The sequence below is a fragment of the Leptodactylus fuscus genome, chromosome 2 (assembly GCF_031893055.1).
Source record: "Leptodactylus fuscus isolate aLepFus1 chromosome 2, aLepFus1.hap2, whole genome shotgun sequence".
NCBI lineage: Eukaryota > Metazoa > Chordata > Amphibia > Anura > Leptodactylidae > Leptodactylus > Leptodactylus fuscus.
The window spans coordinates 217,399,033-217,687,390 of NC_134266.1; the positions used below are offsets into that span (position 1 = coordinate 217,399,033).

Sequence of the window (288,358 nt, forward strand, 5' to 3'; positions counted from 1 at the left end):
TTATTTGGCGCTGAATTTTCAGCGCTGAAAAAAAAGCATCCCATTGATTTCAATGGGCTTTGTGCTAAAGCTACATCAAGTCATCACACATCTATACCAGACGACGGGTTTGATGTGTTGATTTTCTCCCTAGTATTTGTAATTCTCAATACAGTTATTTAGATGACATAGGTTACATAGTTGTCACTGTTGTTATTGTGGGTTGGCCACTATGGCAAACACTACTTATAGAGATTTGTGCATAGTTGACCACTTGGTTTTGTGGGAATGTTGGCTGACACTGGGGCTACTGTGCTGCACTATGTGGAGACTTTTATAGATTACATTATGAATAGGCCACTGTAGCTGGTTATATGTGGTGCACTGGCTGCTATATTTACGGATGCATTAGGGTTTTAACTGTCTGTCTGTAGGGCATTATGACTAACTGTGCAGGATTTGTTACAGGGACTGATATGGAAGGCATTGTGGCTACAATAGAAAGATGGCATTGTGGTTGCTACTTTTATGCAAACCATTGTAATACTCACTTAGCTTCAGAAGAAGACCTGTGGAATAAAGAAATGTTTCATGTTTCAACAAAAAAGAGGTTCTGTAGCAGCTGAGGTCTTATAACTAGTGTGTTCTTCCATTATAAATTATTAGGTCTATTTGAAGTCACCTAAGAGTCTAATGATCTATAAAAAGTCTTGCTATTTCACAAGATGCAAATTGTAAGAACATATTCCGTTTGTTAGGGTGGGTTCACTCCAGCGCCCGGTCTCCGCTTTGTGGGTTTCCATCTTCTGCCGACAGGAGACGGAAACCCGGAATTCAGTGTCCGCCTGTGAGCACTTCTGAGTGTCTTCTGGTCTCTGCGGTGAAACAGTTTTTTTTTTTTAACAAGACACGAAGTCCTGCATGTCTGCAAGATGCTCACGGGTGCTCACGGCCAGACACTTTGCAAACCCATTCACATGAATAGGTTTGAAAACTGACTGCCGGTTTCCGTCTCCTTTCCAATTTCTCGGGCAGAAGACAGAAACCTGAAAGCGGAGACCAGGTGCTGGTGTGAACCCACCCTAAGATTGTAAATTTATACACACTGTAATAATTGAAAATTGTCAGATTGATTTGAGTTTCATATTTTATGTGATGTCTCATCAATGGCCACCATCCAGTTGAACTCGATTCAGTTATGAAAATTTGCATTGGCCCAAAAATAATCTTCCATTATTACATGTAACTATAAGCTGAGTGATATGCGAGATCCCATCTTTTGGCACATATATAGCTCATCTTCTTTTATCACAATATGCTGCTTCTAGACCCACTTTTACAAATATTCCTACAGAATTTGGGTGGGTGGGGGGAGGCAGGGCAGCTGCAGGGGTTCCGCAGAGGAAAACCCCCTCCTTGCACCCAGTGCTGCTGCCCTTGCATTGAGCCTGCTAATCACGCTGGGATTAGACTCATTAAACCCACCGTTAGCTTCCCCGCTTACCGTGGTAATCCCCTCTGCTCCCCCCAGATAAACACATTCTTTCAGGGCTTACACAATATTTACTGGGGGCGACCGCAGAGTCTTCAATGCAAGTCTTGTTTTACATGTTCTTTTCCATTTGTATCCAAGAGCTCAGTGGGGAGGTAGGAAACATATTGGGAGATGAGGAATCAGCTCATGTAATGTTGGTTTAACTCTGTCACAAGCTATAATTTATCATGATCCTGGTCTGACTCTCTGTGACTGCTGATTTGTCTATACGTGTCTCTGCCCACTTCATTTCCTATCCACAGAAGCAATACGTGACTTATCAATTCCCATGGAATTCCAATATGGCTAACATGTATCTACATAACTTGTAATATTCCGTCATCAGATAAATAACTACAGGAGAATTTTCTGCATTCAGAATGGACATCCCTAAAAATGTTCAGAATCAGAGTCCAGGAGTCCAAACGCTAACAATATAAAGGTTACTAAGCTTCCTTTCTCTCTGTATACATATTGTAGTTATCAAATAATCTTTGATTCATTGGTGGTTCGCCAGCCTGCAGTTTGTTATCATATATATCCGCTCTCCATGCACTGGCTTATGGGTGCCTATGTTTATACACAGCAGCCAATCAGAAGAAGCAGAGCTGCAGCGTGGAGAACAGCATGAACCAATGGTGAGTCAGGAGGCGTGTCTTAGACTAGCTTAGGCTGAGTTCACACTGTTTTTTGGTCTGGATTTTGACGTGGATGCCGCCTCAGAATCTGGCTCCAAAAAACGTGACTGGATGCCAGTGCATTCCGCTCCGGATTTGGCCCAAATGAATAGGCCTAGTCGGAAGGGAGTCTCATGGCGTGGACGCCATATCAAGATAGGACACCTCGCTTCTTTTTTCCATGAGCGGGAAAAAAACGCTAGCGGAAAAAAGAAGTGAACAGCTCCCATTGAAGTCAATGGGAGGCGTTTTTTGGAGCCGGATTCTGAGGCAGATTCTGCGTCAAAATCCAGACCAAATAACTCCATGTGAACTCATCCATAGACTCCCTGTAGACACTATAGCTAATCCTAAATCACAGGTAATCACAGGTAAATTTTTGGCACCGCAGAATTTTTACTTAAAGGGGCTCTATCGGCAAAATCATGCTGATAGAGCCCCACATATGCATGAATAGCCTTTTAAAAGGCTATTCAGGCACCGGTAAAGTTATATTAAACTACCCCCCCCCCCCCCCCCGTTTTAAAATAAAACCCTAAAAAAGAATATGATCTACTTACGCATCGTGCACGCTGGGCGAGCATTCAGGGTGTGCCGTCTTCTTCATCCACGCCTCTTCTTCCTCCGATGTCCTGCGGTCCCGTCATCCTCCGATGCTCGCGAACTGACACTGATAAAAAAAAAATGGCCTGGGCGCCTGCGCAGTAGCATGCGGCTTCTACTACGGCTACTGCACATGCGCCCAGGCCATTTTTTTTATATCAGTGTCAGTTCGCGAGCGCCGGAGGAGGACGGGACCCGAGGACATCGGAGGAAGAAGAGGTGTGGATGAAGAAGAAGACACACCCTGAATGCCCGCCCAGCGTGCACGATCCGTAAGTAGATCAGATTCTTTTTTAGGGTTTTATTTCAAAACGGGGGGGGGGGGGGGTGTAGTATAATATACGGTAACTTTAGCGGTGCCTGAATAGCCTTTTTAACGCATATGTGGGGCTCTAGCAGCATGATTTTGCTGAAAGAGCCCCTTTAATGCTTATGATGGGTAATTTCAGTTCTTGGACAAGTAAGCATTTATACACCGCACATACAATGAAAGAGTCGATGTTACCAGTATTGATAAATTATAACATTGTTTATTAACAGAAAACACATTAAATAAGATTGTTAAAAAGATATTAAATTCAGTTTGAACATTCATTGTCTCACATCTACAAAGCTGGAACTTTACATTGACCAAATTAAATTACAATTTATAAGTAGAAAAATATACTCTAAGAATGATTGTGCAGCAGCCGTGTTAAAGCAGATTTCCTTTGGAATGTTACAATAAGACATGATCTAAAAAAATATACTTTTATTCAAGGAACTTGGCAACTCCCTGGAAAACCACACCTCCCACCTTCTGTATTTTTAGTACTAGCGTGTGGCTTGAGCGAGAGTCTGCAGTATTTTCTGAATTCGTCTCTCAGCCCATGAGATTATTCATTTCAAATATGTTAAAATGGAACTCCACCCATTTCTGTAAATGGAAACCCTATACCGATATATTGTGTAAAATATGATCAGAAAAAACAGGATACCTATATGACTGGAAATGTGTAGGGGGATGTTTACGTCTGACAAATCTGCTGCACAAATTTCTTCAACACTGCCCTCATTTGTTACAGCGAAATGTTTTTTTTTTTTTCCGCAGCATGTGCATGGGTTTTACAAACTCTATTCTGATATATGTCACATGTGAATATACCCTCTCTTCAACTTTTGTAATGGAGAATCCATACAAATTTTCATAACACACCCCAGTTAAAAATGGAATTCCAGGAAAAAAAATACATTTTTCAAGCTTTAAATGGTAAAATAATTCACTATGTTCGGCATAAAAATCACTTCTTTTTTTTACTAAAAATTCCTTTCGTAATAAACAGTAATACTCAAGTCACCACCCATATGCTAAATAATAATGTCCGTTATGCTGGGTTCATATCTGCACCGGGTGTCCATCTGGGCGGTAGATCCATTGGGCGAAAAAAATCCTACAAACCTCCATCGGACAGGAGAATGGAGACCCAGTGCAGATATGAAGCTAGCCTTAAATGGGATGTCCCAGGAAGAATAATCCAATCCAGAATTATGAAAATGTTTTATAATGAAACTTATGAAGAAAAGGTAATTGTTTGCCCAGATATTCCAGGAGTAATGTTAGAATTGCGCCACCTGAAGTTTCCGTGATAGCCTTTACTGTGTCCACCACAGTCCAGATGGATATCCATTGCTTCTCTCTCTATTATGCCGTGGAATCTCCTCTGAAGCTGCAGCATCTTCTCTGCTTGTAAGAGAGCAAGGAGATAAGACAGTATTACTACAGTCTCACTTGCTCAGCATTTCCTCCAGAGATGAGACTGCAGCTTCAGAAGCATCGGGCTTACTGCACAAGGAATCCCACTGCAAACTCAGTGGAGCTGAGAAAAAAAGGAAGACAGATAAAATATATCCACTTCTGCACATTTACACTAGGTTCACACTAGCATTAGATCTCCATTGTTCTGGTCTGTCACAGGACCGGAACAACTGAAAAGCAGACCACTAAAATAATGGTAGCAATAGAACCCATCGACTATATTGGGCTCCGTCAGGTGTCCGTCCTTTTAAAACTGATTAAAAACCCTCCATGCAGAACTTTTTCCCCTAATAATTTTCAGGTCTCTATCGGAGACTCCAGCATGGATGTCAACATAGCCTTACAGAGGTGAACACAGTAAAGACTATAGAAACAGGTGATGTTACTCTATTCTGGAGTATTAGGAGATATGACCATTTATGTAAATACAGAATATCTTATAATTATAGGCTGAACTTGTGTATTAAAATATTCTTCTGCGATAACTCCTTAAAGAAAAGAAATCCATATTTATTCCAATCCATATTGAATATCCTTATTGAAGACAATGCTAGTCTTGTATAGATATCCAACCTAGATTCTCTTTGTATCAAGAGCTATCCTCTGGCATGCTCATAGACTGTCATTAGTCAGACATGCCTAGAGAGTGTCCTCATGGTATATATCTGGCTGGTGTAAGGCAACAAACTTTGTTTGCTTTATTTAAGAGTACTCAGTTAACATTTTTATTACAAGTGGATCCTGAAGATAAAACTTATATTGTGAATATAGTATAGGTAATATTATAGCTATTATAACAGAGTCAATGGCAGACATAGGCAACTTATAAGAATATACAATAGTTCGAGTGGAGCGCACCTGACACTGCCTAAGGCTTCATGCACATTGTGGTTTGTAGAATTGTGGAAAATGGAATGGACGCTACATGGCTGGCATCCATGCCCAGTTCCTGTTTTCCACAGACCCTATTAATAGAATAGACGAGACCTAGCTTCAGAAATGGACACTAATAGGTCCTGCTCTGTGTTTTGTAGATTTTTGCTACAGCTCAGACACCGGGATCCGTAAAGTAGCAGTGTACGGGGGGCCATAGACATGAATGGGTCTGTAAACTATATGTAATTACAGAAAAAGATGTGGTTGTGTGCATGAAGCCTAGTCAGAGGGATATATGGCTGATACAGATCACTAACCACTTATAACCAATCTCCATGTCTCTTCTTCACTGGGACGAGTGATGGAAGTGAAGTCAATCTATATTTAGCAAAAAGTGATTTTCATTTACTAATTCATTACTACTTAAAGGAAGTACATCAGCAGATTTGTCCTCTCAAACTATTGAAAGGTGAGTTGCAAACTAGTTATAGAATACCTTAGTGAATGGTAATAATAGTTGTATGTCCAAGAAAAACAAGCTTTAACCAGCCCACAATCTTAAGTGTCCATGGGCATTCCCTAACAGTGATGTGTCCTGGGCTCTCTGCACTGGATACTTCCCAACACTTCCCCTTTTGAGTGACTACTATGGCGGACTCCTGGATGGATACTAAAGAAGTCATTCAAGAGAGAAGCATTCACTGCAGAGAGGATTATAACTCATTTTCTGAGTCACACAACTAGTATGACCATTCACCATTCATGAATGGTCAAAACCGCTGACAGACTCCCTTTTCATATAGACACAAGTATATTTACCAGTGAATAAGCATGGTCCAAATACCAAAGCAGAAAATATACGTTCATGGGTGTAGTTCCCTTATAACAATTTCATTAAATCTCATAATTTACCTTTAATAGTTCCATCTTAAGGCAAGTCCATTTCCTTCTAAGCCTTAGCCCCTTTGTCAAGCAGTATGAAACAATTGGCTTAAATCTACATGTGACATTTTACATCAGAAATGGGGCAACATAAGGTAAAATGCACCAAGCTTGGAGCAAAATATGACAGAACTCTATTGCGACCTCACAAAAGTAAATCTGGGCCACTGTGTTTTGTTGCCCTGTAGTTGGTGCCCACCACTGGAATTCTGCATCCATACACCTTCCATTTGTTAGGACGCCTACTAGAAGATCATAGCAGTTATGGAAATCAAAGTAATAAATAATCAGTGCACAATGACTTTGCTATCTCCTATACTTCTGGCTCAACAGATTTAGGTTTGTAGCTGAACATACCTGGAGATGTATGCATGCAGGTATGGTGGAACAAACGCTGAATACATGAAGTCCTGCCAGGCCAATCCAAGATGGAAGACAATGTAGACGATCATATGATCATCTCACTAGTAGTGCAGTATAGGGACAGTTAACTGATATTTACTGCTAAGCAGTTGCTACACAACACCTAAAACCTCACTAGATAAGGTCAGGATTCCAGACCTAACAAGAAATCATTATATTGCTCACTAGTTACTTGTTAAATGGATTCCACCATAGGAGATCCATGTCATCTGCAGCTGGCTGCATGGGCCAGGATGAAGTAGCATTGACTGTAGTAGCAAAATGACACCTAATATCTACTAATCAGACATCCTCTCACTACTATTCACATGACCCGTTATCCACAAAGATACGTTGGCAGCTTCTTTAGCAGTTTTCATTGAGCATTTGACATATTGCTGATCCATCTGAACAACACAATTATTATTCATTGGCTTTTATGGCACAGGCACTTTGGTATTTGAGGTTCTTTGTAGCTATGGAGCATGTGCAGCATACATGAAGCACCGGATATAAGTCACTGGAGGCCTACAAGACCCTACTTCAGCAGCATTTCCAAATGAGCCAACCTGATACTTGGCACTTTATGGCATTTCCCACCAAAGGACTTTCTTGGCCAGCACATAGAGGAAGTGGCAGTACCAATGAATTCCATCACTGTCTACAAATTCTGGAAATATGGAGAACATATTGTAAAAGAATCTCATAGGGGCAAATGATCTATGTGCTAAGTCATGCCATTCAATAGTTGCATAGCAAGATGTTAGAATGCCATCTACCAGTAGTGTACCATGGACAGTCAGTGGAGCAAGGACCCCTATATCTTCTTGCACAGACACACTAACCACTTTAGATGGTATAAGCTGAGTGCCATTGATGTGAATGTGTACAAAGTCTCCCACCTGAACACGATAGGCATAAATAGGCAGGAAACCTGCCAGCGGGTTTTTGCTTACAAAAAGCAGATGATGCGGTGTCAACCGTAGCCTATAGGGATGTCCTTCAGCTTCAATAACAACAAAGGTGGACAGTTTATTCAGGTCTTTGTGCAAAAATAACAAGATTTCTGTTGCTGTCACTTGTCCTTTCTCATCTGTAGTGAGGACCTTATCACCGAGCTGAACGTCAAAAAGAGGTTTTCTTAGACCACCAACTAGGGTAACCATGGCATTGCCAGGAAAACAGCCACCGGAACGGATTGCTAAGGAGTTGTCTGAAAGAGAACATAGGTAAGTGTCAGAACACATCTTAAAGGTATAGATTTATAGGAGTTTTCCAGGTTCAGAGTACTGATAGAACATTGTTAGGATAAGCCATCTAGATGAGACCAGTGGTGGTCTGACTCTTGTCCAACCAATATAATATTAATGACCTGTCCTATCAATAGGCTACCAATATTCTAATTCCAGCAAACCCATTTCAGGCCAGGGCCCCATATAGCGTAAACGCCTCTATTTTGAGAAAACCGTGCAAACTTTATGTGAAATCGCTGCAGGTAAAAACCGTGATGGGCTTCCACCATGATTTTTCCCACAGCAATTTTTGGCTGCGGCTCACTATGTGGCGCCTCAGAATAAGAGAAAAAGGTAAAAAAATAAATACATTGTGATAATAGGAATAGCACTAACAACCAAATTATGAAAAGCAAATGATAAAATGCAACTATGTCTAGTTTTATATGGAGATTCTGTGTTACATCATGGATGAGCGGTCCTGACATGTCTGTTATGTTAAATAATTGGACTCTTCACAATATAACAATGGAAATATTTTTATAAATATTTGATGCTGTTCCTCTGCCATTCCTCCTAGAAATGTACAAATAAATTCAGAACTTGGTGACATTATCCACTTAGGTCTGGTTCAGATCTGCGTTCGGTATTCCATTCGGGGAGTCCACTTGAGTACTAAACGCATTAAAAAGCAGTGAGCAAAGAAACCACATGGACCCCATAGACTATAATGGGGTGTGTTTTCCGCGCGGTGTCTGCACGAATCATGTTCAAGCAGTACCTTTTTCTCTGCATGATTCTGACTTCGGACTGGTCCGTGTGGTTTCTTAGCTAACCATTTTTTAATGCATTCCGTATTCCGTTCGGGGGCTCCTCAAGCAGACTCCCTGAACGGAATACCAAACGCAGATATGACCCAGGCCTTAGTGCTGATTCATAAATTTGTAGGAGGAATAACAGGGGAACAGGGGAAAAAAATAATAAAAGACATGTCAGAGACAGGTCCTCTTTAGTTACGCCCTGCCTAGATGTCCCTTCAATGCATTCCTCTTTCAATTCATGATATTATTTTCACGTTTGCAAGGTAAAGCATTATAGAGGCTTGTATGTGTCAGTACCCGGTTATCTGTAGTGACGTATTGCATTGTATACCACTGTACTCTTGTCAATGAAAAAAGATATAAAAAGTAAACCTACACTGATAACTGGAACCTGGTGGTTTGCCATAGATGACAATACTGTTGCTATTTGCGCTAGTTTTATACATATTCCTATCTAGATCACAGACTATACTCTATGTAACTGCATGTATACCTCACCTACAGTAACATTCCTAGAATAAAATACTAGGTGAATGATGTTCCACTTTACGTTTTATGTCTTCATTTCAACAGGTAAGTGTAAAAAGAGAAAAAAATATTGAGGTAATTAAAGGGACACAATAGCGGGAACTAAAATAAGATGAGAAGACACAAAGACTGAGAAGACAACAAAGAGCGGCGTGTGAAATGTCGGAGTAAAGATGTGTGAAAACAGAATGATGTGAACTAGTCTCATGGCGCTCAGTAAACACAATCCAGTATTAATCTGGTTTCATTGCTGTATAATGAAGCCGTACACTGTTACATTTCCTTAAGGTGAAGCTTCACATTGTCCACGAGACTGGAACAAGTAGTGACTACAAATAAATGTTATCCTACGGTAACATCTAGGAAACCAGCCGCGTTGAGTATTTTCCTATTATTCTTTAATGGACATGAGTCTTCCTACCTACATGCTTGTAAAGACGTTTGGTGTCCATTTCAATAAACCCCAATGTCCTTGTCACCTAAGAAAGCTGGGTTGGTATTTGGCAGGGTTCTTTCACTAATGATCTAGTTTAGAGGGGCTGTGCAGAATTAGAAAACATGACTGGCAAGTGATCTCATGTCCATCAGTCACATGGCCATACCACAGCTCAGTCCTATTCATTAGAATGGGACTGATATACAGCTTTTCCATGTGACCAACAGATGTGAGGTTACTTACTGAGAAGAAGAATGCAGCCATGTTTTCTAATTCTACACAACTCCTTTAAATGTCAATTTGCTTAAGGGACTAACAAAACGGACAGCATAATTTTGAGTCTGTAACTTTGCTTAGCCTTTCTTCATAGGGAAATGATTCACTTGTGACCATTGTGTGATGTTTCTGTGATGTGATGTCTCTGCACATATCAGTAACTCCTATCTGAGCTCTCTGTATGACTGGATGGAGAGTTGGCTAACTAGTCAAACTTTTTATATATAATTGAACATATTATATTATATTATAACGTAAAGCGATCCTCCTGAAATGTAATCTCAGATATACAGTAGTCAAAGTTTCCAGGTTCTATATCTGTAGGAATGATACCTGCTTTCACAGAGACATGAATGTGTGCTTTCGACTCATAGTAGACCCAGTCAAAGCCAGCTTCAACTGCGAGGCGGGCCAACATGCCATATTTGCTTTTGTCTCGGTCTGAGGTTGTGATGTCAAGTGCACGTCCTTCATAATGCAGGGAATCATGGGAATGGTGGCCGTCCTCATCCCATCCTTCGGTAACCCGCAACCTCACACCTGGCCACATATTCATCACCGAGATAGCCAATGCATTCACTCTGTCCTTGCAGCGCTGCAATGAACAAGAATGACTGGTCAGCAGATACATAACATATATTTAACCTTTACAGCTCTAGAAATAGAGATTATTATAATATGATTAAATGTTCTGAGATAATATATAGTTATTAACTAAGAATACCAAAATATACCTGCCAAATAGAAGCCATAGTGACATGTTTGGCTAATGAAAATCCCAGTTGCATGCCATATACACATTAAAGACATGATGGAAATAGAGCGTAAATAGCATTAACTGGTAAGTCAATGGGCCTTATCATAGTTTCCTACATAAAAGCCACTTATTATTATAAACAAATAATCCAGGACTTGCTTCAGCCCTATCAGAATAGAAGCCTATTGGATCTCTATATCTTAATCTCTCCTTTTTCTCTTTCTTTCTCTGTTCAGTCATTTTTGCCTCGTAACCTTGTGCCTTTGTTTTGCCCTCTCCATTTTTCAATTGTTACCCATGAACAACATGTGCAGACTGATAAATGGTTGCATTTAGGAATTCTGTAACAAAATGCTGTGCCCAAGTAATTTGTTTGGTGCCCATCCTCCACGAGTCACCCACGGGCACAGCCAGTTATCTCTGGTATGCTTGCTCTGCAGTCAGTACCCAGGGACAGTCTTGTGTTTTTCTGATTAGAGATTTTGTCAAGTCAGTCTACAAGACCTGTATATACATAAAATGTATATTATGTGTTCAATATACCATAGCGGGGTCTAGTCAATTTTTTTTCTTATTTCTATTCAAGATACATAGCTAACATTATATTCTCTTTATTGGGTACATATCTCCATTAATGCAAATATCTAAGCATCTGGCCATGTGACAGCAGCTCAATGTATTTGAGAAAACCAATGTGCTCCACAGGTTTACTTATTGTTCAGACCCAACTCGGATTCTGAAGAAATGTGATCTGAATGGTTGCTGGTACCAGTTGGTTAATATCTGGAAACTGCTGACCTCATGGGTCACACTCTGAGTCAGACGATGGTTTCCAAGTCATTAGACTCCAGCGAACATCCATAGGTCAGAGGAGAGTGTGAAGGGGGTAAAGATGTCAGGTACCTCATACAACTCAATAACATGGAAGCACCTCTCTGATCTCAATGGATGTTGACCTTGAGATGGATGAGCTGAAGGAGTGTTTCTCATGTGGCTTTCCAACCATTGACATATGGAATCCCTTCTGAACCATGAAGGTCTCACCCTTATTGTAGGGTCCTTGAATCAGGTTACTGGCACTAGGCTTCTAGTTGAGGATCCTATAACGGGCATTTGGCATTATGTACTGCTGGATCACTTTGTACAAGTTGGCCATCATCACTACCGATTTACCTGTTTCACACAAGAGTCTTATTTCTGACAGTTCTTTTCTTCTTTTTAGTAGTTGGTTGTGAATTTCAGTCTTGCTTTGCCCTTGGATCACCAATGTGGATCAATACAACTTGTAATAGCTAAATGAGATTTACACCCTAAAAAGGAGCTAGAACAGCAGAAGACCCAAAGCTACCAAAACACCTGAAGATTGCCTTTTACAGATTGTGCATTGAGGACCAGGAGCCTTATGTTACACCTCTTCTCAGTTTTTGAGGCTGCTGGAGGAAGAAGTGTAGGAAATAAATTTTTTTGACATCCATTGAGCATCATTTATAAATATTATAACAGACCCTGTCCTTTTGTGTGCCCCTTATGGCCACTATGTGGTTTACTTCTATTGGCTAATTTCAACACAATAACGTGCCATGTTAGAAAGCACGTTATACTAGAGATGAGTGAAACAAAGCTGCCAAAGTGGAATTCGATTCGAATATCAGGAAATATTTGATTTGCATCAATTCTGGATTTCCTCATGCTTTATGGTAACGAATCACATTTTTTCTGCAAATGGTTGTTAATGTTAGTACATGGGGCAAGGAACTCTGGTAACGTGGGATCACCCACCATGCCATGAATGCAGCCAATCAGCAGCCAGTTCTGTGACGTCACAGCCCTTTAGCCCCTTCGTGATTAGCTGTAACTGACACATCAAAGACATACTGATAGGGAATTTAGATTGTGAGTCCTATATGGGACAGTGAATGTCAATGTCTGTAAAGCGCTGCAGAATATGATAGTGCTATACAAGTAAGCATAATAAATAATAATAATAATAAATAAATAAAATAAATAACTGACAGCTAACACACTACTCCATAACCCCCGGTCAGAGCACAGCTCCAATCATGGGATTTAACCCCTTAGATGCCACGGTCAAACATGACGGTGGCATCCAAGGGGTTCCACCATGCTACTATATGTCCCCCTTAGCACCCCCTGTGGCTAGATCGGGGTGACTATATGCTTTTTGTCAGTGACCCTAGCCTGCTAGTAGCCCCCAGTACCTGGTTGATCCTGCCCAGAAGTGAAGAAGTCAGTCTATGTGTCTGAATAGGCCGACTTCCTCTATATACTGCAATACCCATGTATTATCTATAGTGCTGAACAAGCGATCAGTGCATCATTGGTTCAGGTCCCCTAATGGGACATCAGAAAAAATCTCTAATTATAATGTAGTGCATTTTTTAAAGTCAAGTTAGATGTGGAGGATGCTTGCATAACAAATTTGTGACTATTTAAAAAGTTGCATACAGTGAGTTAGGTGTGCATCTATGGAATTTCTAAGCCACATCCACATTTCAAGTCACAAAATTTGCTAAAACATGAATTATGTAAACATGGACCCAACATTCTCAAGAATGGCTCAAGTACTTCAGAAATCCATAGCATATATGGCATCTTGGCAGGTATTGAAAATGTGTAGCTCATATACCTACTCTATATTTGTGTGTACATGTCCATGGCCACAGTGCGTGTCACCTAATTTGACTTTTGATCACTTTCTGCTACAAAAAGGGGCTTTCATGTATGAGTCCATAAACTTCTTTATTAAACAAAATATTGCCATGAATGCCTGAATGGCATTAAGTTCCCTGTCCCATCACTCCCAGTGCTCATACCACACGGCTCAATGACTTCACTTTAATAGCTGGTCATTAATTAACTTGTGTCTATGCAAATTTCTGATTTGGAATGTTGAAAATCTCAAAACTCTTGAGATTTTTCTTCTTGCAACACTCCCACTAATGGCATTCTTCTAGTAATACCCTACACGTAATATGCAATGTTCCTCATGTTCACAGAAAATTTGCAAAAAAACTCCTTCCTCCAAGTCATAGTTGTGGTGCTATATATCACTTGCTATAGTAAAAATACATCATTTAGTAAATATGGGTGAGCAAACATTATATGTAAATAGCACAATTATATTAGTATTATTGGGATGTACATACAAGATTGAAGGATTCATGATAAATTCAAAACCTCCAGATGTTGAGTACACCAGAATCTCTAAAATAACATCCTTATAAGATAAGATAATCTAAAGTTTGCAATACAGAGTAGATATATACCAGCAGGACTCTCCAATTTCATCAGGAGCAGGTCCTGTCAGGGGCGCACGTCAGGGGAGATAAGTTGTATTATAACTGCAATATCCGATTCTTTTGAGGGGGTTAAGACACTGCCCAAAACTTTTCTGCCGTCTCCCTGCTTGGAACAAATAGACACCACTGTCGCTGACACTGGGTTCATACCAGCTCCCGATCTCTGTTTTCAGGTTTCTGTCTTCTGCTGACAGAAGACGGAAACCTGGCAGACCGTGTCTGGCCGTGAGTGCCGGTAAGCATTTTGTGGTCTCCGCGGCGACACTGTTTTTTTTTTACCGGACATAAAGTCCTGCATGTCCCACTTTGTGTCTGGTTAAAAAAAAAACGGTTTCGCCGCGGAGAGCACAAAACGCTCACAGGCGCTCATCGCTGGACACTGCAGGTTTCCGACTCCTGTCCAGTTTCTCGGGCAGGAAAGGGAAACATGCAAAACGGAGACCGGGGCGCAGATGTGAACGAGCCCTGACCTGATTTTTTTCAATACCCCGACAACTTATATTGAACTCAAAGACAGTCCACATTTTTACTAACTACTTTACTTTACTATTTTAGAAAACCACAATAAAAAATAAATCTGTATATAGCTCAGAAAACCGATTTGGATACATCAGCAACTTTCACTGTAAAAAGTAAAATTCTGAGACTTACAACCCCAACAACTGGTACAAGTGTCTCCAGCTTCTAAAAATCAAGGACAATGTTTTTCATGGACATTGGAAAAAAAGCTGTTGCAGACTGACCAGGAATTCATGTACGGCTGGCAACATTCGACCAACAGGTATAGTATGTAATGTGTATGGTCAGGGTTAGTCTCTCCCTGATCACACATTTATTAGTTCTGTGGGTGGAAAGGAGAGCGATTGTTCTGATGGCCCTTGGTGCTCCGTCACTGTCACTTCTCTCCATTTAGAGAATACAGCAGCGGCACATGACACCTATATTTTTTGTATATTTTTTTTACCAATATATGAGAATTATAGTCTATTGCGCCAATTTATTAAGAATGGTGTTTTGCGTGCCGATCTTAATTTCTTACAAGATGTGCCATAATCATTATGAAGCTTAGCCTTTTAAGGCTAAGGCCCCACGTTGCAGAAACGCAGCGGTTTTTGTTGAGGATTTTGCTGTGTTTTTTTTTTTATCCAAAGACAGGAGTGGATTGAGTAGAAGGTAGAAGTATAAGAACTTCCTATATTTTTCCCATTCCCTTTATAGTCATTCTTGACTTTGGCTCAAAAATTTGCAGCAAAATCTGTAACAAAAAAAACTGTGTTCCTGCAACGTGGGGCCCCAGTTTAAAGCCAGGGCTCCACGTACCGGAAACCGGAAAAAACGGAAAAATTACAAAAATTACATGCAAATAACATGCCCACTTTGCGTTTAAAACTGCAGCGCGGACACGCTGCGATTTCTAAAACCGGCACAGTTTTGGAAATCGCAGCATGTCAATTACATCTACAGAATCGCCGGCGGCTTTCCCGTAGATATAATTATGACAGAAAGTCCGTGGAGGAAAACTCAGTGAACTTTCTGTTCAAAGCGCTTTACCACGGTGTTTCCGACCCGTGTGGCCTTAGCCAAAAACTGTATATCTGGTGCATCTTGGGAAATCCATACCCTGGAACTAAAATTTACAGGTTTTTGCAATATTTTTTACTTGTAAGTGACCTTATATGTAACATCTATCTATCACCACTCACCAGGCTATACCTTATAAATAGCCAATCACCGAATGCTTATTCAGTATGAAGAACATAGAGTGTATAAGGGTAAAGCATATTACTATGCCGACCATTGTCTAACCTTGCTCATATGTTTATAACCAATATCTGCCAGCTATTTCTGTTGGTCATAGTGAAATGTGAGTTAGGCTAAGTTCACATCTGCACTGGAGTCTCTGTTGGACTATGCTGGAGAAACACCAGAAGTGGGAACAGAATAAAGTCTCTTTTCTCTCCACTGGTTTCAGTATGAAATGGCAGACACTCTGTGGACCCCATTATAGTCAATGGGGTCCACCGGTGTCCACTGTTTTAGTGGTCAGGCTCTATGTCGTTCGGGCCACCCAGTGGAGAACATTGAGGGAGAGCCAAGCGCAGATGTGAACCTAGCCTCATAGTGCTTTTGTATAGGTCAGGGGTATTCTATAAGCACTACATAGTCAATATATACATGCCACATATAACAATTCCGATTGGACATGAGGTCACCTAGTTTGAATTGTAAGGTGTGATACTATAAATATACAAATTACTGTGGGACTTGTTCTAGAGATGATTCATGAGTCTTATCTGTTTTTTATTCGGTCAAACTGTCCCTATCCCAAAGGGTACTAAAGAATTGAACACTTAGGCCGGGTTCACACGATGTATTATGGCACGTAATGTGTTACGTAGACGGCTCGGGAGCTTTTGCGGGCCGTATACGCTCCCATTGTTTTCAATGGGAGCCGGTACCGTATACGCGGTGCTATTTTGCGGCCGTGATTTTGCGGCGGCAATACATCGTGTGAACCCGGCCTTAAAGGCAATAAGGTAAGATCCCATTTTGGGATCATAATGAAGTGGTACCATAACCCTAGCCATAGCCCTCATACATATGTCCAATACTTGCCACCATGTTGATTTGACTGGTCCATCCAAAATCAGTGGGTTCAGCAAATTAAATGTGTATGACCACCTATAATTGCACAAGTATATATTATTTGTATAAATTATTTTAACAGAGTCCAGATAGTTTGCAAACTAAGTCATTTTCTAATGGATCTGTCACAAAATTTATCAGACATGCTAAAAAAAAATCTGTGTATGGCCGATATCACTCTCAGGGCCAGTTGCCAATTAGTCACCACCAAGTGAGTGGGAGAAATAGATTCACTCCTGTTTTCTTTCCTGGCAACTCTCACACAACATCCTACACATCTACCAAAGAAACACATCTTGTCCTAAGAATATGAGTCCATATATTATATGTGTACTTAGTATTCAGATATTTTGGGGCGGCTTTCTGGACACTTTAGAATGTGCATGATCATGAATTTATTTGCATTTGTCTTCTACCTCTTTGGAGGTACCCATGATAATACATCTGCAGATACTACTCCCACGTGCAGGGGTGTATTGAAAATACGGTACGGAAACGGTAGGGGAATCAAATTCCTCTTGTTCTCTAGTTTTGATCAAGACCAAGGTATTGCACCCGGGGGGCACCCGTTTTCACAGATACCTCATACGTTTGAGTCTATGAAGAGATATGTGAATAAGGACAATAATAGAGCATGACCTATATTTTGACAGTCCAGTATAACAAAGGCTGTCACGGCCAATATTCACTGTTGTGTGAATATAGTGTAATGTAGCTGTGGTGCTGTTTGTGAAGATACATTAAGAATCTGCAGAGATCATGACCCCTTGATATTCTTATCTGTGTATTCCTGAAACTGAAGCCTTTAACATAGCTCATTACCTCCTGAACATGGGTGCAGGTCTAGGGGGTACCAAGCGGATGTGGTTATATTCTGAATAGTTGCATGGTGGGCCCTACAACCATTGTCTCTGGTGGACCCAAGAAGTCCCAGTCCAACATGACCAGGACAGATTGCAATTGACTGGAAGTAAACAGTGAAGGTTCCTACACAATGACTGCAAGCAATGATATTGAACCAAGAAGTACATTGGAAAGTTGTTTTACTTTTCATTATACAAAGTCTAACCTTTTTTTACTGAAACTGTAACACTCTTTTATGCTTACTATGATCAGCAATAACTTGGCGGTTGGCATTGGAGTACCGGAAACTCCTGGCCCACAGGGCATGCAGAAAGAGTGGCTCAGAGAGCTATTAATAATAGTAATCTACTACTATGGAAATAAATGGGTAACTGAAGAACTTGTACATTGTAGTACATTGTAGTTGATCATTTCCAGAGGGACACAATAAAAGACCCATTGCTAGCGCATGCTGTGTTATTTTGGCCTAGATTGTTACGCTTCATATAAAATCTGTATGTATAATTTTGTATATTTTATAAATTGTTTTTCTCTGACACTACACAGTTATAAAACCTCCCAGTAATACCTGATCAAGGCAGCCATTGTATTAATACTCCCCTCTATGAGCCAGAATGGGGAGGTCACGGCTAGTTGAATCCATTACTGGGCCTTAGTCCCACCCCATAATTTAATGTCCCCCTAAGTGTCCTCACATATTGCCCATAGATAGTGGCCATAGTGACCATAGATATATATTATATGTAAATGAAAAAAGTTATAACCTGGGGCTCTGCTCTGTAAGAAGGTCTCATGTTTTGGTGGACATAAACTGCTTATAAAGTCAATGGACAGCCATTCATTTCAGAGGTAACATCAGCAGAAGTTGTTTCCCAAGCTCAAGAAGGGGTTGTCCTTTTGAGACAACACTTTTAGGCTTTGTTAATTCTTTGATCAAGTTTTTTCTTTTTTTGGTTACATCATAAGAGAAGAAAAGTGAAAAAGGAAAACAGGGTCCCAGATTTGTCTTATTATGGCCACTAGAGATGAGCGAATAGTATTTGAAACTTCAGTTTCAAATACCTCGCTCCATAGGAATGAATGGGAGCGGCCGCGACCCCTTGCAGTTCGCCCACTCCGATTCATTCCTATGGGAGCGAGGTATTCAAAACTAGAGTTTCGAATAGTATTCGCTCATTTCTAATGGCCACCAATAGTGGCTATTGGACCTTATGAAAAAGTTGTCCAGCCATATGATATTCTTAGGATAGGTCATTAATATCGGATTAGTTGATAGCTGATTAGTTGGAGTGTCAGACCAGCATTGATCTTATATTGTCGACCTATCCTAAGAATAGGTCATCAATATCTAAAGCTTTAACAGTCGCATTAACTTATAATGGAGACTATCAGGTTCTTCCAGGTTCTGTCATTTTAGCAACGTGGGATACTGATAGGACATCAGTATAAGATTGGTCAAAGTCCAAAACCCAGACCCTACATCAGTCAGCTGTATACCAGGTATACAGGTACAGTCCTATGAAAAAGTTTGGGCACCCCTATTAATCTTAATCATTTTTAGTTCTAAATATTTTGGTATTTGCAACAGCCATTTCAGTTTGATATAGCTAATAACTGATGGACACAGTAATATTTCAGGATTGAAATGAGGTTTATTGTACTAACAGAAAATGTGCAATATGCATTAAACCAAAATTTGACCGGTGCAAAAGTATGGGCACCTCAACAGAAAAGTGACATTAATATTTAGTAGATCCTCCTTTTGCAAAGATAACAGCCTCTAGTCGCTTCCTGTAGCTTTTAATCAGTTCCTGGATCCTGGATAAAGGTATTTTGGACAAACAATTCAAGTTCAGTTAAGTTAGATGGTCGCCGAGCATGGACAGCCCGCTTCAAATCATCCCACAGATGTTCAATGATATTCAGGTCTGGGGACTGGGATGGCCATTCCAGAACATTGTAATTGTTCCTCTGCATGAATGCCTGAGGATTTGGAGCGGTGTTTTGGATCATTGTCTTGCTGAAATATCCATCCCCGGCGTAACTTCAACTTCGTCACTGATTCTTGAACATTATTCTCAAGAATCTGCTGATACTGAGTGGAATCCATGCGACTCTCAACTTTAACAAGATTCCCGATGCCGGCATTGGCCACACAGCCCCAAAGCATGATGGAACCTCCACCAAATTTTACAGTGGGTAGCAAGTGTTTTTCTTGGAATGCTGTTTCTTTTTGGACGCCATGCATAACGCCTTTTTTTTATAACCAAACAACTCAATTTTTGTTTCCAAAATGAAGCTGCCTTGTCCAAATGTGCTTTTTCATACCTCAGGCAACTCTATTTGTGGCGTACGTGCAGAAACGGCTTCTTTCTCATCACTCTCCCATACAGCTTCTATTTGTGCAAAGTGCGCTGTATAGTTGACCGATGCACAGTGACACCATCTGCAGCAAGATGATGCTGCAGCTCTTTGGAGGTGGTCTGTGGATTGTCCTTGACTGTTCTCACCATTCTTCTTCTCTGCCTTTCTGATATTTTTCTTGGCCTGCCACTTCTGGGCTTAACAAGAACTGTCCCTGTGGTCTTCCATTTCCTTACTATGTTCCTCACAGTGGAAACTGACAGGTTAAATCTCTGAGACAACGTTTTGTATCCTTCCCCTGAACAACTATGTTGAACAATCTTTGTTTTCAGATCATTTGAGAGCGGGCTGTCCATGTTCGGCGACCATCAAACTTAACTGAACTTGAATAGTTTTGTAGAAAGAAATGGTCCAAAATACCTTCATCCAGGATCCAGGAACTGATTAAAAGCTACAGGAAGCGACTAGAGGCTGTTATCTTTGCAAAAGGAGGATGTACTAAATATTAATGTCACTTTTCTGTTGAGGTGCCCATATTTTTGCACCGGTCAAATTTTGGTTTAATGCATATTGCGCATTTTCTGTTAGTACAATAAACCTCATTTCAATCCTGAAATATTACTGTGTCCATCAGTTATTAGATATATCAAACTGAAATGGCTGTTGCAAACACCAAAATATTTAGAACTAAAAATGATTAAGATTAATAGGGGTGCCCAAACTTTTTCATAGGACTGTATATATATCATGTTTTGGTTGACATAAACTGTTTTAAAGTCAATGGACAGCCATTAATTTCAGAGGTAATGTCAGCAGAAACAGGTTCCAGGTGTGGAGCCCTGACTGACTAGATACTGTTGACCTATAGCGTGCACAGGTCATCAGTATCCAACTTTGCTAGGTCCTGGACAACCCCTTTAAGTCTTGAACCTTTCACAGATCTTATTGCAGTCCTTGCCCTTGTCCTTGCTTTAGACAATCAGAAATTGACCATCTGCACAATACACCCCACACATATTCAATAGTGACTCGTGTTGCTTTTTGTGGCCTAGTTACCAAAAAAATTCAGTTACTGAAGTACAAACTAAAGCTCAAAGGTCGGTCAGTTATGGTTACATAGATTTGATAGAACTCTCAAGAACAGAAAATAACATATAATAAAATATTGTAGGTATACCTTACCTAACAACTAAACACACGTTGAATAAATCAGTAGTATACATACTGTGTGCACATGGGGGTATTTCTGCCCATTCTATAACATCACATTTAGCAGCTTTCCCCTCGGCAGGCTCTATCTGTAGTTTGCAGTTCTGCATGAGTTTGTTCATGGAGAATAGTTGTCATGCAATGAACACAGTAAGTAGAGAAGAATCTGGTCCATCATTGTTTCTATCAAAATTACAAATGGCCCAAAGATCATGTATATAGTATGTATATAGAGATATATAGAGAATTATTAACCTGTATTGATATTAATAAAGTGCTTTGGTTATTATGTACATATCTTATTTAGCTCTAGCATCACACTAAATCTGTATTTCTGCTGCTTTCTCTCTCTATTTGCTCACTCATCTTCCTCCCATCTCCATGGACCTCTAAATACTTGTGAACTCTGAGTCTTGTAACCTGCAGTCTGCCTCAAGGCTGAGTAGAATTTTCAGAGTGAAAGTCAGTTTAGCAGAGGGAGAGGCAGCAAGAAAACAGCCTGGTAAGAACAGATAGGAATATTTTGCTCTGAATAGATATAGCAAAAAAGTTTGTTGAAAGTTAGTTTCCATTTAAAGGTATGCTTGCTCAGTGAAAATACATGTTGGAAAATTAGATGTGAATTTTTGCTCCAGAGCCTTGGTATCTGCATAGCTGGTATCTTGGTATGATCTGCGCTGAAGATTTTCTTTGCAATGCATAGGTTGCAAACTGTGGGAGACCTGAAGTCTTCCTGCAGGTGAGCCACAGCAAAATTCACCCAATTTTGTGGTTGTCAATGGAACATGCAGAAGCATTTTCACTGTGTGTTACCCTAACCTTAGGGTTTTTTTTAAATAATTCATAAAATACAATAAATAGAAACTTTTATCCAGCATAGATAGTGTTACTGATAATGAGACTATGTGAGTGCAAACATTTGGGAACAATGGCATTACCCTCCTTGGGCAAATATTACCGCAGAATTAACATCTGTCCCACTCTCTTTGAAAATTAACAGTTTCTTATTTTCTTGGAGGCCTCTGAAGAGGGAGGTAAAATGGGTGTTGGTTAACTGTTTATTGACTTCAGGTTTATCTAGCCTTGCAGGAGAACAAAGGGCAGTTCTAAGGAATTTCATACACAATGTTCTAATAGTTCATAGTATGATGGAATATCATAGTATCTGAATATCGATTTTGAGCACATTATTTTTTATTGAGTTCTTTCACTCTATAGTAGGTTTAACCCACTTCAGTACCTACGTTACTAAAGGTATTACATGGGCTGTAGAAATGAATGCATGACAGGGTATGTTAGTATTGTACTACTATGCAAATAGATCATGCAGTAATAGTAAAACAAATGTACTTCACTATATGTCAGCATACCTCCCAACTTCTGAAGAGTAGAAAGAGGGACAATATGTGCGGCGTGCGCAGCAAATTTGGATCCGCCCACTTTTATGGTGACTCCGCCCATTCTCATTCATTTTTCATGTGCTCCCACACAGTATAATCCTCCCACAGTCACCCGTAAATTATATGTCCCCCCTCCATCTCTCCCCCAGTTTCATGTCCCCAGGGGTGAACCTGCGTGTTTCGCCGCCCGAGGTGGAAGACAGAAAGCCGCCCCCCCCCCTGGGAGGAGGGGGCGGAGCGGAGCAAAGGGGGGCAGAGCGAAGGGGGCATGGCAGAGCGGCGTTAGCAGGCAGAGAGCAGGCACGGAGAGGACCTGCTCTCTGCCTGAGCGTGAGGGGAGGCCGCTGGAGCAGCGCTGCTCCAGCGGCCTCCCCAATCCACCGCTTGGTAACGCTAAGCCAGTCCAGGACAGCTTGTAGTAAGCAAAAATGCCGCCCTCCCCGGGGCCCTGGCATAGCGCTGCCTGAAGCGTTCGCTTCAGGTCGCCTCATGGAGGGTGCGGCACTGCCTATCCCCCCCAGTTTCATGTCCCCCCATCTCTTCCCAGTTTCATGCTGTTCTTCCCCCCTTCATCTGCCCCAGTGTCATGCCGTTCCCCCCTTCATTTTTCCCAGTGTCATGCTGTTCTCCCCTCCCTCATCTGCCCCAGTGTCATGCCGTTCTCCCCCTCTTCATCTGCCCCAGTGTCATGCCGTTCTCTCCCTTCATCTACCCCAGTGTCATGCCATTCTTCCCCCTTCATCTGCCCCAGTGTCATGCTGTTCTCCCCCTCTTCATTTGCCCCAGTGTCATGCTGTTCTCCCCCTCTTCATCTGCCCCAGTGTCATGCCGTTCTCCCCCCCTTCATCTGCCCCAGTGTCATGCCGTTCTCCCCCTTCATCTGTCTCAGTGTCATGCCGTTCTTCCCCCCTTCATCTGCCCCGTGTCATGCTGTTCTCCCCCCCTTCATCTGCTCCAATGTCATGATGTTCTCCCCCCTTCATCAGCCCCAGTGTCATACCGTTCTCCCCCCCACAAGAAAAATGGCCGCTTGCACAGTATTGTAAGCGGCCATTTTCTTGTGGCCGCGAACATGCGCAGTCGGCTTTTCCCTAGGCCTGAGGCCTAGAAGTTGGAAGACACCACCGGAAGAAGATGAGGTGAAGACCTCGTTCCAGAAGAAGATGGAGGTGGCACTGGAGAGTTCTCTGGCAGTATTGGGGACGCCCCCAGTGCTGTTTAAGTGCTGAGGCCCGCCCCCAGTGATGCAAAAGAACTCATTTACATACCGAGAAAAAACGGAATTTCAAGCGAACGGCGGCGCGGAGAAAACAACAAAAGGTAGGAGAAGAATAGCCTTTCTTAGGGCTCGTTCACATCTGCGTTGTCCTCTCCGTAATGCAGGTTTTCGTTTCCTGCATAAAACAGAGCAGGATACGGAAACCTGCAGGAGTCTTTCTCACCCATTCATTTGAATGGGTGAGAAAGCTGTCCGGACGTGAGCGGCGGTGAGCGTTTTGCACTACTCTGTGTCCGGATTAAAAAATCCAGTTTTGTGGCGGAGAGCCTAAAACGCTCACCCCCGCTCACGGCCGGACCCGGTCTGTGCTTTTCGTCTTCTGGCATGCAGAAGACAGAAAGCACAGAACGGAAAGTAGAACGCAGGTGTGAACCTAGCGTTAAGGTTATTCCATCGTGTTAGAAAAAAAGGGTTTGAAAGATAGGATCCCTTTAACTAAAGATGGGCATATTGGTTCATATGGAGCTGGGTTCGACCCGAATATTCCAAATTGTTTTTTTACAAAACCAAATAAATGGAGATCCGTCTCAAACAAACTAATATGGCCACCACATTATACTCTAGTGTCTCTTTAGCCCAGCGTATAATGGGTGGAGGCACAGATGAGGTAAAAAAAAAATTAAAAATTAACATTCATACTCCCCTTCTGTTACCTTTTTTGGGCCTCTCTGCGGTCTGCAACGCTCTCCAGGTGACGTTCGGCCAAACAATCTTTTTAGGGAACACTTAGTGTCTTTTACAACTTTTTGGCATTTGATTCTGTAAAAGGCTCTAAAAGTATGGGAAAAGCCAAATAAAGCAACAGACTAGACATTATAGCATCTACCAGGTCCATACTAGTATTTTCAGAGATGAGTATAACATGGCCAAGAGCCACATGCATTGTCCTTACTAAATATAGATCTTTGTAGATTTCTTTTCTATTTTGCAATAGTCTTCAGTAGAATGAGATCACACAATGTTATTTTAGCATGGCCTCATAGAGAAGTATCCTGTGTGTACCACCAACATTCCATTTCCTTCTCGATAAAAACCCCTTTGTTGATACATTTCAAAGCCCCGCGGTCCTGTGTTTTTTTCACTCTGATTGGCTGTTATGTCTTCTTGTTTGATACCCAATCTACAACAAAGGAAGCAGAGGCAATGGTGACTCTTGCCATCTATTAAAATAGTGCAGATTGAACTCAAACAGTGGTGACTAGAACTTTCTTCCTACTCTCACCAAACTACAATATAAGGATGACAGCAGTTTCCTTCAACTTCACTATGTCTTCCTTCCTCTCATCATCTTTAGCAAACTTTGCCTTTCACAAAGTCAATGTGCATTTGTATATGCTGTGTGGACTAACCCTCTTCATTGAGTAGGGTACTCCTCTGAAAGACCATTTTTATTGCAATTTTGGGAGACCATCTGAAAACATTTCACTGTATATAAAACCACTTTCAAAAACATTAGGTTGCCCAATGATGTCTGGTTTTATTGCCATAACCGTAATATATCCGACTATAGCTTATGTGTAAACTGGGGGCTCATAAGACAAAATTCTGTTGTCTAATACACACTTCCTTACTTGACAGGAAGCAGTCACCTGTCTCCATACCTTGGAAACCTACTTCAACTTCGAAAGTTTTCGGAGAATGGTAAGACACTTCCTGTGTCAAAGCTAGCACAAATAAGAACAACAGGTCTATTCCTCGGCCTTTCCATTCATTTAGTAGGTATAGTATGAAACCTAGGAATATTATGGCATGTGCCCTTCTCATCTTTGGATTAAAAAAAAAAATCAAATAAGTATCTTTTGCAAGTATGTAAACCAGCCCCTCACATCTGAACTGCTTCGGCTCCATAGATACATTAGCTATAAACCACCAAAAATATATCCACAGTTAACATTCTTTACTGATTTGTGCCCCTGAGTCTATACCTTCTCCTTCATTTGTTTTCCCATTCTCCTCCCATCCAGTTGAACATTTTGTCCATGTGTGTTTTCTTGTTGCCCTCGTCCCATTTGTAGTGGACAAGCTTACTATACAATATCAGCAACAATGAACGGAGCCAGCACACCATGCATAAATCTAAACTCTAGCTTTATTCAATCATCAGTAGACAAAGGCAAAGACCATCTCTGATGAATTTCTCTGCCAACTGGCCTATGGCTTTTATTAAGAGTCCACAAGTGGGAAGTATTAGGTAAGAACTTGCCAACCAATGGATTGCTCATTATACCAGTTAGGTCTTGTTGTTTATAGTCGGATTCAAGCTTCTGCACATGACCATGTGCTAACCGACTGCCGTGAATTAAATGCACAGGCGGAACATGGGGGATTTCACCCGTGTGGTACCTGTGCACTGGCCATGCTACATGGCCCATTTCATTCAATGAGTAGAAGCCGCAAAATCGGACAGCAATAGGACCTGTTCCATATTTTGCAGCCAGGACTGTCAGTCCTCACACATGACTGTGTAATTCACGGTTATGTATAGGGTCCGTAGAAATGAATGGGTCAGTGTGCTATGTGGGAAAAACCCGGACAGAACACTGACCATTCATACGATTGTGTGCAAGGGGGCTAAGACTGTAGAATAATGAATGAAAGACTTGCAGCTAAAAATGTGATCACTAACATATGTCCACCCCCAGTAAAACTTTATGGTGCTGTATGGTTCAGCATCAAACTTTATCCTCTAGTTTTTCTTTCAGAACTTTCCAATAGCCTCATACCAAAAATAAATCATTTGATAGAGTTTCATATATGACCCAATGCTGTGTAATAAGTGTTTGTAATCCGTGAAGAATAACCAATGCAGTGTAGTTTGTTTACGTGGGTATACATAACGTGTGCTTAAATACTTCTTGTGGTGGTGTCGGGAATCAGTGGGTTACTGTACATATGCAGCTGCAGTCCATTGAATAAGCCTTATGTTGTCTTGTTATCCTATTGTAAACTGGCATCACCTCCTCCTACACGCTGCTCGGTCAGTGACTGTCTACCAAATATCTTTCTCTGCAATCCCTTCCAGTGCACACAGCCAGCACAGGCGGAATGTTGATGGATGTTGATTTTTTTGATAGTTCAGAGTTATTCTGTGCTAGAACAATGGCCTTTGTTCAGTGTGACTTTCTGAGCTGGCCGCAGGTTTTTGTCCTTCGAGTTCAAACTGCATTTCACACATCCTCTTGTTATCCTCCCACAGACAGGAGGTGCAGAAATGAGGACAGTGACCTTCTGCTTTCTATTGTACAGACAGCAAATTAGAACAGAATTTTAGAAAAAAAAATTCCGAAGACAAAAGGAACTTCTGACCGGAATTCCAAAACATAAGGATATGATCCAGATTTCAATATTATAGCCAATGAAGAGTTAATTAAAGAATCCATACATTAATGAGTGCGTCTGCACCTTTAAGCATCTTGACCTAGGAAAAAAGGTCTGCAAGTGGAATGGTACTTGGACTCCTTGCCAAGCCCAAACAATAGCCATTTTCCATTCTCCAAATGACTTAACAGGGTGAGAATTTGCCAGCACAGAGTTCAGAAGCAACATACCAGCTAGCTCCCCAGCCTGCCCACAAAAGAGCTTTTCAGAGACGTCACTGCTGTCAGGAAGCGGGGCAAACGGGGAAAAGGGCAACGTGGGACTAAAGAGAGATCACTGTGCCCTGTGTGCGTCCTTCCCCTCTAGCCGGCACAAATGATTCCTTGTAGACACCTCTCCCATGTCAACCTGAACTCTTTCACAATGTGAATTGCAGAATCATCATGTCTTCTATATTGCCTATACATTACACAGGGATACTGCACATATCTTACTTGCTGTAATAGTATGGTGCTATGGAGATGACAGAATATTATATGTTTGAGTAAAATGCTTTGAAAATAGCCACAACATGTATCACATATAGCAACAAATTTCTATATTATAGAATGTAGTAAAGCCATTACCTGCAATATTCATATCAGAGAACGGAGAGCTGGTACATATATAGGGTAAGCAAGACGCTGTGAGTTTTAGAACATATCTCTAGGCGAACATGTAGACCTGGTTATGTGTTGCAACTGCTTGGGTCTTTGTCTTATAAGCTTTGCCATATGTGCTCCAGTCTTCTACTGTCTTTTATCCAGAGACAGATTCTACTTCTTGTCAGCCATTTTGGCACTCCTGAGGCTAATGTCTCCCAATTAAACGTCTAACCCTAGGTTCACACTAGTAGGAGACTCTGTCCAAATTCCACTTAAAATCGGTGGAGGGAAAGACTTTTCTCTCCTCTGGTTTCAGTATAAAAACGTTGGAAAACAGGTGGACCCCATTACAGCCCATTTCAGTTTTAAGCGGACAGGGTCTCCACCTTTCAGGTCCCCATGAGGACCCAAAGGATGAAACTCGAATGCTAGTGTGAACCTTGCATCAGTCTCTCTGTACCTTAGGTTGGCCATATAAATAAGACCTCTGTCAGCCAGTTTTTCCATAATCATCCATATGTAAATCTGGCAAACATGCATGATTATATTTTGTTATGGCATCCCATGGTTACTTTACTTGTTACCCAAACCTTTTGTTCTCTTGGTGAGATAAGCAGCCTCTCCCTGCTGACAGGGGTGCAGTGTTCAGTACCTTGTTACTCAATGCTGCAGTACCGATTACTAGACAGGAAGAGGAATCCAGCTCCAGTGTCTCTCCGTAAGTGCATACTGACATGACATAGGTTTTTCAGGCCATGTGCTAGCGATGTTTTATTGTCCATAGACATAAATAAACCTATTCACACAACCGGTCCATGTGTCTGATTCATTACATATTAGAACATGTTATTTGCCGAGATGTTTTCATGGATCTTTCAATAGAAACAAGTCTATGAGGGATCTGTAAAAACGGGTTATACTTGGGAGTACACTCGGCCATAAACCTACGTCTACACAGCCAAGTGCATAGGTTTCATAAAGGCATGTGATTTATCATGGAGAAACTGGTAACTGGACAGACACTAAGCAGGTACTTCTACCATTGACTATACCTGAAGTAATCCCTGATTTTTTCCCTATTATAGTATAGTATGCACTCCCCAGTCTGCTGTGCTAATTCATGTAGCAAGGAAAAGCGTAACGAAGAAAAAAAAAGAAATAAAAAACAAATTGCAGTTCTGGTATTCAGGTGCCATAGTATGAATTCCACTGTAGTTACACAAAGTGCTGTAAAGTGGCACTCAACAGTTTCACAGTACTCTGAGTGGCACATGAAGTTCAAGCTTTGTTGCAGTAGCCCGACAGGCTTGAATAGAACAACATAACTTACATATATAACCTTCTAATCGAGAAAAGTCATGCCGAAGCTCTGGTCCCTTCAACACTTCAGCCGTAACAGGCCTAGATGACGTGTCAGAAAAAGTGTGGACATATTTCAGATGCTATCTGTTGTTAAAATGCTCACTCATACATTGTTCTGGACATTCCTAGACTCTCTAATATTTATCTTCCATTGCAGCTTCTTACTTAAGATTCATGTCTTATTTCACAGGGCTATTTGCATGGGATACTCAATGTCACATGATCTCAAAATGGTGGTGAGTCGTAAAGAGGGTGATAACATTTTAGAATTGCAAAAGACTCTGATATAGAAAGAATATTGGACTGGGCAGGTGTACACAGACATATTTGCTGTATGTACAATACAATATTATGTGTTATGCTTTTATGTTTTTACTAGCTCTCTGTCTCTCTCTCTCTCTCTCTCTCTGTCTCTCTCTGTCTCTCTCTCTCTCTATATATATATATTTATTTATTTATTCCAAAAGCCCAAATTAGAGGCTCAGTCACAAGAGAATCCAATGCTCTTATGTTCTGAATTGCCAGAAAAGGGTTTTAGCTTGAGCATACCATAAATGACTTGTTTGGTTTGGCATGCTTATTAGAAATGAGCGAGTACTGTTCGGATCAGCCGATCCGAACAGCACGCTCCACAGAAATGAATGGATGCACCTGGTACTTCCGCTTTGACGGCGGCCGGCCGCTTAGCCCCCCGCGTGCCGGCTACGTCCATTCATTTCTATGCGAGCGTGCTCTTCGGATCGGCTGATCCGAACAGTACTCGCTCATCTCTAGTGCTTATTTTTTGCAACAATTTTTCCACACCTAAACAAGATATATAATGCATATGTGTAACATGTTAGGCTCAGTTCACATTTGCACTTGCACTGCAAGCAGCACTTTTCTCTCCGCATTTTTCACCCTTTTCGGGCGGAAACCGAACGGAAACCACGCGGACCCCATCATAGTCTTGGGTTTCGTAAGGCAACCGCTTTTTTATGCAGATTAGGTTTCCATTCGGGGGAAGGGGGGGGACAAGTGGACTCACTACTTGTAATGTGCAGCCTTGTAGCCAGTGATAAGAATATAACAGTTTTCTTATAACTGACCTATAAGATTTGTTGGTTACAGATTTTAGAACACTCAGTCCTGACCAAATATATTTCATATGGTGCAATAAAAAAAACTGATAAATCCAGCTTTTGTTACTGTCTAAATAAATTTATTTGATAAAATGCTTCCCAGCATAAAGACATTCTATCACTAAAATGCTATTTTTTGTCCCTAACACGTAGGAATAACCTTAAGAAAGGCTATTCTGCTCCTACCTTTAGATGTCTTCTCCGCGCCGCCGTTCGGTAGAAATCCCGGTTTTCTTATGCATGTAAATGAGTTCTCTCACAGCACTGGGGGCGGTCCCCAATGCTGTGAGAGAAATCTCCAGCGCCACCTCTATCTTCGCCTGGAACGGCCTCTCCCTGCGTCTTCTTCTGGCACTGGCTTCAAACTTCTAGGCATGCGCAGTTGGCAGAGCCGACTGCGCACGCCCGTGGCCATTTTCTTGTGGCCGGTTACCCCAGCTTACTGTGGAAGCAGCCACAAGAAAATGGCCACGCGAAGGTATTTCTACTGTACAGCAGCGTGGAGAAGACATCTAAAGGTAGGAGAAGAATAGCTTTTCTTAAGGCTATTCCTACATGTTAGGGACAAAAAAATAACGTTTTAATGATAGAATCCCTTTAAATAAATATCTTAGCAAAAAAAAATAATCAAGAGGTAAATTTGAGAGGTGCAAATATGTATAAGGACCAGTTATTTTATATATATATATATATATATATATATATATATATATACTGTAAATTACTGTACATTCCAGTTAATAGGTACACCAACCTTTACAACTATTTCCATTGCGCTAGGTTCACACTAGCATTCAGATTTCCATCCTTCGAGTCCTCATTGGAGAACCTCTCTCTCTGCCTATTTAAATGGAGGACGGAGTCTCGTACTGAAAACTAGCGATACTTTGATAGATGCAAAATAACTAGAGATGAGCGAACAGTGTTCTATCGAACACATGTTCGATCGGATATCAGGGTGTTCGCCATGTTCGAATCGAATCGAACACCACGTGGTAAAGTGCGCCAAAATTCGATTCCCCTCCCACCTTCCCTGGCGCCTTTTTTGCACCAATAACAGCGCAGGGGAGGTGGGACAGGAACTACGACACCGGGGGCATTGAAAAAAATTGGAAAAAGTCATTGGCTGCCGAAATCAGGTGACCTCCATTTTAGACGAATAGTGGATTTCAAATCCGGGTCATATGAGAATGTGAACTTTGTGACTATGAGACAGGGATAGCTGTACAGGCAGGGATAGCTAGGGATAACCTTTATTTAGGGGGGAATGTTATTAAAAATAACTTTTTGGGGCTCTATCGGGTGTGTAATTGTGATTTTTGTGAGATAAACTTTTTCCCATAGGGATGCATTGGCCAGCGCTGATTGGCCGAATTCCGTACTCTGGCCAATCAGTGCTGGCCAATGCATTCTATTAGCTTGATGAAGCAGAGTGTGCACAAGGGTTCAAGCGCACCCTCGGCTCTGATGTAGCAGAGCCGAGGCTGCACAAGGGTTCAAGCGCACCCTCGGCTCTGATGTAGGAGAGCCGAGGGTGCACTTGAACCCTTGTGCACCCTCAGCTCTGCTACATCAGAGCCGAGGGTGCGCTTGAACCTTTGTGCACACTCTGCTTCATCAAGCTAATAGAATGCATTGGCCAGCGCTGATTGGCCAATGTATTCTATTAGCCTGATGAAGTAGAGCTGAATGTGTGTGCTAAGCACACACATTCAGCTCTACTTCATCGGGCTAATAGAATGCATTGGCCAGCGCTGATTGGCCAGAGTACGGAACTCGACCAATCAGCGCTGGCTCTGCTGGAGGAGGCGGAGTCTAAGATCGCTCCACACCAGTCTCCATTCAGGTCCGACCTTAGACTCCGCCTCCTCCGGCAGAGCCAGCGCTGATTGGCCGAAGGCTGGCCAATGCATTCCTATGCGAATGCAGAGACTTAGCAGTGCTGAGTCAGTTTTGCTCAACTACACATCTGATGCACACTCGGCACTGCTACATCAGATGTAGCAATCTGATGTAGCAGAGCCGAGGGTGCACTAGAACCCCTGTGCAAACTCAGTTCACGCTAATAGAATGCATTGGCCAGCGCTGATTGGCCAATGCATTCTATTAGCCCGATGAAGTAGAGCTGAATGTGTGTGCTAAGCACACACATTCAGCACTGCTTCATCACGCCAATACAATGCATTAGCCAGTGCTGATTGGCCAGAGTACGGAATTCGGCCAATCAGCGCTGGCTCTGCTGGAGGAGGCGGAGTCTAAGGTCGGACCTGAATGGAGACTGGTGTGGAGCGATCTTAGACTCCGCCTCCTCCAGCAGAGCCAGCGCTGATTGGTCGAGTTCCGTACTCTGGCCAATCAGCGCTGGCCAATGCATTCTATTAGCCCGATGAAGTAGAGCTGAATGTGTGTGCTTAGCACACACATTCAGCTCTACTTCATCAGGCTAATAGAATACATTGGCCAATCAGCGCTGGCCAATGCATTCTATTAGCTTGATGAAGCAGAGTGTGCACAAGGGTTCAAGCGCACCCTCGGCTCTGATGTAGCAGAGCCGAGGCTGCACAAGGGTTCAAGTGCACCCTCGGCTCTCCTACATCAGAGCCGAGGGTGCGCTTGAACCCTTGTGCAGCCTCGGCTCTGCTACATCAGAGCCGAGGGTGCGCTTGAACCCTTGTGCACACTCTGCTTCATCAAGCTAATAGAATGCATTGGCCAGCACTGATTGGCCAGAGTACGGAATTCGGCCAATCAGCGCTGGCCAATGCATTCTATTAGCCCGATGAAGTAGAGCTGAATGTGTGTGCTAAGCACACACATTCAGCACTGCTTCATCACGCCAATACAATGCATTAGCCAGTGCTGATTGGCCAGAGTACGGAATTCGGCCAATCAGCGCTGGCTCTGCTGGAGGAGGCGGAGTCTAAGATCGCTCCACACCAGTCTCCATTCAGGTCCGACCTTAGACTCCGCCTCCTCCAGCAGAGCCAGCGCTGATTGGCCGAATTCCGTACTCTGGCCAATCAGCACTGGCTAATGCATTGTATTGGCTTGATGAAGCAGTGCTGAATGTGTGTGCTTAGCACACACATTCAGCTCTACTTCATCGGGCTAATAGAATGCATTGGCCAGTGCTGATTGGCCGAATTCCGTACTCTGGCCAATCAGCACTGGCTAATGCATTGTATTGGCTTGATGAAGCAGTGCTGAATGTGTGTGCTTAGCACACACATTCAGCTCTACTTCATCGGGCTAATAGAATGCATTGGCCAATCAGCGCTGGCCAATGCATTCTATTAGCGTGAACTGAGTTTGCACAGGGGTTCTAGTGCACCCTCGGCTCTGCTACATCAGATTGCTACATCTGATGTAGCAGTGCCGAGTGTGCATCAGATGTGTAGTTGAGCAAAACTGACTCAGCACTGCTAAGTCTGCATTCGCATAGGAATGCATTGGCCAGCCTTCGGCCAATCAGCGCTGGCTCTGCCGGAGGAGGCGGAGTCTAAGGTCGGACCTGAATGGAGACTGGTGTGGAGCGACCTTAGACTCCGCCTCCTCCAGCAGAGCCAGCGCTGATTGGCCGAATTCCGTACTCTGGCCAATCAGCACTGGCTAATGCATTGTATTGGCTTGATGAAGCAGTGCTGAATGTGTGTGCTTAGCACACACATTCAGCTCTACTTCATCGGGCTAATAGAATGCATTGGCCAATCAGCGCTGGCCAATGCATTCTATTAGCGTGAACTGAGTTTGCACAGGGGTTCTAGTGCACCCTCGGCTCTGCTACATCAGATTGCTACATCTGATGTAGCAGTGCCGAGTGTGCATCAGATGTGTAGTTGAGCAAAACTGACTCAGCACTGCTAAGTCTGCATTCGCATAGGAATGCATTGGCCAGCCTTCGGCCAATCAGCGCTGGCTCTGCCGGAGGAGGCGGAGTCTAAGGTCGGACCTGAATGGAGACTGGTGTGGAGCTATCTTAGACTCCGCCTCCTCCAGCAGAGCCAGCGCTGATTGGTCGAGTTCCGTACTCTGGCCAATCAGCACTGGCCAATGCATTTCTATGGGGAAAAGTTAGCTTGCGAAAATCGCAAACTGACAGGGATTTCCATGAAATAAAGTGACTTTTATGCCCCCAGACATGCTTCCCCTGCTGTCCCAGTGTCATTCCAGGGTGTTGGTATCATTTCCTGGGGTGTCATAGTGGACTTGGTGACCCTCCAGACACGAATTTGGGTTTCCCCCTTAACGAGTTTATGTTCCCCATAGACTATAATGGGGTTCGAAACCCACTCGAACAGTGAGCGGCTGTTCGAATCGAATTTCGAACCTCGAACATTTTAGTGTTCGCTCATCTCTAAAAATAACAATGGAATAAAGTCTGTAATACTTTGTGAAGAGCTGAGGTGCAGACCTATGTCCTTCCAGAGGTGCTCACCACAGGAGTTACAGAATCTGCACCCCTAAGTTACTGTAGGGCACCTATTGAAATCTGTTTACGTCTGACATGTTTTTACCTTACTAAAGCATAATTGGTTGCGCAAATAGAGTGAAAATCAAGTGGGTTAATCCATAAATAGCGCCTCTTCCCCTAGTGACAACCCAAGCAGTGGTCTAGTCTACCTACCCCTGGTCCCGGCCTGATGTCTCCACGCTTACAGACAACAAAGAAACATGCAGTCCCTGTTCAGATTTATTTTAAAGGTTAACATTTTCTATCTACAGTATCTTGAGTAAACATAGGGCTGGGCAATTAATCGCAAAATAAACGAAACCGAAACTCATTTAACTAATGTGAACTTGCTAACATTGATTGTTTTGGTTCACATTGTTTTGCAACCATGTAATGCTGTCTCACACTGCCATTGGCTAAGGATTTGATCACTTACTGTACTTACACTACCCAACCAATAGGCTCATCGTATGGCTCCAAGCAGATCACATTTATTACATCTATTTACCAGATAAAGCCGGTTCTATCCAACAGCCGTGAATGACCAGTATGTGTGGCGCACAGACACCGGACATCATCCGTGTGCCACTCATGAACCGACCATGCTTCTACAGCCCCTTTCTTTCATTGAATAGGAGCCAGGGAAGCAGGACTGCAGACCTGTTCCATATTTTTCAGCCCAGACGGTCGGCCCACATATGGAACCATGTAATTCACGGTCATGTGTATGGGCCCATAGAAATGAATGGGTTAGTGTGTTGTTCAGAAAAACCCAGATAGCACAATGACCATTCACACGGTTGTCTGCAAGGGGCTTTAAACAAAGACACATAAGAATGCAACTAGATGGCTATCAGTTTACATAGAGACCAATGTTAGGCCCCGTTCCCATGGAGTAAAGCGCCGCTCATTTAGACACATATACACGTGTCAGAGCGAGGCGCTCCAAAACAGATCCCATTAACTTCAATGGGTGTCGGTCTTACGCGCGCTACACATTGAAATCAATGGGTTACAAAGCCTCCCATTGATTTCAATGTGTAGCGCGCGCAAGCCGGCACTCATTGAAGTCAATGGGATCTGTTTTGAAGCACCTTGCTCTGACACGTGTGTACGTGTCTAAATGAGTGGCACGTTACTCCGTGGGAACGGAGCCTAAGGGTCCTTTCACACGGAGTAAACACACGCTCATTTTGGCAAAATACACGTGTAAAGAATACACGTGTAAAAATAAGACTCCCATTGACTTCAATGACATTTTACACATGTATTTTGACGTGTTTTTTGATGTGTTTTTTTTACACGTATAAAAAAATGTCATTGAATTCAATGGGAGTCTTATTTTTACAAGTGTATTTTTCACATGTGTATTTTTGCCAAAATGAGCACGCGTTTACTCCGTGTGAATGGACCCTCAAAGTAATAAAAAACAACAAAAAAAAGCATCCATTTCTGTCTGTTTTTTTTTAACAGACACAAAAGTATGGTATACTATGTTTTAATATTCATCCAAAAAACAGAAAGAAACAAATCCATGTGTTTTTAAAGCTGAGTGGACACAGGGTTTTTGGACCGGATTTTGACGCGGAGGCCGCCTCAGAATCCGGCTCCAAAAAACGCCTTCCGCAGTTAGCCTCAACTGGATGCCAGTACAGTACATTCCGCTCCGGATTAGGCCCAAATGAATGGGCCTAGTCGGGAGGGAGTCTTGCGCCGCGGATACCACGGCGGAATCCACGTCAAGATAGGGCAGCTCACTTCTTTTTTCCACAAGCGGGAAAAAAACGCTACAGGAAAAAAGAAGTGAACGGCAACCATTAAAGTCAATGGGAGGCGTTTTTTAGAGCCGGATTCTAAGGCGGATTCCGCGTCAAAATCCGGTCCAAAAAAACTCAGTGTGAACTCAGCTTAACAGTGACATCTATGTATATGGATGACCAACCATATAGTTTATTTGCGTTAGTTTCTTGCATCAATTACTGTATATACTCGAGTATAAGCCGAATTTTTGAGCACATTTTTTGTGCTGAAAAAAAAACCCTCGGCTTATACTTGAGTCAAGCAAAAAAAAAACATTCATTTCAATGGGTAGCACGTGTAAGCCAATGGACTCTGTTTTGAAGCGCCTCGCTCTGACACGTGTTTACGTGTCTAAATGAGCGGCGCGTTACTCCATGGGAATGGAGCTTTACACCAATAGCGAAAACGCCAGCATTTCCGCAGGTATAATTGACATGCTCCAAATTTCAACAAACGGCTTTTCCACTTCATTAGCCAGAGTAACCAGAATCCCATCCACTTTGAAGGTACTGGAAAACACTGCATTTGTGCAACATGGGGCTTCAGCCATAAGGGGTTTTCTGTGACTTTTTAATTGAATGACCAATCTGTATGTTAGGTTATCAATTGAAGATCCATGGGGTTCTAGCATCCGAGATCAGCTGTTCATGCTTCCTGTGCTTCACAAGCAATGGATTAGCTGGTGTCTTGGGTTTCAAACCTCTGCCTATCTTTAACCCTGCTGTTCTGTCCGCATTTGCTATACACTTGTACTGTTCCCGGGTCAATATGACCCGACCTATTAATTCTTGATTTTTAGCTACTCTAATTGATTTATTTGAATACTTTTTTCATTGAAATACTGTATGTGAACATGTTTGATCATAAACAAAAGAAAAATTTAAATTTAAACTTAATTATTATTATTATTATTTTTCATAAAAAGGTTACACAGGCTTTTTTGCAATTATCTTCGATTGTTGACATTCTGCACACAAATAATAAAGAAGCTTTACATTACTATTACTAAAACATGAAATTTAACTTTTTGAAAACAAATTTTATAAATCAACAAATGAAAAATCATAAAAACTTCAACCATTTTAGAAAGAAAAAAGAAAAAACTGAACATGTTCATGCGTTTTTACACTGAGCACAATAATAAGACACATGTCCTTTACACAGATCTTTTGAACATCCAGCACATGTCAGATTAGTCTTATTGTCACAGGAAGATGGACAGAAGCTCCATCTCTTCCTTTTTTTGCTGGTAGCTGTGCTGGTGGAGGCCGTGGATGTGGAGTCTCTTTCTTGAGCATGCCGGACACTTTTTACAATGGCTGCTGCTCCCTCACTTCTGGGGGTCACTTTTCTGCTCTCAATATACAGTATGGCCTCACCAGGGATTTTCCCAATTCCTCAAGAAATAATCTTCTTTTATGCAGCTTATTCCGGTTCCAATCGGGGTCGATTTCTCTCCATAAGACAAATGCATTGTATGCAGAAACGTCCAGTATGTTATAACATAAAATCATTGGCCACCGATTGGTTTTGCATATATATGTTGATATTACTTGCTCTAAAGTATCAACTGCTCCCTTTGTGGCATTATAATCCAAAATAATGTCAGGCTTTCTGTCTTCTCTATCACTTACGGCATTGCCATGGTGCATTGTACTCATTAGAATTACCTGTTTGGGTTTTTTTCGGAACATAAGAAACAACAGTTCTATTTCCAGAAAAATAAAAAGTTGAACTGTACACCTCTCTCTTGCTAAGGATACCTTGCGGTAGTTCAGGTTTGTTTTTTTCTTATAGTACCCAGCATGGTAAGTTGTTTTTTCTTCAACATCTGGCCTAGTTGATAGGATGTAAAAAAGTTGTCTCATGTGACATTTTGTCCTTTCAGTTCATGAGTCAAATCTAGAACACGCATACCGTGATTTTTTTCAGGTCTCTCATCAGGGGCTTCTCCTGTATACACTTGAACATTTAGAGCATATGAACTTTTGCTGTCGCAAAGTGTCCAGATCTTGATGCCATATTTTGCTGGCTTACTTGGTATATATTGTCTGAATGGGCACCTACCTCGGAATGCCACCAGTTACTCATCAACAGTTACATTTTCACCACTGTTATACAATTTTGATAATTAATTTTAGATAATTACTTGCTTACTGATAAGAAAAGTGAAACCACCACCATTTGGAGATGAAGTACACATAAAAAAAACATAACTTTTGCAGTCAGAAGTAATCAGAGACCTGTAGAACAGTATAAAATGCTATCGGGTCATATTGACCCGAACAGTACAAGTGTAACAATCAGCGTGTAGCAAAAAGTAAACAAAAAAACAGAACAAAAACAACAAAAAACATGTAGAGCTCCACAAATGAGGAAAAGTCAAGGAACCACTAGTTTCAAATCCTCATTAAAAAAAATCTGCAGGGTCTCAAAAATCATTTCGGGTCATATTGACCCGAACAGAACAGCAGGGTTAATTGATGACCTACCCTAAGCATAGGTCATTAATTATATAACCTAAAAAATTCCTTTTAGGCCAGGGCCCTACGTGACGTTTTAGGCTAAAACCCAACGTTATAGAAACACAGCTTTTTTTGTTGCATATTTTGTTGTGGTTTTTTGAACCAAAGTCAGAAATGGATTGAGCAGAAGGGAGAAGTATCAGAGCTTCCTAAATAGTTCGTATTCCTTTTGGAGCCATTTCTGGCTTTGACTCAAAAAACCACAACAAAATCTGCAACAAAAAAAGCTGAGTTTCCACAACATATAGCCTCAGCCTCACTGTGTATTGGATGGGATTCTAGCAAATCCCATCCCCATAGTGCGGTAAAATACATGCAGCAGATACGTTACGATTACCAAAACTGTGACGATTTTGGAAATCGCAGCATGACAATTATACCTATAGAAATGCCAGCGGTTTTCCTATAGGTACAATTGAAGCAGAAAGTGTGCAAAGGAAACCTCTGTGTACTTTCCGTGAAAAGCTATGTACTTTTTTGCTGTGGGATGCTACATGGGGCCTTAGCCTTAGGATAAGGCTCCATGTAGCAAGACATAGCAAAATAAACACTGAAAAATATTGTGGCATAAAAGCATCACATTTTTTTTCTGCAGGGTTTTTCGTTGCGATTTTGCAGAGTTTTCCTCTGCGGACTTTCTGCACCTATTATACCATTTACCAGTAAGCGTTTTTGAAAATTTATCTTTTCTGTTGCACAGATTTTTTCTGCAATGTGTGGATGGCATTAGCCAGAATCCCATCCACTTTGCATGCTCTGTAAAATGCAGCGTTTTCACAATGTGCGACCCTGACCTTAACTGCAATCGAGGTAAGGTGTTCAATTAATTGTAATTCTGATTTAGGCCGGAGCCCCATAAATGCCACGGAAAAAAAACACGTTTTTTTTTTTTACAGTCACATGCAGTGATTTCCAAAAATGCAGTGATTTTGGAAATCACAGCATATCAATTATATCTATGGGAACACCTGTGGTATCCTATAGAGATAATTGAAGCAGAATGTCCACAGAGGAAATCTCTGCGAACGTTCTTTGCAAAGCGCTGCGGGAAGAATCGCGACACATTGCCACCGCGGCTTTTCCTTCAGCACTTTTTTGTTGCGGGACGTCACGTGGGGCCTAAGCCGAAAGTCATAATCGGCCAGTAAAAAGTAAAACTTAGTAGTAGTGGTTTCATTTTCTAAATTGTTAACGGTAATTAAGAAGCTGGAAACTTGAGGTTTACACCCAGGAGCAGGAAGTACTATTGTCTGCACTATATAGCGTGCTACCATGCACACTGCCTAGATGTATAACTGTTATGCAGACAGTACAATCTACAGCCAGAGAAGTTATTCTGCTTATAGTAAAATATAAAATGGGGGCCACACAGTGGCTCAGTGGTTAGCACAATAGCCTTGCAGCACTGGAGTCCTGGGTTCAAATCCTACCAAAGACAACATCTGGGAGTTTGTATGTTCTTCCCGTGTTTGCGTGGATTTGCTCCCATAGGTATACCTCCAAAGGTATACTGATAGGGAAAAAATGTACAATGTGAGCTCTATATGGGGCTACATAAGAAAAAAATACAAAATTAAAGAATCTTATACCAGGCCAGCCATAGAAGCCATGATGCCCTACACAGCCGTAAGAAGTTGTCCAGACTAAATAATATTTTCTAATTAGGCCAGGGCGCCTACACAGCTACCTTCTTTTTGATGAATTTCTCGTGGGCTGTGACGTTCCGGATCTCTTCCTCTTAAGCCACTGATTGGCCTCAGTTGTAACATAGGAAGACAACAATGGAGCTGCAGGCCTGGACAGTGCAGGGAAGCATCGGAACATCGGGGACAGGTGAGTATGGTTTTCTTTTATTTTTTTCACATTCCCTGGCCTAATTAATAAATAAAATTTTATGCAGGACAACCCCTTTCACTTTCACTAGCACCTCTCCCAAGAATATTCAGTTACCACCACATTACAGACATCTCCTTGTTATGTATGTCACTTTTGTTGATATGGAAAAAAATCGATCATAAAACTTCTCCATAGGACCACTCACCACAACTGGCAGGGTTAACTGTGTCCAACTTATCATCCCATTGCACCATCATATAGTATGGAGGAATGAGCTCAGCACCAATGACTATGGGGATGCAGTTATTACACTATAGCTGAGTAAGGAAAATCCAATGTATATACACCTATTATTATATGGCCCTACCCCCTACACCTGAGCAGCTTAGGATCAGTGCAGGTATCAGTGTGAGGTGGCGAGAGATCAAGGTGTGTAGCAGGAGGAAATCACAAAGGGGGGGCGCTCTGTTGTCTGAAGGGGGAGGTGGTTTGTGAGTTCAAGGAGTGCTGCAGGGTCAGCAAAAGTTTATCACCCATATAAAGAAAAAAATAAATAACACTTCAAAATCCTTGAAATTACTGCCATTCCAGTGGGCGGGGAAGAATGTCAGACAAGTCTTCCAGAGAAAGGGACAATTTTTGGAGATGTGGCACTTTGTTGATCCATTCTATGACGCAGATATACTCATACAACCTATACAATAGAAATAGAGATAAACTAATGCTCTGTTTATCTATATAACATGTGTAATGTATACAACATATACTAGTTCTGACAACTGCTATTCTAATAAGCACATCTAATGGGGCAGATTTACTATTGTGGTTAGGGCTATACTCAGGCGTAAATGTAGCATATCTTAGGGGGATCTCGGATCATTGTAACGCATCTAGTATGCGTAGATTCATGCGGTTGCTCACTAAAAGGGACATGGCTTAATGCAGCAAAATGCAAGAAAATTTCACAAAAAGTTTGTTATAAAAGTTACTCAACTAATACCGGTAAGTGGCAAATCCTTAGAGTAGACAGGGTAAAAATACATCAGGGTAAAGATACACCAGATTTATCATCCAGGATTTGCCACTGAGAGAAATCTGCTGCATTTTAAGACTGCCAAATTTACACGATCTACATATTAGTAAATCTAGGACACTGTACACATTCACTCCAGATTATTAAACCCTTATGTTTGACCATAGTAACTAATCAGATTAGACTTTTCATTTTTGTCATGACTTGAATAGTTTCTATAGTCAATTGCTCCACTTTTCTTTAGTACAAGCTTTCTTTTGGAACTGGATATAGTGTAATGGAGAAAGGAGCCACTTACAGAGGACCTTTCACCACCTCTAAGTCCAGGTCTTTACACCTTTTAGCTTCTGCTCCACTGATTATGGCACAGTTGGAATTCGTTCTCTAGCCCCCACCATTCCTGAGTAATCAATGCTGTTGATATGCTAGTGTCTGTACTGTCAGGAGGGCGGTGTCAGGCAGGAGCAGACAAGGGCTGTGACTGAGCTCTGACACTGGCTGCCTCTGATTCTGCCCTTCTGATATTACAGAGCCTAAATAGTATATTAGATACCAAAATTAATTGAGCATGTAGCTTGGAATGGTGAGAACTAGACAAAAAATTCCATCTGTGTTGGAATCAGTGGAGCAATGACTATTAAGATGCAAAGAACTAGAATTGGTGGGGGTGGTGAAAAGTCCTATCTAGTGTTCAATACATCTCATAGTGTCAGAAAGAGGCTTTCCATCATAGACTGTAGTGGCAAATTAAATAATAATAGAAAGGGAGCCAAGTGGCATGTGGCTGACAGACAAGGCTGCCTTCTGCTGGACCTTTGATCTCATTACTGGTTATGAGGGTTGTGAGCCTATGGGAGAATCCAGTATCCTCAACAGATCATCAAGTGTCTGGTCGCTGGGACTCGAATGCCAAGTCCCCCAGTGATCAGGAGAAATGACTTGCATGACCAGCTCTCCTTTGAGTCCATTACAGTCCCATCATCTCCCTTCATAAAGAGGCATTAGGGGGACGTCCTCCTGATCACTGGGAGACCCAGCATTCAGGGTCCCAGTGATCAGACACTTATCCTCTGTCCTGTAGATATGTCCATAGCAACATAACCCCTTTAAGGGAACCTGTCATCAGGTCTGGAGGCTCCACCAGCATGTCTAGATGGCAATCTTGGTTCCATTTATAACTTTAAGTTTATTCTGCTGAAGATCAGTCCAAGACTCACTCCCAGCAATGCATCTTTGAAGCCAGAACACCTTGCTACTTTGCACGTGTGCAGTAAATTGAGGTGTACTGTCTTCAGCTTCAAACTTATATTGTAGAACTGAGAGTACCAGGTGCTAGGTGCCATAAAGACATGCTGGTGATTTAGGGGCCCTAAATTTGGTGACCGCTGTAAATCTATGATAAGTTGCTCTTTTCACTGAGCATTAGCCTTAATGCACATTTGCTTAAGTGTTTGTTACATCACCATACTGCACCTGTTTTCTTCTTCAGACTCCTTCACTTGAAATTAATGAAAACTGCCTTTGTCCTTATTTACTTTAATTGCAGGGCAACTCAGGCCTCGTTCACATCTGCATTGGTATTCTGTCCGGCGGAGTCCGCATGAGGACCCCCTCGAATGGAATATCGAATGCAACTGCAAGCGGTGGACCAGTGAAAGCACATGGACCCCATAGACTATAATGGGGTCCATGTGCTTGCCACCAGATCTCCGCAGAGATCATGCGGACAGGAAAGTAGTTCACAATCTACTTTCATGTCCACATGATTCATGCGGGCAGCGTGGCCAGCACATGGACCCCATTATAGTCTATGGGGTCCGTGTGCTTTTACTGCACACCACTTGCAGTTGCGTTCGGTATTCCGTTCGGGGGCTTCCCATGCGGACTCCCTGAACGGAAAACTGAACACAGATGTGAACGAGGGGTCAGGTTATATGGTTCCTCTCTTCACATTGATAACACATGTACACTCTGCTGAACCAAGGATGCCAGTATATGGGAACGGTATGGAGCAATAACTGACTGCTGTTGAAGGCTTATGATTTCCTTTACTCCTAATACCTTAAAATGCACATTCTGTCTGTGTTTGGCGAATACATTGTCGTGTATCTCTATAGCTCTACCAGTCTGAAGTTGTTATCTAGTTCAGGGTTTAGCTATCTTATACGTTCTGTTCAGATTATACTATTATGTTAGGGGCAACACGGTGGCCTTGCAGTGCAGGAGTCCTGGGTTTGAATCCTGCCAAAGACAAACATCTGAAAGGAGTTTGTATGTTCTCCCTGTGTTTGCACGGCTCTCCTCCCATACTCCAAAGACATACTGCTAGGGAAAAATGTACATTGTGAGTCCTATATGGGGCTCACAAGCTACAAAAAAAAGATTATACTATTATGTTTAGATAGTATCCAATAATGCAGAATCAGAATGTTTTCTACTTATCCTTTGATTTGTGGTTACTTAGTTGTGAATGGCAATACATATGCCTACACTTATATGTAATATGAAAGTATATGTGACTGTATATTTCCGAGAGGATGAATACACAAAGATGGTAGCAGATTTTTATGTAAAACGGTGGGTTAAGACACCTTCTTCTCCTCGAAACAATAGAGGTTTTACGTAAGTGCAGGTTAGTGCCTTATACCAGGAGTATAAAACCCTGATGGCTCATACTCTGAGCGGATTTCCTGGTCACGGTGGTGCTGAGGATTACATACGGCACCCAGCACCGCTCTCTAGTGACGTGACTCACACATTCCATAAAGGATCATAGAGATCGCTGATCCTATTTAAACCAGAAGCTTGAAAGTACAATTTAGGGGAGGTGGTGAGGAAGAGGTATGTGGGCTCAGTGATGTGATGAAAGGTTAAGTGTGGCCTAATGATATACATTTATTGACAAAAAAAAATAATGTACCCAGATAAAAATGTCATATTACTGCAAAACTATGCAAATGATTACATGTATGATCTGATTAGGCCTTATGGATCTTCCCACAAGAGGGCATAAACGTGCTTCTACTGCTGCCCAGTGATAGGTTCTCAGAGGCTACTTTTGGGTAGCATCCCTTTTGGGCAAAAGATCACAAGATGCACACAGCTCAAACAACACAAAAACGTCATTACACAACCCTGAATATGTCTGAACCATTTCCAGTCACTTAGCAAAAGGAAATTTGATGCCTTGGTGCCCATTAAATTGTCAACTATCATTGACAGACAGCCACTGTTGCCTTTATTTATAGTGATGTTGTGAATGAGAAACCTGCACAGCTACAGAATAGAACTGTATCGTTTTTTTGTGACAAATCTGGGTTCTGTTTGAGATCGCACAGTGGTTGGGTTTGAGTACGGAGACCTCATGGATAGCAGTTCAATCCTGCCTTTGCTGTGAAGCAACACACTGCCACAACAGCTATTGTGATAATCTGGGGAGCCATTGCATACAATAGATGGTCAATTGTACAGTTTTTCCCCAATAAATCTTTTTCCTATGCAGCTCTGTGACATTGGAACTCAGATGAAATTCAAGTGTCTTGCGTTGAAAAATTGGACCCCCTGTACTTTCTCCTGTGCATGAGGCCTATGTAATCGCTTACATATAACATCAATCAATTCACACATATAAAGTTTCTTTCAATGCATTCTATATTTTGCCAATAGGTGCATAAGGAGAAGGTAGAATGATAATGGCCTGTACAGTATATACTGTATAACCATATGACATGTTTTAAAATGGACTGTGCACCGAAGGAACTTCTGACAAACATAATCTGTACTTTGTATTGTACCTGTGCATTTACGCTGCTCAGTGTATGAGGACTAGCGTTGACTGGTGATATAGCAAATCCATTGATGCTTATTTGCACTGAACTTTTACAAAGGCTGATGCAAACTACATGGGGAGGAACAGTCAACACCACCAATACACTTCTATTGGTTGTAGGCAGCAAATCCATGTTTACACCATATTATACAGCGTGTCCAGAAAGTAAGTACACAAAATGAAAGGATGGACTTTAGATGGTATATAAAGTGTTTTTTTATTAATAACATGTGACCAGAAATGCACTGTGGCGGCGCTGCAGGTAGACCCTTGTTGCTGTTGCCCCCTTGCTCGTCAGATTTGACCCCACTAGATTTTTTCTTGTGGGGAAATGTTGAGTCCGTTGTATATGCAACACCTGTGCCAACCCGCCAAGAGCTTGTGAACCGCATCCAGGCTGCATTCGTCATTGTGAGGGCCATGCCAGGAGTCTGTGAACGGGTGCATCAATCCATCTCCCGGTGTTGCGTTTATAAAGGCAGGCAGGCAGCACTTCGAGCAATTCTTGTACAGTCCTATGAAAAAGTTTGGGCACCCCTATTAATCTTAATCATTTTTAGTTCTAAATATTTTGGTGTTTGCAACAGCCATTTCAGTTTGATATATCTAATAACTGATGGACACAGTAATATTTCAGGATTGAAATGAGGTTTATTGTACTAACAGAAAATGTGCAATATGCATGAAACCAAAATTTGACCGATGCAAAAGTCTGGGCACCTCAACAGAAAAGTGACATTAATATTTAGTAGATCCTCCTTTTGCAAAGATAACAGCCTCTAGTCGCTTCCTGTAGCTTTTAATCAGTTCCTGGATCCTGGATGAAGGGATTTTGGACCATTCCTCTTTACAAAACAATTCAAGTTCAGTTAAGTTTGATGGTCGCCGAGCATGGACAGCCCGCTTCAAATCATCCCAAAGATGTTCAATGATATTCAGGTCTGGGGACTGGGATGGCCATTCCTGAACATTGTAATTGTTCTTCTGCATAAATGCTTGAGTTGATTTGGAGCGGTGTTTTGGATCATTGTCTTGCTGAAATATCCATCTCCGGCGTAACTTCAACTTCGTCACTGATTCTTGAACATTATTCTCAAGAATCTGCTGATACTGAGTGGAATCCATGCGACCCTCAACTTTACCAAGATTCCTGGTGCCGGCATTGGCCAAACAGCCCCAAAGCATGATGGAACCTCCACCAAATTTTACAGTGGGTAGCAAGTGTTTTTCTTGGAATGCTGTTTTTTTTGGACGCCATGCATAACGCCTTTTTGTATAACCAAACAACTCAATCTTTGTTTCATCAGTCCACAGGACCTTCTTCCAAAATGAAGCTGGCTTGTCCAAATGCGCTTTTGCATACCTCAGGCGACTCTGTTTGTGGCGTGCTTGCAGAAACGGCTTCTTTCTCATCAATCTCCCATACAGTTTCTCCTTGTGCAAAGTGCGCTGTATTGTTGACCGATGCACAGTGACACCATCTGCAGCAAGATGATGCTGCAGCTCTTTGGAGGTGGTCTGTGGATTGTCCTTGACTGTTCTCACCATTCTTCTTCTCTGCCTTTCTGATATTTTTCTTGGCCTGCCACTTCTGGGCTTAACAAGAACTGTGGTCTTCCATTTCCTTACTATGTTCCTCACAGTGGAAACTGACAGGTTAAATCTCTGAGACAGCTTTTTGTATCCTTCCGCTGAACAACTATGTTGAACAATCTTTGTTTTCAGATCATTTGAGAGTTGTTTTGAGTAGCCCATGATGCCACTCTTCAGAGGAGATTCAAATAGTAGAACAACTTGCAATTGGCCACCTTAAATACCTTTTCTCATGATTGGATACACCTAGCTATGAAGTTCAAAGCTCACTGAGGTTACAAAACCAATTTTGTGCTTCAGTAAGTCAGTAAAAAGTAGTTAGGAGTATTCAAATCAATAAAATGATAAGGGTGCCCATACTTTTGCACCGGTCAAATTTTGGTTTAATGCATATTGCACATTTTCTGTTAGTACAATAAACCTCATTTCAATCCTGAAATATTACTGTGTCCATCAGTTATTAGATATATCAAACTGAAATGGCTGCTGCAAACACCAAAATATTTAGAACTAAAAATGATTAAGATTCATAGGGGTGCCCAAACTTTTTCATAGGACTGTAAATAAGTAACAGTGATTAAACCGATTTCCCATTAAAGCGCTTTCTCTTCTTCGTTTCTCCTTTCATATGGCGCAGCGAGGGATGAGAAACCGACATCTCGGTCTACCTGCAGCGCCACAACGGTGCATGTCCGGTCACATGTTCATTAATAAAAAACGCTTCATATACCCGCTAAAGTTCACCCGTTCATTTTGTGTACTTACTTTCAGGACACCCTGTCGACCATTGAGCATTGACCATTTTGTACTGCATAAAAGATAGGATGACAGCAACAGACATTAACGGTGGCAGAGTAACAGACACAGACAAAGCTCCCTCCTTTTGCGTCTGATCCCATTGACTATAATGTAAACTACATAACAGATACTTTGTTTGCTTTTTTAATTAAAGAAAAAGTCCTGTCTGCAGAAAAGTATAAAAACATTATGGAAGAAAACTTCTGTCCTGTTTCTTACATGGGGGTGAATGTAGACGAACACCAGACAGGGGGGGCTCTAATTGCATCTGTCATTCAAAGTCCATTGCTCTCATCCTGTAATGTATAACAGCATCAGACATTAAATAATGGTAGTGTGAATCCACCCAGTTACGTATATACATGTTTATCCTGGCTAAGCAGTCTGCTAATCTGAGGAAGTGTTGCTTGCTGTAGTAAAAAAGTGGCTAGGAACCTTTGTACAGGAGGAATCATGGCAATTGCATTTTTAATACACTTTTGATAGATAACTGTTATAATGTAATTACTTTGTGCCCTGTGTAGAAAATTACCAGAATACCAACATGATCCCCTCCCTAGATTAACTAAAGAAATGTAAAAAAAAAAGTCACCGCCAAAATATAAGCTGACACTGATGTCTCCATTAACATGCACATTTAGCTGAACATGTACTGCTTGCTAAGGCTGGGACCCTATGGCAACGTTTGGTGGCAGGACACTGTAGGACCATTGCCCAAAGATAAAGTGGATAGTAATATCTGATCACCTCAAATAGCTAAACCAAGCAATGTGTGAATGACGTTGAAGCTGCCTGACAGTCTTAGCAATGACTGTGGAGTCCTTATGTACAGAGAAGGGTAAGCTTCTTTGAGACACCACAGATTTGCCAGGTAAAAGGTAACCTAGCTGATTTACTTCCAACAATGAGATTAGCCACTAAGACTTCTAAGTATGTGTACAACACTGGTCATTTAAGGTAGAACAGATGTATTTGAGGAACCTAAGTATATGTGGAAGTGAATAGGAAACATCACGTGATTCCAGGGGTCAGCAACTTTTAGCACTCCAGATGCTGTGAAACTACAACTCCCAACATGCTCCATTCACTTCCATGGGAGTTCCAACAACAGCACAGCAAGTATTCATGGAAGAATGATGGGTGACCAATTCTACACTGGTAAGAGAGCTGCAAGGAAAGCAAAAGTGAACACTGTCAAGCGAGGCCAAAATGTTTAACCCAGTAGTATTCAAGATAAGGATCTGAAGATTCCTCTCCAGCCCAACTAAGGCTAGATTTACACCAGCATTGAAGTCTCTGTAGGATACTCCACTGCAGAATCCACTTAAAATTGTGAGAGTAAAACCCAGCAGTCGGTTGACCCCATCATAGTCTACAGGGTCTGCGGGAAAGACGGAGTCCCGAACACTAGTGTGAACCTAGCATACAGGTAAGTTTACATGATGGAATTTGAAGTGGGACCCAAGAATGTAAAATCTATAGTGAAAATCCTCCTGCTAGCGGCAGACATATTTCTTACTCCCATTCAATTTAATGGGGGGGGGTTCAGGCAGATTCTGTCACAATAATCCTGCCGTGTGAACTGCATTGAACAAACTAGACAAAGTCACAACCGATGCAAAGCAGCCATATTTTTTAGACCAGTAATGTAAATCACCCATCCCAAGAGCTTTCAAGCTGCACAATAAACTTCATGCTGCATAGCTTCAGGAACAAACCTCTCAACTGTCCCAGATTCAGCAGGACAGTCCTGGATTCCAGGTGCAGTTCCAGTCGGCAAAAGATAGAGTACAGCCCAAAAGTTTGGACACACCTTCTCATTCAAAGAGTTTTCTGTATTTTCATGACTATGAACATTGTAGATTCACACTGAAGGCATCAAAACTATGAATTAACACATGTGGAATTATATACCAAAGATCTCAAATTTGGACTCATCAGACCAAAGCACAGATTTCCACTGGTCTAAGGTCCATTCCTTGTGTTCTTTAGCCCAAACAAGTCTCTTCTGCTTGTTGTCTGTCCTTAGCAGTGGTTTTCTAGCAGCTATTTTACCATGAAGGCCTGCTGCACAAAGTCTCCCAGTTGTTGTAGAGATGTGTCTGCTGCTAGAACTCTGTGTGGCATTGACCTGGTCTCTAATCTGAGCTGCTGTTATCCTGTGATTTCTGAGGCTGGTGACTCGGATGAACTTATCCTCCACGGCAGAGGTGACTCTTGGTCTTCCTTTCCTGGGGCGGTCCACATGTGATCCAGTTTCTTTGTAGCGCTTGATGGTTTTTGCAACTGCACTTGGGGACACTTTCAAAGTTTTCCCAATTTTTCGGACTGACTGACCTTCATTTCTTAAAGTAATGATGGCCACTCGTTTTTCTTTACTTAGCTGCTTTTTTTTTGCCATAATACAAATTCTAACAGTCTATTCAGTAGGACTGTGTATCCACCTGACTTCTGTACAACACAACTGATGGTCCCAACCCCATTTATAAGGCAAGAAATCCCACTTATTAAACCTGACAGGGCACACCTGTGAAGTGAAAACCATTTCCGGTGACTACCTCCTGAAGCTCATCAAGAGAATGCCAAGAGTGTGCAAAGCAGGAATCAAAGCAAAAGGTGGCTACTTTGAAGAACCTAGAATATAAGACAGATTTTCAGTTGTTTCACACTTTTTTGTTAAGTATATAATTCCACATGTGTTAATTCATAGTTTTGATGCCTTCAGTGTGAATCTACAATTTTCATAGTCATGAAAATACAGAAAACTCTTTGAATGAGAAGGTGTGTCCAAACTTTTGGTCTATACTGTATGTCCCCGCTTCAACACATGTGGGGGCAACTGCAAGGGGACATTATACTGTGGGCAACTGGAGGAAGACATTATACTATTAGGGCAGCTGGGGGGGATATTAAACTATGGGGTAGATGGAGGGGGACATTAAACTAGGGGCAGATCTAGGAGGTCATTAAACTAGGGGCAGATAGAAGGGGACATTATTCTTTGGGGAATGATGAGGGAGACATTAAACTGGGGGCATCTGGATGAGGACATTATATTGTGGGGCAGCTTGAAGAGGACATTATATTGTGGGGGTAGCTGGAGGGGGGCATTAAACTCTGAGGGCAAATGAAGAGGATATGATACTGTGGGGGCAGCTGGAGGGGGAAATTATACTGTGAGCATGCCAGGAGAAGAAGATAGTTCTGTGGGTGCAACTAGAAGGGGACTTTATATTGTAGGGACAATTGGAGGAGGACATTATAATGTGGTGGCATATCATGTCAGGGTGACTGTAGGGGTATTAGACTGTGTGGAGGCACAAATAGCAATTGATGGGAGTGGACAGAGTCAATTTGGAAGTGGGTGGGGCAAAACTCACCACAGTGCATAGCCTACTGCACATTCACTCCCTCTTTCAGTTGGGAGGTATGAGGGAACCTTACAATATACACACTCACACAATCGCAAGCATATACATTTCCCCAAAATAAGCCACTAGAGGAGCATTAAAATTGAGTTCTAAAAATAACTCCTTATTCAGTCCTCCATAAACTATGGCCGTGTATTGTCGTTTATTTTCCATAAAAAACACACAGTTCCATTGATTTAAAGATGTAATTATTAATGGAAAGTAACCCAACAATATGTCAACATAAGTCTCATTATTTGTATACCTCGATTCGCAATATGAAAGCATATTACAGCACATTTGGTGTTTGTGTTAGTTCCAATATGGAGACTAAAAATAATAATAAAGCTAATAATAATAATTTTAATAATAATAATAATAATAATGCCTGAAGATATATTTCTTAAAGGGGTTGTCTTACTTATTTTTTTAGGTTTAAGAGTACTGTTGATGGGGCCAATAACTAACTTACAACTTACTTCCTGTTCCTCCTTTTCCAGTGGCTGTAATTCTGGTCTTCTGTTTGGATAGAGATGATCAGGGGGCGTCAGACCACTGAGACCTCCACCAATCCCAACGACAGGGAGTCCTTTCCTGCTGCGCATTCAATCTGACCACACCCAGGCAGTACGTAGGCATGTCAGGCGGTAGACAAAGCTCTCATTCCCTTAATTGGGAGCATAGGAGATAGCGAGTGCTTTACTTTGACGTGAATGGGAGTGCCATGTATCACCTGACATACCATACCTACATTCAGAATTTATAGCAGAGGAGACTGACCCCCATTCTTGGGATTGGTGAAGCTCTCATTGGTCAGACCCCCACCGATCTGATATTTATCCACTATCCTATGCATAGAGAATAAATACTTTATGGTGCATATCCCCTTTAATAAACAATTTTAGGCTGATCATTAAGGTTAAGCACATTCAGAACACTCCAAGAATGACTTAAAATATAAAAATTAAAAATGCCTGCATAGGTTGATAGCCATCATCTTCTGACCCCATTTGGCCAATAATGATCAAGTTCAACAGGTCACCGCCATTCATCAGTCATCATATTTGCTTTGTAGGCAGACAAATCGTGATACTGGCAATAGAAAATGTCAAGGCTGTGCAAATAGAATTCTTCAGATTCAAAGATACCTTATTTATTTATCCCCAGATAACCTTCTATGCACAGAATGCAACATTTGAGAATATTCTCCACTTTCTTAAGAAAATACATGCATGGATACAGAGGGGGGGTAGTTTTACTAAGCTAAATGTGCCAGAACTCTCATTGTAACAAGAACTGGTCTACATGCAATGCGACACATTTATGTGTTTATGCTAAGGCCCTATGTTGCGGAAATGCAAAGAGTTTTTGAAAATGATGCGGAAAAAAACACTGCGTTTTAGGGTACCAGCAAAATGAAGGAGATTTCATTAATCTCATCCACACATTGTGGAAAAAAAAAGAGCTGTTAAAAAATTGTGTTATCAAAAGAGTACCACGTCAATTTTAGCTGCAAAGTCAAGAGTGTTGTCCCAATATGTTTAACAGGGGAAGAAAAGTGTTGGAAAACTTCAGCAAAAAGTTAATGAAAAATGCTGCAGAAAAATGCAGCACTTTTCTACGGTGTGTTTTAGGCTTACCCTAGATTCACACTACTGGGTTTCGGTCCATGTGTTCCCTAGATTTACCAGCCTGAACAGAAAGCTCCTAGTAACATATTGTCCTGTACTGTATTCTGTATGGGACAGTATGTTGCTGGGAGGCAGGGACTCCTAATATCATAGATAACCATTAGAGATGAGTGAACACTGTTCGGATCAGCCGATCCGAACAGCACGCACCCATAGTAATGAATGGAAGCACCTGTGACGCCGGCCGGCCACTGGCAAAGTCAGCGTCACATGTGCTTCCATTCATTTCTATGGGTTCGTGCTGTTCGGATCGGCTGATCCGAACAGTGTTCGCTCATCTCTAATAACCATACTATCAGGAGGCCAGCTCCCTGCATGATGCTTAGGCTGGTAACTCAGTCGCGTGAATTTAACCCAAGCCACTTTTTTCTGACTCCTGCAAAAATGGGTCTGACTTAGCAAAAAAAAAAGAAAAAATGGGAGTGGACTGCAAAAATGGCTTAATATGCAACCATGTGCCCCAGATTGCTCAGGTGTCATAAGGCAGCTAATGTCCAAGTGTGACATGCCAAACAATTTTCCTTTTGTGTCTTTCTCATATCCTATAGTGTATTTGCTAGCTGGGGTAACACTTTGTTGACTTATGAAAATATATTTAATTAAAGTATGCAAATTTCAACAACTTGGTTGGTGACTATTGTAAATGTTGGGGGGGGGGATATATCAGGAAATCTTATCCCTTCTTCAGATCTGCAGAGAAGTTTTGCATGGTAAACATGTGTAGAGGCCAAACAAACACTAGAGATACACTGGGACAAACACAACTCTGTGAATTCCTATAGAGACTGCAAGAGGGGGTATAATATTGGGACATGGGTGCAGATTCCATAATGAAAGGCTGTTAGTAAGTTCTATTCATTTCCATTTGCAAAACATCCAAACAACTTTTTATGCGACCAAACCTTTAAAGAATAGTAACAAGTACACATTTCCAAAATATGTTGGTATCATAGTACCAAATACAAGTGTAAAAAATATCCAAAAGCTCTTACAACAGCCTATGGAAGCAGTAGTCATCAAATATCAATAGTTAGTTTGGGGGAACAATAGCTTAGGTCCGGTTCACATCTGTGTTCGGTATTCCGTTCGGGTAGTCCAATTGGGACACCTCTGAAGGGAATACCGAATGCATTAAAAAGCGGTGAGCAATGAAAGCACATGGACCCCATAGGCTATAATGGGGTCCGTGTGTTTTCTGCAATGCAAAGAGAAAAGTAGTGCTTGAAATATTTTCTTTGAAACTTATCCCCTCTAAAATCAACATGTTTAACCCATCCCAGCCTGTATTGAATGGCTGACTAGTCGTACAGATAGTGGTGGGGTCAGCTAACATATATCTAATGTATATAGCCAGCTTTAGCCTGGTAGGATAATAATCAGAGCTTTGTCATTGTATTAATAATACATCACACTAGTGAAAATGTGAAGCTGTTGACAGCGAGAAAACTATTGCAAATAATCACTGAACATAATAATATCTAAGGCTTTAATATAAGGAGATAACTACTGCCGAGAGACAATTCATTCATAAAGCTGACATCAACATCAGCATAGTACACAACATTGTCCACTGCGCTTACACACTCACCATTCTATACAAATATCCTTTAATTTCCCTATTCTCTACAGTATGTGCATGGAATATGCGCATTTCTCACATGCGCCACCACCCCATAAACAGGGACATTTGTTAACTGCTCCAAAATGTGCAACCCTGTTTTCCATTTCTGGTGACTATCACTATTGTATGAGATTTCTCCTGTACATAGTTTCATCCAGTTATTGTGAATTAGTCTGCATTATCCTGAATTAAAAAAAAACAGTCAGAAATATATGGCCATTACTAGTATTTCCCACTTCCACATTTGATAAAATTGCAGCACCTATGGAGATCACGACCCTGTGCAGGACATGGACAGGACTGACCTGGCATAGTGCCCCTCTCCCCAGGAGTCCAATAGCACCCACATGGACTGCATGTATGTTACATAGACTTTTATCACTCTATCATCTAATGTGCATGGGCACCTTAAACCACTTCTTCACCTTTGAACACATTTTACGCTTTACACACAGAGATAACATCTCCATAAAAAGTTGAGTAACTTAGTAAACACTCTGAATTACACCTGGTACCTGAACTTTATTATAGTTTGTATCCTCATTCACAATTCTATAGATGACCTCAAAATCTCCCAGCATTCTTTGCATTGTAAATGTGATCTGTACAGTACTGTGATGTAGAACATAATAAAGGGTATACCCTTCACAGATATTATGGCAGAACCTGTAGCCATAAACGTCTTATAGATGTGACTCCTATCTTTGGGACATCCACCTGTCGCCAGAACATGCGTCCCCGATCTTCATCACACCAGGTCGCCCCATCTAGACTGAGAGTGAATGTTGAGGTGGCAAACCACAAGCAAGGCTCCTCCACTTACTTCTTTGGGAGCCATGCAAATTCCAAAACGTTGCGACTTATTCTCTGCTTGGATGTGGCAGGCACCCCTTTAATAGAGGTTCCAGAGGTAAGACCTGCAACTATCAGACATACTACAAATATCTAAGATAAGAAAACCCCTTTAACTGTCCCAGAATGCAGTGCAGCATTACAGGAGCGCATGTATGTTGACAAACCGTTGACTGGTTTCACTAACAACCAGCAGAATTGTGAATGTAGCTTTGGACTCTGACTCTAAGAATCAGGACATGATAAAAGATTCCATCGAAAAAGTTACTGTTAAAGTAGATTTTATCTATATAGAAACTAAGTGATGTCTAAAGGTTAGCTTATTGTTGTAGGTGAAAACTCGTAGTTAGTTTCCGGAGACTAGTAAGGCCGCTTCAATAATATTCGATTCTGGGATAGTAAAATTCACCCACAATGCTTCACTATTAATATCTTGCACCAAAGCAAGAGAAGACACTACTATTAGACTGGATCCCATTCAAATATATGGAATATCATAAATGATCAATAAAATGTACACAAAAATACAGAAATACATTGTAACTGAAAGCCCCATCAAAACATAACGACCCAGTCATGTAAGATAGAAGCCTTTGGAGCATGTAAACTTATGTGTTTCCAATGGAAGCTACCAGAATGGCGGAATAAAGCGCTCCTGGGCCTGGCATATATGTGTGGTCCAACTAGTCAAATTCTATAGAAGAGAATGAAATGCCCAGAGGTAAATATTGCCCAAATACGTCAATTTATGTGGAAATGTCCTATACTATAACAACCCTAGGGGCGTTCTTACAAAAATATTTTCCTTCCTCAATATACTTTACATTTATATGTTACCAAGACAATTGAATAAAAGTATGGGCAATAGAATACGAAATTTCAGCTTCAGATTTACTATTATAATAATAACAGGTGTTAATGGATTACTCTGTTTCTTTAAAGGGTTAAGAGCATTGTGCAAGGTGGGGTATGCAGGGCTCGGGGTAGACCCACACATTGTATTAATCATTAATAATGCTATAACATTACACCATAAGACAGGTTCGGCTGCTGGTATCTAGAATGATACCATAGAACACTGAAGATAAGTACGGTAACTATATAATATAAAAATATATAAATACATCTGTATAATAAAGAAGATTCCCCAGGCACCCTATGTGAGGGCAGGCCCTGGCACACAGCTGGGTACCCACCTCAGTCATGACTCGGTCAGCACTGGTGTTCTCCTCATCCTTGAAGATGATGTCTGGGTTGTAGTTCAGAACCAGCTCCCGAAACCGATCAGAATCTCGCCGGATTTTACCCTCTGTCTTCCCACTTGCCCCCAGAGTCTTCTCTGGCACGTTGGGCATGAACTGCTTGTAGCGGAGGGGAACCAACTTCCGAAGTAACCGGCGCCGGCCCACTGGACCCCGGCCAGGACCACAACACCTTACCGGGACCAGGAGGAGCCAGAAGCAGGCAACCAGGACCAAAACCCGGGCTGATGGCATGTCCTTCTTTTACCACTGCATGGTGGGCATCCCAGATATGGCACAGCTCTGGCCAGACAAACAAGTCTATACGTCTCAATGTGGACAGTTAGCTTCTACCATGGACTTGTAGCAGGTGTAGCTGGTAAATGCCCACATCAGGCAGGTGTGACTGACAGTACCCTCATCCTGTGAGGCTGGCAGTGCCAGGTAAGTGTGTCCTAGGTAAGGATAGCTGCTACCTTCTGTCCAGATCAGCAGCTCTGCAGTCCCTGCCAGGAGCCTTCTTTACATGGCACAGTCCTGATTGAACAAGTCTTGCTTTGGCAGAATGCAATGAATAGAATGCCAGTGTCAGTGATAAGAGGAAATATCAGGTTACAGAATCCGGTATGAATATCAGTAGCCAGAGGCACCTGTCACATCCAGTATGAGCACCACCCTGCTGCTGACACCCTATAAATGGCCAGTCTCTCACATAATAGTATCCAAGCGGTGTCAGTCTGCTGTCACCCTCAGCTCGGCTATGCCATCTCCTAGGACTCTCCCCAGCCATCGTCAGCCTGATATAGGGAGAAGGACAGTGCTATTCCCACAGCCCCCACCCCTAGGCACGCCTCTAGTCACTGTGCCTGGAGCCCTCCTTGTCTCACATGTGCTTGCTTCTTGTGAGTAGGGAAGGGTCACCTCAAATCCACAACTCTGCAGTCTCAGACTTTACTGGGCATGTAAAAGATCACCGCACACACCAGATGGCTTAAAGTGTTTCTTTTTCTTCGGTATCTTTAAGTCCCAAGTGTATCACAACGCCGTAAGAAGAAATTCCCATTTTGAGTATGTTGAATCATAGAATCAGAGATTTGTTTCGTGCAATGTTTTGTTCAAACAGTAGAACTTTCTCCGGCTTGATCCCTATCTACAATAAAACAAAATAAATGAACAGGTTGTTGTAGACCTGTTAGGGTGCCAACAATGGTTTGTTCCCGTTGCAATACATGTTGTATGAAGTATCATACCATAATAAAATACAAGAAAAATAATATGCATGCTAGAAAAAAAAAATTAGAAATGAGGAAAAATGAATAGTAAATAAAAATCGTAAGGGCTAGTTCACACGTAAAAACTTCCTGGCGAATTTTGGTCTGGAAAAAATCCGCTTCCTAATTAGGAAGCGGTTTTTGGACCTTGATGCGTCTTTTGGAACGGTTTTTGGTAAAAAAAAAAAAACGCTTCAGAAAACGACAGGTGGTTTTCCCCTCCCCTAAAGTGAATGGACTGTAAAAAGCCACATCGTGGTTTTTGGTCGCGGTTTTAGCAAAACAAACGTTTTTTGGCAAAAAGCCGCGCCGCAGTTTCTGCCTCACTTTCACTTCTATTGCTTTCCTCAGGTGGAATCCACCTGAAGAAAGGTCATGTCGCTACTTTTTTCCGCTAGCAGAAAAACGAATGCTAGCGGTCTCCATAGACCACCATTATATGGAGGCAGATTTTGAGGCGAAATCCACAGTCAAAATCCGCCTCCATTAGCCCCGTGTGAACTAGCCCTAAAAGGGGATGAAGGAGTGTAAGAAGGGAGAAAATATAGAGAAATAGATCACTCTGGTATTCTATATATTACCTAATATTCATACATGACTCCAAAAACCTCCAGGACATCCTATAGTTACAAGCATTGATTCTGTCTTAGCACCACTTGCAATTCTACTGGAAGAGATCTTTACCTCTCTTGTCCATACCACCACTTCTTCTTTACTTGACAGATCCCAATTCATTGGCTCCATGAGAGACATCTCCCCATGTCCACCTGACAGCATCCTAGTAACCTGGGATGTTTGCACAGAGGTTAAAAAAAAAGATTCCTCACCAACAACAATATTACAGGAGATGAATTACAATTCTGTATGAACATATTACAGATCATACTGTATAACAATTATTTTTTGTTTGGGGACAATCTATACCAGGAGTAGGCAACCTTCCTCACTCCATCTGTTGTAAAACTACAACTCCCAGCATGCATATTTGCTCTGCTGTTCTTTGAACTCCCATGGAAGTGAAAGGAGCATGTTGGGAGATGTAGTTTCATAACATCTGGAGTGACAAAGGTTGCTGATCCCTGATCTATACTTACAGGTACAAGGTACTACTATGGGATCCACCGTGGCACCCCCATACGCAAATATATTTATTTTCTAGATAATTTTTAAGACAATTTTGTCTATTCCAATAGCATTTTCCAGAGACATAACCTGCTATTTACACCTCAAGTAATCTGGTGTGTCCGGTGATCTTTCACATGCCTGGATTTGGTCATACGACCCTTTCACTAGCACCTCTATTCCCAACATTGAGTGTGCGGAACCAGTGAAGCACAGAAACAGACTTTACTGGGGTCCAACCATAATCCTGAAATCTCCAGACGCAGCTTTTTATTGGGGTTCAGCCTAAAGATTTTATTGGGGGTCCAGCTGCCTAAAGATTTAACTTTGCTGGGGTCCAGCTACAGATTTTACTGGTGTGCAGCTTCAGACTTTACTGGGGTCCAGCTACAGACTTTACTGAGGTCCAGGCACAGATTTTGTAGAGGTCCAGCCAAAGGTTTTCCTGGGGTTCAGCCTAAAGATTTTACAGGGGTCCAGCTATGGTCTTTACTGGGGATTCTGTACAGACCCATCAATCACAGTGATCCCTGAAGAGGGGAGGCTTGTAGTGGTCCCTCGTGGGTCACATGGGAGTCTTTGCTGCTGGCAACAGCTGAGCTCCCGATCTTCAGCCATACTCCATGCTAGAAAGAAGCCCTGGGAGCAGGGATGTGACTGTACATCCTGGTGCGTTAATGAATCTCTCTTAAGGACGTACAATTACGTCCTGATACGTAGGGGCATAATTACCAGGGTAGCAGTGATAGTCCTTGCCACAGAGCCTGGGACATTAGGGGACCTGGCGGGCTCCAGATATGCTTTTCTTTTAGATCAGTAAGTGCAGCCGCCGGCCTGTGAACCCCACAAACACTGCTATCATTATACTCTGGGGTCTTTTCAGACCCTAGAATATAATAATCATTGTGTTAGGGGAGGTGAGGGAATATAAAAAACACTTACCTTTCCTACATGCTGGTAGGCTTTGGGCCTGTTTGGTGACATCAAAAATGTCACGTGGCCGAGGCCAGCGCCATTATGCATTACAACGCCAGCCTGGGTCACATGACATCTGGTCCAACATTGAAGAGATCTGCAGGGAGTGAGCCAGGGAGTGGAAAGTAACATTGTTTTTTATGTTTGTATCCTCTCCTTGGTCTCTCTGAAAAGACCCCAGAATATAACAATTGCTCATGGTTCCACAATGGGGCATAATACTGTGTGCAGGGGCCACTAATAATGTAATAGTGTGTGCAGGGGTCACTAATAATAATAGTGTGTGCAGGAATGCGGTTTGTGCAGGGAAGTCAGGAGGTTGGGAAAACTCATAAAAGTGAAGTTATGCCACTGCTCTGGAGGATCCTATACCTTGTGATTTGTGGGACTCCAAAGTCACCAGCAGCTACAACTACCTGTTTGCTGCTTTGCAATGGTATTTTAGCAGCTGGCAAAACCCTTCCTCATTATGCCTTTATCTGCACAAACCCATCTGTGCTCTGAATCAATCACAAATCTCTACACAGTACGATGATCATTCTTATATTTTTGTGAAATAATGTCAGGGGCCTGTGCTATAGATTTGAGTCACTCGACAACTGTTATCTATATGAATGCAGTAGAAGATATTGGAGATGGAGGGTTCAGATAGAGATTAAACTAAGGAAGGTTATATAAGGTTGTACTGGCCAAATTATATATAGGAAGCGAATCGGTAACAGAGTGCTTTTTTGCAGGTTTACCTGCAAAACCGTGTAGCTGGAAGCAAGAAGCTAGCAATACTCAATATATTATTAATGTAAGTGAAGACACCGGCAGCATGGGCCAAAATGTGGCCAGTACCACAATATGTATTTCAGCCTAGGGTTGCTATTACACACCTGCATTTTTAGTTGCATTTTTTTGGAACCACGCATGTTTTTAGTGTTAGTCATTTTCATTGGTGTAGAAAAAGCAATGTGTATTAATGTGAGTAAAAACAGCACATGTAAGGCCCCAAATTGTGGAAACGTTGCTTTTTTTTGTTGCATGTTTTTTTTTAGCCAAAGCCAAGAATAGCTACAAAAGGAACGGGAAATATATAATATGGCCAGGGCCCCACATGGTAAAAATCGTGGTGCGGACATGCGGCGATTTCCAAAAATGGCACAGTTTTGGAAATCACAGCATGTCAATTATACCTACAGAAACACCGGTGGTTTCCCCATAGGTGTAATTGAAACAGTAAATATGCAGAGGAAACCTCTGCGCAATTTCTGTCTAATGTGCTGTGGGAAGAACCATGATGTATTGCCACTTGCTGTGGGACACCACATGGGGTTTTAGCTTAATTCTACCTTCTGCTCAATCCACTCCTTGCTTTGGCTCAAAAAAAAAAAAAAAGAAAATCTGCAACAAAAAAGCTGTGTTTCTGCAATATGGAGCCTCAGCCTAAAGGGTTTATGACATGACCAGATTATCAGTCTTACCCACTAAAAGTCTTAGCTACTGCCACTGTTTAGCCAGAAATATAAAATCCTTTACCCTCCCTTTTCAGTTAGGAAGAGACTTTAGGGTCCATTCACACAGAGGAAAATGGTGAGGAATTTGGTGTGGAATTTCAGCGCTGAATAAAAATCCTCCCTAGGAGAAAAAGGAACCCATTGAAGTCAATGGGAGGCTTTTTTTTTTTCAGCGCTGAAATTCCACAGCAAATTTCTCACTATTTTCCTCCGTGTGAATGGACCCTTATTAGGAGCCCATTTGGTAAAGTGATAATCACAGGATATAACTGATATGTTCTTTGCACACTTATAATGTTGCTGAAACCATTACACTAAACATGAAAGTTTATCTCTCCCCAACCTCAGCTCAAAAGTAGTTTTCCTTATTGGTTTGGGTTACCAAAGTTGTCCAATCAAGAAACCTTGACAGCACTATTCCTTCATAAACTATGAAATCTCTCTCTGAATATTATAAGACACAGCTCACATGTATTTCATGGGTTCCAACATCAATTCCATCACTTTTGACAGGAAGGATTGCACTGGTTGTTGTGCTGCCCTGAGTGATCATTCTTATCTCTGTCCCGCGTGGTTTCCGTTCAGTTTCCACCCGAAAAGGGCGAAAAATACAGAGAGAAAAGCGCTGCTGGCACAAACTTTTGTTTGTTTAAAAACTGTTTTTATTGAGTGCAAAGTGCAAAGTAATAAACACAATTCTTCAATTTGAATGAACAGAGTAGGCCAGGGGTGCTCACATTTTTTCAGCGTGTGAGCTACTTTTTAGCTGACCAAGGCAAAAAATCTACTAGGGCGGGGCCGGGGTGGGACTGTGGGCGGGACTGGGGCGAACCTAGGGGTGGGCTTGTGGGCGGGCCGGGCGTGTCTGTGGGCGGGGCCGGACATGTCGGCGGGGTCAGGCAGATCGCGAGAGCAAGACAGCGGCGTTCTGTGGCCGCCCAGGGATCCCCAGTGTCTGTTCACAGCGCAGGCAGAGAGTTATCTCTGGACACTGGCAGGCTGGGGCTGCGGCAGCCCTGCCTGCCAGTGTCTGGAGATGACTCTCAGCCTGCACTGTGAACAGACAGACACCGGGGATCCCTGCATCCCGTGATCGACCCATACGTCCTTTGCGATCTACCAGTAGATCGCGATCGACGTATTGGGAACCCCTGGTGTAGGCTAAGGCCCCATTTTGCGGAAACGCGGCATAATTTTGTTGCAGTTTTTTGAGCCAAAGTCAGGAGTGGCTACAAGGAATGGGAAATATATAGGAAGCATTTAGTCAATTCCCTTCTGTTAAATCCACTCCTGACCTTGTCTCAAAAAACTGCAGCAAAATCTGCAACAAAAAGTGCTGTGTACCGCTATGTGGTGCCTCAGCCTTAAAGAGGTTGTCCCGGCTAAGCTTTTAAACTTTATATTTGCTGGGGGCAATGAAAAAAAACAAAAACATACTCTCCTGTTCCCCCAGCTCTATTGCTGTCCTGCACCTCCTGGTTAGTCCGCTCTCCCAGGTCTGGCATTTTGCTGAAACTGCTGATTGGCCCCAGTGGTCACATGACTGCTGAGGCTAATTAGCGGCCTCAGCAGGACTCAGGAAGAGGATGTCACAGGTAGTGACATTCAGGCCCTTCGCTGATTGGCCTCAGTGGTCACATGACTGGTGAGGCCACTCAGCAGCTTCAGCATAACACTGGAAGACACAGAAGGATCAGATGAACCGGGAGGCATGGGAGAACAGCGGAGCAATGGAGACAGGTCAGTATGCAATTTTTTTTACATTTTTTTCACTGCCCCCAGCATATTTAAACTTTAAAAGGGTTGTCCATTTTTACCTGGACAACCTTTTTAGGCCGGGGCCCCACGGGCCAGAAACGCTGCAATTTGCCCTCAACAGAAATGCCGCAGGAAAAATCGTGGCGTTTTACAGTACAGGCAAACTTTATTGCTGCGTGTCGTCCCATGGGGCCTTAGCCTTAAAGAGGTATTCAAAAACTATTATTCTGATAGCCTATCATTGGAAAATGCCATCATTGGCCATATGCTAGTCCTCGAATCCCCACTGATCACCTGTCTGATAGGAATCAGTGAGCTCTGTGCACATCATTTATCACAACACAGTATATTTTGCATTGGCTTTGCCTGGTATTCAAGTGAATGGGACTAAATGGCAGTACTAGGAATGTATGGCAGTACAAGAAATGTAGGAAGCTGTTTGGAATCGTTCCGGGCTCAGTTCACATCTTTGCATGGGTTCTGCTTGGGGACCCCCCTCAATGGAAACCTTCATAAAAAGCGGTGACCTTAGGAAACCCGCAGACCCTATAGACTATAATGGGGTCTGTGTGGTTTCCTCTCGGTTTCACGAAAATGCGGAGAGAAAAGTGCTGCTTGCAGCACTTTTCTCTCTGTATTTTTCATACAGAGAGGGAAACTGAATTCCCTAATGCAGTTGTGAACTGGGCCTAAGTCAGCTGAGGGATGGGGTCCTGGGATTCAGATAAGCCATCAATATTATAACTATTCAGAGTTTTTGCATTCCGTTACAGAAATAAGTACCTTCATTTTTTGCACTTGAGAAAATGCAAAATGTCGCCTACAAGTAATGCAGAGATGGATACCTCTCACAGTGGGTGCAGGGAAGATCAGGACTTTATTTTGTCTCTCGCGTAAGAGCATACATGGGAACCTACAACTTGTTGTCTACATTTCCACTTTCTTTTGTATCTCCTTTACAGATGAATTGTCTTGTGTGTTTGTTTATGGCAAACACACGCTAGTTTCATTGGAGCTTGAAGATTCTCTTTCATTCTAGGATCCTTCAAACTTAAAGAATTGGGATTCTGTGAAGATGAAAATGTTAAGTTAGGAAACAAAGGTTTTCTTAAAGGGCACAACTATTTGGGGAGTAGGCGTTATGCCAAAAAATAATTTATCCTCTATACATAATACTGAGGATAATTTGCTGATCCGGCAGGGTTCAACTGATCCTGATTTTTTCCATTGAGAATGTAGCTGTGTAGGCAGACACAACCCCGCCCAATATATTTCAATGGGAGTCCGAGTGCTGTACTTCAACTATTTGAAATGAACGGAGTAAGGGCACATCAGCTTCCACCAATGGGAGAGGGGTCTTAGCTGTCAGACTCTCATTGATCAGCATTTCATCCTCTATGTTATGGATTGAGTATAAATTATATATAATGTTTGTGGCATAACCACATTATTGGTTTGAAAAATTGAAATACAGTCGCTTGCAAAAGTATTCATGCGCCTTGAACCTTTTCACATTTTGTCACCTTACAACCACAAATTTAAATGTATTTTATTAAGATTTTAAGTGACAGGCCAACACAAAGTAGCAGATGAAGTGGAAAGAAAATGATACATGGTTTTCAACATTTTAATCCATTAAAAATCTGAAAAGTTTGATGTGCAAAACTATTCAGCCCCCGTTACTCTGATACCCCTATATAAAATCCAGTGCACACAATTGCCTTCAGGAGTCACTTAATTAGTTAATAGAGTCCAGTTGTGTGCCATTTAGTCTCAGTATAAATATATCTGCTCTGTGAAGGCCTCAGTGGTTTGTTAGAGAATATTAGTGAACAAACAGCATTATGAAAACCAAGGAACTCACCAGACAGGTCAGAAAAAAAGTTTTGGAGAAGTTTATGTCAGGATACGGAGTCGCCGCGGTCTCCTTGCTGCGCGGCGTCTCCCTGGGAGACGTGTTAGGAGTTCTATTGGGTGTGCTTAGGTCATTAAGGGTTAATCTTTTCCTTGCCTTCAGTCTCCATGCCGTTAGCCATCAGGTGTGTTTCTCTGCTGCTATTTAAACTCCACCCAGGCATGGATCCTTTCCAGCCATTCACTTTGTGTTTCCTGGTCCCCCTGCTCAGTCTGATTCCCTGTCTGTTTGTATTCCATATGTTTCTTGGTTTTTAGACCCGGCTTGTATTTTTGACTATCCCTTGTCTTTTGATTTGGTACCTTTTATTATATCTCCTGGCTTGACCTCTTGCTCGTCTGACCTCGCCTTCTCTTCTGTGTCTTGCTGGGACTTGTGGTCCTCCCTGGTTCCATGCTGTTTAGTCTTTTGTTTTGCATTGCATTTACACTGTGCTTTCTGTTTAGGTGTGACCCCTTGACTCCAGTCCCTAGGACTTTCAGGGCCTCCTCTCCCCTTATCCTAGCCGCCGGATAGAAGGTTAGGAGCCGTGGTAGGCGCACTTCAATTAGGAAGTGCATTGGTCTGCCTCATCTCAGATATTACAGCATAGTTATAGCTGCAGGGCCTGCGACCCCTTTTGTCATTAGTTGCACAGTGTTGCTTTCCCAGCTGTGTCACTTTGCACTGCCTGACCCTGACTCCAATCCTTACAGTTTAAAGCAGGGTTAGGTTCTAAAAACATATCCCAAGCTTTGAGCATCCCAAGAAGCACTGTTCAATCCATCATCCAAAAATGGAAAAAGTATTCTACAACTGCAAACCTACCAAGACATGGCCGTCACCTAAACTAACAGATCGAGCAAGAAGAGCACTGGTCAGAGAAGCCAGGAGGCCCATAGTCACGCTGGAGGAGCTGCAGAAATTCACAGCTCAGGTGGTAGAATCTGTTCACAGGACAACTATAAGTCGTGCCCTCCACAAATCTGGCCTATATGGAAGAGTGGCAAGAAGAAAACCATTGGTGAAAGAAGGCATAAGAAGTGCCGTTTGCAGTTTGTCACAAGCCATATAGAGGACACAGCAAACATGTGGAAGAAGGTGTTCTGGTCAGACGAGACCAAAGTCTAACTTTTTGGCCTAAATGCAATGCACTATGTGTGGTGGAAAAGTAAGGTTGGGTTCACACTAGCGCCGATGTCCGACAGCTAGTGTCCGTAGCTAATGTCCGCGCAAGATTTTGGCATCAGACACTAGCTGTGTCCGTTTACAATTTCCATTATTTTAAATGGGATATTATGTTGTGTCCTTTAGAGTCCGTGTCTGTCCTTAAGTGTCCGTTTACAACCATGTCCGATTTTTCAAGCGAACAGCTAAATCCTACATGTAGTTTTGTAGTTTTGCTATTGAGCTTTGTTGTTACGCCCCTAGATGGTATCTTTATAATCTTTTATACACCAGAACATACAAAAAAATATGTATATACTAGAGAAAGCACAGAACCATTTGTAGTGTCTCTTATATGGAGCGCTATCGTTACATAAAGTGTGCACATACTAATCCTTTAGGGACTAGATAAAAAAACAACCAGCACCAGAATTTCTTGTCCAAAAATTGTGTGGCATGAAAATACAGTATAGGAGGAGCTCAAAGCTTTGCACCAGAAGCGTGTGCATGCCTGCCATTCCTGTCACCACAAGTAGCCACCAGACAGCCATCTGGCCTTTGTGACTGTCCAAGATCAAAACATTCTAAGGACCTGGTGACTAACTAGTGTCATCCCAAGCATAAATTCCTTTGCCATGAGGAATGTGGTATATTTGCCATGGACCACTTACTAGGAGTGCCACAATCTGGCCACACATAACAAAATATAACCTGCAAGTTATTAGCCACCCCCCCCCCCCTAACTACATCTGGATTGCCTTTATAAGCCTAAAGGCCCTCCCTCCACAAGTGATCCCTATCCTACAATTTATCTAGTATCTCCTACTGTTCTGTCCCCTTTTTTACACCTATAACAGGTGAACATATGGCAGATTCTGTGGGATTACCAGCCATGAAGCCTGCTCTGCCTTCTTACACTATGCCTAATCTGCCAGATCAGTACTCTCTGCGCCAAGCTGATGAGATCTAAATACATCGAAACAGCTGTCCTTGGCTGAGAGACTGTATCTGGTATAATCTCAACATCATTGCAAACAAAGGCCTCTGAGAAGGTCAGCATGATGTTAAAGGGAGCGCCCTCTATAGGTTTATTTGAACCTCTATTGGTATGCATACTTGAGGCACTGGCATCCTAATTACATCATGGAAGTCAGATTTGCATATTCTTCCCATAATCTGCTATACTAATAGTACTACCCCTAACTTGCCTGTGGTGCTAGGGATGCCCTTGGCCCCTAATGACTCTTTGGGTCTATTCCCACTCATCTTTAATTCTACCTGTAGGTATGTTATCAGCAAACAGAGACAGATCCCAATACAAGAGTCAAAAAGACAAAGGTGATTTGGGTAGTTTGGAGGAGGGCAGGTGATAGACTATGGGGGTCGGAGCTCTAAAGAATCTTAACTTGGTAAACAAATGCCCATTGAATATAGAGACAGAGGCAATGCTACGAGATAAGGGACGGAATCAGGGGGTGTCGTAAAGTGAATTTTTTTCCAATCCTGTTAGTAACCTGATTGTCACATAGGTTCCCTTCCCCAAAGCTGTCTGAGGTCACTGTGAGAGCACTGAATTCCCGGGGTTGGCTTGTTTTCAGTGGCTCTAACAACAGGAATAGCATAAAAAGTCTGTTATGTAACATTCCCTGATATACATTGACATACACAGTCTGCGAGCTCCGCATGCCTAGTTCATTTACAGAGAACAATTGGAAAGCTGTTTGCATTCCTTCACTATATCAGTATAAAACCACACCACATTACATTTCAACACCACAGCTCAACAGACAGCTCTTTTCTTACTCTGCTTTTTGTCTGTGTTTTTGGAGGCTAGAAATGGGATTGACAGGAATTTTGCATTATAGAAATGGAAAAGTGGTATATGTATACAATTATTGCAGCTCTGTGGACTTGTCTGCTTTAATAAATACTTCTATACCCTATTAAATAACAATTCTGGGACATAGTTCAATCTTGTGCCATTCCTCGGCTATTCCTCCTAGAAATTTAGTAATAAATTCATAACTCGGTATTATCATTTGGGGTTGTGTCCCTATATAATAAGTGCTGCTGGTGTCTCAGGGACAGTCTATGGGACAGTAGACCCATGGAGAGACAGTGACTCACAGCATCATAGATGTCTTTAATACTTTAAGAAGGCAAAGGTAAATCGCCTTAGTAAGGCAACCTAGCTTAGGTGTCTGCAGATAGCCACACAGAGTCTCTACCTAAGAGTGGTTAGTGTCCCTTGAGTAACCTTTATTTGATGACACGTTCATTGGCGACCATTGTCTGGATGTACTTTGGCGATGCAAATTGTTGTGTTTCCTTTGCAGGTGCAAAGTGGGCAGATGGAACGTGCGCATTGGTGTTGTATCACAAAGGGAACTGCTTGAGCACATAGCACAATATGTAGTTGAGGCATGAGCATTGCTTATGCCAGGACAAGGACTTGTTATAAATAAGAGAGCCTTTGCCCCGTTTCAGGCAATATTGTCGAGTGAGTTTGGCTGGTCAGTACACACCACCTCAGAAAGTAGTTACTGTATCACAAGGAAGCGGAGGCTTAGTCTGTGAGAGTGGTAGGGGGCATAACATAAGGGACCAGTAGAGTGAAAATGGCTTGTAAGTCTCCATATGCCTGCAAAGATGCCCACTCCCTAAGGAGTGTTATTATCCCCTGACTCTGGTCTATAGTCTCTCACACAGACACACTAGTTTCCCTATCTTGTGCTGATGAGATCCAACAGATCGAAACAGTGCTGTCCACAGCTGGGAATCTGTTCCTTTCGGAATAGAAATATAAGTTTGGCAATAATCCCTGCATCATGTTATTAGGCTTATTGAAAAAAGTATGAATGATGATAGGGGGGCTGTCCTAAGAGGCAGCGTACAGAGCCACTGTTTTCCTAATTACATCTTGGAAAACAGATTTGCATATATTTCCCATAAGGGAACAGATGATGCCTGACGAGTTATGTATATAAGCTCTTGGTGACGGAAGTTACTCGCACCAGGATCTCCATTGTTGCGGTTTGCAAGGGGGCCTGAACGCCGGAGAGCCCGTCCTCTAAAATAGCGGTTACCCGTGGACACCCACAGGCACCATAGACTATAATGGGGTCTGCCATGTGTCCATCAGGTTTACGCCATTTTTATACTGAAACCGGCAGGTAGAAAAGTCCTCTGTGTAGGACTTTTCTCTCCACTCATGTTCAGTAGAATCTGTGGTCTCCTATGGAGACTCTGACGCAGAAGTGAGCCTAGCCTAAAACTAATAACTAACTATTTTTGCTGTTGGTCAGACGTGAAAAAATGGATCATGGACAAAACATACATATCTCGTAAACACGGGTATTTGCAGATGCAAAACTGTCTAGGTCTTCACATATGCAAAACAGCCACTGGTGTGTGAATAAGGCCAAAGTTGTACTAAAAGCTTTGAAGGTGACTTTGAAGTTGGTACCGTCAGAGGATATCACATGTGCCACAGGTCACATTATGGAAACCTTTGATTTGCCCCGGTAAATTGATCAGTGGGGGTACATAGTGTGTATAGGGGGTAAATAATTTTTTAGGTATGACTGTTTTTAAACTCATGGGATTGACATGGGATGTACACCGAGCTCAGCTGCATATGTAACCATATTTGACAGCTCATACTAGATGTCATTGTACCTGGCCATGTGCCAAGATTTTAACGTAGATGCTTATTTTTCATTTTTTGATTTTCAGCGTCTTAATCACCATAGAAATATCCCGCCCTGTGCTTTTCCACCAGTCTTTGATGACATATCAGCAGAGACAACTTGTCATTGACCAGCCATATCGGTCATAGGTATAACATGTGACTGCTGACATCAGTTCATGGCTGCAGCAATCACATCACAATCGTATCATAGCATAAGACTGTCAAGGAACCTCCACAATATCGGCACTGGAATAGCGAGGATTTTTTTTTTCTAAACTATTTAATATTTTTTTTGCTAACAGTTTTTATATGCTTCTGGAATAACCTTTTATATGAGAATTTTTTTTTTCTTGGTGATGATCTGGAGAGGTAAAACTCTGTATTTCATTATAATAGGTCCTTGTAATTTAAGTGGGACTGGATTACCATCTAATGTGTATAGGAGACCCCCAACTCCCACCAGTAGCAGATGTTACAGGAGATAGGGATCAGGTAGTGAGATTTCGAATGTGAAATCCTTGTGATTTTGGGGGGTATGGGCCACTGACAGCGACATTGCTCCTCATCCCCATTTAGGCCATTTGGGTACTTGGCAGCACTCAGCTATACATGTGTGGGAGCAACAGATAGCAGTTCAAGCATTTATCTTATGTGTATGGTCAGCATTACATTTATGATATGGAGTACTTATGCAAGTACTTTGTTTCAATTGTCTTGCCATATCCAGATCTACATTTACAGTTCAGCTGGCTGGTACCTCTGACAGCGCTACAATGCCAAATACACCTCTATATGCTGCCAAATTCTCATTTCACCTGTCTGCGGCGGTACTATAAAGAAGTAAATGAAGCTTAGCTTTTGAAAGTTTTTTTTTTGTTTCCTCAGTGAATTGCTCCAGTGAACTGAATCAGAACAATGAATAGAAACTTCCTAAACACTATAAGATACTAAACAAAGACTTTGTATATAGCACTATGTCCGTGATGATCCTGGGTACACAGGGACACATTTACAAACATGGGAGAGAGTTGTGTTTTCTTTCTTCTTATTCTGACCACCTCCTATGTTTAGCGAAGGGCAACAACAGGTCTGCTATTTCCTCACATATAACTTAGTTTCCTGCTTTTCATGATTACAGGAGGCACACAGCGAGGCATGCCTGGGTGTAAGGCGATTTTATTACTTTAGTGGGGTGGGAAGGATCAGCCACTGTGAATGAATGAAGGAGAAAATCCCAGCTCTCTTTAACTCCTTTCTTACTTTCTCATGTGGAACTATCGAGTGATTATGAAGATAATCTTGTTTCCTTTAGTCCTAACAGCGGCACAATGTGGGGTATTTCTGCCCCTGTGTGCTGGTAGGACAGGCGGATATTTAATTAGCCAATAAAATGCGTGGCTGGCCCTATAAGAGGGCACAAGAACCTCCCCTCTGCGTGTTAATACAAAAGTACCTCCATAACATTTATATACAGTTTTATACATAAGATATGATTCCCAGGGTGGGAAATCTTGTGCCGCTGTTAGGACTATGGGAAACAAGATTATCTTCATAATCACTCGTTCCCTGTCGTCCTCAACAGCGGCACAATGTGGGGATATAGCAAGCAGGTCCCCAAGATGGGTGGGACTACTCCATGACCGAGCTTAAGACGGTCTGGGCAAAGGCAGTGGAATCTGCCACCCGGTCCTTCAGACGGTAATGCCGGATGAAGGTGGATTCAGATGCCCAAGAGGCAGCTGCGCATATTTGGTCGATAGACAAAGCGCTCCTTTCCGCTCGTGAGGTGGACACTGCCCTGGTTGAATGGGCATGAAGGAAGGAAGGAGCCGACAGCCCTTGAGCGGTGTAGGCGACTTTAATAGTCTCGGTAACCCACCGTGATATTGTAGCTTTGGCTGCTTTAGCGCCTTTGTTTTTCCCGTGTAGCTGATCAGCAGGTTTTCAGCTCGCCTAAAAGGACGAGTGCGCTGCAAGTAGATCTGCAGGCATCTGACCACATCCAGCTTGTGCCATCTTTCTTCTTCAGGTGAAGAAGGGGAAGGAAAAAATACCGGAAGGGAAATCCGTTGATTCCTGTTTGCAGCAGATGGAACCTTGGGATGGAACCCCGGGAGGAACCTAAGCTGCGCATGGTCAGAAAAGAAGATAGTGTATGGCTCTTCAGCAGACAAGGCCTGTAGTTCACTAACCCGTTTGGCAGTTGTGACTGCCAATAGCAGCGCCATTTTGCCGGTTAGTGACTTGAGGGAGATTTCCTCCAGAGGCTCAAATGGTTGGTCACATAGAGCGTTCAGGACCGGAGTAAGGTCCCATTGGTGGACGGGGGTGTTTACCACCGGTCTCAGCCTAGTTGCCCCTTTAATAAAGGTGCTCACTAAGGAATCTTGAGACAAACGCCTCCCCAGATAGGCGGACAGGGCCGCTACGTGTACTTTGAGTGTGGCCACAGCAAGACCTCTGTCTAGTCCGTCTTGAAGGAAGTCCAGGATCGCCTCCGTAGGGGGATTGGTGGAGTCCACTTGATGCTGCAGACACCAGGCATTAAAGATGTTACTTATTCGACGGTAGTTCTTGTTAGTCGAATCTGCTCTGGCACTGGATAGGGTCTTCAAGACGGCTTGTGACAGTCCTCTATTTCTCAATAGGGACTGGTCAACCTCCAGGCTGTCAGGTTGAGTCTCCTCAGATCCTGGCATCTCAGCTCTCCTTGGGTTACCAGGTCTGGGAGAGGGGGAAGCCTCCAATATATGCCCTGACTCATTTGTATGAGCTGAGCAAACCAAGCCCTTTTTGGCCAGAACGGGATTATGGCTATTCCCGAGGCTTGGTCCTGTCTTATTTTTATCAATACCTTCGGTATGATTGGAATTGGAGGGAATATGTAAAACAGCCTGAACCTCCATGGGATGGACAGGGCATCCACTGCCAAGGGATTGTCCTCCTGGTACAGGGAGCAGAAGGTCCCTACCTTGGCGTTGAGTTGGGTAGCCATAAGATCGACCTCCGGGTGACCCCATCTCTGGACGATCTGTTGAAATACGTCTGGATTGAGAGACCATTCTCCTGATACGGTAATACCCCGACTCAGCTGATCCGCTACTATGTTCAGGGAGCCCTTTATGTGAACAGCGGATAACTGGGCTAGATTCTTCTCTGCCCAGGCAAATATGAAGTTCGTCTCTCTCAGCAAGGTTGGTGACCTGGTGCCCCCTTGTTTGTTTATATAGACTACCACCGTCGTATTGTCTGACCGGATCTTGACAGACTTGCCTTTCAATTCTGGGGCAAAGTGTACTAGGGCCAGGTACACTGCTCTGAGCTCCTTGAGATTGGATGACCCCAGCTCCGGACATCTCCATCGTCCTTGTACAGTTTTGTCTTGACAATGGGCTCCCCATCCCCACTGGGATGCATCTGTTGTCAACAGGGTCCACACTGTCGGGACCGTGGACCTTCCATCTTTCAGGTGTATCCACCATCTGGAGGGGACGCAAATGCCATAAAGCCCAAGGGACCGCCCTGGCCGAGGATGACATCAGGCCGAGGACTCTCATGGCAGTCCGGACGGTTACACGCCGAGTGCGCAATAGGAATCGTGCACTGGCTTGGATCCTTTCCTTTCTTGGACTGGAGAGGAAGATCTGCATCGCTTCCGAATCCACTATGAATCCGAGGAATTTTCTCCGGGTGGATGGAACGATTTCGGACTTCTCCCAATTGATGATCCATCCTAACTCTTGTAGGAAGTTGATGGCAAGGTTGAGCTGCTGGAGGAGAGCAGCAGGAGACTGAGCTTTCAGTAGCCAGTCGTCTAGATAAGGGACGATGAAAAGACCCTGAAGTCTGAGGGCCGCAGCGACCGGAGCAATCACCTTGGTGAATACCAGTGGGGCGGATGTGATGCCGAACGGCAGAGCTGTGAATTGATAGTGCTCCCTGTGGCCGGCCATAGAGACGGCAATCCTGAGGAACTTCCTGTGGGAACGAGCAATGGGGACATGTAAATAGGCATCCTTCAAGTCGAGGGTAACCATCACCTCTCCTGGCTGAAGAAAAGTAGTCACGGAATCCACGGTTTCCATACGAAATGACCTCTTCCTGATAAACCGATTGAGGTACCTCAGGTCTATTATCATCCTCCAGCCCCCGGTGACCTTGGGGACCAGAAAGACGGGGGAGTAAACTCCCAGACCGTGGTCAGAGGCTGGTACCTTCTCCAGGGCGCCTTTGGTAACGTATTCGGCGACCGAGGTCTCTAGACTGGCCTGCTGAGAAGGTGGAAGAGATTGGGTGGAAACGAACCGATCTGGAGGTGGAAGATGAAAGTCGATGTGATACCCGTGCTGTATGATCTTCAACACCCATGGGTCTTGGATATGGGTGAGCCATGCTCTGGAAAAAAAAGAAAGACGTCCTCCCACAGGAAGGGGGGCCACAGGGAGCTGCCCCATGTCAAAACTCCGGCTTCCTCTTGGAGTCCTCCCTGGAAGCGCCTCGCCCAGCTCCCCTAGGGCGGTACCTAGAACGCCGCTGTTGAGATGGGCGTCTATAGTTAGAGGAGGACCCTCTGTCTCTAGAGGGAGCACGTCTGCCCCTGGATGCTTGAGGTAGGGACTTTCCCCTACCTTCAGCTAACCCCTCCATGATGGCGTCCAAGCCTTGGCCAAACACTCTTCCCGGCTCAAAGGGGAGAGCACAGAGAGCAGCTTTGGACGCAAAGTCCGCCTGCCAAGGCTTTAGCCATAGGGGTCTACGGGCCGCAGTAGACAGTGCCATAGATTTGGCAGAGATCTTTAATTGATGGCGGGAGGATTCCGCCAAATAATCTGCCGCCCTATGAAGATTTTTCATAGAGGCCAGAATCTCATCTCTGTCAACGCCAGAGTCTATATCCCGCTCCAAAGCGGCTAAACGGCTGCGCAGAAAGTCACCAACCGTAGTGGAGGCTATGGCCACTGAAGCTTGGGCAGAACAGGCGGAGTAGACCTTCTTTAGAATGGAGTCAGCCCTGCGATCCAGGGGGTCCTGAAGATTTGAACCATCTTCCAGGGGCACCAGGGTTCTACGGGACAGCTTCGCTACGGCCAAATCCACCTTGGGGGAGGCCCCCAGGAATCCCACTGTGCAGTGTCCACAGGGAATAAGTTCTTGAAGATCCTGGAAAGCGAGTGTCCTTTTTCTGGCTGTTTCCACTGCTGCGCCATAAGGTCGGTCAGCGCAGGCTAAACAACAAACACCCTCTCTCTTGCAGGACAAGAAGATGAACTTCAATCAAAGATCCTGAAGAAAGAAGATGATACTGACGCTCAGAGGGTAAGTGACCCTGCTGAGCCCCATAAGAGGACACAAGTCCTCCCACCTGTCCTCTGTCCACACAGGACAGAAAAAAACACGCAGAGGGGAGGTTCTTGTGCTCTCTTATAGGGCCAGCCACGTATTTTATTGGCTAATTAAATATCCGCCTGTCCTACCAGCACACAGGGGCAGAAATACCCCACATTGTGCCGCTGTTGAGGACAACAGGGAACTGGGTTTTGTGACTTTTTAATAGTAATGACCCAGTGGCGTAACTACCGCCATAGCAGCAGAGGCAGCTGCCACAGGGCCCTGGACATTAGGGGCCCGGTGACAGCCGCTACCGCTGCTATCATTATACTCAGGGGTCTTTTCGGACCCCCGAGTATAATGATTGGCAGACCGGGAGAGGTAAGAAACATAAAAAAACAATGTTACTTACCTCTCCACGATCCGTACAGGCCTCCTTCCTGACGTCCTTTCTGACGTCACATGAAAATGGCCTGCGTCCCAGGTCCTGTGACGTCCGACGTTATTGAAGAAGGACGGCAGCGGAGAAGACAGCGTAGGAGCCGGGGACAGGTAAGTAACAGTAGTTTTTTATGTTTTTATTCCCCCGGGTCTCCGATTACTATACTCTGGGGTCTGAAAAGACCCCAGAGTATAATAATTGTTTATGGGTGTCCACAGTGGGACATAATAGTGTGTGCAGGGGCCACTATGGGGATAATACTGTGTGCAGGGGCCACTATGGGGGATAATATTATGTGCAGGGGCCACTATGGGGACATAATAATGTGTGCAGGGGCCACTATGGGGTATAATACTGTGTGCAGGGGCCACTATGGGGGATAATATTGTGTGAAGGGGCCACTATGGGGCATAATAGAACGCGCAGGAATGCGTAGGAGGGGGTCGGTCGAGGTCTTCGGTGTCGGTCGGGGAGGGGGGGGGGCATGTCAAAAGTTCGCCACAGGGCCCCGCCATTCCTAGTTACGCCACTGTAATGACCTATGTATAGGAGATATATTCAACAGTAGTGGCCAGTGTCTAGTACTCTGATGCTACCCCTGTATAACGGATATTGCCTTCTGCCTCTGGCTCTGTCCACTGTATATTGTCTGGCACTGGAGACTGGCTGGTACGGCTGATCAGTGAGTGGTCCCCGAATCCCTACTGATCTGATGATCTATTTTGTGTCTAGATCACCAGTAATAAAAATGTCACAGAGTCTAGACAACCCCTTTAGGTTGGGGTTCCACTTTGCAAAAATGCTGCAGCAAATCCCAATACCACATTGCAGAAAATTTTTTGAATATCTCAGTATGTCAATTTTACCTGCGGAAACGCTGGTGTTTTCCGTATAGGTGTAATAAAGGCAGAAAGTCCAAAGAGGAAAACTCTGCAAACTTTCTGTGAAAAATACTGCGTTAATAAAAAAACACAACACATTTTCACAACTTTTTTTGCACTGTTTCCCTACTTGGGGCCTTAGCTTTAAGGGAGCATTCACACAGAGTAAAGTGGCGCCAAATAGCGTGCCACTTTACTCCGTGTGAATGCTCCCTAAAGCTGAAGCTCCATGTGGTGTAAACTACTGAGTTTTAAAGTCCCTGCAAAGTGGATGAGATTCTAGCAAATCGCATCCACACATTGCAGAAAAATACAGAGGAAATGCTGCGATTTCCAAAACTATTGTGTTTTTGGAAATCGTAGCATGTCAATTATACCTACAGAAATGCTGGTGGTTTCCCTATACTGTAGGTATAACTGAAGCTGAATGTTTACAGAGGAAAACTCTGTGGACTTTTAATGAAAAGGGTTGCAGGAAAAATCATATGTTTCTGCCGCTATTTTTCCCGCAGCAATTTTTTGGTGCAGACTGCTACGTGGGGACGATACGTAGCACTAAAGTGCTGTGGGAAAGTATCGCGGTTCTTCCTGCAGAGCTATGAACAGAAAGTTCACAGAGTTTTTCTCTGCGGACTTTCTATTACCAATAAATCTACAGGGAAGCTGCCGGCATTTCCGTAGCTATAATTGACATGCTGCAATTTCCAAAATCGCGCCGGTTTTGGAAATTGCAGCGTGTCCGTGCTGTGGTTTTTCCCACAAAGTGGGCATGGAATTTTCAAGAATCCCATCCACTTTGCAATTACTGCAAAATGCTACCATTTTTCCCACGGCATTTCCGCTGGAGGCAAATTGCGGTATTTCCGACCCTTGGGGCCCCGGCTTCAAGGGGTTTTCTTGCCTCCACAGGATAGGTCATCAAAATATGAGCTCAGGGGGTCCTACCACCAAACCCTGCACAGATAAGCTGTTCTAGTAGCCCTCAGGTGCCGGAAGCAGCTAGCAGTACGAGGTGTGCAGCAGACTTAAAGGGGTTGTCTCATCACAAGGATCCTATCTATACTGTTTGCTAATGTGAATGTAAGACTTTTCCTAAATACACTGCTTCAGCAAAACTGCTTTGTTTGTCCACTATCTTACTTTATTCATTTTTTTGGGACACATCCCTTGACTTATCTGGTCATAAGTCAAGTGATGTATCTGCTGCTCTGAGGGGGGAGGGAGGAGGGGCTATGTGCACGGGAGCGAGCCTGGACGGGGGGGGGGGGTAGTTTACCCTTTGGGGGGAAGGGGCCGCCAATACAGACCCGGCATCCGCTGTAATAGAGAGGCCGATGCCGAGGACGGTTAGACGCCAGCACAGATGCCAGCAACATCGCTATGCTTCTGCCCTGCATGAAGCCAGCAGCAGCAGGAGCGATGCTGCTATTCGGGGGGGGGGGAAGGGCGGAGGAGCGGAATAACAGCATCGCTTCTGCCGCTGCTGGCTTCATGCAGGGCAGGAGCGTAGCGATGTTGCTGGCATCTGTGCCGGCATCTACACTCCACGGCATCCGCCTCTCTATTACAGCGGATGCCGGGTCTGGATTCACATATGCAAAGCCAAGCGCCGTTCGTTCGAAATACCGGTTTGTACCGGTATGCAAATTACTTCTCTCGCAGCGATGGGGGCGTCCCCCAGCGCAGGAGATGCGATGGGGGCGTCCCCATTGCTGCTTGATAACTGACTGCAGCGCCACCTCTATGTTCTTCTGTATCCTCCCCCTTCCTTCTTCAGCTTGATGTAGGACGCCTGCGCAGTACCCTCTGTTCGGTGAAGACTCCGAGGAACGTACTGCGCATGCGCAAAATTGCGGTGTAGGCACTATGGCCGCGGGCATGCCCAGTACGTTCGGCAAAGTTCGCCGAACAGAGCGTACTACACAGGCGTCCTAAATCAAGCCGAAGAAGGAAGGGGAGGATACAGAAGAACATAGAGGCGGCGCTGCAGTCGGTTTTCGAGCAGCAATGGGGACGCCCCCATCGCACTGCATACTGCGTGTTCAGCGCAGTACATAATAGTTTTTCGTTTTGCAAAATTCAGTAGATATGATTGAACTTTGTGTCTGAAAATTATAAGAAATGAGTTAATATTTTGACTGTCATCCTAAATAATTGCTGGATTATTAATGGCTGCAGCACGATTGTCTGATTATCTGAAAATTAGATTGTTTTTTACATGAATTAAAGGGTTGAGCCGATCTTGAGATTTCAGGATCAATTTTAAAATCCGATTTCCAATCATTTTCCATCCGATCCCGATTGTGAAATTCACTCGATCGCCGATCGGAATCCGATCTTTTCCGATCCCAATCGCTCAACCCTAATGAATTACAAAAATAAACAAAATTAGCAACAAATGTCTATAAATTAACCCTCGATTATATACAGTAAGTGTGTTTACAACCTTACAGGTGATAGTCAAGTATCTTTCCTATATGTATTACATCTTTAGCCTGATGGTACGATTGGCAGTCAGACGCTAGAGAACAGCTGCAGAGGTGTAACACAGCTTTCAGGGTTTCCTGACTCGTGCCAGGGGCTGCCAGGCGGACGGACAAAGCTGTCAGTGCTGTACACCGCACCCTCCCTAGACAATGTAATCAGTGGCAGGAAATACATGAGTACCCCCCATTGCAGAGACTGTGTGACATAAAGGACAAGGAAACAATCACTTATGGATTTCCACTTCAGAGTAACTTCAGTGTCATAAAGACACATGAACAAATGCCAAACTTAGAAACGAGAAAACTTAAAAAAAAATAAAATAAAATATTGAAGTCACAAGAAAAAGCTCACAGACAGACACAGGGCAACACAGTATTTTCATGAAAGTACTATATCTGGCGAGGTGCTATTTGATTCTATGGGGTGAGCTGCGGGATACCTATAAGTACACCACAATTTGTTCCCCATATACACTGAGTGGCCAAAAGTCATGGGCAGGTACCAGATGGGCCGTTAATAGCGGGTCGCCCCTCCGTGAGCACTGATAACTGCAGCAAGACAATGAAGCATGGACTCCACAAGGTCTTGGAAGAGTTCTGGAGCGGACACTGGTAAACACAGCATCCCATAAATGCTCTATGGGGTTGAGGTCGGGCAAGTGGACAGGCCAATCGAGGGTCATGAGGTCACTGGTGTGTTCATTAAGCCAGTCCCGTGCCACCAACGAGTGATGACATGTTGCATTGTCCTGTTGGAACACAGCAATCCCCATCAGGGAACTCCAACAACAGAAAGGGGTGCAGATGGTCTGCCATAAGTTGCACGTATCGAGCACCGGTCATTGATCCCTTCACCCGGACAATGGGGCCCAATTTTGCACGTGAACATGGCCTAGACCATGATGGAGCCATCTCCCGCCTGGACACGTCCCTGTTGACATGCAGGATCCATGGCTTCATGGGGCATACACCACACTCTCACACGTCCATCGGCTCTGTACAACTGGAACTGTGATTCATCAGACCATGCCACATGCCGCCACAGTTTCATGGTCCGATGATGATGGTCGAGGGCCCATGCCAGTCTTCAAGCTCTGTGTTGCAGCATCAGCAAAGGGACACAGGCCGGGCGTTGACTATTGAAGCCTATGCAGTGTAGTTGTCGGCATACAGTCCTGGTGGAAATGGGGTTCTGGCGCCCCCACATTCAAATCGGTGGCGATTTGACCTACAGTAGACCATTGAGAGCCCCGTACAACTCTGTGGAGGTGACGTGACGTCCATTCATCGAACACTCATGGTTGACCGATGCGCTGGTTTACGCGGCTGCCAACATTGTCTCTGCGATATTGCAGGCCCACCCGAGACACTGTTGACCTTGGAAACACAAATTCCCAGGTAATCTCAAAATTGTTATGCCCCATGCGTCTTGCACCGATTATCATCCCACATTCAAAGTCACAACTCGCGACTTGCTGCCATGTTCACAAAACACCTGTCTGCATCAGACTGCTCAGATATCCTGGCGACACTAGCGCCATAGGCCGCATCATGTCACACTGTTTGAGCGTCATATCCGACACAAACGGCACTGGGACACACCTTCTTCTTGTGACTTTTGGCCACTGAGTGTAGTTCTATAATGACCTGAACAAGTGAACATTTACCTTAATACATAGAAGCTGGATATACTAGTGACATTGAACCTGCTTGCTTCAGAAAACAATATTTTGCTTATTTTACTGATGCTAGGTTTACACTAGTGGTCGGGTTTACGTTCTTCGGGTCCACTTGGGAACCTGAAAAACAGAAGCACTATCCACTTAAAAAAAGCGGTTACCTGCGGACCACATAGCCTGTAATGGAGTCCACGGGGTTTCCATCCTCCTCTCCACATATTATAAGCATAAAGGAGGACAGAGTCTCCAAACAGTCACCCAACGCAGGTGTGACCGCAGCCTGAACTTGGGTTTTTCTTAGGTCAGTACACAGAACCAACACTTATCTAACAGGACTTTGGCCTATAGTGATAAAAATGTGTTGTGATTGTTTACTAGATCTAGGCTGAAGATAATGGTTTCTTTTGTATAGTAAGTTACCTAGTCTGTGTAACCCTTTCCTTCCAAATGTAAGCAGCTCAAGTTTTACGATGGGTAAATGAGCAGCACTGTCTGCAGGGCCCTGTACCTGGAGCACTCACAGAGGTTCAGATATCCAGTTTTCTGGTGTATGGTTGTATACCATACATGCCCTGGCCACACCACCTTTTTGGGAAAGTAGTATGGACAGTTAAGAAAAAAAAAAAAAAAAAAAAACGCAACAAAAAAAAAGCTACGTTTCCACAACATGGGGCCTCAGACTTAGTCACATCTCTACTGACCGTCTTCTGCAGACCAGCATAATGTAGACTATAATTTATAGTGACATTGCACTAAAAGGCGCTTAGCTTGACGGTGCAGAACCATAGGGTTTATTTCCAGTTTCTGGTCAGTAGAGCCGTCTGTATTGCTGCAGCCTATATTTATCCAAGCTGGGATCTTTGCTACAGGAAAAGTGAACAAACGATGGTGCCAGTCAGTGAGGGGGATGCGGCTGGCATTTACAATTATTACGGCTGGTGAACAAATGAGGGGACCCTGCCAGGAGATTTCCACCAGAGGGAGGAATAAGAAGCAAGGTCTGAGAGCGAAGCAAGACATTTTTCCCACTACATATAGTGCATGCAGTCAGGAAGGGGTGTAAGTAATACAGAGTACAATACCGTATTACTAGCGGGGAACAGGAGAAAGGACATGTTTCTCTGTCACACACGACCAACTTTTTTCTTTAACCCACTAAACAGATGCTTTATGAAGGGCATATAGACCCTTGCTCAGGACCCTCTTCTGTGAGGCAAAAGGGAGAGCGATTTTGTTTCATTTCTGGCGGACTAGAGTGGTCCTTGTATTACAACGTCAACCATTGATCTGATGGCCAATGCAGGGGATATGATGACTGTCAGCAGATTCTTATACCCATGTATCAACTTTTGTTATGTAGCCATTGCTGTAAGGTATGACTGTATTTTGGAAAAGTGGACGGTAATTTTTTTTAGGTTACATACATATAATTTATTAACTGGGTGGGGGGAAAAAACTACAATGCTGACATTTTGGTTTTGTTTAAACATTTATTTTCTTCTTTTTCTGAGTCACTACAGTTGTGCTGGCACAATATTGCTTTAATTTTGGTTTACAGGTTTTCTTTTGGTTTGCACAGAATTTTTTTTATTTTTTTTACTGTTATCTACGCTAGGTTCACACCAGCATTCCGGTTTCCGTTCTTCAGGTCCACTTGGGGACCCGCTAAATGGAAACCCTATCCACTTAAAAAGCAGTTACCCACAGATCCCCAGACTATAATTGGACTGCCTGGTTTCCGCACAAAACTGGCAGAGAAAAAATCCTGCTTGCATATTTTAAGCAGAATGGGGGACTGAGTCCCGATCAGCGACAAAATAGCTTTTATTAAAAATCACTAACCGTTTTGCAGCTCACCAAGATTTAATACCGCTCTTGGCTCTGTTCTCTCTGCTTTTACCCTTCATTTTCTCAAGGTTGAGCCGGGTGCCGTGAATGAAAGGCATTGGCAGTGCACAAGGGATATGTGGATGTGTGGCGGCTGTGCTCCAGTGGCCTCTTTCATTCAATTAATAGGAGCCACAGAAGCAAGGCTGTAAAATTGGAAAGGAGCAGGATCTGTTCCACATTTTGTGGCCCAGACATGTGACCATGTAATTCACAATCATGTGTACGGGTCCAGAAAAATCCGCATTGTACACTGACCATTCATACAGTAATGTACAAGGGGGCTTAGGCTGCTTTCACACCACAGAGTCTTGGGTTGTACGAGTACCAGATGTCCTGGCTAGAGATGAGGGAATATGCTCGATTGAATACCTCGGCCGCATAGCTCCCGGTGAAAAAACACTTCTGGGGCTTCAAATTTTACTGCCCCTCCCAACTTCCCTGCCGCCGGGAGCTATGCAGCCAAGGTATTCGATCAAGCATATTCGCTCATCTCTAGTCCTGGTCTATACATTATGTTGGGAGTAGAACTCCCAGCATTATAGTTCTGTATGATACTAGGGGTCCCATACTTTAATCACTACAGGACAGCATGTTGCTGGGAGACAGTGACTCCTACAATTATACATAAATATAATTGTAGGATTCATTGTCCCCAGTATAATGTGTAGGCTGGGAAATCCAGTATGCAAACGGTCCAAGTCTCACCCTTAAGGCTCATTCACACAACAGTGACTTCTGCTTCTGTGTTGTCTTTATCACAAACACATGGACTTGCTGAATTCTTTCTTTCTTGTTAGTCTGTTTAAAAAACAAAACAAAAAGAAAACACTACTGTATATACTCGAGTATAATCCGACTTTTTCCAGCACAGTTTTTATGCTGAAAAAGCCCCCCTTGGCTCATACTTGAGTCATGCAGCACAGGACTGCATAAATTAAGTGAAGGGAGCATGTGCTTCAGTGGTTGCTACAGTAATGATATAGGACAACCCCCCCTTCAATAGCAAGAGAGATGAAAGCCCGGGAGGCGGCAGGTCCCTGCTCCTGTGTCTGCATCGAGGAGAGCTGAAAGTGAAAGTAAAACACACAGGTACATACTGGGGTTACTATTCCTAGTAATGTCAGGCATTTGGGGTTATTAATTTAGTTTTAGTAACACCATGTGCCTCACATTAATAGCATTTAACACCATCATGTCCCTCACATTAAAGGGGTTGTCCCATCTCAAAGATCCTATCTATACTGCTAGTTTATGTGGATTTAAGACTTTTCCTAAATACATTGCTTCATCAAAACTGCTTTGTTTGGCCGCTATCTGAGATTATTCACTTCATTGTTTACACCCGTTTCCATAATTACGGACCAGGGGATGATCTTATCTCTCCACCCAGGTCAAGTGACGTAGCTCCCTGCTCTCAGGAGGGGAAGGGGGGCTGAGAGCTCAGGACTCGGGACAGCTTGTATTTCTGAGTTGTTTATCTCCCTCTTCCAGTTATCAGTCTGCTAATTAATGTATGCTGATCAGGGCTGAGACAGGGAGTCTGTTATTTCTGTATGTAACACAGACCTAAAACAGAGTTCATTGCAAGCTGACTCTTGTTCCTGTAGCATGTAAATTTGGGATTCTCGACCCCTATCAAATCCAGCTCTGCTACATCAGCTTCATATTGTGCATCTTTCAGTAATACTGTGCTAATTTATTTACAACCATCCCTCAATACTGACTGCAAACATGTACTGCTATGAAGAGAGATAGCAGAGCTTTGTCTGGGAGACAGCAAGTGAAACCCAGCCCACCAATTCACAGAGAAAACCAGGAAGCGAACAGAGCAGACAGCATGCAGGTTGTTGAACAAGCCATTTGGGAATACCCCTTTAACCCCGGTGTGCCCCATATAAGGGTTATCAATTAGAGATGAGCGAACACCGTTCTATCGAATAGGTCCTATAGGACCGAATATCAGGTCATTCGTTTGCAATCGAATACCACACGGCATACGCAGTAAAAATTTGTATCCCCTCCCACCTTCCCTGGTGCTTTTTTTGCACCAATAACTGTGCAGGGCAGGTGGGACAGGAACTACGACAGCGGAGGCATTGAAAAAAAAAAACATTGGCTGCTGAAAACATGTGACCTCCCATTTATAAGAATAGACAGCACACTCTTCGTGTCATTTGCGGTGAGAAATAGGGAGAGAGAGAAATCTGCTGAGGGCTAGATAACTTCTAGTAGTTAGGGAAAAACTGAAGAACAACAACAGCTCTTTTCAGAGCTATATACTGCATGGAGAGGAGTCGAGATTTCAACGGGAGATCAGGGATACGGAGCAATTCAGTCCAGTCAGATACGCTGAACCCAGCTTTGCAAGCAGTGTCCCCCCAAACATCTAACAGGGATACAGAGCAAATCAGTCCAGCCAGATACGCAGGACCCAGCTTTGGAGGCAGTGTCCCCCCAAACACCTAACAGGGATACAGACCAATTCAGTGCAGCCACATACGCTCAAACCAGCTTTGCAGGCAGTGTCTAACCCCAAAACAGGGATACAGAGCAAATCAGTCCAGCCAGATATACTGAACCCAGCTTTGCAGGCAGTGTCCCCCCAAACACCTTACAGGGATACAGAGCAAATCAGTCCAGCCAGATTCACTCAACCCAGCTTTGCAGGCAGTGTCCCCCCAAACATCTAACAGGGATACAGAGCAAATCAGTCCAGCCAGATACGCAGGACCCAGCTTTGGAGGCAGTGTCCCCCCAAACACCTAACAGGGATACAGACCAATTCAGTGCAGCCAGATACGCTCAAACCAGCTTTGCAGGCAGTGTCTAACCCCAAAACAGGGATACAGAGCAAATCAGTCCAGCCAGATATACTGAACCCAGCTTTGCAGGCAGTGTCCCCCCAAACACCTTACAGGGATACAGAGCAAATCAGTCCAGCCAGATTCACTCAACCCAGCTTTGCAGGCAGTGTCCCCCCCCCCCCCCCCCAAACACCTAACAGGGATACAGAACAAATCAGTCTAGCCATATAGGCTGAACCCAGCTTTTCAGGCAGTGTGTAACCCCAAAACAGGGATACAGAGCAATTACGTCCGGCTATGTACACTCAATCCAGATATCCAGGGTGTGTACCCCCAAAACCTAGGTGGAAGACACAGAAATTCAGTCAGGCTATGTACGCTCAATCCAGATATCGATGGTGTATACCTCCAAAACCTAGGTGGGAGACACAAATTCAGTCAGGCTATGTACGCTCAATCCAGTTTTTCACGGTGTGTACCCCCAAAACCTAGGTGGGAGACACAGCAATTCATTCAGTCCATATACGCGACATACAGTTTTCCCAAGCTGTACCCCCCAAAGCTAAGTAGGAGACAGCCGTTCATTCAGTCAGGCCAAGTAGGCTCAAACCTGTTTTTAATGCTGTACCCCCCGAAGCTAAGTGGGATACACAGCAATTCAATCATGCTACATCAGGTCAATCCAATTTTTAAGGCTCTAACCCCCAAAGCTAAGTGGCAGACACAGCCGTTCATTCAGTCAGGCCATGTATGGTCAAACCTGTTTTTGATGCTGTACCCACCGAAGCTAAGTGGGAGACACAGCAATTCAATCACGCTATATCAGGTCAATCCAATTTTTAAGGGTCTACCCCCCAAAAGCTAAGTGTGATACACAGCAATTCAGTCACGCTATATAAGCTCAATCACATTTTTGGACAATCCAGATCTGCTAGCAGGTTCCGGCCATTATCACATACGCAAACATGCCTGGGCCCAGGTGCAGCGGTGAAAACCATATTGCCATATCATCCAGGAAGGCATTCCTCACCTCGGTGGCAGTGTGCTGTCTGTCCCCCAAGCTGATGAGCTTCAGCACGGCCTGCTGACATCTCCCCATGCCAGTGTTACTGCGTTTCCAGCTCGTAGCTGAGGTGGAGGTTGCAGCGCAGGAGTAGGCTTTCAGAGAGGCTTTCCCCAGAGTATCAGAGACAAATATGGAGGTCTCCAGGCTGGTGGTCTGGACTGCAGCACCAGCACTGTAAACAGTGGAAGAGGCAGTGTCGGCAACGCCGGGCGATGATTGTCCTGCGTTTGCCCTCTCCCACTGAGCCCAGGGCTTGCCTTCCAAATGACAGCGCACGCAAAAGGTGGTAAGGTTGCTCTTTTCAGAGCCCCTACTCAGTTTAGACTTGTAAAGTGTGCAAACCGCACTAAATTTGTAACTGGTGACAGTAGGCACCTCAGTGGCGGTATTCTGGCCAGGAGGTGCCGCTAGCCTCCTGTGTGACAATGAGATCAACTGCCACTTCGTCATCCTCCTCTTCCTCCATCAATATACGCTGTGAAGCGGACAGCAGTGTGCACTGAATATCCTGCTAGAATGGTTCTGCTCCTATGCCTGACTCCTCAGTGTACAATGCGTTATCCTTGATGGTGATGAGGGATGCTCGCATCACACACAGGAGCGGGATTGTTAAAATCACTAATGCGTCGTCACAGCTGACCCTCTTGGCGGATTCCTCAAAGACACGGAGAGATCTCGCATAAGTCTGGCAACATGGGCGAGTTTTGCATGAGTGGTTAGTACACGGAAAATTTTTGGCCTTGCTGCCTCTGGACATGCCTCTGCCTCTAGCCACCTTTTTTCCTGCTTAGCTCACCTCCACATTTACACTGCTTTCCCTGCTATACATCACCCCTGTCCATGCCTCTGCCTGTCGCCACCTTTTTTGCTGCTTAGCCTGCCTCCATATAAACATATCATTTGTGAGATTTTTTTCCTCTCCTGTACCAGAACAAAGGATGAGATTTGTAACTTATACCGGGCGTCAAGGATTGCAAAAATACATTATTGTTTGTTCTCCATGATGTGAACTATGCCTTTGTTTCTTGAAAAGCAACCATGTGTGCCAGTGTGTTACTTGTGCCAGTGTGTTACTTGGCATGACTTTATAATGAGCTTCCAACCAGCACAGTTGAGGGAATCAGGGTGGATTGAGCCTCTAACCAGAAGAGTTAGTGTGAATTGAACCTAGTAGGAGCAGAATTGTGCAACGCTGATGGTGGAAGAGTATGAGGAGGAGGAAGAATTGTAGAGGGTGAGCACACACATCAAACTTCATGTCAGGGTGCTTGACACTGCTGGACGTGAAAATGATGGGTCTATCCAGTGGCTGTTCATTTTGATCAGCGTCAGCCGGTCAGCACTGTCAGCTGGCTGTGCTTATCCGTGATGATGCCACTGGCTGCGCTGAAGACATTTTCCGATAGCACGCTGGCATCAAGGCAGGAAAGGACCTCCAGTGCGTAGAGCGCAAGTTCCAGCCCCAAATCCAACTTGGAGACCCACTAAATGTAGGGCGCAGAGAGATCGGAGAGGACAGGGCTGGGGTTGGCCAGGTACTCCCGCAACATTCGCCTATACTTGTCCCTCCTGGTGATACTAGGCCCCTCAGTGGCAGTAGTTAGGCCAGGGGGTGCCATTAACGTGTCCCAGACCTTGGAGAGTGTGCTCCTGGTGGGTGTGGACTGGATGGCAGTTGTTAGCCTGTTGGAGGAATTAGTCTGGCAACATGCTTAGATGACAATTCCCCAGTAGCTGCTGGAGAACCCTTGAGGAAGGGTCACAAGAGACAGTGAGCCCTAAACTGAAGCCCCTCACTGTCCCTTCCTCTTGCCAGGCCCTATCCTATGTAATAGGCAGCAACTTGGAGACAATTCCTTCCTATATATGTTACTCACAAAACGCAGATAAGACAAACAACAACAAAGGGAGGTCAGCTAGTCAAGGGTTCAGTAACAGTTGAGCAATGCATTGCCAAATAAAAGTCCAAAAGAATAGTCAATAGGAAAAGCCATGGTCAGGATAGGACAAATAAAATAACAGCAAGAGAAAGCCAGCAAGCACGAGGCAATAACAGACACCATTGTGAATGTGAGCAAAGACTAAATAGGGGAGGATGAACCCGCCCTGGACCTGACAGGAAGGCAGGCTGTCAATCACAGGGCAAGACCAAATTTAACTACTTCATGGTCATAGGCAGACAAGGGAAGAAGACGGGTGTGGTGCAAATTCAAGTAAAGAACTAGTGCCGCGTTCACACAGTGCAACTAAAAACTCTAAGCAAGGAACTAAACTGCACACGCCTCCTGCACCGCCGCATACGAGCAGAGGGTGGCGCAGTGACATGAACAGGCAGAGATGTTACAATATCTAGCCTGGTTTCCTCAGCCAGGTGAGATAAAGGAACGCCAGAGCGATAATTTATGCTCTAGTAGAACAGTCTGCTAGGGCTCTTTTTCCATATCATGGGATGGTTTTTCTAGACTGGAGGGCAGGTTGGTAGTGGGAGCCTTCCAGTCCACACCCCTACTCCACCACGGGTTTTTCCCTGAGTCCCAGGTACTCACAGGTGAGGCTTCCTCATGGCTATTACTGGTGAAGGAAGCCTAGTAAAGGAGGGCTGGTACTGACACAGCCAGAGTGTGAGAGGAAAACACTCCTGGGACAGCTGAGGACGTTTTGCTGCTACATCTGCTGATGTGTGTCTCGACCTGCACTAGGTTAGTAAGGTATGCCAAGTGTATCGCTAGGGCCGGACAGGCCTAGGTTTTCTTTTGTTTGCTTGGTGTTTTTTTGTGAATAATACACCCCTGGATTTTAAACCCACTGACTTTCTGAACTGTGTCATTGCCGTTCCCCAACCGTGCGAGCTGGACCCCGTTACAATATATATATTGGGGGTGTTTCTGTTGAATTGCACAGGAAATCCGGCTGCTGCCTCTGCTGTTCTGTTCACTGTCCCTGCTGCTGTAGGATGAGCTCTCCCAGCTTGTCCCAGAGGCAGCAACCAGCATACATGCTGTCAGTCAATTGAGAATCGCTAAGCCCCGGTCACAAAATGCTCTCTAAGCCCTGCCCACCACTGCCGGGACAAACAGCAGCACCAGCGCTGCTAGGAAGATGGGATAGGTAAGTATCATACCTCCCCCCCCCCCTCCCTACAACCAGCAGTCATGCTGACGATCCGCTAAGGAAGTGCCGGCATGACTGCCGGTTGTAATAAGACATCCCCCGAAAATAAGACAGGTCTTATATTTAGGACGACAATTTAATATAAGACACTGTCTTATTTTCGGGGAAGCACAACATATATTATATATTCTGCAACACCCCATCAATAGGTCGTGTCTGGTATTGCATCTCAAACCCATTCACCTAAAATGATGTCAAGCTGCAATACCAGACACAAACTATAAATAAGATGTGGCATAATTTCTGAAAGAAAGCAGCCAAGTTTTTCTAATCCTTACCATTTTGTACCACAATACTATAGGGTTTTTATAGCTTTATCAATTTTTTTTAAGCTGCAGTGTGCTACTTTACTACTAAAACTAGTAGATTAGACATACAGCAGGATGTAGACTTGGTAACCCAATAGGTCTCATTGGTAAACGCTACATGATTTTACCTATTTTGGAGAAAAGAAAAAAAAAGGAAAAACAGCCACATACAAAACAGGAGGAGATTTTAATTGGTTGAAAAAAAAGTTAAATGCTTTTAACAAAACAAAAATATACAGACATCAATCAATATACATCCAAACAATCTATAGTATCCTTTCTCTTCGGCATTCCCTGATCAGCACATCCAGCCTGTGGCGACTACAAATCCCAGCATACTAGCTATACCTTGGGGCTGTATAACATGTATGTACGGTTGTTCACCTTTAATGGTTTCACAATTCAGTTCTATTTATTGCACCATAAAGGAAACCCCTCGGTAGCTTTCCTTCTGGCTGTGTACCCCATGTACACAATTGGGTATCCTTAGTCTGTGTTGTATACAGACAACCAATATGGGGAATAAAGTACAATGTGCTGGGACACCTCTCACCACTATTCATTGATGGATTTTGATGTATGGCCTATGCTAGCAAACCCAAATTGAATATTTAGGTAAACAGCAGAAGGCAGCACTGAAGGAAAACCAATTCCAGAACGTGGAAGGTTCAGTACTATGTAATAAATACTGGGTAGTAGTCTGCCGATACAACCCTGGGTACATCCAGCTTTATATATATGTATATATAATCTATAGGCAAATCCTGCTGCAAAGTGCAAATAAACTTCTCACCTTGTACATATATAAAAACCCCCTCATGTTATCTGATTTCACAGCATATAGTATCTAAAATCTGGATAAACCCAAAAACTGCAGGAGAGCCACTTCATATACATCAAGCATTTTACAACCAAACATATTGCTTATCTTTTTTTTTTCATACAAAATAGGAACATGTCACCGTATAGTACATACAGATAGAACAATGCATAACTTTCTTAATGTCAGTTTTTAGAATGATGGCATGCATTATTTTTTATTAGACTGTTAAATAAGACATGTCCTATTTTTAGTCCGTTTTCAAGTAACTTTCACAATGGACCAATGAAGTAGTTAAAAACCAATGACAAATTTGCCTTAGGGTCCTTGCACATGACCGAGTCCCGTCCATGGAAAACAGTCCATGAATTGGGCCATGTGCACAGGCGTTGTGGCACCATAGTCAGTTCGGATGCAGTGAGATCCTGAATGACCCAATCGCTACAGTGACATAACACCCATCAGTTTATTACTGTAGCGATCGGGCCGTTCGGGAGATCACTGCATCAGAACTGTCTATGATACAGTGACTCCTATGCACACAGCTCAGTTTGGGCTGGGTACCACAGCCTGCACACAGATGGGACTCTGTCAAGTGTAGTTTCACAAAGTTTTGAAAAAAAACGCCACTGCAATATTTTTTAATCCCAGGGTAGAATTGGAAGGAGGGGAAAAATACATTCTTCCTCTATTTCCATTCCTTTTGTGGCATTTTTCAACAGAATTGTGTGTATGAAACTCCCCTGAACACATTATATACATTACTGCAGCAACCCTTAATTTGATGCTTAAGAGCCCCTTCACACGGCGTAAGCGCGCCGCTCGTTTAGACACGTATACACGTGTCCGAGCGTGGCGCTTCAAAACAGAGCCCATTGATTTCAATGGGAAGCGCCGTATATGCCAATATATGCGCGCTTCCCATTGAAATCAATGGGCTCTGTTTTGAAGCGCCGCGCTCGGACACATGTATACGTGTCTAAATGAGCGGCACGCTTACGCCATGTGAAGGGGCCTAACACTGCAAGAGCCATTGTAAAGGTCAAGTTAACGTTTCATGCAGCAACGTATCTAATGTATTAGGGGCCAAGTTAACACTTTGTTACATCCGTACATACATATTCACTATACACATACCCACCAATTTACATTCATCACTACCATATATCATCCAGACCTAACAGATTTCTATCACACGTAACGGAAGATCTCACTAGGAAAGGCAACAATTCACTTTCTCCTTCCTGATATAGATGTGTTCTTTCTAGCCAAAATAATACCATTTTCTACTACTGAAACTAAAGATACAAAATAAAAAATATATATTTGTTACTAAATCCACAGATTTGTCAGTCATTTATCCAATCACAAACAGAGGAGTACACAGCACAGCAGCCAATGCCAGGCAAGAGTGGGGAATTACATATAACACGGTGACTGGTGGCTCTGACATGGACAGAGAGCTTGGAGATCACAGGTTTTGTACTACAATGAACACACTAACACTGAATGCACGGATAGAACTATGGAGTAAATATTCACCCAAACTACAGTCTAGGAGATACTTTTGGAAATTGAAAACATGTAGTACATTGCCAATAATAAATGTGGTGGATTTGGTTAATTATTGCACATAAGATTTATCACAGTATGACAGCGGCTAGTTTATTATTTCTCCTAACCATCTGCAGTAAGCAAAAGCCGCCACTAGGGGGCTGTAGTGATCTTCTGATCTTCAGAATGCAAGCAATACACTGAACACACATTTTCAATATTAAAGGTTTTTGGCCCAACAAAGACAATTTATCCACAGGATAGGGAACAAATTGTGATCACTGGGGAGGGGGGCAGAAGCCAGGTCTCCAAGTAATCTACAAGAAAGGAGCTCACTTGTATCACTGTCTGAAATTAGTAGCAGTCACACAGACGTCTGCACTGCCAGAAATAGAGTACTGAGCTCCTCTTCAGTCACTCCATGCAGATAGATGTAGCTGTGGCGCACTGGTATGACCAACATGCAGATGGATGCCTATCAATCCGATCTTTGGACAGGGAATAACTTGTCTTTAAAGGGGCTCTTCCATAAACACAACCTGGTGGTTTAACATAAAAATAATAATTAAATAAAAATCATTAAACAGGATAGAATTGGATTAGGGTACATGTATAGAGAGATTTGTTGTAGAAACAAAGTCCATTCATATAAATGTGACAGGAGAGATCATTTCTGCGACAAACTTTCTGAACACGACCATAGTAGCCTACACTACTCTTGCGATAAAATATAACACTTGCCGGAAGAGGCCACACATTGCGGAAAAGCTGATTTTTTGTTTTCAATGTTGCAGATTTTGTTGTGGTATTTTGAGTCAAGCAAGGAGAGTCTTCAGAAGGAATGGAAAGTATAAAAAGGAAACACACTTCTCCTTTCTGCTAAAGCTATTCTTGGCTTTGACTTCAAACCCGGCATATTCTGCAATGTGTGGCCTCAGCCTAAAAACAATTCTATTCTAAGACATCTATAAGGTGGTGTAAAGAGAAGCTAGTAGGTACCCCAGCACTGGATGGGTCTGAGCAGCCATATTTGCATCAAGTGCAGGTAATTCCTATAATAGACTGTTAAAATTTGGCCTCTAAGTCCCAAATTAAGGCCATTTTGTTCCCCCACAATTACTACGGGTGAATAGGCCAAGTTTTAGCAGGAATTGCCATTGTGTTCCCACTTATAAGCAAAGCTACAGCTAAAATAAACTGCATAAAAAGAAGGCTCAGTGACTTGCAAGAAAAAAACCTGATCCAGTCTGCTGCCACCTAATGGTGGTATTTACAGGCTCCGATAACTGATCTGTGGTTTTTTTGTTTTTTTCTTAAATGTAGAACCATACATTACGCTTGCTAAGAACATCATGAAATATTACTTTGCTAATGATAAGTTGCATTGTAACATTATGATATCTATACACAGCTCTCAACTTATAATGGCCTCTTACATATCAATGTAACTAACACTTATGTTTTATCCATGAGGCGACTTTTATTTAAACTTTTTTTTTATTCAGTAAACATTCAGATATGGTGAACGTAGAACTGTAACCTGAAGAATCAGATTAAACTAAAAGAATAAAATAATAATGGCTGGTTTACCATTTCCTATAAAGTAATGTCTCCATACTGAGGCTTTATCCCAGCTAACAGAATATGGTAAAATTCCCTTTAGTTAAAATATCTTTTACCTATGTAAAAAGTGGTGGGTGTATATGAGATGGGGTGAACTACAACCACCGTGTGCAGCTACAGAAAGTGAATTTCATGTGACCTATATCGCTATGATTCACACTATAGGGTAACGCCAAGTTCACATTAGTGCCTGCTGTGCTGGCCCGTTGGAGGACCAGAACAACGGATAGGTGGGCTGCTAAAATAGTGGTTATACATGGAGCCCGACAGACCCCATTCACTTTAATGGTGTCAGTAGTTTCAAAACTAAAAGCGGTGAACAAAACGTTGTGTGTGCAGGACTTCTTAATGTGCCAATTCTAGGCGGACATTGCGTCGAGTCTCTAATGACCCTGGCGCAAATGTGAACATAACCTAAGAGGTGATTTTAGGTTATTTTTATGATAGTCACTGTGCATCAAGTACTTAGTAAGTTCTTCCTTAACAAACATGGAACATAGCCACAAAATACTGCAAGTCTACAAAGGCATTGGCGGGACGAATAAATAGAGAAAGACGCGGCATGAGAAATATTCACAGATCCAGACTAAACGCTGCAAGAGGTACAGGACAACTCTCTGCCATATTACACACATTCAAGAACAGACAAGACCCAGGTACAAACACATAAAAATCTCAATGAAATGAGTAGAAAAGACACAGAAGACAAACAGGAGCCAGTCCCTCTTCATATGAGGAACACGAGAGTCTCTTTGCTTATAGGCTTTAAAATAAACTGGTGAACTCTTGCAAGTGGATGACACCAGCAATGAGATGGCAACAAGACGCCCGATGGGCTGGAGTGGAGTTCATGTAAACAAGCGCAAGTAGAGCGAAGGAGACTCCCAAGTCCACTGACTTCCAGCACTTTCATCCATCCAAGATGGTGACATTAGTGTCAATAAACCTTCCAAATCTTTTGCTACAACCAAACTAGGGTGGTCCATGGAGTAATGCTTGGGGTTGCACGCACCCCATCAACGAACATACCCTTTATTAAAAAATTAGATATTTAATAAAAAATAAAGGAAAGCCAATACAAGTCTTTCTACTCCTTTCCTACTCTTTAGCAGCAGAAATCATATTCAAGCAATGTGCAGAGGGGAAATGTCACCCCGGCAAGAACTGGCTCAGATTATTTTGGAACATTAGATCTTCATCCCGATCAAGAAAATGCTAACAAATTCATCCTGATAAATCCATCAGTGTGCCTAATCCAATGTTCCGGTCTCATGAAGTCCATTCATGAGACGCTGCCGTCACTCAAGTCCATCAAGCTAGAACCAACATCTGAACAGATAGTCTGATCATCCATGGAACCTGGATACCAGGTGCCCACCATACTGAAAGACAACTCCATGGAGGCAAATCAAGCTTTTCCTTGACTACGAATTCTGTTCACAGGCAGAGATAATCTGTCCAATCCTAAAAGGGAAGAGAGAAAAAAAAAAAAAGGTGTTCAGAAAACAGCACACACATTACAGGACTACAGGATTTCCAGTAATTACATAGAAAATAGGTAAATATTAATGTGGATAGGACAGTAAATATACCCCCACACTTTATCCTACAGAGGGACTTTGTAAATCCTCTCTACACGCTTCTTTAAAAGCTCTAACTCTAAGCCACAAAATGTTGGTGAACCTATGTTTGTATATCAGGGAAGATACAAAGATCTGCAAATAAATTAGGGTTATTGCTATTTTTATTTTTTTTTGCTAGAAAGTCAAATCCTCTCCTGTCGCATTGAAAGATAGGAGTTTTATACAAAGAAATAGAGCAGTAAAAAACTTAAAGTGAAAGTAAACTTTTTTTTTTTTTTTTTTTTTTTGGGGGGGGGGGGGGTCACATAAAACAACAGTGAAGATGAGGAGAACAAACTTTGCAATGTAATTTACTGAAGGAGAGTGTTTGTGTCTAACTATTAGTCCTGTCTTTACAATGCTTGTTATCCGAGTAATTTTAGTCCATACTCCGCACACAAGCAGGTAAATTTACAATGCAGTCTATGGAGAGGGGAGGGGAAGGAGAGACAGATACATCTACAGAATTAAAGGGGTAATTTCTATCAGAAGACTAGATAAGTTTTCCTTCACATCATAGCTGGGGTATCAGAAATTACGGTCTCTCTACCATGTAGATGTCTCTCTGCTTTGTGGAGCTCTCCTACTTTTCCCCCCTCACCTCTCCATATACTTTTATTGTACAGAACTGATCAGCAGCAAAAGCAAGCAAATAAATGAAAAAGGAGCACTTTTCTTAAATGAAGCCCGTCACCAGAACCCAACTCCAAAAAATAGATAGGTTTAGGTCATCTGAATCAAATGGTGTTTTCCCTTTATGAATCTGTGCCTACATTGCCGAGATGTCACCCTTGTTCGTCCAAGGACCTCATTTACACGTGGACAAAGACAGCAATATCTCAGCAACGAAAACACAGTTTGTTTCAGCTGATGCTAACCTACTATCTGTGGGACAGAGTTGATATGCTGGGTTATGGCAACAGGGTCCCTTTTAAGTAAAATATATTACACAGTTTATTTTTACTATGGATTTACAAGAAAAAAGTGATTAGGCAGGACCAGGCAATGCACAAAATGTGCTTAGTCAGAAATCTGAAAAATATCAGCCCTACAACATTCCAATGTCAACAGGAGGCAGATATAACATTATTTAATCTCCTACTGCCCCCTACAGAAGAGAAGGACTAAGAAGGTGCTGTATTACATATCTTACAAACAGCAGCTAGCCCATAGTGTTCGTATGTAATTAAATAATTGCTCTTCTGCTCAAAATACAGTTCCAGAAAAATACTGCATAGGGCGGGATCACATCTGTGCAATCCTGCTGGGTTTCCGTCTTCTGCCCCGAGAAACTGGACAGGGTATGGAAACCCAGCAGTCAGTTCTCAAACCCATTCAAGTGAATGGGTTTGAAAAGTGAGCGCCCGTGAGTGTTTTGTACCTGTTTGCGGCGAAACCGTTTTTCTTTTAACCGGACATAAAGTCCTGCATGTCCGACTTTGTGTCCGGTTAAAAAAAAAACGGTTTTGCCGCTGACAGGTACGAAACGCTCACAGGCACTCACTTCTCAAACCCATTCACTTGAATGGGTTTGAAAACTGACTGCCGGGTTTCCGTCCCCTGTCCAGTTTCTCGGGGCAGAAGACGGAAATCGGCAGGATTGCTTAAAGCGTGCACGGGTGCAGATGTGAACCTGCCCCTACTATGAACAAAATGGCTGACAGGTGTACATCAAGACATGGATATACTTAAATCTTAGCCCTTTGACAAAATCCCTGAGAAAAAAAAAAAAAAAAAAAGTAACCTTAATAAGCAACAATGATGATTAAGTAAAGACTACAAAAGGACTTCTTGGTAACTGCCCTATGTATGACAACCCTTTGCAGATATCCAGAGATCCCTTACCCAACCTCCAAGCACTTCATGTCCAGTGCTACAAAAATCTTACCGAATGCACGGATAAGTTCAGCTTGCATGGCCCAGGTAAACTTCTTCACTAAACAAAGTGTGGTAAGACCGGCAAATAAGATGTTGTACAGGAAGATCAAGTAAAAATTTCCCAGCCAGTTGAAACGTCCAAAGTCACCCAGAAGGTCAAATCTAGTAATACCTACAGATTAATGAAAAAAATCAAGTCAGAAGTTAATACTATTAAGAGGGTGTTACCGTATTTTTCGGACTATAAGACGCACTTTTTTTCCCCAAAATTTGGGGGGAAAAGAAGGGTGCGTCTTATAGTCCGAATGTGGCGCCTGGAACCCGCTGTACTAGAGAGGCGGAAGCCGGAAAGGGATAGACGCCGGGGCCTGAGACATCGCTGTGCTCCTCTGTCCTGCATGAAGCCAGCAGCGGGAGGAGTGATGCTGCTATTCCGCTCCTCCGTCCCCCCGCTGCTGGCTTCAGGCAGGACAGTGGAGCGTAGCGATGTCTCAGGCCCCGGCACCTGTGCCAACGTCTATCCCTCCCCGGCATCCGCCTCTCTAGTACAGCGGATGCCGGGTCAGTAGTCAGTATCGGTGGCCCCTTCTCCCCCGGGGCCGGTCCCCACCGGCCCCGTACCTGTAGAGTTGCAGGCCGGCTCCTGCGCGGCGATATCGCAGGAGCCGACCTGTTCGGGTGACAGCCGGGAGCCTAATGAGGCTCCCAGGCCTGTCACTGCTGTATTAGTATTGCGGCTGGTCTCTATGACCAGCCGTAATACTAATAGACAGAATGTCCCATAGACGGCAATACAGTTGTATTGCCGTCTATGGGACTTGCAATCAAGTGACCGCAGGTTCAAGCCCCCGGGGGGGGAATAAAATAGTAAAAAAAAAAAAAAAAAAAAAAAAAAAGCTTTAAAAATATAAATAAAAGTTCTAAATCACCTCCTGTCCCTAGAAAAAAAAATTATATATATATATATATATATATATATATATATATATATATATATATATATATTATAAACCACCGGGGTTTTTTTCAATACAAGGTGATCTAAGCAATAGATATTCCCCAAAATGGTATAACTAAAAAGTACAGCTGGCCCCACAAAAAAAAACACTCTATGCATCCCCGTACAGCTGCAGGGTCACCTGTCAATGTGGCCTTGCAGCTGTTGCAAAACTACAACTCCCATATATTAAATATTTTACCATTTTTTGCTTCAAAATTTTTTTTCCCTATTTTCCTCCTCTAAAATCTGCGTCTTATAGTCCAGTGCGTCTTATAGTCCGAAAAATACGGTATATTGGTTTGATCATAAAGTTGTCTAGGTAAAGTACTTTCTAGAACTTTCACCAATCTCTGCATTATCTTCTCTCTAACTACTTGTCCCTTTTTGGTTAATTTGTAAATCTGAAGCTTTACTCCCTTTCTATCAATTTTACCAAATCGCAGCTCTGCTCTAAATACATATAGTGGTGACCAGGGCTGTGGAGTTGGTAGCTCAAACCAACTCCTCGAATTTTTCACAAGTCTCGGAGGCAGAGACTGACCTAGTGATTGTATAGCCAGGTCCCTTCCTACATCATCCTATGAGATGATTGAGATTTTCTGCCAAGATATAGAACTTTGATCATCAAAACAAAATCAATGTTAATTTCCATGCGTATTAATGTAGTAGATAAAAAAAAAAAAAAAACAACGGTGGTTTTGTGCCATCATACGATGCCTTTAAGGCAAATTTCCATGTGGAAACTGAAGGGAGCACTCAAAGTAGAAAGTATCTTTAACTGCAAGATCATAAACTTTTGAACCAGGTTTTTGTAAGAAACATCTTCCACAAGAAGAGAATTCATTTGGAATGACTTACCCAACGTTCTAGAGAAGACTGGGAGAGCAGAACTGAGAACAAGCAAGGACACACAGTTTCCAATGATCTATAAAAGAGTAAGCAGAGGTTACATGTGGTTTAAATATTGGAGTTACTATTTTTACAACTCTATACGATTAACACTTCAGATTTTATATAGTAAATTTAGCTACTGTCCCTAATAATAGGATGCTTACCATCCCTAAGAGCAAGAGCATTCTTTGTAGCTCCTCTGGATTATAGAGGATGGGGAAAGGAGACAAATGGCTACTAACACAATGCATTAGGCTTAATACTTTACGCGCTTGCAGCAGATACACCTGAATTATTAAAGAGCTCCAGCCTTTTAATAATTCTGGCACACCAATCGCAAAGATTTCGGGTATAACTCATGACACAGTTTTCTGGTGTGTTACAATAACTCCCATCCCTCCCTCTCCATTTCTTTACAATATTCTGAGCCATTTTAAATATCTGTTCTCTTCACTGGACATGCCCTTTAATGGTCACTCTTCGTTGTCCACAATAAATCACTACGAAAGTTAAAAGTTCTTACTTTGGTCATGGTTGTGTTTTGTTTCTGGGGCAAGAGTCTTATAAAGAAAGGTGAGCTGTAAAACCCAACGACAGAAGCGGCCATCAAGTAGCTGGTGCAAGGTTAAGGATTGAAAGCCATTAATAGTGTTTCACCAGGACCTGAGAATATATAGATTTGTGGGATGAAATGGTGTAGCACCAGGCCAGTAACACTGCCATTGTTACAAGTAACTGTGAATACATAGCCACATATGTTACTTTAAAACAAAGGATACAATATGAGGACGACTTGCACAGCTGCTCCAAAAGGCCCAAATACAGAGAAAGACACTTTTCCAAGCCGCGAGTCCTATAAAAAGCATAAAAGTCAATTACTTCATGTAAAAGAAGCAGTAAAAAAAATAAAAAATAAATAAAAAAGCTAAAAATGTAAAATTATAAAAATAGTAATATTCATACCAGTGGCTGCATACAGAATTTATCCACTCCCTTCTGGTCCTCAGCTGTCTCATATGACCAACAAAAAGGCTCTCCAGCTAAACTAGGTTCACATCATCTTATTATACTGCTCTCTCTTTTTTTTTTTTTTTTTTTTCCTTTTTTTTTTTTAAGCCACTGGTAGGATTACCTTCACTACATAATATCTGCAGGAGTGCTCTAGAGTGGAAAAGAACATTAATAAATACACATCTTAAAATACTAAAATGTAACCAAGTACCTGCATCCCTTTTGGCATGGCTGCATCATCGATCAGTAGTTCTAAGACATGGAAGCAGACGATCAGCACAGAGATGCCCTTGGAAAACACGAATAGTCAACATCAGACTTTATGCTGCGGCACTTCAAAGGCAGTTTAAACAATTTGGCTTTTGCCTTGCAAAATAACCACACAATACTGTACTAATAACTAAAATTCACAAGGATAGAGACTGATGAGACTGATATGGCCACTAATGCTTTTTGAGACATCTACAACATAAAAAAGCATAAGTTGTTCTTATGTATTTTTGTATTTATAGTTTGTTTATTATGCTGTAAACTTTAATAAAAATTACACAACCCCCCCAACCCCCCTCAGAAATTGCATTGATGCTTGGTTAGGAATTTCCACAGTATTGATTGGTCAGTTGCTCATGTAATGGCAGGGATATGATTTGTCTCCAACAATGGCATCTGATCATTCTGATGAATTCAGAAACTTAAAGGGATTTTGTGGTTGTGTCCACAGGACAATTGCCCGGACACCGTGTCCACCAGTGATCAGGAGGACTGAAAGTCCCACTAGTCTCCTTGTGAATGGAGCGCCACTGCATTTGCCGGACATGCACTCCATTCACCGCTATAGGGCTGAAGGTGCTGCCAGAGATTACAGTTCTGGAAGCTCCACAACAGTGAATGGAGCACCAGTCATGCACATGCACTGCCATTTCATTCACACATAAGGCTTTAAAGGGATTCTACCACTAAATAGCTATTTTTTCTGCTTTAGATGTCGGAATAGCCTTTAGACAGGCTATTCATCTCTTACCTTTAGATGTGGTCTCCGTGGTGCCATTCCTTAGAAATCACGTTTTTTACCAGTATGCTACTATGTTCTCTCGCAGCAATGGGGGCGGGCCCCAGCACTCAAACAGCAATGGGGGCGTCCCCACTGCTGCCCGAGAACTCTCTCCAGCGACGCCTCCTTCTTCAGCTGAATCCTCCCCTTCTCTTGTCGTCTTCATTCTGCGTCAGCTCCTATGCCTGCGCAGTCGGCTCTAACAGCGAGACACTAGTAGAGCCGACTGCGCATGCCGGCGGCCATATTTTGTTTGGTGTAGACTTAAAGGAGTGTACTGCGTGTGCGCGCAATTGCGACCTTGAAAAAATGGCCGCCAGCTGGCATGTGCAGGGAGGATGCAGCTGAAGATGGAGGCGTCGCTGGAGAAAGTTCTCTGGAAGCAGTGGGGACGCCCCCATCGCCGTTTGAGCGCTGGGGCCCGCCCCCATTGCTGTGAGAGAACTCATTTGCATACCGGTAAAAACCGGTATTTCTAAGGAATGGCAGTGCAGAGACCACGTCTAAAGAAAAGAGACGAATAGCCTTTCTAAACGCTATTCCGATGTCTAAAGCACAAAAAATACATATTTAGTGATATAGGTCTCCTGATCCAATAGACAGAGCGTAAGTGTCCTATCGCCAGATCCCCTAGTGATCAGGAAGATAGAAGCCCAAAAATGTCTTAAAGTAAATTGCAAACTAAGCCCATGCAAGAGGAATGCCATTCTGAATGGGTGAAATGTATTCTTACATGCCATCAGCAGTTTAACTCCTTTACGTTTGATATGCTGAACAATAATAAATCCTGCATTATAAAATGAAATAAGAAATCCTACCCATACCCATACATGTTCTAAAAGTAACCACCTATCACAGTGTGAATACGCCAACCAGCATTTTACACCAATACTATAGATGTAATAGACATAAAGCTAGACATGGAAGCTAGAGCTCTAAATCCTAGTCCTTATCATCTAGCTGAGGCAGGCAGCCATGATGTACCATTTATGTCCTAGGCAGTAACAAGGGTTTAAAGGTGACTGTCTAAGGCAAGCTCATGTATTATTCAGGTCAGTTTAGTTTTACGGTTTATATAGCCTCTGCTGTAAATCACATAGCAAAGATCCAGCAAGTAACCTACTGTGAGTGCGAGGAGCAGTAACATGGCCAAAGGGTACACCAAATTTCGTTGCCACGGAGAAGCTTTTCTTCTCATTTCTAAATGAAAGAAAAATATTATTTCAAAAGAAATATTTATCCCGGTTTGTGAAATAAGTAGACAAGGCATCTCTATTTTGTATAAAAGCTTAAACCCTTGACATTTTTTTTTAAACATACTTCAGCTACATCAAATTCGACCACTAGATGGCACAGTTACTTTTTGACTAGCTTCCTATTGTAAACAAATATGAAAAAAAAAAAAACTTTTTAAGTCTTCAGTAGGTGATACCTTTTTTAATGGCTAACTCATAATGATGACAGAATATGACGTTTCGAAGCTTCCTCTGAGCTCCTTCTTCAGATATAACTAAAAACACTTTCTAGAGGCTGCATAGTTCAGTAGGTGATACCTTTTTTTAATATTCCAGACTCTGGACAATGGAATTAACGTCTCACGTGGGTTTATGTCTTCTTATACAAATCATTAAGACAGCCATTAAGATAACCTGGGATCTGGCAATTGATTGTTTGTTGTTATAAGTATATAGTAATAAGCCTCTTCCCCCCTCCCTCCTGTAATCCTAGCCCTGTGTCCAGTCATAAATATGCAGCCTCTAGAAAGTGTTTTTAGTTATATCTGAAGAAGAAGCTCAGAGGAAGCTTCGAAACGTCATATTCTGTCATCATTATGAGTTAGCCATTAAAAAAGGTATCACCTACTGAAGACTTAAAGTTTTTTTGTTTCATATTTCATAACCACTGGCTAACACGGTACCAAAACAAACATTTTCCTTTTATTGTAAACAAGTCTTCTGCAGCTTATTTTCATTTTAGTCTGCTTTACAGAACCATTACACTATTGACGACAAAGTTTTATCCAAAGAGGACCTGCCCTCATTCTTGAAGTGTCTGTTTTAATAAATACTTGTATCCCCACAAAATAACAGTTCTGGAGCATCTTGTGTTGTACTCTACATTGTGCTGTTCTTCCTTTATTTCTCCTGAAAATTTGAAGACAACCTATGAAAAGAGGTTTGGCCATCTACAGTTTGACACTGTCAGAACTAAATGGACAATGTTAGATTCGGTAAGGATGCCCCCACAACTCATGACAACCAGCTGTCCATTTATACATTTCTAATACAAATAACAGAAGTGGTGTTTGGTCCTCTTTAAGCAGTGTTAAAGGGGTTATCCACTTTCAACTACTTACAGCCTATCTTAGTTCATCAATGTTAGATCTACAAGGGTCCACTGTAGATTAGCTGCACTTTCGCACAGTGCAGCTCCCAGTCATGTTTACATACCAGGACCTGTGCTGCCTACTTACATGTCATATGAACAGTCGGTTTAGGCCTAAAGCCGCTGCTACACTATCATTATCTGGACCGTGCTGTCCTAATACAGCAAATCTATGGGGATCCTGACCGTCAGTCCCTCGTAGATGTAATATTAATGACCTACTCTAAGAACAGGCCATTAATAGTAGAAAGTAGATAACCCCTTTAAACAAGTCCCAGATTACATCACCTCTTGGTTTTGACATTTGCCATAACATGAGACGAGGCAGGTAATAATTTAAACACTTCCTATGCGCATTTCTTGGTTTTCCACAGATACCACATACAGCAAATTTCAATGAGGAATCTCAGACAGTATGAACAATCTCAAAAAAAAAGTCTTACCTAGGGTGATCCTATGGCTCTTTATAGCCAATAGCCTTTTCTGTAGAGCTTCCATGTTTAGGTTCAACCAGCAAGATGCCTTAGCTGTAAAACAGAAGCCCATAAGGTCATGAGGCAGAGAACTCAAGTGTAAGTCAACTAGCAAAACTAATTTCAAAGATCAGATACTTACTTGAGATCTTACGGGATATGGCGGCTTCTTCAAATGCCGTACAGCTAAGGTGTTCCTCCAAGTTCTCCAACAGCTGCCAAGGTAAAATACACAGTTATGAATCTTCGTTGTAGTAGTATATAGTTTAGTTTCAGTAGTGTATAGTTTAGATTTAGTAAATATTACATAAAACATTCTGCAAAAAGACCAGTACATGGGAGCATTTCCACATTGTTTTAATAGATCACTTTTCTCTCCTAAATTTGTATATTGCTATTTAACAATTTCTATGTATGATTGTCAATAACATTTATATCTCATGCCTCTATAGTGACAATATATTCTACAGTGGGCAATATTTCAATTTTATTGGAAAAGAGAAAATACTAGTATGAAGTGGAGAGTTGCATGTGTACCCACCCGAGGTTTGACAAGCAGCTTCCCTGTAACTGAGAACATCCGCGACAGTCCTAATGGAGTACAAACTGCATAGCAAATGGGAGGAAAATAAATAAATTAAGAACACAGAGAAACACCATTCAACGAGTGAAAGAAAGCTCATAAATACAGCAAACTATACTTTATCTTTATGTGACACCAATCTACTGACATTAGAACATTGGAAGGGAGCAACTATATAAGGACATAGTTGTTTAATGGAAACTAAAAGCCTCCTCTTAAACTGGGCAGATTATAAGGGGATTTGCAGTAACAGCTTTACTACATTGGCTATGATGCAAATGCCATTTCTGAGATGTGACTTTTTTCTCTAGTAGGCGAATGTATGTTAATAGTATACTTACATAAAAGAAGCAGTACACCAAAAAGAGATATGCCAGAGTACAGGTATGGGAGGTAGTATTCCCACAGATCTAAAAGAAAACAGAATCCATGAATTTAAAGGAGGTTTTCTGATTTGACCTAACATTGTCAATACCGTATATTAGTAAGTTATAGCAATACTAGTTTGGGAATAGTCCTTTATTTACTGACATACATATTGGCATGCTTTACTATGTTATTCTGGCCTTTATATTTTATTCATTTATTTTACAGCAAAGTGCAGCAAAGCAAGGTCCTCACAATCTGATGGTAAACGGTTACGTGGTAATAATAGAGGCATATTCAAGATCACTTTCTAAGACACAAATTAAAAATGACAACCAATGTGGCTGCACTTATGGTCACACAAAAAATAAATATGGCTGCCATGTTACAATTTCACTGCATGTAAATAAATGTAATTACCAAGCTGGGTTGAGTATGACTGTACGTCACAGGGTTAACTACAGAATGGCTGCTTAGTAACATATTAGTGTGTGGGGAGGAGGATACCAACTGGAATCAGACTTTTAACATAGCAGTGAATGTTATACAAAGCCTAAGTGTCGAGAAGGAATTCCCCCCCCCCTGAAATAGGGCAATTGGCATGAGCCTCATGGGGGTTTTTTTGCTTTCCCCTGGATCAACACTGTAGGGATTGTAGGGTTATAGGTTGGACTTGATGGACTAATGTCTTTATCCAACCTCATCTACTATGTAAGTGAACCTAGCTGTTATATATTCTACCTTTAGCATATAACTAGTTTAATAAAAGACGTACCATAGAGAGACTCCCTCCCAGCTCCATCATCATCGACAATTGCAGATGCCACCCATAATATGCCAAAGACCAGGAGGGTGAGAAGCAGAAGAACTACTGAGGTTTCATATACTCTGGACATGACTCCCTGTAGGCAGGAAAAAAAAACAACAAAAAAAACCGAACAACTGTTAAATGCCCATAGAAAATGTATAACAGCGCACACAATGGCACGCTACATCCACATCAGGCAGGTAAGCTACAGATCCTTTGACTGGATGCCTGTTCACATTCATAAAAAGGAATATTCCTAAAATTACTCCGTTTTACCTTTTTTGATCCTGCAAATCCTTCGGCCTCAGTGAAGAAATATGCAAATGGCATCAGAAATACTAATGACAGATTGGAGAAAAGGAAGACCAGGTTCCACAGGCCTATAAGAGGAGAAGAAATGGTTAACCAGGGAAGGACAGAATGCTGCATGCCTTATGAATGACGTGATGAACTTTGTAGGCCAAGTAACAGGATCATGGATTCGTTTTTCCATTTTTCCTCAGCCCTCAATGAGACAAATCTATGTTGGCGAGAACTCAGTTATCTGTATATTTGCAGTGATAAGAATGATTTTTCTTGGACGGTGGCTTGTATATATGGCCAAAAACAATATCAATGTGAAACAAGACATGCAATGCGTTATGATTTAGGTCAAAAGCTGCCTTTCTATATATTTATATAAATAGATGAAATTCACAGCAGAACACAACAGAAGATGCTGAATGTCTTAAAATTTATAATAGGTCCACCGAAAAGACTGAAGTAGTGTGTAGTGCAACTAAGTGCTCACTGCCGGGATTCAAGATAACATTTGGCCCTCCACGCAGACTCTCTATTGGTAAGAACTGAAGCACGGCATGCCCACATTCCTCCTGTCATGTAATGTCTTATACTGTACTGTCAGTGCTCACTGACACTTTTGTGAGTCCGTTTAATAGAGGAAGTCTAGGAATTTTTAATTTAAGACCTAATCTCAGATCCATAAATATCTGATCAGTTAGAGGACAGACAGGTGGCCTCTGATACCTGTACCATACACAGCACAGATCTGGAAGCATTTGGCTCTGCACCCTGTAATAGTGACCAGGCGCTGGTACTGCACCTCAGCTCCCATTGAACTGCACTACTGTACTGATCACATATTAATCCCCTATCCCAAGGATAGCTCATTAATAAATAAGGCCTGTAAAACCTTTAATGCAAAGGTTTCCTGAAAAGTTAGTGACCAAACAAAACTGTGCAAACCTTAAATTTTCTTTTATATCGCCCTTTAGGGCTCCCTGCATTGGGACAATCTTTGTAAGACAGCAGAAGTGATACAAGGAAAGGGGAAATGTGAAAACAAAATGTAATATCCAAGTGTCCCATAAGCCAGGTCATCAGTTTATCTTTATATGTCTTTATTCAGGTCTTTTGCTGCTGGCTATTTCATTCCAAAAGATTGTTAAGGGATGGAATGCAAGATATTTCTGGTATGATAATGGAGATACAGATGGGTCATGTGCGTAATTTCACTCAGAGCAAGATTTATGGGTCATTTACATTCTTCCTGCCTTGCTTTCTTTGAAGTAGGAATGTCACACTTTTACATTCATCACTAGGTTCCACTCACCATGGATGAGGGATCCATTGAGCCACTGGATGTAGTAGTTGTGTGGCATAGAGAGCAGCACCTCATTACTGATGATGGAGAAGGGCAGAAGCAGCACGGCCCCCACGGACACCGCAAGTGTAAATGTGCACATCCAGAGGCTGGAGAGAAAAACACACAATGCAGTCTATTATTAGAAGGATCGGAGCATATCATCTACACCATAGTCTATACTCCAGTGGTGTCATTAGAGGAAACAACCCCACATGGGATCCCATTATCTGCTATGTAGCGACAACAGCAGCAAATGTTCAACTATTACTTTCCAACCTGTTTGCAACTTGTGTGGAACAGTGATATTTAGAGTAACAAGTATAACTCACATATTTGTTATCAGACCGCCATCATGTACCCTGGGCATTTCCTATTTCTAAGGCCCGGTTCACATCTGGGGGAATTCCGATCCTCTCTCCGCATGAAAAATGTGGAGAGAAAAGCGCTGCAATCAGTACTTTTTTCCCCGCATGTTTCTTTCAGACACCAAGCGAAAACTACATGGACCCCATTATAATCTACGGGGTCTGGGGGTTTCCCAAGGTAATCGCTTTTTTATGCGGATTAGGTTTACATTCAGGAGGTCCCAAAGCAGACCAAATGAAAACCCGAATGTAGAGGTGAACCTAGCCTCAGAGGGAAAGCCCACCATGACTAGCAGCAACAAATACTGCAGAGATAATGTGTCATCCTATCATCCTGCAAACGCTAAGATCTCTTAAACGTAGACACTTAGGGTTACATCAACACAGAGCCCATTGTTTGGTTTTCCCTTTTTTGTGCATGTTTTATATACCCCAGAATGTATGTTCACATGTAGCATATTTATTGCAAATCATTCTGCAAGTGTTCCAGATTTGTAAAAGGAGGCTTGCAGTAAAGACTTGCACATGCTGCAAACTCCAACCCCATTCAGATGTATCAAACAAATTTGCAGTCACAGAAATTTCTGCATTGTATGCTGCATGTGAACATATCCTTACCTATAATCTGGATCCTTCCCATAAAATAGAAAAAACATACACGTGTCATTGGAATTGGCACTAGTACATGTACAATTACTCATGGTAGGTTATTACACTGATCAGTCATAGCAGGCACAGATGTCAGTGTATACATGGAAGGATCTTCTATTGACGGCAGTGACTAGAAGTCTTTCAGAAGTCACTGTGTACAGTATATAAAAGGTGGAGTTCATTATTTACCAGCAAAGCAAGAAATAGGATTACATGTGCGAGTGCCTCACTTCTAATCCTTGCTGAATCCTACAATTGTGGGTGTAGTCATTTTTAGATCACCCTGGTTATCACGATTACTATGAAAGCCTTTCCACTATTATTCAGACAGAATTATTGTGAATAATACTGGAGTCAACTAGTAACCTGATATACACAACCAATAAGTGTCTTTCCACCTCACATAGTTCATATTGTAGCAACCCTATAATTGTGATAATCTACTGAATACTATGTAGGGCAGAAACGCTAATCTATTGTGAGCCAATACAATGAATGACATGGAGGCTAAAGTCTAGTAGAGGATATAAGATGGCTATGCTTACTGTACAGGTACATACATGGTCCTGGACACACCAATGACAGCCAGAATCAGAGCATCCCTGCTGGCTGTATTCAGACTGCCAAGCGGAGTTTTTATTTAAGAGAATAGCTGGATTACAGTATACCGGGTTATTGAACTTGGGGTTTTCCAGTCTGGAAACTAAGATGGCCTAGGGTTGTCCTAATAATGTAGAAATACATGACTGGACCATACGGAGATCTTTTCAATGATCTCTTAATACCGAGGCCTGTAACACTGACAATGGGGCATCCTTTAGGTCTAGAGGAATAAAGGTATTACTATAATCTTAGGCCGGACTGTAACTAAAGGGAGCTAGGAAATTTTTGGATAGGATGTGGATCAAGACATTTAGTCCAACTGCCATATTGGAGTTGGGTATGGATTTTTTTCCTCTAATGATGCAAATTGGCATTAGAATTGTAAGGTGTGTTTTTTTTTTTTTGTGTTCCTCAGGATAGACTTGGTAGTTAGCGGTTGCTGCAGATTTCACCCTATGCCCTGCAAGGTGTAAACCTGCGGAAAGAAAGGGGAAGCAATGAATTTAAAATCTTCATTGCAGGACAATTTCTGTGCGGATTTTTCCTGCAGGGTGTGTGGATAACATTTGTTAAAATTGAAGTTTCTTTGCTGCTACTGTAATATGCTGTAGATTTTACACCAGGAAATCCAGGGAGAAAATACAGTTTTACCTAGTACAGATTTTACGCTTGTGTGGCTACTACTGTGAAGTCATCGATTCATGTGCACACTACACGCCTCACGGCTATACATGTATTGTCAGGGAAAAGAATTCTAAATATTACTGACGCTGGATCATAGTAAAAAAAGATATGCATGTGACAGCAAAGGGACAGTGATGACGTCCAATGTATACCTCGTAAACCCTAGAAATAACAGGAAATAGAGAGACATTACATGTTTATGTACTGGGTGCGATGTGTGGGGCCCCCAGGCACCTGTAATGAGGCTATTTTCAGAGTTACATAGGAAATGTAGAGTAGAATTTCAAGTCAGGCCAGTAAAAGCAGTTTTGGCAATAGGACTGTGAATCATGGAGAGTTCACTACTGGATTTCTAACTGAAGACTATATGCTTCACCTCTACCAGTTAGTCACAACTATTAGCAGCGCTGCGTAATACAATGCGTAATTTCCCATTTATCAGACATTACAGTTGGGGTAGAGGGCGACTACTCTTCTTCAATGAGATTGTTAACAGGAAGCCAAGTAAAATCCCTGTCCCTAAATTCACTTTACCCAACCTCTCCTCTTCTAATGTACAAACAGTTTGGGGAAGGTTTTCAGGACATTGTAGTACACTTCACTATTTATAGAATTCACTAGTTTCTGTGCAACTGTAGTAATAAAGATCAGTAATAAAAGAAAGGCATTATCAACTGTGCCGCCATAAAAGTCATTAAGTCACATCCCTTGGCTGTCAAGAAGTGGCCATCGGCAACAATGGTGCCGAATTAAGCTACTTTCTGCTAAATGAAGGAAATTTAATCAAATTAAAAAAAATGTTGTGTATAACCCATATATTTAAAGTCAAGGTTGGATAGAATTTGTGCTGTGAAATCAGAAATCCTTGATCTTTCACTGGTCCCATATATTATAACATATATATTGTTAAGTCTGTTTTCATGAACAGACACGTTTGCTATACAAGGTATTTAGCTGGTCTTTGGTACCTTCCTTGAGGTAAGTTCACATGGCTGAAAAATATGGAGCTAATTTCAAGAGAAACTCCCTTCTTACATGAGGTTCTCTATAGATGTATCCAATGTACACATAAGCAAACTGTGATGGCAATTCCTGCAAATCCGCTATAAGCTACAAAGCATTTCCCATTAGTGGAAGGGGTTTTAAAGGGTTTTAAAAGTGTTCCTCAGCACCTAATAAGAGTTCTATGCCTAAAAATTTGCCATGTGAACGTACCCTCACGTTGCGCTTCTTGAGAAGGTTATGAAACAATAAGACAGCTGCTGTGTTTTAATAGCACCAGACACGTCAATGGAAGCGTTCATGTCTGGACTCTGAGCCTAAGCGTACAGGACGGTAACAAATCACCAGGTTATTACTCTGTGTGGAAACAGCAAGCTGTAAAAACATATTCTTCTAAGAAGAGACTTCAAACATAGCATCCTATTGACGTATCAGGACAGAAGACAAAGAGGTACCCCTCAGATCTGTATGCTATTCACTACAGGACCTATGATGAGAACAAGGGTCAATAAAAGGAGTCAACCAGTACCGTACAGCACCATGGGAACCATCTAACCCAGGTGAGGTAGAGGATTAGAGACTATACTGAATGATCTGCCCCGTCCTGCATTATATAGGCACACTACTGATTTCAATGGGCAATATGCAAACACAAGCATTTACTGACCGAAGGATCAGACCAAGTACAGTTAGGAGAACACTTCATGAACAGCTTATTACAATAGGATCCTTCTATCCAATCGAAATGGTTCAAAGCAGAGAAGCCCTTTTCTCAGAAATACATGTCCTTTTGATAACTGTCCATTTCCTGCAGTGTTTTTTTCCTGCAATGTGTAAATGAAATCTCATTCACATGATCGGGATATAAAATGCCCCATTTTTTCAGCTGAGTTTCACTATGGCCAACAACACTGAGCTTCCACAACATGTGGCCTCAGACTAAGGGACATCCTGATGAACAATGAGGAAGGCACTTGTCTTCTAAACACTGGCATAACATCTTACAAGGCTGCACAGATCTTCATTCTGGGGGGTGCACAGATCACCCACCTCATGCACCCCAGGTTTTAGGCTGCAGTACAGTAAACCCTCTTTAATTAGGGCACTACTCATTTAGGTGGGCGGCTTGAGTCACCAACAAACAAGTCAGTGCGGCAGGATTGTGACATATGGGAGTGAATAGACCCACATGCCAGCCTTATGGCTTATAAACAACAGCTGACTGACAGAACTGTGCCATAGAATTGTTTAATAAAAATCAGCTCTGCTAAATATTCAATAACATTCAGACAACTCTGTATGCCTCCTCCACAAAACCGTATTCGCCTCCTCCGCTTAGCCTTTATAGTGAAGTGAGTGAGGGGGCAGCTATTACATGTCACCAGTCGTGTACATCTTACAGAAATTTATCAACCCCATTACACCACTTTTCTGGTGCAATGACAGCAATGTAGCTATAAAAAAATTATTTTTGGGTTGTTGTGGCGTGGTAAAGTAGTTTTTAATCATCTCCCTCAGCTCCTAAGGATTATATCAATGATGCCAGAAATGTCAGTATAACATATCTGCCTATTATTTGCATGACACGACTACAGTCCAGCACACTCACTCAAGTTTTCCATTACTGCACTCCAACATTTTTTTTTCCTTGCAGATTAGAAGACATAGGAAGAGATCACATTTCAAAGACGTCTTAAAAAGCCAAGAACTATGAAACGCAGTGAAAAGGATTCATACTCAGGAAAATCCAGACAATGACAGAACTTGAGAAGCGTCATGGATCACAAAGAAAGGGAATGACACAAAGAAGTGGTGCCCTTTATTGAGACTACTAATAAATCCCTAAATAAATAGTCACCTAGCGCGGCTATGAGAGGTTCTGCTGATGGAAAAGATTAAAGTAATGATAGAAAAAGAAATGAAATGTAAGAGCCCATACATACAGGCAGGGTTAACAAAAAGTGGCCAACCACCATGCAGTAAAACCAAATGCTTTTTTGTCTTAAATGCTACGGTTCAGCCATGTGGTTACAAGTAGGGTCACTACGTGACCCATATTCACCAATCACTGAAATAAGTGACATTCGTAGTATAAATCTGCACAAAGAGCTGACAAGGCAGCAGAATTAAAAAAATAAATAAAAAAAGACATTTTCCACAAAAAAAAAAAAAAAAAAAATGTTAGTCTATGTTGCAGATTTGCCACAATAAACTCCATGCACAAGTACCTCATCTATGTGAGCAAAGGGGACAAACATGTAGCCATAACTTTATAGTAGCCATGTTGCTGTCCAGAGCATTAAGTAGACACATACAGGGTTAATACAACATCAGCTGTAAGGAGTCAGAGCGATGCCAAGAACAGCATAGCAGCAAGCTGAAAGTCTAAACCCAAAGCAGGACTGCGTGGCAGAGCAAAGGCCAGTGACATAGGAGGAGATCAACAAAGATGACAACACATAGTTATCACATCTCTGTCCTAGCTGGACAACTTACTTACACACGAGAGAACACAGTACAAGCACTTCTTCATAATACCTGATAAATCATTGAAAAGTCTTAGAACTATTAACCCTAAAAGTACAGAAAGGCCAAGAACATTAGGGATCTGATATCCTCTTCTATTGGGTGCCATTAATAATATGCTAATTATATCACCTTACTATGGCCGGACACATATTGGACCCAACACAAGACACCATGAAATGTGAACAGCAACAGTGTCCACATCTGCTACAATGACCATTCATCCTCTTGGACATTAAGCGTCTACTTTTCAATCACATTTTATGGTCCATGGCTATAAAATCAGGAGGGGAGGGTGGGGGAGTGTTTGGTGGTATATAGATATCACAATTCACAGCAGCACCTGGCAAACAAAGGGTCTTGTTTACAGGAAGCTGCTGGGGACAAATGGACTTCAATCTGTCTGGTGTGTATTAATCCCAGCGTCATTGCTAAACAAAGGCCTCTTGGAAGGTCGGGCATGAGGCTAAAGGGAGCAGCCATTATTGGGTTGTTTCACTGGAATCCTGTCTTAAGACGGGCTTGCACATTCCAGTGAGCGCCCTCTATTGGTTTGCAACAATGAGGCAGCAACTGTCTTCCTAATTACATCATGGAAGGCAGATTTGCATATTCTTCCCATGGTGTGTATTCAGGCTGAGCAGCCCCCTTTCCAGCTATTGTGACACTGAAGATGGGTGACAGCAGAGAATAATAAAATCCTGGCAGTTTGCTAATCCGTCACCATTTTAGCTTTCTAGTTCTGTAGCTCTGTGACCCGAGATGTGTTGCCCAACCTAGCTGTGCAGCACTGCCCTGTATTACTATCTTAGACCACCCTCCAAGCCTCCTGCGCCTCCCCACCACCTGTAGTAACCTTGTTAGTCACAGGATAAGCCTGTAAAACTAGTAATACAAATACGTACTGTAAAAGGCTTCTTTCTGCTTCTGCTATTTATAGCTGGAAAGTACAGTATATATTATATACATGCAGACAAATCTGTGCAAGTTCTGGAGACAATGCCAACTATGTGCTACTGCAAGCAGTGCCAAAACACACAAGAGAGACATGGACACTTGTCTAAAAAGGGCAAACATTCATTAAACCAAAGAAAACACTCCGGTAAATATTTGATTTGAACCATTGCATATTAACCATTACATGACAGATTCTTCATTCTGCTACACTTCTACAAAAGGGGGAGAAAATAAAACTCACGCAATTCTGTTAACAGCGGCATCTTCGACATCAACTGTAAGAAAACAGAAAGCATCGATTAGCTGTAATGAAGGGCAGGCTACACCTAGATGAAGCGTACTTTATAAAAAAAAAAAATTCTCCAGTATCCAAATGAAGATCAGACACAACCTTCAATTCTAACTCTTTGCATCCTTCAATGGATGCTGCTCCACTGACTCCAGCACAGATGGAAATTTTTTTTCTCTAGCCCCCAGCGGTTTCTGAGCAATCACTTCTGTTAGAGTAGAGCTCCTAATTAACATATTGGGGGCCAAAACTATCAGGTGGGCAGTCCCAGATTATCCGATCCAATCCAAGATGGTTCTGATTGTAGAGAGCATAATCATCATATTGGGTGCTGAAACCAACTACACTTATTGGTTGGTAACAATGGGGGCCAGAGGGGAAGAAAAAAAAAATAACTGTGCCAGAATCAGTGGAGCAGCGCCTATTGAAGACAGCAAAGAGTTGGTGAAAGGTCTTTTTTCAATTTCATCCCATTTAACATAGTACATAACATAGTACATTTCTATTTTATACTAGCTGGTACCCGCGACTTCGTCTGCGGTGATTGTAGAAGTGGGTATACAGGTGTGGGTAAGGTTTTCGTACTGTGTATAAGGTATGGGATATGAAATGTAACTTTGTATCTTGTTTTTGCTATAATTCAGAGAATACGTGAGACTTTTGTGTTGCAGTTACTTTGTATTTGAGCTGCTATATATACGGTGTTTTGAGAAACTTTACATAGTGACTTTGGGACAGAGGTATTTGAAGTTAACCCTTTCCCGCCGATGGCATTTTTTGATTTTCGTTTTTGACTCCCCTCCTTCTAAACCCCATAACTTTTTTATTTCTCCGCTCCCAGAGCCATATGAGGTCTTAATTTTTCCTGGGACAAATTTTTCTTCATGATGCCACCATTATTTATTCTATATAATGTACTGGGAAGCAGGGAAAAAATTCAGAACGGGGTGGATTTGAAGAAAAAATGCAGTTCTGCGACTTTCTTAGGGGCTTTGGTTTTACGGCGTTCACTGTGCAACCAAAATGACATGTCCCCTGTATTCTGTGTTTCGTTACGATTCCGGGGATACCAAATTTATATGGTTTTATTTACATTTTGACACCTTAAAAAAATCCAAAACTGTGTTAAAAAATTATTTTTTGAAAAGTCGCCATATTCCGACAGCCGTAACTTTTTTATACATGCGTGTACGGGGATGTATAGGGCGTCTTTTTTTGCGGGAACGGGTGTACTTTGTAGTTCTACCATTTAGGGGAAATGTTATTGCTTTGATCACTTTTTATTCAAATTTTTATCAGAATCAAAACAGTGAAAAAATGGCGGTTTGGCACTTTTGACCATTTTTCCCGCTACGGCGTTTACCGAACAGGAAAAATATTTGTATAACTTTGTAGAGCAGGCGATTTAGGGCGCGCGGATACTTAACTTGTATGTGTTTCACAGTTTTTAACTACTTTTATATGTGTTCTAGGGAAAGGGGGGTGATTTGAATTTTTTATCCTTTTTATTTATTTTTTTTAGATTTTTTTTTACTTTTTTTAAACTTCTTTTTTGCATTTATTAGACCGCCTAGGGGTATTGACATGGGTGGGCAGTGTCGCGGATTGTCAGAGCGGTGGGGGTCGGCAAATATGGCTGCTCCGGAGCGTTATAGAGCGCCTCCTGGAGTATCGTTAAGGTGAGGGGCAAAGTGGTAAAGTATATGTATATGTGATTGTGTGGGGTTAGGGGCGAGGCTGCAGAGGGCAATATGAATTTTGTGGCTTGCTATGGTCCAAAGTGTGTGAGATTGCAGAGATGGTGGTGTGAGTTTGGGTTTTGTGAGGGTCCTGGCACAAACGTATGTGCGCTATTGTGACAAAAAGTAGCCTATTGTTTAATCGAGTGTAATGACTATGTTTGTGGAAAATTTCAGCCAAATCGGTGGAGCGGTTTTTCCGTGATTGAGGAACAAACATCCGAACATGCAAACATCCAAACACACAAACCCACAAACTTTCACATTTATAATATTAATAGGATATTATATTGATGACTATGTAAACATTATTAGGTCTACATGGAATGTAAATGAACCATATCCAGTAGTTATAAGACGCTCACAAGTTGTCCCGACGTATCTGGCTTACTGCTGATCTATAATAAGAAATGCTGAGCAAAACAATACACTGTTCCAAGTAGAGCTCAGAAGTACAGCAACCTGAAGGAGAACCTTGACTGACATGACTAATAACATGACTGAGGTTATTGAGCAATCTGTACCTTTGCCCGCAGACTATAAGGCTGGATTGACACTTAAAGGGGTATTCCTATGAACATAATCATATCTACATTTGTAGATAATTAAAAGTTAAACATTTCTGCAATTATAAAAGTAGTTAAAAATTCTGCAGAGTTTTAAAGATTTTCTCTATTTTAGTGGTGACAGTATGTTTTTGTTTTTTTTTATCGGTTGCCACAAACTTTCTATGATCTGGGACTTGTCAGGAACCCAGCCATGATTTTCTTATTGGTAGCAGGGTCATCAGACAGGGAAACTACACGTATGAGAAGATATCCCGGCCACAATAAGGAAATCATGGCGGATTTTCTGACCTTAGAAAGGTCCTGCATTCATGGACGGATCCACTGGAAACCGATCAAGACAATAAGACTGTGACCACAAGATATTCAGAGAAAATCTTTAAAAATCTGCAAAATGTTTAATTACTTATATTAGCAAAAATGTCTGACGTTTAATTATCTACAAATTTAAAAGGAATTATGTTTGTTGGAATACCCCTGTAACTGTCTGTAGCATTTTCAAGGTATTTTTGTTTGGCATCCAGATGTTAGACTGAAGTCAAAAATAAAACACGCTACACACAAAGGGGCAAAACTGGTGTTAAAGGGACAACACTGAGGCGCATGTTTGGTGCAAAGCCCTTTCTTACACCAAACGTGTATCTCAAGCCAGCCACTGTGCCAACGTAGCAAGTGTGATTTATTATAACCCACATCAGTTTTCCTAACTGGCGTAGATTTCCATGGTGGCGCAGTGATGGAAGACACATGTATGAAGTGGCCACAGCCTCTTTAGAAATCCTTGTCCTTACGTCAGTTGCACAGTTTATCAAGACCGACGTACAATATGCCAGTCTTAATAGGATTCTCTACCAAAGTTGAAAAGCATTAGGGAAAAAAAATAAAAATTTAAGAAGTGATAGGAGCTGTAGTAGTTAGGGAAAATCCAAATCTAAAACTATTATCTTAACTTGACATTCGCTAGACACTGGTCTTACATGTGCCCCCCAGAGCTTATATATACTGTAGATATAGCCCCTAGTGTTTATGTTGAACACGTACAGTCCCAAGGTCACCTTTTAGTTTGCTATAGAACCAGTGAACGTATATAAAAGGAGTTATGCACGTTAGGGCTCATTCATATGGGGCAAGAAGGGGCGGATTTTCAGGTCTATGAGATAGAGGTCTATGTAGACCGCTAGCATTCTTTTTTGCGGTATGTTCCCACTCACGCAAAAAAACGAGCTGCCCTTTCTTTAGGCGGATTCCGCTGCTGATCAAGCCGTGGCGTCTGCCTTGCAACAATATCCTCCGGACTACGCCCATTCATTGTGCCTACTCCAGAGCGGGAATCCGCGACTGTCAGAATCTGCCACAGTCGCATTTTGGTCCTATTCTGACGCGGCTTCCTGCCCAAAATTAGGACCAAAACACGTGGTCACTAGCCTCGTGTGAACTATCCCTAAAGCTCTGGGACCCAGACACTTTCAGTAACTGACAGCTATTCGCCCCAGCTTATAACATATGACAATGGAAGATCGGGCACTGAAATTCAGTATAAAAAAGATAAAAAGAAACTTTGGGTGGGCACTCACCAATCAGTAGGCAGCATGGTCTTCTTAAGATAAAAATAATGAATCTTTATTGAAGTATATAAAACAAGTCCTCAAAAAAAGCGTTTGGTACAACGCGAAACGGCTGTTGCCTTTTTCTGCCAGAAATGCTATCTCTCCCTCCCTGAGGACTTGTTTTATATACTTCAATAAAGATTCATTATTTTTATCTTAAGAAGACCATGCTGCCTACTGATTGGTGAGTGCCCACCCAAAGTTTCTTTTTATCTTTTTTACATCATATGCTGTTGTTCTAGGGTGTGTCAGCACCACCGTTTTTTCAGTAGTTCCGATCTATAGGATTACTCCAGTAAGTTGTCTATATGACTACACCTTTGGAACTGGCTGTGCCGTCTACTCTTCTTTTTCTGCAAGTACTGAAATTCAGTATGTCTGATCCCTCACTCCTCTAACAACAACCCCTATTCACACGCACACAGATAGTTAGCCTGGTGGTGCTGGAATTTACTTTTCTCTTGTGTATTTGGGCTACTTTAGTGTGTCATATGTATACAATCCATATATTATAACTATACAGCAACTTTTTAGGAACATGTGAAGAAATACAGAGCCTCAAATCTGTTGTATCTTCATGAAAAATCTGAGTTTTAGGTCTATGGCTATATTCAGAGGACTGGGTTTGTTTCTCACCCCTGGATATTAAAAAAAAACAAAAAACAAAAACAAAACAAAAAAAAAAAAACACAACACAGGCAAATCAATCTATTTTTACATCTGAAAAAGACAGACTCATTGATTTCAGTTGGATCCCCTTTGTCCGTCAGAAGGACACCACATTATAGGTGGCAGGCAGAAATATTTAACACAATTGGCACTGGCCTCTTCACAGTTACACAAGAGTAAGTTGCACCAGAGTCCAAGCTATTGCAAGACAGCAAATACCAATGATAATATAATATACTCTGGCGATAGTGAAGAATTTCTCACGTTCATTAAAAGGAGTTTGTCACCAGAATCCTGCATATCATCCCAGCCCTGTAGACATATTGGCCAACGACAGCTGAATCAAACAATTTCCCTTAAATTATTGTCTCCATTGACCGCGATAACATAAGATATAAGCTTGCAACAAGGGTGCTGGGAGTGGCTCCAAAGACGAAAATAGAATGACCTCATTGCTCCAAAAAGCCAATATACATATTGTCAAGTCCAGCGATGTCTTTGCAATGGAGACACTGATTTGTTTAGGGGAAAACACCATTTCATGACCTTAACCTGCGTTGCTAGGTTGATAAGCTGGGTTCTGCTGATAAACTCCCTTTAAGGCTAATGCCCCACATTGCAGAAAAGTTTGTTTTTCTGTTGCAGCTTTTCTTTCAGTTTTTTGAGCCAAAGTGAGAAGTGAGGTGACCAGAAGGGAGAAGTATAAGAGCTATCTTTATATTTCCTATTCCTTTTGTAGCCACTTTTAGCTTTGGCTCAAAAAAACACAGCAAAACCTGCAACAACAAAAAAGTAGTTTTTATGCAACATGGGGCCTTAGTCTACAGGGTTTTTCAAGACTTTTTAAGTGATGACCTATCCTTAGGGGTCCGACACTCAGGATAGCCTTGGATCAGTTGTTTAAAGTGGCAGTGGTACGCCTTGAGTTCTGCTTGTGCGTCACAGACCATGTAACATCTCATTCACTGGTCACATGACCTGATCGCAACTTAGTCCTATTCACGTGAAGAAATAGGCTGTCATGCTCAACCAAATACTGCAGACTTTTCAAACATTTGATCGACCAGGGGCCCGGATTTCGAATCTTTTCCTTTCTTTAGGACAGGCCATCAATTAAAAAGTTCCAGAAAACCGCTAAACATTTTCATATCAGGCTTTATTTCATATTGCGTGTTACCAGGACGTGGGTACTGACCTGTGGTGAAATCAGCATGCTTCTTGAATTTGGTAATGACCACATACGAGAGAAGGTAGAGAGAGGAGAAAAGCAAGGTGCAGATCTGCCAAGAGAACAGGAACAGGCTGTTACACGGTTTTCCTATTACTGTGGGTGGTACACATTATTAGTGCAAAACAGGATGCAGATGAACATAAAGAACTGCAGGTAAACACAAGATTTGTCAGGAAGACCACATTTCCTTCTGTTTTGTAGTAGAGCTGAGAACTACTATACGAGTAAAAATCAACAACATGCTTTAACACCATTAACAGACATATAGGATGTTGTGTACAAGGACCAGGACATAAATATAACTGGTAAATTCATTCAACTGCATTGCAAACATACATAAACCTAAATGCCATGCATTAAAGGAGATGACAGTCCTTAGCTATTTTTAGGATGCTAAAAAGATAAAATACAGAACCATATGTTCTCAGAGCTGCCGACTGCAAGACAAGCGTGATAAACAATGGCAGGCGAGCAATAAAGGGTAGACGCAAACGTGATCAGACTCACTGCTTCATGTCTTTCACACCTCTTTGGGAATCACCCGCTACCTATTCTGTTCCACAAGTCTTTGCTTTGTTCTAATTCAATGTGATAATGTGGAAGTTTTTTTCATTGTATTATTATTTCTTCCAATAAAAACCAAAAAAGTGATTAAAAAAAAAAAAAAAATAAAAAAAAATAAAAAAGGGCATTTAACCGCTTCTTGTTACAGCAGTACTTTTTCACATCCTGAGACAGTGTCCCTTTCCTATGGATGGGAATAGGGTCCCACTGGCTCTCTCAGGAACATTGTTGTTGTGGCGCCTCCTCACTGTATGTATGGGATTTCCTACTTCAGAAAGAGATAGCGTACTACTAGGTAACATCAGCATGACTAGTGTAGTCCAAACTATGGGGTCCCTACTGATACTGAGGGACTGCAACACCGGTAATCATTTTTACCAGTTTTGGTGATACGATATTGTTGTTTCAAGAATTTTGTTTTACTCGATTTTAAGCGAATCTCTTGGCCTAAAGGACTGACTGCACCAAACGGAGGGTTGGAAGAATCTTATAAAGTGTCTGGTCTGAAGCAGCCAGGATGAAGGGACAAAGAATATTGATAAAATCAGTCCAGAATGGCCAATGACCTGAACATGTATAAATTGAAGCTCCATTGACTGCCTTCTCTCTACCCACGCTAATAAATTGGATTAAAATGACAAAAAGGTGGACTCGTATTTTGCCAGAGATACTTCTGACACACGAGGGTCACACAGAGTAATATTTAAGGATTCTGCTTCACAAAGTACTGGCAAAGTTCCAAAGGCAGTTCCCTTTTCCTGATTCAGATGTGGAAATGTTTCCTGGAAAAACCTGAAACAATAGCTTTGATTTTTATTACAATGCCTAACACTCCAGGTTTTTGTCAAAACAGCATGAAAGAGGGTGGAATAAATAAGGTATTGGATTTTAGTTTTATTTCTGCAATTAGACTATTCCTGCATATTAATAGGGTATCCTGGTCACAACAACAATATAGGGGTTACTTCAACCGATAATGTTTTTTTTTTTTGCACCCCATTCATTTCAATGAGACTGCCAGTGATGGTAGAGCTCTGTAACTTGCCCATCATTCTTGTGATCGGTGGGGATCCCAGTGGTCAGACTTTCACTCACTACAAACTGTAGCAGCGAGTGTAGATACTGCAGACTTCAATGGGGCAGCACTGTAGTATCTACACTCGCTGTTACAGCTTACATTGCAAGCCAACATCTGGGCTCTCCTGCAATGCCTCAGTACCGTGATTTTTGCAGGGTGTTTGGGTGGGTCAGGCCCCTGCACATCTAATATTGAGGGCCTACCCTAAGGAAAGCGGATAACCCTATAATTGTCTCATGTATAAGATCCATCTATGAAGTATTCTTGGGGTTTGGGAGTCCAGAGGACGGGTCTACTCAGTAACTGACAGTGATCTCTGCACATTCATAAAGGGAAGGCTGTCAATCACTATGGAAGACCGCCCAAAGGAATTCTAAGTCAGGGATGGGAGAAAAGACTTCATATACAAGTTGGACTCAATATTTTTCCATAAAACTATATATCAATCAATCTGCTGAGCTCCTCCTGTTTTATAATAATATGCTGCCAGGAGACTGGACAGCATTTCTGTAGTGGCAGGTTTCCTTTATGCTATACCATATTGATTTCATTATAAGTACTGTGTATGTGTCACAGTTACAGTATTTGGCCAAGAAACAAAACCTTGAACCCTGGAGGATTACGGAAACTTTACTCAATGGATGAAGTGCAATCCTTGCCATTTCACAGTAATGGTAGGATTACAACACAGAAAACTACATACGTCAGCTCATCTTATACAGTTGGGAGAGACACGACAACAAACTGTGATAAATAGTAACGGATACAATGTAACATAATGAGGGGTGTACGAATGGTTTGTGGGGTTCGCTTTCTTGTATCCCTTATTACCATAGAAGTATATTCCATATACACTGCATAAAGCATTATGTTACATTCCACTCAGTATACTATATATTGTTCTAAGTATGATGCAGATTGAAAGTCAATCTCCAGAGGTCACTTATCCAGCAAACCTCATTGTGCAGCACACAAGCATCTAATAGATTATCCACCGCTGAGACGCAGAAGAGATGATATATTCATTGAAATTCAGGCCCATCACAGACTGTCTCGGACTGTGAACACATCAGAGGATTCTAGCCAAGGCAGGATAGTAGCAGAGATGTGGTGACCTCCAGCTGTCTGATAACAGGACACAGCAATGCAGCAAGACATAGACCAATCGGAAAATGCTCCTGACTGCCTGCCTGGATCTGCTGAAGGCTTCTCTCTGTCCCCTTCTCCTTACACATCATTAAGGAGGAGTTATTAGGATCTATTAAGACTACCAGGTTTCAGGTTTTTAAAACAAAAAAAAAAGATACAGAAGGGAAGAACACTGAAACCTTCAACAGATCCTACTAGTTTCAACAAGACTGGACAGATAGAAGCAGTAAAATTCATGTAAACATATCCGGAGCAATGGTAATATTTTTGTGCCTTCAGCACCGCTATCACAAGTGCCCAAAATGTGTACCTTTAATTTTATGTAGATTGTGAGCCCCATATAGGGCTTTTTTTTTTTTACTATCAGTATGTCTTTGTAGAATGGGAGGAAATCCACATAAACATGGTGAGAACATACAAACAACTTGCAGATGTTGTCCTTGGCGGGATTTGAACCCAGGACTCCAGTGCTGCAAGGCTGCAGTGATAACCAGTGAGCCACCGTGTTTCCCTAAAGTGTATCTTTACTGTGCGCTCCCCTGACTGGATGCTATAGTTGTCATCTGGAGAAGAGAGAGGGGCTAAGAAGCGCCCAGAGCACTGCAAACAAGGGCTCCATCCTGAGAACTTACCATCATGGTACCACACATTTGTTCTTAGATGGTGTTGGTACATAAATCACTTTATTAAGAAATTCTGTAAATGAAAAAGATAAAAACATCCTTTGTACTTGTGTTGGCCACTAAAAAGATCTCTTGCGAGAGTCTTCAGAGATCTATTGGTTCCATAAGCAGAAGGTATCACGTATAAGAAAGGATCCAGGATTGAGCTATCTAGACAGCACAAATGTGAAGTCCAAAAAGAGACGATAAAGGTATGTAGAGAATTTGACTACTCAGCATGTATTATCCCACCAGTAATAAGATCTTCATGTCTGAACCGCTGCCGATTACTTCATCGCTGAAATAACCATCCTAAGAACTCTGAACAAGAGACAAACTAAAGCAGGCAGAAATTATAAGTAGGGTTTGGGGCCCATGTAGCTCAAAGAAACCTTTCACAGAGGCACATGTAAGCTTCAAGTATTGTAACATATAGACCCATAGTCTACTATAGATGGAGCAGGCCAGGTTTTCTATTTGCCTCCACATAAAATCTGAGTATTATTTAATAGCATGAATACAGACAATTGTAATGACAATAAACATGTGCCCTGACCTTCAGCGATCAGACCTTCAGCAATCAGACATTTATGTAATATCCTTGGATACAGAGTAAGTACCTAAGGTGGGAAAACCCTTTTAAACTCTATGTTTTGCATAGAAGATAGTGGAAAAGATTCCAGGAAGAAGCCATTAGCAACCTCATAAGATAAGACTGCGTATCATAAATGTTCTAGGGCGTCTTGTGTACAACATTTAGGAGACTGGTGCAGGCAGCAGTAGGTGAGACCAGGTCATTCATACTCATCTGCCAAGGTCTGTATGAGGTCAAATAGCATACACCGCTTTATCGCAACTTGTCAGTATATAAAGCCATACCGATTCATAATGATCTGATATTAGACTGGATAAATAAAAGTTCCTCACAGATTGTAAGATCTGGCGAGCAGGGCCCTGACTCCTATTGTTTGTTATGTTCTTTAATTTGTCACATTGTAACACCTAATACTGTCTGGTCATGTGTCCTCCGATTTGTACAGTGCTGTGGAATATGTTGGCGCTATATAAATAAAGTTCTTATTATTCTGTTAATAACAGAACCATCAGTATAGCTATAAAGGCGGCCATACAACCAACAAGTATCCCTCCTGATTTCTCCATAAACATGTACACTTGGCTTGGGCAAGTCTGTATGTGCTTAGAATGACAAAAGTGGAGAAAGTCACTAGCAGACACCTCAGGTGGTAACAACTTATGTCCAGTCATAAAATAGGCATCCCAATTATCCATGCCAGATCCTTCTAGCTCCTCATCAGAAGTCTTCTGGCTGGGCATCCTCAGTCCTACAAGTGTCGAGTGCGGGAAGTATTTTTAGTATACTTTTTTGTACATGTAACTAATCCTGCAATAGTTCCCACACGATCCAATGGCTACTTTGTGCAGGATAACAGACTGGGGCAGATAACCATCAACCAGTACTTGTGCCAAAAACTGAGGTATATGCTTATTACACCTCATTTTCTATGCGTTTTAGACACTTTCTAACAGTTTCTCCACCTTGTACGACAGGTGAGCAGGGCTTAACACGCAAAATTGTGAAAACATTTTGGAAATTGTGCCAAAATTCTGTTGTGTAAGTGGTTTACTAAACAGTATCAGACGCTTTAGAAATCAGTGGCTAAAATTGAGAGAATATTAGTTTATCCGCCCCTCCGAGTTACACCATCTCAAGCAGGGTTAAGAATGTGCCAGTCAGCAAAATCTTATCCAACAGACCGTCTGCAAGATGTCACAGAAGAGACCGAGCAGGCAACAATTGTGCACCAAGAACATGACGGGATTGTATCAACATGGAAGAGAATCTCTAAGGAATGTTTCCAGCATCTTAATGAAATCCAGGCCACAAAGAATTGTCTTAAGGGCCAAGTACACAGTATCTTAGGTTGCATATGTTTACTGCTAAATTGATTTTTGTGGTATCCTATGACTGTAAACCAGCCTGACACAGACCAAGTGTATGACCCATGATGTCTACTGGTTACAGCAGTGTTTCCCAACATTTTCAGACTCAGGGCACCCCTACCAAATAAACTTCAGTTTGGGGTTTATTTTGTAAGCAAGGTTTTTGTTTCACTTCCTCCAAAGTATGCCGATGTAGTTAAAACGGCACATGCAGCCATTTCCCCAACAAATTGTTGGGGCACCCCTGGGGACTCTCTGCAGTACTCCAGTTCAGAATACCAAAGAAAAGTTCAATGACTGCTGCGTACCACATATAGGATAATTCTGTACAAGGTGCTTTTTTCCATTTGCATGTTCCAACTCTAGTTGAGAATTGCTGTGTTACACGATGCAAGTTTAGGTAAATATCATAAAAACTTATCACAAATTAGTAAAAGTAGTTAAAGGGGACATGTCGCAAGTAAAATGTAGACAGTATGGAGGCATCATGTTAAAGAGCAGGGGAGCTGAGCAGATGGATCAATAATTTGGTCAGAAATGATTCAGGATAACTTGTATTCACCACATATCACATAACCCTGGAAACGTACAATTTTTTAGAGTAAAAAGAGAAATCTGCCGAGACATATGGGAGACGGCAGGACTCTGTCTGACCATGGCTGTCAGCCATACATTGAGAAGTTTGACTATGGAAAAATAGGAGTTGGATGTTTGGTCTTAACTCCTTAGCCCTTTTGATCATGTCTTTGTTCCTTTAACTAAGGCTAGGCTCACATCTGCATCGGGGTCTTTGCCGCAGATTCACAAAAATAAAATTTTTTTTAAAAAAATCAGTGGAGAGAAAAGTCTTGCACGGAGGATTTTTTCTCTGCCAGTTTCTGTATAAAAATACAGGAATCAAGACAGATACCGGCGTACCTCATTGTAGTCTATGGGGCCCATGAGTAATCACTGCGGACCCCAACAATGGAGAATCCGGCGCACCAACCTAGCCTCATCCATACGTACTTAAAGCACTTTCTAATATAATGATCGGGGGGGGGGGGGGTTGTTGTTTTTTTAATACACCTCCCAACAACCCCTTTAAATCCACAACTAACCAAAATTCACATGTAGCAATGTAGTACTATGCAACTTCCAGTCACAGCTGAGCAAGATCTGCTAAATATAAATGAACTATTTCGTCAGTGACTAGAATGATTGAACAATGTTAGGATGAAGCCATTTTTCAATACTTGCAAAGTTTTGTATGATATGAAAGCGAAGAAGCTGAAAATTGGGTTGCAACAAGTGCTATAAAATCTGCCTAAGATAGAGAATAGCCTGTACAATCAGGGTCCAAAGGCTGAGAGGACAGAGCACCATGACCAGTGAGCAGGACTTCTCTGAAAGCCATTAGATACAGCCTGCCAATAGATTATAAAGAGCTGATGCTAGTGGGTAAAAGTTCAGTCCAACAAACCACACTGCACCAACCAAGCCGGAGAGGCCAATGTGCACTGTACTTAGGATACAGACTCTCGTTGTGTAACATCTCCTATATATAGAACATGTAAATATTGACAACTAAATACTTATAGCACTGCTATATCCTGGACGTGTCATCTAGGGGTAATCTATTAGAAATGCTATATACCGCCTCTGTCTTAGGCGTGATGCACACATCAATGCCATTTTCACAGTCCTAATGTCAGACCGTTCAAGTCCACAGAAGGGACGTAGTCACGTATTTAATGAATAACGGCCATTATAAACCCATGAATGCCTATGAGTCTAGTCACACAACTGTCAGTTTTTTGGCAGTGAAACATTATTTATGTAAAAATCATCCACACGATGTGATCAAAGCCCACAGTATAAAGTGACCTGTGCTGCGGGTGTTATACCTGCAGAATGTCAATTGTGAAAGTTTCACGGCCTTTAGTGATAAAACACGCTGCAGAAATTCCCTGACAGAAACTCTCCAATATATGAATCCCATGTGGCCTTCCCTAAAACTACATGTACACTAACGTCTGCATCGTACAGTCCGTAGGAAACGGCACATGAATAATATAATGGTCCCTTTAAATTCCTGCCGTGAGCTTGGACTGTAATTTTGCCTCGGGATCAAAGCCCCCTACGAAGACCCATGACCATATGTAGGAGGGTCACAAAAAATAATGGATAATAGGTGAGTGTGCTAGCCATGAATAGCGCAGCTAGCACACTGACAAAACATAGGATCGTGTGCATGCAGCTTGCATGCATGCAGTCTGGCCTCCCAAACCATCTGGATGACAGTCATCAGTATTGCCACACTATAGATTTTTTTTTTATTATTTAATCCATTTTGATTGGGTTTTAAAGGGGTTGTCCCATCTCAAGGATCCTATCTTTACTGGTAGCTTATGTAAATTGAAGACTGTTCCTAAATATATTGCTTTAGAAATTCTGCTTTGTTTGCCTGCTATGTGAACTTAGTCCTCCCATTGCTTGCACAGCGTTGCTATAACCACGGACCTGTGGGATAGGACAAGTGAGTCCCTTACTCAGCGCTCTTGCGAGCAGGACAATCAGTTCAGCTAATTATAGTTTGCTGATAAAGCAAAACTTTAAAAAAAAAAAGTCTGTTATCCCTCTATATAAAACACACATATGACACAGAGTCTATTCTGTACAAACATGTGCATATTATCTGACCTGCATAAGTATTGTGAGACTTCTGTGTCTTTCAGCAAGGGGGGGTGGGTTTAATGCAGGAAGTGAGAAGAGACAACAGGCAAAGCTGAAACAGTGAGATGGGAAAACCCCTTTAAATAAACAGTGGTGATACAGAATCAAGAAATATTTGCGGAACAGTTTGTGACAAACAAAATAAATAAAAAAATAAATGGTATAAATTATCGTCAACAACAAGGAACTAGGGAAACATTTGTTATGTCTGACAGAGTGGTTGCAGTATAAAGATGAGCCGTCTGTGCTGCGATGGAGGCTACCCCAGCGAGACCATTCCCTTCCATTGCCACCAGGTAAGCCTGCCTACATCAGTGCCTCATAGGTCTGCCTACAGGGACAAGAAACAACTGGGGGTGGGGGAGCACAAGAAAGTTTTTGATTTACAGATAATTAAAGGTGTCAGAAATTAGAACTTGAAATATCTCTTTGTGACAATTCCTTATGCGAAAATAAGTCTAATACTTAATACTAATACTTAATAAGGCCCATGGTTCAATACTGAGGATGACCATGGTAATTTAGAGCTGTCAACGGGATAGTTAATATGACTAAAGGTGCGTATGTGGTACATTGTTGACAACCAAATTCCCACACCAATAAAGATGGGGGGGAGGCAATCGATGTACTGTATTAGAAGGTGGCTGAAGGAGGAAAGATTTGGGAGTCTCGATTGTCGTACACATGATAGCATCATAAAGTTGTTTTAGATTAGTAAATTGCACAGTCATGTTATAAATTTATCACAATACTTCAATTCCAAAGGTTAATATTAAGGGGCCTGTAGTAGCAAAGAAGCTATCTCTCACATGATAATAGACTTAAGGGTTTCTGGGGCACAAAAACCTCCTCATCTGACACCAACAATCATTGTACAATCTGATCTATAGTCTATTTTGGTGTTGGATATTAACAATAAGTCATCTTTTGGACTATTTTAGCTTGCTTTTTGGTATGGACTTGCTGCCACGTGACTGTATAAACGTATATTTGCAGATGCACAAATCTACTCAATAAACAGGTCATGAGATTCAAAGCAAAACATAAGGCATCTACACACTACAACCGGTAACATAAATGACACTATATATCCCGCTTGTACATAGAAAGCTCAGAACAATGAAGTGAAGCGTAGCCGGTGCAGGCAGATGACCCTGTTCAGACTATATGAGGCTGAGTGACGTTTGTGGAACATTCCCAGCTGCCCTACGATCTGTGACACCTTCTGAGTGCAGGAAAAGCAGAATCATTCTGCCTGCACCATACTTACTGATAAGATAGTGGATTATACTATAAGGTCACAACCAACACTTCAACAAAGATGAATTACTTATATACTGGACATCTCTAAATACTCCTTCATGTCCCCAGCATCAGATTAAAGCTCCTTGATAAAACCAGATTTGTAGTTCATTTGGCTTTCTCTCTACAGCACCAACCTATTCTGCAGCAGTGCACAGACATTGTCATCACTGACTGTCCTTAACTAGGGCTCTTAATCTATATTCCCTATTAGTATGTCTTAGGGTAAGTTCACACTACAGTGTCCGTTGCTACTGTCCGTTCAAGATTTTAGCAACGGACACTAGCTGTGTCCGTTACAATTTCCATTAATTTCAATGGGATTTCATCTGTTGTCAGTTTGTGTCCATTTGTGTCCTTAAGGGTCCGTTAACAACCATGTCCGTTTTTTCAAGCGGACAGAGAAATCACACATGCAGGATTTTTTTGTCCGTTTGAAAAAATGGACAGAAAGTGTCCGTTTTTTATTTAACATTGAGGTCTATGGGCAACGGACATATAACGGACAGTAACTGATGGCCATCAGTTACAATCCGTTATTTTCTGTCCGTTTATTTTCTGCACAGAAAGCATAAACAGCAAAAAGAAAAAAAACGGACAGTATAAAAAACAGACACTAAATGGATCAGTTAAAAAAAACGGACACATTAACATCAGTTAGTGTCCGTTAATGTCCGTTATGATAGGTGTCCGTTTTTTTTCTTTTAATTGGACACCTTCATAACGGACACCAACGGTAGTGTGAACGCCCCTTTAAGGTAAGTTCACACTGGGTTTTTTGGACCAGAACCTGAGGCGGAGGCTGCCTCAGGTTCCGGTCCAAAATAGGGGTAGCTGCGACTGGATGCCGATGCACTGCACCAGCATCCAGTCACGCACTCCACTCCGGATTAGGCCCAAATGAATGGGCCTAGTTGGGAGGGAGTGTCTTCAGGCAGATGTCGCGAGGCGATTCTGCCTGAAAGAATGAGCATGTTGCTTCTTTTTCTGGGAGCCAAAACAAACTGGCTCCCAGAAAAAAAAAAAAAAAAATCACCTGATTTCAATGGGAGCCTTCTTTCAGTCAGGATTTTGAAGCGGATACGGCCTCAAAATCCTGACCAAAAAACTCTGTGAACTTACTGCATTCACACTACGTATACTGAAGCTTATTCTGAACGTAAAACATGTTCAGAATAAGTGGCGTGTAAAGCAGCTCCATTCATTTCTATGGGAGCCGGCATACGAGCGCTCCCCATAGAAATGAGTGGGCTGCTTCTTTCACCATGAGCAGTCCCATTGAAGTGAATGGGAAGTGCCGACGTGTACGGCTCGGCATGAGCAGAGCTTGCCGTACACGCCGCCACTTCCCATTCACTTCAATGGGACTGCTTGTGGTGAAAGAAGCAGCCCACTCATTTCTATGGGGAGCGCTGGATTCACACAGGTGAATTCAGTCCAACAGGCTTTATGGCAACCAAATTTCCCGGACTGAACACTGAGCAGTGCCCAGACTCCACGCATCATAGTCATCTACTTACATATAGTGAAATTATGAATCCAGTATGAGAGGAGCAGAGCTACAGTATACCAATGTCCCTGCTATACAGTGAACAGAGCCTGCAGCCTTGGCCCATTACATGAAAAGGAGCAGACTAACTTTTAGCACCGTCTCCCTTTACATCTTCCAGTGGCTGGAAAGAACTGATCAGTGAGGGCCCAGATATCAGACTCCCACCGATGAGATACAGAAGTCCTGGCCACAAGATAGGTCAACTGTATCTCATTGGTATAAAACATGATGTGGGGGTGGGCAAAAAAAAAAAAAAAAAATCTCTTCGATGACACAAAATATTTTGGGTTTTTTGTATTATTTTCTAAAAGGACACAAAAAAACCATACAAATGCTGGTCTATTTGTACAAGGTCCTAGAATGACTGAAAACTGCCATTGATTCCAGACATGTGACCTACTTTAAAGCCCTTCTCGACTATCATAGTGTGTCAATGTACTCCGCAGAGGACTCCATATCCTTTCTAGGACAATGGGAATGATTATTTTGGGTAGCCATTATTCCCATAGCACAAGGTCTCTTTTCTATGATAAGGCGACGGCTCGGATCATGAGAAATGCTATGAAGCAGCTACTTGCAGCAATTTCTACCTTCTCTTACCTTACATATCAGAGCATGGGCCTGAAGCTTACCCTTCCCAGGTATTGTCAGCGTCACTGATATTTACCTAAGCCCAGTTACGTATACAGGAGCACCAAGCTGTCAAAGTGACTTGTCACACATAATACCCGGCTCTGCAGCGTGGCATGGCTGGTAAATGAGCCAGCAACAAGTGGAAGTAAACAGACAGTACTAGAGCCAAGAAGATGGCATGTGTGCACACACAATATCTGGGATCATCAGAATCAATTCAGAGAATACCCGGGGAGAATCGACTGACATTTACTATCACGTAGCAGGATTTGTAAGACACAGAAAAGGTGAAAAGATTGTCCTTACTGGTTTTCTCGGTTTAGATCCCTCTTCTGGTTTCTACTTACAAATAACAGTGAAAAATACTGATCAAATACTGACAGTGTGAATTTGGCTTTAGGGTATAGTCACCCAGCAAGTCGTCATGTAACACAAGCCAAAACACGTCACTTCACAGCAAAAATATGCTTTGAAAACCCAAAAAACTCTGTAAAAATCAGACATTTATTTCACTTGAAACAGGATCCGTGTCCCATGCACTTATACAGGTAGTAAAGGAATATAATCTGGAGGATTCATCCTCCCCCACCTCAAATTCTACAGAGACCTATGACCCTGTCCCAGGGCCCTCAGCAGACAATGGTCAGTAACCATCACAGGCAACATAACACATCCTCTATGACCTTTAGGAACTCTGTAGGGTAACATGATGGAGCACTACAGGTTGCAGCATACACACGGACTGGGTTTGGGGGGCATAGCCACAGGTTGTTGCCCCTCTTACATAGCTAGAGATCCCCCATTCGCAGTCACACACAAGCACTGGGAACTGAATGGGTTAACACAGACCCCTCCCAGGGCAGTTTAACAATTTAAAGCCCGCACTCACGATGCATTCCCGGACCCACTCGTGGAAAAGCTGCTCTCTAAGCGACACATCTTGATCAGCTTCCATCCTCCGCCAGCATGGCGCCCCCCCAAGCTGGTTCCACACCCTAAGGAGAAAGACTAGAGGGAAGCCGGAGCTCCCCGACCACTGCCCGCACTTCGCCTCAACGTCCCCTCCGCCGAGCTGTGACTGCACCTCAGGGCCAGTATCTGGTTACATTGGATCTCCTGTCGGCTTCACACGCCCCGCCCATTTCTCCACCTATGGGATTGCCCGGAGACAGGGAACTTCACTGTGATTGGTGGAGTCAAGCGCTGACGCAGCTAGTAACGGTTGGGTAATGCGTGCGGCTGGCAGGGAGGCATTCAGGGCGCCTCAGTAACCTGGCAGGAATACCAGCCGAGCTGTTGTGTACGACACACTGCCTGTCTGAGAGGGCGCCTCATTGTGTGTAGTCATACCTGACCTGCCGGGGCAGTCTATGGCTGACGGAAATATCCATCTAGTTCAGGCATTCCCTATCCACGGGCTGTGCTAGGGCATTCTGGGGTGGGAGAGGGGTCTACCATTAGGCTGAGGCTCCACGGGCTGCAGTGTTTTGGGTGCTTTAGAAATGCAGCAGAAATACAATGCTGCGTTTTACAGTAAATTAGATTGCATGCCATCTGATCTGTGTGTTATGGAAAAAAAAACTTGTGTTTTCAGGAAATCGAAACATTATAATATCTACTAGCAGTTACCCGTGACTTCATCTGCGGGTTGGCGGTGGCGCTGAACTGCTTATATTTCTTGTCCCCCCATCTCTGCCCCCAGTTTCTTGTCTCCCCATCTCTGCCCTCAGTTTCTTGTCCCCCCCTTCATCTGCCCCCAGTTTCTTGTCCCCCCATCTCTGCCCCCAATTTCTTGTCCCCCCCCATCTCTGCCCCCAGTTTCTTGTCCCCCCCATCTCTGCCCCCAGTTTCTTGTCCCCCCCATCTCTGCCCCCAGTTTCTTGTCCCCCATCTCTGCCCCCAGTTTCTTGTCCCCCCATCTCTTCCCCCAGTTTCTTGTCCCCCCCCATCTCTGCCCCCAGTTTCTTGTCCCCCCATCTCTGCCCCCAGTTTCTTGTCCCCCCCATCTCTGCCCCAGTTTCTTGTCCCCCCCATCTCTGCCCCCAGTTTCTTGTCCCCCCATCTCTGCCCCCAGTTTCTTGTCCCCCTCATCTCTGCCCCCAGTTTCTTGTCCCCCCATCTCTGCCCCCAGTTTCTTGTCTCCCCATCTCTGCCCTCAGTTTCTTGTCCCCCCCTTCATCTGCCCCCAGTTTCTTCTGCCCCCAATTTCTTGTCCCCCCCATCTCTGCCCCCAGTTTCTTGTCCCCCCCATCTCTGCCCCCAGTTTCTTGTCCCCCCATCTCTGCCCCCAGTTTCTTGTCCCCCATCTCTGCCCCCAGTTTCTTGTCCCCCCATCTCTTCCCCCAGTTTCTTGTCCCCCCCCATCTCTGCCCCCAGTTTCTTGTCCCCCCATCTCTGCCCCCAGTTTCTTGTCCCCCCCATCTCTGCCCCAGTTTCTTGTCCCCCCCCATCTCTGCCCCCAGTTTCTTGTCCCCCCATCTCTGCCCCCAGTTTCTTGTCCCCCCATCTCTGCCCCCAGTTTCTTGTCCCCCTCATCTCTGCCCCCAGTTTCTTGTCCCCCCCTTCATCTGCCCCCAGTTTCTTGTCCCCCCCCCTTCATCTGCCCCCAGCTTCATGTCCCCCCCCCCCCCCACATCGGCCCCAGTTTAGTTGGACTCACCGTGCCACGCTCCCCCGCCGCTCTCTCCGCTCGCTCACAAAACAATGGTCAGGAAACGGAAACCTGCAGGCATTTTTCAAACCCATTCGTTTGAAAAGTGTCTGGCCGTGAGCACCGGTGAGTGTTTTATGCTCTCCGTGGCAAAACTTTTTTTTTTTTTTTTTAACCAGACACAAAGTTGAACACGCAGGACTTTGTGTCTTGTTTCAAAAAAACGGTTTTGCTGCGGAGAGCATAAAACGCTACCCGGCACTCACTTCTGGACCCAGTCTGACAGGTTTCCGTCTTCTGTCAGCAGAAGACGGAAATCTGAGAACGGGCACCGAACACCGGTGTGAACCCAGTGTCAGAACTCTGCTCTGTAACTTAAAATGATCTTCCACTTTGTTGTCGATTTGCCATTGCTCACTTGCTTCCACTTTTTAATAATATCACTCACAGTTATTAAAACGTGGACACATGTGAACAATGGGACTGAGTCAAACACCTGCATTTAATAATTAAGTGGCACATCCCAATAGTTTTTTCCATGTAGTACATGTTCTGAAGTACACGCCAAGCACATTGTCAAATGCCAGTAACACTTTATTTACACAGATACCATAAAATGCAATTTTGAATCAAAATAGAATTTTTCATAAGGAAAAGCATAAACATTGATAAATTAGACTGAAATTGTAACCCAAGCAGAATATTATATGTACAATATCTCCTAAAAGTATAAGCTCATTATGTGCACAAGTGATACCTAATTATTAGGACTATGTCTACTATGACGTATATTAATTAATTTACCAAACCTGAAAAGTCCAAAAATAATAATAATAAGAAAAAAATTATTTATATAGTGCCAACATATTCCCCTGCACTGTACAATTTGTAGGGTTCAAGTAAGATACATAACAAAGAAATAGTCACTTCACACAATGGGACTGAGGGCCCTGCTCGCAAGAGCTTACAATCTATGAGGTAGAGGGGGTGACACAAGAGGTAGTCGGGCCGGCATCTGAGGTCGCATTGCTTATACCGTGGTCAGACAATTTTGTAATAGAGATTACTGTCATTACACAAACATGAAACTGTATGAGCTGTCACCAGTCGTTTCCTTTAACATGTGGATGGTGCCTGGACATATAAAGTTAGCCTGAGACGGCATCATATCATGTGGGGTAATGTAGGAGCTGGAACAGAGGAGGGTTTGTGTTAGGGATTCTAATTACAGTACCGAAGGGTTTACATTAGCAATTGTGATAGGCCTGTCTGAAAAGATGTCTTTAGTTTGTGCTTGAAGCTGTAGAAATTGGGAGTTAATCTGATTGTCCGGGGTAGAGCATTCCAGAGAAGTGGTGCAACTCGGGAAAAGTCTTGTATATGAGCGTGGGAGGTTCTGATAATAGAGGATGTAAGTGTCAGGTCATTGAGTGAACGGAGAGCACGGGTTGGGCGGTAGACAGAGATGAGGGAGGAAATGTATGGAGGTGCGGCATTATGGAGAGCCTTGTGGATGAGAGTGATAACTTTTTATTTTATTCTATAATGAATAGGCAGCCAATGTAGTGACTGGCACAGACCGGAGGCCTCGCTGTAGCGTCTAGACTGATAGATAAGCCTGGCCGCTGCATTCAGAATAGATTGTAGAGGGAAGAGTTTAGTGAGGGGAAGACCAATTAGTAAGGAGTTACAGTAGTCAAGGCGAGAGTGAATCAGAAAGACAATAAGTGTCTTTAAAGGGGCTCTATCACTAGGAAAAGTCATTTTTAACTAATCACACCTTTGCATAGCCCTTAGAAAGTCTATTTCACACCTACTTTTTGTATGTAGATTGCCTCAGTGGTCTCTGAATAAGTCCGTTTATATTCATATGCTAATTAGACTAGTGCACGATAGATGGTGCACACCTCTCTCTGCTGTTTTCTATGGGAGGCTGCTGCTGGGGCTGCTGATGACTCAGCTTCCTGTTTGCTTCACACACATAGATAATGGGAGAGACGAGTGCTGCTGGGAACTTCCTGAGCTGGCTAGAGGCTCATTAGCATATTAATAAAAATGGACTTATTCAGACACCACTGAAGCAATCTACATAGAAAAGGTAAGTGTGGAATAGACTTTCTAAAGTCTATGCAAGCATGTGTTTAGATAAAAATGACTTTTCCCAGTCAGGGCCGGCTCCAGGTTTTTATGGGCCCTTGGGCGACAGAGCCTCAGTGGGCCCCCTTGTAAAGGAGGTGGGGGAGTCGAGACACTGTGCGTTGCAGATGAAGCGAGTGACGTCATGCAGGAGTGTGGCGTCACCAACGCCATACCTCCCAATCTTTTAAAGAGTAGAAAGAGGGGCAAAATGTGCGGCGCGCTCTTTATGTTGATTCCACCCATTCTCATTCATTTATTATGTGCTCCCACACAGTATAATCCTCCTATAGTCACCTGTAAATTATATGCCCCCCCTCCATCTCTCCCCCAGTTTCATATACACCCTTCCTCTGCCCCCAGTTTCATGTCCCCCCTCCATCTCTGTCCCCAGTTTCATCACGTTCTCCCCCTTCATCTGCCCAGTTTCATGTCCCCCATCTCTGCCCCAGTGTCATGCCGTTCCCCCCCTCCCCTTCATTTGCCCCTTCAGTTTCATTGGGCCCCCTCCATCTCTGTCCCCAGTTCCATGCCGTTCTCTCCCCACCCCCTCCATCTGCCCCAGTGTCATGCTGTTCCCCCCTCCCCTTCATTTGCCCCCCAGTTTCTTTGGGCCCCCTCCATCTCTGTCCCCAGTTTCATGCCGTTCTCTCCCCCTCCCCTTCATTTGCCCCCCAGTTTCATGGGCCCCCTTCATTATGTTTCACCTTAATATGTAATACAAAACAAACACTTACACTCACCTTCTATCACTCACCTTCCCTCGTTCCCCCGACGCTCCTCTCTCCAGTCACATACGCGATGCAGGAGCTGTGAGATCAGCTCCTGATTAGCTCCGGCCCAGCTTGCGTGTGTAGGCGTGATGCGATGACGTAATCGCGCCTACACACGCAAGCCGGGTCGGAGCTTTAAAGCAGGAGCTGATCTCGCAGCTCCTGCATCGCGTATGTATTCCAGCTCATCGGCGGACGGACGCCGATGAGCTGAAATTGTGATAGGCAAGTGCCGGGGGGCCCCCAGAGGCTCTGTGGGCCCCGGCACTTGCCCGACTATGCCGTGCGCTGACGCCGGCGCTGTTCCCAGTGATAGAGCCCCTTTAATGTATCTCTGGTAAGGAAAGGGTGTATTCTGGAGATGTTTTTGAGGTGGACATGACATGAGCGTACGAGCGATTGGATATGGGGGGTGAAAGAAAGGTCTGAGTCAAACACATCCCCGAGGCAGCGGGCATACTGCCTAGGAGTTATAGTAAGGCCTGAGACTACAATGGATATATCAGGGACAGATCTATTAGATGGTGGAAACAGTAGTAGTTCAGTCTTAGAGAGATTTAGTTTCAGATAGAGAGAGGACATGATATTAGAGACAGCAGAGAGACAGTCACTGGTGTTCTGTATGAGTGCAGAGGTGATGTCACGGGAAGATGTGTATAATTGGGTGTCATCAGCATCTGTTTTTAGGGTAGGATCACATACTTAGGTTTAAGCAGTTTTGAAGGAAAACTGTGACAACCACTTTTTTTTTTTTTTTTCTTTGAAAATGAATGCCTGAAGGCATTAGTCAGAATAACGCCCCCTATAGGCATCTGGGCCAAATCCTGACTGATTGAAACCTGTTCCTGTCTTACCAGTGCTTAGAGATTAGCACAATTTCTGTGCTTGTTTACCCACTTTTTAACGATTTATCCTAGCTTCCCAAAGGCATTGAGATCTGGGGAGTTTCTTAGCTAGGAACCCACAATTGTAATGTTGCATTCAGAATTTGACCCAGAAGATGATATACAGCATGCCAGGACAATTTGCAGATTTCTTGAAAAATAAGGGTCAACACTGGAAATATTGAGTCTTTGCATAAACATTAGTGATGAGCGAGTAGTATTCGATCGAATACCTTGCCAGCATAGGAATGTGTGTAATCGGCTGAACACCAAGGGGTTAAACACATCGAATACTACTTGCTCATCACTAATAAACATGATATATTTGTCAATAAAATTTTAAAAATGTATGAAATGCTTATTATTGTATTTCTGTATACTATAAAAACATTGGACTAAAAGATTTAAAAACACTGAAGCGGAAAACTTTATGAAAACCAAAATTTGTGTCGCTCGTAAAACATTTGGCCACCACAGTAATTATCAAGTATAGTGTACACCATCAGGCATGGGACTGAGCTGTAAACAGGCCATGTGACTACTGAATGTGATGTCACATGACCTGTGTAGCAGAAGCAAGGCTCATCAGAGACTACAGTGTAAATGAGCAGAAGCCCAGGGAAGATGAATAAATGTAACAAATAGTTTTACTCCCCTCCCCTGGGCTCTGGCATTGTTCTTCAGTCCTCTTCGGGTCTTAAAGACGTCATGAATGATATCAGAGGGCGCTGAGGCCTGTGATTGGGTCTATGACATTTGAGGCCTGTGATTCAACCCACGTGACCACTGAGGCCCAATCACAGTCCTCAGTAGTCTATGACATCATTCGTGATGTCTCTAAGATTGAAAGAGGCTTGAAGACCAGCAATATTGCTCAGGGGAGGTGAATAACACTGTTATGTTTAAAGAGGACCTTTCACCATGTCCGGGCACAGGCAGTTCTATATACTGCCAGAAAGCTGACAGTGCGCTGAATTCAGCGCACTGTCGGCTTTCCCGATCTGTGCCCGGTGTGAAGAGCTTACGCCCCGGTACCGTAGCTCTTCTATGGTCAGAAGGGCGTTTCTGACCATTGGCCAGAGACGTCCTTCTGCCTCGCGGCGCCAATCGCGCTGTGCTGTGGAGCGGGGAGGTATAGCTCCACAGTATAGCGCGATTGGCGCCGCGAGGCAGAAGGACGTCTCTGGCTAATGGTCAGAAACGCCCTTCTGACTGTAAAGCGCTACGGTACCGGGACCGATAGCGCTTTACACCGGACACGGATCGGGAAAGCCGACAGTGCGCTGAATTCAGCGCACTGTCAGCTTTCTGGCAGTATATAACACTGCCTGTGCCCAGATATGGTGAAAGGTCCTCTTTAATCACCTACTCTATCCTTTGCTGAATATACTCTGAGGTCTGAAGAGATCCCAAAGTATAACAATAGCTTGTGAGTGCCAAACCCTAAAAATTCGGACACATGCTTATGGAAGAGAGCCTTAAAGGCGCTCTATCAGCAAAATTATGCTGTATGAGCCCCACATATGCGTAAATAGCCTTTAAAAAGGCTATTCAGGCTCCGCTAATGTTATTTTAACCCCCTTCCCCCCATTATAAAATAAAACTATAAAAACATATATGTAAATCATAACTATCGTGGGCGGTGATGCACGATCTGACGTCATCTTTCTGGCACGCTTTCCTCTTCTTTCTTCTTCTTGCGGCGACACCCTCCGGTCCCGGCTCTTCCCCGGCTTCATCGTCGTCTTTTTCCGAAGGTTCAAATCCGATTGGTTCAAATCTGGCGCAAGCGCACTGCCATTGAGAAAAATGTCGCAGGAGCGTGCGCAGTACCTCCGGAGGGAGCGCTACTGCGCATGCGCCGGATTTGAACCAATTGGATTTGAACCGCTGGAAAAAGACGACGATGAAGCCGGGGAAGAGCCAGGACCGGAGGACGTCGCAGAAAGAGGAAGAAAGAAGAGGAAGGCGTGCCAGAAGATGACGTCGGACCGTGCATCACCGCCCACCGCACACCATATGTTTTTATAGTTTTATTTTAAAACGGAGGTGGGTTAAAATAAGATTAGCGGTGCCTGAATAGCAACGTATATGTGGGGCTCATACAGCATATTTAAGCTGATAGAGCCCCTTTAAACCCTTCAGGCTAGCTAATGGCAGCTGGGGGTTGACTAGGCAGTGCCATGTCACCAAACCTCTGCTTGCTGAATTAAATAAATCCTGATTTATCTTGACTGCAATTTTGTTGAGGAAACTCTGGTGTCCATGTCCAAAACATGGCCTACATTTCCACCAGACTGGCTGTAAAGAGAGGACGATGGTCACCCCAGCTCATCACAATGGAAAGTGTCAGAGTGCTAGATGTGTGGAGCTAGGCTGCTGTGCCTACATGTTGTCCTGTAACTAGATGATCCAGAAGCATCACCTTGTTTCACCCGGCAGCCTCTCTTTTTATTTTTGTAATATTTTTTGTGCTTCAGTTCTAGACCTTAAGATGTCAATGAATCATGAAGTAGAAGCTTTAGCATACAGAAATTTGGCTGGCACAGCAGTGACATCATCGGTTCATTTACTTGTTATTTGTTTCATTAGCCTGGAATGAAAATCAATAATGGCAAATGCAAAATTGATGGGTGACAGTGTAAAGAGCAGCCTCTACCTGCTCAGGCAGCCTTGACAAGGTGCAGTAGATAGTTGGTGAGTAACATCTCATTACACATGTGACGGGTTATTACTGTGGAATGTTATAATCATTGTAAAGATCTGCTTACATGCAGCATATGCATTCACATTTATACATGCTTGCCATGGTGGATCACCGTCTTTGGCATCCTGTAAAGGCAGAACCATAGTGTACGTGCCTTAGGGCAGGTTCACATCTGTGCCCGGTCTCCGCTTTCAGGTTTCCATCTTCTGCCCAAGAAACTGGACAGGAGACGGAAACCGGCAGTCACTTTTCAAACCCATTCATTTGAATGGGTTTGCAAAGTGTCCACCCGTGAGCGATTTGTGTTGTGGTCTCCGCGGCAAAACCGTTTTTTTTTACCGGACACAAATTCGGACATGCTGGACTTTGTGTCCGGTTAAAAAAAACCTTTCGCTGCGGAGACCACAAAACACTCACGGGTGGACATTGTCTGGCGGGTTTCCGTCTCCTGTCGGTGGAAGACGGAAACCTGAAAGTGGAGACTGGGGCGCAGATGTGAACCCGCCCTCAGTCGGTATAGAGTACTGTAAGTAAATGTACTTTGTGCGGCAAAAATTCCTTTTGAGCGCCACATACACTACGTGATCAAAAGTATCCGGACACCTGGCTGAAAATGACTTACAAGTTCGTGGAGCCCTCCATCGGTAATTCTGGTGTTGGCCCACCCTTAGCCTTGTTGACAGCTTCCACTCTTGCAGGCATACGCTCAATCAGGTGCTGGAAGGTTTCTTGGAGAATGACAGCCCATTCTTCACGGAGTGCTGCACTGAGGAGAGGTATCGATGTAGGTCGGTGAGGCCTGGCATGAAGTCGGCGTACCAAAACATCCCAAAGGTGTTCTATAGGATTCAAGTCAGGACTCTGTGCAGGCCAGTCCATTACAGAGATGTTATTGTCATGTAACCACTCCGCCACAGGCCATGCAGTATGAACAGGTGCTCAATCGTGTTTTAAGATGCAATCGCAATCCCCGAATTGATCTTCAACAGTGGGAAGCAAGAAGGTGTTTAAAACATCAATGTAGGCCTGTGCTGTGATAGTGCCACGCAAAACAACAAGGGGTGCAAGCCCCCTCCATGAAAAACATCACCACACCATATCACCACCGCCTCCGAATTTTACTGTTGGCACTTCACACGCTGGCAGATGACGTTCACTGGGCATTCGCCATACCCACACCCTGCCATTGGATCGCCACATTGTGTACCGTGATTCGTCACTCCACACAACGTTTTTCCACTGTTCAATCATCCAATGTTTACGCTCCTTACACCAAGCGAGGCGTCTTTTGGCATTGACCTGTGTGGTGTGTAGCACCCAATCACCTGACCACGTTCGAAGTCCGTGAGTTCCACGGAGCGCCCCATTCTGCTCTCTCACGATGTCTAATGTCTACTAAGGTTGCTGATATAGAGTACCTGGCAGTAGGTGGCAGCACAATGCACCTAATATGAAAAACGTATGTTTTGGGGGGTGTCTTGATACTTTTGATCACATAGTGTATTTGTCTCAATAAGCGAGGGATGATTTATGTCTGCTTATGTCATGCCAAGAATTGTAGGGTCTTTTTTGAAGCATGCACCAAATATTTGTTCCTTAGAGCCTGCAAGATGATTTTTGCCCACAGATTTTTTTTTTTTTAATGTAGATTGGGAACGCAATATAGAGCTCACAATGTACATTTTTCCCTATCAGTATGTCTTTCGAGTATGGGAGGAAATCCATGCAAACACGAGGAGAACATACAGACCCCTTGCAGATGTTGTCCTTGGCAGGATTCAAACCAAGGACTATTTTGGAAAAATCTTATATCCACATAAACTAGCAGTATAGATAGGACGCTTTTGATGGGACAACCCCTTTAACAATGCTGTGATCTCTACCATATGTCATTTTTGCCCAACTTGTATTGACCTCTAGTGGTCACATGAAGCGTTGCACAAGAAAAGTTAACCAAGTCCCCATTAGACACATTTGGACACATTAATTAACTGTATATATTGTTGAACTTTGCACTGTCTTTACCCCTTTCTGCCACGGGCATTTCTTGATTTTCGTTTTCTGTTCTTGACTCCCCCCCTCCTTCCAAAGCCCATAACTTTTTTATTTTTTTCGCTCTCAGACCCATATGAGGTCTTATTGTTTGTGGGACAATTTGTTCTTCATGATAGTACTATTAATTACTCTGTACAATGGGAAGCTGGAAAAAAATTCAGAATGGGCTGGATTTGAAGAAAAGGTGCATTTGTGCGACTTTCTTACGGGTTTCGTTTTTACGGCGTTCACTGTGCAGCCAAAATAGCACGTCACCTGTATCCTATGTTTCGGTACAATTCAGGAAATACCAAATTTATATGGTTTTATTTACATTTTAACCCCTTAACAAAAATCCCAAACTGTGCCAATAATTTTCTTTTCTAAAAGTCGCCATATTCTGACAGCCGTAACTTTTTTATACTTCCGTGTACGGGGATGCATAGGGCGCCCTTTTTTTTTTTCTTTTTTTTTTTTGCAGGGCTGACTTATACCATTTTGGGGAATTGCTATTTTTTGATCACTTTTTATTCAAATTTTTATCAGTAGCAAAACAGTGAAAAAATGGCGGTTTGGCACTTTTGACTTTTTTTCCCCCCGCATTTGCCGTACAGGAAAAATATTTTTATAGATTTGTAGACCGGGCGTTTTCTGACATAGGGATATAGGTACACATTAGGATGTGTAGGTGTTTCACAGTATTTAAAGGGATTCTACCACTAAAACACATTTTTTTCTAGTTAACACGTCGGAATAGCCTTTAAAAAGGCTATTCGTCTCCTACCTGTGGAAGTGCTCTCCGCCGCGCCGTTCGTTCAAAATACCAGTTTGTACCGGTATGCTAATTAGTTCTCTCGCAGCGTCCGACAGACGCTGAAGAAGCAAGGGGAGGACACCAAAGACCAGAGAGGCGGCGCTGCGGTCGGTTTTCGAGCTGCAATGGGGACGCCCCCATCGCTGCTCCTGAGATGGGGACGCCCCCATCGCTGCGAGAGAACTAATTAGCATACCGGTACAAACCGGTATTTTGAACGAACGGCGCGGCGGAGAGCACTTCCACAGGTAGGAGACGAATAGCCTTTTTAAAGGCTATTCCGACGTGTTAACTAGAAAAAAATGTGTTTTAGTGGTAGAATCCCTTTAACTACTTTTATGTGTGTTCTAGGGAAAGGGGGGTGATTTGAATTTTTAATACTTTTTATCTATTTTTAGATTTTTTTTTACTTTTTTTAAAAAATTTTTTGCATTTATTAACTAATGCAATGCATTACAATGCTAATGCATTGCAAAAACCCAGCATTTCTATTGCAGGCTACATAGAGCAACCTGCAATTGAAAGTATAGAATGACAGACCTGAGAGCCTTCACGAGGCTCCTGGCTGTCATAGAAATGGGATGCAGGCCCTGGAGCTTTCTCTGGGACTCCCATCGCGGGCATTAGTACATGATGTCTACAGTATAAATCAGCGGCCACCCGGAGGATATGGCGGCCGCCGGCTGCCAAGCGGCTGTCATAGTTAAATACCGGCATTCGCCATACTAGTACGGCGGATGTCAGGAAGAGGTTAAACGACAAATTATTTCACGGTTTTAGACATATTTATGAATCTGTTTAGTTTGCAAGCAGCACTTTTCTGTCCGCATTTTTCGTGCGGAAACCACATGGACCCCATTATGGGGTCCGTGAGTTCCCTAAGGTAACTGCCTTTTCATGCAGATTAGGTTTGCGTTCAGGGGATCGAAAGCAGATGTGAACCTAGTCTTATATGTGTATACTGCAGATTGCTGACATATCATAGCTCACATGCGTTCATTTAATTGACCCTTTCGGGCTGTGTTTACATCTAAATCATGGCTTCCAACAAAATCAGAAATCGCAATATTGGGTCCACTGCACAACAGACCGAATCTGAAATAAAAATTCTTGACAGAGCCCTTTGTTGTAAATGTAAACTTATATTGTTGTGTAAGCTTTCCAGTAACAGAATTAGTAACTGTGGGAGAACGTACCAATGACAAATTATTGTTCTGCAATTATATTAATGAATGTAACAGAGAAGATAAATAGTGCGGCATTGTGGCAATGTGCCTGAAGTACTAGATCAATTCTGTGCAAACAAACTGCAGACAAATAATAGGGTAAGGCTGCCACCGTATGGCCACAATAGGTGTAAAATGAGCTATGACCATAGTAGTGGGAAATAGCAAGTATTTTCCGAAGGGGTCCTGGGGGAGGGATTCTCATAAAATAAGCAATAATAACTTGTTATATTTCTCAGTATTTACAGGGCTGCTCCTGCCGTGGTCCGCAAGTCTTTGTTTGTATGAATGCAGCCTATATGCCCCACATGACCTCTGCACCCAATCACATTAGGGCTCGTTCACATCTATGTTGTGCTCTCCGTACTGCAGGTTTCCGTTTCCTGCATAAAACAGAGGCAGGAGACGGAAACCTGCAGGAGTCTTTCTCACCCATTCATTTGAATGGGTGAGAAAACTGTCCGGCCGTGAGCAGCAGTGAGCGTTTTGCGCTCTCCGCCACGAAACCAGGTTTTTTAATCCGGACACAGAGTTGGACATGCAGTACTCTGTGTCCCGATTAAAAAATCCGGTTTCGCGGCGGAGAGCATAAAACGCTCACCGCCGCTCACGGCCGGACCCAGTCTGTGCTTTCCGTCTTCTGGCATGCAGAAGACGGAAAGCACAGAACGGAGAGTAGAACGCAGGTGTAAACCTAGCGTTAGCAGTATAGGGGACAATGTTTGGCTGCAATGGTCAAGTGGGTATATGGGCATGTCAATGCTGCAGCCATGTATACATAGACTGGCAGGGAAGTCCGAAGCTTATGGACTGAAGACATGGTTATGGATAAGGATCTCACTGCTTTGCAAACCTTTCTTATGGCCACCAGATTGGGGTTTGTGTGATCAAGAAGGGTAAATGTGCCCAGTTATGGTGGGTTCACACTGCCATTATTATAGTCTATTGTGCTCATCCATCATAGGATAAGAGCAACAGACTTTAAAGAGAAGCTTTCATGTCATCCAGCACATGCGGTTTTATATTCCGCTAGAAAGTCAACAGTGCTCTGCGTCCAGACTTGTACTGGAGGGGGCGTTCCTCACAACTTAGCGTCATCGCTGGGCGGTAAGGAATGCCCCCACTGACAGTACAGGGCTACGGATGAGTACTGTTAGGAGGGGCGTTCTTTACAGCCCAGCTAGACCGTCAGGAACGTCCTTCTGACGGTGGACAGAGATCGAAGCCGAAACTAACGACATCGATATCTCCAACCCAGGGGCACATAATGGGAAAGCTAACAGTGAATTCAGCGCACTGTCGACTTTCTAGCGGTATATAAAACCGCATGTGCCTAAGGACATGAGAGGATCTATTTAATGACAATAAAGTTACTGAAGGAGATGGAGTGCCGTTCATCTGCATTCACTCTATAAACTGGCAAAGTTATTGGGGCATTTGTTAACAGCCACAACCCATGAATATATACAAAATATCATGGTCATTTTCTTTAAAGGGGCTGTGCCACCAAAGCCTAAACAATAGCTTGCTGACTTGGGAGTCCAACAGCTGGGGGGAGGGGGGTAGCCAGAACACATGGACCATCAGGAATCCCAAGAATGGGATTGCATCTCCTCTGTGTGATTACTCAGTATAGTGCTTGGCTATCTCTGGTCGTCCCATAGAGAATGAATGGCATGGCAACAATGTACATGCATGTTTTGCTGCATCATTCACACTGGGTAGACAGGAACGTTCTCAAGATTGGTGGGAGTCCCAGTATGGCACCAAGATGTAATTTTTATATGGTCATTGTGCAGCATAGGTAGTGAGGCCACCTGGGGGAGTTGGTATGTGTAGCGCTGGCAGGGGACATTGTTGCGTGCTGCGGCCGGGTACCGGATGCTGTGTGTGGATGGGAGTGTCGGGCTCAGCAAGGAAACTGGCTCGGTGATGCCGCACATGTGCGGGGAAGGCGGACGGGTGCACGGGGAAGGCGGACCTGTGTAAGTGGTGATCGGCGCAGGGAGTGAGGGTGGTGCGTACGAAGTCGCGGGTAATGCTAGTACATAACTCCATGTGGTGTGGCTCCCTAACCCCCTAATTCACATTTCTAGATGTATCTCAACCTATTATGGTGATGTAAGTGTCTTCACTTGCTACAATTTCCATATATTGATAGAAGAGATATTTTTACTGCATGAGATAATCTGTAATCCAGGGCTAGTAAGGACATATCTGCTGGAGTGTAATGGTTTCCACCCTCTGATGTAAGCTGCTTAGTGAAAGATTTACAGATAAAAGTTGATAAAAACGGAGATAAAGGTTTATCCTGTGTTATTGAATCGAACAGGTTGATATTCTGTACAAAGATAATAGGCACTTGAAACTTATTTCACATAGTTTTTTTTATTAGAAGCATGTTTATTCTTGGGGCTGCCTTTTTTAGTATCCACATAAAAAAAATATTGAAACATTTAGAAATTTTGAATATGTAAGGTGGAGCACTATGGATCAGGCTTTCAGGGTAATGCTTTTCTATGAAGCAGTCAGAATACGAGCTTATGCAGGGCAACACAGTGGCTCAGTGGTTAGCACTGCAGCCTTGCAGCACTGGAGTCCTGGGTTCAAATCCCACCAGAAACAACATGTGCAAGGAGTTTGTATGTTTTCCCCATGTTTGCATGGATTTCCTCCCATTCTACAAAGACATACTGATAGGAAAAAAAATGTACATTGTGATGTGATCCCTATATGGGGATCACAATCTACATTTAAAAAAAAGAATACGAGCTTATGTTATGAATAGATTATTGTGTGAAAATTGCACAAACCTTGTTTCAGTCAATACATACAGAACAACAGTAAAGGGGTTCTAGCATTAAAATCATTTTTTTTTCTTACTAACACGTAGGAATAGCCTTAAGAAAGGCTATTCTTCTCCTACTATTCTTCGTCAGTATGCAAATGAGTTCTCTTGCAGTACTGGGGGCGGTCCTAAGCGCTCAAACAGCACTGGGGGCGTCCCCAATGCTGCGAAAGAACTTTCCAGCGCCGCCTCCATCTTCTTCAGGAACAACCTCTTCACACGTGTAAGCGGCCATTTTTCTTGTGGCCGAGGGCGTGCGCAGTCGACTCTGCCGCCAGCGCCAGCAGAAGATACGTGAAGAGGTCGTTCCTGAAGAAGATAGAGGCGGCGCTGGAGAATTCTCTTGCAGCATTGGGGACGCCCCCAGTGCTGTTTGAGCGCTGGGGCCCGCCCCCCGTTGCTGCGAGAGAACTCATTTACATACCGACGAAAACCGGGATTTCTACCAAACAGCAGCGTGGACAAGACATATAAAGGTAGGAGAAGAATAGCCTTTCCTAAGGCTATTCCTACGTGGTACTGAGAAAAAAATTGATTTTAGTGCTAGAATCCCTTTAAAGGTGTTAGCCACTTATACGCTAATATTCAGAGACCAATGTTATTATTTGTATAATAAATAGTTGTACAATTTTCCAATATAATTCGCTATCAATTCCTCAGGACTTTCTAGATCTCTGCTTGCTGTCATTCATTCTAGGAGTACTGGGAGTAAGCAGAATGAATTACAGAGACCTTGATACAGAAAGTATATTGGAAAATTATACAACTTTTTATTATACAAACAATAACATTTGTCTCTCAATATTGTTCTGAAAGTGGCCAACCCCTCTATTAATCACTTCTTAATACTGTATATTGTCTTTTGCTCATCTGGTATGGGGGAATCTGAAGCTCTACATATTGTGAAGTTTCTTAATCGGCACCTAAATTTTCATCATAAATTGAACTACCGTATTAACAGGGTCTTGCTAGACAAGCTGTTCTGTCTGTATAAGCCTTCATAAGTAGTACCCAGTCAGTATTTCTGCTGCTAATAGCCCCATTATGGCTGCAGTACATTTTGCATTTCTGTCTGAGACTAAGGCATGTATAATAAGGAGCAGACTGTCTCCTTCCCTATCCTTTATTGTTATTACTGGTTTCTTTACATGCAATTTTTTTAAATAAGTGAGAAAATTCAATCTGACCATAATATCGCAGCAAGATGTGAGAAACTGCAGACTCTAAGGACAGGGCAGCAGATCTGTGTATAGAGATATAGATACTTGTGAAGACCGGCCCAGACAGAGGGCCGTGCATTTTTGGGCTGGAGGTAATTGGTGGTCTCATCAAGACCTACTCTCAGACCTGAGCCTCCCTTCTCTGGGCCTGTGGCAAGTCCTTCAGCTTGCCCACTTTCTCTCCTCATTGCCCAACTCCCAGGCTATGACAGGCCATTCTCGAAATTTGAGAAGGCTTGTCAGGCACTCTCTCTCTGTGATTTTTATCTGCTCTTGGTTTCCCCTTCTCCGGGCCATTGACCCACCTATTTGGCTAAGTGGGAGATGGACCTAAAGCTGTCCTTACGCTTATCGTAAATCTTCCTTGTGACACTTGAGTAATGTCTCCAGAGCCTGCATCCCGGTGCTCTGGAAAATGCCCAACCTCCCCTCCCTCCGTCACTGGATCCATGAGGTGGAGGATATCAGAAGCATGGAGGATCTCACTGCTTCTCAAGATGCACCTGGGGCTTTCATGAACGCCTGGACTCCATGGATCCTTTTCCAGGGTACTCAAGACATACAGAGATCTGATTGGTTGGCATTATTCTGCAGACTGTACGCCGGTGACTGGGAGCCGTCTGCTTTGCTTCCCTTCTTTCACTCTCCACACCCCCCCCCCCCCCCTTTTTTATTTTTTTCTTTCCTTTCTCTTCTTCATTTGCTTTTCCTCTCCTCCCATGCCAGCTTTATTGCTATCAAAAGCCTTGTCTCAGCTCCTATGCTCTGCTTTTCCTGGGAGAACGCTGCTTCCTGTTGGGTTTTTGTTAGGCAGGCCCTAGTGCTCTGGTCCTGTCTTCTTATGGTTTATTTTGTAGTTTACAAATAAAGAATTTATTAAAGTAAAAAAAAAGACCGTCCCCTTCACCCTCTGTGTTCTTGTCTTGGGTTTGTTGGTTTCTAGTGAACCAATACCAAGGTGGGAGACACCTAGTAGTAGAACTTCAGGCTTTTCAGGCAAATTAGATTTTGGTCTAGAATCATGCTCTATCTAATTAGACTATTTTGTTTGAAAGTTAGCTAACTAAACTTTAAAATATTTGGTGTTGCGGCTGCATTTTTTCATTAATAAGTTTTGCATTGTACTTTATTATATCACAGGGATGCCCTTCTAAATGTGTGTGTGTGTGTATATATATATATATTACCAATTTCCACCTGTGTCTTTTATATTTATGGGTTTTGTCACAGCTAGCTACCCTGATGGCTACAGAAAGGAGCCACAATTCATTAATATATATTAAAAATGTATTAATGACAGACATTATGCCAGAAAATCAAATTGTTTAAAACTTTAGGTAAATTTTTATCTTTTGATTCACTTTTACTTTTCTTAAAACACATTTGAATTTGTAAGCAAAGTTATTTGATAATTATTATTTGCACCTTGATTTCTCCTTATAGTTTATCAAAAGATGGGAACACATCCCAGCATCAAAGAATTTCATTTGCACAATGATATTCAATCTCTACATTATGTATCCCAGATATCAGACCACACAAGTTTGTTTTTTTTATATATTTTAATCCAGATCTGATACAATTACACTGATGGAACAATGACATGATTGCAAATTTCAATAACTAAAAACAGATTGTCAAAGCTGCATCTGTCAAACCAGAGAGGCCGACTAACACAGTTTAAGAAGCTTCGGTGTTTAGCTGCATTCTGATGGGTAAAACACATGCCTGTAAAGTAGCAAGATCTGGTTTAATATTCTTCTCCTTCCTCCTCACCTTCTCCCTCAATAGAGTCTACACCAACTTCCTCATAATCCTTCTCCAGGGCAGCCATGTCCTCACGGGCCTCAGAGAACTCTCCCTCCTCCATACCTTCACCTACGTACCAGTGCACAAAGGCACGCTTGGCATACATAAGGTCAAACTTGTGGTCCAGTCTAGCCCAGGCCTCTGCAATAGCAGTGGTGTTGCTCAGCATACACACAGCACGCTGTACCTTGGCCAGATCCCCACCTGGAACCACAGTTGGTGGCTGATAGTTAATACCAACCTTGAAACCAGTTGGGCACCAGTCCACAAACTGGATGCTACGCTTGGTCTTGATGGTGGCAATAGCTGCATTAACATCTTTGGGCACCACATCACCACGGTACAAGAGGCAGCAAGCCATGTATTTACCGTGACGTGGGTCACATTTCACCATCTGGTTGGCTGGCTCAAAGCAAGCGTTTGTGATCTCAGCCACAGAAAGCTGCTCATGGTAGGCTTTCTCTGCAGAGATTACTGGGGCATAGGTGGCAAGAGGGAAATGGATACGAGGATAGGGCACCAAGTTAGTCTGGAACTCTGTCAGATCTACATTCAGAGCTCCATCAAATCTAAGAGAAGCAGTAATAGAGGACACTATCTGACTAATAAGGCGGTTCAAGTTTGTGTAAGTTGGGCGCTCAATATCTAGGTTTCTACGGCAGATGTCATAGATGGCCTCATTGTCTACCATGAAAGCACAGTCAGAGTGCTCAAGGGTGGTGTGTGTGGTAAGGATGGAGTTGTAGGGCTCAACAACAGCAGTGGACACTTGGGGAGCTGGGTAGATGGAGAATTCAAGCTTGGACTTCTTTCCATAATCGACAGAGAGACGTTCCATCAACAGAGAGGTGAAACCAGAACCAGTACCACCACCAAAGCTGTGGAAGACCAGGAAACCCTGAAGACCTGTGCACTGGTCAGCCTAGTTAGGAATAAAGAAAAACACAATTTAATTAACAAAATAATTATATGGCAAATTGTACTAGTCATATTAAATCAATGAAAAGCTGAACCCAACCATGTACAAATTAGCATGACAATTTTGATAGCAATAATCTGGTACAAGTATCTATATATGCATGATAATTTGTTTCTCTGGCAGAAAGGATACTGCCTGAGACTTAATCCTTTCCACGGCATGATTAAGATCGGGCAGCTAACTTACTGAGTGTTTGACTGCCATCAGATTCCCTCTTAATACAATAGGAGGTGGAGGTATCTGGTGGCCAGTACATGGTCCAGGACGTTTAATAAATACTTTACAGCAAAAGTGGTTTTGTGATGAATAAATGCTTGTGGTACATTACACAATGACAGGGAAAACCATGCAGCTTAGCCTTCAACTGGCCAGAAAATTATCTGCAAACTAAAGTTTCATAGGATTAGATCTGATCTTGCAGATATACATTTTCGAGAATGCATTCACACTGTGTGTAAGTAGGTCATTGAAGAGACACTTTAGTAGGATTACGAGAGTGGGTCTTGTTGGTGTAGAGTGATCCTGACACATGAAATCATGTTCTCTTTAGTCCTGGTAAGCTTCTGAATCCTTAACAGGCTTGTACAAGCAGCTCTGATCTAAGCAACTTAACTTTTAGGTTTCCTGGTCACTCTACAATGAAGTCATACAAGTATACTCACTAGTTTACGAATCCTGTCCAGCACCAGATCAATAATTTCCTTGCCAATAGTGTAGTGCCCACGGGCATAGTTATTGGCCGCATCTTCCTTTCCTGTAATTAACTGTTCTGGATGGAATAGCTGACGGTATGTTCCAGTGCGTACTTCATCTGTAGAGACAATCATATGTATATATAGGTCAACGAGCAAATAAATAATGACAACTCTTACAGATTAAAGGGGGTTTGTTCTACAGTAATGGCACATCTCCTATACACATGATAGGGTACAAGTGTTTGGTGGCTGGGAGTCTGACTTTTGGGACCTTATGATCATAAAAAGGCCTCATATATGAATATAGCAATGATGCGCATACTCTGACAACAATCTATCTACCTCTAAAGAACTAATGTATCTCACAGTCCTGAAAGTCCCATATAAGTGAATAGCGTGGTGGTTGACCATGGGCATCATCATTCCATTCACACTCAATATAAGGGGCCCCCATTCTCTTGACCACTTGGTGTCTGGGAGGTTGGATCTCCAATGATCAGACATTTAGCTCCACCATGTGGATAGGTGAGAAGACTCATTTGTAGGAGAAAAAAAAACACCAAACTTGAAGGCAAAATACAATGAAAATTCTCACCGATGACTGTAGGCTCCAGATCCACAAACACAGCTCTGGGGACATGTTTGCCAGCTCCAGTCTCGCTGAAGAAAGTGTTGAAGGAATCATCCCCTCCTCCAATGGTCTTGTCACTGGGCATCTGTCCATCAGGCTGGATGCCATGTTCCAGGCAGTACAGCTCCCAGCAGGCATTACCAATCTGCACACCAGCCTGACCAACGTGTATGGAGATGCACTCACGCTGGAATGAGAAGAAAAAAAACGTAAGTAAAAAAGGACAACACAATGGGAGTTTCCCCACCCACCAGTCTTATGTATCCGGCACCATCTTCTACAATAGACAAGGAAAAAGCCTCGTAGATGAGTAAAATCTCTTCTTGTACGATCTCCCCTAACAGAATACAGAGTAGGTATTCCTCTAGGATACAATAAAGCAAGTAGAAAGGGTTAATGACAATAGACTTCCTACCCCAAAGCGATTGTTCCTAGGATTGCCTCCGCCTCTGGCGGTCAGCTGACTCTACCTCCACGTTAGCAGCCAGAAGTCTATACTGCACTGCCCACCCCCACATTTCATCCTCCGACTGTGAAAGAGGAACATAAGCTTTCGAGTGAATCAGGATTATCCGGAGCTTTCTTTAGAAGTAGACAGTAAGCAATGGCAGCTTACTCCACCCAGCAGCTGCTCTCTGGCTGGAATGTCCGCAGGCTAGATGCTGCAGAGTGTGAACAATGTTGTATCTGCTATATAGGATCAGGGATTAAGGGGGGGCACTGCGGCAATCCCTAGCTAGCACCCCAATGCTGCTGCAGCCTCATCTATTGCCTCCTGTTATCTACCCTCTTATTGGGAGGGGCTCAGCATGCTGTGTCAATGAGAGTACCAGGGAGAAGTCCAGTAAATTCCTGCCACATCTCCAGACATATTGATCCCTGTTATTAGCAGCTCATCTGGGTGACAGATCTACACCGGAAGCGGCTCCTACTGTGCCCCCTCCCCCTCCAGATGCCCCTGAAGCGCGGGAAGATCCCTTAATGAGGGAAGCCATATAAATCACATCAGCCCTCAGCAGGGATCGCTTCACAAATGCAGATTTTCTTTGTTTTTCTCCATTGTAGATGCGGTAAAACCTTTCTAGCCATCACCTGCCCTACATCCCAGCCTGAGCTACACAGCGATAGCTGACTACAGATAAGGAGCAATGAGAGATTCCAGAGAGATCTGCTACTTACCATATTGAGAGATGAGGAGTCAGAGAAGAATAAGAATAAAAAAATAAAATTAACGTTACTTTATCCAACAGCTACGAGCGGATGTAAGTAACAGAATGGAAAATACGAGCCGAGCCCTCTGCTTTTATATTCCACTGTATGTGACGTCAGCCCTGGTTATGCTAATGAGATGCTGTAACTCTGTGATTGGCTGAGGCGCAGCAGTGAGATGTACGAATCTGGGAGGCGGGAGCAGATGCTCAACTAGCAGAGAGCCGCAGCCTCATGCACCCAATATGGCGGAGGCTTCCTCGGGCTAGTCCGTTATGATAGGGATGGCGGCTTGTAATTGCCTGGAGGCTCCGCTGACTGCCTCAGGTGTATTACTGCCTTCTGTAACCACTGTGGCGGGTTATCGTGAGCACTGTGTGTGTCGTGACATACAGCAATGTATTACAGCGCAGTGATAAGATTTGCTGATTTTCCCCTGAGGAGAATGACACTTGTTTCTTATCAGACACTAGATGCTGAGACGAGCAGCTGCAATGCAGACACATGATGGATGAATTCACTGCAGCTGTGACCTCACGGATGGAAAGAAATCCCAGCCAGGATGTGAGTCAGCAGCCCCCGGCTCTCTACAATCCTGCACTGGGCTGGGCAGCTCCAATATCCCCTCAGCGGGATCCAGCGCCCCACTTACAGGCCGCCATTCCTCAGGGTGACCGGGGAGGCTGCGGATGTGCACTGCGGCATCCTTCTGCTTGGCACCGGGCCAGACAGGGATACGGAGACGCAGGACCCGCCCAGGCCGACATCTGAGCTGCCTCACAGCCGCTCTGCCTCAGTCTGCGCCGGGGTCCGGCCTGGGAATCTTTCGGTTGGTGCGGGAAGCGCCGCCGTGTTCAGTAGCCCCTGCCTAGGATTGCAGGCGCTCAGATATGTGCAGAGCTTCGGCTCAATTCACACTTGGCTTTGATTTTCTTTTCAAGTGGAAAACTGACTCCCAAACGTAAGAAAACAACGCGGATTATTTATTAACCCTGTCCAATATTCTGGAGTCGCTAATTAGAAAATCGCCAGATGTTACGTGGTGCAAGTCTCATTACATTCACACTAGCGTTCAGGTTTTGGGTCTACTCGGAGACCTGAAAAACGGAAACCCTATTCTTTTAAAAAGCAGCTCCTCGCAGACCCCATAGACTACAATGGGGTCCACCGTAAATCGGTGGAGAGAAATGTCCTCTACACGTATTCTTAGCGGAAAGGGGGACGGAGTTCCCAAATGGTCACCCAATGCTAGTGGCCGCATCCTTCATCAGGCAGATTCAGTTTAAAAGAACGGACACCCAATATTATAGTTAGGGCTCATTCACATCTGCGCCCGGTCTCCGTTCTGCAGGTTTCCGTTTCCTGCACAAAACAGAGCAGGAGACGAAAACCTGCAGAACCTCTTTCATACCCATTCATTTGACAGTTTTGGCTATGTTTGGTCCGATAAAAAAATGCTGGGTGAGGACTTGGGCTGCCATGCCAGGGAAATAAGGCTCAGGTGCCACTCTTGGCACACCTGCTGGGGGTTGCCATCCCCTGGGATAGAGGATAAATGAGGGTCAGGTTATATGGCAATAATTTTGAGATGCTTTATCTTGTCAAGTGATTTTGAGAGCGCTTTTTTTGTGACACATTGTTGCTGGTAAACTTTGATATTTTTTGCATTTATTGATGAAAAATAGTAAATTTTGAAAAAAATTCACAATTTGCAGAATATGAAATGCACCCAAATACGTTAATAAATATTATCTTCCGTATCTCTGCTTTATATTGGTATCATCTTTTATTCCTCTTTTCATTTATTTTATAGATTACAAGTCCAATAGTGATTTTCAAAATTTACAATAAACTTTCCCAAACCCATGTGTTAGGGACCACTTCAGTTCTTAAGGATATTATAAAGGCCTATGTATTAGAGACCCACCATAAATCATCCAATTTTCAAAACTGCACCCCTTAAATAATTCAAAACAGGATTTAGGAAGTCTGTTAATCCTGTAATCTTATATGCCCATGTTGGCGAATGGCATGTGTGCCCAAGAGGCCTCTCTGCTGGCATGTGTCCTGATGCCCAGAATGCTCAATAATGAGGAATCCAGTACAGGATTTCCCGTTGGTGAGTGATTGCTTCTTTCAGCTGAAAGCTGTCAGCGTAGGCCGCAGGACCACAGCTTACACTGACTGAATAGTGTGACCTCTGCTGCAACACAGGTGCAATAACGTAAGTCATCAGTGTCTGCAGTCAGAGGAAGGTGGATACCCGGCTGCTCTTCGTGGGACTTCAGGTAAGTATAATGCTGGGGGGGGGGGGAGTATATAATACTGTGTGGCGAGAGTACTGTGGAGTATATAATACTGTGTGGCGGGCCTACTGAGGAGCATATAATACTGTGGGGAGGGCCTACTGTGGAGCATATAATACTGTGGGGAGGGCCTACTGTGGAGTATATAATACTGTATGGAGGGCCTACTGTGGAGCATATAATACTGTATGGAGGGCCTACTGTGGAGCATATAATACTGTATGGAAGGCCTACTGTGGAGCATATAATACTGTGGGGAGGGCCTACTGTGGAGCATATAATACTGTGGGGAGGGCCTACGGTGGAGCATATAATACTGTGGTGAGAGGGCCTACTGTGGCGCATATAATACTGTGGGGACACCACTGTGGGGCAGATTGGACCATGTGAGGGCCCTTCACTATATCATACAGTATCTGTTATATAGCAGACATGTGATATTAGTACAGGCTGTAATAACATTGCACGGTCACTAAAAAACAGATCCTGTGCAATTTAAATGGTGAACATTAATTGTTCAAAATTACCAAATGCAAACTATTACCTTCCATTACATAGTTGTTTGTATTATTGAAAGCTCGGTAAAGCCCCATTTACATTTTGTTGCAGTTTTTGACACAGTTTGTTGTTCCAGAACACTGTGTGGAATCTTGCTCCCTATATTTTACTCATGGACAGCCCAACTTTTTTCTATCTCACCAATGTGTTCTGGCAGCTACTTAGTGAGCACAATGGTGTGATGGAGGTGATCAGTGATCTTTGGCAAAACCCTTTAACCTATTTTCCAGGTAACCCTCCATAAAGGCGCTCTTGAGATTGTAACCAGGATGTCACAGAGCAATGATATCTCTCCACACTTTACTGCTGTCTCTTCTCTGCTCTACAGAAAATCAGTCAGAATCTTTGAGTAGGAAAAAGAATACTATCAAGAAAAAGCAGCCATTTAGTCATAAACTACGATTGCTACACTTACGTATAGAGCGGCTGCAGCCACAAAGTCTGCACCACAATGAGCCAGAGATCCCCTTACACATGGTATTTACACATGTACCTCCAAATGTTGGGAACCCTAACTATCATGTGAGTGGGGTCCCATGTCCCCCAGTTGGAATGAGCAGCAGAAGGACATAACACTGTTTGCACATTGCTCTATTCATTCCTGTGAGACTCACTAAGAAGCTGAGCACACTTTAGGGATCATCTGACGGACTTGCCTGAGGATACTGTCCAAAGAACACACTAGCAAGGTTTCAGGTTTAACTTCTTACAAATTCTAGATATTATTCTAAAGAAAAAGGAAATGATAAACTCTGTAAGCTTTGCAGAGTTTTCTTTCTGGTAGGGACTTATGGTAGCTACATTGATCAGCTGGCAGTTATCATCCACAACATATAAATCCAGCCTAAAACCACTTACAGGTGAAGCTATTGGCATTGACTATGGGATCAAAATTGGCCTCTGTTGTGGGGTAGTAAGTGAATAGGCAGTACATGACCAAAAGTGGCCATTGAGTTCATCAATTTGATGTCTTGAAAATCTTGAAAATGTTCATGTTTAGAGATCTGAACCATTTGAACAAGGACCAAATTTTGATGGTTGGACAACTGGGTCAGTGCACCTTCAAAATAGCAGATCTTGTGGGCTGCGGCTGTATTGCAGTAACTAGTACCTACCAAATGTGATCCAAGAACGACAACCAGTGAACACGGAAAAGGCTCAATGAGTGTGGGGAGCGAGGGCTTGATCCCACAGAACTACTGAAACACACAATTCTGAAAAGCTCTGGCTATGATAGAAATCACAGCTTGCTATGTTTGGGGCTGCATAAATAGACTGGTGTGACCATTGTAACCCTGTCCACTGCTACAAGTGCAGGAATGAGCATATCAGAAATGGAGCAATTTACGACAGTGGCCTGATGTGATGAATCAGGTTTTTTCACATCATGTTGATGGTGGAGTGCATCTGCATTGCTTACCTGGGGAAGTGATGGCACCAGGATACATCATGAGAATAATGCAAGCCATTGGATGCAGCAGGATGCTCTGGACAGTGTTTTGCTGGGGCCCCTTAGGTCCTGGCGTTCATGTGGATGTTTTTAAGACAGATTGTTTTTAAGTTAAGGTGGAGTGGGGTATATATATAGTATAAGTAAATTACTTATGACGCTAGGTTCACACCTGCGTTCTACTTTCCGTTCTGTGCTTTCCGTCTTCTGCATGCCAGAAGACGGAAAGCACAGACCGGGTCCGGCCGTGAGCGGCGGTGAGCGTCTTATGCTCTCCGCCACGAAACTGGATTTTTTAATCCGGACACGGAGTACTGCATGTCCGACTCTGTGTCCGGATTAAAAAACCCGGTTTCGCGGCGGACAGCGCAAAACGCTCACCGCTGCACATCTCTCTCACCCATTCAAATGAATGGGTGAGTTAGACTCCTGCAGGTTTCCGTATCCTGCTCTGTTTTATGCAGGAAACGGAAACCTGCAGAACGGAGAGGGCAACGCTGATGTGAACGAGCCCTTACTGTATTACTATTACTGTTGTACATCAAAGGTGATCCTTTTCTAAAAGTTGTTTTAGAATTTTATACAAAAAACTTGAGTCTTCAGTAGTTGATACCTTTTTTAATGGCTAACTAATAGTGATGACAGATTACGTTTCAAAGCTCTCGGCTTCTTCTTCAGGTATATCTAAAAACAATTCCTGAAGGATGTATATTTATGTACAGAGGGACACATAGGAATAGAATTCTAGGAGGGAGGGTGGAAGAAGGTTATTGGTACATAGAAATAAACAATTCCTCAGTTTGCAATGTTCTTATCAGTTCTGAGAATGTCTTTTATGGCTTTCTAAGTTCAGTGGTTTCTGTAGGATGCCATGAACCCATGTGACAGATTCATCCCTTCTTGCAATGTTTGAAGCAGGGTCATAAACTTGTACTCATAAATCCATCTCTTTCCTTGATTTAAAATTCTCTCTTAAAACCAAAATTTTCATATCATTGGTGATATTATGATCTTCATTGCTGAAATGTTTTGACACGTGAAGGTCCATTCTTTATTCAATTGTATAGCGATGTGAGTTCATCGTACCTGAGATTTTAAATTCCCAAGGTACGTATAAAGGTAGGTATAAAATCCCAGGTACATTCACCTGTAACACACCCAATGTAGTGTATTTAATAATATGCACCAAGTGTTCCACTGAAAATCTGTATGTTGGAGAGACTGGTCAGAAACTTAGAATGTGGATGAACTCACACCGTCATACAATTAGAGAACGAAGAATGGACCTTCTCATGTCAAAACATTTCAGCAATGAAGATCATAATATCACCAATGACATGAAAATTTTGGTTTTAAGAGGGAATTGTAAATCAAGCAAAGGGAGACAGATTTATGAGTACAAGTTTATGACCCTGCTTCAAACATTGCAAGAAGGGATGAATCTATCACATGGGTTCATGGCATCCTACAGAAACCACTGAACTGAGAAAGCCATAAAAGACACTCTATGAACTGATAAGAACATTGCAAACTGAGGAATTGTTTATTTGTATGTACCAATAACCTTCTTCCACCCTCCCTCCTAAAATTCTATTCCTGAGTGTCCTTTTGTACATAAATATGCATCTTTCAGAAATTGTTTTTAGATATTGTAACGTCTCTGCCTGTTCGGGTCACTGCGCCACCCTCTGTTTGCGTGCTGCGGCAAAGGAGGCGGGTGCAGTTTGGTTCTTGGCTTAAAGTTTTTGGTCACACTGTGTGAACTCGGCTCTAGTTCTGTGATTGTATTTGCACCACACCCGTCTTCTGCCCTTGTTGCCTCTGTCCATTAAGTGGTTAATTTTGTCTTGCCTGTGATTGACAGCCTGCCTTCCTGTCAACTCCAGGGGCGGGTTCTTCCTCCCCTATTTTATCTTGGCTCTCATTCACACCTATGCTTGCTATTGCCGTGTGCATACTTGCTCCTTACTGTCCCTATTTTTGCTTGCATTCTGATCCTTGACCTTTGGCTTTCCCTACTGACTATTCTTTGGACTCCGATTTGGCATTGCATCGCTCGACTGTTACCGAACCCTAGCTAGCTGACCTTCCGTTGTTGTTGTCCGTCTTGTCTGCATTTTGTGTCTCACATATCCAGGAAGGGACTGTCTTCGTGGTTGCCGCTTATTACATAGGATAGGGCCTGGCAATAGGAAGGGTCAGTTGGGGGCTTCAGCTTAGGGCTCACTGTCTCTTGTGCCCCGCCCCAGGGCCCAACAGCTACCGGGGAATTGCTGTCCTAGCAATTCCCTAACATATACCTGAAGAAGAAGCCGAGAGCTTCGAAACGTTATAATCTGTCATCATTATTAGCCATTAAAAAAGGTATCAACTACTGAAGACTCTCAAATTTTTTGTTTTTTTATATTTCCTACCCACTGGCTAACACGGTACAAAAACAAACATTTTCCTTAGAATTTTATAGTAACCTGGCTAGTTACAGGAACGGGGACACTACTATTATCAGGCCTGGTTCTCATCTGTGTTCGGTATTCCATTCGGGGAGTCTGCATGGGGACCTCCCGAACGGAATACCAAACACATTGACAAGTGGTGAGTTTATGAAAGCACATAGACTGTAATGGGGTCAGTGTGTTTTCTGTACGGTGTCCGCACCGAACATGAGGAGAGAAAAGTACTTCATGAACTATTTTCCTCTTCACATGAATTGTGCAGACACCACACGGAAGACACACAGACCCCATTACAGTCTATGGGGTCCGTGTGCTTTCATTGCTCACAGCTTGTCAATGCGTTCAGTAATCCAGAACTCCCCGAACGGAATGCCAAAGGCAGATGTGAACCAGGCGACACCCTTACATTGCTTGTTGTTTCTTTCTGATGTGTAGACAAGTTAGGGTCCATTCACACGGAGTAAACGCACGCTCATTTTGGCAGAATACACGTGTAAAGAATAGACGTGTAAAAATAAGACTCCCATTGACTTCAATGACATTTTTTACACATGTAAAAACAAACGTGTCACGTTTTCTGGTGCGTTTTTTACACATGTAAAATGTCATAGAAGTCAATGGGAGTCTTGTTTTTACACGTCTATTCTTTACACATGTATTCTGCCAAAATGAGCGCGCGTTTACTCCGTGTGAATGGACCCTAATAGTAAATGAATTGATAAGTCTGACTCTGATAATAACCACATGGTGCAGAGATAGTCATCATTCCCTTTAAACACTCCCTGCAAATCTGGGTCATTGTGAGCTAGAAACCTCAGCAAACAAGTGCATCAGACTGTGACCTCTTTCTTTCGCAGCTTCTAGATTTCAATATAGCTGACCTGTTCTTTTGTGTTGGACATTTTTTAGTGTGGCGATGTTCATCCCATTCATTCGCAACCCACACATGGGAGCAGGATAAATGAAAGAAAAAATTTTATATCTGCGATCACCTAGGGTATTTTAACAGTGAACTATCTGGTAGCTGAGGGTGAGGTTAATACCCAATGATGTTATCAATGATGACCAAAGGGCTTAAAGGGGCTCTCCAGTTTCAGCAAATAAATGTAAACACATACAGTCCTATCAAAAAGTTTGGGCACCCCTATTAATCTTAATCATTTTTAGTTCTAAATATTTTGGTGTTTGCAACAGCCATTTCAGTTTGATGTATCTAATAACTGATGGACACAGTAATATTTCAGGATTGAAATGAGGTTTATTGTACTAACAGAAAATGCGCAATATGCATTAAACCAAAATTTGACCGGTGCAAAAATATGGGCACCTCAACAGAAAAGTGACATTAATATTTAGTACATCCTCCTTTTGCAAAGATAACAGCCTCTAGTCGCTTCCTGTAGCTTTTAATCAGTTCCTGGATCCTGGATAAAGGTATTTTGGACCATTTCTTTCTACAAAACAATTCAAGTTCAGTTAAGTTTGATGGTCGCCGAACATGGACAGCCTGCTCTCAAATGATCTGAAAACAAAGATTGTTCAACATAGTTGTTCAGGGGAAGGATACAAAACGTTGTCTCAGAGATTTAACCTGTCAGTTTCCACTGTGAGGAACATAGTATGGAAATAGAAGACTACAGGGACAGTTCTTGTTAAGCCCAGAAGTGGCAGGCCAAGAAAAATATCAGAAAGGCAGAGAAGAAGAATGGTGAGAACAGTCAAGGACAATCCACAGACACCTCCAAAGAGCTGCAGCATCATCTTGCTGCAGATGGTGTCACTGTGCATCGGTCAACTATACAGCGCACTTTGCACAAGGAGAAGCTGTATGGGAGAGTGATGAGAAAGAAGCCGTTTCTGCACGTACGCCACAAATAGAGTTGCCTGAGGTGTGCAAAAGCACATTTGGAGAAGCCAACTTCATTTTGGAAACAAAGATTGAGTTGTTTGGTTATAAAAAAAGGCGTTATGCATGGCGTCCAAAAAGAAACAGCATTCCAAGAAAAACACATGCTACCCACTGTAAAATTTGGTGGAGGTTCCATCATGCTTTGGGGCTGTGTGGCCAATGCCGGCACCGGGAATCTTGTTAAAGTTGAGGGTTGCATGAATTCCACTCAGTATCAGCAGATTCTTGAGAATAATGTCCAAGAATCAGTGACGAAGTTGAAGTTACGCCGGGGATGGATATTTCAGCAAGACAATGATCCAAAACACTGCTCCAAATCAACTCAGGCATTCATGCAGAGGAACAATTACAATGTTCTGGAATGGCCATCCCAGTCCCCAGACCTGAATATCATTGAACATCTGTGGGATGATTTGAAGCGGGCTGTCCATGCTCGGCGACCATCTAACTTAACTGAACTTGAATTGTTTGTCCAAAATACCTTTATCCAGGATCCAGGAACTGATTAAAAGCTACAGGAAGTGACTAGAGGCTGTTATCTTTGCAAAAGGAGGATCTACTAAATATTAATGTCACTTTTCTGTTGAGGTGCCCATACTTTTGCACTGGTCAAATTTTGGTTTAATGCATATTGCACATTTTCTGTTAGTACAATAAACCTCATTTCAATCCTGAAATATTACTGTGTCCATCAGTTATTAGATATATCAAACTGAAATGGCTGTTGCAAATGCCAAAATATTTAGAACTAAAAATGATTAAGATTAATAGGGGTGCCCAAACTTTTTCATAGGACTGTATATAATGAAATACAATTTTCTAATATACTTTCTGTATCAATTCCTTGCTGTATTTTTTTTTAGATTTCTTGCTTGCTGTCATTCTTAACTTCCAGTAGATAAAATTAAGTTCATGGTCATGTGATGGACATGCAGGTGCACGGCTTGTTACAAGACAGATTTCGGATTTCTGTGCAGTCACAGCTCACATGACCATGGACTGATTTTTAGCTATACTTTTTGTCTCAGTTTCGGACCCTCTTAAAGCCGAGTTAGACAAGATACTGTACCTATCAAGAATGGTGTAGAGAACAGTGGATATATTATATTAGAGAAATTGGTTTGCTTTGGGTAGATCTTCATACAAGTAGTACTGGAAAAATCTACATAAGGAATGGATGAAGTTTGAGATTCCTCTGTTAGCAGAACTGTAAACCGATAAATTTTCAACTTTTAACTCTACAGTTCAAAGGACACTTTGTTACTTGTGAAGCCCAAACTGAATCCTCCCATTGTTTTCATAGGTCTGTTCTGCAGTTCTATAAACTTCACAGCTGTCACACGAGTTCATGAGGCAAGTCAGTACATCTCACACAAAGGCTATCATCTCTAAAATTATATGTTCTCGCCTTTCATGTTAGTTGGACTGCAGATTGTGAGAGCTATACATTATATTATTCACCATTACCATATAGAAGTGTGTTTAACAAAATAGGGCTAGGTTCACACCTACGCCTGTTCTCCATTCAGGGGTTCTGTTCCCCATTCCACTTGAAAAATGCAGAGAGAAAAGTCCTGTAAGCAGCGCTTTTCTCTCTGCATCTTTCAGGCGGAAACCCGACAGACCCCATTGTAGTTTAAGGGGTCCAGGGTTAACCGCAGACCTGATCGGATGTGAACCTAGCGTCAATTGAATCAATGAAATTCTCTTTTTCCAAAGATTTACTTCCTGCAATGAAGTCTGGCTTCTCAAAGATTATCAGTATTTCACTTTTGTATATAGTAAATAAATTGGAACTGCAAGAAAATGGAATGGAATATAAATAAAGAAATATACCACAAAAATATATGTTTAAGACAGGGAATGTTTTATTGACAAATCCATCACAATGGAGATGTCATAAAGTGTTCAAGTGTTTTGGTCCAGAACAGTTAAATGCAGCAAAAATACATCAGAACATAAAGTTGCTACAAAGAAACGAACTGGCTGAGCAAAGAAATTTGCATGTATTTCAGATGTCATATTGTTCCCTGTGAAAAGCAGCACCGTTTTGACATTTAGTATTCTTCTCCTTCCTCCTCGCCCTCTCCCTCTACAGAGTCTACACCAACTTCCTCATAATCCTTCTCCAGGGCAGCCATGTCCTCACGGGCCTCAGAGAACTCTCCCTCCTCCATACCTTCACCTACGTACCAGTGCACAAAGGCACGCTTGGCATACATAAGGTCAAACTTGTGGTCCAGTCTAGCCCAGGCCTCTGCAATAGCAGTGGTGTTGCTCAGCATACACACAGCACGCTGTACCTTGGCCAGATCCCCACCTGGAACCACAGTTGGTGGCTGATAGTTAATACCAACCTTAAAACCAGTTGGGCACCAGTCCACAAACTGGATGGTACGCTTGGTCTTGATGGTGGCAATAGCTGCATTAACATCTTTGGGCACCACATCACCACGGTACAACAGGCAGCAAGCCATGTATTTACCGTGACGTGGGTCACATTTCACCATCTGGTTGGCTGGCTCAAAGCAAGCGTTTGTGATCTCAGCCACGGAAAGCTGCTCATGGTAGGCTTTCTCTGCAGAGATTACTGGGGCATAGGTGGCAAGAGGGAAATGTATACGAGGATAGGGCACCAAGTTAGTCTGGAACTCTGTCAGATCTACATTCAGGGCTCCATCAAATCTAAGAGAAGCAGTAATAGAGGACACTATCTGACCTATCAGCCTGTTCAGATTGGTGTAAGTTGGGCGCTCAATATCTAGGTTTCTACGGCAGATGTCATAGATGGCCTCATTGTCTACCATGAAAGCACAGTCAGAGTGCTCAAGGGTGGTGTGTGTGGTAAGGATGGAGTTGTAGGGCTCAACAACAGCAGTGGACACTTGGGGAGCTGGGTAGATGGAGAATTCCAGCTTGGACTTCTTTCCATAATCGACAGAGAGACGTTCCATCAGCAGAGAGGTGAAGCCAGAACCAGTGCCACCACCAAAGCTGTGGAAGACCAGGAAACCCTGAAGACCTGTGCACTGGTCAGCCTGTGAAAAAAAAGATAAACCATATATTATAATCAGAAACATCGTTAACGTACCATCTTGTATATAACTTCACTCTTAAAACTAAAACCATCACATACCAATTTACGGATTCTGTCCAGCACCAGATCAATGATTTCCTTGCCAATAGTGTAGTGACCACGGGCATAGTTGTTGGCAGCATCTTCTTTTCCAGTGATCAGTTGTTCTGGGTGGAACAGCTGGCGATATGTACCAGTACGGACCTCATCTGCAAATAATTGACAATACTGTGTAAGAATCAATGGAAGCTTTATTAATGACACCATTAATGAGTGAGGATTCTATGTTATGACTGAAGTCTTGTTGTATACTCAGTACACAGCCTATACAAGCCTGACAAAAGGCATGCAGTTTCACACAGTCATATGACTAAGGCATTATATTTTGCATTTTCTAGCAGTTCTCCCTCTCCGCAGTTGTCTCAGAAGCGGTGGCAAGCTGTTACTCTGCCATACGATGTCAATAGAAAGTAGAGGAGTATCTTCTCCATAACTCTCTTTATAGGATCTTATAGAGAAGCGCTGACCTGTACTGATGTGAATGAAGCCCCTGGGCTGAAGTACAAAGCCCCCTATTTAGCTGCCTGCAGTATCTGTCTGGCATTCTTCACTTCTCCTCCCCCTTCCCATAGACTTATATTGTAAGCTGTAATATGACAACCCTGTGTGATTTTCTCTTTTTATTTATCAAGGTGGAATTCAGCAGATATTTCAGAGTGTAAGTCAGTTTAGCCCAGAGTAGGGCCAAATAAGGGAAGACATTAAGATTTTTATCTTATAATATATATTACACTATTTGTTATATACACGTGTCGTTTGCTGAGCTGTTAGTGAGCAGTTAAAGGTGTGATCCACTAAATGTATCTTCTAAAATCTCAATGAGAATTTCAATAAGGGTCTTATTGGTGGCAAGCTAACAGTTGTAAAGCCAACCACGTCAGTGAAGTAATGGGTTCCCTTCCATCACATCTGGCTGATGTGTTAAAATTCAGAGCTATTCTACTGAATGGAATCTTCATAAAAATAAGGATTGAAACTCAAGAAAAATCATTGTACACAATTTTTTAAATAAAAAATGCCATTACTGCAGATGACATTGGTAGACAATGTGGTCCCCACACAAACTATTAGCAGCTGCTTCCTCCATTGTTTAGAACTGGAAACGCCTATCTGCATTGTATTAATTAACAATGACTAGTTTAATTGGCAAGTCTAGAGAGCAGCCATGCCATGGGTGGAGACAGCTACGATTACTATAGTACATGCTCTAGTGAAGTATGCAGTACTGTGGCACTGAAACGCGTTGTGCAATGTATAAGTATGTATTCAATCACTAAAGAATCCATTTAGCGTTTCTATTGTCCTCACCGATGACTGTTGGCTCCAGATCCACAAACACAGCTCTGGGGACATGTTTGCCAGCTCCAGTCTCGCTGAAGAAAGTGTTGAAGGAATCATCCCCTCCTCCAATGGTCTTGTCACTGGGCATCTGTCCATCAGGCTGGATGCCATGTTCCAGGCAGTACAGCTCCCAGCAGGCATTACCAATCTGCACACCAGCCTGACCAACGTGTATGGAGATGCACTCACGCTACAATGGAGACAAAGAACAGATTGTCACTGTTTAGTGTTGCGTCACAATTTGTCAGATTTAATAGGTCTTATGCTGTAATAATTCACCTTGTGTTTACACCGCACTTGATTTTTACGGTGGGAACGTCTAAACAGATGTCAGCAAGCGGAAATACTTAGGAGATAAGCTGGGCAAAGGCTCAGCAACACCAACCCAATCTAATACATCCATGTAATATACAACAGCAGACGGTGGGCTATGGCGGAGGACGGAAACAATGAGCCCGCGCCACACCCACTGCACCACAACCAGCATTCTGCATGACAGAAGGGGGGGGGGGACGGCTACTCCCGGGGGTGCCCTGCCCACTTCGCCAAGACAGCTCACCATTACATCACCCACCCCAAACTGCAGCGATGTGACTTCAGGGGGAGGGGGTGACAATGCATCCATTCACACAGCATCACATGAGGAGGTATACAGGACTACTAGACAGTGCCTGGCAGTGCCAGCTGGTGCCTCTACTGTATGTGAGAGATGGCATCCCAATGCCCTGCTACATGAGGAGGTATACAGGACTACTAGACAGTGCCTGGCAGTGCCAGCTGGTGTCTCTACTGTATGTGAGAGATGGCATCCCAATGCCCTGCTACATGAGGAGGTATACAGGACTACTAGACAGTGCCTGGCAGTGCCAGCTGGTGCCTCTACTGTATGTGAGAGATGGCATCCCAATGCCCTGCTACATGAGGAGGTATACAGGACTACTAGACAGTGCCTGGCAGTGCCAGCTGGTGTCTCTACTGTATGTGAGAGATGGCATCCCAATGCCCTGCTACATGAGGAGGTATACAGGACTACTAGACAGTGCCTGGCAGTGCCAGCTGGTGCCTCTACTGTATGTGAGAGATGGCATCCCAATGCCCTGCTACATGAGGAGGTATACAGGACTACTAGACAGTGCCTGGCAGTGCCAGCTGGTGTCTCTACTGTATGTGAGAGATGGCATCCCAATGCCCTGCTACATGAGGAGGTATACAGGACTACTAGACAGTGCCTGGCAGTGCCAGCTGGTGCCTCTACTGTATGTGAGAGATGGCATCCCAATGCCCTGCTACATGAGGAGGTATACAGGACTACTAGACAGTGCCTGGCAGTGCCAGCTGGTGTCTCTACTGTATGTGAGAGATGGCATCCCAATGCCCTGCTACATGAGGAGGTATACAGGACTACTAGACAGTGCCTGGCAGTGCCAGCTGGTGCCTCTACTGTATGTTGGCATCCCAACGCCCTGGCCACTAAGGGTTAATGGTGTCTGCGCTCAGTGACAGTCTCCAGGAATCTGTGAGGCAGCGCTGGAAGGAAGGAGGACATGGCTGGATGACTGGGGCGTGGTGTGCAATGTCATGGCAGTCCAGACTGCGCCACATCACACTGCACGCTCTGCGCCATCTTTCCACATAGCTCACAGCCGCCGCATCGAGCACCGCTGTCACCATGGCAACTGCCTCATCCAGCACAGGGAGAACAATGACAAGCCGCTCTTTGCTCTCCTCACACCCCGCCTGACCTCCGCTGGTACCCAGCTCCACCCCGCACTAACTAACAGGCACAACGAAGGCGTCTTCTTACCATGTTTGCGGGTTTCAGAGAAGAGGGCGAGAGGAAGGAGGAGAAGGAGAAGGAAGGATGATGCCTTCTTACAGTGCGACTCTAAGGAGGTCGGTGTAAGAGAACCTGCAGCACATGCTCCACAGCCGCCCCTTATATACAACGGCGTTGTCAGGGAAACCGGCCAGGAGATGTTCTCATTGGTGCCGCTATCTCCCGGCGCCGGGCGAGCCGCTATCTGATTGGTCAGACGCTCATAGGATGAGGTAATCCGCCCGACCCTGACTGAGGAGTGCGGGACAAAGAGAGGCAGGGAGAGCCCGACATCCATCATCTGTGCCCGGAACATGGTGGCCGCTGGTATCTGCAGACAAAGGGCCGCAGGTGTGCTGCTGATGGTGGGGGAGGGGGGGGGGGTGTACCCCATAATATGTCATATAGAAACAGGACCTACAAGTATGACGTCACAGGACAAAGATGACCTTGTATCAGGTTATAAGCACAGCTGGGGTAACCAAAGGGCTGCAGGTGTGCTGAGGAGGGGTGTGTACCCCAATACTGATAGCTAATACTATGTCATATAGAAACAGTACCTACAAGTATGACGTCACAGGACAAAGATGACCCTGTACAAGGTTATAAGGACAGCTGGGGTAACCATAGGGCTGCAGGTGTGCTGAGGAGGGGTGTGTACCCCAATACTGATAACTAATACTATGTCATATAGAAACAATACCTACAAGTATGATGTCACAGGACAAAGATGACCTTGTATCAGGTTATAAGGACAGCTGGGGTAACCAAAGGGCTGCAGGTGTGCTGATGGTGAAGTATGACAGGACAAAGATGACCCTGTAACATGATGTAAGGATAGCCGGTTTTTCTGCCAACCTGCGGCACAGTTTTGTCTGGTTATATGATGGATACCATAATGGAAACCTGACAAACCCAGTAATAGTTAATGGGGACATCAGGCACAGTTGGTGTCCATCATGTGACAAATCCAGAAGTGCCATCATTTTCATTGAAGGAAATTAGATGCACATGTGAACAGAGCCTAAAACCTAAATGTGGAGAAATTAATTTATAAGACGTATTTTCAGTTTTATAAAGCAACATGAACACTAAATCTGGATGAAGAGGTCGCAAGCTGTATCACTAACGCAGGACAGGAAAACGTTTCTGACATTTACAAATTACTGTCAACAAATAAATATACCATTCACAATGTATCATAAAAATGTCCCCAAACTGGATCCTCTACATTGGGTCAGTCACAGAAAATTCTGCCGCATGTGAACAATCATCTGAATTGATCTTGCAGGGATCAATGCACATGCTGCAGAGACAAACCCATTCACATGTATGGAAAAAAACTGCTGCATGTGAATATTTCCCAAGGGCCTTAGTCACAGCTGCTCTCCCTGATGTCTGGTACTAGAGTATGAAGCATGGTCGGGATTGAGAACGCTCTTCTTCCTTCAGACGTCTTGTACTATCTGGCTGCCACACCCCAGTGCAGGCTCTTTGTGTACGAGGGATGTGAAATCCACCACAATGCAGCATCTTAGCACAATTGTGTCCCTTTACATTCCTTGTATTTTCGGATACACAGTAGTTGTCACATTTGTTGCTTTTTGTTAGGTTATATCCATGGCACATTCCTCAGAACAAAGCGGCCTCAGTTCTGTGAATAATCATCAGCCATTCTTGCATCAGGTCCCTTGCTAAAAATTAGTTTAGGAATAGATTCATGGTCCCAAGGGTGCAAATACTGAGGTCACATCACCAGCCTAGTACATACTGGAAAATCTCATTTATATTAGTGAAGTGTAGCTTGCAAAATCACCTCAAATGCCATGATAGTCCTGCTGTTCTTTATGTGTTACAAAGAAGAGCTCTGCCCCACTTATAGCCATACCCTGCACTTACACAAGCCTTTCCATTTCTCATAGTAGGATAGAAAAGCTGGCTGAATTGTGCACCTTGTTATGCTCGTGCCTAGAGCCGACTGAGTACAAATTGATTTTTTTGAAGAGTTGGAGGAAGATAATTCTTCACCTTGTATTATGTATGCATGGATACTAAAGCATTCATGCTGGTCTTTATTACGCTGGTAGGGGATGGTCCAGGGCTATGGTCCTTTTATCTCTATGCTGTGCACTAGCATCATGCACCAGTATGACTGAAGAGGCGACATTATGTTCTGTGTTCTAAATTCTGTGTCCAGTAGAGATTTTCTACTGATTGACTTTTTCTGCTTTTCCGAGGGTCATAAGAAGATCTTCCACATGCACTTATGGTTGAGTAGGCATCTGTACCGTGCAGTTTGAGGGAAAAGCTGTCGGCTGAGCCAGTTTATCTGGCAGCAATGTAAAGGATAGCTGTTGGCTGAATGAACCTTGCACATGCACGCTTGGATTGGCTGAGCGGTACATGTGTACTGTACCAGGCAATAAGAGACAGCTCGGGTAGCATTGTATCTCACAAGAGCAAGAGGATGGAGCCTCCATACAAATTAGATGGTCAGCTGAACCCACTGAAATTGGTGCGTTTGACCAATACACATCTAATGTAAGCTTAAAGTGTATGACTAGCATTATATGCTTCTAAGGGCTCGTTCACATCTGCGCCCGGGGTCTCCGCTTTCAGCTTTCCGTTTCCTGCCCGAAACTGGGAAGGAGATGGACACCTGCTGGCATTTTTCAAACCCATTCAAATGAATGGGTTTGAAAAGCATCCGGGCGTGAGCACCAGTGAGCTTTTTGTGCGCTCCACGGCGAAACCATTTTTTTTTTTAACCGGACACAGAGTCGGACATGCAGGACTTTGTGTTCAGTTTAAAAAAAACGGTTTTGCCGCAGAGAGCCCAAAACGCTCACCAGTGCTCACAGCCGGACACTGTCTGACAGGTTTCCATCTTCTGCCTGCAGAAGACAGAAACCTCCGGACGGAGACTGGACGCTGGTGTGAACTCAGCGTAAGGGTGTGTTCACAAAGAGCCTTGGATTTGGGGGCAGATCCCATTGTTTGGGAGGCAGAGATTGCAGCAGGATGCGGAAATGTTCAATCTAGCGTCCTGTTCAATCTTGCTGCGGGGTCCGGGGCTCAAGACTCCCTCCTGATTAGGCCCATTCATTCGGGCCTAATCAGGAGTGGGATGCATTGTATCGGCATCCATTTGCGGCTAGACCAAGGCAAAATTCCTCTTCATTTTCTGCCGCATGAACATACTCTAAATAAGTCACAACCAGCACGACACAGTATGAACTTATCCAGGGGTGAGAGTAGCTTTTATTTATTTGCTTTGAAGACATCTTATCTCCACTGTAAAGGGTAGAGGTGATCACAGAGAAGATGGCTTTACAGCCAGTTAGAAAGAGGCCATTGTTACAAGCGGCATCCTGTGCTGTGCATGAATAAAACATGCCCATTCCTCCCTCGCAGTGTCATTAGACAGGGAAACCTTTGCCGGTGGTTGCTAGGATACAGATTGTTCAATACATTGGGCTCTAGTGGCCTTATCTCTGGTGCTCAAGGGTAATGTAATAGGCCAAAACAGAAGCAAACATTTCATAGGTCACATATCAGTGGTTGCCAATCGTATGGGCCAAAATGTTATATAATATTATTTGAGGCCCCCTCTACCATACTTAGCTCCATTTAAAAAAATAAAGTGTATTCTGCTATATTCTTCATTGTGTATTATTTTGCTTTTCAGCATTGTGTTCTGCTTCTTTACAGAAGCGTATCTTGAAGCTCCTGACTCCCTATGCAAAATCTGTTATAGGGCTTCTATCATGTGCCATTGAGAATAGTGGTATATTTTAAGTGGCAGAGGGGCCTTTGGGGGTCCTGCTACACCTTTTATCTAAGACCCTGTCTCTTAACCCCTTCCCGCCGATGGCACTTTTTGACTTCCTGACCAAGCTTGATTTTTCAAAACTGTCACTTTATGTGGCAATAACTTTGGAATGCTTTAACTCACCAAAGTGATTTTGAGATTGTTTTCTCATAACACATTATACTTCATGTTAGTAGTAAATTTTGGTTGATATGTTTTGTGTTTAATTATAAAAAAAATAGGAAATTTGGTGGAAATTTTGAAAAATATGCATTTTATAAAGTTTGAAATGATGTGCATTGCATACAGAAAGTAATACCGCCAAAATTATATCATAAATCTCATGTCCCAGATCTCTGCTTTATGTCGGCATCAAACTTTAGTCACCCTTTTATTTTTTACGGACATTATAAGATTTACAAGTGAAACAACAATATTCAAAATTTTCAAGAAATTTCTAAAACCCATTTTTTAAGGGACTAATCCAGTCATGAAGGGGTTTTGAAAGACCCTTGTATTAACACCCCCCCCCCCCCCATAAATCACCCCATTTTCAAAACTGCACCCCTTAAATAAGCCAAAACAACATATACCTAGTAATTTAACCCTATAAGTGCTTAACAGGAATTAATACAAAATGGAGGTGAAATTTTAAAATTTGATTTTATTTTACTAATGTTTTCGTTTAGCCCTAGAATTTTCACATTTACAAGGGGTTAAATGAGAAAACGCATCCCACAATTTGTTATGCAAGTTCTCCGGACTACCATAGTACCCCACTTGTGGGTATAAACTAATATGGACGCACAGTGAGACGCAGAAGGGAAGGCGCGCCAAGGAGCTTTTAGAGAGCAGATCTGGCTGTGATCAGTTTACCAACACCAGCACCCCCCGAAACCGTAGCGGGGGGTGCCGATCGGCACCATTATGTACTGAAACCCCTCAAACATGACCGCCGGCATCTCAGGGGTTAACACCCGCGATCGCCTTTTGTGGGAAGTCGTTCCCGGCAGCGCCGTACTATTACAGCGGATGTCAGGAAGGGGTTAAAGAGGACCTTTCATGTCCTCAGGCACATGCATTTTTATTCAGCCTGGGGGCGCATAACAGGAAAGCCTACAGTGCGCTGAATTTTGAATTCTAGGATGTATACCAACCATAATAGCTGCTCTAATGTCTGTAGGACAAAGTATTCTGCTCAAACATGGGGGCTATAAGGAGCAAAAAGAGATATAGGGTGAGGTCATATGCAGTAGGAGGAGATATAGAGAGAATACCATAGACGTTAAAAATGTGGCAAAAAATTAGTGCATACAGATTATTAGAAATTAGAATTAGAAAAATATTTCTGTAGCAGGTACACAAGGTGAGTGAAGAATGTGGACCGAAGATTTGACTGTTATTACTTGGGTGGATGTCTTGTCCTCGGTAGCTTGCCTGGGGTTAGACCAGAAGTTTCTGTCTGGGCTTATACCCACAATGGAACTGCTTGAGATATGTATAAAAGAACCAGTACAGCTTTAGGAAGCAGACATCCCTCCGCCTTTGCTCTCTGTTTGCAGGGGTTGGTTTCCTCCTGTGCTGCATTCCATGTATTGTTGTTGGTAACAGACACTTCAGGTTGCTAGGCCCGCGCTGTCTGCAGTACAGGTGGCTGCTATTCCCTTGCTGTGCCGTGCATATACAGTATAAAGTGCAGTTACACAATAGAGACACATTGTCAGGACTGACTTTACATCATACAAACTGCTACAATAATGGATGTAGAAAGGATTCAAGAATATAAAAAATACAAAAACCAACTTTGGTCATAAGACATTATTCAGATTGCTTTTAGGGTAAGTTTGCATTAGCTTAATCTCATTCCACTGCTCTATCCCATCAAAGGGTCAGAACAACGGGCTGAAAAACAAGTAGAAGGGTGGAAGCAGACAGAACACATTGGGTCATCCTCCATCCGTCAACCTTCAATGGAATGTAAAACCAGGACTAAAGCTTTCATTCATCTTTTAATTCCCTCACCTCAGTGCGCACCTCCTGTAATTTATCTGTTTTTTAACTACATAATGCACTAACATCTGGCTTTGCTATATTCTGTTTGGAACACTAACGCATGGCTACATACCGTGTTTCTTTGAAAATAAAACATTCCTTGAAAATAAACCCTAGAATGATTTTTCAGGATTTTTGGAGTATGCTTGAAATATAAGCCCTACTCCGAAAATAAACCCTAGTTACAGTTCATTAAAAAAAGTGTCCAGGCAGTTACACATGTGAAAAAAGTAAAAGAATACAGCAGAACCGATACAGTAGACCCGTCATCAAGCAAAGTGGACACTCCCAAAAGAATCAAACCCCCAAAAGAATCGGACATTGACTTTAAGTGAGCTATCTGTACAAGATGTCACTAGTGAGATAGTTCCCCACAACAATAAGGGTTGTATGCCGCTAGTGTTGGGCTCTCACACACACAGATGGGGCAGTTCTTCTGGCATCACACTGTTGTAGTTGCTTCTGGTCTAACCTCAGGGGCGGATCCCCTGAGGATAACAAAATGGTCCAGGTCGGCTGCTCTGCATGTCCCAATTTCAACTCATCGGCGTCCTACGGACGCCGATGAGCTGTATACATAGCAGTTTAAAGCAGGAGCTGTCACAGCTCAGCTCCTGCTTTAACGCTGAGCTCCGGGCCTCCGGCATTTGTAGCCGCGATGTGATGACATCATCACATCGCGGCTACAATATGTGTCTGAGGGAGAGAGCTGCGAGGGAACGAGGAATGGTGAGTGTGTGTGTGAGTGAGTGTGAGACCAGCATGACACTGGGGCAGATGGAGGGGGGAGAACGGCATGACACTGGGGCAGATGGAGGGGGAGAACGGCATGACACTGGGGCAGATGGAGGGGGGAGAACGGCATAACACTGGGGCAGATAGAGGGGGAGAATGGCATGACACTGGGGCAGATGGAGGGGGGGAGAACAGCATGACACTGGGGCAGATGGAGGGGGGGAGAACGGCATGACACTGGGTCTGGGGCAGATGAAGGGGGGAGAACGGCATAACACTGGGACAGATGGAGGGGGGAGAACGGCATGGTACTGGGGCAGATGGAGGGGGGAGAACGGCATGACACTGGGGCAAATGAAGGGGGAGAGAACAGCATGACACTGGGGCAGATGAAGGGGGGAGAATGGCATGACACTGGGGCAGATGAAGGGGGGAGAACGGCATGACACTGGGGCAGAGACAGGGGGGGGACATGAGACTGTGGGCAGATAAAGGGGGAGAATGGCATGAAACTGGGGACAGATAGAGGGGGGGGACATGAAACTAGGGGTAGATGAAGGGTGTATATGAAAATGGGGGAGTGATGGAGGTGGGACACATAATTTACGGGTGACTGTAGGAGGATTATACTGTGTGGAATCACATGAAAAATGAGAATGGGCGGAGTCAACATAAAAGTGGGCGGGACCTAATTTGCTGCGGCATTTGCTTTCTAGTCTTCAACAGTTGGGAAGTACAGGTTAGAAGTGCGAGACCCCCCAGTAAGTAGGGCCCCGCCAAAGTCAATTGCCCAGGGCCCCGCAAACCCTGGATCCGCCACTGTCTAACCTTGCTGCAATGGCGAGGGACCTGACAGTGACATGCCTTTGACAGGTGGGACATAGATCTGTGTGTGAAAGCCTATCCACCACTGGCACTTGCAGGCTCTAATTGTTTTGGGTGTAAGGGGGTCTGGTGAGTGGATTGTTGTTAATGGAAGAAAATAGGACATCCCGTGAAAATAAGCCCTAACCCATCTTTAGGAGCAAAAAATAGTATAAGACCCTGTCTTATTTTTGGAGGAGCACAGTAGCATGCCTGGTGGTTTAGTGCCCCAAACCTAGTGACAGGTTCCGTATAATTGTTCTTGAATAGAAAGCTGGCCGCAAACATAACATTGACATTTTTGTGTTTCCAGGATGTGTTCTGTATGTGTTCCCCCTATAAAGCACACAGTGCTTATAGTTTAGATGGTTGTTTATAGACATCTGTGGAAAAAACAGGAATACACGTCTCTATTTTGCAAAAGAAAAACGCCCATTAAAATCTATGAGTTAGTGAAAATCAGATGTATGAAAATTACATGTATGTCACCCATGTGCTATCTGTTTTTCACAGATTGTATAGAAAACAATACAAAGTGTTGTGAATGAAGCGTGGATTATCTATAAGCAAAATACATCCATAAAGTCATTAGGTCTATGTATTGTGTGATGAGGACAAAAACAGCACACGGCCATGAATCCTAGAAATGTGAATAATGCCTAATAGCTGTTGGCTGTCAGCTATCTCCTTGACCTACTCACAAGCATTCACTTAGCTGAGTGTGCATGTTTAATATTTAATAGACCTGTGGGAGACATGCCAATGACTGGCTGGGGAAATGTGGTATTTTGTGACACATTAGTTGATAGCTACACTCACCGGCCACCTTATTAGGTACACCTGTCCAACTGCTCGTTAACACTTAATTTCTAATCAGCCAATCACATGGCGGCAACTCAGTGCATTTAGGCATGTAGACATGGTCAAGACAATCTCCTGCAGTTCAAACCGAGCATCAGTATGGGGAAGAAAGGTGATTTGAGTGCCTTTGAACGTGGCATGGTTGTTGGTGCCAGAAGGGCTGGTCTGAGTATTTCAGAAACTGCTGATCTACTGGGATTTTCACGCACAACCATCTCTAGGGTTTACAGAGAATGGTCCGAAAAAGAAAAAACATCCAGTGAGCGGCAGTTCTGTGGGCGGAAATGTGTTGTTGATGCCAGAGGTCAGAGGAGAATGGCCAGACTGGTTCGAGCTGATAGAAAGGCAACAGTGACTCAAATAGCCACCCGTTACAACCAAGGTAGCCAGAAGAGCATCTCTGAACACACAGTACGTCGGACTTTGAGGCAGATGGGCTACAGCAGCAGAAGACCACACCGGGTGCCACTCCTTTCAGCTAAGAACAGGAAACTGAGGCTACAATTTGCACAAGCTCATCGAAATTGGACAATTGAAGATTGGAAAAACGTTGCCTGGTCTGATGAGTCTCGATTTCTGCTGCGACATTCGGATGGTAGGGTCAGAATTTGGCGTCAACAACATGAAAGCATGGATCCATCCTGCCTTGTATCAACGGTTCAGGCTGGTGGTGGTGGTGTCATGGTGTGGGGAATATTTTCTTGGCACTCTTTGGGCCCCTTGGTACCAATTGAGCATCGTTGCAACGCCAAAGCCTACCTGAGTATTGTTGCTGACCATGTCCATCCCTTTATGACCACAATGTACCCAACATCTGATGGCTACTTTCAGCAGGATAATGCGCCATGTCATAAAGCTGGAATCATCTCAGACTGGTTTCTTGAACATGACAATGAGTTCACTGTACTCCAATGGCCTCCACAGTCACCAGATCTCAATCCAATAGAGCATCTTTGGGATGTGGTGGAACGGGAGATTCGCATCATGGATGTGCAGCCGACAAATCTGCGGCAACTGTGTGATGCCATCATGTCAATATGGACCAAAATCTCTGAGGAATGCTTCCAGCACCTTGTTGAATCTATGCCACGAAGAATTGAGGCAGTTCTGAAGGCAAAAGGGGGTCCAACCCGTTACTAGCATGGTGTACCTAATAAAGTGGCCGGTGAGTGTATATAATGTGTGGCCACATTTAGTTTCCTAGAGAAAGAATTCACCTACTTTTGTCATTCTTACACCCTTAAAGATTGGACCTGAGTGGACATCTTCTTTAAGGGCTGTGCAGTCTGAGGACATCCTCTTTTCTGACAGTTGGTTTCCTGTAAAAAACAAACAAAAAAAAAACAACCCTCAAACAATACATGATGACAAATGGGCACTGCTGTGGGCACAGCATGCAGTCAGGTGCTATCTCAATGTGAAACATTGTGTTATTGCAGACATCATACATGACACCAAGTTAAATCAATAGTTTCTATTGATTTCCATGGACAGTGGCTATCCTCTAGAATACCAAGTTCTGGATATATAAAACAAAAAGACTTAAGTGTGCTATAGTTTTATTCTTAAAGGATAGTATATGGACCAAATCATTCCTATGGCCTTATGTACACAGGTCCACATCTCCCGAGCTGCACCACTTCTCTGGAATGCTCTACCCCGGACAATCAGATTAACTCCCAATTTCTACAGTTTCAAACGCAAACTAAAGACGCATCTTTTCAGACAGGCCTATCACAATGTCTAACGTAAACCCTTAACCCTCCTCTGTCCCCGCTCCCACATTTCCCCACATGATATGATGTCATCTCATGCTAACTTTATAGGTCCAAGCTCCATCCACATGTTAAAGAACACGACTGTTGATCAATAATAATACCTTTTATTTATATAACATCAACATATTCCCCAGCACTTTATAATTTGTAGGATTCAAGTATAGACAAAAAGATACATTACAGAGTAATAGTCAATTCACATAATGGGACTGAGGGCCCTACTTGCAAGAGCTCACAATCTATGAGTTCAAACACAGAAACAGACTCAGAGAGTCCAAATGATCAAGACATTCAACATATAAATGTAAATATATTTATTAGTGACAAATATCTAAAAATATATAAACGTAGAAAATACACACATAGAAACTAATAATGCATACTATACAAAAACTGCCATAGGTTTCCCTCTTGGATTGCCCTGTTTTTGTACAGTATGCATTATTAGTTTCTATGTGTGTATTTTCTACATGTATATATCTTTAGATATTTGTCACTAATAAATATATTTATATGTTGAATGTCTTGATCTTTTGGACTCTGATTCTGTTTCTGTGTTTGATTCCATGTGCTTTGGTCGGGACATGTTTTTTATGATCGGGCTATTCATTTAGAGTCGTGCATGTGCTGTTGGATGATTTCCCTGACTCTTGTGTGCTATGTTTTCATTATAATCACAATCTATGAGGTAGAGGGGGTCTATGGACCAGTACTATCAGGAGGGGTGTTCCTCACCGCTCAGCGTCATTGCTGGGTGGTAAGGAATGCCACCTCTGACAGTAAAGTGCTATGGACTTTACTGTCAGGAGGGGCGTTCCTCACAGACTGTCAGAACCGCCTTTCTGACAGTCAAGAGCTACGGTAATGGCACCGATAGCTCTTCAAGCAGGACACATAACAGGAAAGCCGATTGTGCTGAATACAGTTCACTGTCGGCTTTCTAGCGATATATAATACCAAATGTGCCCGAGGACCTGAAAGGGCCACTTTAAAGGGATTCTACCATTAAAATCACATTTTTTCTGCATCACACATAGGAATAGCCTTAAAGGGGTAGTCCCATCACAAGGATCCTATCTATACTGCTTGTTAATGTGGATGTAAGACTTTTCCTAAATACATTGCTTCAGCAAAACTGCTTTGTTTGTCCACTATCTTACTTTATTCAATTCTTTGTGGCCACAGCCCTGACCTAGCTGCTCCTGAGTCAAATGATGTATCTGCTGCTCTCAGGGGGGAGGGAGGAGGGGCTAAGTGCAGGGAGCGAGCCTGTGTATCTAGCTATTCCTGTGTCTACACCATGTGACCTAGGTCCTGCACTCAGATAGAGGAGCTGCTTTCATTTCTTCTGTTCTCCCAGTTATCAGGCTAGCTAATTCAGTTGTGTTCATTATGGCAGAGACAGACAGTCTCTGTATGTAACACAGAATGGAGTTGCTGCTGCCTGTACTTCATAGTCCAATGTGGGTGGGCGGAGCTACACACGAATTTGGGGGAGGAGCTAAACGGCAGGTTGCCTGTGAAACCCCGCCCACCAAATGATGCAAGAAACCAGGAAGAAAGAAGATTTTACAAGAGTGAAGACTGCTGAGTATGTGAGGTGGGAATACCCCTTTAAGAAAGGCTATTCTTCTCCTCCCTTTAGATGTCTTCTCCACACCGCCGTTCGGTAGAAATCCTGGTTTTCATCTGTATGCAAATGAGTTCTCTTGCAGCACTGGGGGTAGGCCCCAGCGCTCAAACAGCACTGGGGGGCGTCCCCAATGCTGCAAGAGAACTCTCCAGCGACGCCTCCATCTTCTTCAGGAACGTCCTCTTCACACGTCTTTCTCCGGCGCAGGCAGTCAAACTTGTAGGCCTCAGGCAGAGCCGACTGCGCATGCCTGCGGCCACAAGAAAAATGGCCGCTTACACAGAAAGTAAGTGGCCATTTTATTGTGGCCTGTGGGCATGCGCAGTCGGCTCTGCCTGAGGCCTACAAATTTCACCGGCTGAGCTGGAAGAAGACGCATGAAGAGGACGTTCCTGAAGAAGATGGAGGCGTCGCTGGAGAGTTCTCTCGCAGCATTGGGGACGCCCCCAGTGCTGTTTGAGTGCTGGGGTCCGCCACCAGTGCTGCGAAATTACTCATTTGCATACTGACGAAAACCGGGATTTCTACAGAACGGCGGTGCGGAGAAGACATCTAAAGGTAGGAGAAGAATAGCCTTTCTTAAGGCTATTCTTACATATCAACGAGAAAAAAATGTGTTTTAATGGTAGAATCCCTTTAAAACGGCAAAGTTGACTTTGTAAAATTGTTTCCCTATGGGAATCACACTCATTAATGTCACAGATCAGAGGCAGACATCAAAAGACTTTTTTACTTATTAAGGATTTGTTCCAGTGGTCAAATAATATTGTAATAGGAAATGTGTAGTAACAAGGAGGTTACACAGAATGAGAAGACTTTGTTTCTCCTTGGTCATGAGGCAGTAGAAGATGAGATGAATGTATTATAGCTAAGGAGTGAAGAATTAGAATTACAGTCCTATGCATAGATGAAAATGTATGAAAACTAGAAGGAAGTTACAAAGAGGACAATTCTAGTAACCAGTGTGGACACTATTCAAACACAGTAAAGTTCAGGCTGAAATCTAAGCTGTGCTGAGATAATGTGGCTATCAATTTACCTTATTATGCATCAACTCCAGGAGGCGTTCACAATAAATTCTCTGTGTGCGTTAAATGGAGTATTGTGCAGCTCCCTGCAAATTGAGCTATTAGCTCATAATAATTGCAGATACTTTGCCTGTTTCAACAGGATTTATCTTCAAAGCATCATAAATAACGAATGAGCGAACATCACAAAGATGTATTGTCTGCTTCTAACTACCCTGAGAAAGGGCCAGACCAAGAGCCACCTCTACATGCAACAGAAGCTTCACACAATTCTCCCCAATTACAGGTGGTGTAAATGTTTCAGGACGGTATATATGGCAACAAATATATTACCCAATGTAAACCTCTGACAGAAGGCTTCGCTGTATGCCACTATATTGGGCATGTCTGACTTCATGACGTGCTGTCAGCAATATCAGTGCTCAGGACTTCGTAATTTTACCTAAAAAGGAAATCTAGATTTTTTATTTCAGGTTTATAGCAGATTCATGTGCTAAAATTATTATTGTTATATTATTAGTAATTTTAGGGTCATAAAAATACATTTGTTTTCGCATTATTGCTATCCTTAATCTTGATTTTCGTGTTTTCACTTAAAACAAAAAAGGTTCAATGAGCTGTGACAGTGAGGAAGAGTCGGATAAATATATACAGCTTCTATATCTCACCTGAGCTTTCACCTGGTGATATCTTTGTTTTTCTCGGGTTTTAGTAAAGGGATTCTATCATTAGAACTGGGGACTGCCCCCAGTGCTGCGAGAAAAGAATTTAGCATATGGACAAAAACTGAGATATCAAAGGAACAGCGGTGCGGAGAAGACATCTAAAGGTAGGGGAAGAATAGCCTTTCTTAAGGCTATTCCGATGTGGATTGAGTTTAAAATGGGATTCTAATGATAGAATCCATTTAAGTTTTCCAATGCCAGCACAAAAAAAAAGCAACAATGCAATGCAATGCAATGAATACAAGAGCCCTTATGGGCAGCATTAATATGTACCGAGGTTAATTTAATATGCATTCTGGATGATGGTGATAAATATACAATGCAGTGTCATAGCCTTGTCTCTTCACATAAAATTGTACAACATTGAGAGAAGAGTATACCGGCTCAGCAACAGTGAAGGGGAACCAAATAACAGAACTGTAAGGGAGATTACAAAAAAGGATTGAATATTAGGTCCTTGTTTCCATCCCCACGTTGCCCACCTAGGCTGAGGAACTTGCCAAAATAGATGTAGAACATATATATATATATATATATATATATATATATATATATATATATATATATAAAACGTAAAGGTGATAGTGAAGACTTCTCTATGGACATCATACCATACTCTATCAAACTTTTCTAGCAAGTGTGATGGTAGACACATTAAATAGTCATTAATCATATAATCCATGCCCATTTATTTCACAAGAAAGCCATGGGGATAGTAGGAGGTTTCCAGGCTTTGGTGATCGCCATCTTAGTTGCTAATTAAATGTATTTGTTTGCAATATATTTCAAGATGAGAACAAGCAATTCTGTGCTCATGTATCCAAGTCTAAGTTGAGAGTTACCTCTGTAAGATATTGAATAGAGGCTTGTAAACCTGTCCAGAACTTTACCACCACAGGGCACTTCCACCCAATGTAGCAGAAGGTGCCTATCTGACCACACTGACATAAGCAGGGAGGAATGAATTTAAAGATTCTGGATGGGACCTATGTACCATCTAAGAATGACGTTTTACCCTTCCTCTACCAAAGCTGTATTGATGGAGTTTATACTGAAAACTGTTCAATTCATCAGGTCAAGCTCTGCAACAAGGACTTTTCTCTCTGTATTTTCTGCGGAGATCGGGTGGACCATGTTATAGTCTATGAGGTGCATAGGTAAAGCAAATTGGGTCTCCATTTTTCGAGTCCCCAAGTGGACCCTAAGAACAGAAACCCGAGCGCAGGTGTGAACCTAGCGTAACTATGGTGGGAACACCCATGTAGCTTACGACTACCTGTATAATAAGCTGTTGCAAACAAACACCGATCAATGGATTTAACAGTACTAGCCATGACCATTGGGCTGTCTTAGGGTGTGTTCACACGGAGGAATTTGCCGCGGATCTGGGGGCGGATTTTCCCCCAAATCTGGAGCTGATTCCTCCCAATGGGAGGCAGAGGTCACAGCAGGATGTGGAAAAAAGAAGCATTCTGCTTGGTCTTGCTGCGGATTCCGCAGCTGATTCAGCCATTCATCCGGGCCTAATCAGGAGTAGGATGTCGCAACGGAATGCACTGCATCAGCATCCTGTCTTGGCTAGACTGTGGTGAAAATGCCAGTGGCGGAAAATGAAGAGGAATTCATCTTCATTTTTTTGCCATGTGAACATACCCTTAGTTAGGGCAATAAGTTTGGCAGATAACCATCTCCTGTGTATAGCAGGCTTTATAGTCATATAAATATGCAATTACGCTACACAGCCTGTAATGGCAATGATTTTACATAATCATAATATCAATGTAAGTTATTATTTATTATCTCTCAATATGTTCTTGTACTTAGCTATCTTTATTTTTTATATGCCAATCTGATTCCTCTTTTATAGAGGTTGAATGGACGAAGTATAATATTTTACACCAACTTGATTTGTGAACTCTCAATGTCCTCTGACTTAGCTAAAAATAAAGACATTGATAGGATGACAGGCATTCAACACAGTAACTCCTCGTAAAATGAAAACTTCCCATCCCCAACATAATTGAGATGAGTGATCAGCCACAGGACAGAATAATTGGCAGCATGTGGATGACCACAGCTCCACCCTCAGACAGCTGGCATCCCCCAGAGGCCGGAGTCAAGAGTCCAGCAGCTGAGTCAGTATTGAAGAGCTTCCTGGAAATACAGGAGCAGATAAAGAGATCCATATCCAAAATCAGTGCTAACCTTGTTTGCTGCTTTGTTCAGATTCTTTATAATGTTGTTAAGGATAGCAATAATGCAAAAACAAATGTATTTTTATAACCCTAAAATTACTAATAATATAACAATAGTAACTTGAATATATATGGCTCAGATAAGATAGATAATCCTTTAATAGTCCCACAGTGGGGAAATTTCAGTATGTTACAGCAGTATAGTAATACAGATACAGGATAATACACAGTAATATATTACAGACGTAGGCACACATATGCTGAGAAGAGAAGATATACTAGGAGTCCATAGCAGCTAAGGAACAGAAGAGAAAGAAGGAAGACTTCATAGTCATAGTCATTTAGTTTTCTGTGCAGAGTGATCTTTGCTTGGTCTGGTGTAGATTATGTAGCCTGATCGCGGTTGGAAGGAAGGACCTGCGATAGCACTCCTTCTCACACTTGGGGTGGAGCAGACGGTCACAGTGCTGCCAAGTCCCATCAAGGTCTCATACATGGGGTGGGATTTGTTCTCCCGTATGGAGGTCACCACAGACAGTGTCCTTCTGTCACCCACCACCTGTATTGGGTCCAGGGGGCTCCCCAGGACAGAGCTGGCCCTTCTGATCAGCCTGTCAAGTTTATATCTGTCCCTGGTTGATATACTGCTCCCCCAGCAGGCCGCAACGAAAAAGATGGCTGAAGCAATCACAGAGTTGAAAAAGGTCATATGAAGTGACCCCTGGACTCCAAAGGCCCGCAGCCTCCTGAGCAGGTAGTGTCTGCTGTGACCCTTTCTGTGCAGTGCCTCCAGGTGATCAGCCCAGTCTAGTTTATTATTGAGGAACACACCCAGGTACTTATAGGTCCTGACTATCTCAATAGCAATATATGTGAAATACAGGAGTATGACACACTGCTCTCAGGGACGTACACAAGGAGGGCGATTACACCGTTCAAATTGGCTCTTTACAAGCCCAAGTCAAGTCGGCCACCTCATTCCTAAATGATGATTCAAGGGAGCCTGGTAACCAATCAGCTCCTCTACCAGTAGTGATGGAAGCACACATTGGTTACCAACAGGGGCCCAGGGAGTGAACAGTGTCTACGATTCTCAGTGTTATTATACAGTGTGGGGGATTATACTGTGTGGGGGTGGTTAGGGGACAATATTGTTTGTGGGATCTCTAAGGACAGCATAATACTGTAACTCCACTGTGGTGCAGGCCCCCTATCCCACGACATTTCTCCCCACTGAAGTAAGGGGTACTGCCATGGCTATACTTGTAGACATGCTGGATGAGAGATGGCTTGTAATGATGTACAGGGGCATAGCTATAAGGAGTGCAGTGGTAGCAGTTGCTACTGAGTACTGGACCCTGAAGGGGCCCCAATGTCACATATAATATACCAGTAACACTGGGTTCACACTAGCGCCCGAAGACCGTTCTGAGCTTTCTGTCTTCTGCATTCAGAAGACGGAAAGCTGTCAGACTGGGTACGGCCGTGAGCGCCAGTGAGCATTTTATGCTCTCCGCCGCCAAACCGTTTTTTTTTAAACCGGACACAGAGTGCTGCATGTCCGACTCTGTGTCTGGTTTAAAAAAAACGGTTTCGCGGCGGAGAGCATAAAACGCTCACCTGCGCTCACGGCCGGACACCTTTCAAACCCATTCAAATGAATGGGTGTGAAAGAGTCCTGCAGCTTTCCGTCTTCTGCTCTGTTTTGTGCAGGAAACGGAAACCTGCATGCAACGGAGACTGGGCGCAGATGTGAATGAGCCCTAGTTGAAATGCCACAAGTTAGCTAGGACCCCATTACAGATTTTACACTGGGGCCCAGAAGCTTTAAGTTACACCTCTGATGATGTACCATACGTTTTAGAGTCAAAGTGCAATCTTGCTTCTCAGAAAATCTACTTGCGGTAGAGATACAAATGGTCTGTTACGCACACCTAGGATGGGGTTGCATTGGCTGGAGCACCCTGGCAGCCACAAGCGAAAGTGGGTGCTCTGGCAGGAGTGGCCAAGTCCTGGGTGCACTAAACAGAATTTACCAGTAACAAACCAGCTATATGACACAATAGGTATGATCACAATGCCATTAGCTGCACCAAGTGGTTTAGAAGCAGTTTGGTGCTGGTAGACTTCCTGGAATATTGGTTGTCTCAGTTGTCTGACTTTCAATAAGGCTGCTTTTACACAACCAAGTTTTGGCCATAAAACTTGGTCCGTTCCAGTTCTCTAACCATAACAAGCCAGTATTTTGCATTACTGTAATACTAGGAGTCCATCTCCTTGTATAGCCTTCAAGCCGGTAAACCCAGCAGCAAATGAACACACTGAACACCTTGACAGAACCTGTTGGATCCCATTACCAGTCAGTAGGGGTGACTGTGCATCATTGGGGTCCATTATATGAAAGATCCAGTTTGTGGGGGCAAGAAATATTATTTTGGTCAGTAATCCTATTGAATAACATTACAAATCATCGCTCTGCAAATAAAAGTTGTCCCTATAAGAAACAATACAGCAGATTTCTTTATGGAGAGACTAGCAAGCTTGTATCTGTATTCTAGATAATGGCGGCCACCATTCTCAGTAGCTGACATTGATAGTTCACAGCAGTGACAGCAGATCAGGTGATAAATCTCACACAGCCAGGGCTCCGTCTCCATGAGAACTGCAGCCAGTGCAACCTGTATTGGCTGGTGTGTGGTAGTCACTTATTCATGAGCTCCTTCCACCTCCCACTCTTACTATAGCAACCTATCAATAGTTTATCAGAGCGGCAGGGGGAAGGGAATGCTCTACACACATACCAAGCAACGCTGGTGATTCCTGAGCACCACACAGGCACATTCTATCGTTAGGTCTTAAGCTATTATAATGTGGCAAACTGCAGCAGTACAAACGTATATGAAACATGGGGGTATGACATATGTAGTATTCACACAGGCTCATCCAACATTATTACTATACCGTATATACAATATTAATAATACAAGTGAACATTACTAATTATGGCGTCATATAAAAAGCATAATGTGCACAGATGTCTATTGCCAATGTGTCTTCTGTCCTCATTGGAGTGTGGTATTATATACCGCTATAAAGCAGATGATGAATGTAGCACACTGTTGGCCTTCCCACTTTGTGCCCATGTTGGAGATATCAGTGCCATTTATTTTGGCACCAATATCTTCCCACTGTCAGAAAGGTGGGCCTTACAGCCTAGCGTCATCTCTGGGCAGTAAGGAACGCACCACCGTGACAGTACAAGTCTATGGAAGAATACTGTTGAGGTGGGTGTTCTTTATTGCCCAGTCATGACACTAGACTGTAAGGTCTTTTTGACAGTGGAGAGACATCGGTGCCGAAACTGACGGCACTAATATCTCCACCATCAGGGTGCATACCATCAAAGCCTTTCTAGTGGCATATAATAATGCACATTGATGAGGACATGAAAGAGAACCCCAAAACGGTTACACGTGGAAATAATACGGACTATAATGGGGTTCAACGGGTGCAAAACTTTTTGTATCAGGTTTTAATGGCCTTTAAAGGCCATTATTTAAACAAAACCAAAAAACACACCTCACATATTTCATAGGTTGGATGCTGATCCATTTTACATCTGTTAAAAATAAATCCATTGATTTCTATTGGGTTTGTGCATGTCCGTTTTTTTCAACTCATTGTTTTTTTAGAGAAATGGATATATGAATACACTCATTTATTAGGCTACTTGTGTCTTTTTTGGCTTAAAGTCTGCCTTTTTGTGGTGTTATCTGCCTTCATTTAACCCTTTTATTCACAGATATTATGCTGCCCTCACCACCTTTTGCTTTTTATTAGGAAGGGGCATTGGCCTAAAGGAGATCCTTGCAGGCCATGTAGAAAAGCCCGTCAGGTCAGACAGCACTGAACAAAGAAAGGGGCAAAGTTCACACAGGCCCACCTAAACTAACCAACACATGCACAACATCTAACAAGGAGGTGTGTCGACATCATAGACACCGCAGTAAAACTAGTCTAAAAAAAAAAAAAAAAAAAAAGGCGCACCTTCAAAAATATGGCCAGAAAAAGAGCAATTGATAAATAACCCCCATTCCCTCTGGTTTTTAAAATGACCATGTAATCCATGGCTGTATTTCACTGTCCTATGAATAAGGCCTTACACAAGGTTCACACTAGTGTTTAGGTTTCTGTTCTTGGGGTATGCATGAGGAACTGAAAGACGGAAACCCTGTCCGCTTGAAAATCTCTTAAACGCTTAGGGCTTGTTCACACTGAGTTAAACACGTGTATTTTGGCAAAATACACGTGTAAAAATAAGGCTCCCATTGACGTCAATGACATTTTTTTACACGTGTAAAAAAACACGTCAAAATACACATGTAAAATGTCATTGAAGTCAATGGGAGTCTTATTTTTACACGTGTATTTTGCCAAAATACACGCACGTTTACTTCATGAGGACGGCCCTTATAAAGGGGTATGCTGGGATTCCACCGATTTTATACTGAAAGCGGGGGAAAGAAATGCCCTCCTTGCAGGACTTTTCTCTCTTTCCGATTTTAGGCAGACACCAACACTAGGATGAATTCAGCCTTAAGCACACACACAAAAAAACCCAACACATTGAGGCTGGATCTCTGTACCTCACAATCCTATGTATGAAATGCATTGCAACACATAACCTCCCAGTATATAAGTAAAATACACTGCGCTTTTTAAGCATTTTTAGCTCAGTAGTCCTTCCCTCTACCTACATTTGGTACATTTCCATATACGACAGGCTGCCCATTGTGAGATTAGCACTTGTCTTGCTCATTCACATGGGGAAGCATTGAGCATCTGCTTTCCTTGGCCAGTGTCTGTGCACACAAAGGGCGGTGTCTGGATTTCTGCAGACACAAGGAGTGCGCTGAAGGATGTGAAACAAGGGGGAGGGGATGAAGGAGACACACTGCAATGCGGCAGACCTCTGCAGTAAAACTGAGTGCTGCGACAGGGGGGGGAAACCTGTGACCATGCATTTTCCATAATACTTCCTGTCGCCTTCCACACATCCCCCAGCTTCACAATTAATGGGGTGGGGCGAGCAGGCCAGATGCGGTTTTCCTTCATCTAGGAGACTATTGTAAAGTCCTGTTAATGGTATAGGCAGGTGATAGAGAATGTTCTGGTGATGTGGGAGAAAAAAACATCAGCTCTCTTACAGATTTTATAGTAACACTGAAAGCTATAAATCATAATATGTGCCTCCTATCTCAAGTATTGTCATATCAGGAACACTTCCAGGCAATGGTGTAGCTAAAGTCTTGTGGGCCCGGGTGCAAACTCTTGTCCGGGGCCCCCTACCCCCTTTCTAGAGCAAATTCTTAATACGGGTGATATCTCTTGAAAGGGGTACAGTTTTAGTACCCACAACTGCAGTTAACAAGAATATGGTGAGTCAGCAGCCCAGCGCGCGGCATGTAAACAACACTGGAAAAGATTACATGCTCCATAGTGGCCCCCAAACAGTATTATGTGCTCCACAATGGCCCCCAAACAGTATTATGTGCTCCACAATGGCCCCCATGCAATATTACGTGCTCCATTAAGGTCCCCAAACAGTATTACATGCTCCACAGAGCACCCCAAACAGTTTTAGATGTGCCACAATGGCCCCCAAACAGTATTACGTGCTTCACTGTGGCCCCCACACAGTATTATGTGCTCACAGTGGCCCCCACAGAGAATTAGTCAAGCCCCTTTCCGTTAACAATATGTATAGCGGTGGGGGAACAAGGCTTACCTCTGTGGTCTGGGCCCTGGCCATTTCCAGCTGGCCATGTACAACTCTGGGCCTGGTTGCAGTCGCACTCCCTGCAACTACGATCGTTACGCCACTGCTTCTGGGGATTTAAGGTGGCATTCCATATGGCTTCTTAAACTGATGTGAGGATCATGCAGCAAATGCATTAACAGGCTCGCACTTCTATACCTTTGAGGTGTCGTGGGATGTTCTAATGACAGAGATTGAAATATATACCTTGTATGATCAAGTGTATATTACATGGCTAAGGCATAAAACTTTTTCCTGGGGTATGGCCTTAAAGAGGAACTTTCACATCCTTTCACCTGCTCTACAGGGTATTGACATCAGTTTGATACTGATTTTCCTGCTAAATGTCCACTATAGAGTATATTATATAATTGCTCGCATTCATTCACTGTGTGTGACTGCAAATCTACAATATTACTCCTAGAACAGTATGTTAGTAGTTTTGTCCAGAATGTGGGAAACTTACTTTTACCACTGACAACAATTGTATTTGGCTTATAAGACCTTAAGATGGCCATACACATTAAATATTTACCTGTAGACCGTTAGCAGATATGGATAAATTTGGTGAAATCTGCTGAGAATGTTATGATGTGTCTTGGTGATACATATAAGAGTAATAGCAGATGCTACTAAGATATGAGTTATCTGCAGACGAATCTCCCATGTGTATACCCTGGTTTATGAACGTAATCTATACAGGAGTCAGTTGCGTAACTACCGTGATAGCAGTGGTAGTGGCTGCCACAGGGCCCAGGACATTAGGGGGCCCGGTGACAGCCGCTACCACTGTGGGTTTTTTTTATTTATTTTTTTTATATAGGCCGTTACAGGCCCTATTTACTTACTGGCTGGGCCGGGATCGGTAAGTGACACCGCAGACCCCACAAACACTATCATTATACTCGGGGGTCTTTGCAGACCCCGAGTATAATGATCGGGGGCCCGGGAGAAGTAAGAAACAAAAAAAACACTGTTACTTACCTCTCCACGATCCTGCCAGGCCTCTTTCCTAGTTGTTTGACATCTCTGACGTCACATGAACCCGGCCTGCATCCCGGGTCATGTGACGTCCGACGTCATTGAAGAAGGACGGCAGCAGAGGACGACAGCGTAGGAGCCGGGGGACAGGTAAGAAACAGTAGTTTTTTTATGTTTTTATTCCCCCGGGTCTCCGATTATTATACTCTGGGGTCTGAAAAGACCCCAGAGTATAATAATTGTTTATGGGTGTCCACAGTGGGACATAATAGTGTGTGCAGGGGCGACTATGGGACATAATATTGTGTGCAGGGGCCACTAAGGGACATAATACTGTGTGCAGGGGCCACTAAGGGACAATAATAGAGCGCGCAGGAATGCGGAGGAGGGGGTCGGTCGAGGTCTTCAGCGTCGGTTGGGGGGGGCCATGTCAAAAGTTCACCACGGGGCCCCGCCATTCCTAGTTACGCCACTGACAGGAGTCCTTATTGAACAGCAATGCTTCTATGGAGGAATAACTTAGCGCGTGCATATAGAATAAACCCTATTAAGAATCTGGAGACATAGAGGTACAGTAAAGACCCGTTGCAATACAGTAGGAGCCATAATATAAGTGTGAGATCTGAAGGCAAGTCTATGCAAACTAGGTCTATCTTGCACTGAAAAGCACAGTTTTGATTTTCCGAAAATCGTGTCAAAAGACATATACAGATTTCTGTCCAATTTGTAGTGGGTCAGACCAAGATCAATCTAATCTGATGTGTAGGTGACCTGTAATGCATTACAATGCAGCGGCCTAGAGAATGGCTCTGATATTTTTGGTCCATTTTGTATATATATATGTATATATATATACACATAGAATACAAATACACAAGCTCTCACATAAAGCTGATATGATTTGCTGCCGATGTGATAAAGTCATAGGCCATGTTTTATTTTCCAATTGCAGACTTGCTCTTTTAGGAAAATAAAACACGGCCTATGTCTGGATGCTATGGGCAGAAAAATCATTGAACCCTGGAGGTAGAGCCTCAGTGTGCAGCTACTTTACTTATCAGGATGTTGTCCAAAAAAGGAAACAAAGACTAATTCCTTGGATTAAGAAGTCACATGTTACCAGAGAACAAAAGACAGAATAGATGTCTCATACCGCTGGTAAACACCACAGCAAGTAGGCAGAGGAACCGAGTCAGCCTGTGGGGGCCAAAGCTGAATCAACCATTTTACATTTATTTAGCCACAATGTAATGGGTTTATAATTTACAGTCTGATGATAAGGACTGGCTAGGGAAGAAAATGAGCAAAAAATAACCAAATAGCTGCCCCATTTCAATGCACTGTATTTATAATGGATGGTATTACTGGGGTACTGCTCATAATGAAACAAAAGAACAAACCAGCTTACAATAGAATCTATGTGACCCTTATCCCTCAGACAGAAGATGGCGGGAGAAGTGATTTATGTCCCACTTAGAATAAATATGTAATGTGTATTGCCATCTTAAACCATGCAATATACAGTAAAAAAGGGCTTTATATCTGGGAGACAATCTAAACGCTAGCGTGAGGACACATCACTTCTGAATGTTAAAGTATGTGTCATCATATGTTATTTCTACTGTATGGTACTGTATAATAAGATAGGTATATATTTTTTTAACGGTTGGCTATATTTGGCTTTGTACATGGTTCACTGGCATATTTTAATAATCTTGATATGAACAGAGCCTTATATTTTATTAGCTATTTAACGAAGCAATATCTATATATAGAAAGTGCTATAAATGTAAAGTCGATGCTGATAAAGCCACCTATGTACATGACATGTAAATCTTTTCTCCAGAAAAAGCTCTCAGAATACAATGGAATCTATTGAGTCAACTAGTCTATGTGCAGTAACACAACCACTATGGCATGTCAAAAACTTCATGGAACACAAGTTACTCTTTAAAGTGTTGGTGATGGGGCATTGCATTTGACTTCATATACACAGTCTAGTCACATTAATGCGACCACCTGTCAAAATCCAGAAAAACCGCCTTTCGCAAAGCGGACCACTGCGAGACGTACAGGAAGAGAGGGGATGTTGTGATGATGTTCACTGGGATGTTGAGCCATGCTGACTCTAGTGCCGTGGCCATCTGCGCTAGGTTACGCGGTTGAGCATCCATGGCGTGAAAAACCCGATCGAGGTGGTCCCACAGATTTTCAATTGGGTTCAAGTCCGGGGAATTCGCTGGCCAAGGGAGTATGGAAAACTAATCCTGGTGCTCCTCGAACCACGCAGGTACACTGCGAGCTTTATGACACGTTGCATTGTCCTGCTGGTAGATGCCATCATCCGATAGAAAAACAATTCACATGTAGGGGTGAACATGGTCCGCAAGGATAGACGCATACTTGTGTTGATCCATCGTGCCTTCCACAATGATGAGTTCACCCAGATGGCTGATGACACGTGCCTTCTGCGATTGGTTATTTAACGTTGACATCAAAAGTAGGTGGTGGTCACATTAATATGACTGGACTGTGTATTTCATAATATGGTACATGCCACCAAAAGTGGTCATATGTGGTCAGAGCCAATGATACACATGAATATTACAGATTTTAATGGGAAAGTCAGCAGTACAACTAGCAGATACCGTAATCTTCAAGAGAAGTGGAAGGGGTCTAAAGATTAATAGGCCTGATAAGTTTGCTAACCTGATCAATGTGGATTTAATATAGTCATTTCCCGGTCTCATGAACACTTTACACATCTAAAACAAGGAGACAGGGGACATTAACAGTGCTCATCATTGTAGCTTTGTTTAATGCCACCTTAGTTGCATGCAGCATCCTCAGCACATGAACAAGGTGAGATTTAAGGTCAGATCAACCCTCTCAACTGCTCTCTAATAGGGATTGAGTTCCTGGAGCATAAAATACAGAACATATCCATGGCGTGGCAGTGTACCCACATGTCAGGTGAAGACTAAGCCATTTAAGAGGACCTTTCATGTCCTCATCAATGTGCAGTATTATATACCACTTGAGAACCAACTGTACGCTGAATTCAGCACACTGCCGGCTTTCCTAATATATGCCCTTGTGCTGAAGATATTGGTGCCGTTAGTTTCGGCACTGATATCTCCCCACTGGAAGAAGGATGGGCATTACAGCTTAGCGTCATCAGCAGTCATGCGTAGTCAGCCATCTTCCTGTAGCCTTTACCGTTCAGCACACAGGAAAATGGCTGACGGACATGCACAGTTGGCGCTTTTGGACCCAGAGAAGAAGAAGCATGAGAGGCGGAGGTGGTGAAGAAGGCAGAGGCCATCGCTGGAGAGTTTTCAAGTAGCACTGGGGACTCCCCCAGTGCTGTGAGAAAACTCATTTGCATAAGGAAGAAAGAAGAAATTCCTCAGGAATGGCGGTGCGGATCAGAATAATAAAGGTAAGAGAAGAATAACCTTTTTTAAGGCTATTCCTATGTGTATTTATTGTAAAAAGGGTATTCTAGTGATAGAATTCCTTTATGTGTACCTCCAATTATAAAATAATGTAAGAAAGTAAAATATCTTATTCAAGAAATATGTTTCCTAGTACGTGATGAAGGAAACGGATCTCCTTAATAAGATATATTACAAATAGAGATGAGCGAGTAGTGTTCGATCGAGTAGGTGTTCGAAGTTTAAGGTTCGATGCAGAATCAGCGTTGATTGGCAGAATGCTATACATTCTGCCAATCAACGCTGGTTCTTCTCTTACCTTTAGAAGTCTTCTCCGTGCAGCATCCCCGCGGCGTCTTCCGCCTGGAATTCACTCTGCCTAGGCATTCGGCCTAGCAGAGCCGACTGCGTATGCACGGGCATGCCCTCGCATGCGCAGTCGGCTCTGCTCAGGCGTTGGGCTGGGCAGAGCCGACCGCGCATGCACAGTCGGCTCTGCCTAGGCCCCGATGCCTAGGCAGAGTGAATTCCAGCCGGAAGACGCCGCGGGGGCGCTGCGCCGGGAGAAGACTTCAAGGAGAATCCAGCCCGACCGTCACTCGTGGACTTGGTAAGTATAATGTTATCGAATTTTGCCTACCACTGAAACGAGCATTACCCCCCCATAGACTATAATGGGGTTCGAAATCCGTTCGAACAGTCGAACAGTGTGCGGCTGTTCGAATCGGATTTCGAACCTCGGACATTTTAGTGTTCTCTCATCTCTAATTACAAAGTATGTACTCTGAGGTTTCTACCCATACAAGATACATGAGATATGGAGGTTTAGATTGCATCACTTTCACAAACGGGAATGCACTTTTTGCTTTTTTCCCTTGTATGCCAAGATCACAGTCTTGATCACAGCATACAAGAGGTTACTATCACAGAATAGAGGTTGATCATGACATACAATTGGGTTAAACCAGAAAAGATGGTTTACTCAGCGTCTTTTGTTCAATACTAGACAGGGTGGACAATATAATAAGATCTCATTTCTTCTACGCAACAAAAAAGACTGAATATAGAGGTGATTCTAAAAGTGTGTGACAAAAAACAATATTCTTTTTCATGCCAAATATTGTCCAGATTTTCTGGGAACAGGATACCAACCTGAGTGAGTGTAATGTGATCTACTGACAGATCAGTGACTGTTGGGTGAACAGATGGTGGAAGGAGATGGATATGGTGTAGGCGTGAAATTATACTGAAATGCTGGTTTAGCCAACAGCTGTAATCCCTATCTCCCCTATATGAATGCATACTCAACTGTTCAAAGTTTGATTGGCTTTCCTCTAATTTGTATCAGTGCCTTGACCCACAATTTCCAGCCACTTATTTCATTGTTGGGTTGTGGCATTGAAAGGGTACCTGTGTTTTCATAAAAAGTTGAAATATCTGCAGTGTTTTGCTGGGCAGTCAGTTCTATGACCGTTAAAGACTTCATATGTGGTGCACTAATTATTTTTTCCTTCGAATAATTGGATTATGTCTGCAGCACAATTTAGATTTGTCTTCCCTATCCATTATACCTACTGGTTTATTTACATGTAATTCTGCTAGGAGTAACTGTACAATAGCAAACAAATAACTGAGAACCGACCAAGTGAGCATAATATAGGAGATTCAGAAACACTAAACTGCAAATACAAGACAATCCATGCAGGCATGATGCAGGTAAAAATATACTTGACACATAAAAATAGTAATCTATGAGAAAAGTCAGTAAAACTTCTTAAAACAGACTCTCCTCCATGAGACATGGCCTAAATCTGCAAAACCTGTAAACTCAAGACTCTGTATTCATTCACATACTGGTGGGGAAGATTATACTGAAAATATACTGAAAACTGTGAAAAGTTCTCTTTATCACCAAAACTGGAAGCGCTGCTCCAAGGTTAAGACTGGGCTCTAGAAAATAGTGAATGAAAAGCTCAATTCAATGACAAATAATCATTTCCCAGTTTTGGTCCTCTAGGCTTTCCATAAAATGCACCATTACCTTTCCCCTCCTTCGGTCTTTGATGGGGTTGTCTGACAATAAGATATCAGTGACCTTGTCTTTAGTATAGATCGGTGCAATCAATATTAGATTGGCTCATTTTTGACACCTGGCAATCCCATGATCAGAAGAGAATGTAGTGTTCAGACAGTCGCTGCAGCCTCCTCATCGTTTACAAGCACTGCTCTGTACAGCTCTTTGTATAGTGGTTATGTTTGGTATTGCAGATCACACCTACTTAATTAAATGGGACTGAACTACACTCGTCATATGACTAACGAATGTGTTGTCACTGGCCTGCCTAGTGGAAGCAGCGCTTATCATGTGCCACTGCTTCCTGGGTCTTGGCCCCCACTGATCTAATATTGGTGCCCCGTCTTATGGATAGATCATCAATATTTAAGATCTTAAATTTCTTTTCTTAACCTCGATTTCCTCTCTGATGCTGGGTTCACACCAGCGCCCGATAAACGTTTTCAGGTTTCCTTCTTCTGCAGACAGAAGACAGAAACCTGGCAGATCGTGTCCGGCAATCGCCATGAGTAAGGAACGGATGTCCCAAAACGCGTAGGCTTTAACTGAATGCCGCATGCATGCCTAATGTGAGTTTTTTTCTTCCACATACCCTCTTTTTCTTTTTTTGTGTCTGGAACTACTTATTGATGATTTTTAAATTTATTAAATAAAAGTTTACATTTTTTATATACTCTCTGTGCTGAAGACTTTTTTCAGATTTGAATTTGTTTCTTTGTCCTAACCGGAGGACGTCTTTCGGGCACTTGAGAGTTTAACCGACTTCACTGTATTTGTATTTTGAGAGCTGTGGACATTTCTCTTGTTTTGTGTATGTGTTTTATGGGTGATGGACCCCAAAAGTAGTGTGGTGGGGCGAATCAGGAAAAAGGAATCAATTTGCTCATCCCTGATAAGTGTTATCGATCTTTACTTAGATGCAACTGCTGTAAGTGCAGATAGTAAAAGCTCCATTAGAAGTGTACAGTCAGCTACATTCCCAGAACTCACCCAATTACTTTACAAAGCCATTAGTAATACAAGTAGAAATGGCAGCTGAGTCACCACTGTCCAATAATACACCGCTTGTAGGAATAATGGAGGGATATCAAGTCATATCATCAAAGGTGGATATATGTGTGTGTGTATATATATATATACATATATATATATATATATATATATATATATATATACACATCACCCACATCTGATCATAGCGTCAGTCATTGATGATCATCCAATTTATTTATTATCACTATTCAGGACATTGGCAGAGCTATTCTTTATGCTTTACATTTATTCTTGTGTTTTGTGAGTTTTTCACATGCTCTTCATGTGCATTTGGGCCTTAGGCCTGGTTCACATCTGCGTTCGGTATTCCATTCGGGGAGTCCTCATGGGGACCCCCCAAATGGAATACCAAATGCATTGATAAGCAGAGAGCAGTGAAAGCACACGGACCCCGTAGACTATAATGGGGTCCGTGTGCTTTCTACGCGGTTTTCGAACAAGTCATGTGGACAGGAAAGTAGTTCATGAAGTGCTTTTCTCTCCGCATGTTCTGTGCAGACACCGCACAGAAAACACATGGACCCCATTATAGTCAATGGGGTCCGTGTGCTTTCATAAGCTCACCGCTTGCCAATGCGTTCGGTATTCCGTTCAGGGGCCCACATGTGGACTCCCCGAACCAGGCCTTATTCACATGACAGTTTGTTGGGTAGGGATTCACATTACTGATTGTGAGCCAAAACCAGGAGCAGGTAAAGAAACACAGAACATGTACAAATCTTTCCATTTTTCCTTATCTCTTTGTAGTCTCCACTTCTGGTCCTGGCTCACAATCACTATGACATATGAATAAGGCCATACAGTAGATTCCCATTACTGTTATTAATGTTCTTTGCTCTCAAATCAGGGGCATAACTACTGTGGTAGAAGCGGAGGCAGCTGCCACAGGGCCCGGGATACTAAGGGGGCCCGGTGACAGCTGCTACTGCTGCAGATTTTTTTTTTTTAAATAGGCCGTTACCTGCTGGAGTAACTCCCTATTTACTGCAGCGCCGGGGGCTGCCTGAAGATGGGGAGGAGCTGCCTCCTCCACAGTCCATCTTTTAACAGTAGTAAAGTCAGCAATTGTTGCCATTACTACTGTACCCAAGCAGGGGCCGCCTGCTGTCCGGGCCCTGCCTCCCAGCACTTGCATAGTGACAGCGGGCAGGAGAAACTTCTATCTCCTGCCCGCTGTCCCCAGGCCCTGTGCCGGCATCTATACTAGTAGATTGAAGGACCTGAGACATGACGTCATCAAAGGTCCCTTAATCTACTAACATAGACTCAGTGTCTTTTGTGGGCGGAACTACCCGGATAGTACAGGTCAGTGTACAATGGGGGGAATGGGTTATAGGCTGTGAGGAAAAGGAGTACATGGGTGTGCAGGCTGTGTGTGAGAAAGTCTGCACCTCCATTCCTTCCTTTCTCACATACAGCCTGCACACCTATGTACCCCTCCTACTCACATTCTCCACCCCTATTCTGCCCTATGTGAGCAAGAGGAGAGAATGGGTGGTGCAAGCTGTGTGTGTGAGCAAGAGGGGTACATGGGCATGCAGGCTGTGTGTGAGAAAGAAGGGGGAAGGGGGTGCAGGCTGTGTGTGTGAAAGACGGGGGAATGGGGGTGCAGGCTGTGGGCGGTGGAATGGGGAGTTCCCCCCTCCAGATCACCCTCTTGCTTGCACACAGCTTGCACCCCCATTCCCCCTCTTACTTATACACACCCTGCACCCCACGTCACCCTCTTATTCACAAACAGCCTGCACGCCCATGTACCCCTCTTGGAGGGGGCCCCGCCATTCCTAGTTACGCCACTGGTTCTCATCATTCATAGGATAAGAGCAACAGATATGAACTGTAAAATGCAGACAGAGCACCCTCTGCATTCACTATCATCATACCTCTCAACTTTTGAAGAACCGAAAGAGGGACAAAATGTGTGGCGCGCGTAGCTAGCCGCAGCAAATTTAGCCCCGCTTACTTTTGTGTTGACTCTGCCCATTCTCATTAATTTTTCATGTGCCCGCACACAGTATAATCCTCCTACAGTCATTCGTAAATTATATGTCCCCCTCTATCTCTCCTTCAGTTTCATATACACCCATCATCTGCCCCCAGTTTCATGTCCCCCCTCCATCTCTGCCCCCAGATTCATGTCCCTCCTATATCTCTGCCCCCAGATTCATGTCCCCTCCATCTCTGCCCCCAGATTCATGTCCCCCCATCTCTGCCCCCAGATTCATGTCCCCCATCTCTGCCCCCAGATTCATGTCCCCTCCATCTCTTCCCCCAGATTCATGTCCCCCAATCTCTGCCCCAGATTCATGTCCTCTCCATCTCTGCCCTCAGATTCATGTCTCCACATCTCTGCCCCCATATTCATGTCCCTCCATCTCTCCCCCCGGTGTCATGCCGTCCTCTCCTTCATCTGCCCCCAGTTTCACGTTCCACCTCAGTGTACACATTACACTTACCTTCTCCTCGCTCCCCCGCCGCTCTCTCCGCGCCTCTCTCGCACACAGTTGTAGACGTGTTGTGACGTCATCACATCGCGTCTACACAGCCAGTAGTCGGCGTGCAGCGGCGAAGCAAGGAGCTGAGCTGTGACAGCTCCTTGCTTTAGCCGCGTATGTGTTCAACTCAGATTTGTGTCCTCTGGACGGAGATCTGAGTTGAAATCGGGACATACCTCCCACCAACCGGGACCGCGGGACAAGTCACCGAAATCGTGAATGTCCCGCGGAAATCTGGACGGTTGGGAGGTATGTGTCACGTTAAACATGACATAAGCTTTCTGTATACATGCAGGTCTTTTTCTTCCATTGCAAAAGTAAACTTGACTTAAGACTCTGTCATGTTTAACATGAGGGTAACAAGAGGCGGACATCTTACATCCTGTTATTTACATCACAGACTCCATCACTCTGTCGCGGTGACAGGCTGCTCCTCTCATCCTATGATGGATGAAAGTAATGGGTGTTCACAATGGTAGTGTGAACTTCACTATACTTTAAAGTCTATTGTGTGAACAGTTCATACATACCTATATACATATATCTTGCTGTTTTCCTGTGACTTTTGTAAAATAATCTGCACTTCTTGTATAAAACTACTCGAGATTAAATAAAGAAAACGAATAGGACAAAGGTGTAGATTTAGTTAATGCCGTGTAGACTTTTTATTAATGAATCTGTATCCGTATTTGGATCATTGTATCATGAGGCCTAAGGCAGTTATGTGATGTGTAGGCACATTGCTGTGCTGTGTTTAGGGCGTAGGCTGTCTGCATTCCTCAAGCAGCTACACAGCTCCAACTTGTGGAATAACAAGGCACTGTACTGTCCTACTTCTCATTTCCTCTAGACAGTGCGCCGTCTTGTGGTTGCATGAGGGAAAGGACATAAATGCTTACTGTAAACAATCCCAAAGATGAACACAGGTGGTGCTAGCGACACAGAGAAGCCTGAACACAGTGTGTCGTACCTGTATCCAAACAACATGGGAATGTTAAATCATTTCAACAATTTAGCATATGACAACGTTGACCTACTTTAGTCGGCTTACTATTAAGCAGAATTTTACAACACATTATTAGAGGAAGAGGATTTAGCGCATTTTAAGCCATGTCCCTTCTTCTAGGAAGCCATAACTACATGTCCAGAAAGCTGAAATTTTTTTATCCCAAACTAATACACCAAGATGTGCCACATTTATTGCAGTGTATTTTCATTTCCACAATACTAAATCTGGACCATTGTGTTTCAGCCTGGCATATACTGTATATTCCAGAAGAGCTGCTGGTGTACAAGTCAATTTCATCCATTGGACGCCTTTAATTTGATGGGGTTAAAATTCATGCATTTTAGGCATCTCACAAAAAACATATACAGTACAGTATAGGTTTTATATTATTTTTTACAGTGGTAGTCAGTGGTAAAGTCTTCAGTTGAAGTTATATAGTCAGGTAGTAGTCTAGAAATGGAGCGCCTAACCTTCCCCCAACAAATATTTTTTTGCCACACGGTTTGCCAAACATAAATTGTTTATCATGAGATACAGTCAGCAGATGACTGGGTCTTATATTTGGTCAAGCCAGCCATGAAATTGGGTATAAAAAGGACATGTTCTAAGTCTTATGAATTCTAAGATGTTATTTAGGGTCCATTTGAAAAAAAATAAATAAAAATTCACGTAGATAAAACCACAGTCTTTTATTCCAGAGAGTATTTCAAAAGGTCTCCCGACTGATTTTGCAAAGCCTCTACAACAAAGCGGATCCTTGAAGAAGCAACGAAACCATTTCCTTCTGTCCCTTCTTCTGCCAGCCTCTTTTCCTGCCCAAGACCCCTTTTAAGTTATTGCCTTTAAAGGGATTCTATTATTAGAATCTAGAGATGAGCGAGTATATTCGATCGAATACCTCCCCTCCATAGACATTGGTGTTAAAAAAAAAAAAAAGGCGCCAGGAGAGGTTGGAGGTGAAACAAATATTTCCCGCCTTTCCGCATGGTATTCGTCTGAGTACACCAATAACTATGCAAATGGAGGTTTTTGATCGAACACTACTATTCGATCAAATACTATTCGCTCATCTCTATTAGAATCCCATTTTCACAAACACCACGTCTCCCACCCTGATCACAGATGCATGACCTGCTGTATCTGGTAAAGAAATGGCTTCAGCCTGAGGAGGCGACTCCAGCACAGATGGTGGAGAAAGTGGTATTGGACAGGTTCAGCGCAGGTTGGACAAGCGGGACCTACAATGGCTGAGCAACTGGTGTGTTTATTGGAACGGTACCGAGCCACGGAGGAGCTACTGCAGAAATCTTCCAGACCTGTTACCCCCAAGACTGGTAAGACTGTATCAACTACGGTAGGGGTAAGGAAGGTTGTGGTGGGAGAACGCTCAGAGGGGGAACAGGCAGCTGGACTGTGAAATTTAAACCTAGGTCTCAGAACGGAGACCCATACTGTCTTAGATGTTGGCGGTGCCATGAACTGGGTCATGTGGCTGCTTACTGTCCCCTGACGACTGAGCTCATGGACTGCAGCAGTTCTAGGTGGGTGTCCCTGTTTGCTCAACCCAATGTTCAGCAGAAACTGCATCTGAACCGCAAATGTGTACTGTGACTAAAGCAGGGCATGCAATACTTGCTCTCCTGGACTCTGGTAAACCTGGTGCACCATGATCTAGTCGCCCCTGCACTGTACAGTGGACAAACTATTGGGGCCTTGTGCATACATGGTGAAACTAGGGAGTATCCTATTGCAGAGGTCTCCATAACAACTAACTCTGGCACCGCCTCCACAAAGTGGGCGTGGTTAAGTCCCTGTTCTATAATGTGATTATAAGGAGGGATTTTCCTCTGTTACGGGATATGTGAAAAAACTAGAAGCTACCGCGTCCTGAAAATGTTGATAATGTCTTGCCTAAGGTTAATCCTGAACCTTTTGATCATGTCAGGGAAACACCAGCTGTAGGGGTGACCCAAGATGGTAATGATTTCCCCCTCTCTGTGTTAGCTGGTGATGCTGAAGGTCAGGAGGGAGTTCCTGAGATGCCGGAGCTCAAGGTGACCGTGACAATTTTGAGACTGCTCAAATGAGAGATACTAATCTGGCTCTGGCCAGAGAAAATGTAAAGGTGGTAAATGGTGAACCTCAATATCCAGGGTCTGATAAGGAGTTCCCCCATATGTCCATGAGTCAGGACCTACTGTATATGGTGAACCAAATACGGGGGGGGAATTGTTGAGCATTTGGTGGTGCCCCGGCCCTATCAGAGGGTAGTGTTAGATTTGGCACATAAACATGTGTTAGGAAGACACCTGGGGTATGAAAAGACCAAAGAGCGCATTCTACAGCGTTTCTATTGGCCAGGAATTGATAAACATATTCAAGAGTATTGTAACTCCTGCCCAGAGTGTCAACTAACCGCTCCTGTGTCACACTTCAGGAGGCCTTGGGTATCCCTACCCATTATAGAGGTACCCTTTGAAAGAGTGGCCATGGACTTGGTAGGTCCTGTTATAAAGTCTGCTAGGGGCATCAGTATATACTAGTGGTGTTAGATTATGCTACTTGATACCCTGAAGCTGTACCCTTGAGACATACTTCGGCTAAACTAATTGCCAAGGAGCTCTATTATATGTTCTCTTGGACAGGTATAGCCAAGGAGATCCTGACTGACCAAAGGACTCCTTTTATGTCCAAGGTAATGAAAGAAATGTATAAGCTCCTGAAAATTAAGCACCTGCAAACCTCTGTATATCAACCCCAGACAGATGGTCTAGTGGAGATGTTCAATAAAACCCTTAAAGGCATGTCAAAGAGGGTGGTTAGCAAGGACAGTAAAGATTGGGATTGCTGACCGCCCTGTTTAATGTTTGCAATCCTGGAGACACCCCAGTCCTCCACAGATTTTTCCCCATTTGAGTTGTTGTATGGTAGACACCCATGTGGTCTCCTAGACATGGCCAAGGAAACCTGGGAGCAACCAGGAGTGTTATTGAACACATTACCCTGAAGCAGGACAGAACTTCAGCAGTAATGCCTATTGTGAAAGAGCATATGGAGCAGGCCCAAATGGCTTAACTTAGAACCTTTAGTCCAGGTGATTGGGTGTTGGTATTAATTCCCACGGTAGAAAGTAAATTTCTGGCCAAATGGCAAGGGTCATGCGAAATGATTGAAAGAGCGGGGGAAGTAAATTATAAGATGTATCATCCAGGCTAGAGAAAGCCCAAAACAAATATACCATATAAATTTACTAAAACCCTGGAAGGATAGGGAAGTGTTGACGTCAGTAGGTACCCCTAACAAGGTTACTACTGCTGGTAGGGCCTCACCTGAGGTGCACATAGTAGAGACCCTGTCTAAGGCACAGAAGCAGGAGTCAAAAGAGTTGGTCACACCTGACTTTACCAAAGAGTTTGTGGTTCAAACTGACGCCTCTGATGTGGGGTATAGCGCAGTGCTGTCCCAAATGGTGGATGGTGAAGAGCACCCAGTTACCTACCTGAATAGGAAGCTTACGCCACCTGAAATAAATTATAGCATTATAGAGAGGGAGTTTGTAACCATTAAGTGGGCCCTTGAATCCCTAAGGTACTACCTCCTGGGCCGACACTATAAGCTGGTCACTGATCACTCCTCTCTAACATGGATATGCCATACTAAAGAGAGAAACGCCAGAGTCACCAGGTTGTTTGTGACCCTGCAAAACTTTACATTCACTGTGGAACAGAAGGCAGGCAAGCTGCAGGGAAATGCTGATGCTCTATCCTGGACCAATGGGTATGTGGGTCAAAAGTGTCCGCCCCTACAGATTCGAACAAAGGGGGAGGGGGGTATGTGAGAAGGTGACAGGCAGAGTGCTGGAGTCCTGCTATATCTCCCACAGGTTTCTGACATATGCGTGGTCCAGGCTGGATCTAGAGTAGGCCTCAGCCCAGGTGTAGATCCTGAGCTCTTTACTGGGCCAAAAAAGGCTGCAGCTCCTGCATTGCAAGGCAGTTCCATGAGGTGAAAGGACGTGTATGGTTCTGTTCTGTAACCCTGAGTCTGGTGAGACCATATTGTTCCTGTTTTGTTCATGTGGATGGAAGTAAGCCACATGTATAGTTAGGTTAGCTATTCTGTTTAGCTAGTGGCTAAGATGAGCAGGTATTTATTTTATTTTTGCCTAGAGTTAAGGTTGTATTTTGTCTTATTTATTTTGTGCCTGAAGTCAAGGTTTATCTATTTTCCTGTTTTTTTTCTAAATAAACCAGTTTGCTGCACATTTTGTGTCCCTGTCTTGACTGTTTGGGTCTGCATCGCTGCTTCTATCGAGCTAACTTCCCCACAACAGTTACATGACACAGCCATGGGCACATATTTTGCCCCAGGTTATACCAACCTGTATATGGGTGAATTTGAAAGTATACTCATTTATGAACAACACAAATAGTCAGAAAATATCATTTATTACAAGAATATATCGACAATCTGGTTTTCATTTGGAAAGGTATTTCCGAATCATTCCACAAATTCGCAGTCTATCTCAACAATAATAGGGGTCTTTCTTTTCTGGGGAAAAGGCGACTGAAGGCGAATAGAACATCTGAACTTTGTCCTAATTGGGGAAAATAAACAAATACCAAAACCCACTTTAAAGAGGACCTTTCATGTCCTCGGGCACATGCGGTGTTATATACCGCAAGAAAGCCGACAGTGCGCTGATTTCAACACACTGACAGCTTTCCTGTTATGTGTCCCGGGGCAAGAGATACCTGTGCTGTTACTGATATCTCTTCACTGTCTGTTATGGCTGGGTGGTAAGGAATGTCTCCTCTGAAAGTACAGAACTAGGGACAGTACTCTCAGGAGGGGCGTTCCTCACAGCTCAGCTAGAATGTCAGGAACACTCTTCTGACAGTGAAGAGATATTGGTAATGGCACGATATCTCTTGCACCGGGGCACATAATGGGAAAGTTGACAGTGCGCTGAATTCAGCTCACTGTCGGCTTTCTAGCGGTATATAAAACTGCATGTCTTTAAAGAAGTGAACTCCAATAGTCTATTAGACTTCCATAGTCGACACTTTAATAAGTAGAAACGGAATGTACCCTATGGCTTGTTTAAGAGAATATGCCATAATTGCTTGAAGGACAACCAAGTACCATACTAAAAAATAGATTTGTTTAAAAAAAAAAACTACCCTAAAAAAGTCAGAGAGACAACAAGCAAACAATTAGACATCCTTTCTCAGGGTGAATGCCTTGTATTTAAATCTAAGAGTATACATGATTCCTAAAAAAGCAATTTTATAACTACCTATAATGGAGCGCGCAATAAAATTCAGTCGATTTTCTCAATACACAGTCTCCTGAAGGACCACTTCCTAAAATACCTTTTCCCCAAAACACCAAAAATTACATTTAGAAGAGCCAGAACCCTGAAAAGCATTCTAGGCCCTAAAAAATATGTAACACTAACCTCAGAACAACCAATAATAACTCTAAAATAGGAGGTTGTTACAAATGTGGCCACAAGAGATGTAAGTTTTGTGAATGTGTTAAACACAACAGAACCAAGGCTATCAGTCGTTCTACGGGTGAAATTTTTACATTAACAATAGACTGGATTGTTCATCTCGCTACATAATTTATCTACTTGAATGTCCTTGTGGCCTCCAGTGCATTGGCCGCACAACAATGGCCTTAAGAGAAAGAATAAATAAGCATCATTCTAACAATAACTATACGAAAGACAGTGTATCTAAGCATGCAGCTCAAATTCACAATAATAGCTTTATAGGATTTTCAGTAACCCCTATTGATCAGGTTCCATCTACTGTACCTAACAGTTTCAAGATATTAAGAAAAAAATGAATTTTTTTGGATATACAAATTCAACACTCTTATTCCTGTGGGTCTGAATGAGACCCTGGATAATATTACTTAGTCCCCAATTAATGCCCCACCCCCTTTTAATATACCCGTCCTAGCCTCAAAAAAACAACTCCAAATTCTCCCATTCACTTCAATGAGAATCAGGAGCAGCATTTTTTCTACTTCTTATTCATTTCAATGAGGTTTGAATGGCAGAATTCACCTGAAGATAGATCGTGATGATTTTTTTTCCTCTGGGTGAAAAAAAAAATTCGGCTAGAGGAAATAAAATCTGCCTGACTCCCACTGAAGTAAATGGGAAAGTAAGAAGTAGTTTTTTGAGGGGAAATCCACCAACTCTGAGTGAACACTCCTTAACAGCGAACCAGTAATGGAAAACTAGCGGTGAAACTTGCAATGGTTTATTTGACACACAGTAGTGTATGTATACCAGTCATCAATGCACAGAAGAGCTGCAGGACCTGCTCACTTTGCTGTATGTTATAGTACATAGATGTAAAAGAGCAATCAGCATTAATACTAAAACTATGGACACAAAGTGAAAAACATGGATTTATCTTATTACAAAAGCACTTATGAAGGGGAGCAGCAAGGAATTGACGGAAGCAGAAAATATGGACAAGCATAAGAAATGATACTGACAAGGACCAAATTGTGATGACTCATCAACAAGATCAAACCTTCTTTAAAAGGCAGGTCTCATGGGGTGTTCTCACTATACAGTGGTTAGTATCTACCAAAAGTTGTCCAAGTAAAGATAGCCAGTAAACTTGCAGCAGGGATATGCACAGCCAGCCTTATCTCATGGGCAGTGAATGCTAGCCCCATTGTCCAGTACCACACATTGCTGAAAAACTTAAAGGTGCTATCTGGTTTCTAACATTGACGGCCTATCCTTAGGACAAGCCAATAATATTAGATCTACAGGAGTAATAGATTTCTATGAGACACTAATGGAATAACCACACTGGCTTCTATAGTTCACCAGTACCGAGACATTATATAACTGGTATTGCTTACATACCATAAGCTGTGCTGCTCACTTGCGGTACAATCTGTAACAGTGAGAATGTGTACAGCAACCTTGTCTCATTGAAATCTATGACCCTACAGATCTAATATTGATGGCCTATCCTAAGGATAAGCCACCAATGTCAGAAGCCAGATGATCCCTATAAAGGGAAACGTGTCATGTTGTACATACTACCTGTGGGCAGCATGTTATAGAGCAACTGGAGCAGATCCATGTATAATTTTGAGGGTAAAGATTCAGTTTCACTTTTATTTCATTCATTTATATCCTACCTGGGGGAGAGACCGCACAGGAAGCACTATGTGAAGAAGGCAAGCACGTGGAGGCAGTACATTGCTCTGGGCAAAGTTCTTCTAGGACCACAATTACCCTTGTATCACAGGCCCGATGCTTTGGGATAACCCTGGACTCCGACCTATCCTTCAAGTCACACGTTCAAACTCTCAACACTTCCTGCCGCCTCCAACTCAAAAACATCCACCGAATCTGCTCCTTCCTCACCCCTGAAACTACTAAAATGCTCGTCCAGGCCCTCATAATCTCCCGCTTAGACTACTGCAACACCCTTCTCCGAGGACTCCCAGCAAACACCCTCGCCCCCCTCCAGTCCACCTTAAACTGCGCTGCTCGTTTAATTCATCTCTCCCCCCGATTTTCATTGGCTGCTCCCCTCTGCCAGTCCCTCCACTGGCTACCCATAACCCAGCGAAATGAATTCAAGCTACTAACGCTAACATACAAAGCCATCCACAACCTGTCCCCTCCATATATCTCTGACCTAATCTCCCGCTACCTGCCCACACGTAACCTCAGATCCTCCAATGACCTCCTACTCCGCTCTGCTCTCATCCGCTCCTCACACAACCGTCTCCAAGATTTCTCCCATGCATCCCCCATACTCTGGAACTCCTTACCACAACACATAAGACTGACCCCCACAATCACAGGCTTCAAGAAGGCCCTGAAGACTCACCTATTCAGGAAGGCCTACAACCTCCAATAACACTACTGTCACCACACTGCCATCTGTACAGTCTCCCCCTCTCCTTCTGTCTCTACCCCCCTTCCCTCATAGATTGTAAGCCCTCGCGGGCAGGGCCCCCTACCCCACTGTGCCAGTCGGTCATTGTTAGTATTATATCTACCTGTATATTCTGTGTACTGTATGTAACCCCCAAATGTAAAGCACCATGGAATTAATGGTGCTATATAAATAAACAATAATAATAATAATAATAAAAACCTTGGGTCCTGGCATTCCTGTGGTTGTTACATTCAATCTACATAAACATCATTGCATAGCAAATACACCACTTACTGGTAAAGATATTCATCAATATCAGTGACCTTATCTATACCACAAATATTGTTCAAGAAAGGTTTGAGAAACAGGACAAACACTTCAAGCTGTTGTCTTGGCCTCAAAATTCCATAGATCGAAACTCAAACAGGTACAAGAAAAGCAAAGTCCATGATCCATGAAGACCACCATGCATAACATAACAAAGGACACTTTCAGAGGTCATCTGTTTTGGTGACTGACATTTATTAGGTGGTGGTTCTAATGTTATGGCTGTTCTGCAGGACCTTTAATTTTAGGAACAACTACGCATTTCAGCCATATTTCCTCCGAAAACCTATAACTTCTTAACAGGGCTGTGGAGTTAGTAGGCCAAACCAACGACTTAGTCTCCTATTTCTCCACAGTCATGGTCAGTCATAAGCAGTAAAGCTCTAAGTAATAGTTGCCTATTAGCAGATAAACCCAAATTCCCATTCATGAAAAAAGATAAATATATCAAACTTAACCTTTATTCAACAGAAAATGTAAAAGTGAACTTATTAAAATTTGTAGCCCTGTGCGCTGTATACTGTATGCGTCAGGATTTTTTATATATTGTGCTAGAACAATAGCCACAACACAATATACATTTCTACGACATGCACCAGAGCACATGACATCTACCGTATTAAGGCAGCAAAGATGTTTTTGACAGTATTGGAAGTCTCTATACTTCTAGGGATCTCTTTTTTGCTGGCCCTTTAAGGGCCAATAGATTGGAATATCGTGCCAATGGCCGCTGTAAACAGAAATCTAGCTAGCCTACACATATATGTTGGAACCCCCCTAAATGTCTGTTTACACCTTGTGAGAGGGGGGCTATAAGGAACTTATTATGTGAGAGGAGGAGCCTATAGGATTTTACTCAGAAGTAGGGCGTCCCTTTAAGTTCGGATGCTTTCAATTTCAAACTAAGAATGTGCAATTGGATATAGACAGTTAAAACTGCATCTAAAATCAGTGCAAGTAGTAATAACTGTACAATGTGAATGCTCCTTTGCATAGTTAAAGTCAACAGTTAATAAAAGTGAAGCGGGAATGAACAATCGGTAATTCAGTTGTAAAACCGCTGAGCAGGACACATGAAGTTGTAACACTCACACTATACAGACCTTTCTGTCTGCTGGTATGTCACCAAGGACACGTCCCGGGCCTGCTCCCCTCACCTTATCTCTACTTAAAATCCAGAATCGCCCTGTACTGCTATATACCTGTCTGGGCCAAGCTCAGAGAAAAGTCAAATGTGGGGGGAATGCAGAGAAAAAAACACAAGCTCTCAAGTGCCAATACACTGCTGAACAACACTCAACTGCATTTTCACTGTGTGTGGTCTTACTACAAGGGAATGACATAACACCACCATGTCAAAACTGGTTGCTGAAAGACATCAGTACTAAGAACCATCATGCTTTCAGTTGTAGAGTGTGAAAAATTCCCAAAATCCCATCTGTGAACACAACCCATTAAAACCTCCCATAGTTAGCGCTAGAGGGAATTTGATCTGATCATGGCCAAACCAAAAAATTTCACAACACAAACACCATACCAACGTATGCCGTATCCTATCTGGGCATCGTCAGATTTCTCCTTAACCTTGATCTGAGTTTTAAAGTATCTGCAGTAAAGAAAGAATTTGTGTATGGAGGACACTGCACCTATTAGATGGCTGAATAACTGCGTGTAGTGTGAATATAGTTTTGTCTTCTAAGCTTTATTTCTCTTCTTCTTCCCAGAAACAAAGTAACTAGAGATGAGCGAACACTAAAATGTTCGAGGTTCGAAATTCGATTCGAACAGCCGCTCACTGTTCGAGTGTTCGAATGGGTTTCGAACCCCATTATAGTCTATGGGGAACATAAACTCGTTAAGGGGGAAACCCAAATTCGTGTCTGGAGGGTCACCAAGTCCACTATGACACCCCAGGAAATGATACCAACACCCTGGAATGACACTGGGACAGCAGGGGAAGCATGTCTGGGGGCATAAAAGTCACTTTATTTCATGGAAATCCCTGTCAGTTTGCGATTTTCGCAAGCTAACTTTTCCCCATAGAAATGCATTGGCCAGTGCTGATTGGCCAGAGTACGGAACTCGACCAATCAGCGCTGGCTCTGCTGGAGGAGGCGGAGTCTAAGATAGCTCCACACCAGTCTCCATTCAGGTCCGACCTTAGACTCCGCCTCCTCCGGCAGAGCCAGCGCTGATTGGCCGAAGGCTGGCCAATGCATTCCTATGCGAATGCAGACTTAGCAGTGCTGAGTCAGTTTTGCTCAACTACACATCTGATGCACACTCGGCACTGCTACATCAGATGTAGCAATCTGATGTAGCAGAGCCGAGGGTGCACTAGAACCCCTGTGCAAACTCAGTTCACGCTAATAGAATGCATTGGCCAGCGCTGATTGGCCAATGCATTCTATTAGCCCGATGAAGTAGAGCTGAATGTGTGTGCTAAGCACACACATTCAGCACTGCTTCATCAAGCCAATACAATGCATTAGCCAGTGCTGATTGGCCAGAGTACGGAATTCGGCCAATCAGCGCTGGCCAATGCATTCTATTAGCCCGATGAAGTAGAGCTGAATGTGTGTGCTAAGCACACACATTCAGCACTGCTTCATCAAGCCAATACAATGCATTAGCCAGTGCTGATTGGCCAGAGTACGGAATTCGGCCAATCAGCGCTGGCTCTGCTGGAGGAGGCGGAGTCTAAGGTCGGACCTGAATGGAGACTGGTGTGGAGCGATCTTAGACTCCGCCTCCTCCAGCAGAGCCAGCGCTGATTGGCCGAATTCCGTACTCTGGCCAATCAGCACTGGCTAATGCATTGTATTGGCGTGATGAAGCAGTGCTGAATGTGTGTGCTTAGCACACACATTCAGCTCTACTTCATCGGGCTAATAGAATGCATTGGCCAGCGCTGATTGGCCGAATTCCGTACTCTGGCCAATCAGTGCTGGCCAATGCATTCTATTAGCTTGATGAAGCAGAGTGTGCACAAGGGTTCAAGCGCACCCTCGGCTCTGATGTAGCAGAGCCGAGGCTGCACAAGGGTTCAAGCGCACCCTCGGCTCTGATGTAGGAGAGCCGAGGGTGCACTTGAACCCTTGTGCAGCCTCGGCTCTGCTACATCAGAGCCGAGGGTGCGCTTGAACCCTTGTGCACACTCTGCTTCATCAAGCTAATAGAATGCATTGGCCAGCGCTGATTGGCCAATGTATTCTATTAGCCTGATGAAGTAGAGCTGAATGTGTGTGCTAAGCACACACATTCAGCTCTACTTCATCGGGCTAATAGAATGCATTGGCCAGCGCTGATTGGCCGAATTCCGTACTCTGGCCAATCAGTGCTGGCCAATGCATTCTATTAGCTTGATGAAGCAGAGTGTGCACAAGGGTTCAAGCGCACCCTCGGCTCTGATGTAGCAGAGCCGAGGCTGCACAAGGGTTCAAGCGCACCCTCGGCTCTGATGTAGGAGAGCCGAGGGTGCACTTGAACCCTTGTGCAGCCTCGGCTCTGCTACATCAGAGCCGAGGGTGCGCTTGAACCCTTGTGCACACTCTGCTTCATCAAGCTAATAGAATGCATTGGCCAGCGCTGATTGGCCAATGTATTCTATTAGCCTGATGAAGTAGAGCTGAATGTGTGTGCTAAGCACACACATTCAGCTCTACTTCATCGGGCTAATAGAATGCATTGGCCAGCGCTGATTGGCCAGAGTACGGAACTCGACCAATCAGCGCTGGCTCTGCTGGAGGAGGCGGAGTCTAAGATCGCTCCACACCAGTCTCCATTCAGGTCCGACCTTAGACTCCGCCTCCTCCAGCAGAGCCAGCGCTGATTGGCCGAATTCCGTACTCTGGCCAATCAGCACTGGCTAATGCATTGTATTGGCGTGATGAAGCAGTGCTGAATGTGTGTGCTTAGCACACACATTCAGCTCTACTTCATCGGGCTAATAGAATGCATTGGCCAATCAGCGCTGGCCAATGCATTCTATTAGCGTGAACTGAGTTTGCACAGGGGTTCTAGTGCACCCTCGGCTCTGCTACATCAGATTGCTACATCTGATGTAGCAGTGCCGAGTGTGCATCAGATGTGTAGTTGAGCAAAACTGACTCAGCACTGCTAAGTCTCTGCATTCGCATAGGAATGCATTGGCCAGCCTTCGGCCAATCAGCGCTGGCTCTGCCGGAGGAGGCGGAGTCTAAGGTCGGACCTGAATGGAGACTGGTGTGGAGCGATCTTAGACTCCGCCTCCTCCAGCAGAGCCAGCGCTGATTGGTCGAGTTCCGTACTCTGGCCAATCAGCGCTGGCCAATGCATTCTATTAGCCCGATGAAGTAGAGCTGAATGTGTGTGCTTAGCACACACATTCAGCTCTACTTCATCAGGCTAATAGAATACATTGGCCAATCAGCGCTGGCCAATGCATTCTATTAGCTTGATGAAGCAGAGTGTGCACAAGGGTTCAAGCGCACCCTCGGCTCTGATGTAGCAGAGCTGAGGGTGCACAAGGGTTCAAGTGCACCCTCGGCTCTCCTACATCAGAGCCGAGGGTGCGCTTGAACCCTTGTGCAGCCTCGGCTCTGCTACATCAGAGCCGAGGGTGCGCTTGAACCCTTGTGCACACTCTGCTTCATCAAGCTAATAGAATGCATTGGCCAGCACTGATTGGCCAGAGTACGGAATTCGGCCAATCAGCGCTGGCCAATGCATCCCTATGGGAAAAAGTTTATCTCACAAAAATCACAATTACACACCCGATAGAGCCCCAAAAAGTTATTTTTAATAACATTCCCCCCTAAATAAAGGTTATCCCTAGCTATCCCTGCCTGTACAGCTATCCCTGTCTCATAGTCACAAAGTTCACATTCTCATATGACCCGGATTTGAAATCCACTATTCGTCTAAAATGGAGGTCACCTGATTTCGGCAGCCAATGACTTTTTCCAATTTTTTTCAATGCCCCCAGTGTCGTAGTTCCTGTCCCACCTCCCCTGCGCTGTTATTGGTGCAAAAAAGGCGCCAGGGAAGGTGGGAGGGGAATCGAATTTTGGCGCACTTTACCACGTGGTGTTCGATTCGATTCGAACATGGCGAACACCCTGATATCCGATCGAACATGTGTTCGATAGAACACTGTTCGCTCATCTCTAAAAGTAACATTTTCATCCAGTAACCTTTCCACATTCCAGAAGTTCCACCAGTTCCAACTGGCCGTGTTTATGTATGTAACTGTGAAAGCCGCTCTTCATATCAGGGGCCCAGTGAGCAGGACGTAAAGAGGTGAGGATGAATGTTGTGAATACCACAGTTGTTTCTTCTTACAAGGAGCTGAAGGTGAACGTCTCAAGACGACCTAAGAATATTTTGGCTTTGAGAGGACTATATTACGTTGTGCTGTGTTTCAGATGCATGTCATTATCAGAAGACACCACAAGTAATTCCTAGTCCTCTTCTCCTTTCTGATTTATCATCAATCACAGGCAGGGGAAGGAATTTTGTATATACTAGTGAGCTTGTGTGGGCTCCGCTGGCTGGAAATAGTAGACACGTTGAAACTTAAATCATGAATCCCCCATCATCTAACACTCTGGAAGAATCTCATTTCTCAATTGTACACACATATTGCACCAGTTACTCTAGGCACATTTTTGGGTATGGAGAGGAACTGGTGTACATACTGGAAACTTCTGAGAGCATGAGGAGAACTTGCAGATTCCATGGTCGTTTCCAACCCATGACCAAGTTAAGCTAAGTGAATGCTTGCCAAACAGCATATTATATATGCATATGTCAGGGTTGGGCATGTTGAATCTCACCATGCGTGGGACTTCTGTTATAAAGTTATATAAACCCCCGCACGAGGCTTATTTCTCTTTCCCTGCTGTAAGGAGAAAAGGGAGATGGGAGGATTAATGGCCAATCCTGAGAGGGTTCACTCAACAACATACTCACATGAAAAGTTCATCAATGTAATACCACAACAAAAAGTACCGTGTTCTGATAACTGCAGTGCTAATAAGAGGCATTCACATGGAGGAAAATGGCGCTGAATCTGAGGAGGATTCCACACCAAATTCAGCGCCTCTGTGTGAATGCACCCTAAAGAGGTCATAGTTCTTATATGGGTGCCGCAGCCCCTTCAAACAGCTGATCAGTTGGGGTGCTGAGAGTCAGGCACCTCCAACTTATCTAAAATGAATGGCCTATCTTAAGAATAGGCCATTAAATTTAAAAATGTTAGATAGCCCCTATAGATTTTTTTTAGAATTGTTCCACATATTTTTACACCTCAGAACATGACAATAATGTTAGATCCCCGAGGGTCTGACACCCGCCTATGTAATATTGATGACCTATGTTAAGAATAGACCATCTATATTAGAAACTGGATAATTCTTTAGGCTAAGTTCACATTTCCTTCAATCACTGTATCACAACACACTGAAAACTAAGATTTTTTTTTAATTTTTTTTTTAAATGTTGATTGTGAGCCCCATATAGTGATCTCAATGTACTTTTTTTTCTCATAAGTATGTCTTTGTCGAATGGGAGGAAATCCATGCAAACACGAGGAGAACATACAAACTCCTTGCAGATGTTGTTCCTGGCGGGATTCAAGCCCAGGACTCCAGTGCTGCAAGGCTGCAGTGCTAACCACTGAGCCACTGTGTTGCCCCACTTAAAACTAAGATTTTGTCCATTTAGTTTTTTTATTGTTCTAGATGGAGTATAAGATGGTGTGTGTGTGAACTTTACCTTCTGAATTAAAATCAAACAAAAAGAAAGAAACTTTCCATCTTGTTTTTCAACATTACAGTGAAAGAAGATGAATGAGACTAGAAATTAAGCTGATATGAACTTTTCCTTACGCCTTTCTTCAAGTTTCATTGTTTGAAGGCCCAGTTCACATCTGCATTCTGTTCCGCTATCCACATGAAATATGCGGAGAGAAAACTCCTCCAAGCAGCGCTTTTCTCTCCGCATTTTTCGTGCAGAAACCACACAGACTCCATTATAGTCTATGGGTTTCCTTACGTAACCGCTTATTTACGGGGAAAGGTTTCCCTTCGGGGTGCCCCAAGCAGAATCCCTGAACAGAATCCCCGAACGCAGATGTGAACCGGGCCTAAGACCATCAGAACTGAATAATTAAAACCAAATACATGGAATTGGGCATTATGCAAAATGACACAATGTAAACAATTACTTTTTTTGTTGTATATCAAGATCTAAAAGCCAAAAAACCCTTTCCAATTATATCAAGCAGCTTGATATACATAACATTATACTGCTGTACGTGCATTGATAAAGTGTCCCATAATACAGGCTGAGGCACATACCCACAAGAAACTCTGAATAAATAGCTGGAAATGTGCTTTAATGGCTAAAAGGCAGACGCCAAAACATTTATGACTTGATATCAGTACATTCTTATAAGTGTCCCAGCTGTCTGACAAGTACAGACAACGCTCTAAGACGCAAATGAATCAATATTCCCAGCAATCAATGGAAGCAAGTAGCAATACAAAATGACCCAGTAACATTATCAGTGAACCAGAACGCATCCTGCAGCAGCGTGGTGAATACATATTGGGATTCGCTCCGGCAGCCGACGACTTGCTGCATTGATTTGGAAGGTCAGCTATCTGTATTGGCATAGATCTGCAAACAATCTAAAGAGTATACATGCTATTTGTGTTTTCTATAGGTCCAGAAGAAAAAAAACACAATTGTAGTCATTTCAATGTATAAATAAAGCATGCTGAGGTTTGTAACTACTGGAATAGAAATGAAAAAAGTGGAGGGGTTTTCTAAAATTCTTCGCAAAATTCAAATGAGAATTTTTACTAAGCTATATATTATGGGATATTTAACAAAACCCATGTAAGGGAAAAGTTATCCAGAGCAACCGGTCACAATGGTCTATTGCTTGTGAAAGGACTGCGTGTTTTCTTTGTCTTAGGGGTGCATAGGACCGTACTGTGTCACTGATATCAAACAGAGGATACGAAGGATTATTTGTAACATTTCATGAAAATTAAACGATTTAAGAATGAAAAATGGCAGATTAGTTTGCATATCATATTAATGAGCAATTCTAAGGGTGCATTCACACAGCCAGTGGTTTTTCTGCTGACAGACTCCCTTTCAAGCATACCTAAATGTTTGATTTTCTGGCAGTATTTGTGTCATAAATACATTTTGTAATGTACTTTATTAACAGACTTTGGATCCTTTCTGTAAAATCCTGCATTTTTTCACTCTTTCCCTTGTTTTTGAGGTCCGGTTCACATCTGCGTACGGGGAGTTCACTTGGGGACTCCAGAAACGCAGATGTGAACTGGGGCTGAGAGCTGTTTCTGCCTGTCAATGAATGTTACTGTGTATGGTGTACAGCAGTACGGGGCTGTGTAAAATGTAGAGAAAATAAGGGAGGGGATCACTTCAAACAGTTATATCTCGTACACAATTGTACAAACTTGTTTTTGGTATCATATAAAAGAGAAGGGGAGAATCGCTTCTTTCATATGACACTGAGGCTCCGTTCCCACGGAGTAACGCACCGCTCATTCTGACTCGTAAACACGTGTCACAGTGAGGTGCTTCAAAACAGATGGGGATACGCGCGTATCACATTGAAAGCAATAGGTAAAAAAAAAGCCTCCCATTGAGTTCAATGTGTAGCGCACGTAAGACTGAACCCATTGAAGTCAATGGGATTCTGTTTTACTGTGCTCACTCTGACACGTGTTTACGTGTCAGAATGAGCAGCGCGTTACTCCGTTGGAACGGAGCCTAAGGTTACAGTACTATCTAAATTATTTCCTGAGATATCACTGGTTGAAAACACAATCAGGATTAGGATATTTATATTCAGCTGTATAATATATATATATATATATATATATCCCAGTCCTGACTGTTTTCAACCAGTGATAAATAATAATTTAGACATCCCAATGACAACCCCCCTAATATGGTATATTTGCAGCTTTGCTATATAATGTTGTTAAATCATGACAGAAATTATGTTTCTGGGTTAAAAAAAAAAAAAAAAAAAAGACTCCTTTAAGCTAAGGCTCCACATAGATGGCCACGGCTCCACATAGAAGGCCACAGCCAAAAAGTGCTGGGGGAAAAATTACGGTGGAAACACATTGCGGTTTTATCTGCAGTACTTTATCTCTATGGACTTTCTGCTTCAATTATGCCTATAGGGAAACTGTTGGCGTTTCCGTAGGTATAGTTGACATGCTGTGATATCCAAAAATGTGCTAGTTTTGGAAATCACAGCATTTCCACAGCAGGTATATTTTTCTGCAATTTGTGGATGGGATTCACTAAAATCCCATCCACTTTGCAGGGACTGTAAAATTCTACAGTTTATGCCACGTGGGGCTTCATCTTTAAGTTAAGGCCTCACATAATGCGCCGCAGCAAAAAAAAAAAAAAAAATGGCGTTATCTAAAGCAGCGAATGAAGTCTCCAGTAGTAGAAGACTAATCTGCATAAGAATAAAACTGATTTTTCGGGAAAATGAAGCTGCAATGCAAAATAAGAATAACATCTTTGGAAAGTATAGAAGCTGCCCTACAAATTGCTGACATTAGTTGCATACTTAGGGGGCGTTCACACTACCGTCAGTGTCCGACAGGTAGTGTCCGCTCCTAGTGTCCGTTCAAAATCTCGGACGGACATTAGGAGCGGACACTAGCTGTGTCTGTGACACTTGTCATCCATTTAAATGGCGATCGGGTGCATTCTTTTGTACTCTGTGCCCTTCCTTCACTGTCCGCTTGTAAAGATGTCCGACTTTTCAAGCAGACAGAAAAAACCTACATGTCGGGTTTTTCTGTCCGCTTGAAAAGTCGGACATCTTTACAAGCAGAGAGTGAAGGAAGGGCACGGAGTGCAAAAGAACGCACCCGATGCCCATTTAAATAAATGGCAAGTGTCACACAGCTAGTGTCCGCTCCTAATGTCCGTGCCAGATTTTGAACGGACACTAGGAGCGGACACTACCTGTCGGAAACTGACGGTAGTGTGAACGCCCCCTTATTTTCCTGCTGACTCCCTTTAACCAATTCAAGACTAGGCCATTTTCCCCTACTTATGATCAGACACATGAACCCTGGCCATCTGACAGTGCTTATAGTTCAATAGGGACTGTTCTTGTGACAGATTCCCTTTAAATAATTTTAGCCCCATTTACATGGAGGATATTGGCTCTTGATACTCACTGCAGAGATGATCTGTGTCTTCCAAGACTCGGCAGCAACTGCAGGCCTCATCATGGCGGTTTCCTAAACTGTATATACAGTGATCAGAAAGGCAGGCATGGGAAGTCTGGGCTGTCTCTGACAATTGGCTCATCTCTCCTATGCCACATCCTTGGTGACTTATATGTGGACCTTCTAGACATATAAGGATAGGCCTTAAAAATATATTGCCCTGTGTATAATAGCTGGTCTAACTTATATGCAGTTTAGATACTAGCTCATAGAAAACTACAGTGGACTCATCATTGCACAAGTAACGATGTGTACAGGCATATAATATCGGTGGCTGCATGATTTCTTCTATTATCTAAACTAAACAATATTTTCTACCATATGGTAAAAATAGCTAGTCAGACTTGTCATTATATGTGGCTGTGTACTTTCATGACAAGCTGAGGTGTCATAGAGGATTCAGGTCTTCATTAACTATAGCAGAGACTTGGCTTTAATCGCTACATGAATTACACTCATAATAACACTGTAAGATACAGGTCATAGCTTTATATCATGGGTAGTGTCAGAATAGTCACGTAAACATTACATAAGGACACAATTAAAGGAGGATTGTCAGTGAATTACAGTAATCCAAACTGTTCTTGTCTCTATAGGTTTAATAATACTTTAAAAATATTATAGTTATAGGGGTTTGCCGTGTCAACACTTAAAGGGATTTTCCCGCAAGACATTCTGCAGGATATATCATAAATGAGGGGGGCCTGCACCTGTGAGACTGGGGGGCCTGCACCTGTGAGACTGGGTAATGGGTGGAGTAACTCAGGGGTCAGAGCACTGCTTCCGATCACGTGACCTGGGAGTCGGGATGAGGCCATCAAGATTCCGCAGATACAGTCATGGCCGTAAGTGCTGACATCCCTGAAATTTTTCCAGAAAATGAAGTAATTCTCCCAGAAAGTTATTGCAGTTACACGTTTTGTTCTACATGTTTGTTTCCATTGTGTGTATTGGAATAGCTATAGTCACACAAAACCAAATCACAGTCCGGACAAAATTTTTGGCACCTTTTCAAAATTGAGGGTAAATAATTTTGTTTGAAGCATGCGATGCTCATATAAACTCACTTGTGGCAAGTAACAGGTGTGGGCAATATAAAAAAAAAAAAAAAATCACACCTGAAACCAGATAAAAGGGAGAGAAGTTGACTCAATCTGTGCATTGTGTGTCTGTGTGCCACACTAAGCATGGAAAACAGAAAGTGGAGAAGAGAACCAAAATTGTGGCAAAATTATAAGCAATCTCATGTCCATATCTAGAGATATTGATGTTCCTTTGTCCATGGTGAGCAACATAATCAAGAAGTTTACAACCTATGGCATTGTAGCTAATCTCCCTGGACGTAGACAGAAGAGGAAAAACTGAAAAGTTGCAACACATGATAGTCCAGATGGTGGATAAGAAGCCATAACCAAGTTCCAAAGCAATTCAAGCTGTCCTGCAGGCTCAGAGTGCATTAATGTCAGCACAAACTATCCATTGACATTTGAATAAAATGAAACGCTAGGGCAGGAGACCCAGGAGGACCCCACTGCTGACACCGAGACATAAAGAGCTAGATTGCAGTTTGCCAAAATGTATGTGAGTAAGCCAAAATCCTTATGAGGTTCAAAGATATCTTGAGGTTGTTTTACTGCCTCTGACACTTACGTGCATGGTAGTGTGTAGGTATGGTTTACTATTATGTCTGTCTGTAACATTAATGTGTGTTTCTAGCTGTTGTTTATGCTGTCTGCATTCAGTCATTGCACTGTGCATATTATTCATTGCTTGTAACTAGAGACGAGCGAGTAGTATTTGATTGACTACCTCCCCTGCATAGCTATTGGTGTACTCGGTCGAATACCAGGTGGTAACTGCACTAAAAATTCGATTCCCCTCCCACCTTCCCTGGCACTTTTTTTACACCTCGCTCATCTCTACTTGTAACCTATTTGCAGCACAGCTTATATCTATCAGTCTGACTACATTGTATACTTTGACTTAGTCACTAATCCCTGTGTTTACCATCCTGTTTACCATGTCTTTGTTTGCTGGCTTGTCCAGTCCTGAGTCTTTTATTAGTCTCTTCCCCATTTTACAGTTCCTATACTATTTGTATGCCATTATGCTCATTCTTGATTTTATTATCAATAAATATGCACTTTATTCACATTCTCGTGGGATTTTTCTTCATCTACAAATGACTCTGACACGGCGTTCAAGACATTATGAAATGTGAAAATTACAATGGGATTTTCAGTCACAATGTAGGGCACGGTGTTAGAAAGCTGGCTTTGCATCCTAGGTCACGGGTCTTCCAGCTGGACAGTGATCCCAAACCTATGTCTAAAAGCAACCACAAATGGATGGAAACAAAGCGCTGAAGAGCCAGCAGCGAATCTGGATCTAAATCCCATTGAACACCTGTGAAGAGATCTTAACATTTCTGTTGCGACAAGGGACCCTTCAAGTATGAGAGACCTGGAGCATTTTGCAAAAGAAGAGGGGTCCAAAATTCCAGTTGAGAGGTGTAAGAAGCTTGTTGATGGTTATAGGTAGCGATTGATATCAATTATTTTTTCCAAAGGGTGTGCAACCAATTATTGAGTTGAGGGTGCCAGTGATTTTGGCCCATTTTTGGAGTTTTGTGTGAAATATATATCATCTTTGGCTTTTTTTCTCAGCTTTTCGGGCTGTTCCAATACACGCAAAGACAATAAACATGTGCATAACAAACATGTGTAATTACAATCATTTTCTGGGAGAAATACTTCATTTTCTGGAAAATTTCAGGAGTGCCAACACTTCCATCCATGACTGTAAACGATTCTACACTCCCGTTTAATGAAAGCCAAGCTGAAGTACCTGATCTGGCCAGTATACAAAGAACAGAGCTATCTGCTTCTGGCTCCGTTCTCTGTATATCATCTGCTGAGTTCAGTTGACTGATGGGGTGATGCATATGAGGGATATGGCTGGATCCTCATCCATATGATGTTGATGATATATTCTTAGGATAAGTCATATTAAAGGGAATCTATCATTCAAAAATCACATTTTTCTCTAACCCAACACTCCATGAGCTTCATTAGCATAACAGCAAAAAGCAATTTTATGCAGAAACGGCTGTCTACATAAGAAAAACAAAGGTAGGACTAGTATAGGCTTTATAAGGGCTATTCCAACGTGGGGCTAGTGAAAAATGTGATTTTTGAATGATAGATTCCTTTAAAGGGGTTGTCCAAACTATATTTTTTTATTAGGCTGTCGAAGATAAAAACAACAATAAAAAAAATCCCCCAAAACATACTCACCTGTACCCAGTGTCTCCCAGTGTGATCCAGCATCCTGCTCTTAATTAGGCCCTAATGAATGGGCCTAATCTGGAGGGAGTCTCAAGCCCCTGGGCTGACTCAGGAATTAGCATACAGATAGGGCATGCCGCTGCTTTGTCTTGCTAGATGGAAAAAAAAAAAGTGATTGACTCCCATTGAAATGAGAGACATTTTTACAAGTAGATTTTGAGGCGGATTCCGCGCCAAAATCTGCCTGAAAAATACTCCGTGTGAACATACCCTGAGGCTGCTGGTGAGCGGAAGAGACATCACAGCCGGCGAGGACTTCAGGCAATAGAAGAGAACCGAGCAGCAGGACTCGGCCTAATTTTACAAAATAAATAATAACTCCAGTCTTGACAACCTCTTTAATGTTTAATAAGTAATAAATATTTATAAAATATTGATATGAATATTTTTAGCCCAGAAAACACTTGAGGCTCCACAGCACTTGGATTGCAGCTTCTGTCACACACCCATAGGCAGAGCTGGGGAGGTTTACTATACTTGTTGGGGTACCACAGCCATGTGACGCACTTTGTCCTCACACCATGGCAGCCATGTACCTGTTTCCACAGCACTACAAGGCCTCAGCAGGACGGTTGCTCTGAGGGCAGTGACACCAGGTCATTACCATGTTTGGCGTTGTGAGGCGCAGACCTGTACAGCTGCACAGCCCTGATAAGCCTGTCTCCTAGCACAGCAGCACGAGCAGCCCTCACCACATACCCATGCCGCTTCCGGCCGCGCTGCGCTCAGCTCTCTACATGACGTTTTCTTTCGAATGTTCGAAGGAACCAATGGCTGCTGTACCGGGCCTCCCCCGCCCATCCTTCCAGTGCGCCCGCCCGAGTGACGTCACTATAACAAAGTTGTTAAAAGGTCCTGTCCAGAGCACATTCCAGGGCAGTTCTTACCGAGACTCCTAACTGTCGGTCGGTGAGAATCCTGATTTATTGGAACCCTCGGCCTCTATCTCTGTGGACATCCTTTATTGAGCAGACATGGTAAGTGATGTGCGGGGCGCTCCTGGTCAGTGTCAGCATCCTCCTGAAGGGCGCGGCACCTCTCCTATACGCCTCACATTGTGCGGTGCCGCCATTCTACTAGCGGAGAGCGGATTGATATCCGGGACTGGGCGTTGAGCAGGCCGCGCGCTTAACCCTTTCTCTCCGGACTGCGTGTGTAATAAGGGCGCGCAGTCTCCTCTGCGGGGACAATCGGGCTGGGGGTCTGGCGCACGTGTCGTGTCACGTGGTGTGAGGCCCCGCTTAGCTCTGGCTTTCGTCATCTGACTACTTTGTTCTAGTTGAGGACGTGGATGATGGTTGTCAGTTATCGGGATTATGACTGATCATGTGATGAGCTGCGCAGCGCCCAGGTTCTGTCCCTTCAGGTGCCCGCTGTGCTGGCAGTGTGCCATGGTGCCCTAGTCTGGTGTGGCTTTGTCATGCTGCTAGTGAGAACAATGTGTAATGTTACCTCTCATTTACTAGGTCTCTGGGGTCTAATAGATGGTGGCTAGGGCCCACCTGTTAGGACCCCCACTCATCAGGAGCTATGGGGCCTGTACCCCAGGGTGTGTCCTATGGGACTGATAAAGATAAGACTACCGCAGTCTCTGATGGTTTTATAGACTCTGCAGATATGACCGCCCCTCTAATACCCCAGAACAGGGGCTCCGGACCCTCCTGTATTGGCATGTGCTCAGTGAACGTATATATCAGCTGCGCAGATTCTTATAGCAGTCTTATTAGTCACTGACCTACACTACTCACTAAAGCGATTACCCATATGGCACTGTGGTGTCTAATGTGCTTCTAATCTATTATGGAGTAGTTGTGGTCACACTTGGTGTAGCCTGTCAGGTATACAGTCCTACTAGTCAGTAACACTGTATTAAACGTGGCCCATAAGCAGTTATTCCAGGCCGGGTAGAGCCGCCCAGCAGTCTTATCTATCTGGATCAGATGGCCTGCACACTCAGTACTTCCCAGCATATAGCTTTGTGACATCGCCTGTACATGGGTTATGTGGTACAACTTGGTGCCCCACAATTGTGTGCCATTGATGTGATGCCAGCTCAGAAGAATGTGTGAAGGAGTGGCTGGAGCTTTCTCATACTTAGGTGTGTGCACTAGGATGAAGTCATTGCTTCCCGCTACTTGTTCATGACTCATGATCTGCTCACTGAGGATATATCATCTAGAGGCCCTATACTTCCGGGGTCAGGGCTGGAGCATGTACAGTACAGATAGGGCGGGTGCTTGGGGCTGGTACATGACTATCAGAAGATAGAGGAATCAGCTGATGTCTTCTGTTCAGCACACTTATATAATGATGTGCTGAGTAGTCTCCTTATGACTGGCCCCTTATATTGGGCTTTGTTACGTTTATATCTGTACTATAATGGAATCTTTTATCAGACCTAGCCTTTCAAAACATGACCCTTGTGTTCAGCTGTTTGCTCTTGATTCCACCCATACCAGGCATGTGAAATGTAATACATGGAGGCCATCTGTGTAACCTATGGACAGAACAGGAGTAGCTTGTACAGAGCATTGTGGCCCCTGAGTAATCAGTTAGGGCTGGGCAAGTATTTCTAAAATCAAGATTGTACTCTTTACTTTGATAGCGAATGACTTTGCTGGCGGCCGGCTGCTTAACCCCCTGCGTGCCGGCTGCGTCCATTCATTCCTATGATTGCGTGCTATTCGAAACGGGAGTTTCAAATACTCGCTCATCTCTAATAGCGATTACTATAGGATGCACCTCTTTACATGACGCACATTTATATGCTATGGTGTACAGTTAGTGACCTATCCTTAGCCCATAGCAGTGAGGCAGGATGGCAAGGATGGAAAATAATTGAAAAATGGCCAAAATGAAAAGTTGTCTGGATTACTTGGCCAGTCCTATGAACAGGGGTCTCCGCTTTGATTACAGTCTATTATAAAAGCAAATATGACTCCCTGTAGGGTATCAAAGTGCCACATCTATTTGACCCCAAGTTTGGCATGTGGGTAAATCTTTTACCCAACTTTGTCAGACATCAAAGTTGTGGTTGGAGCAACAGGAAGGTGTTGTCTCCTCTATCAGTCTCTCCATCTGCCTGTGAGCTGACAATTTAGTTCTCATGTCTTGTGGTCTCTGTTATCAGCCACTCTCAGATCAGTGTGTCTGTAGGAAATGTATAACATGCACACATTACTTTAGGTCATCTTATTCCAGGATTGGTGATTGTAAACCTGTTATACCAGTGTAGAATCGGTCTTGGTCTCCAGGATCCATGGATTCTTCTTAGTGTATATGCTGCTACCAGGTGAAGCGGCTTCCTATACCATCCAATCAGATTAGTACTTTCATTTTCAAAGGAACCTTGGAATGACGACATCAGATTGTTTATGGGCAACGGCATAATTTAGCTTTTCCACCACTTTAGATAAGTCATCCCCCATTGCATCTATTTTTTTCCTCTTTGGGCATTAGTTTTTAGTCATGACTCTTGAAGAGGGGTGACAGCTGGCAGGGTAACTTTCTGACTTTAGTGGGGTCCTTTGGACCAACCGCTTTATAGCTGGACAGCGCACTTTCTAGTATCGCATACCAGGACATGTGAATATTTTTTCAGAAGACAAATCCCCCAACCCCTTTAACAGAGTATGTTCACACCTGTATCATAGTGTATGCTTGTAATAGTAAGAAATTGGATGTATATATAAATCTACCATTTATGTGGCTTTCTCTTCTGGCTTCTTAATGTTTGTTGCACTTAGTCCACGTTTAACATCATTACCTAATTGTTTTCCGTGGGGTCTGTTATAGGAAAACTCTACACTACTACTTTGCATGGTTTAGGCTTCTATGGTATTCCAGCTTTATTGCATAAAATCAGACAATTGACATAATGGGGTGGTGGCTGCAGCCTACACGATTGATGGGCTGTCCTTACTTGTGACACATGCCATAAGTCTGATGTAGGCCTACCTCTGAGACTTGTGTATTTCAATAACAGGCACCCCTCAGCCCTGTCCTGTCTATACAGTCACTGGGTGCTACAGGACCGGCTGAGATGTTTATGATGCTTCTAAACCCCCACAGACGTGAGAACTGGGGTAACTGCATTGCAGCCAGCTCAGCTTTGTAACTCTCGGTTTGCTGTCCAGGACACTTTAGCGGAGAAGGAAATACCTCTTTAAAATGGTTCCTAGGACAATTGCTTGCCAGGAGTATCTGTTTTGGCTAATGGAAGGGGCGGTGACTCTAGTGACTTCCAAATGCACCAGCAGGGCAGATGCCCAGGGTTTGTTTGAGACTGCCCCTTTATTCAGGATCCATGCTGATCAGCTAACTGAAGGGACTGTCACCTGTAGGAGTGTTGACTGTTTACATCGCACATGTATGTTTCATGGTGGCTATGATGTAATTACAGCCTTGTTCCATGTAAGGGAAAGATGAGGATGTGGTTACGTTACATTGCGTTACATACTGACACCATACGGTGTGAATGGGGTCACGAAACTCGTATAGGCTCTTCAGCCCCTTGAAACAGCTGATCAGTGGGAGTCCTTGGTGTCAGAACTCAAATGACTGCCCCTTTAACATCACCATGGATGCCATTTTATGCTGCACACACAATAGTTTATTAATGGAGGATTACCCATTTAGAGACTGTAGCGTGTTCATCTCAATTATCTTTATTTATATAGCACCATTAATTCCATGGTGCTTTACATTTGGAATCATCATGGACCTGGCTGCTTTTGCATGGTGGAGGAAGAATACTAGGTAGGTGGAATAGGTAGAATTTGTGGTGTCCCTTACGATTTGCTCTTTACTTTTGGGCACCGTGTTTTGCAGGTCTGCTCCCTTTGTAGGACACCATGTTCCATAATGAATCTAGTTCCCGGCGAGGGCCGTCCTCGCTCTCCTGGCCGGTAAGGCCATTGCCTGCACTTTCAGTGGACACGTGCTCTGACACCATTCTAAGTTATTGAAGCTTTAGCTGCACTATAGTGTGGTTAATCCTGTTGCTGCCGGTCTGGCATTCCTCAGTGAGTCAGTGAAGAGAAATTTGCTGGTTTCAGCCGGTTTATAGAGTAGAACAAAAATTAGTATGTGAGGCATATGATTAAGCTCCGCCAAGCAGAACAATAGGGACAGACTAACTTGGGAGTGCCAGGGACTCTGGGGCAGAACATTCATCAATTGAGCTTTGTGTATAATGCTAGGCGCCGCTCGGGGTTTCTCCGAAAACACACTTTAAGATAAATCCTGTTGTCACATCATCTGTACTTGCATAACGGAAATTGGGGATTATTTATCTACTTCCTGTTAACTGTTAAGCTGCCTAATGGCCTGATGGCTCTCCCTCCTGGCTCTGTATACATGTATACTTGGGTCACCCAAGCGTGTAATGTTGACCACTGGTGGTGGATCTCTTGAAATGAACAAACAGTTCAGTTATTAAAAAAAAAAGAAGCTATTTCTTATCCTTTCCCCTGACATATTCTGACACCACCGCGCAGATTAGACTGGCAGCTGGCTCCAACTTTTCTTTTTAGGAGGCCCTTTATAACCAACAAATATGGACATGTGGGTGTTATATCTGCTCTTTAAAAGTATTAACTTACAACATGGTGTTCATTTTGCTGTCACTATGGCAAAAATGTTTGTGTGAATGTGGCTGTCAGACAGTGAAGGTTTATCAGGTAGCCACAAAATAGGTGATAAATGCCTTTCACCACTTAGACCTCTACAGAACACTAGAATGGGTCATTGATGGACGAGCTCATGATCGATGACTGCCCCGGTCAAGCTCCCCTTACTGTGGTCACACACAAAGGGGGAATCTGGGTGAGGATTCTTGTCCTAGCGATGGGGCACTGATGCTGGGGAGATGCACTAAAGATCATAGTGTGCCTTCTGAAAAGTTAAACTGCATTCTTTCAGGCTATGTATGGTAGGATCATGTTAACTGACTGACATGGTGGCAAAGGGTCATTGTGAGACTATTTAGAATACTGTAATGTGGACATGTCTGAAAAGTTTGATATATAATAGACAGAGAAGCTGAGCTTCTGCATAGCTGATGTATCGCTTTATACGATTTGGATCAGTATGGAAAACAGTAAATCCCCACATGACTCCCAATTAGACAGTGAGAGTCCAGATTACCCTGTCCATACAGTGATTGACATCTTACACTGTATTACTGCACACAGGATATTGTTGTCAGTGTGTTTGTGGAGTAATAGGACTTCCAAGGTGTCTCCTAGACGTTAAGATTTACCATGAATCTCCCTTACCACATCTTGTTCTCTGGTAAATGGGTCAGCAAAAGTCACCTGATACGTTTTCTTTAATGGCAAAATGGACTTTACAGAAAATCTTTGATCTTGTTCACCTTTTTTCTTCTCATTCCAGCGTGAGTGCATCTCCATACACGTTGGTCAGGCTGGTGTGCAGATTGGTAATGCCTGCTGGGAGCTGTACTGCCTGGAACATGGCATCCAGCCTGATGGACAGATGCCCAGTGACAAGACCATTGGAGGAGGGGATGATTCCTTCAACACTTTCTTCAGCGAGACTGGAGCTGGCAAACATGTCCCCAGAGCTGTGTTTGTGGATCTGGAGCCTACAGTCATCGGTAAGTTTGCTCTACAGTTTGCCCTGTTTTCATGAGTTGTCATGAATGGAGTATCTGAGCAGTTTAAAGGATAACTACAGTTATAAAAAGCTCATCAGAAATGAATAGTAAAGGTGAATATAAGAATCTCATATTACAAGCAGAGTTACTACTTACATATTCATCTAGGGAGGGGAGGGGTATGTGGAGGCTACTGGGGAGGAACACACACACGATAACTGCTTCTACAGTCTGCTATTCTCTGAGGGGGGACTCTCTTTATACTGCTATGCTGAAGAGAAGAGGCTACCAGAGCCCCGATGAGGCCATAAATCAACACCTTCCTCCATCGCCATAGAGCTCTGTATATATGGCTGACTTCATGTAAATCGACTGATAAGCTGGAGAGTTGTCTAATAAGTGGAAAAGGAAATTTATATTACAAAGTTTTTCACCTGCACTATTTATGAAAAGTTGCTTATAACTGGAGGTATGCTTTAAGTCTGAGAACATAATTATACTACAAGAGGTGCCTGTCATAGTCCGTTAATACAAGACACTTAAGAAAATCTGTTTCTACAGATGAAGTCCGTACTGGTACATATCGCCAGCTGTTCCACCCAGAGCAACTGATCACTGGAAAAGAAGATGCTGCCAACAACTATGCCCGTGGTCACTACACTATTGGCAAGGAAATCATTGATCTGGTGCTGGACAGAATCCGCAAGCTGGTAAGTGGTGGCTTCTGTTTTGAAGATTACAGTACATAAATGTAATGGCATTACTCTGATTGTAATGTACTGTTATTTTTCACAGGCTGACCAGTGCACAGGTCTTCAGGGTTTCCTGGTCTTCCACAGCTTTGGTGGTGGTACTGGTTCTGGTTTCACCTCTCTGCTGATGGAACGTCTGTCCGTTGACTATGGAAAGAAGTCCAAACTGGAGTTTGCCATCTACCCAGCTCCCCAAGTGTCCACTGCTGTTGTTGAGCCCTACAACTCCATCCTTACCACACACACCACCCTTGAGCACTCTGACTGTGCTTTCATGGTAGACAATGAGGCCATCTATGACATCTGCCGTAGAAACCTAGATATTGAGCGCCCAACTTATACTAATCTTAATCGCCTTATTAGTCAGATAGTGTCCTCTATTACTGCTTCTCTTAGATTTGATGGAGCCCTGAATGTAGATCTGACAGAGTTCCAGACTAACTTGGTGCCCTATCCTCGTATCCATTTCCCTCTTGCCACCTATGCCCCAGTAATCTCTGCAGAGAAAGCCTACCATGAGCAGCTGACAGTAGCAGACATAACCAATGCTTGCTTTGAGCCAGCCAACCAGATGGTGAAATGTGACCCACGTCACGGTAAATACATGGCTTGCTGCCTGTTGTACCGTGGTGATGTGGTGCCCAAAGATGTTAATGCAGCTATTGCCACCATCAAGACCAAGCGTAGCATCCAGTTTGTGGACTGGTGCCCAACTGGTTTCAAGGTTGGTATTAACTATCAGCCACCAACTGTGGTTCCAGGTGGGGATCTGGCCAAGGTACAGCGTGCTGTGTGTATGCTGAGCAACACCACTGCTATTGCAGAGGCCTGGGCTAGACTGGACCACAAGTTTGACCTTATGTATGCCAAGCGTGCCTTTGTGCACTGGTACGTAGGTGAAGGTATGGAGGAGGGAGAGTTCTCTGAGGCCCGTGAGGACATGGCTGCCCTGGAGAAGGATTATGAAGAAGTTGGGGCAGATAGTGCTGAAGCAGAGGATGAAGGCGAAGAGTATTAAAGTGATTTGCAATATGCCTTATTTTTCCCTGAAGTTAAAGCTTTCCATCTGTATGTTTTTTTAATAAAGTGCCATTTTAAGTATGGTTCCTAATAAGTAAAGGCTGTTGAGTGTCAAGTCAGAATTGTATAAATTAAAATCTGTGCAAAGTATGTCCATTGAGAATGAATGCAGATAAAATTCAACATTTGAAGCCACTTAAAGGGTTTTACATGAATTTGCAGTTGAACTGTGAGAAGACAACCTCTTCAATGCTGATTGTTTCAGGCAACCAAGTATTTCCTACAAAAGAAAATGTAGTATTACATGGCAGCCATAAGGAGGACTTATAGGCATGTTATCTGCATCAGACAACTGCTTTAGGCTGGGGCCCCATGTTGCAAAAACGCAGTGTTTTTGCTGCAATAAATAAACACTGCTTTTTTTTTTTTTTTTTTTTACATTACCTGCAGTGTTGATGGGACTCAGACTAATGCCACCACATACTGCAGGGGGGAAAAAAAAAATCCGTATAGGTTTAATAGATGAAGTCTGCAGGGGGAAACTGAGTTTTCTGTGGAACAAACCACAATGTGCTTCTGCCGTGGTCTTGTCCACTGTGTTTTTTGGCTAACTTGCAATGAGGTTTTCACAAAAAAAGCATTTAGGACAGGTTTGACGCTGGTTCATTCCATGATAACTTCAAATGTACCCCCCCCTCCATAGATTTCAGTAATGAGGCCATAACGCTACTCTGTGCAGCCCTATTTTGCCTCATTTTAAGGACCAGAAAACACATAAGATGGGCACCCACTGATCAGCCCCATTCAATAGAACAATGTGCACACATTCAGCAGAAACCTGAAATTTAACCTCCACTTCCTCTTCTAGTACCACAGCCAATATACTCACCAGTATGGACATACCCTAAATCTTTCACAGCCAATACATAACCCCATTAATAAATCAACTCGCACAACTGATCCAAGAAAAAAACTAGAATATGTAGTTTCTTGGGCAGATCTCTGACTGAGATCTACACTCGACTGACAACTTTCATGGCACATTTGCCTGAAGATACACTTACTGTGTCTTCCAAAATATTCTCAACTATTCGTTCCCTGATGTAGTTCCTTTGGGCTCAAATGGAAGCTGATACTGGATACTTAAGGTACATAAAATTGACACTTGCCACAGTCAAAACTGGTACAGGATGGCGTATAAATGTGTTAACATACAGTACACACGAGTGTTATCTTGAGATGTCAGCAGATGCAGCTGAGGCTAGTACACAGGATCCAGATCGTGGGTATTAAAGCAATCCACAATATTTACTTCTGTATTGTGTGGAACACAAAGAGAAACACTAACATTTCATGCTACTTAGGCTCTCTGGAGGGGAGACTGCCAGTGACTGCCCACCTGACAACAGAACCTAAATGGCATATTGGTTTCTGGGATTAATGGCACTGATTCATTGAACAGTGGGGATGGGAATAGTGGAGAGGCACCTAGTGAAATGTAATGATTTGGCGGAGGTTAAGGGTCGTCAGAGGAGCCTGTTTCTTACTGCCCAGCAATAACACTTGGGCTGTGAGAAACGCCCCTCCTGACTATGCAAGTCTATGGCCGAGCGATGACGCTGAGCTATGAGGAACACCCTTCTGACAATGGGGAGATATCTGTGCTGGCACAGATCAAGACCACTGTCGACTTTACTGGTATGTGCCCTAGTGGTGCATATATCTGCCGGCACTGATATATCTCCACTGGGGCACATACCGGGAACGCTGACGGTGTGCTGAATTTAGCACATTGTCATCTTTCTAGCTGTATATGAAACTGCACATTCATGAGGACATGCAATGTCTTCTTTAATGTGAGGGCCACACAGGTATCCCAACCCCCTACCTGTCAGCTTTCTAGCAGTGTTAAATACTGTAAATCACAGTGCATGTTCTCTGACTTGGGTTACATATATGTGAAGAATTCCTAAGGACAGATGTACTGTACGGGTGGTCTTGATTCATTCTGTGTCAGCGGAGGATGTGCTTAGAGGTGCATGTCTAGTAATGAATTGGCTACATCCTCCTGGGGTCTGTGTGACTCAGATGAAACATCCAGTTTATGGCTGGCACAGGCTTGTTGGCATTTACAATACAAAAGATGTTTCTTATGGCCCTGTCCTACCCATGTTGAGGGATGTACTGAAGCCATTGCAAAAGGTCCACTTGTGACTTTCTGTTGCATTTGTATTTATAAGTTACATGCTAAGGGTCTGCTACTATTTTACACTAGATAACTGGTGTAAAATATTAAAATCCCCAAAATGTTTAGGGCATAAAATATCTATATGTAACAGCCTACTCAGATGTTGGAAAACGAAGAGGAATTGCAGTGGACTTTGCTTTAGACTCCATTGGCTTTCCCCATCCGCCCCAATCAATTGTGCTGATCTCGTGCCATGGGTTTTGGAACCCATAGCGATATTGAGCAGGGTGTGTGTCTCCCCCCCCCCCCCCCATTGCTTTAATGCTTCAATCTCTAATTCCCTTTGAAAACAATGGGAGACAGAATGGGGGTGGATTTTAGTGCTGCATTCAGTATGTTCTCAAAGGACTGTCGAATCTGCTAGATGGTCACTGGACTAGTGTGGACTCCTGGTGATAAGTCATTCTCCCTGAAGGAATCCTTATCTGGCAATACATGACATGGCATTATATGCAATGTAGAAACTTACTGGGTACTCCAGGGTGACAGCTTTATAAGAGTCAGAGGGGACCCTAGTGCACATATGAGTGGTATGTTGTTGAATGAAAAAAATAGTTTTTTTTTTTAGAATTTTAAAAATGCTTGAAAGTAGTCACAGCAGTGTCTGAATCGGAACAATAGGTGATCAGTGAGAGGGAAGTGTCTGGTTCATTTGGGGTATTTTAGTTTTTTTTGTAAACAACTTTTTGCTCTGAAAAACTCCTTTAGGGTGCATTCACACTGAGTATACACTGACTGATTCTGAACGTAAAAACACGTTCAAAATCAGCGCGTACAAAGCAGATCCCATTCACTTCAATGGGAGCTGACATACGTGCGCTCCCCATTGAAATGAATGGGCTGCTTCTTTCCCCTATTGGTTTCAATGTGATACGCGCGTATGACATTGAAACCAATAGGGAAAAAAGCAGCCCATTCATTTCAATGGGGAGCGCACATATGCCGGCTCCCATTGAAGTGAATGGGATCTGCTTTGTACGCGCTGATTCTGAATGTGTTGTAACTAGAGATGAGCGAGTACTGTTTGGATCAGCCGATCCGAACAGCCCGCTCGCATAGAAATGAATGTAGCCGGCACGCGGGGGGTTAAGCGGCCGGCCGCCATCAAAGCGGAAGTACCAGGTGCATCCATTCATTTCTATGGAGCGTGCTGTTCGGATCGGCTGATCCGAACAGTACTCTCTCATCTCTAATTTTAATGTTCAGAATCAGTCAGCGTATACTCTGTGTGAATGCACCCTTAGGCTAAGGCCATAGATAGTGAGCCGCAGCTAAAAAAAAATAGGGGGGAAAAAAAGCAGTGAAAGTGCTTTGCCTTTTTCTCTGCAGTTTTTCTTCCTTTATTAAATCAATAGGGAAACCGCTTGCATTTCTGCAGCTAATATTGACATGCTGTGCCCCCTCCCCCTGCAATGTCTGGATGGGATTAGCCAGAATTTCATTCACATTGCTTGGACTGTAAAATGCAGCGTTTTTCTTGTTGCGTTTCTGCAGCAGGTAAAAATGCATTTCTGCACTGAAGGGCCTCAGTCCTAAACTGTATTATAGTCTCTGTACTATTACTACATGTGACATGTGATTGTTGTAGTTGATCCCTTGGCCAATACACCTGAAAACTTTCAACCAACTGCGGAAATATTACTTATATAACATACAGTTGACATGGAGAACAATAGAGGACTTTTCTATTTCTTATAAAAGTGACTGAAGTCCATCAAGACACTTGGGCGTATGTTGTAGTTTTCATATTATTCTTGCATTACACTAAAGGAAGAGGACAGATTTATCAAAACTGCTACAAAGGAATCTGGAAAAAAAAAAGCAGATCTGATTGCTGTTGGCAGCATTGTGCGTTTCTTTGCATCAGTCTTGTTAATTCTCACCTTTTGTGTTTTGTGCAGTCAATTATAAAGAAGATTACAATGAAAGGTAAAACCTCTGTTATAAAACTAAATTACACATGATCACACCTAATATTAGGTAATGCACACAGCTTAGAACGGGTTCGCACCAGCACTTGGTCTCCGTGTGGGATTTCCATCCCCCATTCTGCTTGAAAAAAAATGTATGGTGTTTTTAGTGGAACCCCAGCAGACCCCATTTTAGTCTGTGGGTAATGTTTTTTAAAGTGGATTTCTTTGCACAGTGTTTTTTTTGTTTTTTTTTGTCACAGAACAGGCTCCTAGAGTCAATGGGATTTCTGGGGTTCTAGTTGTCCGCTGTAAGGGGGTGTTTACAGTACCGCCGCTGTGCTCCCCTGGGTTTCCGTTCTAAACTCTGGGGCAACTGGATAGCTGCCAGTGTCTGTATGCAGCCTCTCTGCCTGGAAACAGTTTTTTTTATTTATTTTTTTGCTGCGGTGGTGCCAAACTTAGCAGTGGCTACAAAAGGAATGGGAAATATCTAGGAAGTTCTGATGCTGAGTTCACACAGTTTTTTGGGACCAGATTTTGATGAGGAAGCCGCCTCAGAATCTCCCTCCATAAAATGCCTTCCAAGGCTAGCTGCAACTGGACGCCAATGCAGTACACAGGGATCCAATTGCAGCATTCCACTCCGAGTTAGGCCCAAATGAAATAGTCTATTAGAGAGGGAGTCTTGTGCCGCCGATACAGCGGCAGATTCAGCCACAGAATCTGTGTCAAGATAGTGCAGTGAACGGCTCCCACTGAGGCGTTTTTTGGAGGCTGATTCCGCGTCAATATCCAGTCAAAAAAAATCTGTGTGAACTCAGCATTATACTTTTCTGTTAAATCCTTTCCTGGCTTTGACTCAAAGAAGCGCACCAAAGTCTACAACAACAAAAAAAGCAGCGTTTTTTGCAATGTGGGGCCTTAAACTAAACCAGGTATATGAACTGCTGCTCACAAGTCACCTACCAGCTCGCATATAACGGCTGAGCCCAAAATGATGTAAAACAAAATAGAATTTACATTTTAAAAAAATAAAATAAAAAAGGAATTTCAGAAAAATTAGGAAATATTTAGTGATCTTTTCCATTTATAAATATAGTGTTACATTCCATGTCAGGACCTTTTAGCTGTTGCTGGGACCAGATCCCGTCAAAGTATAACAGTTTCTGTTTATGGAGTTGCTGTTTTTAACATGAACCATCTTCACACGCTTGATGTCACCCCTTAAATATACTACAATGGACAGTAGCTCGGGCAGACCTGGCATTTCCATGCTGTTGTAGAAGCCTTTCTTGTAGGTGAGAATACCGCTGCACACGTGACATCCAACAGATCATACAATACAATAGGTTTCCTTCTATCAGAGTTGTACAGTACTGACCACGATGCGTGTCTCCATAATTCAATGGAGATATATTGATGTATAATAAAGGCTTTGGGTAATGAACATGGGACCCTATGACAACGTCATACAAAATAGATCTGTAATAAGGCTTGTGTGCATGAGTCCTTACACTGTGGTGATACAATCTTACTCCATACTTATTGTTGGTAAGAGAAATAATGAGCTCCCTGGATGTCGTGGCACATCTGTAAGGCAAGAAGCTTTGTAGTGTACGTTTACTCGGTATATTTGTACCTTACCCCCACCCCAGAATAGGATTTGTTCCCAGAAGGAAGTAGAACAGTCTTTAAAGGGAACTTGCCTGTGTTTTTTTCTGCCATGAACTGGCCTCATTTTGCATGATGAACTAATTCACTTTCCATTGGTGTCTCTATAATCTTTTCCTTAAAGAAAAGCGAAATTAGAAATGATTGAAAGCATAAAAACTCATATGTGAATTACCCTAAGGCTTGTTCACCTCTGCGCCCGGTCTCCGTTCTGCAGGTTTCCGTTTCCTGCACAAAACAGAGGCAGGAGACGGAAACCTGCAGGACTCTTTCTCACCCATTCATTTGAATGGGGGAGAAAGCTGTCCGGCTGTGAGCGGCAGTGAGCGTTTTATGCTCTCCGCTGCGAAACTGGTTTTTTAAATCTGGACCCAGAGTCGGACATGCAGTACTCTGTGTCCAGATTATAAAAAAAACAGTTTTGCGGCGAAGAGCATAAAACGCTCACCGCCGCTCACGGCTGGACCCGGTCTGTGTTTCCGTCTTCTTGCATGCAGAAGACGGAAACCACAGAACAGAGTGCCGAACGCAGGTGTGAACCTAGTGTAAGTAGTCACAGTGGGTGGGGAGCGGTTCTAGCCTAGTCGCACTGCCCCCATATTAATAATAACTCCTGGGCAGGATTGTGACATCTCCCTCACCATGCCCATACTCCCTGACGTCACAAGGGAGATGTCAGTCATGCCGCAAGGCGTTATTAGTGGGGACAATATGACTAGGCTGGGAAAAAAATATATACAGAAGAAACATATACTGCAAAACTTCTTGTCTCCCAAGATATGTCACCACATTCTAAGGTGCTATCCACAACTAGTATGGTGTAAGGTTGTATGCATAGGACTTTTTATGCTTTGCAGTGACCTCTACAGGACAAATGTAGATTGACAAGCCGACCATCCAAACAATTGGCCATCTATGTAAGACATGGACATGGTACCTCTGGTATAATCTCCAATTTGTAGTGGAAAATATTTGGCATTTCTCAATTGTGACAATCAAGCAAATGCAAGTCAATATAAAAAGCCTCATATGACATATAGACATATAGGCCCGGATAATGGATATATATATAAAAGTATGTAATAATAATAATATTGCATGTAGATCAATTCTTACCAACATCTTCAACCTCTGTAAAGTCCCATGTATTGCTAATATGTTAATAATTAATTTTCCTCATTAGACACAAGTCCCCGGGAATAGATTGTCTGCCATCTCTTCCTTCTGAGATCTGACGAAGAAGCATTTCATCTGCACTCAATTATTAATACTCCTTTAGCTTTGTCGCCCTTTCAGAGATGGCTTTTCTTAAACACATACTTCACTTTATCTTCATTTCCAGCTGTCTGGCCTGGCAGCGCCCGGCCCCGCACCAGTGCGCCGCAGGTTGACCTTTCTTTAATTAACAGGACTGGCAGATTGGAGAGATGGACATTGTCGTCTCACATGTAAATGGCTTCCTGGAATAGCTTGTATCTATATGGCTTTACCGGTCTCAAGATGTCATGCCGGATTGTCGGCCTGGTGTCATCTTTTAACATCATGATAGTATAAGTATTGTGTATATAGGGGTCTACATAAATACCTGGTTTTACACTATTGGGGTGTATGAAATGGCATACATGGGCTCTTGCACCACTGCACAAAATGTCAGAATGCTATTTACATGAAGCTGAAGCATCAAAATATAATATATGACAATTACTACAGTCATCGGGTGGGGGGTTTCCAAGGGACAGGAACAGTAAAGCTCTGAACTTTTTAAAATTTTACATTTATTTGGAAGTAACTGAATACAGTACGCTTTAACAATTACAGATTACAGTACACAGACGCCCTGTGTAAACACGGCCCAACCCATAAACACTGCACTGAAATAATAACAGACTGTACCTGCTTCCCCATTTTATGTGTATACAGTACATGAACAGATCTGCTATTCTGTGCAGAATTTACCTAAACCTCCCTGGTTATATTACTCTGCAGTCATTGAGTTTCATGATGATGTTGGGAGAAGCTGAACCAGTCACATTATAATATGATTATGTGTTTCGGGCCTTTTACCTGACTGTGACGCCCAAATAAAAGTTGTCAGAATGTGTGCCCACCCTACACATAGTGAAATGAAAGTGCTCAGAGCTTATAATAGTAATTAATATGTTTCATTATCTACCCATACATTATACCAAGCAGAGAGGACCCATAAAATATACTGGTGCACTTACATAATTGTATGTTACCTTTACAACCTCTTTACCCCATGATACATACTGTGCCTAGGTGTTATATACACTAATACTATCTGCATGAAGTGGTATACTTGCCCAATGTTAAGTGACTCAGTGATTCATTTTGAGGTCAATATTTGGAGGCGTAACCTTTTAGGGTAGTTTGCGCGTTAATACTTGGCGGCTTTTTTTCATTTTGCATCTCCGCCTTCCAAAATTCATAACTTTTTTATTTTTCTATTGACATAGGTTATTCTTTGTGTAATGAGTTGTATTTTTATTTGGCCTCATTTTGGGGTACGTATAATTTTTTTCTAATTTTTTCTAATTTTCTAATTAATGATTTTGGCGGATCCATGTGAAAAAATCTATATAAATAAGGGGGCGTTCACACTACCGCCATTGTCCACCCCAAAGTTTCTGTCCTAAGCCCCGGGGAAACTGGACAAGGGGCAGCTTACCGGCGCAAATAAAGAAACAATTACCAGACGTAGAGGCTGCATACGGACACCGGTGGTCACTTTTAAAAACCCATTCAAATGAATAGGTTTTAAAGCTGACCACCGACAAGCCGTCCCCTGTCCAATTTCCCTTGGGGTTTAGGATGGAAAGCCCCGGGGCGGACAGACGCGGTAGTGTGAACACCCCCTAAATCAATATAAAATAATACATTTTTTGCATCTTGTTTAGCGTCTTGTTTTGATGTCTTTCACTCTACATTAAAAATGACATGACAACTTTGTCTGGCGGGTCATTACTATTATGGTGATGCCACATTTATATTGGTTTTATTATGTTTTACCCCTTTTACTAAATCATTTTGTCATTTTTTGAACGATTTGCCTGGGATCACTGTATTCAGATAACTCTTTTACTGTTTTGTTGACAGAGCTATGACAGGTCTCTTTTTGTGGGGCAAGTTGTAGTTTTTATTGGTACCAATTTATGATGTTTTGTTTAGTTTTTATTGCTATTTTTGGGGAGATGCAAGGTGAGGAAAATACATTGAGTTGTGCATTGCAGTATTTATTTTTGACTGTTTTTGCATAAGAGATATTGTTTTTTTGGCTAGTGCAGACTCATACGTACTTGGGTATACCTAACATTTTTGTTTTGTTTGCAATATATATATATATATATATATGTATATATATATATATATATATATATATATATATTAAATTAAAAGGTGTTTTTAACTTAATAACTTTAATATTTATTCATTTTATACACTTTTTTTAAACAGTTTTTTTTATTCCCTGTCCCACAAGGGGTCATGAATCGAGTGTGCTAATTCGTATTGCAATGTACTGCAATACATTGTATTGCAGTATATTGTACCTAGGCCCCCTATGTGCAATAAGAATGGGCAGCCCCTGGGATACATATTGTACTCTGCATGGTCTCTGAAACCAGTTTTTTCCTTTCCTTCCTTTCCTGCTTCCTTTCCCCCCCTTATGTTTCCGTCTGTCTCCCCCTCCCCCCCCCCCTTTTTTTCCCCCTTTTGTCGTTTTATTTTGCTCCTATTGCATCAGGCCACTTGTGTATTTCACTGTTTACTGTATGGGGCTCGGCAATCCTGCCTCCAACCCAATTTTCTGTGTATTTTGTCGTTTAGTTTTTTACTCTGTTTTGAAAAAGAGTCAATAAAACCACTCAGATGCTTTTTGATCATGGCATCTGGGGAAAGTAAGCCGCAGGAGTCAGACTATTTTTTCCAACTCTGGCAGCTAGTCCTGGGTCCTGGCTGTGTAATATAGCGGAGACCTGGAAGTCATGATGCAGACGTAGGAGTGTTACCTACACACTCAATGCCAAGTAATAGGATGGAACAGAGCAGCACTTTCCAAGCTACAACAAAGCATGCTGGTCTCCATGTAGTTGTTCTGTGCCCCGCTCTAGGTGACCAAGTAGTGCACACGAAACTTAGTCCCTTGAACTACAGGGATTTACTAGGCAGTTGAAGATCCTAGTAGTGCCTTGAGCTCGGCATATACAGGGTCCTACTCCTATAGGTCTTTTTTCTGCTCTGTGCAGAAATAGGTAGATTTCTCTCTGCCTTCTTCTTTCACCTCCTTTGGGGCAAAGAGGCTGCTTTTGACAGCGGATTTCGCTTCAAAATCAGCCCCTTTATAATAGTGGTCTATGTAGACTGCTAGATTTTTTTTTCTGCTTGCAGATTTTTCTGCTAGCAGAGAAAAATAAGCGACGTTTGCCACCTGAAGAAAGCAATAGAAGTGAATGGGAAGCGAAAACCGCGCGTTTTTATGCAAAAATAAGTGACACTTTTTTTTTGCAAAAAAATGCGCAGAAAAAACGCGACACGGTTTTTTCAGCCCATTCACTTTACAGGAGGGGAAAACAGCTGTTTTACAAAAAAAAAAAAAGCTAAAAAAAAGCTTGGCAAGGTCCAAAAAAAGCTTCCTAATTAGGAAGCTTTTTTTTTCCGGTGCCAAAATAAGCCACACATTATTTACGTGTGAACTAATCCTAAGAATGAAATCATTAAAGCCTCACAAAGATGATGTTCTCACAAAGAAAAGTAGCCCCGACTCTTCCATATGTCTCACCGACAATTTACAGTAAGATGCAGGGAGTGGTGCTGGGAGCTGCTCAGGTTACTACACAGGAATATCATCTTGCCCTTACATGCAGTGTATGCTATATGATAATTTTCATCAGAAGTTGGGGACATGATATATTAGGTTAATAAGTGACCATGCAACGGCTCAGGTGATTCAGCCTGTCTTCACATGAGTCATTCTCACACATGTTTGGTCAATATTATTCCTATATACACAGTCTTAGCCCATGTATTATGACGCCTACTTTATCTGTATGGCATAGTTTTATTGTCCTAGGACAATCTAGTGTACACAACAGACCTGCAATTGTGTACATGATAATACTGCATAGCTATTACTTTGTTAGGCCCAGTTCATATCTACGTTGGGGTTTCTGTTCAGGGAGTCCGCTTGGGGACCCCTCCGAATGCAAACCTATCCATATAAAAAAAAGCAGTTACCTAAGGAAACTTGCCAGGCTATAGTGGGGTCCGTGTGGTTTCCACACGAAAAATGCAGAGAGAAAATTCCTGCTTTGCCCATTTAATTTGTATAGTTGTATGTTAAGAATGTGAAAATCATATATTAAGCAAAAATTGTACAAACTACAAATTTACATCAAAATGTAGTTTGAATGAGAACAGCTTATAAGGACAGTCATATGGATATTATATGGCGGCCATATGTGCAAAAAATGACAACAGGAAGAGCAGTCATATTGATTTCCAAGTCATAACAAAACTGTCCCAGCAGTGGCATAACTAGGAATGGCGGGGCCCCGTGGCGAACTTTTGACATGGGCACCCTGACCGACACCCCTCCGCATTCCTGCGTGCTCTATTATGCCCCATAGTGGCCCTTGCACTCGGAGACTGAGAGGGGATACCAACATAAAAAAACAATCTTACCTATCCCTGGCTCCACTGCACTCCTCAGTGGTGTTGGCCATCTGGGACGCAGGCCCAGGTCATGTGATGTCAGGGACGTCACAGAAGTAGGCCTGAAGCCTGTCTGGAACCCAGAGAGGTAAGTAACACAGTTTTTTATGTTCCCTTACCTCTCCTGGGCCTCCAGTCATTATACTTGGGGGTCTGAAAAGACCCCCGAGTAAAATAATAGTGTTTGAGGGGCCCGCGGCGTCACTTACCAATCCTGGTATATACCGAGTCACGGTATATCTCCCCCAGGTTCCTGATATAGGTCTGGTCCAGAGCGGGTCTTAAGTAGGCCTCAGCCCAGGTGTGGATCCTTGTTACTGGCCCATAAAAGGCTGTAGAGCCTGCACTTCAGGGCAAATTCTGAGAGTAGGAGGAGGCACCTGGGTCTGTCCTGCAATACTGAGAGCCTTATCTTGTTTAGTTAGTGTTCAGACAAGCAGGTTTTTGTTTGTCGTTTTTGTACCTGTGAAGTGAAGGTTTATTTATTTTTGCTATTTTTCATTTTTTTCAAATTAACCTGTTTGCACCAGATATTGTGTCTCTGTCTCTGACTGGTTGGGTCTGCACCATTGCTGCTGCCAAGCTACCTTCCCCACAATATATAAAAAATATAGGTGTCATGTCATCAATATTGCAACCGCTAGATTGTTACTGATAGTTACACCCACTCCTATACATTGTATATATTATTTCCATTCAGTCAACACATTCTTATTAACTTGTAATGCATTAGAGATGACATGCACAATGAAATATAAGCTGGTTATTCCTCTTTAGGCCAGCTGTCCATGTATGGATTTCTTCTTAGGTGACACATCCATAGATTGGGTTTCAGCAGGAGCAGTTGGATGGCATCATGTATTCCGTTCACCTTGTGCTCTTAGTGTAGACTCTCTGCAGAATAATTATTAAATCGGTGACAGAATCATTTATCAGAACTAATCACCTTCTGCTATTAAAATGTGGAGCATCTGGAATTCTCCGGAGGAATCTTTTATGAACTGTGCCCCTCATAGAACACCTAGAGAAACCATGCTTGATGGGTTAAAAACACCATTGTCATTTCTAAACCTTTATTTAAGATGGGTAAAGTGAACCCGCTATTAAAGCTGCAAGCACCATACTATTATCCCACTGCCCTTATATGATGAGACACAGTGCTGAATATCATGTTCATTTCTGAGCTACCCACTGCAACATCTGCATGGACTTTGCAGCATTACCTATGGTTTTTGGATTTGTTCTTTTATGGGTTTGTCAGGTGGGTGGTACTGAGCTGGGACAGACAACTTGGGACGGCCCACTTGACAGTACCGAGCCTAATTAGCATATTGAGCAATGAAACTAACAGCACTGATTGCTCAGGAACAGTAGGGGCTAAAGAATAAAATTCCAACAGTGCCAGGATCAGTGGAACAATCCCAATTTAAGATAAAGAGTTGATATTGGTAATATATCAAGCCAAAAGAGAGGGATGCATCAGAGAGGGTGGGCCACGTATGTGATGGACGAATGCCCCATGTGGCTTCCCGCATTGTGTTTCTTTTCGCATCGCAGAGATTTTGCAGAGGATTCCTCTGTGGACTTTTTGCTTCAATTATACATATAGGGAACCCGCCGTAGGTAATAAACGATGGCATTGGAAATCACTGCGTGTCTGCAGCGCCTATTTTAATGCAAAGTGGGGATGGGATTCACTAGAATCCCATCCACTGTGCTATGACTGTAAAACGCTGCATTATTTTCATGGTGTTTACGCCACCTGGGGCCCCGGCCTTAAGAACAAAAGATTTTTTCATTCTACTATCGGGCAAAAATTTCAAGCATATCTGACTTTTTTCCACATGATGATGGTGTGTCACTGGTCAGCTAAAACTATTATTTGCTGTTAACCTTCACCCCCCTCCAAATTTTTTTTTTTTTTTTTTTTTTTTTTTTAATTTATGTAGATTTTGAGCCATATATAGGGATCACAATGTAGTTTTTTTTTCTATCAGTATGTCTTTGTAGAATGGGAGGAAATCCATTCAAACACAGGGAGAACATACAAACTCCTTGCAGATGTTGTTCCTGGTGGGATTCAAACCCAGGACTCCAGCGCTGCAAGGTTGCAGTGCGAACCACTGAGCCACCGTGTTACCCCTACCCAAAAAAACATTTGTCATTGTTGATATCATTCTTTTTTTGTTTTTATCAATGTTGGTGTAATGAGTAAGGGCACCTTATAGGTCCTGGCCTGTAGGAAAATTGTTTTCAGCAAAGGGGCAGCAAAATGGCCTTTCCATGCATTTGATATGACAGGACCATTGGAGATCAGCAGGTCCCCAGCAGGACCATATTTGATACTGTACATGAATGTATTGAAGTTTTGCAATTGCAATACATTCTTATTCCATGGACATTGTAAATGAATGTACTGAACTTTTTCAATTGTCCCTGAAGGTGGCGCTATAGGCACATGTTAAGCCTACCATAGCTAGTACATTCCCGTAAATATTTAGCTGTAAAATTCAATAACCGTATGGATCATACATTGTAATGACATTTTACAGTGTAATACGTGTGCTTACTTGTATATATGTATGTTATCAGATTATGAGAATAGGAAATCTTCATGAAGCATATCCTATTAATCCGGGTAATTATATTTCCAGCATCCTGTCTGGAGATGGGTGTATTAGTACTACTGAGAATACTGACTCATCTGGAAGTCATAAGGAAATGCTGCAGAATTTAGAAGCTGGATTACATCTTGTTCACATTCATTTAATATCATCAGTGGATCGCTTCATAGCTTTTCACAAATAATAATGTACAATAAATCACATATACTGTATGTACCTTATACATATACTTTGAGATTTTTGTAATGATCACCTGAATGTAAATCTTAGTTACAATGACTTACTCAGTGATTTGCATTGCCCTTCAATGATGGATGTGAAGAGCCAGGAGAGGGATATGGCGCATGCGCAATTCACAGTTGTCCCAGTAAACCTCTTCCCTGTACATACACAGAATGCTGCCATACTCTTCTGTCTACAATATTACATACGGGGCGTGCTGTATTACAACTTCCATTTAGACACATCACTAAAATTGATAGTTTGGAAAGAGACATGTAGAATATGAAATCCCACCGGTATATGTAACACGATAATGGATTAGGGCTTTAAAATCTAATGATAGGTTCCTTATAATGGTCGAAAGCATTGAATAAAAGGTTATCATATAACCTATTAGGGAATTCTGAACCAGTAGAGGAGCGGCCTTTCATCCTTTGGAATAGAGAGCAGTTGCGAAGAGTGTCTCATTTTGGAGAACCCCTAACAAACAATGAAGGTGAAATCTATACATCTGTTTGATGAGCAGCCTTCAACTTTGCAGTAGATTATATGGAAGCCAATACCATGTAAAACCTTCTCTGTCAACACACAGAAAGTATAAAACCAGTGTTTAGTACATTATTATACATAACACTTGAGAATGACAGGAATTACAAGATCATCCAATGTTTCAGGTACATGGCACGTGTGAAGTAGACAGGCGATAGATGAGAAATGACAGGATCCATGCATAATGCATACACCATACCTTTACTCAGCATCCTTACAGAAAGTCCTATTGGACTGCTGGTGGGTAAATATTACAGCTTGGCTTCCCGATGTATTCAGTTATTGTTCTATACTCTGCGTATTGGGAAAGTTTAGCCTTGGTGTAGTCTCATTCTATTTCATTATGATCCATTGAAGAGCGGGTCTTGTAGATATTACCTGTTAAATATGGAAAATACTACTTTTATACAGTAAGATAATTTAGGAATAATTTAGGAACTGCTAAAAAGCTACATGAGCTGTAATGCTCAAGTCTACCTGTTCCAGCTTAGTCGCTGATCTTGGGGCTGAGATTTTTGCTGTGTTTTTACTTAATCTGTAAATGTGCACATACTATACACTCACCGGCCACTTTATTAGGTACACCTGTCCAACTGCTCGTTAACACTTATTTTCTAATCAGCCAATCACATGGCGGCAACTCAGTGCATTTAGGCATGTAGACATGGTCAAGACAATCTCCTGCAGTTCAAACCGAGCATCAGTATGGGGAAGAAAGGTGATCTGAGTGCCTTTGAACGTGGCATGGTTGTTGGTGCCAGAAGGGCTGGTCTGAGTATTTCAGAAACTGCTGATCTACTGGGATTTTCACGCACAACCATCTCTAGGGTTTACAGAGAATGGTTCGAAAAAGAAAAAAACATCCAGTGAGCAGCAGTTCTGTGGGCGGAAATGCGTTGTTGATGCCAGAGGTCAGAGGAGAATGGCCAGACTGGTTCGAGCTGATAGAAAGGCAACAGTGACTCAAATAGCCACCCGTTACAACCAAGGTAGCCAGAAGAGCATCTCTGAACGCACAGTACGTCGAACTTTGAGGCAGATGGGCTACAGCAGCAGAAGACCACACCGGGTGCCACTCCTTTCAGCTAAGAACAGGAAACTGAGGCTACAATTTGCACAAGCTCATCGAAATTGGACAATTGAAGATTGGAAAAACGTTGCCTGGTCTGATGAGTCTCGATTTCTGCTGCGACATTCGGATGGTAGGGTCAGAATTTGGCGTCAACAACATGAAAGCATGGATCCATCCTGCCTTGTATCAACGGTTCAGGCTGGTGGTGGTGGTGTCATGGTGTGGGGAATATTTTCTTGGCACTCTTTGGGCCCCTTGGTACCAATTGAGCATCGTTGCAACGCCAAAGCCTACCTGAGTATTGTTGCTGACCATGTCCATCCCTTTATGACCACAATGTACCCAACATCTGATGGCTACTTTCAGCAGGATAATGCGCCATGTCATAAAGCTGGAATCATCTCAGACTGGTTTCTTGAACATGACAATGAGTTCACTGTACTCCAATGGCCTCCACAGTCACCAGATCTCAATCCAATAGAGCATCTTTGGGATGTGGTGGAATGGGAGATTCGCATCATGGATGTGCAGCCGACAAATCTGCGGCAACTGTGTGATGCCATCATGTCAATATGGACCAAAATCTCTGAGGAATGCTTCCAGCACCTTGTTGAATCTATGCCACGAAGAATTGAGGCAGTTCTGAAGGCAAAAGGGGGTCCAACCCGTTACTAGCATGGTGTACCTAATAAAGTGGCCGGTGAGTGTATATCCCAGTGGCGTAACTAGGATTGTCAGGGCCCTGTGGCAAACTTTTGACATGCCCCCCCCCCCCGACCGACGTCAAAGACCTCGACCAACTGACCCTTAGCCCCCCCCCCCCCGCATTTCTGTGCACACTATAATGCCCCATGCACATAGTATTATGCCCCATAGTGGCCCCTGCACACAGTATTATGCCCCATAGTGGCCCCTGCACACAGTATTATGCTCCATAGTGGCCCCTGCACACAGTATTAAGATAAGATAAGATATTCCTTTAATAGTCCCACAATGGGGAAATTTCAGTGATACAGTTTCATAGATGGTACAGTAGTATATAACAAGAGAGAAACACGTACAAGCTCATGGCAGATAGAGAAATCCTAGGAATCATAGCAACTAAAAAAGAAAGAAACACAGACACACTGCAGGATCATTTAGTTCTCTGTGCGGATTGATGTTAATAATAATACAGCCGACTGTGGTTGTAGGACATGAGGAGGGGTCACAGCATGTAGATATAACAATCAGAAATTTTTGCAGAGGTGGGGGACATAGTCAGCTATCATGATAACATGTGGTAGTTCTTGGTAGGTAGTGAGATCTCCTGCTCACAGCTGATAGTTCGGTATCTTACATCAGCACTATTGTCCATTAACCACAAAAAATGCCCCAAATGTCCTTCATCACAAGCCCTCCTCCTCCTCCTTACCACAGTGTTCTACTGCCCCAAGGAAGTCAGAGACCATCCAGGTATACATGGTGCTGCTCTCTTGCCAAGCTTCCATAACTTCTGGGGTAGGTGGGTGATGGTAGGTTACCCGGCTGTAGCAGACTCCCACGTGTCCACAGTAGAAGAAAGAAATACCAGTCAGCTGTACGCATCTTCACGCATCTTCACGCATCAGCAATAGATGCCAAAGTATTATACCCCAAAGTGGCCCCTGCACACAGTATTATGCTCCTTAGTGGCCCCTGCACACAGTATTATGTCCCATAGTGGCCCCTGCACACAGTATTATGCTCCTTAGTGGCCCCTGCACACAGTATTATGTCCCATAGTGGCCCCTGCACACAGTATTATGCTCCTTAGTGGCCCCTGCACACAGTATTATGTCCCATAGTGGCCCCTGCACACAGTATTATGCCCCATTGTGGACACCCATGAACAATTATTATACTCTGCCCTCAATTATGGCCATATACACTGATTACAATTGAACATAAATACTAATAATGAAATGTATTCAAATCTTGTCACAATGCCATTTAAGATGGTGTCATGTAATAACATTACTAGTATTTTTTACTTCTTTATTTTATTGAATGTTGCTCTCGAATACAAATCAATACTGAATGTAGCTTATTGTGAACAATAGGCTGGCAATCTGTGCCATAGAGAATAAGATTATTTACTAAAAACAACATGGCAGAAGTAACTACTTTTATTTGTCAACCATTCCTCTCAGCAATTATGATTATTTCCTAGAAAGATAATAAAATTGATCTGCATCTAAAAATACAGATATATTATATAACAGCAACTCATATGCAAGTAATCTTATAATGGTGAGACTCTCGTTTCATTCTGTACAAATCGTTCAGTGCTCAAAGGAATTACATATCTGAAGGTAAATGCAGAGATAATGTTCCTGAAGATTCTGTTTGTAATGACCTCTCTATTGATTAGATGAGACTTGATGGATCATCAGAAGGAACAGGCCCAGTGTGTTGGCGCCAGGATCTTCCCTCAAGGGTCAAGTCTGCTGAACATTTCTAGTTGTGTTAGTGAAATCATCCCACTATACAGCATACAGCATATAATATCTGATCACATCACACGCGGTACTACAGGGGTTGTTCTGCATCTCAATAAAAAGTATGTAATATGCGCTATTTACTACCTACTACAAGTACAATATGCAAAGGGCAGCAGTAAGTTGGATGGTAGCTGTGTTGGGATACATTTGGATAATCTGATGTAGACCAGATGAGCAGCCAGTGCAGTGTGAATGGGACCTAGAGGTTTTACTGTAGAGAAGAACATCAATGGTAGAGGTGAAGGGTTAAGGCCCTGAGGCACTGACAGCTGACAATAGACTGTTATTGAAGTACAGCATCAGAGGAACATGATGAAGGACGAAAAAATATTATAATGGTGAAAAGGTATTTTAGAATGTTTGAGGGCTGAAATTGGACAGAGGTATGCAATAGCCAAACAATGGCCACCAGTGGCAACATGCATCTTCAACTTGGGCATATGTTCATAGCCATAAACCTTAGACGAAAAATGATAAAGCAAGTTACAATCTAACAAAAGACACCATCATTCAGTTCCTATAGATGTGACGATGTTATGGATCCCAGATCTAATGTCTGCAGTTCGCTTCATTTCTGTGACGTGCATGCATATAAGTTTTGGGGGAGGGGGATATAACCCGTAACAGTGCAGCAGAACTACAGATTTACAAATTCTGTCCTGATGGGGCAGCCCGGTGGCTCAGTGGTTAGCAGTGCAGCCTTGCAGTGCTGGAGTCCTGGGTTTGAACCCTGCCAGAAACAACATTTGCAAGGAGTTTGTATGTTCTCCCTGTGTAGGTGTGGATTTCTTCCCATTCCACAAAGACAAGGATCTAGGGTGACCAAAAATACACATTAGTTACAAAACGGGGTGCCCCCTACTAGGAAAGATAAATAAAACTTAGCTTTTATTGAGTAAAGATTAAAAAAATGTTGTTGCCACAAGGCAGTGTGTTGCCTCTATCACAATAGGAAGATTGACACCTGTAGCTGTCATCGACAACCAAATTGCTATAAAGAATTGATACTAAAAGACCTTCACTTGTGAAAAGGGTTGAGTGCTACTTAAGGGCTAGTTCACACGTAGGCAAACGCGTCTTTCTCGGTGTCAAAACCCGCGCGGGCAGTTCACGTGTGAACTGACCCAAAGGCTCAGATGTAATGTAGACGATGAATGCTACTTGCATAATATTACGTCACAAAGGGCAAATATATGCCACAAGCTAAACCCCCTGGTAATCAAGGAAGGAAGTGTAACAAATGATGGTATAATGGGGTAGTGGTGGTTGAGCCGGCATCCTGAAACAAGCTGACAGCCCCAGTCTATTGCTAACTGGTGTGTACTATGCCTTGCGCCAGTATCCCACCTATCTATAATTCCCCAAAACTAAAACAATAGCGGCTGGAGCCGTGTCACAACTAAAGGGTAGCAACCTATATTGAAAAGCAGCTACATCTCGATTCTCAGACATCTAAGTAGCTGCTACATTCAAAATAGAAGATAATTGGCTATACTGACAAGCAGCTACATATAGTCTCTCAGATGTCTGAATAGTTGCTACATTCAAGATAAATAAGGTCTCATTAAAGGGTACGATAACAGCTACCTGGATGCCTAATAGCTGCTGCTATACGGTGACTACAGTCTCATGTCTCAAGGCGTTTCGTTGCAACAAGTAACTCATCAGGAGACTCATTATGCATGTAGCATTCATCGTCTACATTACATCTGAACCTGTAGTCGCACTCAACCCTTTTCACAAGTGACGGTCTTTTAGTATCAATTCTTTATAGCAATTTGGTTGTCGGTGAAAGCTATAGGTGTCAATCTTCCTATTGTGATAGGTGCAACACATTACCTTGCGGCAACAACATTTTTTAATCTTTACTTAATAAAAGCTAAGTTTTATTTCTCTTTTCTAGTAGGGGGCACCCCTTTTTGTAATTAATCTATACTGATTAATACATACTGATAGGAAAAAAAATGTACATTGTGATCCCTAAATGGGGCTCACAATCTACATAACAAAACAAACAAATTCTGTCCTGATGAGTGTTTCACTATTACTTATTGGACTTCCTATAGTGGAAGGGACATACATGGATAGATAGGTACCACTATATGTAGGTTTGCACTGCAGTATGCATTTTCTCAGACAATAGTGATTTCTATAATTGTCATTAAAGGGATTGGCAGAGAAAATGGCACATACACGGCTTGTCCAGAAAAGTATTCTGAATCACCATCATTATCTTGACCAGACATATCAGTTTATCGGTTCATAGTTTATTCATATATAATAATATAACAACAAAGAAAAACGCCCCTCTGGAATTTTCCAATAAGGGTTCTGCTTGGTGAAGGTCCACCCAAAAAAAAAAAAAAAAAAAAAAAAAAAGAAGACATTCTTACTTAAATATTAATCACAAGACAAGAAACAAGAGGAGATAAAGAGGATCTTACTGGGTGTAAACCTTCTCCATTCAGCCCCCCATCCGATGAGCTCCTTTTCAATATCCAATATGTATCCCCGAGTAACCAACCCTATCAACTTATTGTTCAGTAAGGCTATAAAATATTCCATATTCCAGACTTCCTATATAGGTCTATAATCTCTGGAGTGCAACCTGTTTCCATTGTTTTGCTACTATACATGATGTAGCGGTAAGTATGGGTAGAAGAAGCTTAGTAACCCTCTGCCTTAATTGACAGGAGGTGGGGGGGGGGAGGTAAACACGTGGATCCAATTGTGTATTGATCCCAATAACCTCTTTTTTAAGTAGACTTCTTGCCAAATGGTTTGAATCAATGGGCACGTCCAAAATATATCCTGAAGTGTGCTCCCTGAGACCCGCAACAGCAGCAAATGTCAGAAACATCTGGGTAAATTTTGTTGAGCCTACGTGGGTGTATTGTACCAATGCATTATAAGATTATATTGGTTCTCTGTGTATGTGATGTGTCGCAATGTCTTGGTAGCGCACTGCCAAATTAATCTCCAAAATATCTGGGTACGGGTCTTTAAGCATACAATAAATACTTGAAATGAGCCCTCTGGTTAAGGGCTCCATTTTGTATAGTTTTTCAAATTGTGTCGCAATCGTAAAGTGGTCATAAATAAGAAAATTTTAAAGTGTTAACAAAAACCAGATTATTTGAGAGTTTTTCCCAACTGATATAATTGCTATTGGTGGAGAACTGACTTCTGAGACCCCCGCCCAGTGATGCTGAGAACGAAGGGGAAGCAGTACTGATGTAGCTCTCTGTCCCCTTCAATTTTTTTTTCTCTGGATGGTAACTACTGGCCCTTTGGCTGTACAGGAAACAGTCCTAGCAAAATGCTATTAGTTTGTGAGATGGGGGAAAATCTTTAAAGAGGGCCTTTCATGTCCTCGGGGACATGCGGTTTTATATACCACTAGAAAGTCAACAGTGCGCTAAATTCAGCACACTGTTGGCTTTCTTGTTATGTGCCCCGGGGAAAGAGATATTGGTGCCGTTACCGATATCTCTTCACTGTCAGAAGGGCATTTCTGACAGTCTAATTTGGAACGCCCCTCCTGACAGTACTGTGTGTAGCTCTATACTGTCAGGGGTGGCGCTCAGTGTCATGTCTGGGCAGTAACGAATGCCCCCTCTGACAGTATAGTGCTACGGACAGACTGTCAGGAGGGATGTTCCCAGCTAGACTGTCAGTAACGCCCTTCTGACAGTGAAGAGGTACTGGTAAATGCACTGATATCACACCCCTTGTCTGCTCCTGCCTGACACTGCCCTCTTGACAGTACAGAGCCTAAATAGTATATACGGCACTAAAACTAACAGCATTCATTGCTCAGGAATGGTGGGGGCTAAAGAGAAAATTCCAACTGTGCCAGAATCAATGGTGCAGAGCTTAAACGTAAAGAGATGGACTTGTTGGAGGTGGTGATATGTCCGCTTTAAGTGCTTGAAGGTCAGCCCAATGATGTTAGTATGATAGCATGATGTGGATAAAATATTCAAACTACCTTTTTTATATGTTGCCCCAGAGCCTCGGAAATTGTATCGTAGATGAGTATGAAAGGATTTTATTGCCTGTCTTTTGCATTTTCTGTGGATATATGAGAGAGCTACAGTAACTTTTATTAATAAGTAATGTTTATTGTTTCTAGTCTTATTATAATGCCCTTGCCTTGATCATGGCGTACGTGGCAACTGCATCCATACTGAGAGGATCCTTATGTGGTAAAGAAGAAATGTTCTTTGTATAAGCAATGGAAACTACAATAACCCAATGCAATGAAACCATTTTTTACCCTGATGAGATCCTGCATCTTATTCTCATGGTTTACCTATATCTCTCGCAAGCATTTCATGCAGAGTTCAGGCAAAATGGAATATTGTCAAATGTGAATTGGAACAATGAATACAAATGAGATTCCTTTCCTGCACTGTTCATTGTAGAGAGGACTGGCAGAATGCCATCTGGCAAGTTAGGGAAAAACAGAGATGATTATTAGAGATGGTGGTGGCCTCTGTCTGGTGCCGGTTATACTCGATTATAATCTGTACAGTTTTGGTGTATCCTAAAGTGCTGTATACAATTTATTCTGACCTGGCTATGAGACTTGTGTTACTACCAGAAACTACTCAATACACAATGCATTACCCAGAGAATCAATTATTAGATCACTACAAACCCCTGGGGCCAGCAAAATCAAGAATAAAACCAAATTTAAAGGTTTATACCAAGCATACAACTTATCTGCAGGATAGGTGATTGATCGATGGGGTCTCACTACTAGGACCCAACTGATAACAAGAATCGGGGTCACCTTGTATCCCTGACTGAATGGAGCAGCTGTCCTCGGATAACAGAGTGCATGCTCAACCAGCCACTGAATTCATATGGGACCTCTATTCTCATATATACCAGCAGTCGGCTCCTCAACAGTCACTTTACTTATCATCCATTATGTGAGAAGGTGATAAATTGGCAAAAGCCATTTTAGGAAAGGTGAGTCTCACAACTAAAATGTATGATATGGTTTCATTCTCTCTCATCCAAAGATTTTATAGTGTCCAATTCTATAAACATATGCAAAATGCATAAATTAATCTTATAACTTCATTAAGCAAGAAGAAACATTCACAGACATTCTAGCATACTGTGCACAACTCTGTAGCTAACACGGATCAGACCTATAACTCTTTATTCCTCACTGCTATCTTATCCATTTCAGCTATTCACAAAGACATTTGTTCATTGGAAAAGTAGACAATCTTGTAACTGCACTGTAACTATAGCGCAATAATCTTTCAACTCACGTAGGAGTTGGGGACGTAACATGTGGCTCATTTACCGCAACACAAGTTATTAGAAGGACACTAAAGTGCCATGAAATATGCCTTCCCTTCCACTCCAAGTACAGCTAAGTGGCTCCATTTTCTTTTATATTCCACATGGGAGTTTGTGTGAATTTCACTAAGAACTAATTACAATTAGGAGATAGTAATCCGTTATTAAACGTATTACACAGGGGAGCTGGATCTTTAGATATCACAGACCAGAGGCAAAGATTCACTTCAGAGTGAAATGACTAAGGTGGGAAACATATATTGCCTTCATGATATGTAAGGGAGTATTCTTTGACAGTATATTTTATTGGAATGTGCTATAATTCAAGATCCTCCATAAAACTGTAGATAAGGATCATATTAAAAAAAACAAAACAAAACAGGATTCAGCCATAATACTGCAGTGGAGAATATCTCCATAATATTGTAGTTGAGTGTCTTAGGTTCTTCGATATTACTGTATTAAAATATGATCTAAAGGACCAGGTTCCTTAACCCCTTCCCGACATGCGCCGTAATAGTACGGCGCATGTCGGGTCTGTAACTATGGCAACCGCCCGGGAGCCGGGCGGCTGCCATAGCCGCCGGGTGTCTACTGCTTTAAGCAGTAGACAACTGGCTCTAAAGCCTCCGATCGGTCCCCGGACCGATCGGAGGCATTAACCCCTCCGGCGCCGTGGTCAAAGGCGCCGGAGGCGCCATTTTTCCGGCGGCGCATGGGCGCCGCCTTTTTTCCCGGGATCGCCGGCTCCTGGAGCATGCTCCAGGGCCGACGTCATGTTGCCATGACAGCCGGGAGCCTGTACAAGGCTCCCAGGCTTGTCTGCAAATTGTCTCTTTTGCAGGCTGGTCTATGCAGCCTGCAAAAGAGAGGATGATTTTTTGCAATGCATTACAATGCATTAGCATTGTAATGCATTGCATTAGTGATCAGACCCCCTGGGGTTCAACCCCCCCTAGGGGGTCTAATAAATGCAAAAACATTTAAAAAAAAAAAGTAAAAAAAAATATAAAAAAATATAAAAAGTATTAAAAGTTCAAATCACCCCCCTTTCCCTAGAACACATATAAAAGTAGTTAAAAACTGTGAAACATATACATGTTAGGTATCCCCGCGTCTGAAATCGCCCACTCTACAAATCTATAAAAATATTTTTCCTGTTCGGTAAACGCCGTAGCGGGAAAAATAGTCAAAAGTGCCAAACCGCCGTTTTTTCACTGTTTTGATTCTGATAAAAATTTGAATAAAATGTGATCAAAGCAATAACATTTCCCGAAAATGGTAGAACTAAAAAGTACACCCGGCCCCGCAAAAAAAGACGCCCTATGCATCCCCGTACACGTATGTATAAAAAAGTTACGGCCGTCGGAATATGGCGACTTTTAGAAAAAAAATTTTTTAACACAGTTTTGGATTTTTTTAAAGGGGTCAAAATGTAAATAAAACCATATAAATTTGGTATCCCTGGAACCGTACCGAAACACAGAATATAGGGGACATGTAATTTTGGCTGCACAGTGAACGCCGTAAAACCAAAGCCCTTAAGAAAGTCGCAGAAATGCATTTTTTCTTCAAATCCACCACATTCTGAATTTTTTTCCTGCTTCCCAGTACATTATATAGAATAATTAATGGTGGCATCATGAAGAAAAATTTGTCCCGCAAAAATTAAGACCTCATATGGCTCTGGGAGCGGAGAAATAAAAAAGTTATGGGGTTTAGAAGGAGGGGAGTCAAAAACGAAAATCAAAAAATGCCATCGGCGGGAAGGGGTTAATAAAACTGTACATAAGAACCTTGCAAAAATACAAAACAAAACAAGATTCCTCCATAATACTGCAGTGGAGAACCCTGTAACAGACAGAGCACATCCATAATATTACAGTTATATGTCCTATAAAGTACATTGTTCCTCTAGTCTAAGTTCCCCTCTTAAATATTAGACAAGCATCCTGTTAAATAGAAGATTCCCCAATAATACTGTAATAGAACGTACTATAAATGTTGAAGTTCCTCAATAAAATTCTAGACGAGGATTCTGTAAGGAGAAGGTTCCTCTATAATGCTGACACTGTAGTTGATTGTCCTGAAGAACAAAAGGGCAGTGGCATAACTAAAGTCTTGTGGGCCCCGAACCCCGTACCCCCTTCCTACAGTGAATTCTTGATATTGATGGTTACAGGTAAAGCAGCGGTGTCTCAGATACGTAAAAGGGATAAAAGTATAGTATCCACAACTACACTTATCAAGAATACATTGAGAGAGCAGTGCAGTGCCCGGCATGTAAACATTACTGAGAGCTGTTGTTCTGATCCATCATATCATTCAATGTGGCACTGCCACTCATATTGTCACAGCTACCACCACTGCCAACACTCAACTAGACAAATCCTGCGGCCTGGTCCATCACATTCTATTATACCACACTGTTGGTGCCACAGTGTTGGCATAAAAAAAACCAAACCATTTTTCTTGCTTATTTCATTGGGGTCTCAAGTCTTTCTGTTTTGCATGGTTTTTCTTTGTCTTTCAGGTGTACGGGGTCTTCAGTGTGTACTCCACACTAGACGTACCCTCCTGTGGATGCAGTGCTCAACAAGGTGCACCTCACCAGTCACCTAGCCCCACTTGCTGCATCGGAAACCTGATTGCCGGTGACTCCACTCCTATCTGCATGGTCTACCCATAGGAGAGTATGACAAGACTAGGGGCCATACTGGACATACTAATATGGGGTGCCTACATTTTGGAAAATGAGCTCCACTTTCTCTGGTGCTCCAGTGTGCTTTTCTTGCTCACTTTGCAGCTATAATTCGGGATGGACTCTTGTTTTTTTTGGAGGACCTCTGTCCTTGCCCCCTGTACCCTTATTAGGCCTCTCGGCCAGCCTTTGCGCCTCCAGATAAGGCATTTTGCTCTCCACAGAAAAATGTAATGTTTACTTTTCTGTTCTGCAGCCCCTGCTGCTCTTCTCACAGGCTTTTATCCTGGAGAGACTCAGCATCTGGGGATCTCTCTGTGCAGCCTCCACTGCAGCAGTCGGTGATCAGACATGCTTCCGGTGGTCTGGTAAGTTAACCCCCTGGGCTACCCCTATTTTCTTTGGTCCCCCTCCACCATGTCCTTCCATGTAAATCTTTCTCGCCCATTGATCCACCCCGTCACCCCACATTTCATACATGCGCTTGTTGTAATAAACAGCTACCATGCGGCCAGCGTGAGCCCATCTGTCCTTTCTCCTTTTTTTTCCCCATCGTCTAAGCCATTTCCGGCCCCTCTCTGGCGGATCTCCCCCCCCCCTTCCCGGATTGGGCAGCCTCCTTTTCCTGGGCCATAGGTGCTCTTGCTAGACTTAACCAGTCTGTGGTGGAAACTTTAGAACGGCTGCCTTCCCAGATTGCTGCTCAGTTGGTGACTTCTAAGTCCCTCCCCGGGCGCCCTCATTGTTCCTGTTCCAGGTCTAGAAGCCGTCCTCACAAAAGGACCAGGAAATCATCCTACAGGTCTTGGTGCTCCTCCCCTTCCTCTGGGCATTACCCAGATAGGACTACAGCTCACAGCTCCACTCTGACAGGTGGAACCAGGTCTTCCCCTGCACGGTCTTTTTCTACTGGGAAAACCTCTGACTTTAACCTGGAGCATCAGCTAGGTACATCTATATCCACTTCTATGCAGTAGCTCAGCAGTGCGGTCAGAAATACTCTGCAGATCCTACTTCTCAAGAGGACATCTCCTTGCACCTCAGTTGCCACCCTCCTCTGGCCTCCCCCAATCTTGGGGTGTTGGCCATATCCTGAAGGAACAATGGCTTTCTCTGGAAGTTGGACGTCTTTTATCCAGACCAACGTGTTTCCATAGTGGTCACAGCCTTCCGTGGTGGACCTTGCGATGGCTAAGCTGTCCCTGGATACCAACTTGCCTGTAGTGGACTCTACCTCCCTCAGCTATTCCTCTGACTGGGACTTGCACCCCGAGAAGCCCTCTCTTCTAGCCCAGGTCTTCCTAGCAGTCTTGCTCTGAGCTTTCCAGGCTCTTCCTTTTCCAAGTCCGTTTTTGCATGAGGTCTTCCTCCTCTTGGAACTCCTCAGGTGGGGGGATGGCTGCTCTATTTCCCGACTTCGTCTACTCCATCGAGTTCTCCTCGGTTCCAACTGGAAGTTATTTCTCCAGGCTGTCTCCACTCTTGAGCAGCAGGACGTCATTGTCCCTGTTCTTGTTTCAGAACGTTTCCATGTTTTTTTCATTCTTTCCTGTTCACCTGTACAGGTTCTGCATGAAGCTCCTGGAGACCGGCAACTTCCTGTCATCCATCGACTTCTGTGATGCTCACCTCCCTGAGTTTTTCCCAGGTGATGGCATTTCTTCTGGCCATCCCACGTTCCAAAGGAGTAGCTGTGATTTCATACTTGGACAACTTCCTGGTGCAAACTTTATCCAGTATGGACTTTGTGACCAGCTTGCTGGATCATCTTGCACCCCCTTTGCTGATTTGGCAGTGAAGAAAAGTTTCTTGAGCCTTCACAAGGCATGGAATTCCTAGACAGGATCCTTGATATACACCAAGTCAAGTTTTTCCTCCCAGAGTCCAAAATCCTGGCCCTCCGATCCAGTGTGTCCCACCTTTGGAGGAACCCTTTGTGCTCTCTTTGCTTCTGCCTGTGAGTCCTGGGAACGATGGTCTTGATCCTCGAGGCCATCCCTTTTTTGCTCAGTTTCCACTCGAGCCCTTGCAATTGGTGTTTCTGGCTCGCTGAGACAAGTCTCCATCCATCTCAACCACCTGTTTTTCCTGCCTCCCTGGGTTTGCTGAGAGCTTCTTTGATGGCTCTCTTCCTCAGGATTCTCTCAGGGAAAATCCTTCTTCCCCCTCCTTTGGCAGGTGATTCCTCAAATGTCAGTATTCTGGCATGTGAGCGGTCTTCGATGCCTTGACCACCTAATCCACTGCAGTCACATGCTTGAATCTTCGGGAGGCTCCAGTTGCCGTGCAGCCTTGCTAGAAGCCTCCCAATCTTTGGGAGGAGTGTTTGAACCCTGTTGGCCACCGTGGGTCCTGGGCAATTTCCCTTAAGGCATAGGGCCCACTGGAGGATTCACTGGTACCCCAGTGGTCCAGTCTGAGCCTGCTCTTGTTACACAGCTGTTAGTGATGGTGTTTATCTGTAGTTGTAATGAGGAATCACAAAGCATGAAATAATAAAACTCAACAGATTACATTGTAAGTCAATGAGATCTGTTGGATACAGGTGGTGTCTCAGTAACGCTGGAAAGTCAACACATATGTAAGATTTCAGTGAAGGAATCATTGTGTAGCAGGAAGCTGTTGGGTGTGGCCTCAGAACAAGCTCCTATGGTAGGCCTCAGACGCTTCAGCCCGACACTGAACATATTAATAAACATTAGCAACTTAACAGGATTAAAACTTTCACTGGTTATCTATCACTTATCTGTGGTCACTCACATACCAGCTGTTACAGAAGCACTATACATCACTTAGAGAAGATAGCAGCTACAGAGGGGTCAGAGGTCACACAGAGGAAGCTTTAGGACACATGCAGTTGCAGACAGACAACAGCAAGTTGAACTGAAAGGTTACAGCGCCATGCCCCCACAAAATAAATTTTACTAGTGGGTCCTATGAACCGCACAAATTTTGCATTAGGGCCCAGGAGCTCAATTTACATATCCCAGACTATAAAATACAGTCACATATACAACAAGGACTATAGTTTTAACTTTCAATTTGTAAATTTGAAACAATCATAAGAAACACAGCAATCATGACATGTATGTCTATGAAAAAACGGATGGTAAGCAATGATTACAAACTCCTAGTTTAACCACACACTGATCTGCCATTCGCTTTTACATACTTAAACATTTAAAATATTCCAAAAATTACCCTTTTTGGTGGAAAATATTTGCAATATTTGTATTCAAATCAAAATGCAGATGCGAATGTAGCCTTAATTTGTGTGTGTGTTGGGGGGTTGGGGTAAACAGTTTGTTAAAAAGTGTATTGAAACTACAATTAATGTTGTGTATGTATGTTATGTATATGTATACATTCACTTTGCAAATCAAGGCCATTAGGCTGCAAATGCTTTGAAAGCCCAAAGTGCTGAAGTGCCCTAGGGAATGGTGACTCCTGGAGTGTCATATCTCACTGGGAGTGCACTTCTCCTCCACTGCTTTGCGCACTCACCCTTATGTCTGGTCCCCATACCCAGCATAGGATAGTTTTTATAGATCCAGTGGATAGACCAGACCTTCACTGGCACTCTACTCACTTATTTATTGATTTTTGTGTCTTTCACCATTGGCTGTTACTGTTTTGTCACTTGGATGCAGGGATGCGGGTGCAGGAGTCCTTTTGGGACCCTCCCTAAGTCTAGGGGAAGGAGTTTTGTGGCCCTTAGACTCCCTCCTTCCCTGCTACCTGGACGATCTCTGCTTATGAGCAGGTGGGCACATTTGTTGGCTCCCAGTAGTACACATTGGGGCAAGAACCCATGTGGAGGCCAAAGCTAGTGGTCTTCCTGCACCCGCCACAAAAGTCAATAGCCTGGGCTCTAATAGGTACAAATGGGTCTGGAAGAAACAAGGGGACTAACAGATCAAGATATTTAAAGAACTGTCAAGTTTGGAGGAGGAAACCTGATGATATGAGTTTGTTTCACAACCAAAGTATTTGATACTTGACCAAACTCAAATACTATAGGTATGAAAAGGATAACATAGTGTTCCAGCAGGACAATGTCCCAAAGCATACGTTGAGAATAGTGAAGAAATGGATCAAATACAATGAAGTAAAGATTCTGGATTGGCCCCCTATCTAACTGTGCCAGTTGGTTATTGTTAGTATTATATTTATTTTGTATATTTTGTGTACTGTATGTAAACCCTCAAATGTAAAGCACCATGGAATTAATATAATAATATATAGCACCATGGAATAATATAATAATGTAAAGCACCATGGAATTAATGGTGTTATATAAATAAACAACAATAATAATAATAATGATATGTGAACCCGGAGCTCTATACCTATACAGACTACCCAGATGCTTACTATTTATATCATATTGTGTGGCCATATTGTATTTAGAAGCAATCATGGGTATTTCATACAAGCATGTTCATACACCACCTAGAGTTTAGTGCTCTTTGTATAGTTATTGACTTATGAATTTGGGTATGCTACCCCATGTATATGTTCTTCTGTGCCCCCCTGTTAATTCATCACCTCTGTAAGGGACTGACATCCATATGTTTCTATATTGTTTGTCTTGTCATATGAATTATTCTGTATTGATGTTTTTATTACTTTTTGATAATAAAATATACTTTTTGCCTTGCCCATATTCTCTTACTGGTTTCTCTAAATAGTTGCTAGTCAAATTTATGTATGAGATAGCCAAGATGATTGTCTATAAAATAATGGTCTCATGTTTGAAGCTATAGTGGATGGGGAGATGTAGAGCCTGAAAGTCAAAAGTTCAAAACCTCAAACCTAGAAGAACCTAGGTTCTTTGCTTTTATGATAACCGTAAATTAGAACAGGGTGTGAACAGACACTTATAGTTACACAACTATATGCTTAACATAAAGAGTCGTAAAAATAACATGTTTGTCTATCTTTATGGTGTAGGTCCATATTGTAACCCATTCATGAACTGTCTTAACAATTTAACAATTCTTGTTGCTTAAAGGACTATTCAAAAATTCTAAAAAAAAAAATCAAAAGTTTGGCTCTTACCAGCTTTAGACTCAAAAGTCAGGAGATTTCATAGGAACTGTAAGATTAACTTCTAACATTGGCACAAAATATTGTCCTTCATGGTCTAAGGTATAAAGTCTTTTCTGCTTCTCTTCCCACTAGACAAAGCTACCAAATCACCCCGGACCCCTCTAGTACACAGGCCTTTTACTTCATGTTATTAATTCACTGAGGCCACTGAGTGAGCACAAAAGGGGCCGCTCAGCACACAAGATTTCATTCACTTGGGAGACAAGCTCCAAGAGGATGAAGGATTTCTCCTGTCTCTCAGTACATCCATAGAGAGTTCCCATCACTGTTTACTGGGGTCACGGTAGAAATCCTGGCTCCGCTCTTGTGCTTGGTCCTTCCTGAATTAGCACAGAGTCTTTGTTTTCTGATTCTGTCCTCAGCATCACTGCAAATAAATCTTCACAGGGTGCGTATTTACCGAAGGCTTGAGATGTAATACTCTCTGATCAGAGGCGACAAAGTCTCCTGGCAACCAAAACAATGCTTGCTCTTTTCTCTTCTCCGTTGTACCCCTCATGCACCCATATATCTTACTATTACAATTTAATGGAAAGCTAGGCCTCATTTGCTTCCTTTCTCTCCAACCAAAACAGCAATTATTTTAATTTGGTAACTTTTACACCATAAGTAGCAAACATTTCTACAGTCTTACAATGATTGGTATTGTAGCCTCTTAACTACAGATCTCCCTGGGGATTAGAAAGATCAACATATTGGGGTCTGTAATGAGTCTTAGGCTGAGTTCACACAGAGTTTTTTGGTCAGGATTTTGAGGCCGAATTTGCCTCAAAATCCTGACCAAAAAAAACGGCTCCCATTGAAATCAATGGGAGCCGATCAGTTCTTTTTTCTGGGAGCCGTTTGTTCTGGCTCCTGGAAAAAAGAACGGACATGCTCATTTTTCAGGCCGATTCGCCTTGCGAATCCGCCTGAAGACTCTCCCTCCTCCAGACTAGGCCCATTCATTGGGCCTAATCTGGAGTGGAGTGCACTGCACCGGCATCCGGTCACGGCTACCCGTGTGCACTCAGCCTTAGGGTCCTTTTACACAGGCTGATGTGAGACCTAGAACAAACAGTGTTCGATGACATAGAAAGGTGATTGGTACTCATTACTGGGCATTCAGGCCTAGGAGAAGAGTGACCATTAATTTGATAGTTTATTTCTATCTGTTTATAACATGTTGCTAACATTACCCCCGTTACACAGACAGATGTGCTGACAAACATTGTGCATCATTTATATTACATAAAAGCATCCAGCAGACAAGTGCTTACTCATTCGGCGGCTGATGGTGACTTGTTTGCACAATGCACATTTGTCACACATTACGATACAGTGTAAAAGGCCCATAAATGGAACCTGTCAGTTCATTCTAGGACCCCCAGCCTCCACCAGCAGTGATTATATTCAATATAGCAATTTATAATCATGTCCCTTACTCAGAAATCTGATGCTAAATACCAAACTTATCACCTTTTAAAGAGTCATTTGGCGTATGGAAATTAATAAACTAGCCAAGGTGGGTGGCATCTCTGCTTTACTAGTCACAGTCCTGGGTGGTAAATTTTCAGCTAGGCTTACAAGATGGAATTGACAAGTTTCCTTGCCAGCCAGGCCCCTTTCTCTCTCCCAAAGTGTGCCTGAAATCCTGTGCTGGGCACTTCGGGCCTGCCTCTGGCCAAACTGCTCGGGGCTTCTTAAATGCTTCTCCACAAGGGCCACCCTCCCATCTTCACAATACACATTATAGCCCCCACAGCATATGCTACCCATTTTTGTCCCCCAATATATGACCCCCCTTTTTTTAGGTTTCCCCCCTTTTTTGCCCTCCCCAGTATATGACCCCCTTTTTGTCCCCATAGTATATGACCCCTTTTATTGCCCCTCTGCTCTGCTCCTGTCTCCAGGGTGTGCTGTAGCTGATATTTAAGAATGCCAGGGCCCTGAACCTAGAGTCCTGGCGTCCGGTGTTGTGACATAAGTGCAGCGCCGCCTAGAGGAGGCAGTAAAGGACGGCCTGCACTGGAGTGTGGATAGGTGGGTAAAAAATATCGGCCGCTACTTATTGCAATAATACAATATGTAGCAGCTGATTAGAAAAATAAATAACCCAAGATTACTGTGTGAGGGCTATTTTTGCAAGACAAGCTATAGGTTTTATGGGTACCATTATGAGGTACTTACAACTTTGTGATAATTTCTTATTCATTTTTTGGAGAGGTTGGGGGGGGGGTGGTGTAAGCAAAAATTGCAGTTTAGGTGTTTTTTCAATTATGGCATTTCCATTTTAATTTCTTTGGCCTGTTGAGAGGCTCCAACACCTATTTTTCTTATTTATATATGTTTTGAAATTTTACTTCTTTTGTTTGTTTATTTTTATATTTTTACAACTTTTTTTGATTTTTTTTTTAACATTCAGCTTAGCCCCCCTTGGGATCTTTAACATGCAGTCATTTCATTACTTATACAATACACTGTAAATACACTGCTGTCTTTCTATTAAGCCCCTCCATCTGATGGACCTTGCAGATGCCATGGTCACAAATAAACACAGCACCCAGGAGGGTAAATGTCTGTGATCAGAGTTATTGGTGATCATGGACACTTATGTCAGGTGTCCAGAAACCACAACATCTGTTATGTAAGCATAGAGGAAATTAGTAACATGGTAACGAGGCTGAAAGTAGGAGGACGCCTGCAGGTGCTCGCTTAGTGTCTTTTGAACCTACTGTTGACATGTCTCAGACTATTAAACTGGAGAGTTTCTCTGGTGCCCCTCTCCTGATTCCTAATATTACTTAAAGAGAACCTTTCATGTCCTCGGGCACATGCGCTAGAATTTAACACACTGTTGTTTTTCCCGTTATGTGCCCTGGGGCTGGAGATATCGGTGCCGTTATAACGGCAACAATCTCTGCCTACTGTCAGAAGGGAGTTCCTGACAGTCTGGCTGGGGTGTGAGCAATGCCCCTCCTCACAGTACTTGTCAATAGACTAGTACTGGGGGAGGGGCGTTCCTCATAGTATAGTGTCATGGCTAGGTGGTAGGTTCCCTCTGACAGTATACAGCTATGGACGAGTACTGTCAGGAGGGGCGTTGCTGACAGCCCAGATAAACTCTCAGGAACACCCTTCTGACATTGGGCAGAGATAGGTAACAGCACCGATATCTCCTGCCCTGGGGCACATAATGGGAAAGCCGACAGTGCACTGAGTTCAGAGCACTGTCGGCTTTCTAGCGGTATATAAAACCGCATATGCCTGAGGGCATGAATGATCATCTTTAACAGGAGCAGAAGTCACAGAGAAGCTCTCCAGCCAACCTTGTATCTCCTTTGTTATATACTTGTAATACCACTGTACCAGCACTTACTTGATCTGTGACAAAAATCAAGAGAAGTGCTGGTGGATAAAGAGCAGGAGAACCATATTGATGTGGTCAGTCTGGTGCTATGTCCACTATGGTGCACGCTCATCTCTTATACCAAGGCCTATGACCCCCAAGGTAAACAAGGTGATTGTTAGTGTCTTCTACATCATAATCCTTATCTGCATTCTAACATTACTGTGTGACCTCAGCTCCTGCCGACAACTGGTGACATGACATGTTCATTATCCTCCTCTGTAATAGAAATAAGGCTATGTTCACATCTGTGTCACGTTTCCAACATAAGGGCCCCTTCACACGGAGTAAACTCGCGTGTATTTTGGCAAAATACACATGTAAAAATAAGACTCACATTGACTTCAATGACATTTTATTTTGACGTGTATTTTGATGTGTTTTTTTTACACGTGTAAAAAAAAATGCCATTGAAGTCAATGGGAGTCTTATTTTTACACGTGTATTTTTACACGTGTATTTTGCCAAAACACACGTGCGTTTACTCCATGTGAAGGGGCCCTAAAACCATGACTTGGTGCCAGATACATGTCACAATGGAGGCTAGTGACAACTCACAGACTCCAATGACTGACCTATAATGGAATAATGCAATGCTATTATTTTAATCAAAAAAATTGACAGAATCTGCTATGCACACAGGTGTGAACACAAACTGGTTTTTGCATTTGGATTTACAGAGGTTTTTCCAGCTAAGAATATTAATGGCCTATCTTAAGGATAAGTTCCCAATATCGGATTGGTGCTGGCCTGACACCTGGGATTCCCACCGATCAGCTGTTCTCAGCTCCTGATACACAGAGAATGGAGCAGGAAGCAGACAGCTCTGTTCTCTGTGTAGTAGCCAAGTTACTGCAGATCAGATCCAATCCACTTATCAGAGATATACAAAGCTGCCATTTATTTCTGACTGTCTTATTGGAACATCAATCTGCTAGTCTTTCCAAGGACACTGATGGGAAAAGCATCAAAGGCTCCCAGAGCACCTATAAGAAAGTGAACTGGGTAGTTTGTTAAATACTTTATTGGGGTAGGTAACATGCAGCATCTTAGCCAGTGCACATCTGCTTGAGATGCTGGATGTTGCCTATCTATATACAGTACATTAAGTGCAGTGTGCTGTGCACTGTTTATGCAGGACATGGGGGACAGGGGGAGCCCTTTAAGAGGATTCGCCTGTTCGCCAGTTCAAACTTGTCCGCGAACAACAATTATTATGTGAAAAGACGCATTCTGTATCTGCAGACATATTGTCATATCTCAATGACAATTTGCAGGCTTGGTGAATTTATGGATAGGATTTCAGGGTGCTTCATTTTGTTATGGTACTATATAATGGTGATTTACTGGATGACAGATATACATTTAGGGCCAGTTCTCGGTCACATACACAGATGTCTCACTGTCACTGACTGTCATTGAGACAGAGGCCCTGCTGTGCTGGTATTGCTGGCAGTGCAGCAAGGTGTTGTTAATCTAAGCAGTAACTAGTGTCAGAAACAAGTATTGCCGACCCCCTGTATGGCCCTATTATCGCCTTGATCTGTATACATTAATGACATATATAGGAATATGGTCAGATATAGAGTTTTGCTTGTTTATTGGCAGATATATTTAACATTAACAACTTTCTATTTGCATTGCTCAGACCTCAGTGTCTGATGTATTTTGTCTACAAATGGATAAAGCAAACTCATCTTGGCCCAGTTTTGGCAGTATGCCATGATGTTGCCAATGCAGATACATAATTGCTGGGAATGATTCAGCGTCTTGAAAATTTACCCAGAATCCTGCAGAAGTCTTTTCTGCAAATCATCTTAACCCTTACCGGAAAAAATTACTCTGCATTGCGGTCGCATAATGGACATATGGCAGTATGACAGGAAGCCAAGACCTCACATCGTCTGGATAATGATATATTTATTTGACATTTCTATAAAACGAATTCCTGGCGTCAGCTTTCAATTGTCCTTTTTCACTTACGTCACTTCAAAATGTAACAACAACCAGGCTTGTTCACCTTTGTTCACCAAGGGGCTATCTGGTCAAGAAATAACATTTATACAATAGTTCACAATAGTACAAAAAACGAATCAAAATTCATCTTCACCTCACCAGTCCACTGCTGCTCTGGATCCCCGATCCCTTCCCGTTGTTTGTATTTCCTGCAGCAGAAATGATGTTCTAACATGGCCAGAAGGGACTGCTGTACATATTCACAGCATCAGAATGGGAACTGTGGTGGAACAGTGGGGTATGACTGATTTTTCCAAATGTTTTGTACATCTTTAGAGCTGTTTTACAAAAAAATAAAAAATAAAATTGTGGCTGTATAGTTCCCTTAACCGCTTACCAAATATGCAAACTTCATTACATGCTTCTAACTCCAAAATGATATTCACACTCACAATGCAACAAACACATCAATACTGATCACAGCATCAGCACCATAATTTGCTACTTTGTGTATGGAAGCAATGTTTGGAGACTGATCTGCTCAACTATTAACCCTATTAGGGTGCATTCACACGGAGGAAAATGGCGCTGAAATTTGGTGTGGAATCCACGTCAGATTCAGCGTTGAAAAAAAAGCCTCCCATTGACTTCAATGGGACCTTTCTCCATACTGCCCTGCCTATAAACTTTGTGACCTAATATGATGACAGGACCAGTAAACAGAATTATGATTATACTGATTTTAAACAGAGAAATTATCCGCCAGTTAATCTGTGTATCGGTAGAGGTGATGATAGGCCTACATATGAATATTTGTGCTTGCTACTCATGCACTACTATCGTGATCAATGAGATGTTACTAGATACCCCACAAGACCTGCATGTACTTGATGTATCTACATTTGCATGTTTCTTGAGCCACATCCTATTGATTGATGTCGTTAGAGAGCTGAGTGCTGTTCCCTCTAAGGATTACGTATTTCAGTATAGCACACAAATCATTACCTATCCTGCAGCAACATCTCTGGCCATCTAAATTATTGAGGGGGTTTAGGATAGTCCCTAAGGACACATTCCCTATCGACTGGGTCCCCTCAGCAATCAGAACAGGAGACCAAAGTCTCCCTAGAACCACCATGTGCACTTTCATAGGTGGCACTCTATTCACTGCTATGGGGCTGTGGACAGTGGTGAAGCTTTCAGTCTGACAACCCCATAGCAGTGAATGGAGTGTCGGCTGAAACTCTTTATTGTAACATTCCTGATGGATTAAAATTATGAAAGAGTTATCTAAGACTAGGAACTGATTAGTATCAAGATCACTGGTGACCTAGTGCAATACAGTTAGAGGTTCAGTACAGGGAGGCAAATACGTCCAACTCGGGTATACTAAAATTATCACTATACAGTGACCATATAGTCGTAAGTACAAGCTCTATACAGGACTCTGCAGACAACTTAGGTGAATACACCACACAAAACATTTGGTGACTTACAGGTGACGTCTCTGTAATCGTTCACATTTTTTGTCTCTATCTGGACTGGACCGCCGTGACCACTTCTTCCAACTGTGACTTGTCTCTGTAAAGTTTGCAACACAAACATCTTTTGGTTCCTCACTTCTCCAGGCACCTGGCTTGACCTAAACAAAATTCCCCCTCCCGCTGCTACCCCCAATTATAAAGTATGTAATATAACCGGCCCCTGTGTGCCTCCTAAGGGTGCATTCACACGATGTAACATGCCCCGCGTGATCTGGCACGTATACGGCATGTGAGAGTCTGCGTGCCGTAAAAGCTGCCATTGATTTCAATGGGAGTTAGGATAGTATACACCGCGTTATTTTGCGGCCGTGATAATGCCCTCAACGACCCCTTATATAAATAATGCCCCCTTATATAAATGATCATAATACTCCATAACATGCTCTTTATGTCATATATACTAAGAAGGCCTATGTTCCATGCCCTAAAAAAATAAACAAATAAAAGTTATACTCACCTCGGTGCGATCCGTTGCCTGGAGCTGCTGCTTTCTTCTCTCCTCTCTTTTTATTTACTAGGCATTGTGAGCACAGGCATGACGCAGAGCAGAAGCCAAAGCAATGCTATGATGTTATTGTATTTCCTCATCTGTGGTTTTACCGCTTTGTAAGACAGCAGGACTGAAGTGGCTTGTGGGTTATAGAGTGGTAGAGCAGGAAGCTGACAACTTCCTGCTCTTCCATGCATTTCAACTGCATCTGTGTCCTTCACACATCGATGTAGTCAAAAGTACTGAATGTGTTTATGGCGGCTCCCAAGTCAGTGGGCCCAGGGCTACTTATGGCACTGCATTTTAGACATGTACTATTAAATACATTTACTAATGCAAAATTATCTTGTAAAATGTTTAGAGCATTCAATTACATAAAAAAAATTCATTCTAGGGATCCTAAAGATCCCAGGAGGCTTAATGGACAAAGCTGAAAACTCCTAACCACCTTGTGCCTATTTGAATGGCTTTTCATGCCACTCTGCATCCCAGAAATCAGCATCTTATTACCCCAGCCCATATTCTGGTAATAAAGCTTCTGACCATCATTGATAGTAAACCTATTAAAATGTATTTTCATTTCTAGTAAGAAGACACTAGGCACTGAATATTTTATGGCAGTGCAGAAAGTGAAGAAGTGTAGACTCGCAATATCAGAAATGTGTTTTCCAGTAACATTGCTGAAAACTGAAACATTGTCATTGCTCCTGTATTCAGGTGTAGATATATACTAGCTAGGTAACTATGGAAGAAATAGGTCTGTGGTAATGTAATGTCCGTGTATCAACCAGAGAAGCAAACCAAATATTCTTATGTAAGTTATTCTAATACCTACATAACAGCATATAGAAATAAAGAAATCAACTCAGGTAAAGATACATGAATGGAAACTTTCAGATGTCCAACCAACATCTGTGAAACATCAGGCTTTATTCAAGTATCTTATCTTAGTGGTAAAAACAATCTTTTTTTTCATAGCTGTTCCTAGCCATCATAATAGTCAATGGGGTACATGGGGCTCTATATGTGTCTCCTATTTTAGAGTCCACCAGCCCAGTATTGTAATCTCTGCTAGTCCAAAACAACAGATAGCCAGACACAAATGTGAATATAATATAATTAATATTTGTAAATACTTTTTGGGACACATATACAGGGCTGCCACCAGTGCATTATAGATGGGACTACTCTTACAGTCCTGGGCAGCTTAGGGCCATGTTAGGTGACAAGATATTTCTTTAACAAGTGTTGATCAGTCCAGGGCATGTTCTTCACTGGCCTATTACACAGACCAATACAGACATGCAGCCATTACAATCGCTCCCCCATTATGTACATTCATTGTTTGCCAGCAGCACATGCCTTATTACACAATGAGGTTTGTTCGTCTCATAGGGCCCATACACATACTTGTGGGCTGCCATCAACCATTCATGGCATGAATACGATAATGTTTCACTTATAGAATGGAAAGATACTATTTTATAGGTAACAATTAGAATACTTGGTTCCTAACATGATTCACTTTCTTTCATGTAAATGCCAAATAAGGTTTCTGTGCACATGGACCCCTCTAAATATATGGCATGGGTCTGTGAATGCGCATGAACAACATATTTTCTCCTTTCATTTCATTTGTATATGTTTAGGAAGAAATACAGCAAACTTTTCCATGTGCCTTCCAGATGTAAGCAACAAGCTGGAATACGATATATATAATAGATAGTTTGGGTCCCTGGCCATTTGCCCATATGATTCATTATGGTAGCATAATGGGATTCATTTCTCCAAATACCTTCTTTTAAAATGGGCTTGCATGGTTTTGCAGTAAAAAAAAAGGTAAAAGGGCTTCCTCAAGATTATAAATTATCACCTATTCACAGAATAAGAATCAGATTGGTAGGACCCTCACAAATCACAAGAACGTCCGCTGTTTTTTTCCCCTCTTTGGCAGTCCATTAGGGATGAATGGAGCAGGAAAGTACACACTTGTTTCCTTTCATCTGGAGAAACATAAGACCACTGGTCTTGTGATCACTAGAGTTCCAGTGGTTGTACCCGCATCGATCAGACACATAACACATGCCATGTGGATAGGTAATAAGTTATAATCCTGATACAACCCCTTTAAGGGCTTTTGCATCCTGTATGTCCTACTTAACTTATCCTTGAAGATCAGTGATTTTGAAGAAACAAAACATCAATTGCGTACAAAACTAATTTGTTGCATGACAGATGAACTATACAAATAATATAAACTTTTAGGGCAGCACGATGGCTCATTGGCTAGCATTACCTTGCAGCACTGGAGTCCTAGGTTCAAAGAAAACATCTGCAAGGAGTTTGTATGTTCTTCCTGTGTTTCTGTGGGTTTCCTCCAGGTACTCCACTTTCATCCTACACTTCAAGGATGTACTGATAGGGAATATGGAACAGTGACTGAAAACGTCTGTGGAATATGATGGTCCTAAATAAGACATACTATTGTTAGCAGATCCTCAACAGGATCTAGCAACATAAATCTCATATCCCTTCCCCCACCTTAGGAAAATTAAAAATGCTGAATACAGGTTGGAATATAAGGTTCTGTACTACAGTGTTGGCCAAAATTATTCGCACCCCTGCAATTCTGTCAGATAATACTCATTTTCTTCCAGAAAATGATTGCAATCACAAATTCTTTGGTAGTATTATCTTCATTTAAATTGTCTTCAATGGAAAACCACAAAAAGAATTGTCAAAAAGCCAAATTGGATATAATTACACACCAAACATAAAAAAGGGGGTGGACAATGTTCCTTCTGTCTGCCATGCGCAGTGTCATCAAGAAGTTTTAAGCCCATGGCACTGTGGCTAACCTCCCTAGATGTGGACGGAAAAGAAAAATTGACCAGAGACTTCAACGCAAGATTGTGCAGATGGTGGATAAAGAACCTCGACTAACATCCAAACAAGTTCAAGCTGCCCTGCAGTCCGAGAGTACAACAGTGTCAACCTGTACTATCCATCGGCGTCTGAATGAAAAGGGACTGTATGGTAGGATACCCAGGAAGACCCCACTTCTTACCCAGAGACATAAAAAAGCCAGGTTGGAGTTTGCCAAAACTTACCTGAGAAAGCCAAAAACGTTTTGGAAGAATGTTCTCTGGTCAGATGAGACAAAAGTAGAGTTTTTTGGGAAAAGGCATCAACATAGAGTTTACAAGAATAAAAAAGAGGCCTTCAAAGAAAAGAACACGGTCCCTACAGTCAAACATGGCGGAGGTTCCCTGATGTTTTGGGATTGCTTTGCTGCCTCTGGCACTGGACTTCTTGACCGTGTGCATGGCATTATGAAGTCTGAAGACTACCAACAAATTTTGCAGCATAATGTAGGGCCCAGTGTGAGAAAGCTGGGTCTCCCTCAGAGGTCATGGGTCTTCCAGCAGGACAATGACCCAAAACACACTTCAAAAAGCACTAGAAAATGGTTTGAGAGAAAACACTGGAGACTTCTAAAGTGGCCAGCAATGAGTCCAGACCTGAATCCCATAGAACACCTGTGGAGAGATCTCAAAATGGCAGTTTGGAGAAGGCCCCCTTCACATCTCAGGGACCTGGAGCAGTTTGCCAAAGAAGAATGGTCTAAAATTCCAGCAGAGCATTGTAAGAAACTCATTGCTGGTTACCGGAAGCGGTTGTTCGCAGTTATTTTGTCTAAAGGTTGTGCTACCAAGTATTAGGCTAAGGGTGTCAATACTTTTGTCCGGCCCATTTTTGGAGCTTTGTGTAAAATGATCAATGATTTGACTTTTATTTTCATTCTCTTTTGTGTTTTTTTCACTGCAAGCAAAATAAATGAAGATATTAATAACAAAGAGTTTGTGATTGCAATCATTTTCTGGATGAAACTGAGTATTATCTGACAGAATTGCAGGGGTGCCAATACTTTTGGCCAACACTGTATGCCTGTGGTGTAGACCAGCAGTTCTGTTTGCTTAGCTGGCCAGAAGGACATAAAAGTACAATTTGCATGTCTCTGTCCATTGTACCTAAATGAGGATTAACTGCCTTGTTTGTGGGATGTGTAATGAGAATGAGTCATGTAAATGCGCCCTGGAAGATGCTGTGTGTCACTACACGAGAACCTGCTAATATAGATAGCAAATTAAAGGATTATTCTATAATTATATTGTTATACATAATAATTTTCATGTATCAATCTTACCCAAACCAACATAACACAGTAACAATAGTGTTGAGCGAATACTATTCGAATCCTAGATTCGAATACCTCTGCTCCCATAGGAATGAATGGGAGCGGCCGATCAAGGAGGGTTAAGCGCCGGCCGCCGGCGCCTGCAGCGCGCTGGCCGCTCCCATTCATTCCTATGGAGCGAGGTATTTGAAACTAGAATTTCAAATACTATTTTCTCATCTCTAATTAACAATATTACCTAAACTCATTCCTTATTCACTGCTGTTTACTTCTAAGCAGTCTCGAATATGACAGAGGACTATACTAGTGACAGTGACCCTTTTATCCTACCCCCTCTTTAACAAGCACAGCTGTGGCATCCCCACCCCCCCTGCTTCCTTTTTTTGGGTTCAGGCTTCTGATCAATAAACACATAGCAGGGTGACAGATGTGCTCGTGCCATTAGTAAGCTCCCAAGAGACATCTTTAAGAAAGGGATCAGTTGTATGATGTCCACAATGGCATTGTAGAAAACAGGAGGGGTTAATTATAAGATGGAGTTTTCATGTTACACCGAATGCTGCAATTTGCCCTTATTAAAAGGGCAGCAATGTAATAAAGGAGAGGAGCAAAAATAAGTCAATGGAACGAAATGGATGAAGCTTTTAACTAATGAAATGTCAGTAATGTTTGCAATACGAAATAGCAAGTCTGTTTAATTTTATGCGAAGGGGAGGCTAAGGCTTTGTTCACATCTGTATGGGAGTCTCCATTCAGAGGGTCTGTCCCAGTGTGTGTCTGAAAGAGCTGGACAAAAAAATACACATGTGCAGGATGTTTTTTAGAGATGAGCGAACACTAAAATGTTCGAGGTTCGAAATTCGATTCGAACAGCCGCTCAATGTTCGTGTGTTCGAACGGGTTTCGAACCCCATTATAGTCTATGGGGAACAGATACTCGTTAAGGGGGAAACCCAAATCCGTGTCTGGAGGGTCACCAAGTCCACTATGACACCACAGGAAATGATGCCAACACCTCTGGAATGACACTGGGACAGCAGGGGAAGCATGTCTGGGGGCATCTAACACACCAAAGACCCTCTATTACCCCAACATCACAGCCTAACAACTACACACTTTACACACTCAATACCACCTCTCTGACAGTAGGAAAACACCTTGAAACATGTGTATTTGGCACTTGCAGTGAGGAGAGCTTGTCACCAGCAGTGAATTTGGCCCTTGTAGTAAGTTGAGGTTGGCACCAACATTTGTTTTGAAAATCAGGGTGGATTGAGCCTCTAACCAGCAGAGTTTGGGCAAATTCATGGTGGAGGGAGCCTCTAAACACCCCAGTTTGGGCAAATTCATGGTGGAGGGAGCCTCTAAAAACCCCAGTTTGGACCAATTCATGGTGGAGGGAGCCTCTAACCAGCCCAGTGTGGGCAAATTCATGGTGGAGGGAGCCTCTAAAAAACCCAGTTTGGACCAATTCATGGTGGAGGGAGCCTCTAAACAGCCCAGTTTGGGCAAATTCATGGTGGAGGGAGCCTCTAACCAGCCCAGTTTGGACCAATTAATGGTGGAGGGAGCCTCTAAACAGCCAAGTTTGGACCAATTCATGGTGGAGGGAGCCTCTAACCAGCCCAGTTTGGACCAATTAATGGTGGAGGGAGCCTCTAAACAGCCAAGTTTGGACCAATTCATGGTGGAGGGAGCCTCTAAAAACCCCAGTTTGGACCAATTCATGGTGGAGGGAGCCTCTAACCAGCCCAGTTTGGGCAAATTCATGGTGGAGGGAGCCTCTAAACAGCCCAGTTTGGGCACATTCATGGTGGAGGGAGCCTCTAACCAGCCCAGTTTGGACCAATTAATGGTGGAGGGAGCCGCTAAACAGCCCAGTTTGGACCAATTCATGGCGGAGGGAGCCTCTAAAAACCCCAGTTTGGACCAATTCATGGTGGAGGGAGCCTCTAAAAAACCCAGTTTGGACCAATTCATGGTGGAGGGAGCCTATAACCAGCCCAGTTTGGACCAATTAATGGTGGAGGGAGCCTCTAAACAGCCAAGTTTGGACCAATTCATGGTGGAGGGAGCCTCTAACCAGCCCAGTTTGGACCAATTAATGGTGGAGGGAGCCTCTAAACAGCCAAGTTTTGGGAAATTCATGGTGGAGGGAGCCTCTAACCAGCCCAGTGTGGGCAAATTCATGGTGGAGGGAGCCTCTAAAAAACCCAGTTTGGACCAATTCATGGTGGAGGGAGCCTCTAACCAGCCCAGTGTGGGCAAATTCATGGTGGAGGGAGCCTCTAACCAGCCCAGTTTGGGCAAATTCATGGTGGAGGGAGCCTCTAAACAGCCCAGTTTGGGCAAATTCATGGTGGAGGGAGCCTCTAAACAGCCCAGTTTGGGCAAATTCATGGTGGAGGGAGCCTCTAACCAGCCCAGTTTGGACCAATTAATGGTGGAGGGAGCCTCTAACCAGCCCAGTTTGGGCAAATTCATGGTGGAGGGAGCCTCTAAACAGCCCAGTTTGGACCAATTCATGGTGGAGGGAGCCTCTAAAAAACCCAGTTTGGACCAATTCATGGTGGAGGGAGCCTCTAAACAGCCCAGTTTGGGCAAATTCATGGTGGAGGGAGCCTCTAACCAGCCCAGTTTGGACCAATTCATGGTGGAGGGAGCCTCTAACCAGCCCAGTTTGGGCAAATTCATGGTGGAGGGAGCCTCTAAACAGCCCAGTTTGGACCAATTCATGGTGGAGGGAGCCTCTAAAAAACCCAGTTTGGACCAATTCATGGTGAAGGGAGCCTCTAAACAGCCCAGTTTGGGCAAATTCATGGTGGAGGGAGCCTCTAACCAGCCCAGTTTGGACCAATTAATGGTGGAGGGAGCCTCTAAACAGCCAAGTTTGGACCAATTCATGGTGGAGGGAGCCTCTAACCAGCCCAGTTTGGACCAATTAATGGTGGAGGGAGCCTCTAACCAGCCCAGTGTGGGCAAATTCATGGTGGAGGGAGCCTCTAAAAAACCCAGTTTGGACCAATTCATGGTGGAGGGAGCCTCTAAACAGCCCAGTTTGGGCAAATTCATGGTGGAGGGAGCCTCTAACCAGCCCAGTTTGGACCAATTAATGGTGGAGGGAGCCTCTAAACAGCCAAGTTTGGACCAATTCATGGTGGAGGGAGCCTCTAACCAGCCCAGTTTGGACCAATTAATGGTGGAGGGAGCCTCTAAACAGCCAAGTTTGGACCAATTCATGGTGGAGGGAGCCTCTAAAAACCCCAGTTTGGACCAATTCATGGTGGAGGGAGCCTCTAACCAGCCCAGTTTGGGCAAATTCATGGTGGAGGGAGCCTCTAAACAGCCCAGTTTGGGCACATTCATGGTGGAGGGAGCCTCTAACCAGCCCAGTTTGGACCAATTAATGGTGGAGGGAGCCGCTAAACAGCCCAGTTTGGACCAATTAATGGTGGAGGGAGCCGCTAAACAGCCCAGTTTGGACCAATTCATGGTGGAGGGAGCCTCTAAAAACCCCAGTTTGGACCAATTCATGGTGGAGGGAGCCTCTAAAAACCCCAGTTTGGACCAATTCATGGTGGAGGGAGCCTCTAACCAGCCCAGTTTGGGCAAATTCATGGTGGAGGGAGCCTCTAAACAGCCCAGTTTGGGCACATTCATGGTGGAGGGAGCCTCTAACCAGCCCAGTTTGGACCAATTAATGGTGGAGGGAGCCGCTAAACAGCCCAGTTTGGACCAATTCATGGTGGAGGGAGCCTCTAAAAACCCCAGTTTGGACCAATTCATGGTGGAGGGAGCCTCTAAAAAACCCAGTTTGGACCAATTCATGGTGGAGGGAGCCTCTAACCAGCCCAGTTTGGACCAATTAATGGTGGAGGGAGCCTCTAAACAGCCAAGTTTGGACCAATTCATGGTGGAGGGAGCCTCTAAAAACCCCAGTTTGGACCAATTCATGGTGGAGGGAGCCTCTAAACAGCCCAGTTTGGGCAAATTCATGGTGGAGGGAGCCTCTAACCAGCCCAGTTTGGACCAATTAATGGTGGAGGGAGCCTCTAAACAGCCAAGTTTGGACCAATTCATGGTGGAGGGAGCCTCTAACCAGCCCAGTTTGGACCAATTAATGGTGGAGGGAGCCTCTAAACAGCCAAGTTTTGGGAAATTCATGGTGGAGGGAGCCTCTAACCAGCCCAGTGTGGGCAAATTCATGGTGGAGGGAGCCTCTAAAAAACCCAGTTTGGACCAATTCATGGTGGAGGGAGCCTCTAACCAGCCCAGTGTGGGCAAATTCATGGTGGAGGGAGCCTCTAACCAGCCCAGTTTGGGCAAATTCATGGTGGAGGGAGCCTCTAAACAGCCCAGTTTGGGCAAATTCATGGTGGAGGGAGCCTCTAAACAGCCCAGTTTGGGCAAATTCATGGTGGAGGGAGCCTCTAACCAGCCCAGTTTGGACCAATTAATGGTGGAGGGAGCCTCTAACCAGCCCAGTTTGGGCAAATTCATGGTGGAGGGAGCCTCTAAACAGCCCAGTTTGGACCAATTCATGGTGGAGGGAGCCTCTAAAAAACCCAGTTTGGACCAATTCATGGTGGAGGGAGCCTCTAAACAGCCCAGTTTGGGCAAATTCATGGTGGAGGGAGCCTCTAAAAACCCCAGTTTGGACCAATTCATGGTGGAGGGAGCCTCTAACCAGCCCAGTGTGGGCAAATTCATGGTGGAGGGAGCCTCTAAAAAACCCAGTTTGGACCAATTCATGGTGGAGGGAGCCTCTAAACAGCCCAGTTTGGGCAAATTCATGGTGGAGGGAGCCTCTAACCAGCCCAGTTTGGACCAATTAATGGTGGAGGGAGCCTCTAAACAGCCAAGTTTGGACCAATTCATGGTGGAGGGAGCCTCTAACCAGCCCAGTTTGGACCAATTAATGGTGGAGGGAGCCTCTAAACAGCCAAGTTTGGACCAATTCATGGTGGAGGGAGCCTCTAAAAACCCCAGTTTGGACCAATTCATGGTGGAGGGAGCCTCTAACCAGCCCAGTTTGGGCAAATTCATGGTGGAGGGAGCCTCTAAACAGCCCAGTTTGGGCACATTCATGGTGGAGGGAGCCTCTAACCAGCCCAGTTTGGACCAATTAATGGTGGAGGGAGCCGCTAAACAGCCCAGTTTGGACCAATTCATGGTGGAGGGAGCCTCTAAAAACCCCAGTTTGGACCAATTCATGGTGGAGGGAGCCTCTAAAAAACCCAGTTTGGACCAATTCATGGTGGAGGGAGCCTCTAACCAGCCCAGTTTGGACCAATTAATGGTGGAGGGAGCCTCTAAACAGCCAAGTTTGGACCAATTCATGGTGGAGGGAGCCTCTAAAAACCCCAGTTTGGACCAATTCATGGTGGAGGGAGCCTCTAAACAGCCCAGTTTGGGCAAATTCATGGTGGAGGGAGCCTCTAACCAGCCCAGTTTGGACCAATTAATGGTGGAGGGAGCCTCTAAACAGCCAAGTTTGGACCAATTCATGGTGGAGGGAGCCTCTAACCAGTCCAGTTTGGACCAATTAATGGTGGAGGGAGCCTCTAAACAGCCAAGTTTTGGGAAATTCATGGTGGAGGGAGCCTCTAACCAGCCCAGTGTGGGCAAATTCATGGTGGAGGGAGCCTCTAAAAAACCCAGTTTGGACCAATTCATGGTGGAGGGAGCCTCTAACCAGCCCAGTGTGGGCAAATTCATGGTGGAGGGAGCCTCTAACCAGCCCAGTTTGGGCAAATTCATGGTGGAGGGAGCCTCTAAACAGCCCAGTTTGGGCAAATTCATGGTGGAGGGAGCCTCTAAACAGCCCAGTTTGGCCAAATTCATGGTGGAGGGAGCCTCTAACCAGCCCAGTTTGGACCAATTAATGGTGGAGGGAGCCTCTAACCAGCCCAGTTTGGGCAAATTCATGGTGGAGGGAGCCTCTAAACAGCCCAGTTTGGACCAATTCATGGTGGAGGGAGCCTCTAAAAAACCCAGTTTGGACCAATTCATGGTGGAGGGAGCCTCTAAACAGCCCAGTTTGGGCAAATTCATGGTGGAGGGAGCCTCTAACCAGCCCAGTTTGGACCAATTCATGGTGGAGGGAGCCTCTAACCAGCCCAGTTTGGGCAAATTCATGGTGGAGGGAGCCTCTAAACAGCCCAGTTTGGACCAATTCATGGTGGAGGGAGCCTCTAAAAAACCCAGTTTGGACCAATTCATGGTGGAGGGAGCCTCTAAACAGCCCAGTTTGGGCAAATTCATGGTGGAGGGAGCCTCTAACCAGCCCAGTTTGGACCAATTAATGGTGGAGGGAGCCTCTAAACAGCCAAGTTTGGACCAATTCATGGTGGAGGGAGCCTCTAACCAGCCCAGTTTGGACCAATTAATGGTGGAGGGAGCCTCTAAACAGCCAAGTTTTGGGAAATTCATGGTGGAGGGAGCCTCTAACCAGCCCAGTGTGGGCAAATTCATGGTGGAGGGAGCCTCTAAAAAAACCAGTTTGGACCAATTCATGGTGGAGGGAGCCTCTAACCAGCCCAGTGTGGGCAAATTCATGGTGGAGGGAGCCTCTAAAAAACCCAGTTTGGACCAATTCATGGTGGAGGGAGCCTCTAAACAGCCCAGTTTGGGCAAATTCATGGTGGAGGGAGCCTCTAACCAGCCCAGTTTGGACCAATTAATGGTGGAGGGAGCCTCTAAACAGCCAAGTTTGGACCAATTCATGGTGGAGGGAGCCTCTAACCAGCCCAGTTTGGACTAATTAATGGTGGAGGGAGCCTCTAAACAGCCAAGTTTTGGGAAATTCATGGTGGAGGGAGCCTCTAACCAGCCCAGTGTGGGCAAATTCATGGTGGAGGGAGCCTCTAACCAGCCCAGTTTGGACCAATTAATGGTGGAGGGAGCCTCTAAACAGCCAAGTTTGGACCAATTCATGGTGGAGGGAGCCTCTAAAAAACCCAGTTTGGACCAATTCATGGTGGAGGGAGCCTCTAAAAACCCCAGTTTGGACCAATTCATGGTGGAGGGAGCCTCTAAACAGCCCAGTTTGGGCAAATTCATGGTGGAGGGAGCCTCTAACCAGCAGAGTTGGTGGAAATCAGGGTGGAGGGAGCCTAGTATTAGCAGAATTGTGCAACGCTTATGGTGGATGAGTATGAGGATGCGGAGGAATTGGAGAGGTTGAGTACAGACATGGAGTTTCATGTTGGGGTGCTTTACACAGGTGGGCACAAAAATGACGGCTCTACCCAGTGGTGGTTCATTTTTATCAAAGTGAGCCGGTCGGCACTCTCAGCTGACAGACGGGTGCGCTTGTCAGTGATGATGCCACCGGCTGCACTGAACACCCTCTCAGATAGGACGCTGGCGGCAGGACAGGACAGCACCTCCAAGGCATATAGGGCAAGTTCAAGCCACAGGTCCAACTTCGACACCCAATACGTGTAGGGCGCAGAGGGGTCGGAGAGGACAGGGCTGTGGTCGGAAAGGTATTCCCGCAACATGCGCCTATACTTCTCACGCCTGGTGACACTAGGACCCTCCGTGGCGGCACTTTGGCGAGGGGGTGCCATCAAGGTGTCCCAGACCTTAGACAATGTGCCCCTCGTTTGTGTGGACCGGTGAGAACTTGGTTGCCTACTGGAGGAACTGCCCTCCCTGCCGCCAACATCACATGCTGGAAACATCTCCATCATATTCTGCACCAATTGCCTGTGGCAAGCATTGATGCGATTGGCCCTCCCCTCTACCGGAATAAAAGACGAGATGTTGTTTTTATACCGGGGGTCAAGGATAGCAAAGATCCAGTACTGGTTGTCCTCCATGATTTTGACAATACGCTTGTCGGTTGTAAAGCACCCCAACATGAACTCAGCCATGTCTGCCACAGTGTTAGTTGGCATGACTCCTCTGGCCCCACCGGAAAGTTCAATCTCCATTTCCTCCTCATCCTCCATGTCTACCCATCCGCGCTGCAACAATGGGACGATTCGAAGTTGCCCGGAAGCCTCCTGTATCACCATCACATCATCGGACAACTCTTCTTCCTCCTCCTCCTCCTCCTCCTCCTCCATTAAACGCAGTGAAGCGGACAGATGTGTGGACCTACTCTCCAGCTGTGACGGATCGGATGCTATCCCTAACTCCTCTGTGTGATCTGAGTTATCCCTGATGTCAATCAGGGATTCTCTCAGAACACACAAGAGCGGGATTGTAAGGCTCACCATTGCATCCTCAGAGCTCACCCTCCTTGTGGACTCCTCAAAGACCCGTAGGATGTCACAAAGGTCTCTCATCCATGGCCACTCATGGATGTGAAACTGAGGCAGCTGACTTTGTGGCACCCTAGGGTTTTGTAGCTGGTATTCCATCAAAGGTCTCTGCTGCTCAACCACTCTATTCAACATCTGAAACGTTGAGTTCCAGAGTGTGGGGACGTCGCACAAAAGCCGGTGTTGTGGCACATGCAGGCGTTGCTGGAGAGATTTTAAGCTAGCAGCGGCTACTGTCGACTTGCGAAAGTGGGCGCACATGCGCCGCACTTTCACCAGTAGCTCTGGAACATTGGGGTAGCTCTTTAGGAAACGTTGCACCACTAGGTTGAAGACGTGGGCCAGGCATGGAACATGTTGGAGTCCGGCAAGCTCCAGAGCTGCTACCAGGTTCCAGCCGTTATCACAAACGACCATGCCTGGGCCCAGGTGCAGCGGCTCAAACCATATTGCCGTCTCATCGAGGAGGGCATCCCTCACCTCGGAGGCAGTGTGCTGTCTGTCCCCCAAGCTGATCAGCTTCAGCACAGCCTGCTGACGTCTACCAACGCCAGTGCTGCAACGTTTCCAACTCGTAGCTGGGGTCAATCTAACAGCGGAGGAGGAGGCGGTGGCGGAGGAGGAGGCGGTGGCGGAGGAGGAGGCGGTAGAGGAGGAGGAGGAGGGGGGTGTTCTTCTTGTGTCCCTGCCAGGAATGTTAGGCGGGGAGACGAGGTACACCGGGCCAGTTTGGGAAGCAGTCCCAGCCTCAACTACATTCACCCAGTGTGCCGTCAGTGAAATGTAGCGTCCCTGTCCGCATGCACTTGTCCACGCATCGGTGGTCAAGTGGACCTTTGTGCAAAGCGCGGAACTAAGGGCCCGCCTGATGTTGAGTGACACGTGCTGGTGCAAGGCGGGGACGGCACACCGGGAGAAGTAGTGACGGCTAGGGACGGCATAGCGAGGTGCCGCAGTTGCCATCAGGTCCAGGAAGGCGGGAGTTTCAACAAGCCGGAACGCCAACATCTCCTGGGCCAGCAGTTTAGCGATGTTGGCGTTCAAGGCTTGCGCGTGTGGGTGGTTAGCAGTGTATTTCTGCCGCCGCTCCAATGTCTGAGAGATGGTGGGTTGTTGTAAAGAAACGCCTGATGGTGCCTTTGATGGTGCAGGAGAAGGAGATAAGACAGGACCAGGGGAGGATGAGGTAGAAGTCAACAAAGTGGCGGAGGCAGATGAAGTGGTGTCCTGGCTCGTCCTCTGGAGTGCATCGCCAGCACAGTCAGCAGTGGCAGTGGCAGAGGCAGAGGCAGTGGCAGAGGCAGTGGCAGTGGCGTGAACGGCAGGCGGCCTTTGTCCTGCCGTTGCTGCCTGCCACTGATTCCAGTGCTTGGATTCCAAATGACGGCGCATTGAAGTGGTGGACAGGTTGCTCTTCTCAGAGCCCCTAATCAATTTCGAGAGGCAAATTGTGCAGACAACACTATATCTGTCCTCGGCGCATTCCTTGAAAAAACTCCACACCTTCGAGAAACGTGCCCTCGAGGTGGGAGTTTTTCGGGGCTGGGTACGAACTGGAACATCTTGGGAGATTCCGGGTGTGGCCTGGCTTCGCCTAAGCTGCTGACCTCTGCCTCTGCCTCTAGCTACCCTTTTTGGTGCTGCACCTGCCTCAACATCCACACTACTTTCCCCGCTTGACATCCCCCCTGTCCAGGTCGGGTCAGTGTCCTCATCATCCACCACTTCCTCTTCCAACTCCTGTCTCATCTCCTCCTCCCGCACAATGCGCCGGTCAACTGGATGCCCTGACGGCAACTGCGTCACATCATCGTCGATGAGGGTGGGTTGCTGGTCATCCACCACCAAATCGAACGGAGATGGAGGAGACTCTAGTGTTTGAGCATCTGGACACAGATGCTCCTCTGTTAGGTTCGTGGAATCGTGACGTGGAGAGGCAGGTTGAGGGACAATGAAAGGAGCGGAGAACAGCTCTGGGGAGCAGGGACAGTTTGGGTTATTGTTCTGTAAAGCTTCGGAATTTTGGGAGGAAGGAAGACAAGACTGTTGGGTAATAGGAGGAGAGGAGGCAGAGTCTGACTGGCTGCTGGACAATGTGCTGTAAGCGTTCTCTGACAGCCATTGCAAGACCTGTTCCTGGTTCTCGGGCCTACTAAGGTTTGTACCCTGCAGTTTAGTTAATGTGGCAAGCAACCCTGGCACTGTGGAGTGGCGCAATGCTTGCTGCCCCACAGGAGTAGGCACGGGACGCCCTGTGGCTTCACTGCTACCTTGCTCCCCAGAACCATTCCCCCGACCTCGCCCACGGCCTCGTCCACGTCCCTTTCCGGGAGCCTTGCGCATTTTGAATTCCTAGTTAGAAATTGGCACTGTATACCAGTAGTAAAAATTGTGGGTGCACGTAACCCCAATATATTCTTTGAATTCCCAGTCAGACACTGGCACTATATGGCAGTAGCAAGAAATGAGGGTATTTATAACCCCAATATATTCTTTGAATTCCCAGTCAGACAATGGCACTGTATACCAGTAGTAAAAATTGTGGGTGCACGTAACCCCAATATATTCTTTGAATTCCAAGTCAGAAACTGGCACTATATGGCAGTAGCAAGAAATGAGGGTATTTATAACCCCAATATATTCTTTGAATTCCCAGTCAGACAATGGCACTGTATACCAGTAGTAAAAATTGTGGGTGCACGTAACCACAATATATTCTTTGAATTACCAGTCAGAAACTGGCACTATATGGCAGTAGCAAGAAATGAGGGTATTTGTATTCCCAATATATTCTTTGAATTCCCAGTCAGACAATGGCACTGTATACCAGTAGTAAAAATTGTGGGTGCACGTAACCCCAATATATTCTTTGAATTCCCAGTCAGAAACTGGCACTATATGGCAGTAGCAAGAAATGAGGGTATTTATAACCCCAATATATTCTTTGAATTCCCAGTCAGACAATGGCACTGTATACCAGTAGTAAAAATTGTGGGTGCACGTAACCACAATATATTCTTTGAATTACCAGTCAGAAACTGGCACTATATGGCAGTAGCAAGAAATGAGGGTATTTATAACCCCAATATATTCTTTGAATTCCCAGTCAGACAATGGCACTGTATACCAGTAGTAAAAATTGTGGGTGCACGTAACCCCAATATATTCTTTGAATTCCCAGTCAGAAACTGGCACTATATGGCAGTAGCAAGAAATGAGGGTATTTATAACCCCAATATATTCTTTGAATTCCCAGTCAGACAATGGCACTGTATACCAGTAGTAAAAATTGTGGGTGCACGTAACCACAATATATTCTTTGAATTACCAGTCAGAAACTGGCACTATATGGCAGTAGCAAGAAATGAGGGTATTTGTATTCCCAATATATTCTTTGAATTCCCAGTCAGACAATGGCACTGTATACCAGTAGTAAAAATTGTGGGTGCACGTAACCCCAATATATTCTTTGAATTCCCAGTCAGAAACTGGCACTATATGGCATTAGCAAGAAATGAGGGTATTTATAACCCCAATATATTCTTTGAATTCCCAGTCAGACAATGGCACTGTATACCAGTAGTAAAAATTGTGGGTGCACGTAACCACAATATATTCTTTGAATTACCAGTCAGAAACTGGCACTATATGGCAGTAGCAAGAAATGAGGGTATTTATAACCCC

The 288,358-nt window shown here is 43.3% G+C and overlaps 5 protein-coding genes across 5 annotated transcripts; 1 reads left to right on the forward strand and 4 right to left on the reverse strand.

Annotated features, from left to right (window-relative positions):
* Positions 1–3,312: 3,312 nt before the first annotated feature.
* On the reverse strand, positions 3,313–57,835 carry DHH (desert hedgehog signaling molecule). Its single transcript, XM_075265568.1, has 3 exons — positions 57,020–57,835; positions 10,435–10,696; positions 3,313–8,021 (listed from the first exon to the last, which is right to left on the reverse strand). Exons 1-3 carry the CDS (start codon positions 57,317–57,319, stop codon positions 7,393–7,395), a joined length of 1,191 nt encoding a protein of 396 aa, XP_075121669.1. The 5' UTR covers positions 57,320–57,835; the 3' UTR covers positions 3,313–7,392.
* Positions 57,836–90,667: 32,832 nt separating this feature from the next.
* LMBR1L (limb development membrane protein 1 like) lies at positions 90,668–133,850 on the reverse strand. The gene is made up of 17 exons (XM_075265563.1): positions 133,605–133,850; positions 121,063–121,147; positions 115,239–115,272; positions 108,177–108,316; positions 106,841–106,944; positions 106,532–106,658; positions 105,732–105,800; positions 105,349–105,413; positions 104,950–105,022; positions 104,778–104,861; positions 103,073–103,149; positions 101,110–101,187; positions 100,667–100,740; positions 100,411–100,501; positions 99,855–99,921; positions 98,007–98,168; positions 90,668–95,960 (listed from the first exon to the last, which is right to left on the reverse strand). The coding sequence occupies exons 1-17, from the start codon at positions 133,668–133,670 to the stop codon at positions 95,905–95,907; spliced, it is 1,452 nt and encodes a 483-aa protein (XP_075121664.1). The 5' UTR covers positions 133,671–133,850; the 3' UTR covers positions 90,668–95,904.
* A 17,700-nt stretch (positions 133,851–151,550) lies between these two features.
* On the reverse strand, positions 151,551–155,440 carry TUBA1B (tubulin alpha 1b). Its single transcript, XM_075265545.1, has 4 exons — positions 155,301–155,440; positions 154,086–154,308; positions 153,458–153,606; positions 151,551–152,738 (listed from the first exon to the last, which is right to left on the reverse strand). The coding sequence occupies exons 1-4, from the start codon at positions 155,301–155,303 to the stop codon at positions 151,758–151,760; spliced, it is 1,356 nt and encodes a 451-aa protein (XP_075121646.1). The 5' UTR covers positions 155,304–155,440; the 3' UTR covers positions 151,551–151,757.
* A 10,412-nt stretch (positions 155,441–165,852) lies between these two features.
* LOC142195623 (tubulin alpha-1A chain) lies at positions 165,853–170,396 on the reverse strand. Its single transcript, XM_075265546.1, has 4 exons — positions 170,288–170,396; positions 168,451–168,673; positions 167,143–167,291; positions 165,853–167,044 (listed from the first exon to the last, which is right to left on the reverse strand). Exons 1-4 carry the CDS (start codon positions 170,288–170,290, stop codon positions 166,064–166,066), a joined length of 1,356 nt encoding a protein of 451 aa, XP_075121647.1. The 5' UTR covers positions 170,291–170,396; the 3' UTR covers positions 165,853–166,063.
* Positions 170,397–225,616: 55,220 nt separating this feature from the next.
* LOC142195624 (tubulin alpha chain) lies at positions 225,617–233,238 on the forward strand. The gene is made up of 4 exons (XM_075265547.1): positions 225,617–225,725; positions 231,145–231,367; positions 231,929–232,077; positions 232,163–233,238. The coding sequence occupies exons 1-4, from the start codon at positions 225,723–225,725 to the stop codon at positions 233,135–233,137; spliced, it is 1,350 nt and encodes a 449-aa protein (XP_075121648.1). The 5' UTR covers positions 225,617–225,722; the 3' UTR covers positions 233,138–233,238.
* Positions 233,239–288,358: the final 55,120 nt, after the last annotated feature.

Bases quoted from the DNA above. Each gene is read 5' to 3' on its own strand.
- LOC142195624 (XM_075265547.1), top strand. The intron at 231,368-231,928 runs GTAAGTTTGCTC...CTGTTTCTACAG, and splicing joins TCTGGAGCCTACAGTCATCG to ATGAAGTCCGTACTGGTACA. The intron at 232,078-232,162 runs GTAAGTGGTGGC...TATTTTTCACAG, and splicing joins TGGACAGAATCCGCAAGCTG to GCTGACCAGTGCACAGGTCT.
- LMBR1L (XM_075265563.1), bottom strand. From the start codon at position 133,670: ATGGAAGCTGATCAAGATGTGTCGCTTAGAGAGCAGCTTTTCCACGAG. The intron at 121,148-133,604 runs GTGAGTGCGGGC...TTCTCTTGGCAG, and splicing joins AGTGGGTCCGGGAATGCATC to ATCTGCACCTTGCTTTTCTC. The intron at 95,961-98,006 runs GTAAGATTTTTG...CTTCCCTTTTAG, and splicing joins TGAACTTATCCGTGCATTCG to GATTGGACAGATTATCTCTG.
- DHH (XM_075265568.1), bottom strand. From the start codon at position 57,319: ATGCCATCAGCCCGGGTTTTGGTCCTGGTTGCCTGCTTCTGGCTCCTC. The intron at 10,697-57,019 runs GTGGGTACCCAG...TGTTCATTGCAG, and splicing joins CTGACCGAGTCATGACTGAG to CGCTGCAAGGACAGAGTGAA. The intron at 8,022-10,434 runs GTATCATTCCTA...GTTCTCTTTCAG, and splicing joins TCATGTCTCTGTGAAAGCAG to ACAACTCCTTAGCAATCCGT.
- TUBA1B (XM_075265545.1), bottom strand. The intron at 153,607-154,085 runs GTGAGAATTTTC...TTGTCTCTACAG, and splicing joins TCTGGAGCCTACAGTCATCG to ATGAAGTACGCACTGGAACA. The intron at 152,739-153,457 runs GTGAGTATACTT...ATTCCTAACTAG, and splicing joins TGGACAGGATTCGTAAACTA to GCTGACCAGTGCACAGGTCT.
- LOC142195623 (XM_075265546.1), bottom strand. The intron at 167,292-168,450 runs GTGAGGACAATA...AATTATTTGCAG, and splicing joins TCTGGAGCCAACAGTCATCG to ATGAGGTCCGTACTGGTACA. The intron at 167,045-167,142 runs GTATGTGATGGT...TTTTTTTCACAG, and splicing joins TGGACAGAATCCGTAAATTG to GCTGACCAGTGCACAGGTCT.